General features: G+C 47.9%; 1 pseudogene; it reads right to left on the bottom strand.

Moving 5' to 3' along the window:
- Positions 1 to 606: 606 nt before the first annotated feature.
- LOC141271410 (uncharacterized) lies at positions 607 to 141,272 on the bottom strand (annotated as a pseudogene).
- Positions 141,273 to 243,793: the final 102,521 nt, after the last annotated feature.

Raw genomic sequence — 243,793 nt, 5'->3', positions numbered from 1 at the left:
TTTGTTAGCTACAACATTTCTATTCTGGTTAAAAACATTTTACCTCACAGAAAGAATCAATTGTGATTCTGTACTGTCCTGTCAGTATACTCTTTAGGTTTCTCCCCTGCCCTGGACATGTGGTATGTTCAGACCATGTTCCTGTATGGTCCGACACGACCATTACAGAGTACGGACATATTTCGAAAATTATATCAGCACAGAAGCAATTTTTTTTAAACACATCCAGTTGGGGATCTTTTTATTTCAAGATCTATTGATTAAAATATACTTTGTACATGGGACAACCCCTTTATGGATATTATATATTTTTTAAATTGTTACTGACAAATTGCAGTAGTAAGATTAATATTATCCTGGCTATCTAATGTCAATGACGGAACAGGATAAAGGCAATGGAAGAATGTAGTTGAACCAATGAATAAATAAAAATAGTCTAGAATACTTTGTCAGAGTATAGAATTTTGCAAATGTTCGTTATACATAGGATTTGATACCAAAAATAGTCAAATTTGGAAAACAAAGAAGGAACCCCGAGTGTCCTAAGTGTAGGATTAAGTTGGCAACACTTATCAAATGTTATGATTATGCTGTATTGGGGTATACTCAGCATGGAACATTCTCCCTTTTGTGAATTCTCTGATGTACTACAAGATTTAATTTCCCGCTAAAGCGTTCCTCACATTCTGAGCATGAATATGGCTTCTCCTCTGTGTGAATTCTCTGGTGTATAACAAGATTTGATTTCTGCCTAAAACATTTCCCACATTCTGAACATGAATATGGCTTCTCCTCTGTGTGAATTCTCTGATGTATTACAAGATTTAATTTCACGCCAAAACGTTTCCCACATACTGAGCATGAATATGGCTTCAATCCTGTATGAATTTTCTGGTGTATAACAAGATGCGCTCTCTGCCTAAAACTTTTCCTACATACTGAGCAGGAATATGGCATCTCCCCTGTGTGAATTCTCTTGTGTATAGCAAGTTGGGCTTTATCCTTAAAACATTTCCCACATTCTGAGCAAGAATATGACTTCTCCCCGGTGTGAGTTTTCTGATGTGTAACAAGATTTGATTTCTGGGTAAAATATTTCCCACATTCTGAACATGAATATGGCTTCTCCTGTGTGTGAGTTCTCTCATGTCTAAGAAGATTTGATTTCTTGTTGAAATATTTCCCACATGGTGAGCAGGAATATGGCTTCTCAGCTGTGTGAGTTATCTTGTGTAGAGTAAATTGTGATTCATATGCAAAACATTTCCCACATTCTGAACATGAATATGGCTTTTCCAGTGTGGGAATGCTCTTTTGTTTAACAGGATTTGTTTTGTCTTTAAAAGATTTCTGTGATGAATCAGAAGACAGGACCTGTGTAACAGGATCAGAAGACAGATCTTCACTGTGAAAAGATGGAGTATCCGCAAAATAAGATCCAATCGAAGAGCAAGCGAGTGTGCTGTTAAGGTCATCCAATTTAGAAAATGAAGATGTCAGATGTCCCTCTGATCTCCTGGTACAGTCATCTGCCAAGAATGAAGCAAAAATTATTTTGAATAAAATATTATAATTTTACATAATTAGTACGTGAAATACTGATAGCAAGTCACAATTCAAATTATTCAGTAAGACAACAGTTCACAATAAATCAAACTTTAAATCAAGAGCCAGTAGACCATGATGTTCGGCTATCTTTGCCTCCCAAATATTGGAATAAAAAGCATGTAGCCAAAAATTATACCAATTAAAACTTCTACTCATACAGCAAAAAGCAATCCCCCACTGAGGTCCATAATGGAAAAATAGGTTTCCATATTACTAGTAGCTCATGACTCTTGAAAAGCAACATGGCTTCCATAAACCAATAAGCCACACTTGGCATCCACATGTTTAGGATTGCTGTAGCAGGATGAACTTTGGCAAATTATGGAAATTACTCTGCGACATCTATTAAGTGCCTATGGGGTCAAAATACCCAATACATCTATAGATGAATTCCTCTTTATGGCTTTTCTATTGTTTTACTTTGTTATTCTGGCATGTTAAGAATCTGAAAACTATTCCAGCAAAATCTGCATTCCAATACCTAAATGTCCTTTTCTGAACCCTGCCATTTACCTAAATATTTGTATACAACCATAGTTAAGGCCCCGTCACACATAACGAGATCACTAGCGAGATAGTTATTACGTCACGGTTTCGGGATCGCTGGGGAGCTGCCAAACATGCAGAACTTCCCAACGATTTCGGCTGCCCCAGCGATCTAACTAACGATCTCGGCGGTCGTTGGGACGCTTTCACACAGCAGCTATTTCAACGATCCACACCTTGATAGGGACTGTACTGTGTCACAAAGGCGTGCATAAAATTACTTTTCCGCGCCCCCTCATCTCTGATTGGCGGCTGTGACTCTGTATCCATTCATCTGGGCTTTGTTCCCGACAAGCGTTCTGGTTTATGGATTGTAGTAGTGTTCTTCGGCTGTGACTCCACATATCAACAGCCTGGAGAATTCTGCTAGGATCTGCAATCCAGCACGAGGCCAGAAACAAAGGATGGAATCACTATTCTGTTGCCTTCTTTATGCAGGGCGGAAAATGAGAACGCTGTAGCGACCACCAATCGGGGACGAGGGGCGCGGAAAAGTCCAATTTTTGCACGCCTACGTGTCTCAGTTCTGAATCGCTAACGAGGTCGTTGACAAGGTGTCAAATACAGTGATGCACACTGCCCAGCAGGAGCGCAACGACCCAGGAAGCTTTGTAACGATCAGCGCTCTCACAGCAGGGGCCTGATCGTTGTTACCTGTCAGACATAACGAGATCGCTAGCAAGATCGCTATTGCGTCACAAAAAACGTGACGCATCAACGATCTCGTTATGTGTGACGGGGCCTTAAGTCAGACAATATCCTAAGGTGAACAACCAGAACAATGTCCTGGACCACAGTGTTTTTCAACATTTTTATAACGTATTTAGATAAGGGAACTGAAGGTAAACTAATCAAATTTGCAGACCATGCAAAGCTAGGCGGGAAAGCCAACACTAGAGAAGACAAAGAATTCAGAAGGATCTCCATAAGCTTGAACAATGGACAACAATTAATAGAATGGTATTTAACAGGGAGAAATGCAAGATTCTACATCTGGGCAATAAAGTGTCAGTGAGTCAATAGTGATGTCGCAACAAAAAGGCAAAACACTGTTCTAGGATGTATTGAGAAGCATAGAGTTTAGCTCACGTGAAATAATTATCTCCCTATACTCCTCCTTGATCAGGCCTCATCTGGAATATTGTGTCCAGTTCCGGGCACCACATTTTAAAAAAAAAGACATTGAAAAACTGGAGCAAGTTCAGAGAAGAGCTACCAGGATGGTGAGCGGACTACAAACTTGTCCTACAAGGATCTGTGAATGTTTAGCTTGCAAATAAGAAGAGGAGACTTAATAGCTGTCTACAAATATATTAAGGGATGTCACATTGTAGAGGTGTCATCCTTATAATCATTTGTGCATGGAAACGCGAGAAGCAAGGGAATGAAACTGAAGAGAAGATACAGATTAGAAAAACAGTTTTTGACAGTGAGGGTGATCAATGAGTGGAACAGGCTGCCAGGTGGTAAATTCTCCCTCAATGGAAATCTTCAGAGTCTAGACAAGACATCTGTCTGAGATGTTTATTGAATCCTGCATTGAGCAGGGTGTTGGACACAATGACCCTGGAGGTCCCTTCCAACTAAAGGCCCCGTCACACATAACGAGATCGCTAGCGAGATCGCTGATGAGTCACGTTTTGGTGACGCAATAGCAATCTCGCTGCGATCTCGTTATGTCTGACAGGTAGCAACGATCAGGCCCCTGCTGTGAGATCTCTGATCGTTACAAAGCTTCCTGGACCATTCCTGGGTCGTTGCGCTCCCGCTGGGCAGTGTGCATCGCTGTATTTGACACCTTGTCAACGACCTCGCTAGCGATTCAGAACTGAGACACATTGAGGTGCATAAATTGGACTTTTCTGCGTTCATCGTCCCTGATTGGTGGTCGCTACTGCGTCCTTGTTTTTTCAGATCCCACCAGCGTTCTCCGGCTGTGACACCACTTTGAACAAATCAGACATCTTTAGCGAAGTAGGTATTGTTTGGGGTCTCAAATGAGTTTCCATTTTTAATTCATTTATAGGACATCTACCAATTATCTGCTATCATTGCTCTTCAGGGAGGGAGGGCTTGGCTTCAATAGCGATCTCGTTAGCGATCTCGTTATGTGTGACGGGGCACCAGGACCATTAAAATACTGGCAGCAGTTGTCGCGGCAGGTCTTCGCATCATGGGTGTTTCTGCCATGTCCCACTGGTTGAAGGCCTGCAATTGCAGGATCGTTTGCACGCTATTCACCGAGCTCCACTTCCCCATTGGCTCGGTCCACAGAGTCCACAAAGCCAGGCGGACAGTACGTAATTGCATCACGTCGACGAAGAAAGTTTTGAAGCGTGCAACAGGCCAAAAGAACAGAGTCTATTGATTTAAGCTTCATGTTAATTGGCGTATGAAAAACTCTGAAGCGGTTGGCCACGACAGCGTGTCAGAAAATGTGCTGTGTGGGTGTGTGTGCACGAGACCCCTAAAATATCTGCCCATGCAAAAGCATATATATACAGATAGAAGCCAAGCCCTCCCTCCCTCCCTGAAGAACAATGATAGCAGATAATTGGTAGATGTCCTATAAATGAATTAAAAATGGAAACTCATTTGAGACCCCAAACAATACCTACTTCGCTAAAGATGTCTGATTTGTTCAAAGTGGAGTCACAGCCGGAGAACGCTGGTGGGATCTGAAAAAAACAAGGACGCAGTAGCGACCACCAATCACGGACGATGAACGCAGAAAAGTCCAATTTATGCACCTCAATGTGTCTCAGTTCTGAATCGCTAGCGAGATCGTTGACAAGGTGTCAAATACAGCGATGCACACTGCCCAGCGGGAGCGCAACGACCCAGGAATGGTCCAGGAAGCTTTGTAACGATCAGTGATCTCACAGCAGGGGCCTGATCATTGCTACCTGTCAGACATATCGAGATCGCTAGAGAGATCGCTATTGCGTCACCAAAACGTGACTCATCAGCGATCTTGCTAGCGATCTCGTTATGTGTGACGGTTCCTTAACATTGCATGAGTCTTTGATTCTATGTACAGTCCATTTTTTTTTTTTTTTTTTTTTTTACATGAAAGTGAATGAACATTAATTAAAAATAGTTTTTCGTTTTTGCATTCCACTTGGTTTTAGTTTCTGTGGAGCACCTAATGGGTTAATTAGCTTCCTAAATGTGGTTTTGGATTGTATGAGTAGTGCAGTTATATAAAATCTAGACCCCTCAAAGAAACTTAAAGAGTTATTTTTTTAAGTCCCCCCCCCCCCCCAAAAAAAAAAAGGTTTTGTAAATATCTTTGAACGTATGAAAACTTGCTGCTAAACAATTTAAACCATGTAACTTCCTAAAAATGATGAAAGGATGTTTGAAAAATGATGCTGATGTCATGTAGATCTAGGGGAAATGTTATTTATTATTAATTATTTGCTGTGGGATCTCTTAATGTCAGGAAGGAAATACAGCACTCCAGGTCAGAGGTAGGTGTCCGGATAGGATCCTAATCCGTAATACTAAAAGTATGAAAAATCTGGCAATCTGAGGCGAGTATGGTGAAAAAAAACATGACTTATTACAGTGGTCCTTATAGATCCGGTGTATACACAGTGCTGCCTCCTCTACATCTTCTCCTACACCCTGTGGCCTGATACACATGTATGTTTGATAAAGGTCTCCTCTGACCGAATGGTCACGCATGATACACAATATCTATAAAAGGACCATTGTAATTTTTTTTCCCCCACCATGCTTACCTGCTGGATTTTTCTTACTACTTTAGGATCTCTTTTAAAAGGTCATACAAATTGAGAGTTTGAAAATATTTTGACCTAGATCTACCACTAAAAGTACAATGTCTTGAGGAAAAACACCAAGGTTACTTATCGGTAACCAGTTTTTTCACAACTCATGACAGCACACCTGAGAGAGGGATCCACCCATCAAGAACAGAAAACCTACTGAAATAAGAGGGAAGTAACTCCCCCCACATCAGTTGTGTTACACAGCATGGGAGGACATCCAAAAATGATATACATACCCAGCACCCAACTCTATAGTTAAACACCGTGAGAAAGGGGTGGGTGAATATGCAGGTGCTGTCATGAGTTCTGGAAAAAAAACGGCAAGTAACCTTGCTGTTTTCCCTTCACCCATGACCGCACACCTGAGAGATTGATAGAGAAACAAAAACACCTTAGATAGGGACCACCGCTTGCAGCATCCTTCTACCAAAAGGTTAGATCACAGGAGGAGGATCCAGTCTGTAGTGCTTAAAGAAAGTAGAAGGTGAAGACCATACTGTGGCTTTACTTATCTGGTCAATAGATACCTCCGCTTTTTCTACCCAGGAGGCTGCAACAGCTCTGCAGGAATGAGCTTTGATGCCCTCTGGAACCGGCACATTACTAGAAGAGTAAACTAATAGTCTGATCCACCTTTCTTATGGTACTTTTTGATACCCTACACCCTTTTCTGCTGCCCTGAAAGGCTACAAACAAGGATTGTTTTTTTTTCTCAACTGATAGAATACATGTTTGTAACCAATCAAAGCTCTTCTGACATCAAGATTCTGAATTTTTTTTTTCTCTCCTGAATTCCTAGGATTACAGAAGGAAGGTAGGATCATCTCCTGACTTCTATGGAATCTCATTGCTACCTTGGTAAGGTAGACCGGATCAGGTATACAATTCTATTATCGTACACCTGAGTACAAGGAGGGTTTATTGAAAGGGCTTGAATATCCCCAACCCTATGGGCCAAGGTCAGTGCTACTAATACAATGGTCTTCAAAGTAAGGTGCTTAACCGATAAATCTTGCAAAGGTTCAAATGGAGTTTTGGTTAATGCCTTCAGTACTAAGTTTAGGCCCCATCGGGGAACCCTTGGAATTGTGACTAGTCTAGATCTGGCAAAGGATTTTATAAACCTCGATATCCATCTATTAGCTGCCAGATTGTAATCTTATAATACTCCCATGGCTGAAATTTGAACCTTAAGGGTATTCGTAGCTAACCCTAGCTCTTAACCCTTTGAGAAACTCTATGATGAATTTAATTGGAACCTTCCCTCAAAAAAAAAAAAAAAAAAAAAACCCCAAACTTTCCACATACTGACGTAAATTTTTGTTATTGATTTCCTACTCTTCAATAGGATGGAAGACACTGGAGAGAACCCTTTCAGATTCAACAGGGCCCTCTCAAATTCCATGCTGTTAGATTAAAGCATTTCACTTGAGTGGTACACTGGACCATGAGTGAGAAGGTTTCTGGCAGGACCCATGAATCGGACACAGACATTAACCTCATTACGGAAAACCAAGGCCAAAATGGAGCAATCAAAATAACCCTTGCCGGATCCTCCCTGATATCTCTCAAGACTGTGGGATCATGACTATTGGAGGAAAGGCATATACTATCTTGAAGCATCAAGGGATCTGATTTAATGAACAGAATCTCTTCACTCTCCTGTTCTGCTTGTTAGCAAACAGGTCTATCTTTGACAATCCATACAAGTCGACTATCTGCTGAAACACCTCGAAGTTAAAGGGTCTATTCCCCTTGTTTCAGCCTGTTGCAGTTTAGGAAGTCTGCTTTGGTGTTCTCTGTCCCCTTTATATGCAACGCTGTTAAGGGTAGAAGGTGTTGTTCTGCTAGATGGAAAAGATAGTTTACTGCTTCCATTAGGGACCTTGTTCCCCCTTGGTGATTGATATACACCACTGTAGCGCATTTATCTGACATGATGCAAACGTGGTGAACAAGGAGGCAAGAAAACCTTTGTGATCTTTCTACTGTCCACAACTCCTTCAGGTTCAAAGTCTGACCCCTCTCGTAAAGCAACCAAGAACCCTGTATCGTCTGATCTCTCAGATGTGCCCCCAACCAGACATGCATACGTTGTAATAATGGTTGCTCACCGAGCAGATCCATGTGACCCCTAATGACAGGTTTGTCCTGACTATCCACCATAAGAGGGAATTTCTGATTACCAAAGAAAGTTTCACTTTTCCTTCTAAATGCCTTTTAAAAAAAAAAACAAAAACAAACAGTCTCTGTGCAGATAATACCTCCCACTGAAGCTGTCTCGTATGCTACTAGGCCATCATCACTGCTGGGATACAGGAGTCCCCAACAAGGATATTGCTTTCCTCAATGTAATTTTCAGAAACTCCATTGTTGTTGAGGCTAGGACTACCATTTTGTCCTTTTTCCCCTCGGGCAAAAGGAAAGTTTGTAACTCGAAGTTTGACGCCGATTTCTCTCAGTTGTGCTGCGCAATGTTTTTCTGATTTTCCCACAATCAGAAAGTCTAGGTATCGAACAAAGAGTATTCTGAATTGGAAGATAGGCCGTCATCTTGGCTATCACTTTGATGAAGACCCTTGGTGCCACAGACCAGCCGAATGGTAAGGCATTGCACTGATAAGACTTTATTTCTCCTTGTATAAATAAAGCGACTCTTAGAAACTTTTGATGGTCTGGATGCATCAGGAAAGGATAATACAGTGGAGAAAAAAAAAAAGTATTTAGTCAGCCACCAATTGTGCAAGTTCTCCCACTTAAAAAGATGAGAGTCCGGTAATTGACCTCATAGGTAGACCTCAACTATGAGAGACAAAATGAGAAAACAAAAACATGAAAATTACATTGTCTGATTTGGAAAGATTTCTTTCAAAATTTGGTGGAAATTATTTGGTCACCTACAAACAAGCACGATTTCTGGCTCTCACAGACCTGTAATTTCTTCTTTAAGAGGCTCCTCTGTCCTCCACTCATTACCTGTAGTACTGGCACCTGTTTGAACTTGTTATCAGTATAAAAGACACCTGTCCACAACCTCAAACAGGCACACTCCAAACTCCACTATGGTGAAGACCAAAGAGCGGTCGAAGGACACCAGAAACAAAATTGTAGCCCTGCACCAGGCTAGGAAGACTGAAGCTGCAATAGGCAAGCAGCTTGCTGTGAAGAAATCAACTGTGGGAGCAATCATTAGAAAATGGAAGACATACAAGACCACTGATAATCTCCCTTGATCTGGGGCTCCCCACAAGATCTCATCCCGATTCTCAAGAACAGTGTACAAAAATCCCAGAAACACAGGTGGACCTAGTGAATGACCTGCAGAGAGCTGGGACCAACATTACACAGGCTACCATCAGTAAAACTACGCCGCCAGGGACCTAGATCCTGCAGTGCCAGACGTGTCCCCTTGCTTAAGCCATTACATGTCCGGTCCAGTCTGATGCTTGCTAGAGAGCATTTGGATGATCCAGAAAATTATTGGGAGAATGTCATACGGTCAGATGAAACCAAAGTAGAACTGTTTGGTAGAAACACAACTCGTCGTGTTTGGAGGAGAAAGAATGCCAAGTTTCATCCAAAGAACACCATACCTACTGTGAAGCATGGGCGTGGCAACATCATGCTTTAGGGCAGTTTCTCTGCCAAGGGGCCAAGACAACTGAGCCATGTACATGAAAGAATGAATGGGGCCATGCATCATGAGATTTTGAGTGCAAGCCTCCTTCCATCAGCAAGGGCATTGGAGATTAAACGTGGCTGGGTCTTGCAGCATGACAAGGATCCCAAGCACACCGCCAGGACAATGAAGGAGTGGCCTACCCAGTCTCCAGATCTAAACCCTATAGAAAACTTTTGGATGGAGTTGAATGTCAGTGTTGCCCAGCAACAGCCCCAAAACATCACTGCTCTAGAGGAGATCTGCATGGAGGAATGGGCCAACATACCAGCAACAGTGTGTGCCAACCTTGTGAAGACTTACAGAAAACATTTGACCTCTGTTATATATCCTTTGTTGGCAATGACAAAGTATTGAGATGAACTTTTGTAATTGACCAAATACTTATTTTCCACCAAAATTTGAATTTTTTTTATTCCAAATCAGACAATGTGATTTTCAGGATTTGTTTTCTCATTTTGTCTCTCATAGTTGAGGTCCACCTATGACGTCAATTACAGGCCTCTCATCTTTTTAAGTGGGAGAACTTGCACAATTGGTGGCTGACTAAATACTTTTTTTCTCCACTGTATGCATCCTTTAAAAAGTCTATGACCACCATGTAAAAATTCTGAAACAGGAGCTTCATGGCCATGTTTATTGATTCCATCTTGAAGGTGTGATATTTTATTTAAAATTGATTGTCCTGAAAGTTTTTTTTTTTTTTTTTTTGATTAAAAAAAATGGTAAAGGATGGGGGGGGGGGGGGGATAAAATACTCTTCCTCCAGTACCTCACACAAGACCCGTTTCCCTACTAGACCCAAGACCTTTGTCTCTAAGGCCAACTGCTTCTCTGGTGACCTTCTGGAGGGGGAGTGGTGTCAGTATGAAGGTTTGTAGAGGAATCTGACAAAATTCTATTTTCAACCCTACCTCTTATTTCCAGAATCCAGTTGCTGGAAAAGGGTTTTCCCAGGCCTGGATGGAGAGGAAAAATCTTCCCCTCATTTGTGGATCGGCATGATTGGGAAGATTTTTTTTGCTCCCTGAAGAGGGATCACCAAATGTAAATCCGGGATCTTTTATGTTCCTATGCCCCCATTTCCTTCTTTCTTGTGGAGGATGTCCTCCATTATATTTTCTCCTCAGAAAGGACCCACTATTTGGATCTGCTGCAAAAGAAACTAGTAGAGCCCTTTTTATCTCCAGAATTTTCTAATCTCTTATCCAATTTTTTCCCCAAATAAGAATTGGCCGTTGCATGGGATCGAACAAAGTTTGTTCTTTGACTGAAAATCTCCTGGGCAGCCTTTAAGCCATGAGGCCCACCTAGCCGCATTGGATAAGCCTGCAGACTGTCGCTAGAGAGACAGAACCTGCTGATGCATCTGCTAAAATTGCTGCAGCTCCTTCCATTAATTGCAGATTAGCCAGAATCATATCCCTCAGGGTCTTATCCTTTAGTTGTTCTTCTGATTGCTGAAGCCAGATTATTAAGGAATGAGTGGTACAGGTCCCTGCAGTTGCTGGTTTTAAACGCCCTGCTGCAACTTCGTCAGAGCCCTGATGAAGCTGTGGTGAAACATGTGTCGGTTCCCTTGGTGGGCGAGCTGATTATACTCCTTTTACGACTGAAAAGTTGTTTTTAAAGCACCATTTTTAAGCATTAATAGACTTGTAAACTGACATGCACTTTATGGCAAGCTACACTTGTTAGGTCCATGCACACTTGTACTTCTATTGACTGACTAGCTCACCCAACAATTGTTTCTGTTTGTGGTTTGTCTTTTTCTGTGCCTGGATTTGTTTGAATTGTATTGTGATTTCCCTTTAACCTTATCTAATAAAATTGATGTTTTTATTAAAGACATTGTTGCACTTTTGTTCCTGGCACATTCGCCCTAACTCAATTATTATATTTGGGTTAGAGGAGACCCATCTGATTTATTAACCGGAAAGGTATGCTTCTTCCTTTGCTCCAAACCCCCAAACATGACTGTGGCTGGAAGGTCAATTTCACAGCCATCTCCTAACTGTGAGGAGATGCCCACTTAAAGACCATGATACTTTTCCAGCATGGACCACCATTTTCATCAATATTATTATTGTGTGTTATTAGTGATTTACTTGATGTGTTTTATATAGTTCTGCTTACTTGTCAGTATGGAAGATTCACTTGTAGAATGTCCAGCATTCCACTAATCTCATCTTTATCTCAGGAGTCCATTGTTTCAACAGCCAATAATCTCATTAGGCGAGTGTAGATTGAGACACAGTGGAGCACCCCCCACAGGGGGTTTTACAGGCAGTCTGAGATGAAGGCTTCTAGAATATTCTTCATTGTTTTAGCGATCAGTAAATACTTAAGGGGAAGGGTGTCAGCACTTCTGAACTGGGAGGGGGCTGACCCCAGGAAAGTAAAGGAGAGACATGTTTTAGTCTAGGAGTTGGTGGAAGGATGCCGGAGGGTTAGGATCTGTGGCTGTGGACCTGGAGCTGATGGATGGATGACTTACGGAGTGTTGAAGATCTGTTATCAACTAAAGTGGATAAACGTGCTACAGTTGTGGATATGTCATGTAGATTTAAACTTTGAAGGACTGTTGCTACTGGATATCTGTGCTTTCATAGTTTTATCTGTCATCTGGAGGATCATGGACTGTGGCTACAGACTATACTGGCTGGAGATACGAAATCTGTGGCCCAGCCAAAAGTTAGGAGACTGAGTATGGCCTGATACAAAGCCAGTGGAACTACTGAACCCAGATTTGAAACTTGAGGACTGAGAGAACTGTATTTTGGCCATTTACCTGGAATTGCTTTATTACCATGGATGTGATTAATAAAATATTGTTGCATTGTTAACCTGCCTAAGTGATTACTTACAACCCACAACCTCAAATCTTTCAGTATCCAGGAGATTGGAGATAGTACACTGTCAAAATGGCGCTAAAACAACATGTCCACTCTTTATATGGAGAGGGACATGTGACTTCAGCAGCCAATGACAGAAGCCCTTGTGTATGGTTCCTGTGCCCTGAATGGCATGCTAGAATCTGCACACAAAAAAAAAAATAAAAAAAAAATTTAAGATCATTAACCTGCCGCTACTTTGACCTCTCCTACCCCCTCCCCTCAAACACGTCCCTCCTGCTCATCATACAGCAACATTACCCTAGCCAAAGTCCTAATAAATACACTTTTGCCAAATTGGGCAGATTTTCAGGAAATCCAATCACGAATCCAAATCTGCAATGTTCATTTTTCTCAAATTCAGCCCGAATATGTTCCAAACATGTTCACTCAACTAACCAAGGAGTCCAGAGTCCCTCTGCTCCCCTGCATGGGTCGGCTACTGCTCCTGCCACATGAATGGCTGCCCCCCCCCCCCCCCGCTGTTGAGGCTGCTGCTGATGATCCTCCATGATATACCAGGAAGGAGAGCTGGAGCACAAGTGCTCTGTCTTTGGTCAGACCTCATTTTAAAAAAGGGACCACCACAGCATCTCCTTGTTGGACAGCCTTCTTCTGTAATTCAGACAATCCCTATACCAATGATTGTCTGTCTCTAGCATCATGTCTTCCCTCTATCTGAAACTGAATTTCTCCTCCAGCTACTAACCTACCAATACCTGACTTTTCAATTTCCTTGGGTGGCGCCACCATAACTCCCAAGCAGCAAGCTCACTGTCTTGGAATCATATTTGACACACAACTTTTCTTTATTCCCCATATTCAATCACTCGCTCGGGTCACCTACACCTTAAAAACCATCTCCAGAATCTGACCTTTGCTCACATTTGATACTGCAAAAACCTCTTAATTTCGCTCTTATTCACTCTCGTCTGGACTACTGCAACTCTTCTGATCGGTCTTCCTCTAAACAAACTCTCCTCTGCAATCCATCCTGAATGTGGCAGCCAGGGTCGTATTTCTATCAGGCCGCTTCACCAACACCTCTACCCTGTGCCAGTCATTGCACTGGAAACCCACTCACCACAGAATACAATGCAAACTCCTCTCGCTCACCCACAAAGCTCTCCAGTTCTGCACCGCCCTACATCTCATCCCTCATTTCTGTCTATCGCCCCTCCATTCTACAACTGATCTAAGAAGGATATCCTCCTTAATCCAAACCTCACACCTCCGTCTCCAAGACTTCTCTCATGCTGCACCAGTTTTCTGGAATGCACTGCACAAAACAATCCGACTGATATCTAGCCCCCATGTCTTAAAACCTGCTTTAAAAGCATATTTGTTTTGACACTTTTGAGGTGGTAGTGGAGAAAATAATTCAGAAGAAGTATTTGGCGATAATGAGCAACACCACGCACACATTATATGAGCTGTTCATGAGGCAGAGGAGCACCTTCAGTAACAGTCTAATCCGACTGCTATGGGAATGTACAACAACTGCCTAAGCGTGAAATTCTCCAAGTGACTTGTGTATTATTGGCGTTCTTATATTGTACTGACCGGTCATGAATAGAAGTGTATGAGATTATACCTGAAAAATTCTACTGTTATGTTGTAATTCATGTCTATGTTCTGCTGCGATAGTGTAATTTCCCTCAGGATCAATAAAGTGTATAGTGTTGTATCGTTTAGTAGCAATACAGTGACTACTTGATTGTGATATGGCTGGACTACACCACCAATAAAGCAGCCACAGTCAATGACTGAAAAGAATCTGTAACTTCTCTACATTTAGTGGTTACTACTCACCTAGGCTATTATCTGTAGGAATCCCCTCATTCAACCACTCATTGAACAGCTCGTCACCCCTCACATATGTCTCTGTAGTATTAATATAGGTCAGATCTTCACCCTGAAACCAATATTGTAAAAGTAACAGACAGATGGAGAAGACACATCTATGGTCAGCTCTAATCCAGTCATCTCCACCGTTCTCATTACACAAGTACAAAACATATAATACTGGTGGATAAAACAAGACTGAACACAAGATCTTCACAGCTGTCTACACATCATAGGGGAGATCCCATGACACCTTCTCTCCATCTACCTGAAGATCCTGAGGAACATTGGCATCTTCTTGATTACAGTCCTGTGGAAGAAGAGGATAGGGACAGTTCTCTGGTGATGTCGTCATACTGGATAGATCTGGAGGAAACACATACAGGGACTGAATTCATTCTTTACATACAGATAATTATAGGCTGTGGGTATTTAGTTCGGTCTATTACCTGGTGATGTGTGAGGGTGGGGAACCTCCATCCCCATATCTGTGTGTCCTTCTAAATACTCCCACTCCTCCATGGAGAAATAGATGGTGAAATCCTGGTATCTTAAAGGAAATTGACACATACAATGATAGTGGTTTGTTTGGATAAGGTTGATGACTGAGTAGCAGTAAGGCTATATTCACACATGTTGGTTTTTCAGCGTTTTTTTTTGCTGCAGATTTTTATGCAAATTTCCAGCAGCCTTTTGTAGTACCAGCAAACTATGAGAAACCAGAATTCTCTGTTCACACATTTTGTTTTTTATGTTGCATATTTTGTGCCTTGGTTGGGTTTTTGGAAAATAGAGCATGTCACTTTCAGCGTTTTTCACTCCTTGGAAGTAATGAATAGTGAAAAAACGCTGAAAAAAAAAGTGTCAGGTTTTCTTTTTTAGTGAAAAATAAGCAAGTACAGCAGTATGTGAAACTCATTTATTTTTGTCGTTTTACCATCTTGTCTTGGTCACTGAGATGGTTGTTTGTATTAGGAGAGTTTAATTAAATTAGTGATGTGTAGAGTGTAAACATTAGCTGAGCTACCTGCGAGATTGAACAATACCTGTGGTCCAGCAAGGTGTGAAATTGAACAATGCCATGCAACTGAATGGCAGACCCCATAGAGTGAAAGTAAATAGTGTCATACAAACTCAATGCATTGCCAGTGTCTAAACTATTCCCTCCCCCCACTATGCCAAAACCAGAATGAGAAAAAAAAAAATGCAGCAAAACCTTTGACGCAGCCAATTTCCTGCCAGAGTTGGGTTTTGCTGCAGATTTGTGATGCTAAAAAAACCCAACTTGTGTGAATATAGCCCAAGTGTTACAGGTTCGGTCAGGAAAGACTAGCAGGGCACCAAACCAAATAAAACATTTTAGACCACACACGTTCCTCCTTGAAGTCTGCAGCTGAATACGTTTCTCGTAGACTCACCTCCCATAACCCTAATTCTAGTCTCATTTACCGACACTGGAATCGGCATTAGCAATACTGGAGGAGATATTCATTACACGTGGCATGAGAAATATCTACTTCATGATGAGGACAACAGTCATTTTCTACTATGACTCTATAAACATATTTGGCCAGAGGCAGTCACTGACTACATGACCACCAGCCGCCTGTATGAGTGTTTTCCATCTTCCCCAGGCTATAATCTTTTAATCGTGTCATCCCAGGCAGATGTCATCTTTGTTATATAGCCAACATCTGTCTGTAACTGCAGTAACTGGAACTTGCTGCGATAGCTGTAGTGTAACAATTTTAATGGGGAGAACCCATTTAATGAATGCAGTCTCTCTCAATAGAAGTGTATTGTGCAAGACCACACTCACTAGCTGTATAGAGTAAGGCCGCATCCACTAAACAGGTTCTGGCCGGGAGTATGCATATTGCATGCTAGACTGCCATTCCTCAGCTTTTAGGTTCCCTTTGAGTGGGATTTTCTCACTACAGTAATGCCAAACATGTGTATGGTAACTACAGTTTAGGCACACTGTGGGGCTCAGCAGGGAGTGGAGACATTTGGATGTGGGAACACAGATTTTGCTGGATTCGTTTTTGGAGGCGAGGGGTGTTAATTTTGAAAAACAGATTGTAACCATTTCTTTGTCTCTCTGTGGTCATCATGTCTCCATAAAGCATTCATTTCTCCTAAAATTGAGCAATGGTTGACCTTGACTGGATGGGACTCATTGGCTGTGCAACATCCCCTTTTTCTTAGAATCCATGCCAAAGCATAGAATTTTCTATTCTAGCCAAGGACAAACAGTTTATAGTTATTTTTGAGACATATTCCAGGCGTCATGATGGTACCACAAGTATATGCTATCATATCAAAGATTTTTTTTGTGGTCTCTGAAAAATGATTGGCAGAAATAGTAAAAACAAAACATTGTGTAAGATTGTAAAAATACTATACGTAATCAGAGCCCCCTTATAAAAGATGTGCTCATCTCATAATAAACAGACTTTTTTTTTTTTTTTTTCCAATGAAGACAACCTAGTGTCCAGTCTTCAACAAACTTGGGTATGTAGGCTAGTCAATTCTACATTCTAATAGAGAGAACATCTCACCTCTAATACTTAGCGGAAAAATTGTTAAATATCGTTGAAAGCCTCAGTTTCATCTTGGACTGAACGACTAACTACCCTCCGTTACAAACAAAAAACCAAAACCCCAGGTAAGTGAGTATTTCACTGGCAAATCTTTTCTTTCCAAGAAAGGAGGCTTTCTTGGGACAGTGTTGGGTTAAACACAAAGCAAGTAGACATGTAATATGGGCCATACAGGCAAGTATAGATTCAGATTTCTATCACCTGTATGCCCATATTAGAGGTTCGATATGTCCCAGGGGGAGACAAATTCCCTTTAAAGGAAACGGGAAAAAAAAAACCTCAAATAGAGAAAAAAGTTGCACTCTTCGGTGCTAAAGCATGCAAGCATGAACTATATGAAATAAATGCAGGCTTTAGCCTAGGAGAGTGTTCACACTAGATTGGTTCCCAGCAAATCGGAGATCACCTTGTTGTTGGCTGTTGGGCATGCATGAATTGGCCAAATTATGTGCTTGTAAATAGATGGCTGCTTTTAGTTCGCACTTGTAGACACCAGTTTTCTGATTTGGAAGTGACAGTGTTTTTGCTACTCAAATAGAGAAAGCTATAGCCGATATCTGTTTGCGGCTTATAATGGTTTGTTCTATTTGCTCATTTATATCAAAATTTGTGATAGTCAAGAGTGTAAATGTGTCTAATTTTAAATCAACCTACATATATGACACAAGAACTAGAAGAATATAGCAATATAAAATATATAGTTTTATTATTATCAATTAAAAAAGACTCATGATAAAGTGCAAATGGAGGGATACACAACTAAAATGAGGGGGTACCTGGGCAGATCAGTATATTAGTACATTATACAATTTATGTGTCTGGTCTGAACATAGTGAATTTTAAGTACATGCCATATACTGGTTACATAAAGTGCATACCATATAGTGGTTACCCCATATTAAAGTACAGTGTGCCCAAATTCATTATATAAATCAAACTCAATATACATAAAATTCCATGAATATAGATTAAATAAATAAATAGGTACCCCAATTGGGGTCACCTGGGTCAGTACACATCTTAACTCTGTGTTCATTAATTGCTTGGTTTACTTTATTTATTATTATTTTTTCATCCTTATGGTACCTATTTATTTATTTATTTATTTAATCTATATTCATGGAATTTTATGTATATTGAGTTTGATTTATATAATGAATTTGGGCACACTGCACTTTAATATGGGGTAACCACTATATGGTATGCACTTTATGTAACCATTATTATGTAACCAGTATATGGCATGTACTTAAAATTCACTATGTTCAGACCAGGCACATAAATTGTATAATGTACTAATATACTGATCTGCCCAGGTACCCCCTCATTTTAGTTGTGTATCCCTCAATTTGCACTTTATCATGAGTCTTTTTTAATTGATAATAATAAAACTATATATTTTATATTGCTATATTCTTCTAGTTCTTGTGTCATATATGTAGGTTGATCTATTTGCTCATTGTTGCAAGAGGCTCGGGCAATGCATGAAATTGTATGAGAAGTGTTGAAATGAAATTTGAAGATGTTGCTCTGATCTTGAATTGCATTTAAAACAGACTGTGCCATGTTCTAGAACAAATATCGTATTTTGTACGGTCAATGATCTTTAACAACTAAATGCCTTGTGCTCAATGTATAAATAGCATTGCGGTTCGCTGTGGCCAACAGGATTTAACACTTAGGCAGGAAAGATTTATCCAGCACAAAATCCAGGGAATTCATTAAAAAATTGAAATTTATTTAAACATGATTAAAAAGAGTGTATGTTAAAAAAAATGCTCAAAACAGCACGCTGACGCATTACGAACTGTGTTCTTATTCATAGCATAGCCTGAAGGTTGGGGGGGGTCTGTTGATACAGTGGTTGAGGGTTCTTTATGGGTGACTTCCTTGTGGATAAACAATCAATTCAGTGTAAGGCTGTGTGCCCACCATGCGTTTAAGCGTTTCCGCAGCAGCAATTCCGCTGCAGAAACGCTTAAAAAACGCATGGTAGAAGGTCTGCCATGTTCCCCAATGATAATCCGCATGTGCTGTGCACATGCTGCGGAAATTTCCGCTGTGGATCATCATTGCGGAAAAATCCGCAGCACTACCAATTATTTTGCGTAATCGCGGCATTTTCACAGCCATTGAATCGCTTAATATCCGCATGACTATATGTGCACTTGCGGATATTAAGCGATTCAATATGCGGATGGTGCCCGGGTCGGGAAAAGAGGAGACTCATCCAGACCCGGGTACCATAGTACCTGTAAAAAAAACAAACAAAAAAAAAAAACATACTCACCTTCTGATGGCCGCCGGTCTCCTTAGCGATGCGTCTAGTGTGTTGGGCAGCTCGATGGTCTAAAAGGACCTTCCATGACATCATTTAGTCATGTGACAGGTCATGCGACCGCTGACGTAGGTCGCGTGACCTGCCACATGACTAAATGACGTCATGGAAGGTCCTTTTAGACCACCGCGAGCTGCCCAACACACTGGACGCATCGATAAGGAGACCGGGGGCCTTCAGAATGTGAGCATAATGTTACTTTATCTTTTACTATAACTTGGTCACACTATATAAATCCATGTTGGTTGCATGGATTTATATTGTGTGACCAAGTTGTCAAGCACTTTTCCAAGTAATGCTCATTGTTGTACGCTTGTCCCTGGCAGGAAAAACGCATGTACAATCCGCATGCGTTTTTCCTGCCAGGGGAGATGCTGAAACGCTCAGGAAAAATCATTTCTGCATCGTGGGCACATAGCCTACCTCGTTGGTTGGACAATATAGTAAACAAGGTGAGAGGTTCCACAAATAGAGGAGATACCCTGTTCTGTGCTGAGGCATTGGAATGTTTTGGGAATTTCTGAGGGTGTTAAGATGCAGTACATGTGCGAGTGTGATTGAGGAGGTGTGAAGGTTGATGGTTAAAATGTTCTCCATATGATGTGTATGAATAAAGGCAATTCTATTACTCTGATTAGAAAGAACAGAGCAATAGGGTGTCTGCTGGAAGAGTGCATCTGACACCTGTAGTGTCACATCAATATAAGAAGGGAATCATTAGTATAGAGTGTTTTCTTGTCATAGTTCCACACTCGCCCCACATACATTAGGAAAAAGCTTGAGCATATAGTGCATTCTAGGTGGTATATGCCACAGTGGGAGTATCATATTGTGCATGACTTATTTTACGGACTCTGATGTGGTTTCTGGAATAAACATTGAATCCTCACCAGGATCAGAACAAGCAGATTTAGATGTATTTAGAATATGTAGCGATTGTCTTGGGAACCATTTGGTTTATAGTAGTATATATCTATTTGTTCTGCTGGGTGTGTATCAACATCAGAGCGGAGAGCTGCAGTCCAACTTCTTGCACTAGAATCAGGGATTGCTGGTTTTGGTACTAACCTAGTGGTATCCGGGTGATTAAGTAGCAGGATACAGAAGATAGGGGGAGGGGGGGGGGGGTTCGCTACTCATGACAGCTGCTATGGGAGCCAAGTTCACCAGATCGGGGCAGGATTCGTGGCTTAAAGTGCAGGATTTGGCGAGACTAGAACATGGGAAATGGGCAGTGAAGGATATTGCAAAAACAATTGGAGGGCAGGCATGCCAAAGATGGCATGCCTTGATGCTAAATGGTGGAGACTAACTGCGAGCATGGTGTGTGGATAGAAAAACATGACTATGGTGCACAGGTTGCGGCATAGAATAAGAATATCTGAGAAACATGATCTCCTTAGAATTGTGATGAACTCTGGATCAGAGAGAATACATACTGTAGAAATAAACCTGAATATTGACTTCTCTTGGTTTGGAAACAATAAGGTTTGTTAATATTCTAGTTACCTATTGTACTAAAGTCAGCTAGTTTATTTACAAGAGCAGGGAGATTAGCTCAAACAATGAGACCTGAGCTCTGCACCTTCCTGACCTGTGACTGATGACCTTAACCATATATGCAAATATAGAAAGGGTTTTTCTATCCTGCTGGAGAGGGAATCAAGGAGAATCAGAGAGACACTCTTCGGGACAACAGATTGATTGCATGGCTCGATAGAGACATTTGAATTCTACATGATTCCAGCCCAAGTGTACACGGCCCTGACTGGAAGGATACAGATCAGCTCCATTGACACATTTTTGGAGACCAGGTTGGGACAATGAAGTTACCTGACCCCATGGATATGTTTGGGGTTGCCAGGTGGGACCCGTTGGTCGCCTGGAAGCCAGTCTTCATGACAGCAGATGGATAACATGCCTCGATCCAGAGAGACACTACTGGATGAGAGTAAGGGACCACAGCCCTGGCTGGAAAGATTCAGAACTGCTCCATTGACCATTGCTGAACTCTCAGAGACGATGTGAAGAATCCAGGTTGGAACAATCAGGTCACCTGGCCACATATCTCACGACTCTAATCCCGGCAAGCTAGTATTGCCACACTGTTTACCATCACCTTGTGTTGTCAGCGTAGTGTTCTGCCCATGGAAGACCCCATGTCTTCACAAATACCATATACTCATGACTAATCACTAGTGATGAGCGAGCATGCTCGCCACTGCTCAGTGCTCGTCCGAGCACCTCACTGATCGACGCTTGCTGAGTATTTCCGGGGTTGCTCGGTGGGAGCTTGCGTCCCCTCCAAAAGAAGTTTGGTGCTCTTTAGAGCGCCAACCAACATGCAGGGATTGCCCGAAACTCATTGTAATGCCGCAGCCATGGTGGTTGTGGCATTACAGTGATTAGACCTGATGACGCTGTGCGGCCATCCATATCAGACCTGGCGCCGCTGTGCTAGTCACAGTCACTCTGGAATCACGCAGAGTAGGGAGAGATTTGGTTGTGTATTAGGTAGTGTAGGGAGAAAAACCCGTACATTACACATACATCTTAAACAGTCCTTTTGAGGACTAACTAATCCATCTGCAGAGATATCAGGCAGGCAGGGTATATAGGCAGGCAGGCAGGCTATATAGCACAAGAGTGTCCATTCCAATTCTGCCTTCTGCTGCTGTTAGATATTTCTATACAAAGGCCCAGGTCTCAGGAATACTTTTTTTGGATCTTAATCCTCATTATTTGCTTAAAAAGCAATCCAGAGAACACCATTTTTTCTGTGCCATTTGATTGTTGGCACTGCAGAATACAGCCAGGTCCTTTCCATATTACAGCGCTAAAAATCCAGCTATTTAAAACCGTTTTCTCTGTCACACGGATCACATACGTTGTCAGAAAATGCTGCCATTTCTGGCTTCCATTAAAAATTTCCTTCAGTGTGTCAGTGAAGTAATTCACACCAGTTTGCTGTTCAAACTACTTACCTACAGGCCAGGAATTTAAAACTCTTTTCTCCGTCACACGGATCACTTCCAACGGGCATTGAAGTGCCTCCAAATTTTTGGCAGCCCTTGCATTCATTGCATAGGCCAACACTATAGGAGACTCTCTCCTTTCTAATGGGAATTTGTCGTTACTGTGGCACTGATCTGTGTCTTTAAAGTCTTAGTGAGTTTTTTTTTTCTAAATTTGGTCAGCCGTTGGACTCACTGCCTACCCTATAACTGTATAGCAGACTACCTTTCTAATGGGAACATGTCATACTCGTCACTGTGGCCCTGCTCTGTGTGTCTTTCAGAGTCCCTCCATCATCAATGAAACAGGTTGTGTCTGATGTCTCACACACACCACATTGCCAGATAAGGTTGTAAAATGTTAAAGTGACATTTCCTGGTGAATGCATTTGCCTAAAAAAAAAAAAAGAAAAAAAAAAAAAAAACACACAGTAGGATCTTCCTTTAGTATAAAAACAGTCGCCAGTGTAATCACATTGTTCAGCTCATGCACCTCCTCCTCCATCTCCGAAATGACCACATCAGTCACAAGCTGAAAGCACTGCAGCACTGCCTTTGCCAAGCAGCAACAGGCTGTGCTGAAGATAACATTCTTAAAGCTTAGGTGACAAACCGCCCAGCTCTGCAGAGTTGTTGAAAGCTGTAACACAGCAGCTTGATCTGTGGCTCTCACCGCTGAACATACCGCCAGGCATGGTCGTGTGTGACAATGGGCGGAATCTGGTGACTGAGAAATGACAGCCGGAGTAGATACGTTTTCCCTCTATGCCAGTCCTTTCACCGAGCTAAAGAATATGGCTGTGGTGAAATACAACTCGCACTGAGAAGCCGTTTCAGATTGAAACACATTGGGCTCACCAGAGGATTTGATTCTGAGGGATAACCTTTCTCCCCCGCTCAAGAGCCCCATAGCAGCTGCAAAGTTAGCACCATCATGAACTCTCCTGATGTAGAAGCCAGGGTACACCAGAGTATTCTCTGGTGTGACCATCTAACCCTGCCAAGAAGCAGTCCTGGCTAAGAAAAGTGTGTGGGAAGGTTCCCAGACACTATGGCTGCTTTTATACTGAGGTGGAAACCCACGCAAACATGGGGAGAACATACAGAGTCCTTGCAGATGTTGTTCTTGCTGGTATTTGAACCCAGGATCCCAGCACTGCAAGGCTTCAGAGCTAACCACTGATCCAATGTGCTGCCGTTCACCCTCTAATATCTAACAGGCTTGAGAAACTTGCACCTACTGCCGCTCTATCGTCAGCTCCTTTGTGAGAAAATGTATTTGGGCAGCCACTCACTCAGTCTACCAAATAAAATTCCTGAGAAGGAAATTGGGGATGGCTTTGCTACTGTTTCTGGGGGCAGTGCTAATGCCATGGCGTTGTACCATAGTTTACTGGAAATATTCCATGCTGGTAGGAGGCAAGCAGTTTACCACAGAAAAGTACCAGCAGTAATGTTCAGGGACCCGTGCTTGTAGAAGGCGGAGACAACACCAGGAGAAATCGTGACGGCTGGTGACAGAGTATGGACACCCAGCCGCCGCCGGCATGAGGTTGTGAAAAGCTTCCGCCTCCACAAGCCTAAAAGGCCACATTTCAAGTGAAAGCAGCTTTAGGAGGACTTCCTGGGAGAAGTGACAGCTGGGTAGATATGGTTTTCCAAGTTCTTTCACCAAGCTAAAGAATATGGCTGTGGTGAAATACAACTCAGCAAAAAAAGCTGTGGACTGGCTCCATACTGTCCCTGGCTACATTCATTCACCTGTTCACGTGTTTGTGGTTAGGCAGTTCTTCTCAGTAAGTGCACTGGGGAGGGCACGGGTAATGTTGGGGGACCTGTGCTTGTGGAAGGCGGAGACGATACCGGGAGAAACAGTGGCGGCTGGGGACCGAGTATGGACACCCGGCCGCCGCCGGCATGAGGTTATGAAAAGATTCCGCCTCCACAAGCCTAAAAGGTAACATTTCAAGAGCAAGCAGCTGTCAAAAATTTGGCAGTATAGTATTGCAGCCTGTGGGTTGGTGGGTGGCTGTATACTTGTGTGGTGCCCCTGAGGGTTTAGTCGCCACAGAGGAACTGCATCTCACCCAGAGGTGTGGCATCTCTCTCAGGTAAGGATGGAGTACTGCCCAGGACCAAAGTAGGGGGAACCATGTAGTGGGTGGAGGAAGAAGATCAGGGGAGCATTGAAAGAAGTGGTATAAAATGGGATGAAACATTCTAGAGAGTAGAGTCTGAGGAGAGCGAGCGAGAGGAAGAGTTGGGAGCAGGAGCTCTGCTCAGAGAAAGCGCAGGCCTGAGTGAGGAGGCCCAGGAGAAGGAGAGGAGGAAGGAACGGGAGCAGAGAAAAGGCTCCAGGAGTGAAGAAAGGATCCCAGGGGTACGGGCAGTGCTGGAGGCCACCCGTACGCCCAAGTCTACCAGGCAGTGGAGGGATCGGGTCGCAGAGGGGACCGGCCCCTAACTAGTGAGAATTACAAATATTCAACTAGGAAACCGGAGGCTGCAGTATTTCAGGTGCTGCAGCCACAAGCCACATCTATCTCACCAAGAAGGTGGCCATAGAGGACATAGAAGACTTTGCCCGGCAAGGTCCACGGTCACTGGATTGGGACACTAGGTGTGAGGTGCAGGGAGACGGCCAGAAGGAACACACAGAAGGGGGTCCTGTTAAGCACTCCGGAGGTACCTGAGGGTTGGCTGAGCCCCTGCCTGATAAGGCCAGATAAGGTTGTAAAATGTTAAAATGACATTTCCTGGTGAATGCATTTGTCTTGGTTGAAAGCAATGCAAAAACGCTACGTGTGAACATAGCCCAAGTTGTGGATGAGTATTTTTGTTTTTGCTTATTTAATTTGCCTTCTATACAAGTCATTACCCTGGAAAGGATGTTCCTTAACATTTCCCAGGAAAATCCACTTTGGTTTCGTTTTTGTATGTTTTATTGTGAGTCCGTAGAAGTGGCATAATACCTCTGACCACGTTGTTGACAGCAGTGACCTGGGAGTCAGAGATGCTTCCAGGGGTCTTCCCCATGCTGTTCCCATGTCATTTGAGCACTGTTCCCATCGATTTGGGCAATTTTTAGGCCCTCTGCAGCCTGCCGGGGGGAGCCGCCTGACAAACGCTCGAGTTTCCCATAGACTTACATTGGGCTCGTTGCTCGGGTCGAGCACCCGAGTATTCCAATGTGCTCGACCTGAGGAAAGAGTACCCGAGCATTTTAGTTCTCGCTCATCACTACTAATCACCAACTGCCTTCTTCTGCACAGCATTCTATGCAGACTCCAAGAAGGACACTAGCTCCAACATTCTCACATGCACCCATAAGCCCCTTAGTCCTTGACACTCCTCTGGAATATTCCGTCCCAGAACTCTATCCTAAACTACCCACAACTTCCTATGATAGCTATTCTACACATATAAGTAAAGATAGTCAGAGCTCACAGACACAGAATTTAACTCCTAGTTATCAGTCTGTTCGTGTTTAAGCTGGAAACAACTCCAACCCCTCTCCACGGTATGGCCTCAAGAATTGCCGTGCTAATCCTAGAAAAAGAAAAAAAAAAAAAAAAAGTGTGTGTGTGTGTGGGGGGGGGGGGGGGGGGGTTGGGGGGTTGTGAGACTTTGAGGGTCAAATCTGCATCAATGTCCGGGGAGGCTCCTTCTCAGAAAGGAGGGAGAAACTGAAAAAAAAAAAAAAAAAAAAAAACACACACCGATGTGAAAACTGAGGAAGCGACACGCAGAACAGGCTGTCGCTTTCCCAGTAATGACACAGACCACTAGTAGAGTTAATCAGGATGGGGGAAATGTGGTATAAATCTTGGAGTTGATCCGGGCAATTAACCATGGCGAATACTCTTCCAAACCTGTATAAAAATCCAATAGAATATTATAGAGCAATAAACGTAATCGCAGAAAATTGTGATGAAACGTGGAGTGATCTGTTACCCCTATGCAGCATGTCTGCAGGAGTTCCATCTATTTCAAAAATAAAAAGTTCCAGTAGGGTAAGGGGTTGCGGCTATGCCCCAGAATGCAAGAATTAGAAAGTCAGGAGAGCAATTCAGAACTCGACTTAAATTAGTAACAAAGAAACTGACAGAAATTGTCCTCTGGGCTACCAGAAGTTTTCCAGGAAGCACATGAAACTGTAGATAATTTTCATGCTAGATGCTCCAGTGTATTCACAGACCATGATTATAACTTACAGAATCCAAGAGAAGCCAGATTTTTTTTATTTTTTATTTATTTATTTATTTTTTTACTATGTTTGTTTATGATTGGGCTAAGGGAATACCTTACGACATAAGTCATTGGAGAGCGTACAGAGTATATGTATGATTCATTAGAACAATGTACCTATAATGAGGGGGGGGGGGGGGGGGGAGGAGCAAGCGATGAAGAAAAAAGTAAAAAACTCTAGAAACCAGTCCCTTTTATGATAGACATCCCTCCTCTATCTCTGAGTAATACCAAAGATAGATAGATACATACATGAAAATTGGAACTCTGGGACCTTGTGGAGTGCGTCAATGACTGCCTTCTGGACATCTGTCAAGTCAGCAGTCTTCCCCATGATTGCAAAGCCTACTGAAACAGACTAAGGGACCTTTTTAAACTTAGGAAGCCTTTGCAGATTTTTTTTTTGTCAACCATTTTAATTTACTGAGATAATGACGTGTCTTCATTGGCTGTAAGCCATAATCATCATCATTAACAGAAATAAACACTTGTAATAGATCACTGTTTGCAATGACACTAATATACGAGTTTCACTTTGTATTGGAGCACTGAAATAAAAAAATAAAAAAAATAAGAAAAGTACATCAATACATTTTTTTTGTTATATAAATGTATTTATTGATGTACTGTTTTTTTTTTGGTTTGTTTATTTCACACAATTCCTGCATTTCTGTTTTTTTGTTCATTCTGCCTCCAAAAAATCTGAATAGACAGCAATCAAGAAATGTCATGTGCCTGAAAATGGTACCAATTAAAATGTCAACTCATCCCGCAAAAAATCAAGCCCCAACGTGACTTTTTTGGTCAAAATATGGAATTATAGCTCTTGAAATAGGACGATGCAAAAAACATGTTCTGGTAGAAGAAAAAAAAAAAAAAAAGCATCTTTTAGTGTGTGACAGCTGCCAAACATAAAAACCCAGTATAAATCTGGTATCGCTGTAAATCTCACTGACCTGAAGAATAAATTCATCTAAAATCACTTATACCGCACTAGGAACAGCGTAAAAAATAAGTGAAACCAATTCTTTACCTGCTGTTGATTTGTTCATTCTGCCTCCCAAAGTTTGCAAGTAAGGCTTGGCTCACATTTATCCTGCTCTCTACGCTGAGTGCTTACATCGGGGTATCCATCTAAATCTGAGATACACGATTCAGACAGAACCCCTGGTAGAAGTTCCCTATAATGAGGCACTGTGGACTCCATCTGGCCTATGATCCGGCGGTGTCCATCTTTTTAGGCGTGCATAAAAGTGCGGTCCGCCAGAGTTTTGTGCACTTCTGAACAGAGGCCAGATGGAGTCCACCGTAACTCTGCTGCCTCATTATAGTGAATGGATCTCTTGGCGGTTTCATCTGAATCATCTCACTTGGAGATATGAATGGAAACCACAATTGAAGTGCTCAGTGTGAAGCGCTGGATAAATGATCCAAAATGTTATGTAAATTGTTCCTAACAAAAGCTTCAACTCAATCCAAAAAAAAAAAAAAAAGCCCCCTCAGGTCTGTCATCTGTTATTGAAAATATAGGTGGCTTCCATGTTACTGGTAGTACACAGGCTCTGGAAAAGCACTATGGCTACTCAACCCCCAAAAGAAATCCAGCGAATTATGTGCTCCCAACGAGAGCCCACCTAATTTTCAGATGCATGTCTCCAGAAGCACATATCGTACTGGACACTACAATGGCAGTTTGCAATTTCACTCAGCAACATCCACTGCTGCTTGTTTCTGGGAAACACCCATGAAGTCAAAATAGTCACTACACCTGTAGATAAATTCCCAAAGGGGTATAATTTCCAAAATGGGGTCACTGGAAGGGGGGATTCTGCTCTTCTTGCACTTAAGGTCTCTGTATGCAGATTCTGCATACTAATTTAGTAAAATCTGCGCTCCAATGGGCAAATAGCACTCTGTCCCTCCCAAGTCTTGCTGTGTGACTAAGCAGTACTGTACAGCCACATATGGGGTATTACCATGTTCAGCAGAAATTGTGTGACACATTTTGGCACCATTTTTACCCATTGCCCTGTGTAAAAATGTAAAATCTGGGGCTAAAACTTTTTTTCTGATAAAAATGTAATTATTTTTTCACATGTGGTGTCAATATGATCACTGCACCCCGAGATGAATCCATTGAGAGTTGTAGTTTTCAAAATATGGTCACTTATGGTGGTGGGGTATCTCCTGTTCTGGGACCTCAGGTGTGAAATGGCAACCTCAAACCATTCCAGCAAAGTCTGAACTCCAATATGGCACGCCTTCCATTCTGAGCTTTGCACTATGCCTCAGAAGTAATTTTCGACCACTTATGGGGTATTGATGTACTCAGGAGAAGTTGTACTGTTTTCTCCTATTAACCCCCCATTGAAAATTGCAAACTTGAGGCCAAAGCAACATTTTAGTGGAAAGAAAAAAAAAATAGCAATATTTTATTTACTCAGCCCAATGTTACACAAGTTTGTGAATTGTTTGAAGGTTAAAACTACTCACTACTTCCCTAGATGAATTTGAGACGTGTAGTTTATGACATGGTGTCCGCAACTTATTCCAGCCAAAATAACGTTCATTCGCTTCCTGCCGTCCACCCCCCCCAAGCAGTAGTTTTCCACCACATATGAGGTTTGAGGTACTCCGTAGAAATCGCAAAACAATTTTTTTCCATGGTGCAAAATAATGATTTTTGGACTAAAGTAACATTTTTTCCTTTGGCATTCCATTAACTCCTGTGAAAGACCTGAAGGGTTAATAAACTTCCTGAATGTGGTTTTCAACTTTTAGTTATTTTCTGTAAAAAACCCTCAAACTCACTTAAAATGTTATGTGGTCCATAACAAAAATTGGTTTTGTAAAAATTATTTTTTTTTTTTTTTTTTTTTCCCTTTTCAAAAAAAGAAATCGCCGATCAACTTTTAACTCTTATAACTTCCTAACAAAAAAAAAAAATTATGTTTCAAAAATTGTGCTGATGTAAATTAGGCATGTGGGAAATGTTATTTATTAACTATTGTGTGACATATCTCTGGTTTAAAAGGGCATAAAAATTTAAAGCTTAAAAATTTCGAAGTGGTCGCCAAATTTCTGATATTTTCAGAAATAAAAATAAGTTATATCGAACAAATTTTACCCCCATCATGATGTACAATAGGTCTTGAAAAAAAAAATATATATCAGAATCAGTGGGATCTGTTGAAGTGTTCCAGAGTTATTACCTAATAAAGTGACACTGGTCAGAATTGAAAACATTGGCCTGGACATGAAGGTGAAAACAGGCTCTGGCGTGAAAGGGTTAATAAATTGATGATCATTGACATGCCCAGAGTGCCAAATCCACATACATTGCTTAACCAGATTTCATTAAGCACATGTTTTACTGTAATTGATCTATGCAGCACCTTATTCTCAGTACTAATTCATGATGAAAACCATCTGCTGTTTGCAACTATTTCAATATGTGGATGACTTGTTATTGTGTACGCCAAGCAAAACAATAAGTCTAAAGGAAACATCATCCTTTTGGATTTTCTTACATAAAGAAGGTTGTAGAGTAGCAAGAGAAGCTACAAATAGCAAAAGAAAAAGATTTTCTTGGGTCACTATTAGTGATGACTTGAGCAAACATGCTTGCCACTGCTTGGTACTTACCCGAGCATCACAGTGCTCGACAAGCTTGGCTAGTGTTTCCGGGTTGCTCAGGCGGGAACTCTGGTCCTCACCCTGCATGTTTGACTCTCTAAAGAGCACCAATGAACATGCAGGGATTGCTTGCCACGCACTAATGCCGTAGCCATGTTGGTTGTGAGCATTACAGTGATTGGCTGGCAGTACAGAGTCATTAGGTCTATATGTCTATACAAGACCTGGTGCCCCTATGCTGTCACAGTCTACCCCTTCAGACAGGCAGAGTAGGGAGAGCTGCTGCTGCATCAGGGAGAGATTTTGCTTGTTTATAGTTCATATAGGTATTCCACAACATACCTATATATCCATCTGAACGAACAATCCTTCTGAGGACTAATCCAGCTGCATATATTCAGTGGTGATAGCAGGAGTTAGGCAGGCAGGGTATGTGCAGACTGCAGTGCATATAGTGCAAGAGGGTCCATAGTACGTTCCTGCTGCTGCTGTTCTTACATATATTTGTAGACATAGCCCCATATATCTGGTGCCAGGGTCAATCCCCCCCCCCCCCCATTCAGCCTGATTATTTGCTTAAAAAGCAAATCAAGAGTACACATTTTTTCTGCTCCTTTTGCTAGTTAGCACTGCAGAATATAGCCAGATCTGTTCCATATTACAGCAATAAAAATCCAGAAATTTGAACTGAACGTGGAAAATATTGGCTTACATTTTCATTTTGTTGCAGTGTGTCGGTCAAGATATTCACACTAAGTCTCTGAGAAGAAGAATAGTATTACTAAACTACAGGCATGCTATTTAAAACAGTGGTTCTCAGTCAGACGTATCACATATAACTGCGTTCCAAAATCAGCCTTCCACACGGTCAAGTCTCAGTAGCCTTGAGTCTGGATTGCATATTCCTCACCCTGATCCTCCTTCCTCCCACCATGCCAAGTGCCTGGAGACAACTGATCCCACACTTGGACACTCCGAAGAGCTGTTCACTTTTCCATTTGTAGATTCAGGCCTCTCACGTGGCTAGCTTCAAGCGAGTCAAGAACGCATGTAGTGATGTCCAAATATTGGAGCAACCACGGTTACATGAAGGCAACGGTGGGAAAGTGCAGTTACTGTCGCAAGAGGTGGATGATGAGACAATTGCCAGAAATCCAGGATGAGGACCAGGGAGCGGAAGTGGAAGATGAGGTGGTGGATGTTATAGTAACTGACCCAACCTGGCAGGGGGACCAGCAGAGCAAGGACAGCAGCACACAGGGGGAGGGAGGCGTAGCACCACAACAGGCAGGAAGACGTAGTGTGGTGGCCACAGAAAGCATTCCCAGAACACCAACACAACGGAAGTTGCCAGTACAACTATTAGGTCTTTCCGAGTGTGGTTATTTTTTAAAGACTCTGTAGATAACCCCAAAAAGGCCATTTGCACCACCTGCCAGGTCATCAGCAGGGGTAGCAAAACTAGCAGCCTGACCACTACCAGCATGATCAGGCACATGGCAGTAAAGCACCCTACTAAGTGGGCCGAACCCCAGGGTACAGAAACAGTGTCTGTGGGTGACACCACTGCTTCTACCGCTGTCGTGCGTGCATGCCAAGCCCCCTATCTATGGTGCATGCGAAGATGCCTCCTGCCCTGTACGTGTCGTTGCACACTCAACTAGCACCATCAGCAAGCACGTAGACGTCCTTGTCTCAGCGCAGCATTCAGTTGTCCCTACCCCAGTCCTTGAACGCAAGCGCAAATACGCAGCCAACGCCCCACTACTAAACTCACATTTCGCAACTGCTTGCGCTTGAAATGTTGCCCATTAGGCGTGTGGAGATGGAAGCGTTCCACAACCTGATGGCGGCGGCCGTCCCTTGGTACTCAGCTGCCACCATTTCTCCTGGTGTGCTGTTCCCACATTACACAAGCATGTGTGACATTAGGCATGCCCTCAACAACGCAGTTACTGGGAAAGTCCACCTAACCACAGACACATGGACAAGTGCATCTCGCTGATGGCACACTGGGTTAATATAGTGGAAGCTGGGACCCAGTTGGACCTTGGGACGGAACACGGTTTAAGGCTGTGTGCCCACGTAGCGTTTTTCAAGCGTATATGCTGCGGAATTTCCGCAGCGTAAACGCTTGAAAAACGCATGTATATCCGCACCCCATGGTCCCCAATGGCATTCCGCAATGTCAATGCCCATGCTGCGGATTTTTCCGCAGCGTATATGCTGCGGTCAAAAATCCGCAGCATGTTCATTAATTTTGCGGAAGCGCAGCGGAATCAATGTGCGGATGGTACCCAAGTCTGGATGAGAGGAGACTCTCATCCAGACCTGGGTACCAAAGAACCTGTAAAAAAAAATATAAAACAAAGTTTATACTTATCTTCTGATGTTTTCCCTCCGTCGCGCTGTTGTCTGAAGGACCTGCCACGTCATTGAGTCATGTGACGCACCACATGACTCAATGACGTCACCGCAGGTCCTGCACACAACAGCGTGAGCCGCTCAAGCCTCCGGACGGGGCAGAGAATGCATCAGAAGGTGAGTATAAAGTTTATTTTTTTATTTTTTACCATTCTGAACAAGTTGTCAAGCACTTTTCCAAGTGATGCTTGGAGAAGTGCTTGATAACCCGCATGCGGAAATGCATGCAAAGACACCTCACAAACGCTTCTACCTGGCGGGAAAACCGCATGTAATATCCGCATGCGATTTTCCCACCAGGGAGAAGCGTAAAAAATATGCTTCAGGTCCGCAACGTGGGCACATAGCCTAACATCAATGGTCAGACTGTTTATCCAATACACCTGTAGCCACCATTTTATAAGGTCTTACCTTATGCCTGGTGCTTAAGGAAGTTTACCTTCGGAACTTACCTGTGTTCCACACTGGAACACATACTGCGCCATCCAAACCGGAGGTTCCCTTTGAAACGGGAAATGCGTTCCAGCATGCGCTTCATCAAACGGTATCCGCAACCAGAATTGTGTTGGAACGCATGCCTTACGCGTCACAGAAGTACCGTCAGAGTATGCAGCGTGATGCAGAGGGAAGCGGCGGCGTCAGAAGCCACTTCCCGCTCTACAGACCTGACTGAGTGAACACGACCCAGCGAGGTATCAGTCTGGAGTGTCTTGACAGAGGCAAGAGATGGGTTCCCTCTGATCCCAGAGTAAGTCTTAGTGCCGATATGCTCTCCTCTCCTGCACCTGTCCTGCTAGGGACAGAAAAAACACTGAGGGTGTGGTAGATGGGGGACTTAACCTCATGTGTTTTCTGTCCCTGGAGGATGAGGAAGACTACCTCCTGTCATGAGAGACATCCTAGAAGAACAGCAACTCTTGAATTGCAGTTTATTTTATTTTTATGCCGTTCACCAAGAGGTATTAGTGAGAAGACGGCTTTGTTCTTCAGGTCAGTACGATTACAACTATACCAGAATTACATAGATTTGTTTTATGCTTTGCTACTTTCACATACTAAAAGATTTTTTTTTTGCCATATTCTGAGAGCCATAACTTTTTTTTCTTTTTTTCCCCACCATCAGAGCTGTAAGTGAGCTTGTTTTTTTCTGTGGGACGAAGCAACATTCTCAGCATTACACAAATTTTTTTATCTCTTTTCAGTCCATTTTTCAGGAGGATAACCATACCTCCCAACTTTTACAGAGCAGGAAGAGGGACAAACCATGGGGTGTGCAACATCTGCACATCATGCTTATTGCAGTTGGGACCAATGGATTTTTTTTTTTTTTTTTTTTTTTTTTTTATATTCATAGTCGGAGCAGTCAGAACTCGCATAGTTTTGTAGCTCACTATGCAATAACTGTTTTTTTTTGCATCTGTATTAGTGTTCACTCGTTGCAGAAAACCAAAAACACTGCATTTTGCAGGTGTCCGCACCAAACTACACAATAATAATCTTCTCAGGGGTAAATGCATAAAAATTTAATAGTCTATTTGATGCTTTTTTGGAGCAAATTTGAAACAGTTTTTTTAATGTGCCTTTTAGAGTACAGAAAAGCCTTGATTCTGCAGTTTTCCACTTTTTTTTTTTAATAATCCTCCACATAGAAGTCTTTAGACCAGGGGTGGGCAATTAATTTCTCCTAGGGGCAACACAAGAGAGACCGTGAGTGTTGTGGAGACCGAACCAGTAGGCTAAAATTAATTCTACTCAATAGTAATATTAACATATTAACATATTAATTCTAATTATAATTATTTTAGATATTAGTTGTGTCGCTTAATATTGAGCTGAATTCATATCTCCATATATACCGTATGAAACCACACAGTCCCCTACGTACAGCATGAGCCCCACACACACCCTGACCTGGCCATCTTTCACCTGCATCCCTTCCATCAACTCTGCCCCAGGGGTCCACTCCGCCTGTGGGGAGAAGAAACATCCCAGCTGCCATTTCATCACCCCCGGAGGTCTGCAGGAGCGCGGGTAACTGTTGCCGGAAACCACAGGTGGCGTCACGAAACAAATCATACTCTAAAAATCACTTTTTCAAGAGAGACCCCAGAGTATGGGCCTGGGAGCCGACTGCCGTGACATCCTAAGCAAGGTAAAAGGCCCGGGTACCGAGTCCCCTAAGTTCTCCTGGGTGACACACACACACGAGCCCCCCCATACCCCCCTATACACACACACACACACATACACACACACACACACACACACACACACACACACACACACACACACAGCACGAGCGCCCACATAACCCCCTACACACACACACACAGCACGAGCCCCCACATAACCCCCTACACACACACACACACACAGCACGAGCCCCCACATAACCCCCTACACACACACACACACACACAGCACGAGCCCCCACATAACCCCCTACACACACACACACACAGCACGAGCCCCCACATAACCCCCTACACACACACACAGCACGAGCCCCCACATAACCCCCTACACACACAGCACGAGCCCCCACATAACCCCCTACACACACAGCACGAGCCCCCACATAACCCCCTACACACACACACACACACACAGCACGAGCCCCCACATAACCCCCTACACACACACACACACACACAGCACGAGCCCCCACATAACCCCCTACACACACACACACACACACAGCACGAGCCCCCACATAACCCCCTACACACACACACACACAGCACGAGCCCCCACATAACCCCCTACACACACACACACACAGCACGAGCCCCCACATAACCCCCTACACACACACACACACAGCACGAGCCCCCACATAACCCCCTACACACACACACACACAGCACGAGCCCCCACATAACCCCCTACACACACACACACAGCACGAGCCCCCACATAACCCCCTACACACACACAGCACGAGCCCCCACATAACCCCCTACACACACACAGCACGAGCCCCCACATAACCCCCTACACACACACACACAGCACGAGCCCCCACATAACCCCCCACACACACACACACAGCACGAGCCCCCACATAACCCCCTACACACACACACACACAGCACGAGCCCCCACATAACCCCCTACACACACACACAGCACGAGCCCCCACATAACCCCCTACACACACACAGCACGAGCCCCCACATAACCCCCTACACACACACACACAGCACGAGCCCCCACATAACCCCCTACACACACACACACAACCCCCTACACACACACACACACACACACACAACCCCCTACACACACACACACACACACACAACCCCCTACACACACACACACCACGAGCCCCCACATAACCCCCTACACACACACACACACACACACACAACCCCCTACACACACACACACACACACACACACACACACACACACACACACACACCACGAGCCCCCACATAACCCCCTACACACACACACACACACACACACACACACACACACACAGCATGAGCCCCCACATAACCCCCTACACACACACACACACACACACACACACACACAGCATGAGCCCCCACATAACCCCCTACACACAGCATGAGCCCCCACATAACCCCCTACACACAGCATGAGCCCCCACATAGAATCTCTATGTTCAGCACAAGATCTCAAATAGCATCTCTATATACAGACACATCCCATAAACAAGTGTAAAAAAGCAACAACACATTTTTGCCTCTTTCCCATTCTGTGCTATTAAATACACGGCTTCACATCTACACCAAAATTAAAAGCACAAAAATAGGAATTAAAATTCCCCAAAAGATTCAAGAATTAACAGAGCAAAAAAGGGCGCCAGCATTTACCTGCCCAGATCTCAGCCCTAATGCAGGATCAGGATGGAGCAAACCCTTATAATAAAGATGGCGGCAGCTCAGGTGCAAAACACTGATGAGACCACCACTCACAGCTACAGATTCATGGAGGGGGGTGGCTGAGGATTAAAATTGCACACAAAAAAGGCTTGTATAGGAAGCTGGTCAGTCACACACTTCACCAAAAAAGTATCAAAAATGGGAAGAGAAAAAAAAACATGAAAAAATGCAATAACCAGAGAAGATTGTTATTACATCGTGTTGTGTGGACATCAGTAGAAAAAAATGCAGTGTTTATGCTACGTGTGAACACAGCCTCTGCATTACACTTTTTATGGGTTTAATGGAAAAAATATAAAAATATAAAAATTTAAATAAAAAAAATTGATCACGCCATTTTTTAACGTCATTTACAGATCACCATGAATAATCTGATCGCAGTGTTGTGCGAGTTGTTACACGGACCCCAAATATGTCCTATTCCACTATATCGCCATAACAATCAGGGGACTTACAATAATATACTAGAACATAAAAAATATAAAATGGAAAAAACAAGTGAGAATACAGCTCCACCGAGTAACAATAGACAGATCTACTTGTGGGATAATCTGCCCCCAGAATGTCTCCATTACAATGTACAGCTCCTACCGCAGATAACAGCCCCTCATAAATCTATAGCACATGCTGTGTCCCGGGGTCATCTGTGATGAGGTCGTGTATTGGGGTCATCAGTGATGAGGTCGTGTATTGGGGTCATCTGTGATGAGGTCTCATGATGGATACCAGAAAGCTCAGAGCCCGCGCCCCTGTAATAATAACTATACAGGTACAAATACACTGGGGCCAGTATACAGACATATACACACGATGCGTCAGCACACTGCCAATAATGGACACATGAACTCCACCATTACTATACACGTATAATACATGAGGTACTTTGTAACATTTTTTTAATTAACCCCTTTACCCCTGAGGGTGGTTTGCACGTTAATGACCAGGCTAATTTTTACAATTCTGACCACTGTCACTTTATGAGGTAATTACTCTGGAACGCTTCAATGGATCCCCCTGATTCTGAGATTATTTTTTCGTGACATATTGTACTTCATGATTGTGGTAAAATTTCTTCGATATCACTTGCGTTTATTTGTGAAAAAAACGGAAATTATGCGAAAATTTTTAACATTTTGCAATTTTCAAAATTTGAATTTTTATGCCCTTAAATCAGAGAGATATGTCGCACAAAAGAGTTAATAAATAACATTTCCCACATGTCTACTTTACATCAGCACAATTTTGGAACCAAAATTTTTTTTATTAGTGCGCTATAAGGGTTAAAAGTTGACCAGCGATTTCTCATTTTTACAACAAAATTTACAGAACCATTTTTTTAGGGACCACATCACATTTGAAGTCACTTTGAGAGGCTTTTATGACAGAAAATACCCAAAAGCGACACCATTCTAAAAACTGCACCCCTCACGGTGCTCAAAACCACATTCAAGAAGTTTATTAACCCTTCCGGTGCTTCATAGGAATTTTTGGAATGTGGAAGAAAAAAATGAACATTTAACTTTTTTCACAAAAATGTTACTTTAGACCCAAATATTTTTATTTTTGCAGGGGTAACAGGTAAAAATGGACCATAAAATTTGTTGTGCAATTTCTCCTGAGTAAGCTGATATCCCATATGTGGGGGAAAATGACTATTTGGGCGCACGGCAGGGTTCGGAAGGGAAGGAGCGCCGTTTGACTTTTTGAATGTAAAATTTGCTTGAATAATTAGCGCAAACCATGTTGCGTTTTGGGAGCCCCTGATGTGCCTAAACAGTGGAAACCCCCCACAAGTGACACCATTTTGGAAACTAGACCCCCCCAGGGAACTTATCTAGATGTGTGGTGAGCACCCTGAACCCCCAGGTGCTTCACAGAAGTTTATAACATTGAGCCGTAAAATAAAATTTTTCCAACAAAAATGTTTTTCAGCCCCCAATTTTGCATTTTCATAAGGGTAACAGGAGAAATTGCACCATGCAATTTGTTGTGCAATTTCTCCTGAGTAAGTTGTTACCCCATATGTGGGGGAAAACCACTGTTTTGGCGCACGGCTGAGTTCGGAAGGGAAGGAGCGCCATTTGACTTTGAATGTAAAATTTGCTTGAATAATTAGAGGATGCCATGTTGCGTTTGGGGAGTACCCGATGTGCCTAAATAGTGGAAACCCCCCCCCCAAGTGACTCCATTTTGGAAACTACACCCCTCAAGGATTTTATCAAGGGGTATAGTGAACATTTTGAACCCAGAGGTACGACACAAAATTTTATAATATTAGGTCATCATATTGAATAAGTTGTCATTAGTCTTAAGTACCAGTGCTTGCTACTTGAGTTTGCATCGGGTACTCGGGTATGCACCAAGTATCGCGGGTGCTCAAGTGTGACATGCTTGAGTCCCCGCTCCACATGTTTCATGGTTATTAGACACCTAAAAAAAACATGCGGGGATCGCTCGTGCATGGCAGGCATTCCCCATGAGGTTTTTTCGGCTGTATAACAGCTGCAAAACATTTGGGGCGGAGACTCGAGCATGTCACTTGAGCACCCGCTATACTCGGTGCATACCCGAGCACCCGATGCAAACTCAAGTAGCAAGCACTTACGCTCAACATTAGTCGCCATATCGTCGTCATTTTTTTTTCTTCACTTCTGAAAAAATCCCAACCCGAACCCTAATACAACCCTAACCTTAGCCCAACCCTAACCCTAGCCCAACCCTAACCATAGCCCAACCCTAAACCAACCCTTTACCAACCCTAACCCTTTCCCAACCCTAACCCTAGCCCAACCCTAACCCTAGCACAACCCTACCCTTAGCCCAACCCTCTCTAGCCCAACCCTAACCCTAGCCCAACCCTAACCGTAGCCCAACCCTAACGCTAACCCTAGCCCAACCCTAACCCTAACCCTAGCCCAACCCTAACCCTAGCCCAACCCTAACCCTAGCACAACCTTAACCCTAGCCCTAGCACAACCCTAACCCTAGCACAACCCTAACCCTAACCCTAGCACAACCCTAACCCTAAAGTTTATTTTTTACGCTGTTCCTCATGCGGTATAAGTGATTAGATAACTTTATTCTTCGGGTCGGTGCAATTACAGTGATACTACATTCATATCAGGTTTTTATGATTGACAGCTGTCACACACTAAAAAACCCTTTTTTTTGCAAAGACTAGTTTTTGCATCACCATATTTTGAGAGCTATAATTTTTCCATATTTCGGCAGACAGAGTCATGTGATGGCTTGTTTTTTGTGGGACATTTTTTGATTGCTTTCTATTCCGATTTTTGGAAGGCAGAATAAACAAAAACCAACAATTCAGGAATTTTTTTTTTTTTTTTTTTATGCCGTTCTGTGTGTGGTAAAATTGATAAGGCAGCTTTATTCTTCGGGTCAGTACATTTACAGCGGTACCACATTTATATATTTTTTTTATGTTTTGGCGCTTTTACACAATAAAAACTATTTTATAGAAAAAAGAATTGTTTTTACATTGCTTTATTCTGAGAGCTATAACTTTTTTCGACCGTATGGCAGCTTGTTTTTTGCGGGACAAGATGACGTTTTCAGCTGTACCATTTTTATTTACATTCGTCTTTTTGATCGCATTTTATTCCATTTTTTGTTGGCGGTATGATGATAAAGCATCGTTTCATGTTTCGTTTTTTATTTTATTTTTTTTAATGTGTTTATTAAAGGGGTTAACTAGCAGGACAGTTTTATAGGTCAGGTCGTTCCGGATACGGAGATACCAAATATGTGTACTTTTATTGGTTTATTTTTTTTTTCCATAAGATTATTTATTTATGGGTACAATATTTTTTTTAATTTTTTTTTATTATTTTTTTCATTTGTTTTTTTACATTTTTTTTTTTTTTTTTTACTTTCTGACAATTTTATTACTTTTACACTTTGTCCCACTATGGGACTTTCACTTTTTGCAGCCTGATCGGCTGTATAGCACAGGAATGCAGCACCATCCCTGAGTTATGCAGCCTGTCAGCGCTGCACAGGGAGAAGTTACTTTGGTTACTGCGCATGACCAAAGTAACTTCCTGCCTCCTGGTGACCTGGATGTTGTCATGATGACATCAGGTCACGATGACAACATCTGGGACCGGACTCAGATGCCACGGGACGCCGGCAGAGAAGGTAAGTATCGCGCTTACCTCATCTTGCCATCAGAATGCTACAATCGATTTCGATGGCAGCATTTCGGGGGTTAATTTGCAGGGAGCGGTGCGGGACCGCCCCCTGCACATAGCACTGGGTGTCAGCTGACAACCGGCGGCGATCTCGCCCGCTTGTGTGCGGGCAAAATCGCCAGGGCGTACTAATACATATCTGGCCCATAAGGCCCAAGGCACAGATATGTATTAGTATGCCCTGGGCCAGAAAGGGTTAAAAAGCGATAAAGCTGTGGCACCCCAGGGGTCTGGTTTCCACAGTAATGTAATGTTATGTCTGAGAGCAGGTGGGAGGTCCTTTGGTCAGGGATCCTGTGCATGCCACACCTCCTGCCCAGTCTTGGGAGGGGAAGAACTTCCCCTGTATAAACCCGGGGCTGAGGCAGGGTTAGTCAGTCAAGGAGAGTAGAGACGAGAAACAGTCATAGGAGGAAACAGCAGAAGCTCAGTGGGAGCAATACTACTACGAGTCAGGGGCTGGCAGCTGCAGAGCTCGCCCTGACTGAGAAGCTTTCTTACCGGACCCGGCGTCCGAGGCTGTGGGGACTAACTCTTACCCAGCAGCAGAAGCCGACCGGCAGGGGATTTCAGGTCCTCAGGCCCAGAAACCCGAAGGCACGGTCACACGCGTGGGACCAGCACCGCCATCGTGGAGCGGAAGCCATTAGAAGGCCCCGAGTCACCGGCCATACGGGTGAGCACCACACGGTACACTCAGGGACGTGGGCTACTTATATCCGCTTCTAGCAAGGTAGCCAGAAGAGTACAGTCAGTTTGGGAGGCCTACAACTCCGCCTGGCCAGGGGAGATCCCATCTGCTCAAGGACTGACCAGGCCCCGTTCGCTAGCAAGTACTCCGGGAGGGTCTATCGTTGTTACCAGTAAAGACCGTGAATTGCACCGCACCGTCTCTGAGTGGTTCCTGCTACCCCCCATCTTCCACGTCGGCTGCCCTGAGGCCATACCCCTCCCGTTGGGGGTTATACTATCACGCTGCACCATTCTACACCGGCCTCAGCGGTCTGCCCTGCAGCGGCAGCTCCATAGCTGCAAATCAACGGGTGGCGTAGTCGACACTCAAATAACATCTATCAGACTGCCACACACTGAGTTTGACTCCCTGGGCACGGACCGGGTCCCCGCCACTCGGAGACTACAACCCTCATCTGATCCGGTTCCGGGTAAGCCCCCGTGCGCGGGACGCTGCGCGACGCAGCAGGCCCAGGGGCGCGTCAACTTTGGCGTAGTCGGCAGGATTTCGTGCCCGCAACCACCGGGTACTGCGTGCCTGAAAAAAGAGACTTTTCAAACTTACCTGTGGTGAAGATTCCTGCCATCCGGCGCCATCTTCAGCCTTCTTCCCGCTATCGGTGAAGTTTCCCGCCATCCGGCGCCATCTTCTGCCTTCTTCCCACCATCCGTGGAGTTTTCCCGCCATTGGACGCCATCTTGAGGACGCCGCGCGGGAAGAAGAGGGGCGTGGACTCCGAAAGCGCGCGAGAACTGAAGTCCCGCCTCACGTCCGGACGTTGCGTAAGGTCCTGGAAGGAGCCCAGCAGACGCCGACGTCACAGGAGCGCGACGGAAGGTCCTCAACCATCCACTGCGGAGCCGCGGCCTACGGAAGAGGATCATCGCAAGGTAGGCCACGGTCCACTAGGGGGGAGGAAGATGTCGGATACGGAGGAGAGCTTCACTGCCTCAACCCCCGCCAGCGCTACCGCTGCTGCAGTTATGCCCTTCACCATGCCCTATATCCCGGGAGCAGCTTGGCTACCCCAGTACTCAGGGGAGTCACATACCCTGCATGACTTTAGAGAAAAGCTGGATAGCCTCTTCCAGGTGTACCCCCTCACAGAAGAGCAAAAAGTGAGCATCCTGGTGGCCCAACTAACCGGGGCAGCCAAAAGGGAAGTGAAATCCTGGCCACCTGGGAGGAAGACTGTCGCAGGCATACTAACCCGGCTGAAGGACACCTTTGATACCCGCACCTCAGCCGAGATTAAGCTTAGGTTCTACGGGTGCAAGCAGCGAGCGCATGAGAGTATAAGGGACTATGCACTAAACCTACAAGAGGCCCTGAGGGCCATTAAGCAGACCGACCCTGATGGAGTGGGAAACGAGGACAGGCTGTTGACCGAACAGTTTATAGAGGGACTATATTGTAATACCCACCGAACCCAGTTGCGGGCAATGGCCTTACAGGATCCCCATCTGGGCTTTGCACAGTTCAAGGACAGAGCCATCCGGGTGCTCCGAGAACCGGCACCGGGTGGCGTTGTGACCCACAGGCGCCCTGCTATCACTTACCACCAGGAGGCGGCGCCTTTGTCGGCAGGGCCTGTGGGAGCTGATGCGCAGGCTTTGGACAATGACCCGGCTCCAGACCTACACCATCAGGTCCAAGAGCTAGCTAAGAGCGTTGCTGCGCTAACCCGAACTGTGCAGTCTTTACAGGCTTCCACCCCAGGGAAGATCCAGCTGGCATCCGGACCGGAGGACATCCCGTGGCGTCGACCAAGGAGGACCCCACCGGCCAGAGGAAGACCCAGTGACCGATACAGCGAGGACGGACGACCCATCTGCCGCCGCTGCAATCAACCCGGACATATGGCAAGGTACTGTTCTATAAACGGGCACAACCTGGGGTAGAGGGCCAACCCCCAGGAAAAAGATCACCAGGCCCATCGAACTGGCGCGACAGATATGTGGGAGGACGTCCAGTCTTGCCTGTGGTACTGGATGGCATTCCCATGAGTGCCCTACTGGACACCGGGTCACAGGTCACCACCATCCCGTACGTGCTCTTTAAGCAGTACTGGAATGACTCGGATATTACCCGCTACCCTGACGACGACTTGAGTATCATCGCCAGCAATGGCCAGCCCGTGCCACAGATCGGATTTAAAGAGGTGACCATCAAAATCGGTAGAGTCGAACTGGCAGCACAGGGACTGATCATTGTAGATATTGACAAACATGAGAGTCACCCAAAAATAACTCTAGGAACTAATGTAATTGAAAATTGTCTTGCAGAGGTGATTTTCCTTTTACAGCAGGTTGCCAAGAACGCCAGCTCCGGCGAGCAGCGGGTGCTCCAGAAAGAGATCCGGGCACTGATGCGACGGCAACAGGTGGAACTCTCCGGCGGTGAGATTGGTAGCGTAAGAATGTGTGACCCTTTTCCTATTGCCATGCCCCCAAAAAGTGAAATGATGATTTGGTGCCGGCAGCTATTGGTCTGAGAGGTAGGGATTACCAGGCAATGGTAGAACCAGTTTACTCAGACAGTAGGCCCACCATTTTGACAGCACGGGGGGTGGTTGATGTACGCCATGGGAGGGTGCCCGTTCGCATAATAAATATCAGGGAGAGGGAAGTGTACCTGCCCCGGTATGCCACGCTAGCCAAATTATATACCATTAACCAAAATTCTATACAATCTGTGGAACCCTTGCCTCCATCTCACCCGGAGGAAGGTAACGGCTCTAAGAAAAACATGGAGGACTGGTGTCAGCAACTACATCTGGGTACTGACTCCACTCCCGCACACCAGAAACAAGGAGTCTATCGGGTGGTTCAAGAGTACGAGAGAGTGTTCAGTAAACACCCGTTAGACTTCGGGCGAGTCAAGGGGGTAGAACACCACATCCCCACGGGAGACCATCCTCCTATAAAAGAGAGGTATCGACCCGTACCCCCTGCCCACTACCAACACGCCAAGGGGATGCTTAGAGACATGAAGGAGGCTGGGGTGATCAGGGATAGCTGTAGTCCCTGGGCAGCTCCACTAGTCTTAGTCAGAAAAAAAGACAACACCATGAGGATGTGTGTAGATTACCGGAAAATCAACCGTATCACACACAAGGATGCGTACCCCTTACCAAGGATAGAGGAGTCATTGGCTGCCTTAAGATCTGCTAACTTCTTCTCTACCTTGGATCTCACTAGCGGGTACTGGCAGGTTCCTGTAGCAGAGGCGGACCGGGAGAAGACCGCATTCACCACCCCGATGGGACTTAGCGAGTTCACCTGCATGCCGTTCGGACTCTGCAACGCACCAGGAACCTTCCAACGACTAATGGAGTGTTGTCTGGGCCACAGAAACTTCGAGACGGTCCTGTTGTACCTGGACGATGTCATCGTATATTCCAAGACGTATGAGGACCACCTGAAACACCTGGCGGAAGTGTTCGAGGCTCTGGCGAGTTACGGCCTAAAGGTGAAACCCTCCAAGTGTCACCTCCTGAAACCAAAGGTGCAGTACCTGGGACACGTGGTGAGCGCTGACGGAGTGGCTCCCGACCCTGATAAGATCACCGCAATTAAGGAATGGCCAAGCCCCTCCAGCGTAAAAGAAGTGCGGCAGTTCCTCGGGTTGGTAGGCTACTACCGAAGGTTTATTCCCGGTTTCACCAAAAAGGCAGCACCTATGCAGGACCTCCTGATAGGCCAGTCCCGGAAGGCCAAGAACCAGAAGCCGCCCTTCAAATGGGAGGAGCTGGAAGAAGAGTCCTTCCGCCAGCTGAAGATGGCCCTCACGGGGGACGAAATCCTGGCGTACCCGGATTATAGCCAGCCCTTTATCCTCTACACCGACGCCAGTAACATCGGGCTAGGAGCCGTACTGTCCCAGATTCAGCAAGGGAAAGAACGAGTAATCGCCTACGCCAGCCGAAAACTGCGACCCACCGAAAGGAACCCCGAGAATTACAGCTCATTTAAGCTAGAGTTCCTGGCCGTGGTATGGGCAGTCACCGAGCGCTTTAAGCATTACCTCGCTTCTTCCCGGTTCACCGTGTACACGGATAACAACCCGTTGACACACCTGGACACGGCAAGACTCGGTGCCCTGGAGCAGAGGTGGATGGCCCGTCTGTCCAACTACGAGTTCACAATCAAATACCGGGCAGGACGCTCCAATACCAACGCGGACGCCCTGTCCAGGATGCCCAACCTGCCGGACGGAGGAGAAGATCCGGAGGGACTGGAAGAAGTTGAACTCCCTGCGTTCCACCGTCATGGGACTATCCAGTATTCCCACCGGGTAAGGAGTAAGCAGGCTGCTACGTTGAACCCCTTACCCCACTACAACTGGGCGGAAACGCAAGACAGCGACCCTGCCGTCCGACTGGTGAAGGAGATGCTGACTCGGCCGGAGGCTCGCCTTGAACCAGACGCTCCGGAGGAAGCCAAACAACTATGGGCAGAGAAGAGTCGACTGTTCCTTTACAAAGGGAAGTTGTGCCGCAGAATGGTTAACTCCCGGACGCATGAATTACTCTGGCAAGTAGTGGTGCCACGAAGAGACGCAGCCATGGTGATGGAGGCATACCACGACGGAGCTGGACACTTCGGGTGGAAGAAGCTGGAGTTCCTGCTGCGCGAGCGGTTCCACTGGGTAGGCATGAGGGGAACCATCGAGAAGTGGTGCAGAGACTGTGGCCCGTGCAACCTGAGAAGGAAGGACCGTGCCAGCCAGAAGACTCCCCTGCAGTCCATCGTCACCCGGCAACCGTTGGAACTGGTAGCCTTGGATCATGTAAAACTGACCCCAAGCAGAAGTGGCTACGTCTACGCGTTAACCATCGTGGATCATTACTCCCGGTTCTTGGTTGTCGTCCCCGTCAAGGACTTAACGGCTCAAACAGCAGCTAGAGCCTTCCAGCAGCATTTCTGCCGTCCTCACGGGTACCCGGACCAAGTGCTGACGGACCAGGGACCTGCCTTTGAAGCGGAGGTCTTCCAGGAATTTTGCAATCTGTATGGCTGCCGGAAGATAAGGACGACACCCTACCATCCGCAAACTAATGGACTTTGTGAAAAAATGAACCAGGTGGTAATGGATCTTCTAAAAACGTTGCCCCTGGAAGAACGCAGTCTGTGGCCTGAGAAGTTGCCCGATCTGGTGGACCTATACAACCACATCCCGGTAGGTTCCACCAACTGTACCCCGGCTTACCTAATGAGGACGAGACCTGGTAAGTTACCTGTTGACCTGGAAATGGGAGTCCTGACACCCGAGGACACTTCACCAGAAGCAGACTGGGACACAGAGAGGCAGCAACAGTACCGGAAAGTACAGGAGAGCGTGGAGCGAAGTCTCTGTCAGGCTAGGGAAAGACAAGAGAAAACTTACAACCAGTACGCTCCCGCCGTTCCCCTGGTACCCGGAGAGCAGGTCTTAAAGAGGAAAAGACGGCTCCACAAGTTGGACGACCAGTGGGAGAAGGACCCGTACACCGTACTGCCCTCAAGCCACGAGAACCCGAAGGTCTGCACCATCAGTAAAGACGGAGGGGAAACCACAGCCATTGTATCCCGGGACCACCTGAAGAAGTGTCCCGAACAACTGAGGAACCCTGAAGAGAAACAAGAAGACCATCGACCCGTAGAGGAAAGGGAAGATATGGTTAGTACTGTGCTCGGGGACTTCCCTCGGTCTTGGACTCAAGTCAATGGTGGAGTTGTGGTGCCCATACTCACCTTCCTCCAACCGTCATCCCAAGTACCTACGGAGCAACGGGTAGAGCTGGAAGAACAGCCGGTCCAGGAGGCAGAAGACCCCACACCCGCAGACCAGGAGGATCAATCCTCTGCTTGCAGTGAGCCTGCCATATCCCTAGTGAGCCAGGGAACTCGTAGACAGCTGCCCAGTTTACCCTTGACAGCTCCTACACCCTGTAGTTCGGGGCCAGACAGTCAGCTCCGTAGGTCCACTAGAGCCACTAGAGGCCAGTTACCCGCACGCTGGAGGATTTAAAGTGTATAAATTGTTTTATTTATGTTTACCTGTGTATTGTTGCTTGTGTATAATTTTGTGTTTCTAGTTATTTTTAGGAATCCTTGGTGGATCTACCGGGAATCCTTGTACAATTAGTTGGAGCGTAACCCAGGATGGACTAGAGACTGTTAAGGACTCGGGGTAGGACAGACCCCTACCTGGTTACGTCTCCCTGTTTTGGTGAAATGGACACCTTGCTTCCCCTCAAAGACTGCACCCGGTTGCGGACACGCCGTGACCATTGTTATGTGTCTCTTTATTATAATGTTTTGGTTGTACTCTGGTATGTTTACAAAAATGTGTTTAGTCCCGGAGTACTAAATTTTACTAGGGGGGAATGTGGCACCCCAGGGGTCTGGTTTCCACAGTAATGTAATGTTATGTCTGAGAGCAGGTGGGAGGTCCTTTGGTCAGGGATCCTGTGCATGCCACACCTCCTGCCCAGTCTTGGGAGGGGAAGAACTTCCCCTGTATAAACCCGGGGCTGAGGCAGGGTTAGTCAGTCAAGGAGAGTAGAGACGAGAAACAGTCATAGGAGGAAACAGCAGAAGCTCAGTGGGAGCAATACTACTACGAGTCAGGGGCTGGCAGAGCTCGCCCTGACTGAGAAGCTTTCTTACCGGACCCGGCGTCCGAGGCTGTGGGGACTAACTCTTACCCAGCAGCAGAAGCCGACCGGCAGGGGATTTCAGGTCCTCAGGCCCAGAAACCCGAAGGCACGGTCACACGCGTGGGACCAGCACCGCCATCGTGGAGCGGAAGCCATTAGAAGGCCCCGAGTCACCGGCCATACGGGTGAGCACCACACGGTACACTCAGGGACGTGGGCAACTTATATCCGCTTCTAGCAAGGTAGCCAGAAGAGTACAGTCAGTTTGGGAGGCCTACAACTCCGCCTGGCCAGGGGAGATCCCATCTGCTCAAGGACTGACCAGGCCCCGTTCGCTAGCAAGTACTCCGGGAGGGTCTATCGTTGTTACCAGTAAAGACCCTGAATTGCACCGCACCGTCTCTGAGTGGTTCCTGCTACCCCCCATCTTCCACGTCGGCTGCCCTGAGGCCATACCCCTCCCGTTGGGGGTTATACTATCACGCTGCACCATTCTACACCGGCCTCAGCGGTCTGCCCTGCAGCGGCAGCTCCATAGCTGCAAATCAACGGGTGGCGTAGTCGACACTCAAATAACATCTATCAGACTGCCACACACTGAGTTTGACTCCCTGGGCACGGACCGTGTCCCCGCCACTCGGAGACTACAACCCTCATCTGATCCGGTTCCGGGTAAGCCCCCGTGCGCGGGACGCTGCGCGACACAGCAGGCCCAGGGGCGCGTCAAAGCCATCCAACCACGACAAGCTGAGCCCAATGTGAATGCTCCCGAACTCCAGTGACTCACCTCTCTGTGCTTACCAAGGCCTCATAGTGACAGAAGAAGAGATAGGATCCATGTCTGACTGTGATTACAACCAGTCTGGGGTAATCTGGGGGGATAAAGGTGCACAGCACAACAAGGACCCACAAACCGCTAGTGTTAGGCTGAAATCACATCAGGGTATGGCATCCCATGCAAGAGCGTCGGATGATATATGCTAATGACCCTCAGCTTCTGCTCTGCTGCGAGTGGGAGCCGAGTGTCATACTACTGTGTTGCGATTCTCTCGTATGAGAGATTCACAGCACAGCTGCGGAGGAGACAGAGAAAGTAATTTCTCCATCTCCTCCATTGCAAGACTCGGCGTTAGTGATGAGCGAGCACTAAAATGCCAGTAGATGCTGGGGGTGATATCACAGTGGCGGTGACCCGGTCCGTGACCCAGGGCTGTCAATAAAAGGGTGAATTCTATTATAGGGGATTTATAGAGTTTGTGACGCCACCTGTGGTTTCTGGTAATTTGTACCAGCGCTGCTGCAGACCTCTGAGGCAGTTGTTAGGGCAGCTAGGATGGAACAGCTCCCCACAGGTGGAGCGGGCCTCAGGGCAGTGTAGAGTTTGATGGTGGGTGGTGCTGGGACTTGTGGTGCAGGAGGGGTGGCGCAGCTTGAAATAACTGACGGAGGCAAGGAAGTGCAGTCATCCGAGTTTTACTCACAGTTCTTATTCAAGGTTCTCAGGTACACTGTACGGGTGTCAGCCTCCACGTCGCACTGCGTCTACCAGACCAGGGGTTCAGCTCTTCCTCAGATGTGTCAGGACGGAACCCTGCTTGCTTTATGTTCCTAAGTAGACCGACTTCCCGTCCTGGGTCTTCTCTCTCCTGCCCTGCGCTTCCCACACACAGTCCCGATCGGGTGCTCTGAAGTCCCTCTGGGTAACTTGGAGTTCCCGGACGTACTTGACCCTCACGGTGACTAGGATGAGACTGTGGCGACTGCACCATGGAAGTGCAGAAGCCTCCGGTTTTTCCAGCCGAGACCTGGAGTAACACGGCTGGTCCAAGGGCCGGTCCCCTTCTTGCGGCCTGATCCCTCTGACACCTGGCAGATTTGGGGCGTACGGGTGCCATCCTGCACTCACCGTACCCCCTAGGATCCCCTCTGTAGAATGGAGCCTTTCTCCTCTGCTCCCCTCCTGGGCCTCTATCACTAGGTCCCACTTGTGGAGCAGAGCTCCTGAAGAGACTCTGCTCCTCAGACTGCTCACTGACTGTTCTCCACTGACTGCTCTGCCACCCTAAGATGGCTTCCCATTTTATATACCTCCTGTAAAAGTGCTCCCCTAAACTGCTTCCTCCACCCACACCCACTACTGGTTCCCCCTACCTTTGGTTCCCCCCACTCCAGCTAGGGACAGGGCTCAGCAGGTACATAATGCATCTTGCCCTTCCAGCCGGCCTGGAGTAGTGTAGTGTTGAATATGGGTGTTGGGGTTCCGGGCAGCACTCCCTCCTTACCTGAGAGAAGGAGACACCACACCTCTGGTTGAGGTGCAGTACCTCTGTGGCGACTGAACCCTCAGGGGCGCCACACTCTGATACTTGTTAATCGAATCGAGTAAGTCGTAATGCTCGGATACTCGATCCATTTAACAAGCCCAATGTAAGTCAATGGGAAACCTGAGCATTTTTCCGGCGGGCCCCCAGGAGGTCTGGAGGAGGCCTTAAAAATTGGTCAAATCAATGGAAACAGTGCCGAAATTACATTGGAGCAGCATGGGGAAAACCCCTGGAATCATCTCTGCATCCCAGGTCACTGCTGTGAACAATGTTCTCAGAGTATTATGCCACTTTTACAGACTAACAATAAAACATACAAAATCTAAGCTAAAATGGATTTTAATGGAAGAAATGTTATGAAACATTCTTTCCAGGGTCATGATTTGTTTATAAGGCCAAATAAATAACAAAAGACAAAAATGCTCCTTCACACCTTGGGCTATGTTCACAGGCAGGGCCGGCGTCAGCACCCGGCGCACCCGGGCAAATGCCGGGGCCCTGAGCAGGCAGAGGGGCCCACTGGCGGTCGCGCACCCCGCTGGGCTATGGGCGGAGGAGAGCGGTGTCAGCGCCCGCCCTTCTCCGCCGCTTGCTCAGGGCCCCGGCAGGCGGATACTTACCTCTCCCCGTGCCTCCGCAGATCAGCTGTCTTCCTGCTCTGCGCTCCCTGTGACGTCTCAGGTCAGAGGGCGCGGTGACGTCTTAACACCGCGCCCTCCCCTGAGCCGTCACAGGGAGCGCTGAGCGGGAAGACGCCGACAACGCTGGAGTTCGGACCCGAGCAGCGGGCAGCAGGCAGCAGGCAGCGGGCAGCAGGCAGCAGGTAGCAGGTGAGGAGAAGGGAGGTGAGTATTTGATTTTTTTTTTTTTATGTATGGAGGCATGGGGCAGTATAAAGAGAAGGGCAGGGGGCATCCTGCATGGGGCATTATAAAGAGAGGGGGGGGCATCCTGCATGGGGCATTATAAAGAGAGGGGGGGACATCCTGCATGGGGCATTATAAAGAGGAGGGGTGACAGCCTGCATGGGGCATTATAAGGTGGGGAACAGCCTGCATGGGGCATTATAAAGGGGGGGGGGACATCCTGCATGGGGCATTATAAAGAGGAGGGGTGACATCCTGCATGGGGCATTATAAAGAGGAGGGGTGACAGCCTGCATGGGGCATTATAAGGTGGGGAACAGCCTGCATGGGGCATTATAAAGGGGGGGGGGCAGCCTGTATGGGGCATTATGTGGGGGGTAACAGCCTGTATGGGGCATTATGTGGGGGGTAACAGCCTGCATGGAGCATTATAAGGGGGGGACAGCCTGTATGGGGCATTATATGGGGACCGGTATCCTGTATGGAGCGTTATATGGGGGCCAGTATTCCGTATGGGGGCCAGTATTCCGTATGGAGCCTTATATGGGGGCCAGTATTCCGTATGGAGCCTTATATGGGGGCCAGTATTCCGTATGGAGCCTTATATGGGGGCCAGTATTCCGTATGGAGCCTTATATGGGGGCCAGTATTCCGTATGGGGGCCAGTATTCCGTATGGAGCCTTATATGGGGGCCAGTATTCCGTTTGGAGCCTTATATGGGGGCCAGTATTCCGCATGGAGCCTTATATGGGGGTCAGTATTCCGCATGGAGCCTTATATGGGGGCCAGTATTCCATATGGAGCCTTATATGGGGGCCACTATTCCGTATGGAGCCTTATATGGGGGCCAGTATTCCGTATGGAGCCTTATATGGGTGCCAGTATTCCGTATGGAGCCTTATATGGGGGCCAGTATTCCGTATGGAGCCTTATATGGGGGCCAGTATTCCGCATGGAGCCTTATATGGGGGTCAGTATTCCGCATGGAGCCTTATATGGGGGTCAGTATTCCGCATGGAACCTTATATGGGGGTCAGTATTCCGCATGGAGCCTTATATGGGGGCCAGTATTCCGTATGGGGCCTTATATGGGGGCCAGTATTCCTTATGGGGCCTTATATGGGGGCCAGTATTCCGTATGAAGCGTTATATGGGGGCCAGTATTCCGTATGGAGCCTTATATGGGGGCCACTATTCTGTGTGGAGCGATTCACCGGTTTCTGAGCTATTGTGGAATTTACAGTAGATATCACTCATGTAATGTAAGAAGTGAAATCTTTGCATTGTACTATATATATGTGGCACCCCAGGGGTCTGGTTTCCACAGTAATGTAATGTTATGTCTGAGAGCAGGTGGGAGGTCCTTTGGTCAGGGATCCTGTGCATGCCACACCTCCTGCCCAGTCTTGGGAGGGGAAGAACTTCCCCTATATAAACCCGGGGCTGAAGCAGGGTTAGTCAGTCAAGGAGAGTAGAGACAGAGAAGCAGCATAGGAGGAAACAGCAGAAGCTCAGTGAAGCAATACCACTACGAGTCAGGGGCTGGCAGCTGCAGAGCTCGCCCTGACTGAGAAGATTTCTTACCGGACCCGGAGTCCGAGGCTGTGGGGACTAACTCCTACCCAGCAGCAGAATCCGTCAGGCAGGGGATTTCAGGTCCTCTGGCCAAGAAGCCCAAAGGCACGGTCACACGCGTGGGACCAGCACTGCCATCGTGGAGCGGAAGCCACTAGAAGGCCCCGAGTCACCGGCCATACGGGTGAGCACCACACGGTACACTCAGGGACGTGGGCTACTTATACCCGCTTCTAGCAAGGTAGCCAGAAGAGTACAGTCAGTTTGGGAGGCCTACAACTCCGCCTGGCCAGGGGAGATCCCATCTGCTCAAGGACTGACCAGGCCCCAATCGCTAGCCAGTACACCGGGAGGGTCTATCGTTGTCACCAGTAAAGACCCTGAACTACACCGTACCGTCTCCGAGTGGTTCCTGCTACCCCCATCATCCACATCTGCTGCCCTGAGGCCATACCCCTCCCGTTGGAGGTTATACCATCTACGCTGCACCATCCATCCACCGGCCTCAGCGGACTGTCCTGCAGCGGCAGCTCCATAGCTGCATTCAACGGGTGGCGTAGTCGTACAATATCTACCGCTGACACATCGCCGCTCAGTTTGACTCCCTGGGCACGGACCGGGTCACCGCCACGAGACTACAACCCTCAAGAGATCCGGCTCCGGGTAAGCTCCCGCGTGCGCAACGCAGCGCGACACAGGCCCAGGGGCGCGTCATATATATATATTTCTCTGCGGTATCTCTGCATCATGAATCGTGGTATGTGTTAAAGGGGCCCACTGAGACTCTTTCGCCCGGGGCCCAGAAAAACCTGGAGCCGGCCCTGTTCACAGGTAATGTTTTTGTTGAGTTTTTGCGCTTTTGAATTTATTTCAGCTGTGAAAAATGCATTCACCAGTAAATGTTATTTTAACATTTTACTACCTTATCTGGCCATGTGGTGTGAGACATGATCAGACACATCCAGAATGAACACTCATTTCCAGCTGATAATACCATATAGTATCTGTCCCTATTTTAAAAGCAGCTAACAGCGTTCTCAATAGGGAATAGAATTTTTTTTTTCAGCACGAAGTATAATACAATAATCCCTGACTAAATGCCTGTAAAACACTATTTCTATATCTACAGCTCAACCGTACACGAAGATAAGAGAGGTAATATAGTACAATAAAAAATAGAATTTAACCGGCTCCGAAGAGATTTTTTCGGTACGTTGCATCACCAAACTGTGAAGGAATGCAAGCAACCCTGCCTGCTTTCATCAATTTATAATTACAGATCACCGTTAAAAATTATGAATCGGACAATGAGTGCATGTGTAGCGCCCCGAGGGTTTGGTCGCTACAGAGGTATGGCACCTCAACCAGAGGTGTGATATCCCACTCCCGGGTAAGGATGGTGTGTGGACCGGGACTCAGTTAGCTGCATGCATCACACACCCCATTTCCGGGGGACAGCTCAACGGTGCTCCCATTAGTACAGTAATGCAGGCACGACAGAATATGTCCCTGGCTGGAGTGGGGAGGGGGGGGAAACCCCGTGATGTAGGAGCAGGAGGGGACGGTTTCTGGGCATAGGTAGGAGCCCATTGGTTGCAAGTCACCTGGGCTCATACACTAGGGGAGGGTATATAAGGCGGGCACCATCTTAGTTCTAGGGGAAGTTCAGAGAGAAGAAGAGGAGTTCAGCCAGAGAGGGCTGACAGGGAGCTGTGGCTCAGTCTGGGCCCAGCTCCACGAGGCAGGCGTAGGAGGAAGGCCGGAGCAAAAGAAAGGAACAGAAACAGAAAGGAACAGAAACAGAAAGGAACAGCAAAGAAAGAGAAGTACCCAAAGTGTAGAAGGGCCCAGAGACACGAAAGCAGAAGGAACCCTAAGGACCCAGGAGATTGCGGGTGACGGGTTGGCAGAACAGGGTAACGGATCCCAAGTTGGTGGAGGCGACTAATCCTTAACCAAGGACCGGCGGTCGTGACCATTTACTGGTGCGACCCCTCACTACACCTATTAGAAAGGCACACCACTCTGCTGCCCTTACAACATCAGCCTCAGAGGTCGGTTCGGCAGCGGCGATTCTTATTGACCGCAATCCACGGGTGGCATAGTCGGACATTAAACCACAAAAACCCTATAAAGACTGCCACTGGTGTGACCACCCTGAGCCACGGGACCGGGTCGCCGCCACGGTGACTGCAACCCCCAGAGGCCCGGCTCCGGGTAACCCACACACGTGTGCACACACGGCCCAGGGGGTGCGCCACATGGAAAAAATCAATCAAGTTATGCACTGTGGAAGATATGTATGTGACCAGAATATGAACACTCATTTCCAGATGATGATACCTAGCACCTGTTCCTATTCTAAAAGCCGCTAACAGCGTTATCACTAGGGAATAGAATTTTTTTTTCAGCACGAAGTATAATACAATTATCCCTGTCTGAATGCCTGTAGGATGCTATCCCAACTGCTATAGGTCACCCGTATACTAATCTCAGATAAGAGAGGTAATAAAGTACAATAGAAAATATAATTTAACTGGCTAGAGTTTTTTTTGGTATTTTGCACCATCAAACTGTGAAGGAACGCAAGCAACCCTGTGTGCTTTCAACGATTTCTAATTACAAATCACCACTAAAAATTATGAATTGGTCAATGAATGCATGGAAAAAATATATCAAGTTATGGATTGTTGTAGGGATGTATGCGACCAGAATGAGCACTCATTTCCAGTTGATAATACCATCTAGCATCTGTCCCTAGTTTAAAAGCAGCTAACAGCATTTTCAATAGGAAATAGAATTTTTTTTTTCAGCATAGAGTACAATACAATAATCCCTGACTACATGCCTGCAGGTCACCATTCTTCGGTGCATACAGTTATCACCCACAGTTTGGTACCTTTAGTGGGAGAGGAGCTTCAGTAGTTCCTGAGGAGGAATGGTTTGCTTCGTCACTCTCCTCGGTATGGCAGGGTGTTCTGAATAATTTAAAGATCACGGGAGACAGGTATAAACGTATGGCTGACAGAAAATGCTTGCCAGGTCCGGACCTGAATGTGAATGACTTTGTGTAGTTGTCTACCAGGAATATAAGATTGAAAGTTCCTTCTTGGAAGCTGGGACCTAGGTTTATTGGTCCCTATAAAATAACCGCCGTCATTAACCCAGCAGCGTTTCTTCTTGAACTTCCTCAGGCCCTTAAGGTTCACAACGTGTTCCATAGGTCCTTAATCAAGAAGTATGTGGAACCTCTTGAGTAGTTTTGAGTGAATTTGTTTTGCGAATGTTCGAAAGTTTCAAATTCAGCACGAATATGGCACATTCGGATTCATGATCGCAAAGGCGAGCAAATTTTTTTAAAATCGGTAAAGTTCAATGAACTTGCGTGGGACCCCGAATACAGGGCAACCACAGTGTTTTGAACAGTTTTGTTAAAACAGTGCAGGTGTATGATGAGCGGTGACATGTGCCAGGTGAGTGTGGGGGCTGTGGAGAGCTTAGAACAGGTCAGATCAGCAGCGCACTGTTTTTTTTTTTCCTGTGGGCGGTAACTTTAACTGAGGAAAGCGCGGCCAGCCAATCATAGCGCATTAAGCATCTACACTGTCCAGACATAAGGGCTTCTGCAATTGGCTGTATAAATCACATGTCCTCTCAATATAAAGAACGTTCATGTTCCCTCAGCGCCATTATATCCATGTCACTGCTGGAGACAGACGCAGCTCAGCGGTCTCCTGTGTAATGAGAGATATTAGCTAGATAGATGGGCGCTTGTAGTCAGATAGTGTAGATAATTCCTGGCCTGTGTACCTCTGCAACCGCTGGTGCAGCACATTTTTGGTGTTCTTGTGCAAGTACTAAGATTCTGACAGAAACAGAGGGCCCATGCCATACAATAGTGCTGTGCACCGCTGGTATAGAGCTCCATGTCTCAGTATACTTTGAATCTTTTTTTGCACTTGCTGATGTGATCAAGCACAGTGCACCTTTTCATTTAGTGGGGTTGAAATTGTGCTCTGCACAGTCTGCAGAGCTTCTTATTGCAGAGCACAAAATCTGTTTTTTTCTGTTCCTATTGTGATATTGAAAGCTGTGTGCACTAAAGTTTTTTTAGTGTCAGACACTATTTTAGTGGAGTTGAAGTTCAGGTGGTTTCAGAGTAAAAAAATAAATGTTTTCTCTTGCTACGCCCAGTCCAAAAATAATTTTTTCCTGTGCCAAAAGTCATACAGTGCTATAAACCAGCTACTACGTCAGTGGCGGTCAAATTCAGCTTGTACGCTCAGTCAAACCTACATATATTTTTGGTTGGCAGGCAGAGTCCACCAAAGGTTTTTTACTGTGGCAAAGTTGATCCAGTCTACTAAAAGGCAGATCCTATTCTAGGGTCATTAAACTTGTCCTTGTTTCACAGTAAAAAAAAACAAAACTTCTCTTACTAGGCCCTGTCCAAAAAATATTTTTTTCTGTGCCAAAAGTCATACAGTGCTATAAGCCAACTACTAGGTCAGTGGCGGTCAAAGTCAGCTGGACACAGAGCTTATGCAGAGTAACCCAAAAATATTTTTTGCTCTGAGTAAAGTGATACAGATAGATCTGAGTTTGAAATATTTTGGAGCATATATTCTATGTCATACTGGCCTCATCCACATTAAAAAATATATATTTCTTCTGTTCCTAAAGTCATACAGCAGGGGACATCTCAGTTTGAAATAGTTTGGAGAATATCTCATAGGTTTTATCGGCCTCATGCACACTAACAAATTGGAATAGGCTTCATGTTTAAGGGGTACGTGGGCTACGTGGTAATGTTAGTGAAAGCACTAGTGAACCAACACAAACAGGTCCTATCCAAAGACAAATGACAACTTATGCACTACTGCACTCCCTTCCTTAGGCAGCCGCACAGCGATACACCTTGTTGATAAGGCCCAGAAAGAGCAGGTGCTCCAGTGGATGGCAAACTCTACTTCCAGCGCCCTCTCCTCTTCTTCCTCCACCTCAACATCACACGCAGTACAGTCCACAGAGGTGGCACCCCAATTACCCATGCTTCACCCCGCGTCACAACTCGCCAACTGTACAACTGACTGTAGCGAACCACAGATGGGAGAGTCTGTGAACTCTTCACCCATTCTACACCATGGGCATCAGAAGTGCACTCCAAACAGTCACAGAGTCAAGGGGAGGAAAGCATCTGCTCCGATGCCCATAATGTTTTTAGCTTGGATTCGGGGCAGGACGAAGTAGGTTCCGAGCAGGTTCCTGACCCTCGTCACCAGACGTTAACTGCAGGGGAGGAAGGTGATCCCGATGAGACTCAGATACTTGAGGCTCGTGCGGACTGTGTTGTGCTGTCAGGGCAACAAGAGTAGAGGGGTCACTCTGAGGGTGAGGAATGGGATAACACATTGGATGATGACGAGGTTGAAGATCCTACTTGGTGTGAACCCAGAGTCACGCAGCCGAGTAGCTCATCTGAAGAGGTGGAGGAGGAAGACCAGGAGATTACATTTCGCCCTATGGCGCAGACACGGAGTGATGCAAGCACGAGGAGCACTGCATCCTTAGCCACAACCGTGGCTGTGGCAAGCAGCGGTCACGGGTCTGCAGCTCGCAGGGGCAGCAGAAGTTGCCTACCATGGGCCTTTTTTGTCACTGCAAAGGATAAGCCAACTCACGTTATCTGCAAACTTTGCGATAAAAATCTCAGTAGAGGGAAAAATTGCAATAATTTGACTACTACATGCATGAACCTTCACATGCTCAAACAACATTCTTTACTCTGGGAATCTTACCGTGCTGAAATGCGGACCAGCGCACCTCAACAACCATCAGCTGCCCCATCAAACGCATCCACTGCTTCTTCCTCCTCCTCTGTTACCGTGCCAAGTATTGTCACGCAGGTCTCCCATCGCAGAAACTCCGGTTCTTTACCCGCTCCAGTCAGGCTGAGTGACAGCCCGTCAGCTGTAATGGAAGCCGACATGCCTACTGTGTTTGTATCATCGAGCACACCGCATGTTTCTCAATCCACCGTAACATCTGCACCTCATTCACGCTCCACCAGTTTTTCCGGTTCACCATACTCTGCCCTCTCTCAGCACCTTAGCCAGCCCTCGGTCCCGCAGTTGTGGTCACGTAAAAATTGTTTCATCCTGTACAAGACAAAGCTAAGAGGTTGAACGCCACCATCTCCAATCTGTTGGCCACGGGAATGGTGGTCTTAGGCCCTATTTTTTTAAATGTAAACACTTCTGATTGAGTCTGCATCTCCTGGGTGACTGTAGAGGGACAGTTTGTATGGGTCTTCATTAAATTATTTGTAGTCTGATGACATTGATGCCACTTCAGTGGTGTTAGGCCCTCATTTAGGGCAATGTGAATACTCCTGGTTAGGTCTCCATCTCCTGGGTTGGCTGTACTGGAAGAGGTGTGGGTTTTATTCACACTATTTCTACAGTAGTGAAATTGATGCCACTTTGCTGGCGTCTGCCACTAATTTTTCTTAAATGTGGGGACTCCTGATTGGGTCTCAATCTATTGGGTTGGCTGTAGTGGAACCTTCCTGTTCTGTAGTCTAAGTTGTGTAAGGTTGGGTACCAGTCCTTGCTGCGCTGCACTCCTGATACAGACTTTGTCTGCTGCACTCTTGATACAGACTCTGCCTGCTGCACTCCTGATACAGACTCTGCCTGCTGCACTCCTGATACAGACTCTGCCTGCTGCACTCCTGATACAGACTCTGCCTGCTGGACTCTGATACAGACTCTGCCTGCTGCACTCCAGATGCAGACTCTGCCTGCTCCACTCTGGATACAGACTCTGCCTGCTGCACTCCTGATACAGACTCTGCCTGCTGCACTCCCGATACAGACTCAGCCTGCTGCACTCTTGATACAGACTCTGCCTGCTGCACTCCTGATACAGACTCTGTCTGCTGCACTCTGATACAGACTCTGCCTGCTGCACTCTGATACAGACTTTGCCTGCTGCACTCCTGATACAGACTCTCCTTGCTGCACTCCTGATACAGACTCTGCCTGCTGCGCTCTGATACAGACTCTGCCTGCTGCGCTCTAATACAGACTCTGCCTGCAGCACTCTGACACAGACTCTGCCTGCAGCACTCCTGATACAGACTCTGCCTGCTGCACTTTCATACAGACTCTGCCTGCTGCACTCTGATACAGACTCTACCTGCACCACTCCTGATACAGACTCTGCCTGCACCTCTCCTGATACAGACTCTGCCTGCTGCACTCTGATACAGACTATGCCTGCCGCACTGCTGCTGCAGACTCTGCCTGCTGCACTCCTGATGCAGATTCTGACTGCTGCACTCCTGACGCAGACTCTGCCTGCTGCACTCCTGACGCAGACTCTGCCTGCTGCACTCCTGACGCAGACTCTGCCTGTTGCAATCCTGACACAGACTCTGCCTGTTGCAATACTGACACAGACTCTGCCTGCTGCAGTCCTGATACAGACTCTGCCTGCTGCACTCTGATACAGACTCTGCCTGCTGCACTCTGATACAGACTCTGCCTGCTGCACTCTGATACAGACTTTGCCTGCTGCACTCCTGATACAGACTCTGCCTGCTGCACTCTTATACAGACTCTGCTTGCTGCACTCCTGATACAGACTCTGCCTGCTGCACTCTGATACAGACTCTGCCTGCTGCACTCCTGATACAGACTCTGCTTGCTGCACTCCTGACGCAGACTCTGCCTGCTTCACTCTGTTACAGACTCTGCCTGCTGCACTCTTATACAGACTCTGCCTGCTGCACTCCCGATACAGACTCAGCCTGCTGCACTCTTGATACAGACTCTGCCTGCTGCACTCCTGATACAGACTCTGTCTGCTGCACTCTGATACAGACTCTGCCTGCTGCACTCTGATACAAACTTTGCCTGCTGCACTCCTGATACAGACTCTCCTTGCTGCACTCCTGATACAGACTCTGCCTGCTGCGCTCTGATACAGACTCTGCCTGCTGCGCTCTAATACAGACTCTGCCTGCAGCACTCTGACACAGACTCTGCCTGCAGCACTCCTGATACAGACTCTGCCTGCTGCACTTTCATACAGACTCTGCCTGCTGCACTCTGATACAGACTCTACCTGCACCACTCCTGATACAGACTCTGCCTGCACCACTCCTGATACAGACTCTGCCTGCTGCACTCTGATACAGACTATGCCTGCCACACTGCTGCTGCAGACTCTGCCTGCTGCACTCCTGATGCAGATTCTGACTGCTGCACTCCTGACGCAGACTCTGCCTGCTGCACTCCTGACGCAGACTCTGCCTGCTGCACTCCTGACGCAGACTCTGCCTGTTGCAATCCTGACACAGACTCTGCCTGTTGCAATACTGACACAGACTCTGCCTGCTGCAGTCCTGATACAGACTCTGCCTGCTGCACTCTGATACAGACTCTGCCTGCTGCACTCTGATACAGACTCTGCCTGCTGCACTCTGATACAGACTTTGCCTGCTGCACTCCTGATACAGACTCTGCCTGCTGCACTCTTATACAGACTCTGCTTGCTGCACTCCTGATACAGACTCTGCCTGCTGCACTCTGATACAGACTCTGCCTGCTGCACTCCTGATACAGACTCTGCTTGCTGCACTCCTGACGCAGACTCTGCCTGCTTCACTCTGTTACAGACTCTGCCTGCTGCACTCTTATACAGACTCTGCCTGCTTCATTCTGATACAGACTCTGCCTGCAGCCCCATCTAGTCAGTCCTACTGAGTCCAGCTGCTGCGCGTCCGTTGGTCTGTCATGGAGTGGCACCTGGCGTTCATCGGGAGCCAAGTCTAACCTCACCATCAGAGGCTCTAGTGAACAGTCCGGTACTTGCTTAGTCACACCCCTCCAGGCTCTCCAGAGTCTGTGGCTCAGTGGTTCCACAAACCACATCCGTGAGAGTTTTCCCTCGCAGGCAGGGTCCTCTCTCCTGTTGTACCAGTCGGTGACCCCTTTTGACATGTAAAGCGCAACTTTATAAATGTCGCTGTCATAGTAATAATAATTATAGTACTTGTACTGTGGATCAATTGATGCCAGTTCCCTGGTGTGTACACCTAATTTGATGTGTTTTGGCAGCTTTTGGTCCCTTTTCTAGGTGTTGTATATGCATTTTTTTGGTCCCCCCATTGACTCCTCTGGGATTTGGAAATGTTAGATGAATGTTCGACGAATAAATTCAGCGAATATCAATTTGTTCGGCAAACTTTTCTGAACCGAACATTGAAATGTTCGCTCATGCCTACTCTTGAGCCCTCACCTCTATCACCGCCCCCAGTAATGGTTGATGGTAATCTGGAGTTCCAGATTTTGAGGATTGTAGATTCTCATCTTCAACGTCATTCTCTACAATACTTGGTGCACTGGAAAGGCTATGGTCCAGAAGAGAGGATGTGGGTTTCAGCATCAGAGGTGAACGTTCCCAGGTTGATTAATTCATTCCACACCTCTTATCCTGAGAAACCCAGTCCTGAGTATCTGGAGGCCACTCGTAGATGTGGGGGTACTGTCACGGGTGTGTCAGAAGTGACAGACAGTTGCCCTGCAGTGGGTTGCAGGAGATCTCTACGTTTGGCATTGCAGACACCTTCTTAGAGACTGTCTCTAGGACCCATCGTCTACCTTCCTCTGGCTAATTAACACCCTGGCCTGGGTGTATAAATACCTGCTGTGTTCCAGAGGGAGGTGCCGGCGATATTCATTACTCCTTGTGAAGGCTTTAGCAAAAGCAGTACTTCTTCCTCTCTGGTGCTTGCGGACGTGTGTGCATTTGTCTGGAGTCATCTAAAGCTAAGCAATTTCCCACTGTTTGTCCTCCCTTGTTGTCTTTAGTGTTCAGTGGGGATCAATTAGTGCTCATCTCCTCCCTTTCCTAGCCTTAGCCAAACACCAGGAAAAGACAGGGCAAGGAACGCATGTGGCGTTTGGTGAAGAGCCAATTTAGGGACGTTAGGGGAGACAGTGTGATATTCTATCAGCCAGGAGGTCTCCACTCTCCCCTTTCCCTAGAGTCTGGGCTTCCTTTCTCTCTTCCCTTTGTGTTGCAATAAGTATTTCCCACACCTTGTGTGACAGAGACCCAAACAGGAGTGTTCACATTTCCAAAAATTAGTGTTAACATCTGCAGCAGCAGCAACAGCATGCACAGAAGACACACTAAAGATATCATAGACTGCAATTACTTGAGATCAGTGCAGCACACTAAAAGCTACAGCATCGCCTAGTCTGTAAAGTCTGCGATTGGGGTGCAAAAGTCCTTGGAGATCCATGACTTGTTCATCTTGATGAAAGGTAGGCGGTCTACATTGGGCTTATCCGTCAGGACACCACCAGCAGCACTGAAGACACGTTCTGAGAGAACGCTGGCTGCCAGGAATGATAAAACTTCCAAGGTGTTGTTGGTATATGCAACAGTTGTGGACTTCTTTGTTTGTGTGAAGGAGGACTTTGTGCTGATCTGACAGTAGATGGCGATGTTGTGTTAGGTTTCCTTGTTTACTACAGTTATATGAAAAAGTTTGGGCACCCCTATTAATCTTAAGGCAATGGTGGTCCAGAGGGTTGGTAGTAGAGTATTATGGAGAAGCACTCGGTGTCATATAGTCAGGTGCGGCAGAAGATGCACTGGGTTTCCTAGGGTCACATGTAGCAGGAGGCTCTGGCTGCACTATAGGGGAACAATGGTAGGCAGTCAGGAAGTTGTCACAGAGTGATGTAAGGCATATACAGAGGGGTTGATGTAGTGCAGGAAGTACCTTAGATGAACTGCGAGGCTTATTGGTGGTCCAGAGGAGTGGCAGAGAATAGTGGAGAGGCACTGGGTCTCATATGGTCAGGTGCAGGAGGAGAGGCACCTTGTCTCGTACAGTCAGGTGCAGCAGGAGGCTCTGGCTGCGCTATAGGGAACAGTGGTAGGCAGTCAGACAGTAGTTTCACATTTGGGGTTGGGTAGTATACGTTAGGGGGCCTAAGCCCACTGGTACTCACGGTCCTGACGGTCCTGGAGGTACAGTCTTGGCGTCTGATGCCCGGAGCGGGTGCGGTGTCCCGGCTGGTGACTGCCGCAACCCGCGTAGTTTCGGTGCGAGGAGATGGAGAGGAGGAGATAGGGACGTGCGCTTCCTGCAGGGAAGCGCGCGAAATGCTGGGAGTGTGACGCTGCGTCACGTGGTGCACGGAGTGCACGAGGTACGGAAGCCTGGGTGTGCTTCCTGGTCTGGGTTAGGGACAGTCCGTCCAACGCGTTTCAACAGCTGCGGCTGTCTTCATCAGGGATCTAAATCTACAATACATACATCCATACGGACAGGCATCGGTTCCCTGTCTACAAATTCGCAGCCACCATAGTGAGCAGCCTAATAGCGCCTTCTTTCTCCCAATCTACACAACCTGTCAAATTTTGTTTGAATGCAGATTGCACATTTTCTGTTAGTACAATAAACCTCATTTCAAGGCAGAAACATTACTGTGTCCAACAGTTATTACATATATCAAACTGAAATAGCTGTTGCAAAAACACCAATTTTTATAAAACATTAAGCTTAAGATTAATAGGGGTGCCCAAACTTTTTCATATAACTGTATATTGTAAAAGAAGAAAAGTCTCTTTTGTGCGTTCTGTTTTGTTCTTACTTTCTGTTTCAGTACTGTGTGACTGTGCATTTTTTCATTTACCTCATGTTCTGAGAAGTAAAAGCTTGTTATCCCATGTAATCTGCTCTGTGAAGTTTCTACCGCAACTGTGGGTATCCAGAAGCTGTGCACCAGGTTATGAGCCCAGGCACCGAGGACCCCAGGCACCCAGGACACCAGAACTCTCAGCAAGACCCTGGTGAATGCAGAAGAATTCTTCAGTACAATTCTCTCCAAACAAGTAAGACAAGTTAAAGATGACAAGTAGCACAGAGCTAAAACTCTGAATAATGAGAATTATCAGTTCTGGAAGTTCAAAGTAGAAATATTATTGTCTAAAGATGATTTATGGGAAGTAATCACTACAGATAGACCTGATGAGGATAATCAGACATGGGATAAGAAAAATAGACAAGCAAGAGCTACCATCAGCCTATTAGTGGATGATGCTCAATTAATCCACATAGGGAATGAGGATACAGCAAAGGGAGTGTGGGAAGCACTAAGAAAGCTACATGAAACACCGAGCTTAAATCACGAGTTATTTCTGCTAAGAAATTTTTACAGTATGAGACTAAGTGCAGACAATGACATGCAGAAGCATATATTCTCTATTATGGAAGTGATATCACAGCTGAGATAAATTGGTGAAGATATTAAGGAAAGCCATGTAGCAGCAATATTATTGTGCAGTTTACTGGATTCATATACTGCTTTGATAAATGCTCTAGAGACAAGACCTGAAACAGACATTACATTAGAGTTTGTGAAGACAAGACTCATAGATGAATATCAAAGAAGGAAAGAACAAACAAATGATTCTTCTACTGAAAAAGATAATGGAAATGCTCTGAAAGCTACAGAATCAAAAAGACCCTATAATAAAGAGGCAAGAGAATGTTTCAGATGTAAGAAAAAAGGACATTTAAAGAAAGACTGTACTATATGGAAAGCAGAACAACAGAAATTACATCATAAAGAGAATACACAGAAGGTGAAAAACACAATTTCTGATTCATGTGAAAATAATTGGAATGGCACATTTAAAGTGACTGATAAGAAATCATCGTTGGGTTGGTTTATTGACTCAGGAGCAACAAGTCACATGACAAGTAATAAAAATTTCTTTACTGAACTTAATTTAAATAAGAAGGAAGCCATTTATCTTGCAGATGGAAGCAAAATAACTGCAGAAGGTGTTGGACAAGGAATGCTAAACTGTTCTAACAAGTTTGGGCATGATTCAAAAATACTTGTACAGGATGTGTTATGTGTTGCAGGATTAGAAGGAGGATCGTTATCTGTAAAACGTCTAACAGCTAAAGGATTTAATGTAAAATTCAAAGATGATGAGTGTACAATCCTAGCAGGAAACAAGATAATAACCAATGTCAAGGCAGATGAACAATTATATCATCTAGACACATTAAAGGAACAGATGAAGTTGTGTACACATGATCATAAGAATTGGATTCACATGTGGCATAGACATCTAGGACACAGACATCCTGAAAGTATAATGGAGCTACAAAGGAAAGAATTGACAAAGGATATATTGATATCTGACTGCTCAATTGCCGTAAAATGTGAATGTTGTATAAAATCAAAAGCCACAAGGATATCTATTCCTAAGGAAAGTGAAACGAAAAGCACAAGACCACTTGATTTGGTGCATACTGACGTATGTGGACCCATGAAAGTGACTACATCAGGAGGCAATAGCTATATGGTGACTTTTATAGATGACTACTCAAGATACACAGTCACATACTTGATAGAGAACAAAAGCGAAGTTTTTTAATAAACTGGTAGACTACGTGACAAAGTCGAATAACAAGTTTCAGAGGAAGCCAATTGTCATTAGAAGTGATAATGGAGGTGAATTCACAGGACACCAAATAGAAAACTGCTTAAGAAAAAATGGTATAGAGCATCAAAAGACTGTTCCATACACACCTGAACAAAATGGAGTAGCAGAAAGGATAAACAGAACTCTGACTGAAATGATAAGGTGTATGCTGACAGATTCCAAACTATCAGAGAAATATTGGGGTGAAGCAGCAATGACAGCTACATATCTACAGAACCGACTTTTTTCTAGAAAACTGAAAAAAAAACATATGAACTGTGGCAAGGTATGAAACCAAGTGTAAATCATTTAAGAGTTTTTGGTTGTAAAGCTTTTGTATTCATTCCAACAGAAAAAACATTCCAAACTTCAAAATAGGTCCATGGAAGGAACATTTGTTGGAAATAGTGAAAATTGCAAGGGATATAGAATCCTAGATCCCAAAACGGACAGAGTTATGGTGAGTAACAGTGTGACATTCATTGAGGATCTAAATGAAGACACTATGATTTCACTGGAAACAAAAAATGAGAAAAACAGCAATGATATAGCTGAAGGAATATCTGATGAAAAAGAAGTTGAAATTAATAAAAAAACTGAATACTGAAAGTGAAGAGATACAACTACAAACAGACACAGAACCAAGACGTTCAATAAGAGAAAACGAAGGAAAACCACCAATACGCCTTTCATTCAAGGCAAGTACAAGTAAAATTTATGAGCCTACCTCTTGGGAAGACATATCTCGACTTCCTGAAGAAGAAGCGAATAAATGGATAGAGGCAACAGAAATAGAAATAAAATCCATGCATGACTCAAAAACAGAATTACCAGAAGGAAAACTATACAGTAGGATGTAATTTTGTTTTTAAAGTAAAGTACCGAACAGATGGCACAGCTGAACGATACCGAGCAAGACTCGTAGCTATAGGTTATTCTCAAAAATATGGAGAAGACTATGATGAAACATTTGCTCCAGTTGTCAAACATACTACAATGAGAACTTTGTTTGCAGTTGCAGCAATGAAACAAATGGAACTGAAACATCTGGATGTAAAGACAGCATTTTTGAATGGAAGTTTAACAGAAGATATTTACATGGAACAAACTCCAAGATTCAAAGATGAAAGTAACCCAAACATGGTTTGCAAATTACAGAAAAGTATATATGGTTTAAAACAAGCTGCTAAAGCGTGGAATGATAAAATCATGGAGGTGCTCACAAATTAAAAATTTAAAAGAAGCAAAGCTGATCCTTGCCTGTACACAAAAAGACTAATGGACAGATGGATCTATGTACTCATATATGTTGATGACATTTTAGTTTGTTTTGAAAAAGAAAGGGATAAAGAGGACATACTAAAAATTCTGAATCCACACTTTGAGATCAAAGACTTGGGAAATGTGAAACAGTACTTAGGAATACAGATAGAAAGAGAAGAAGATGGAAGTTTCCTACTTAATTAAAATCACATGATTTAAGACATAACCGAAACATTTGGATTGAAGGATGCAAAACCAGCAAAGTCTCCAATGGAAACTAATTAACTTAAAGAGATGAGTAGTGAGAAAAATGTGTTACCAAATAATGAAGAGTACAGAATGGCGATAGGAAAATAACTGTATCTAGCGACCGTTAGAAGGCCAGACATTGCGACAGCAGTAGGAATTCTGAGTAGAAAAGTGTCTGAGCCAAATAAAGCGTATTGGAATGCTGTGAAGAGAGTAATACGTTATTTGAAAGGAACCAGCAATGTTAAACTGAAACTGCCTACAAGTGATAAATGCATTTTAACTGGATACGTTGATGCAGATTGGGCTGGAGATCCAACTGACAGAAAATCTACCAGTGGCTACCTTTTCTTTCTCTCAGGTGGACCAATTAGTTGGACTAGTAAAAAACAATCAATAGTAATGCTGTCGTCAACAGAAGCAGAATATGTTGCAGCAGCACATGCGAGTCAAGAAGTTCTATGGTTAAGACAATTGCTAACAGACCTAGGACATGCACAGTTGGAACCAACAAAAATAAATGAGGACAATCAGGGATGTCTTGTTCTTGCTCAGATGGAAAGAGTTAACCCAAGAACCAAGCACATTGATGTGAAATATTTCTTGAGGGACCATCAGGAACAACAAATCCTGAAATTTGAATATTGTCCAACTGAAGATATGACAGCAGACATTTTCACAAAGGCATTGAATGCTGAAAAATATCAAAGACTAATGAAGAAATTAGGTTTGACTGAAGTCCTTACTGTTGAGAAAGGGTGTTGGTATATGCAACAATTGTGGACTTCTTTGTTTGTGTTAAGGAGGACTTTATGCTGATCTGACAGTAGATGGCGATGTTGTGTAAAGTTTCCTTGTTTACTATATTGTAAAAGAAAAAAGTCTCTCTTGTACTTTCTGTTTTGTTCTTACTTCTTGATGCAGTACTGTGTGACTGTGCGTTTTTTTTTCCTTTACCGCATGTTCTGAGAAGTAAAAGCTTGTTATCCCATGTAATCTGCTCTGTGAAGTTTCTACCCCAACTGTGGGTATCCAGAAGCTGTGCAACACTTTGGTGGCGGGAATCACGCACAGGCCAAATGCTTTAAAAAGGCAAAGGAATGTACCCAAGATGCTAACCAGAAAGGGGGTGACACCAGTGAGAATCGAAGTGATGCTGCCGCACCTAAGGTCTTATCCGGATAGATTGTCAGCTGAATTGTTGGAAGATAGTTTTAAATTTGGTTTTAGGATACCATTTGTTACAGATGAGCCATTGTTTCGCCCACAGAACTTTAAGCCTCCACCTGTCGGTGGTGGTGGACAAACTGAACAAGGAGATGGCTCTGGGGTGCATGGCGGTGCATTCCTTCTAAGGAACCGCCAAGGCCTCACCTGTTGGTCACTCCATTGGGGGTAGTTCTGAAAAAGTAACCCAAAAAATTTAGATTGATACATCATTTATCGTACCCGGCGGGTTCATCAGTAAATGATGGGATCAGCAATGATGATGTTCCGTGTCATATGTTTCATTTGATAAGGCAGTTGATTGGTTGCTAAAATGCAGGCAGGGGACTCTTATGACCAAGAAGGACATTGAAGCCACCTTTGGCCTATTACCAGTACATCCGGATTGCTTTCATCTTTTGGGCTGTATGTGAAACGATGAATTTTATGTGGACTGCTGTTTGTCAATGGGTTGTTCAATTTTATGTGCACATTTTGAGACCTTAAGTATGTTTGTGGAATGGGTAATTGGACAGGAGTCGGGCCAACAGTCAGTGTTCCATTACCTGGACGATTTCTTTTGTTCACCTGATTCTACAATATGTTCGATACTTCTGCATACAATTGAATAGATGACAAGGAATTTTGGGATTTCTTTAGCTCTGTAGAAAACAGAGGGTCCAGCAACAGTTATGCGTTTCTTGGGTATTGGAGTGGATTCAATGTCTATGGAATGCTGAATACCTATGAATAAGGTGCAGGATTTGAGGACGGAGGTGCGGTTTGCATTAGAGAGTAAATAAGTGAGGTTACGGCAGCTCCAGTCCCTCCTAGGCAAATTAAACTTTGCATGCTGCATCATGCCAATGGGCTGGATTCTTGCAGAAGATTGGCTGGGGTGATGTCAGGTGTCCGTAACCCGGCTCATTTTATATGTTTATCGGCATGTCACAAAGCTGATTTGAGAGTTTGGTATAGCATAATGGTAGATGGGTTTTGATGGAAGAATGGGTTGACAGCTTGGAGTTGGAGTTGTTTACCGATACATCAGGTTGGCAAGGTTTTGGAGCCTATTTTCAGGGTAGATGGTTTGCAAGTTCGTGGCCAGAGGAATGAGAGCAAAGGGCCTGTGTAACATACCTGGTGGCATCCTTGCATAGTGGTCCATCTCCCACTGTGCAAGAGCGCGCACTTGATTTCCAGTCCAGACTGTCACTTTGGCTTCTTTCCATGTTGTCTGCTCTGCTCTGTCTGCTTAGGGCGACGCTCGCTGAACTTCCTGTTTCTTGTAGCTGCTGCAGACACACCCCTAATGCGTCCTCAGCCTATTGCTGTCTGTCACCTTGTATTTAACCCAGCTCCTCCCTGGAATCCTTGCCTGAGCATTGTGTTCTGTCAGTTGGCTTCTAGTCACTGATGTGCCAGGTCCTGTCTATGTTTCCTGCCTTGCGGTATCAGTTCCCGTGTCTGAACTGTGTCCTGTCTGAACTATCTTCTAGCCTGTTGTCTTCTGCCTATCCTGGAGGCTGTATTTCCCGGCCAGTGTGAACACGCTCCTAGCCTGTTCTTTCCGCCTTCTAGGGGCCGCATACCTAGACCCATTCCTGTATCTTGCCTGTTCCTGTCTGAACACGCTCCTAGCCTGTTCGTTCCGCCTTCTAGGGGCCGCATACCTAGACCCGCTCCTGTATCTTGCTGCTGTGTCTGTTCTTGTCTGAATACTCTCCTAGCCTGTTACCTGTTTTTCTCTATGTCCGTACCTTCCCTTTTCCTGCAGAATCTGATCCCGTACCTAACTCCTACTCATTGTCCCTGTACTCCCGTTTGTGAGTTTAGAGTCCACTCGCTACTTCATTGCAAGTATCTTGTGTGTACCTGGTTCTGCCTTTCCCTTCCAGTCTGTTCCGTGTTAACAGAGCCCTGTCCCCTCTGCTCTGCCTTGCTCACCGCTCCGGACGTTCTTGCCTGCTCTGCCTTGCTCACCGCTCCTGCGGTTTCCGCTCTGCTCTGCCTTGCTCACCGCTCCTGCGGTTTCCGCTCTGCTCTGCCTTGCTCACCGCTCCTGCGGTTTCCGCTCTGCCTTGCTCACCGATCCTGTGGTTTCCGCTCTGCTCTGCCTTGCTCACCGCTCCTGTGGTTTCCGCTCTGCTCTGCCTTGCTCACCGCTCCTGAGGTTTCCGCTCTGCTCTGCCTTGCTCACCACTCCTGCGGTTTCCGCTCTGCTCTGACCCTTTGCTCGCTGCTCCGGCAGTCTCGCTCTGCTCTGACCCTTTGCTCGCTGCTCCGGCAGTCTCGCTCTGCTCTGATCCTTTGCTCGCTGCTCCAGCAGTCTCGCTCTGCTCTGTCCCTATGCTCGCTGCTCCAGCAGTCTCGCTCTGCTCTGTCCCTATGCTCGCTGCTCTGGCAGTCTCGCTCTGCTCTGACCCTTTGCTCGCTGCTCCGGCAGTCTCGCTCTGCTCTGACCCTTTGCTCGCTGCTCCGGCAGTCTCGCTCTGCTCTGACCCTTTGCTCGCTGCTCCGGCAGTCTCGCTCTGCTCTGATCCTTTGCTCGCTGCTCCAGCAGTCTCGCTCTGCTCTGTCCCTATGCTCGCTGCTCTGGCAGTCTCGCTCTGCTCTGACCCTTTGCTCGCTGCTCCGGCAGTCTCGCTCTGCTCTGACCCTTTGCTTGCTGCTCCGGCAGTCTCGCTCTGCTCTGACCCTTTGCTCACTGCTCCGGCAATCTCGCTCTGCTTTGACCCTTTGCTTGCTCCTCCGGCAGTCTCGCTCTGCTCTGACCCTTTGCTCGCTGCTCCGGCAGTCTCGCTCTGCTCTGACCCTTTGCTCGCTGCTTCGGCAGTCTTGTCCTGCTCTTCTCTCACTCACCGCTCCAGGTGGTCTCATCTTGTTCTGCTCTTGCTCGCCGCTCTGGGTTGCCTCACTCTGCTGTGTTTGTCCACTGCATCTGCGATTCTGTTCCTGAGTCCCAGTCTGTACTGGGTCCTATCCACTCGGTGCTCCAACCTGTCGTACCTGCCAGTACCTCCCTGCCTGCATACCAGTCGTGCTTACCAGCATCCGCCAGTCTGCATACCAGCCATGTCTGCCTATACCCAGCAGTCTGTGTGCCAGCCTAACCTGCCTGTTCCTGTATTCCCTTGTGTGGGTCAACAGCCGTGTCCGGGGTCTGTCCTGGAGTAGCACCTGGTCCCTCTGCTCGGTTCCTCCTTGGTGCACTGGCGTCGTATGCCGTCGTGCGACCCTGGTCGGATCGGGTGGATACTTAGTTATGCCCCTCCAGGCATTCACTCTCCGGCACGGTCCAGTGGAATCACTACATATACACGCACACGCCTCTCAGCCCGGGCGTGTGCATTACAGCATGCTCAGGTCATGGTTCCCGTTGAGCCCACGGCTTTCGCTCTCTGAGACGTTTTTCAGCGAATACGTGCATCTAGAAGAAATTTTTTATTTTTTTGCTACCAGTTGAGTTCCAGGCGAATTACGCACCCGTCCAGATGGATCTATCTGCACTCGTTCCTGCGGATCTGCCACGGTACTATGGGGATCCAAGACTGAGTCGTGCATTTGTGGAGCAATGCTTGCTACACTTCAAGTTCTACCCTCTTTATTTTCCCACCGATCGGGTTAAGGTGGGATTCATGATGTCTTACCTAGCGGGTGATGCCTTGAAATGGATCGCCCCCCTATGGGACACACAGGATCCTATCGTCCTGGACCTGCAGGCCGTCCTGGTGGCCTTTCTAATGGTCTTCGATGACCCTAACCCAGAGGCCTCAGCTGAAGCTTCACTTCCCAATATCCCGGAGCAGCCCCGATGGGTAATGTGTGTGGGTAGCGCACTAGTCCTCCTGCCCGAAGAGACTACTGCCCACCCAGAATCCACACAGGATGACTACGCTCTCCGGAATACTTCTCCCAACCTCAAGAGGCAGTCCAGACGTGCTAGGCGTAGAGGCAAGCCGTCACGCCAGGGTCTGTCCTCCCAAAGACCTCCTGATCCCAACCTTGAAGTCCCTGCTGAAGATTCATTTCCCTGTATCCCGGAGCAGCCCTGAAGGGTAATTTGCGTGGGTAGCGCACCAGTTCTCCTGCCCGAAGAGACTTCTGCCCACCTAGAATCCACACAGGAGGACTTCCTGCACCCGGCATCTGATGCTTCACCCACTTTAACCGGTGAGCCTGTCCAAGGGTACTCCGAAGCAGTGATTACCTCCGAGTCTGTGCATCTCTACTACCTGGCGGAGGACCCCCTGTTGCCTCCTGAATCCTCCGGGATACCACCTGATGACAAATGGAGAGAGACTTCCCTACACCCGGTACCCGATACTTCGTCCGCTCCGTCCTGTGAGCCTGACAATGGGTACCTCAAAGCGGTAGTTAACCCCGAGTCTCTACACCCCTCCGACCAGGCGGAGGACCTCCAGTTGTCTCCAGAACCCTTCGGGGTGCTACCTGGTAGCGAATGGACAGAGTCTTCCCTATACTCTGTACCTGATACCTCGCCCGCTTCGTCCAGTGAGTCCGACCTAGTGTAATCCGAAGCAGAGGTTATCCCCGAGTCTCTACACCCCTCCGACCAGGCGGAGGACCTCCAGTTGTCTCCTGAACCCTTCGGGGTGCTACCTGATAGCGGATGGACAGAGACTCTCCTATACTCGGTACCTGATACCTCGCCCGCTTCTTCCAGTGAGTCCGACCTAGTGTACTCCGAAGCAGAGGTTATCCCCGAGTCTCTACACCCCTCCGACCAGGTGGAGGACCTCCAGTTGTCTCCTGTATCTTCCGGGGTACCACCAGATAACAAAGAGACAGTGACTTTTCTACACCTTGTACCTGATACCTCGCCCATTTCAACCTGTGAGCTTGACAAGATGTACCCCGAAGCAGAGGTTACCCCCGAGTCTCTGCACCTCTCCAACCCGGCGGAGGACTTCCAGTTGTCTCCTGAAACCTCTGGGGTGCTACCTGATAATAAGTGGAGAGAGACTTCCTTGTGTGCTGTTCCTGGTACTCCACCCGTTTCGTCTGTTGCTGAGGATGGCTGGATAGGAGGTAGCATCCTAGCTACCCAGATGAGACTAGTTTTGTCTCTTCCTGTGGACAGTAGAAGTAATCTCCTTGAAGAGAAGGATTGGCCCTCAAATTCCCTGCGGAAGATTCTGGCAGGCCTGAAGAAGAGGGGGTGTAAGGGGGGGTACTGTAACATACCTGGCGGCGTCCTTGCATAGTGGTCCATCTCCCACTGTGCAAGAGCGCGCACTTGATTTCCAGTCCAGACTGTCACTTTGGCTTCTTTCCATGTTGTCTGCTCTGCTCTGTCTGCTTAGGGCGACGCCCGCTGAACTTCCTGTTTTTTGTAGCTGCTGCAGACACACCCCTAATGCGTCCTCAGCCTATTGCTGTCTGTCACCTGGTATTTAACCCAGCTCCTCCCTGGAATCCTTGCCTGAGCATTGTGTTCTGTCAGTTGGCTTCTAGTCACTGCGGTATCAGTTCCCGTGTCTGAACTGTGTCCTGTCTGAACTATCTTCTAGCCTGTTGTCTTCTGCCTATCCTGGAGGCTGTATTTCCAGGCCAGTGTGAACACGCTCCTAGCCTGTTCTTTCCGCCTTCTAGGAGCCGCATACCTAGACCCGCTCCTGTATCTTGCTGCTGTGTCTGTTCTTGTCTGAATACTCTCCTAGCCTGTTACCTGTTTTTCTCTATGTCCATACCTTCCCTTTTCCTGCAGAATCTGATCCCGTACCTAACTCCTACTCGTTGTCCCTGTACTCCCGTTTGTGAGTTTAGAGTCCACTCGCTACTTCATTGCAAGTATCTTGTGTGTACCTGGTTCTGCCTTTCCCTTCCAGTCTGTTCCGTGTTAACAGAGCCCTGTCCCCTCTGCTCTGCCTTGCTCACCGCTCCGGCCGTTCTTGCCTGCTCTGCCTTGCTCACCGCTCCTGTGGTTTCTGCTCTGCTCTGCCTTGTTCACCGCTCCTGCGGTTTCCGCTCTGCTCTGCCTTGCTCACCGCTCCTGCGGTTTTCGCTCTGCTCTGCCTTGCTCACCGCTCCTGCGGTTTCCGCTCTGCTCTGCCTTGCTCACCGCTCCTGCGGTTTCCGCTCTGCTCTGCCTTGCTCACCGCTCCTGTGGTTTCCGCTCTGCTCTGCCTTGCTCACCGCTCCTGCGGTTTTCGCTCTGCTCTGACCCTTTGCTCGCTGCTCTGGCAGTCTCACTCTGCTCTGACCCTTTGCTCGCTGCTCCGGCAGTCTCACTCTGCTCTGACCCTTTGCTCGCTGCTTCGGCAGTCTCGTCCTGCTCCTCTCTCGCTCACCGCTCCAGGCGGCCTTGTCCTGCTCTTCTCTCGCTCACCGCTCCAGGCGGTCTCGTCTTGTTCTGCTCTTGCTCGCCGCTCTGGGTGGCCTCACTCTGCTGTGTTTGTCCACCGCATCTGCGGTTCTGTTCCTGAGTCCCAGTCTGTACTGAGTCCTATCCACTCGGTGCTCCAACCTGTCGTACCTGCCAGTACCTCCCTGCCTGCATACCAGTCATGCTTACCAGCATCCGCCAGTCTGCATACCAACCGTGTCTGCCTATACCCTGCAGTCTGTGTGCCAGCCTAACCTGCCTGTTCCTGTATTCCCCTGTGTGGGTCAACAGCCGTGTCCGGGGTCTGTCCTGGAGTAGCACCTGGTCCCTCTGCTCGGTTCCTCCTTGGTGCACTGGCGTCGTATGCCGTCGTGCGACCCTGGTCGGATCGGGTGGATACTTAGTTATGCCCCTCCAGGCATTCACTCTCCGGCACGGTCCAGTGGAATCACTACATATACACGCACACACCACTCAGCCCGGGCGTGTGCATTACAGCCTGATGCATAATATGGCATTGTTGGAGCTATTTCTCATAGTGGTAATGACTGAAGTTTGGGGGGGGAATAGTTTCATAATAAGAGGATTAACAGTCTGTCGGCATCTTTCTCCCCGGTGGTCATTCTGACCAGACATTTAGTGTTGTGAAGTCTAGAATTAAATACATGGGTACGGGCTAAGCATATCCCAGGTGTAAAAAATTGTATAGCTGATTCCATTTCTCTCTTCCAGTGGGATTGATTTCGTTCACTGGCTCCGGGTGTGGAGCTGTGTGCCACCCCCTGCCCAGATCATTTATGGAGGCTGGCCTTCTGATAGCTTGGGGGTTAATGTTACAATCGATAGGCGAAGGCACAAGAACGAGTTATGAGGCGGCTTGGACAGAATGGTTGGGTTTCTGTGAGAGGTTGGGTAGTAATGGTAAGAGTGGTGATTTTCTGCCATTGTAGCTGTACTTTATTGGGGATTGTTTCTCACGACCGGTATCTAGTTCTTCGGTATTGAAAAAGATGAATTTCATGAAATAATTTAAAAAAAAAATACGTGGGGCTTCGCCCTATTTTTGTGTCCAGCCAGGTACAACTAAGCAGCTGGGGGCTGGAATCCGCAGCGCAGGGAGGCCCAAGCTTTCTGCCCCCCCCCGCTGCAAATTGCAGTCTGCAGCCACCCCAGAAAATTTCGCGTTCATAGAAGCGCCATCTTCTAGCACTGTACCCAACTCATCCAGGGCCCTGGTGCGGTGGCTCACTGGGTAATAAAGGGGTTAGGGCCAGCTTGGTATTATCAGCTGGCCCTAAGCCCGAAATTCATGGGATCACGCCAATATTAGACATGACCGCCATGAATTTCTAGTAAAGTATTTAAAAAAAAACACAACACCAAGAATAAAGTCCTTTAATTGAAATAAACACACAATTATTTAATGTTCTAAATTACAGGACAGCTTCAGCTCTGCTACATTGACATGACAGGCTGGATCGCAGCAGAAAGCTGCCATCCAGCCTGCCATGCCGCAGACACTGAGAAGTGCCGGCATGCTTGCGCTCATCAGTGCCTCGCTGTGACGGCATCCAGATGAGCCGAGTTCATGTCCAATGAACTCAGCTCACCTCATGCACGTCACTGACAGCGTGGGAGAATTCTCCTGCGCTCACCACATGCGCAGGAGAATTCTCCCACGCTGTCAGTGACGTGCATGAGGTGAGCTGAGTTCATTGGACATGTCAAATGAACTCAGCTCACCTCATGCACATCACTGACAGCGTGGGAGAATTCTCCTGCACTCAGCGCTTGAGCAGGAGTATTCTCCAACGCTGGGATGGCATTGAGATGACAGGCTGGATCGCAGCTGAGCGCTGTCATCCAGCTTGTCATCCTTCAGAGACACTGCAGAGCGCAAGCATGCCTGCGCTTTGCAGTGTCTATGAAGGATGGCATGCTGGATTGCAGCGTTCAGCTGCGATCCAGCCTGTCATCTCAATGCCATTGCAGCGTGGGAGAATTCTCCTGCTCACAGCATGCGCAGGAGAATTCTCCCACGCTGTCAGTGACGTGCATGAGGTGAGCTGAGTTCATTGGACATGAACTCGGCTCATCTGGTTGCCGTCACAGCGAGACACTGAGGAGCGCAAGCATGCCTGCGCTTCCCAGTGTCTGCGGCATGGCAAGCTGGATGGCAGCGTTCTGCTGCGATCCAGCCTGTCATGCCAATGTAGCAGAGCTGAAGCTGTCCTGGGAACCATGGAAAGGTAAGGATGAGGTTGGTTTATTATTTTACTTTTATTGCAGAAGACATTGGCTTCAGCTGGAATGGGCGTGACGGTAAGTGTGGTTTAATTTAGAACATTAAAGAATTATGTGTTTATTTCAATTAAAGGACTTTATTCTGGGTGTTTGTGTTTTTTTTAACTTTGACTATGGGGTTAGTAATGGGGGTGTCTTATAGACGCCTCTCCATTACTAACCTGGGCTTGATGTCAGCTGGCATTATAAGCTGACATCAACCCCAGCCCTATTACCCCACTGCCGGCAGTGGGAAGAGCAAGGCTAAGTGCCAGAATTGGCACATCCTATGGATGCGCCATTTCTGGGGCGGCTGACGGCTGGTGTTTCTAGCCTTGGAGGGGGCCAATATTCATGGCACCCTTCCTGGGCTATTAATATCAGCCCCCAGCTGTCTGCCTAGCCTTTGCTAGCTATTAAAATAGGGGGGACCCCACATCATTTTTTTGGGGGGGTCCCCCATTTTAATAGCTAGTAAAGGCTAGGGGCTGATATTAGTAGCCTGGGAAGCTCCGTGGGTATTACCCCCTTCCCAGGCTTCAAACATCTGCCCCAGCCATCTGCTTAACCTCCGCTAGAGACTAAAATTACGGGGAACCCCACGCCAATTTTTTTTTTTATAAATCCTTTATTTTGACACTAAATGACAAGTACAGTAATCAACACTATCACTGTACTTATTATATATGTGACTGACATGTTTCTATCTATCTAATCTATGTGTGATGCTCTATTCTTTCTGTTCTAAATTGTCGGGTACCGATACTGAATTGCCGGCCGGCTTTTTTAAAGAGACAGGTGCATGAAAACACTATTATTTTTTTTTAATAAATCCTTTAACACTAAATCACAAGTACAGTAACCAACACTGTCACTGTACTTCTTATATATGTGACTGACATGTGTTACGCTCGCGCCCGGACTGACTAGCGTGAGCGTGATTAGTGATCCCACTGTACCATGAACCGAGGAGTGCCTGGAGGGGCGTAACTAAGTATGAACCCGGTCCGACCAAGGTCGCACGGCGGCTCAGTGGACTCCATGAACCAGGGAGGAACCGAGCAGAGGGACCAGGTGCTACTCCAGGTCAGACCCCGGTCACAACTGTTGACCCACACCGGGAAATGCAGGAACAGGCAGGTTAGCTGGTATGCAGACAGGTGGGTACTGGCATGCATGGCTGGTATGACGGCAGGTGGGTACTTAGCAGGCATGGCTGGTATATAGGCAGGTGGGTACTGGCATTCGCGGCTGGTATGCAGATAGGTGGGTGCTGACAGGCATGGCTGGAATGCATACAGGTAGATAGTGGCAGGTATGAACGCAGGCTGTGTGGGGACCAGTACAGACTGGGATACAGGAACAGAGCCGCAGGTGCGGTGGACTAGCAGAGTAAAACCGCAGGAGCGGTGAACAAGCAGAGCGGAGCAAAACCGCAGGTGTGGTGAACAAGCAGAGCGGAGCAAAACCGCAGGAGTGGAGAACAAGCAGAGTGAAGCAAAACCGCAGGTGCGGTGAACAAGCAGAGCGGAGCAAAACCGCATTTGCGGAGAACAAGCAGAGCGGAGCAAAACCGCAGGTGCGGAGAAGAAGCAGAACGGAGTAAAACCGCAGGTGCGGGGAACAAGCAGAGCGGAGCAAAACCGCAGGTGCGGTGAACATGCAAAGCAGAGCGGAACCGCCTGAGCGGTGAACAAGCAGAGCAGAACAGAACCGCAGGTGCGGTAAACAAGTGGAACAGGGTGGAACCGCCGGAGCGGTGAACAAGCAGAGCAGAACAGAGCAGAAGGTGAAGGCAGACAGGACAGGGCTCTGTTCACATGGAACAGACTGGAAAATACAGGAAGATGGTTAGAACACAGGAGGTAGATACGGAGGCAGGGAAAGGGGACAAGCAGAACCAGATACACACAGGGTACTTACAATGAAGTAGCGAGTGGACACAAAACTCACAAACAGAAGTACAGAGACAACGAGTTGGAGTTAGGTGCAGGTTCAGTCACTGCAGGCAAAGGGAAGGTATGGACATAGAGAGAAACAAATAACGGACTAGGACACTGTTCAGACAGGGACTGAAGCGGGAACAAGATCCAGGAACGAGCCTGGGAACTCAGCCCCCAGGGTGGCGGAAACAGACTAGAAGTCAGAGATACAGGTAGCGGCCCTGGGTGCTCGGCCCCCAGGGTGGTGGAAACAGACTAGAAGTCACAGGTACAGGAAACGGCCCTGGGTACTCGGCCCCCAGGGTGGCGGACAGACTAGAGTCAGGACAGGACCTGGCACCTCAGTTGCAAAAAAGAAACTGAGTGAAAGTATTGCTCAGGCACCTCCCACTGGGTGGAGGGGGTTTAAGTATCCAGTGACTCACAGAAATAGGCTGGGGACGCATTAGGACTGTGCACACAGTAGCTATAAGAAACAAGCAGAAAGCCGCGCCGACGCCCTAAGCAATCAGACAAGAGACATGGACACAGCAAGTACTGGAGCAAACAGTGCAGCATGGACTGACAGGTAAGATTGCGGTCTTGCATGGTGGGAGGTGGTGCACCAAGCAAGCACGCCGCCAGGGATGTTACAGTACCCCCCTCTTTATGCCCCCTCTTCCGCCCGCCAGCAAGGATTTTCTGCAGAGAATTTGGAGGCCGATCCTTCTCCTCAAGAAGATTTCCTCTTCTGTCCACTAGAGGGAACAAAGCTGGTCTCATCATCTTGGTAACTAGGATGCTTCCTTTCATCGGGCCATCCTCAGCAACAGATGAAGTGGGCGAGGTACCAGGAACAGGACACAGGAAAGTCTCTCTCCACTTATTAATATTGGGTAGCACCCCAAAGGATTCACGGGACAACTGGAGGTCCTCCACCAGGTTGGAGGGGTGCAGAGACTCAGGGGTTAACCACCGCTTTGACGTACACTTTGCCAAGCTTACTGGATGAAGTTGGCGAAGTACCAGGTACAGGGTGCAGAAAAGTCTCTCTCCTTTTGTTATCAGGTAGCACCCCGGAGGATTCAGGAGACAACTGGAAGTCCTCTGCCTGGTTGGAGGGGTGCAGAGACTCGGGGGTAACCACCGCCTTGACGTACACTTTGCCAAGCTTACTGGATGAAGTGGGCGAAGTACCAGGTACAGGGTGCAGAAAAGTCTCTCTCCATTTGTTATCAGATAGCACCCCGGAGGATTCATAAGGCAACTGGAGGTCCTCCGCCTGGTTGGAGGGGTGCAGAGACTTGGAAATAGCCACCGCCTTGATGGACTTATTGCCAGATTTGTTAAAGATGGAAGATCCTTGCTTAGGGACCAACTTCAGTCTGGTTTCTGAGATGACACGTCTGCGAGACGGGGCGGTAACTAAAGCCAGATCATTGGTATAATCGTCGAGACTGTGTGGGGACAATGCCTCCGCTTCCCTTCCTTCGGAGACTTCAGCGCACAGCGAGTCAGCGACTGGCAGATCTGGTGAAGAAGAAGAAGAAACTGTTGACTGTCCTGAAGATATGGGGACTGGACACCCCTTGCACCTCAGCAGTCCCCCAGGAAACACCATGCAGGATCTCCAGACCTGAGCGGGCACTAGATCTCTTGGCTCTGGACGACCTGTGGGTAAACCAGACAGCACCTGAAATGTGAACTTCTTCATGTTTAATGCTCCAATCTGGAGCTTAATTTGTACAGACATATTTTGACTGTTTCTGAGTAGGGCTTGTCCTTCCACTGACAATGCCCAAACCGGCTTCTGGAGTTGTCGGACGGGAATCAGACACTGACTCTTCAAGGCTTTAAGCCCGAAACTTCCGGTTAATCCGAGGCCTTCACTTGCCACGGAGACAGTCATGGTCATCTGTGGAGAGGAAACACTAATGTAGCACCCTGAGGATTCGGCTGCTACAGGGGTATTGCACCTCAACCCAGAGGTGTGATATTCCACTCCCGGGTAAGGATGGAGTGTGGAACTGAGCTAGTAGGCTGCATGCACTACACACATCCCATTTCCGAGGAACAGACCGATGGTACTCCCACTAGAGAAATGTGCAGGTACGACAGTGTCTGTTCCTGGCTGGAGTGGGAGGGGGGTGGAACATCCCAGTAGTGTAGGGGCAGATAGGGGGAGCAGCCTGGGTAAAGCTAGGAGCTCATTGGGTGCTGGTCACCTGAGCTCACACATAGAGGGAGTATATAAGGTGGGAACCATCTTAGATCAGGGTCAGTCAGTCAGTCAGTCTGTGAGACGTCAGTCTGTCAGAGTGTAACCTGAGAAGCAGAGCAGAGGAGAAGAGAGAGAGACCCAGAGGCGCAGAGGGGACCCCAAGAGCCCATAAGAGAGCTAATAGGGTGAAGGGTCGGCAACAGGGTACCGGATCCCAAGCTGGCAGAGGCTACAGCACACCTTAGCCAGGAACCGGAGGTCGTGGGCAGGATCTGCCACGATCACCCACTAAATCCACCCGGAAGGCAGACCAAGAATAGGGTCAGGGAGCCCAGAGGAGGCTTGACCAACAAGAGGCCCGAGGGAGCCGGACTTAGGTGGATCCCTGGTGGGAACGGCCAGAAGAAGGGAGAGACAGAAAGGAGCTCAGGACCACACTCCGGAGTTGCCTGGGAGTTGACCGAGTCCAGGACCTGGTGGACGCAGCACGGCTTGGGTGGTCACTGCTGTACACAGTGACCCGAGCAACACCAGTAAGTAAAACCCTGGAACTGCATTTTATGCCTCTGAGTCTCCTTGCTGCACCTTCACAACCACCATCCTCCACGGCTGACCCCCTGAGGCTATACCCCTCCCGTTGGGGGTTATACTACCTAAGCTGCACTCACATCATCAGCCTCAGTGGACTCTGCTGCAGCGGCGGCCGCATTGACCGCAAATCAACGGGTGGCGTAGTCGACACAGAAGAACATCTAGTAACATCATAAGGACTGCCACACACTGAGCTTGACACCCTGGGCACGGACCGGGTCACAGCCACTCGGAGACTACAACCCCCATCTGATCCGGCTCCGGGTATCCCTAACAGCACTGGCCCAGGGGGCGCGTCACTAACGCCAAGGGCAGCCTCTCCTACAGGCCTAATGTCTTGGGATTCTCCAACCTTCGCTGGACAAAGACCGTCCGGAGGTCCCAAACAACCGCAGCGGGACCGCAATCCGACTTTGTGACTGAGTTCTGGCCTCTGCTTTGCCTGACGAACATAGTCATCCTTCATGGACTCTGTGCGGATAGCTGCCTCCACAGGCTGGGGAACAGGAGGTCTTTGGGAGGACAGAACCCAGCGTGACGGTTTACCTCTATGCCTTGCACGTCTGGACTGTCTCTTGAGGTTGGGAAGGGAAGTATTCTGTGGAGCATTGTCATCCTGTGTGGATTCTGTGTGGGCAGCAGTCTTTTCGGGCTGGAGAACTGGTAGGCTACCTACACACATCACCCATCGGGGCTGCTCCAGGATATTGGGAAGGGAAGCTTTAGCAGAAGCTTCAGGATTAGGCTCATCGAAGACCATTAGAAAGACCACCAGGAAGGCCTGCAGGTCAGAGATGATAGGATCCCATGCTTCCCATAGGGGGGAAGGTGGGAGAACAAGCAGAGCGGAGCAAAACCGCAGGTGCGGAGAACAAGCAGAGCGGAGCAAAACCATAGGTGCGGTGAACAAGCAGAGCGGAGCAAAACCGCAGGTGCGGTGAACAAGCAGAGCGGAGCAAAACCGCAGGTGCGGTAAACAAGCAAAGCAGAGCAAAACCGCAGATGCGTTGAACAAGCAAAGCAGAGCAAAACCGCAGATGCGGTAAACAAGCAAAACCACAGATGCGGTGAACAAGCAAAGCAGAGCAAAACCCACAGATGCGGTGAACAAGCAAAGCAGAGCAAAACCCGCAGATGCGGTGAACAAGCAAAGCAGAGCAATACTGCAGGTGCGGTGAGCAAGCAGAGCGGAGCAAAACTGCAGGTGCGGAGAACAAGCAGAGCGGAGCAAAACCGCAGGTGCGGTGAACGAGCAGAGCGGAGCAAAACCGCAGGTGCGGTGAGCAAGCAGAGCGGAGCAAAACCGCAGGTGCGGTGAACAAGCAGAGCGGAGCAAAACCGCAGGTGCGGTGAACGAGCAGAGCGGAGCAAAACCGCAGGTGCGGTGAGCAAGCAGAGCGGAGCAAAACCGCTGGTGCGGAGAACAAGCAGAGTGGAGCAGAACCGCAGGTGCGGTAAACAAGCGAAGCAGAGCGGAACCGCCGGAGCGGTGAACAAGCAGACGAGAACAGAACCGCAGGTGTGGTAAACAAGCGGAACAGAGCGGAACCGCCGGAGCGGTGAACAAGTAGAACAGAGCAGAACCGCAGGTGCGGTAAACAAGCGAAGCAGAGCGGAACCACCGGAGCGGTGAACAAGCAGAGCAGAACAGAGCAGAAGGTGAAGGCAGACAGGACAGGGCTCTGCTCACATGGAAGAGATTGGAAAATACAGGAAGATGGTTAGAACACAGGAGGTAGATACGGAGGCAGATAAAGGGGACAAGCAGAACCAGATACACACAAGGTACTTACAATGAAGTAGCGAGTGGACACAAAACTCACAAACAGAAATACAGAGACAATGAGTTGGAGTTAGGTGCAGGTTCAGACACTGCAGACAAAGGGAAGGTACGGACATAGAGAGAAACAAGTAACAGGCTAGGACACTGTTCAGACAGGAACTGAACCGGGAACAAAATACAGGAACGAGCCTGGGAACTCAGTCCCCAGGGTGGAGGAAACAGACTAGAAGTCAGAGATACAGGTAGCAGCCCTGGGTACTCGGTCCCCAGGGTGGTGGAAACAGACTAGAAGTCACAGGTACAGGAAAAGGCCCTGGGTACTCAGCCCCCAGGGTGGCGGACAGACTAGAGTCAGGACAGGACCTGGCACCTCAGTTGCAAAAGACAAACTGAGTGAAAGTGTTGCTCAGGCACCTCCCACTGGGTGAAGGGGGTTTAAGTATAAAGTGACTCACAGCAATAGGCTGGGGACGCATTAGGACTGTGCACACAGTAGCTATAAGAAACAAGCAGAAAGCCACGCCGACACCCTAAGCAATCAGACAAGAGACATGGACACAGCAGGTACTGGAGCAAAGAGTGCAGCATGGACTGACAGGTAAGATTGCGGTCTTGCATGGTGGGAGGTGGTGCACCATGCAAGCACGCCGCCAGGGATGTTACAACATGTTTCTATCTATCTAATTTATGTGTGATGCTCTATTCTTTCTGTTCTAAATTGTCGGGTACCGGTGTATGCCGCTGCTGAATTGCTGGCTTTTCATGTTTCACTGTGAGCACTGTTCCCATCGATTTGGGCAACCACTGTAATGCCACAACCACCATGGCTGTGGCATTACAGTGAGTGTCAGACAATCCCTGCAGTTATCGAACATAACCTCGAACAGCCGAATTTTTAGCAAATCGTTCGAGTTCGTCGAATGACTCCAACACCGCCCAAAACAGCTCAAATTTGAGATTGGCGAACAGGTCTAGTCGAACACCGCTCATCTCTACTAAAGAGAACAAGAGTATAACTGGCGCATGAAAACAATTTTATTAATAATTGGAATAACATTCACAAATCATTAGATGACATCATAAATTCAGACAAAGGAAGTGAAAAGACCAGGGTCTGCAGGGCAACAGGACACATGGGTCTGAAATTTTGTACACCATGATGGCAATCAGTGCATATGGAATGTAAACAGAGGGGTCATGTTAGACACCAAAGTATAAGAATGCACCCAAATGGAATAGGGAGTCAAACCATATGCCCCTGAAATCTTACCCAAGTCAGGCCAAAGAAAGGGAGGGTCCTGGAACACTGCAGATAGAAATGGTAAGAGGGATGGTGATAAAAATTCAAGTTTCAATTTGTTTTCATTTTTTGTAAAACGTTAATAATAATGAGTTTGCATTACATTCATTTAGAATTGGGGCTGCCACGGAGGCAGCAAGGTGGGGGTTTAGAGAAACGGTAATCAAGCAGATTGGCTGTTGGGAGTCCAGACGATATTAATCTTATGTTTGTCTGCATATGTGAAAAGATCATTTGGTACTTGACTTGTTGGTTGTGTTTCATTCTTAATTTTTAATTTTACCCCCCCCCCCCCCCCCTTCCTGCAGACACGGATAAATGCTTGGTATGAATTGGGAGTCATTCATTACTGGGTGTGTAAAGAGCAGACGCACGGCTGGAGGGTAGATTACAGTACTTGGCAGAGGCCAGGTGAGAGTTCACTGGATTGGGATCCAGGGGTTGCTGTGGAGGGGAGTTCTTCCCCAGCTACATCATTATGCCAGACTGGATTGGTCCCCGGATGTTCTGGTTATGAACTTTGCAAGTAATTATCTCGGAATTTGGTCATCCAGGGATCTGATTAGAGATATTAAATTTGATGTACTTTGCATACAGTCATTGTTTCCATAGGCCATCCTGGTTTGGTCAGAAATGGCAGCATGTCTCACGTCGGAATGTCTCACGTTGGAACGCTCGTTCAGTGGACAGGATTAACAAAACCAGGGAGTGTGTCAACAGAACACTGTCTATTTTTGTGATCAGGAATGAGGGCCTGGTCGTGAGACATAGAAAATTGGAAGCTGAGGATCCTGATTTCCTTAGGAAGGATGGGGTACACTTGAATGAGGTGGAATTGGACCTTCGGCCAAACTATACCCCCTCCAGGATACAATATGCCCCTCTATTTTATAAACCCTTGTAAATGAGATTATAGACTTTAGATGCCATTTTTCACCTCTCCAGGCTACAATATACCCCTCGATTTTCTATTTTATGAGCCCTTGTAAATGCGATTTTAGATGTCATTTCTTAATAACTCAAAACTGACATGCACGTAGTGGAAAGGTATTTGTGTTGCTAATTACATGATTAAGATTGATCTTACAATACAATGTGACTGGGAAGTCTAACATCTGAGATGTGTCAAACAACTGGGACCAGTTCATCCCTGGTGTTCTGTTTGCCTATCACACATCTGTGCATGCCTCAACCAAGTGCACTCCATTTGAGGTCATGTATGGACAGAAGGCCAAGCTTCGTATTGGCCTCACTCCCTCAGAAAATGACACTGTGGACCCCACGCCCTTTTCAGATGATGTAAACTCTGATGTGCTAAATACACTGACAACCATTCAAAAAAAACTCCACTCAGAAGCGCGCCTTTGATCACTGACACAACATCAACAAAGAAATCACTGCTGGCACCAGTGTTTATACATGAGAAGTGCCGTAGGAAACTTTATCTCATTAAATGTTTTTGGAAGTCTAATATTTTTATTGATTGAAGTTTTTCTGGTTCAAGTAATAAAAGTCTATGTGCTTAGAACTTTAAGATTTATGTCCTTAATAAGCCAGACGATTAGATTTGTTAAGTCAAGAGAAATACACTATTGTGTTGTGTTGACTGATAAATGTATTTGTATTTCTCTTGCTGATCAAAAAGGTCATAGTATTTGTATAACCCTGAATGCTGAATTCTATTTCTTTGGAAACAATTATGTTTACTATGCTAATGACAAATTGTACTAAGTCAGCTGAAAGTTTATTTACAATAGCCCTGTGATACCAACTATGTAAATAGAATATCTCAAACAATGATAGATGAGCCCTGAACCTTTATCTTTGACATGTGACTAACGACCCTTGAACTGTGGCTGTGTACTTAAGAAGGGACATGTGTTTCTGTAGCAGTCAGACTTGGGCCAGAGAATCAAGGAGAATCAAAAAGACTTTACAAGGAGAATAAGAAACATCCTTCAGGACAGCAGATGGATTGCATGGCATCCAAAGAGACACCGATTTGTAATCTACATGATTCTAGTCTAAGGGTATCGACCCTGACTGGAAAGATTCGGATCTGCTCCATTGACCATCAGAGAGACATGGATACATTTTGGGGAGACCAGAGTTGGGATGAAGAAGTCACCTGGCCCCATGTATATGTTGTTTTTGGGTTGCTAGGAGGGACCCACCAGTCGCCTGGCCCCATGGAAACTCTCGGAGAGGCCAGGGCGGGACCCTTTGGTCTCCTGGCCTTATACCTCGCTGGACTGCTAGCTTCCTAAGCTTGCCGCTACCTCCTCTCTGTGGGGGCCCGCCAGAAGCGGGGGGCCACTGTTTGAGGTAGTTGGCCCTAGAAGTCTCCAAAGTCACAGCTGTTCTATCCCAGGCGGGCGGAGAAGGAAGGGTGAGACTGTATAATGTTGTACTATCTTGGGTATTTGCTGGGACAGTTCTGTGTGTTATCCGCTGTGTGGTTCAATAAAGTATTGCCATGTTGTTTTACCCTCACCCTGTGTTGTCTGAGTAGCGTTACGCCCACGGAAGACCCCAGGTCTTTACAGTTATCTTCTCTTATAATTTACCTGGCAAACCTGAACCCCAAATAAGATGTTGAAAAATTAAGTAATTCTTGTGGATATCACTCAATGCTGCTGATATCAAAGGGGATATAAACTGGCATGAGGGGGTATGAAATGGCTTAGGCAGCTTTAAACTCGGGTTTAGTCTGGACTCTGGGTATACTTTGGTCTGTTACACCGGTACTGCCCTCAGTGTTAGGGGCCATCCAGGAGCTCCTCAGAGAAATTAATGGTATTATTCTTATTCAAATAATTGTTATTTTTAATTGTGATGAGCGAGTATGAATTGTTAACCCTTTCGGCGAGCACGCTCGGGTGCTCGTCGAGTATTTGCGGCGTGCTCTGCCTCAATGAAAGTGTCACCGCGGCTGCATGTGTCACAGGTGTTTAACAGATGTGACACATACAGTCACGGTGACACTTTGATCGATGCCAAGCACGCCGCAAATACTCGGCAAGCATGCGTGCTCACCGAAAGGGTTAACAATTCATACTCACTCATCACTAATGTTTAATAAAGGCTGCTGTGGCCATTTATATTCCATGGTCACTCAGTGTTATGTGGTCATTTATTAATGCAATAGACACTTTGCAATACCCTAGTCATGTAATGTGCTGGGGAGCAAGAGACAAATAACTCGCCCATAGCTAACGCTATGCCATGTTATATAGCTGTGAAGACACGGGGTCTTCCATGGGCATAATACTACTCAGACAACACAGGGTTAGGGTAAAACAGTGTGTCAATACTTTATTGAACCACCAAACAGACAATAAACACAGAACAGTCCCAGCAAATACCCAAGATAGTGCAAAATTATACAGTCTCACCGTTCTGCTGGCCCCCCGGTAATAGAACAGCTGTGACTTTGGGACTTCCAGGGCCAACTACCTCAACCAGTGGCCCCTCCTGCTTTTGGTGTGCCCCCAAAGAGAGGATGCAGTGGCAAGCTTAGGAAGCTGACAGTCCCTCAAGATACAAGGCCAGGAGACCCGAGGGTCCCACCCTGGCATCTCCGTGAGTTTCCATGGGGCCAGATTACTGGCTGGTCCTAATCAGGCTTCTCCGAACGTCTCCATGGGTTCCAGTCGACCGGAGAGTTCCAGTTTCCAACCCCATATGACATATCCATGGGGATCAGGAGGTGACCTCATTGACCCAACCTGATTTCCACAAATGTATCCATGAGTTCTCTGATGGTCAATGCAGCAGAACACAACGCAAGGTAATTACAAAAAATCTTCTCTCCACAGGTTAAGTACATTGGAGGCATTATAAAAAGTAGTGAACAACTTTTTTAAGCTACTGTATGTTGACATGCTTGATTTTTTATGTAGCTTTCTTTTTATTATTAGAATTGTTACTAATACCTAGACACTAGATTAAAGTTACCTGGCTTATTAAATGCAGGTGATTTTGCCTTCGAGTTATGTTCTAACATCAGGTGTCAAAATAATCGTGGAACTATAGATTAATGTCCTGATATGTGTGGCAAAATAATAACCTACAAGAATAAACACTGGATCTTTACAAATTTCCATATCCATACATATTATTGGCTTTCTTTTTCGAACATTGTCAGAGCACTCTTCATCATGGTCCTAAGTTTTCCAGATGTAGGGGTTATGGAACCTAAACTTTGGAAACTGAACCCTTTTGGTTACCTTTTAGAGTGGGGGAGCAGAAGAGAAATAACCTTCTGAATGCTTTCAAATGAAAGAGGGGATGGCCTTGATGCATGGACCATGTGAAACAATGAAAGCAGATTTTAGGGGAGCCCTTAGAAAGGATATAAATAAGAATAAATCTGAGCCTTTAGATAATTGATTACACCAGACACTGAGGGAGACTTAAGACAGATTTGTACAAGACCCTTTAGAGAGAACCTAGAACAGTTTATGCAGAGCAAACACTTGATGGTCGTGGCACATAGGAAGTGATTCTTCTTTAAATAACATTATTTTGAAGGAGAAAAGGTAACTAATCCCCCAACCAGGAGTTGCGCACATTAGCTCAACTAGTACATGGTACACCTTCCATACTGAGAATTCTTGAGACATTTTATACTTCTAAAATATTTTAAACAGTAAATGAGAGAATCTTATTTCTATATCAGGCCAATCTGGCAATAGAATCAAGAGACTTTTTTAATGCGCTTCAAAGCTTAGAAATATTTTCACTATAGGGTCTATGGCCACTGAAAAGCCTCCTTGGGTGGATGGCCTTCCAAGGAAAATATATAAAAGATAAAGATATTTTGTCACCCAGTGAGCGTAAGTGCTTAATAAATCTCTGGTTAGGATCTTTGCCATTCTCAATGCAGGATGCCATAGTTGTCATCTTGCCAAAGCCTGGTAAAAATGCCTTCTTACCAGGTCTGTCTCTCTTTTGACAGTGGATGTGTGACGCCCAGCTGCGCTTGGTATCACAGATCCTGGAAGAGTGCATTGATGGATTCCTCCACAAGAGGCCCCCATAACCATTCACACATCTCCACCTTCCACCTCAGACCAGCAGAGGGAGCCCGTTAGGGAGATAAATAGGGAAGGTGGAGCCAGGCAGCAGTTAGTCTAGACTGGAGTCGACAGAGAGCCAAACCTGTTGAGAGAGTTCCTGCAGTAGAGAAGCCTGAGAGAGGTTAGTCTGCAGTGGAGCACAGTCCAGACTCAGTTGTAGCTCAGGATAGTAAGCTTTAGGTATGCCGGCGCCATAAGATCAGTGAAGCGCGGCAAGCTGCCGTTAGTGTGTATAGCCTAGTGAGGGCACGAGTAGGCCAAAGGCGAGTGGAGAGTTAGTACATAGGGGGCAGAGGAGCTTAACTAGCTCACCCCGAAGCATTTAACGGACACTGGGTCCGAAGCTTACCGGGATCTCTATGACCCAGTAAGGTACAACCAGATTCCCTGGAGAACTACAAGTCCCAGCCAAGAGACACATAGGCCCCGTAAGCTGGGAGCGTGTATTCCAAGAGAAGGCCCTACCACAAAGTCAGCCAGTGCAGGACAGAGACAAAGTTAGGCCTAGCTCCAGGCAGGTCAGAAACTTACCATGCACAGGCAAGAAACAGGAGGCCCTACACCCGCTCATTGGGGAGGATCCTGACATGCACCCTTCACCCTACAGTGCTCCGGGATGTGCCTGAATTTCCATCAGTAAAAAGTACTGAAGTGACTATCGTGTCTGTCCCTGTTCTTGCTCTGACCCGGCTGGGTCTAGCCTGTCCTGCATCCCCCTTCATACACTGCCCTGAGGCCTAGCTCCACCTGTGGGGAGCTATACCATCAAGCTGCCTTATCATCAGCCTCAGTGGACTGCGCAGCGCTGGTGATCCTCACCAGAAGCCACAGGTGGCGTCACGAACTTTCATAAACTTAACAACCAATAACCCCCTTTTAAGAGAGACCCCAGGATACGGACCCGGGAGCCGACCACCGCGACATCCCTAAAGGCCAGGCAAAGGCCCGGGTACCGAGTCATCCCCATCCCCTGGGCTAGTCAGATGTCTAGATAATGGGGAAAGTACTGGCCAATAGAAAGTGGATAATACCATATTCAAACATACATCAGTAGAAAATGATATTTATGCCTGAAAAAAATCAAAAAATCCCCCTCTACAAATATTAGACATCTATTAAGCCTTCGGGTCCTATCAAACAATTACAGTGGACGGGCCATATTCTCATTGGATGCGACGCAAAGCAGTTGACAGTGTGGAGTGGCCCAACCTATAATTGTAAATAAACCATCATCAGCAGGTTTGGTTGAAGACCCCAAGATTTATTTGTTTGGGTATGTAAAAAAAATTACACTGGACACACATGGTAAAACTGCGGTAGGACATTTATTGTTTCTTGCACATAAATTGATTGATTTTTTAAAAAGTTTAAAAAACTAAAAAAAAATGTAAAAGATTTTATGTCATAATTCATTTGTGTTATAATAGATTGCAGTTTTTAAACTTTTTATATGTATATCATAATGCTTCCTTTTTTATACAGTTCTAGTCTTTCATTCATTGTTTTCATTCATTGTTCCTTTAGCTGGTTTGCTGGTTTGGGGTTTTGTCACCAGCATACTAAGGGTGCAATGAGGTCATAAAATTGTTGTAAAATCATCGGTCCGTTGCCCCTAGAAGTATGTCATTTCCTCACTGAATTTTTGTACTACCTGATGAAGGTAGCAGTCCGCTACCGAAACGCGTTGTGGAGCACAAGTAATGAATAAAGGTTTGTCACCATATAATCTTTAATACTGTCCTGAATTCTTCCTTGGCTTCAGCGCTCCTACAGACCGCTTTGTTCTTTCTTCATGTCCTGTGTAATGACCGTTTCTGACTGTGCAGGGAAATGGTCTTAACAAATCACATCTCCTGGGCAGGGGAAGAAGCAAAAGAGAGGATACAGACAGGACAGCATGGGATCACAGCTGATTCTTTCTGAGAGAGAAAACATTTCCATTCCGGTTAAAAACATATTTTACCTCATAGAAAGAATCAACTGCAATCCCATCCTGTCTATATCCTCTCTTTAGGTATCTCCCCTACCCAGGACATGTGGTATGTTCAGACCAATGTTCCTCTATGGTCAGATACGACCTTTACACATACCATGGGCATATTTATAAGATTATCTCGGCACAGGAGCATTTTTTTTGACACATCCAATTATGGAACTTGTTTTTATCCCAACATCTATTGATTAAAATGTACTTTGTTCGTGGGACAACCCGTTTATGGAAAAAGGGATATATTTAAAAAAAAATAGCTTGTTGCAGTCGTAAGATAACATGATCCTGGCTATCTAATGTCATAATGAGGGAACAGGAAAAAAATAAATGGGAGAATGTAGTTGAACCAATGAATGAATCACAATCGTCTAGTATACTTTGTCCAAGTATAGAAACTTGGAAATATTCATTACACATATTTTTGCTGTCAAATCCTAATTGTCAAACTTGGATAACAATAAGGACCCTGAGTGTCCCAAGTGTAGGATTAAGTTGGCAACACCTATCATATGTTATGATTATGGTGTATTGGGGTATACTCAGAATGGAACATTCTCCCCTGCATGAATTATCTGATGTCTTGCAAGACTTCTTTTATAGGCAAAATATTTCCCACATTCTGTGCATGAATATGGCTTCTCCCTGGTGTGAGTTCTCCCGTGTCTAAGAAGAGCTGATATCTGGTTAAAATATTTCCCACATTCTGAACATGAATATGGCTTCTCCCCTGTGTGAATTCTCTGGTGTATAACAAGATATGATTTATACTTAAAATATTTCCCACATTCTGAGCATGAATATGGTTTCTCCTCTGTGTGAGTTTTCTCGTGTCTATCAAGAATTGACTTTTGGTTAAAATATCTCCCACATTCTGAGCAGGAATAGGGCTTTTCCCCTGTGTGAATTCTTTTGTGTACAATAAGAGATAATTTATTCTTAAAATATTTCCCACAATCTGAGCATAAATATGGCTTCTCTTCTGTGTGAGTACTCTTGTGTCTAGCAAGATTTAATTTTTTGTTAAAATATTTCCCACATTCTGAGCAGGAATAGGACTTTTCCCGTGTGTAAATTCTCTTCTGTTTAACAAGATTTGTTTTGTCGTTAAAATATTTCCGTGATGAATCAGACGATAGGGCCTGTGTAATAGGATCAGTTGATAGTTCTTCACTGTGAAAGGATGAAGGAATATCTGGAAAATTATCTCTCTCTTCAATTGTATCTTGCGTGATATTAAGGTCGTCAGATTTTAAAAATGAAGATGTCAGATGTCCCTCTGTTCTCCTGGTACAGTCATCTGCCAAGAATGAAGCCAAAATATTTTTTAATAAAATATTGTTAATTATAATTTTACAACATTTTTACTTGAAATGTTGATAGCAAATCGCAATTCAAATTTTTCAGTAAGAGAATAACAGTTCACGATCAAACAGTAGACCTTAAATCACAAGCCAGTAGATCATGATGTGCAGCTGTCTTTGATCATTCTGCCTCCCAAATATTGGAATAAAAAACTATAAAAAAATATGATGTAGCCAAAAATAATACCAATTAAAACTTCTTCTCATCCAGCAAAAAGCAAGCGCCCCACTTAGGTCCATAATGGAAAAATAGGTTTCCACATTACTAGTAGCTCAATGACTCTTGAAATGCAACATGGCTTCCATAAACCAATACAGCAATTGCACCCATATGGGCCTTGAAGTGTGCCCGAAGCACACTTAGCATCCACATGTTTAGCATTGCTTTAGCAGGGTGAACTTTACTCTGCAACATAAACGGTGTGCCAATTTCCAAAAAGTGCCTATGGGGTCAAGATAGTCACTACACCTATAGATGAATTCCTCTTTATGGGGTTTTCTATTCTATTTTTCTGTCATTCTGCCATGTTAATTCGGGTCTAAAAACTCTTCCCGCAAATCTGCATTCCAATACACAAATGTCCTTCTCTTCTGAGCACTGCCACAGACCCAAATATCAGTGTACTGCCATAGTTAAGGTAATGTTGGATTAAGGAGAACATCCAGAATAATATGTCCTTGGCCCCAGTGCAGTTCAACATTTTTATAAATTATCTAGATATGGGAACTAAAAGGTATACTAATCACATTTGCAGACGATGAAAAGCTAGGAGGGATAGAGAACACTACAGAAGACGAAGAAAGAATTCAGAAGAATCTAGATAAGCTTGAACAGTGGGCAGTGAATAATAGAATGGTTTTTAACAGGGAGAAATGCAAAATTCTACATCTGGACAAGAAAAATTAAAAAAGGATATTCAGAATGAGAGGAATAGAGCTAAGCAACAGCACATGTGAAAAATACTTAGGTATACTAATAGATCACAGACTGAACATGAGTCAACAGTGTGATGCAGCAGCAAAAAAGGCAAATACAATTCTGGGATGTATTAACAGAAGCATAGAGTCTAGATCACGTGAAGTATTTATCCCGCTCTTCTCCTCTCTGGTCAGACCTCATCTGAAATACTGTGTCCAGTTCTGGGCACCACATTTTAAAAAAGACATTGAAAAACTGGACCAAGTTCAGAGAAGAGCTACCAGGATAGTGAGCTGACTGCAAAGCAAGTCCTACGAAGAATGGTTAAAGGATCTGGGAATGTTTGGCTTGCAAAAAAGAAGAGTAGACTTAATAGCTGTTGTTGGTGCAACGGGCCCACCAGAGTTGATGTGCAAGGCCGGATAAGAGGTGTTGTGATGAGCGATTTTGGAGAATCAATACAGTACATGCACACCTGTCTAGTCCAGCATAAGATTCCACTTTAATTAAATGCGGGTGAGGTTTATATACACCACTGGTAGAAAGGGCTTTATGCCCACAAGCAAGAAATTGTTTTTTGGGATTCAGCGATAGTCGAGTCTGGTTCAATCCAGAATCTCAGGGACTTGGAATGTGTAGGGGGGAGATTTCTGTGTAAAAGTGCTGCGTGATAGATTTAAAACATAAAATAGGGACTGAGCAGACAAAATGGATCCTGATTTCCCACACGGTCTACAAATATCTTAACGGCTGTCACATTGGAAAGGGATCATCCTTATTTTCATTAATACATGGGAACAGGAGACGCAATAGAATGAAGCTGAAAGGGATAAGATACAGATTGAATATTAGAAAAAAAACTTTTTGACAGTGAGGGTGATCAACAAGTGGAACAGGCTGCCACGAGAGGTGGTGAGTTCTCCTTCAATGGAAGTCTTCAAACAGAGGCTGGACAGAGATCTGTAGGAGATGTTTAGTGAATTCTGCATTGAGCAGGGGGTTGACAACAACAAGCATGAGGGGTAAGGTGCACGAATTAGTCAATTACAATACATTAAAATAATCTTAATGTAAAACGGGTGCTACATCCTGTATTGAATGGACACGTAACAAGAACAGGAGAGAAAGAACCAATACAAATTGAATGCGCACACCTTATCAATAAATGAATATACGTTTTTACAATTGGACACACAAGAAAATATATAAAATCATTTAATAACATGCAATAAAAGATGCATTGCCGCACCCCTATTGAATCAATGCACAAGGCGTTCACATAAACGTATGATACAATGAACATTGTAGAAAAACCTGTCACAACAACGCGTCGCATGTGTGTCACCAAGTCTCATGGGGCTGATGACCTTCAAGGCAAGCAATCATGATATGTACATAAAGAATGTGCAACCCTGGGCATCCCCAGAAGGAGGCAAGTGGTGTTTTATATAATGAAGAATAAGATACAACCAACAAAATAACCAAGAGGTTATCGTATGCTGAAAAATCACAACAGAGACCGGTAAGATCTATGTACAAAGACCAATGTCTACGAAGATAACAAATGTAGCACCCCGAGGACTCGGCTGCTACAGGGGTAGTGCACCTCGAGCCAGAGGTGTGGTATTCCACTCCCGGGTAAGGATGGAGTGTGGGACTGAGCTCAGCTAGCTGCATGCACTACACTCATCCCATTTCCGGGGGACAGATCAATGGTACTCCCACTAGGTGAATGTGCAGGTACGACAGTGTCTGTCCCTGGCTGGAGTGGGAGGGGGGGTGGAACATCCCAGTAGTGTAGGGGCAGATAGGGGAGGGGCTCTGGGCATAGAGATAGGAGCCCATTGGGTGCAAGTCACCTGGGCTCACACATAGAGGGAGTATATATGGTGGGCACCATCTTAGGACAGGGAGAGTGAGTGAGTCAGTCAGTCAGTCTGAGGAGGGCTGACGGGGAGCTGTGGCTCCGGCTGGGCCCAGCTCCAGGGCCAAGCCTGCAGTGGAGAGAGAGGAGGAAGAAAGGCCCAGAGACGCAGAGCCAGAGGGAACCCTGAGATCCCACAAGTTACCGGGTGAAGGGTTGGCGGAAACGGGTACCGGAACCCAAACTGGTGGAGGCTAATGATCCTCAGCCAGGAACCGGAGGTCGTGGTCAAGTTTTGGCACGACCCTCACCATATCCACCAGGAAGGCACACCACGAGTAGGGTCAGGAAAGCCAGAGAAGGTTTAACCACCAAGAGGCCCGAGGGAGCCGGACAAAGGTGGATCCCTGGTGGGGACGGCCAGCAGAAAGAGAGAGAGAGGGGAGCTCAGGACCACGCTCCGGAACTGCCTGGGGGTTAGCCGAGTCCCGCACCTGGTGAACGCAGTACGGCTCGGGTGGTCACTCCCGGCCGAAGTGACTGAAGTACCATCTGTGAGTAAAAACCCTGAAACTGCACCATACGATTCTGACTCTCCTTGCTGCACCATCACAACCCCCATCATCTACACCTGCTGCCCTGAGGCCATACCCCTCCCGTTGAGGGTTATACCATCCCCGCTGCACCATCCTTCCACCGGCCTCAGCGGTCTGCCCTGCAGTGGCAGCTCCAAAGCTGCATTCAACGGGTGGCGTAGTCATCCAACATCTACTGCTAATAGACTCGCCACTTAGTTTGACTCCCTGGGCACGGACCGGGTCACCGCCACGAGACTACTACCCCCATCTGATCCGGCTCCGGGTAAGCCCCCGTGCGCGCGATGCCGCACGACACAGAAGGCCCAGGGGCGCGTCAACTTTGGCGTAGTCGGCAGGATCACGTGCCCGCCACCACCGGGTACTGCGTGCCTGAAGAAAAGTTTATCTGTACCGTAAGAAGAAGTCTCCCGCCGGTTCCGGAGGGTCCCCGCCATCGGACGCCATCTCGGATCGTTTCCCGCCGTTTGCCCGCCATCTGCAGTCTTTTCCCGCCATCCACAGAGTTTCCCGCCATTGGGAGACGGTTCCCGCCATCTGAGAAGATTTCCCGCCCTGGCAGAGCGGACGCCATTATGGGCGTGCCAGAGGGTGGCAAGAGACTACCTCCCATCATGGGCCTGGTCCCAGAAGAGCGCCAAAAGCAAAGACCGCCCCCACTAGCAGAGACTGCAATGATAGAGATGTCCATCAGCGTGGGGGGACTGCCCCTGGAACTGACAATCACCAAGTTGCCCCGGGACCACCCTCAGTGTGGGCGGATCAAGAACAAAAGAGTGAGGATGGGTGCAGCCTGGAGGAGTCTGGAGAGTTCGCACCCGGAGATGGAGGGAGAGTCAGGCAGCACCGACCCTGTGGTCAGGAGCCTGCTGCAGGCCGCCACCCCAGAAGGCCTGGTGGAGATTCTGGCACAGCTCCCCAAAGATCGGGAGCATGCACGGACCGCGCTGGAGGGCCTGGCTCGGAAGATGGCCCGAGTACAGCGAGAAGTACTAGCTGAGTGGAGCAGAGAGATGGCCCTGCAGGCTGGAACCCGCCAGCAAAGGACACCACCCGCAACAAGGAGCACGCCTGCCCCTGAAGCCGGTGCGGAAGGGATGAAGGCCGGAGACGACGCCGTGGAAGGAGCTGAAGAGACGGAGGCAGGTAAAGGGGACGTTACTACCCCAAGCCCAGCAACCGTAAGCCTGCCCCAGCTCCCCGTCGCAGAGCCCGAAATCCCACCGACCGTGCCCGTTGCTGCACCGCCACTGCTCCAGACTAGGCCTCAAGCAGGAGCCGCGGCCAAGCCCCCTGTGACGTCACGCGCCTCAACCCCGAGCGCGGCCAAGCAGGAGACGCCACCGGCCTGGTCGCAGGGCCGAGTACCCCCGGGCGCCGCAGTTCCAACAGAGCCCTCTATCTCCACCAAGTCACTGGCTTGGTCGCAAGGTCGAGTACCCCCAGGCGCCGCCGTCTCCGCAGTGCCCTTCACCTTTAAGGTGCCACCGGCCTGGTCACAAGGCCTGGTGAATCCGGGCGCCGCTGCCATCACCGCGCCCTCAACCCTCAAAGTCCTGCCCTTGGGTGAAGACCTGTTCGCCCAGCATGCTTGCCCGGATGGGCAGCCCTTTGAGTGGCCACCGGAGTACTACCATCCCCGACTCCGGAAGGAAGGGCCCCTGTGTGAGCCCCTGATCCCGGCTCCGGCACCCGCCAAGATCACCCCACTCCCGTTGGAGGAGGCGCAGTTCGCATGGGACCCCACTGGAGAAAACCTCATCGGCTTCACCCAAGAGACCCGGGCAGCCGCAGCCGAGCGTGCGGAGTGCTGCCGGCAACAACTGGAGGTCTTCGACAGGGAGCGGCGAGAGAGGCGGGTCCACGAGGAGCGGCTGCAAGTTCAGAGTGCGGAGCAGAAAAGCCGGACCCGGCGAGACCGCCGTGCGGCCCACGGTCCCCGCGCCACCGGGACCGTAATTAAGTTCCAACTGGAGCACGGTTGGGGCTTTATCCGGGATCACCGAACCCCCGGCGACGTCTTTGTCACCCGCAGGGATGTCGAGTCTCATCTGCCGGAGGGACATCGCGGACGTGACCTTTACCTGGGTGACGAGGTCACTTTCACCCGGCACCAGTGTGCCAAAGGACCGTACGCCCTTCATGTACACCGGTTGACGGAGGAAGAGCTGCGGTATGAGGAGAATCAAGAGGACCCGGACGGGTTTGAAGATTACCCTCAGGAAGGAGCAGGAGGACGCCGTTACTGAAGTACGGTAAAGTGGAACTGTACATAGTTACCCGTAAGGTACTTGTCATGCTGCTAGAGTAAAGTGAGTTCCCCGTTGGGACAAGTGTGAACTGTTACCTGCGTCCCCTATCCTTAAACAGGCTGAGGACTGTGAGCAGCCATTCCCCTATTCCCACTGACCGAGGACTGAGAGCGGTCGTTCTTTCCCTTTACCTGGCCGAGGACTGAGAGCGGCCATACCCTGTATATAGTTGCGCTTTCTAAAGCGCCCCCTACCGGTTTTAAAGAAAAACTGTTTTTCTACAAGTGACTGTTGCACTTTACCTGGTCACAAGTTGCACGGTGGCCAGGGATCAAGAATGTTTCTTATGAAAAAGTTTTTATTATGCTAAAAGAGTTAATGATATTTTATAAATGTGTGTGTTCGTAATGTTTTATACTTGTAACGTTAAAAGAGAAAAGTACCTCCCATAAAGGGATGAGTGAAAGTTAAAATATCTTATATGTAAGTGCACTTTTAAAATTTTTTGTATGTTTGTATGTTTTGCTCTTTTACAGCCCGAGGACGTGCTGTGGTTTACCAGGGGGGAATGTAGCACCCCGAGGACTCGGCTGCTACAGGGGTAGTGCACCTCGAGCCAGAGGTGTGGTATTCCACTCCCGGGTAAGGATGGAGTGTGGGACTGAGCTCAGCTAGCTGCATGCACTACACTCATCCCATTTCCGGGGGACAGATCAATGGTACTCCCACTAGGTGAATGTGCAGGTACGACACTGTCTGTCCCTGGCTGGAGTGGGAGGGGGGGTGGAACATCCCAGTAGTGTAGGGGCAGATAGGGGAGGGGCTCTGGGCATAGAGATAGGAGCCCATTGGGTGCTAGTCACCTGGGCTCACACATAGAGGGAGTATATATGGTGGGCACCATCTTAGGACAGGGAGAGTGAGTGAGTCAGTCAGTCAGTTTGAGGAGGGCTGACGGGGAGCTGTGGCTCCGGCTGGGCCCAGCTCCAGGGCCAAGCCTGCAGTGGAGAGAGAGGAGGAAGAAAGGCCCAGAGACGCAGAGCCAGAGGGAACCCTGAGATCCCACAAGTTACCGGGTGAAGGGTTGGCGGAAACGGGTACCGGAACCCAAACTGGTGGAGGCTAATGATCCTCAGCCAGGAACCGGAGGTCGTGGTCAAGTTTTGCCACGACCCTCACCATATCCACCAGGAAGGCACACCACGAGTAGGGTCAGGAAAGCCAGAGAAGGTTTAACCACCAAGAGGCCCGAGGGAGCCGGACAAAGGTGGATCCCTGGTGGGGACGGCCAGCAGAAAGAGAGAGAGAGGGGAGCTCAGGACCACGCTCCGGAACTGCCTGGGGGTTAGCCGAGTCCCGCACCTGGTGAACGCAGTACGGCTCGGGTGGTCACTCCCGGCCGAAGTGACTGAAGTACCATCTGTGAGTAAAAACCCTGAAACTGCACCATACGATTCTGACTCTCCTTGCTGCACCATCACAACCCCCATCATCTACACCTGCTGCCCTGAGGCCATACCCCTCCCGTTGGGGGTTATACCATCCCCGCTGCACCATCCTTCCACCGGCCTCAGCGGTCTGCCCTGCAGCGGCAGCTCCAAAGCTGCATTCAACGGGTGGCGTAGTCATCCAACATCTACTGCTCATAGACTCGCCACTTAGTTTGACTCCCTGGGCACGGACCGGGTCACCGCCACGAGACTACTACCCCCATCTGATCCGGCTCCGGGTAAGCCCCCGTGCGCGCGATGCCGCACGACACAGAAGGCCCAGGGGCGCGTCACATACCCATGAGACAAATGGGGTGACAAGGTACGGTAGGAATTCTAGTTGAGGTCAAGTGAGTGTAATCGTAAGAGGTGAGAATGTGGAGGGGAAATAAGGAAAAACAGAGGCACGTGAACAGGCCAGTTCCCTATGTACTAGGTATTGGTGTTTGTACATAGATCTTACCGGTCTCTGTTGTGATTTTTCATCATACAATAACCTCTTGGTTATTTTGTTGATTGTATTTTATTCTTCATTATATAATACACCACTTGCCTCCTTCTGGGGGCTCCCTGGGTTGCACATTCTTTATGTACTGTACTGAATGTGGTTTTGGACAGTATGAGGTGTGCAGTTTTATATAATATAGACCCCTCAAAGAAATTTTTAAGCAATTTTTTTTTTTTTTAGTTCCCCCCAAAATAGGTTTTGTAAATCCCTTTGAACCTGTGTGGATATGAGGTTGCGGGTTGTGATAATCACCTAGGCAGGTTAACGATGCAACAATATTTAAATCTTTACATCAAGGTTTTACAACAACTCCAGGTAAATGGCCAAAATACAATTGTCTAAGTTCACAAGATCCCCTCCCCGGGACGGTAGTTCCACTGCATTTGTACCAGGTGATACTCACTGTCTCCCCACTTTTGTATCTCCAGCCAGTATAGTCTGTATTCACATTCCACAATCCTTCCACAGGTATCCAGTGGCAACAATCCTTTAAGAAAGTTTAAATCTAGACTACTGATTCCACAATTGTAGCACGTTTATCCAGCTCAGTCGGCAACTGATCTACAAAACTCCATAGGCCATCCATCCATGGCTCCAGGACCTCAGCATAGATCCTATCCCTTCAACATCATTCCACCAACTCCCTGACTAAACATGTGGCTTATTGTCCTCCCTCCCTGGGATCAGCTCCCTAGATGGGCTGAAGTGTCCACACCCTCCCCCATAAACATTTGCTTTTTAGCTGCAAGAATGAAAAACCTTTAAGAATCCTATCACTGGTGACTGCATGTGAGGCTCCGGTTGGTCTACTTTCCCCATCCACACAATGTGACAAGAGGCTGTTAGAACAATGGCTTTATGCCCCTGAGATACTAACGAGATGAAAGGAGTGATGGCTTTCCTTGATTACCAATATTGGGTCTAGCCTTATGTATGCAAGATCCAACCTGCACATCTTCCTCTGCTTACTGTCGCTGAATGGAAGCATTGATTCTTGAAGCTGAATTGACGAGCAAACAACTCAGTAATAAAGCACAGCAAGCAAATCACTAATAAAACATAATAATAAGATCGACTGAACTGGTGCTCTGTGCTGGAAACGTCTGCATTCCTTAGAGCTGTGGACTCCGCTCTACGTGCAATGGTTCAATAGCCTTTAATAAGAGGCCAGCTCCTCAGAGAACCTATGAAAACTTGCTGACGTTAAGTAGAAATAGGGGAAATGTTATTTGCTGTTGGATCTCTTTTAACCCCTTCACCCCCAAAGCCTGTTTTCACCATCCTGACCAAGCCAATTTTTTTAATTTTGAACAGTGTCACTTTATGTAGTAATAACTTTGGAACACTTGAACGGATCCTGCTGATTCTGAGACTGTTTTTTTTCATGACATATTGCACTTCATGATAGTGGTAAAATTTCTTTGACATGACTTGCGTTTATTTGTGGGGAAAAAAAAATCTTGCAATTTTCAAATTTTACATTTTTATGCACTTAAATCAAAGAGTTATGTCACAGAAAATCGTTAATAAATAACATTTCCCACATATCTACTTTACATCAGCACAATTTTTTTAAACATAATATTTTTTGTTAGGAAGTTAAAAGGGCTACAAGTAGACAATCGATTTCTCATTTTTCCCAAAAAAATTACAAAACCATTTTTTTTTTTTTTAGGGACCACATCACATTTGAAGTGATTTTGAGGGATCTACAGTGAAGGAAATAATTAGTGATGAGCGAACGTGCTTGCCACTGCTCGGTACTTGCCTGAGCATCTCACTGCTTGGCGCTCTGGAAGTATTTCCGGGTTGCTCGGGTGGGAACTCGGGTCCCCTCCCTGCATATTTGGCACTCTTTAGAGAGCCAATGAACATGCAGGGATTGCCTGTCACACACTGTAATGCTGTAACCATGTTGGTTGTGGCTGCTGAGCTAGGGAGAGATTTACTTCTTTATTAGTTAGTGTAGGTATACCACAACATCTATATATATCCATCTGAACTAACAGTCCTTCTGAGGACTGATCCAGCTACATCTATTCAGTGGTGAAAGCAGTAGTTAGGCAGGCAGTGTATGTGGCAGACTGCAGTGTATACAGCACAAGAGGCTCCATTCCAGTTCTGTCTGCTGCTGTTACAGATATTTCTACAAATAGCCCCAGGTATCAGGGGCCAGGGAATTTTTTTTTATCTTAATCCTGATTATTTGCTTAAAAAGCAATCCAGAGAACACCGTTTTTCTGCTCCATTTGCTTGTTGCCACAGCAGAATACAGCCAGATCCTTTCCATATTACAGCGATAGAAATCCAGAAATTTGTAGTGAACGTGAAAAATATTGGCCTCCATTTAAATTTTGTTGCAGTGTGTTAGTGAAGTTATTGACACCAGGTCGCTGTGAAAATAGTGATGTACAGTCCAGCTATTTAAAACTGTGTTTTTTTGTCACACATGTCACATATAAGTTTGCTCCTAATTCAGCCATGTCTGGCCTTCATTTAAATTTTGTTGCAATGTGTCAGTGAAGTTATTGACACGAGGTCGCTGTGAAAAATAGTAACGTACAGGCCAGCTATTTGAAACTGTGGTTTTCCGTCACACGTATCACATATCACTGAGGTTCAAACCCAGCCATTTGTAGTGAATATGGAAAATATTGTCCTCCATTTAAAATGGGAAAGGCCCATGGCAAGGGACAGGGAAGTGGATGGTGCATGCAGAGGATGAGGCCGAGGCTGTGGGCAAGCTGAAATTGGGCCACAACAAACACCCACCTCTTGTCACTTGACCTTCCTGTCCCAATTAATAGGGGACCACAGAACACCACTATTGTACCCAGAGCAGTGTCAAAAGTTATTAGTTGGATAGCAGATAATGCTTCCAGTCACTTAGCCACCACCACCACCCTGTCTTCCACACAATCACATCTCAGTAGCCGTGAGTCTGGACTGCATATTGCTCACCCTGATCCTCCTTCCTCCCACCATGCCGAGTGCCCGGAGACAACTGATCCCACACATGGACACTCCGAAGAGCTGTTCACTTTTCCATTTATAGATTCGGGCCTCTCGCCCAGTCCACTTGAAATGGGACAAGAGGAGATCGCATATAGCGATGCCCAAATATTTGAGCACCCACGGTCACACGAAGGCGATGGTGGGAAACTGTCACAACAGGTGGATGATGATGAGACACAATTGCCAGAAAGTCAGGAGGAGGACCAGGGTGCAGAAGTGGAAGATGAGCTGGTGGACGATGACGTCACTGACCCAACCTGGCAAGGTGACATGCAGAGCGAGGACAGCAGCACAGAGGGGGAGGGAGGCATAGCACCACACTAGGCAAGAACAAGCAGTGTGGTTGCCACAGACAGAAGTCGGGCAACCATTCCCCGTAACATCAACACGACGAAAGTTGCCAGTACAACAGTTAGGTATTACCGAGTCTGGTTGTTTTTTTAAAGGCTCAGCCGATAACCCCAGAAAGGCCATTTGCACCACCTGCCAAGCCAGCATCAGTAGGGGTAGCAAAACTACCAGCCTGACCACCACCAGCATGATCAGTCTCATGGCAGCAAAGCACCCAACTACGTAGGCCGAACCCAAGGGTCCAGCAGCAGTGTGTGCGGGTGACACCACTGCCTGTTCCGCTGTTGTGCGTGCACGCCAATCCCCTGTCCATGGCGCATGTCAAGATGCCTCCTACCCTGCACCTATCGTTGAACACTCTCAACTAGCACCATCAGCAAGCATGTCCACGTCCTTGTCCCAGCGCAGCGCTCAGTTGTCCTTACCCCAGTCCTTGGAACGCAAGTGCAAATACGCCGCCAATGCCCCACAGGTCACACTACTAAATTCACACATTTCGCGAATGCTTGCGCTCGAAATGTTGCCTTTTAGGCTCATGGAGACGGAAGTTCTCCGCAACTTGATGGCAGCGGCCATCCCTCAGTACTCGGTCCCTAGCCGCCACCATTTCTCCCGGTGTGCTGTCCCTGCATTACACGAGCACGTGTCCCACAACACTAGCCGTACCCTCAACAATGCAGCTACTGGAAAAGTCCACCTAATCACTGACAAATGGACAAGTGCTTGTGGGCAGGGACGGTACATCTCGCTGATGGCACACTGGGTAAACATAGAGGAAGCCGGGACCCAGTCGGACCTTGGGACGGAACACGTCCTCCTGATGCCGAGGATTGAGGGCCTTAAGTCAATCTGGGTTGCACTCACATTCTACAGCTCCTGCACCTCCTCATCCTCCTCCTCTTCAGCATAAATCTCTGAAATGACCACATCAGTCGCAAGCTGGAAGGACTGCAGCACTGCCTCGGCCAAGCGGCAACAGGCTGTGCTGAAGCCAATATGCTTAGGTGACAAACCACACAATGCTGAAAGTTGTGGACAGCTCTGAAAGAGCAGGCAGATCTGTGGTTGACACCGCTGACCCTGCAGCCAGGTATAGTCATATGTGACAATGGCCAGAATCTGGTGGCGGCTCTGAGGTGAGGCGAGCTCACACACGTACCATGCCTGGCCCATGTGCCTAAACCTCGTAGTTCAGCGGTTTCTCAAAACCTACCCATATCTGCTGGATCTGCTTGTCAAAGTACGCCGCCTATGTGCGCATTTTAGAAAGTCAGCTACAGCTTCCGATCCCTTGCCGTGCTTCAGCAGCATTTGAAGCTTCCGGCTCACCGACTTCTGTGTGATGTCCCCACGCGTTGGAACTCTACACTGCAGATGTTGGGAAGGATTTGTGAGCAGAAGAGGGAAGTTGTTGAGTACTAGCATCAACAAGGCCGTTGGTATTCAGGTCAGACTCAACACATAAGATCTCAGGAGTGGATATGGATGTCAGACATTTGTACCATCCTCCAAAACTTTGATAACTCCACCAAGATGGTGAGCAGCGATGATGTCATAATCAGCATCACCATCCCGCTTCTCTGTCTTCTGAAAAGCTCTTTGCTCTCAATTAAAGAGGATGCATTGCAGGTGGAGCACAATGAGCTGGAGCAAGGAACCATACAGGGTGATTACACACAGCCCAGCCTTATTTCATCCCAATGTGGATTGGGTAACAATGAGGAAGAGGAGGAGGAAGAACAGGAGCTAGTTTCCTGCGCTATAGATGGTACTACCTGTACAACTGTTATACCGTCTGTTCAGTGTGGATGACCTGAGGACAGGGAGGACAGGGAGGAGGAGGAGGAGGATGAGGAGGAGAGCATGGTCAGTCGTCCTCTTGGTGAGGACATGGAACTCTTGCCTGTTTGCAGTCAGGCACACATGGCTGAGTTTATGTTAACCTGCCTTTCCTGTGACCTTCGCGTTGTCCAAATTTTGGATGACAGTCATTACTGGCTGGTGACGCTTCTAGACCCACGCTACAGGGAGAACTTTCTGTCTCTTATTCCCTAGCAGGACAGGCCTAATAAAATGGTGCAGTACAAGAAGGCCCTTATTGCGGAAGAATTATTAAAAAAATTCCTATCTGAAAATACTGGTGGCAGGGGTCACAGTTCATTGGACAACCAAGGAGTACAGGCGAGAAAGCCACAAATACAATCCAGCAGAGGCAAGGGAGCACTGTCAAAGATCTGAGACAGTTTTCTCAGACCCTCCCATCGCACAGGCCCTGAGGCGCAGGGTACTCTCACAAGGAGTGCAAAGTTTCAGAAGAAGTTGAGGGAGTACCTTGCCGACCGTACCAACATCCTCCATGATTCCTCTGTGCCTTATAATTATTGGATATCCAAGCTGGACACGTGGCATGAACTGTCTCTCTATGCGTTGGAGGTCATGGCCTGCCCTGCTGCTAGCGTTTTGTCAGAGCGGGGTTTTAGTGCCGCCGGTGGAATTATAACTGATAGGCGCATCTGCCTGTCAACTGAAAATGCTGACAGGCTGACTCTTATAAACATGAACAAGGGTTGGATTGGGCTGGATTAGGTCTAACTCTATTACCATGCACCTCTGTCTCCACACCCAGACATGGGTATACGCTTCTTGAGTTTGTCTATTTGCTCTTGTCCTCCTCCGTCTCCGCATCCTCATCCTCCACCACCATATCACCACCATATGTAGCATATCAACATATCTACGTCTCTTGCAAGGGGCATTGGAGTGCCTCCAAATTTTTGACAGCCATCGGAGTCACTGCATAGGCAAATAGTATGGGAGACCCTCTCCTTTCAAATGGGAATATGTCATTACTGTGGCCCTGATCTATGTGTCTTTAAATTGTTAGTGGGGTTTTTCCCAAATTTTGGCAGCCCTTGCAGTCACAGCATGGGGATTACCACTATAGGAGACCCTCTCCTTTATAATTGGAACATTTTTTTAAATGAGACCCTCCTCTATGTCTCTTCAACGTGGTATTGGATTGCGTCCGAATTTTTGGCAGCCCTTGCAGTCACTGCATACGCAATAACAGTATAGGAGACCCACTCATTAATAATGGGAACAACAAAGCATAGCTGGCTGATGGCTCTCTAACAATAGCGAGGGCCGACTTCTGGCCCTTTAAGAACAGTAAGGGCCGCCTGATGGCCCTATAAAAATAGGCTTTGTGACTTTCAGAGTCCCTCCATAATCAATGAAACAGGATGTGTGTGATGATGTGTCACACACCACATGGCCAGATAAGGTTGTAAAATGTTAAAATGACATTTCCCGATGAATGCATAGGTCTTAAAAAATAATGTAAAAAAAAAACAAAAACATTAGGATCTTTCTTTAGTATAAAAAACAGAGTCACCAATGTAACCTCAATGTAAGCACATTGTTCAGCTCCTGCACCTCCTCCTCCATCTCCGAAATGACCATATCAGTCACAAGCTGAAAGCACTGCAGCACTGCCTTGGCAAGCGGCAACATGCTGTGCTGAAGATAAAATGCTTAATGCTTAGGTGACAAAAAGCCCAGCGCTGCAGAGTTGTTGAAAGCTGTAACACAGCAGCCTGATCTGTGGCTCTCACCGCTGAACATACAGCCAGGCATGGTCATGCATGACAATGGGCGGAACCTGGTGACGGAGAAATGACAACCGGAGTAGATACGGTTTCCCTCTATGCCAGTCCTTTCACCCAGCTAAAGAATATGGCTGTGGTGAAATACAACTCCCACTGAGAAGCTGTTTCAGATTGAAAAACATTGGGCCCACCAGAGGATTTGATTCTGAGGGCTAACCTTTCTCCCCGCTCAAGAGCCCCATAGCAGCTGCAAAGTTTGCGCTATCATGAACTCTCCTGATGTAGAAGCCAGAGCACACCAGAGGATTCTCTGGTGGGTTTGTCCAACCCTACCAAGAAGCAGTCCTGGCTAAGAAAAGTGTGTGGGAAGGTTCCCGGACACTCTATGGCTGTTTTTTTACTGAGGTGGAAACCCACGCAAACACGGGGAGAACATACAAAATCCTTGCCGATGTTGTCCTTGCTGGGATTTGAACCCAGGATCCCAGCGCTGCAAGGCTTCAGTGCTAACTACTGATTAGTGCTGAGCGAGCATGCTCGACACTGCTCATTACTTGCCCGAGAATCACGCTACTCGGGATGTTCGGCGAGCACCGAGCATGTCCGGGTTACTTGGGCGGGAGCTTGGGGCTCCACCCTGCACGTTTGGCGCTCTTTACAGAGCCAATGAACATGCAGGGATTGCCAGCCAGTCACTGTAATGCCGCAGCCATGTTGTTTGTGGGCATTACAGTGATTGGCTGGCCGCACAGCACCACCTCAAGTATTTAAAACCGGGCGCCGCCATCTTGGACACAGTCACTCCGGATCAGACGGTGTAGGGAGAGTGCTGCTGAGTTAGGGAAAGATATATAGTGCGAAATAGGTAGTGTAGGGTCTCTAAAGCCTGCCAAATCAAACAAACAGTCCTTCTCAGGACTAATATCCATCCCAGATATCAGGCAGGCAGGCTGTATAGGAGACGCAGTGGTTATACCAGCAAACGCTGCATTACAGTCCTGTGTGCTCCTGTTGGTCAAATTGCTAGACTTATCACCCCGGTCTCAGGGGCCTGGAAGAATTAATTTTTTTTTATCTAAATCCTGTATTTTTTTTCTTTTCCTCAGTCAGACTGTCCAAATACGCATATTATTAACCTTTTGGTATTCCCCCCCCCCAAAAAATAAAATAAATTGAGTGTGTCTGTTAGTGTTGAGCCACCCACGTAGTGTTCAAGTTCGGTTCGTCGAACACCCGTGTGTTCGCCGAACTGTTCGTCGAACTGTTCGTCGAACACCTTCGAACACCGTTAAAACCAATGGCAGGCAAACAAAAACACATAGAAACACATAGAAAACACCTTCAAAGGTGTCCAAAAGCTGACAAACTGCTCAGAAGACATAACTAACACATGGAAAAGTGACAAGTACATATAGTCATGTGAAAAGAAAAGAGGTGGAGGAGTAAAAGGAGGGGGAGACACAGATATAGGCATGTCATGCCCTTCCAAAATCCAAAAAGTGAGATGCCGACACGGCCAGTTTGTTCCTGCCCGTGCCACCTCCGTGTCGCCGGGTTTGTGCCAGAGCCGCGGTGGACTCCGACGGCCAGCCCCCCTCTCCCAATACTGGTGCCTGTCCGCTGGTGGGTCGAGCCCCCCCGCGGTGGGGGGGTAACATCTGCAGAAGAAAGACCATCTTCCAGCCAAACTAAGATGTCGACTTCTTTTCGTGGACAATGTGATACGATCCCTTTCTTACGGATACGCCCATCGCTACAAATTCCAGATGAGGCACAAAAACAGCAGGTGCTTCAGCGGATATCAAGTGCTCCTTCAAGTGGGCTCTCCTCCACCTCAATTTCAACATCACAAATACTCCAGTCCTCAGAGGTGTCACCCCAATCGCACTTGCTTCCTCACAGCTCCCAAGTCTCCAGCTGCCCGTCTGAGTATGGGGTAGAACAGATGGTTGAGTCTGCAGAGCTGTTTACTCATACTATAGCCTGGGAAACGGAGGTCTGCTCCAGAGCTTCTGTTAATCCAGACGAGGAAATAATCTGCACTGATGCCCAGAATCTTTATAAGTCGGATCCAGGACCAGATGAAGAAGGTTCTGAGCATAATGTAGACCCTCGTTCCCAAACTGTCACTCCTGTTGGTGGAGACAATGATGAAGACGATGATGAGACTCAAATACCTGATTGGAGCGACAACTTGACTTTTCGGTCAGGGCAGGAAGAGGTTGGCTTTGAGGACGACGGGTGTGATAACACACAGGGTGATGATGACGAGGTTGGAGATCCCACTTACTGTCAACCCACAGTCAGCCAGTCGATGAGGTCAACGGAGGAGGTGGAGGAGGATGTGACTAGCCCAGGGGATGGGGATGACTCGGTACCCGGGCCTTTGCCTGGCCTTGGGGATGTCGCGGTGGTCGGCTCCCTGGCCCGTACCCTGGGGTCACTCTTTAAAAGAGTGGATAATTGTTCATTTTATAAGAGTTCGTGACGCCACCTGTGGTATCTGGTGAGAAGCACCAGCGCTGCAGCAGTCCACTGAGACCCGTGATAAGGCAGCTCGATGGTATAGCTCCCCACAGGTGGAGCTAGGTCTCAGGGCAGCGTATGCAGGGGGAATGCAGGACAGGCGAGACCCAGCTGGGTCAGAGCAAGAACGGGAATGGACACGGTAGTCACTTCAGTACCTTCTACTGGAGGAAATTCAGGCCCATCCCGGAGCACTGTAGGGTGAAGGGTGAATATCAGGATCCTCCCCAATGAGCGGGTGTAGGGCCTCCTGTTTCTTGCCTCTGCGTAGTAAGTTTCTGACCTGCCTGGAGCTAGGCCTAACTTTGTCTCTGTCCTGCGCTGGCTGGCCTTGTGGTAGGGCCTTCTCTTGGAGTTCACACTCCCACTATGCGGGGCCTAAGCGTCTCCTGGCTCTGTTACGTATCAGCACCTTAGCGATCCTGGGACTTGTAGTTCTCCAGGGATTCCGGTTATGCCTTACTGAATCTAGCTAGCAGGAGCCTCGTGCTCCACTGCTGAACTATTAACTGAGTTCTCTAGACTAGACTGAGCTCCACTGCAGACTGACCTCTCTTAGGCTTCTCTACTGCAGGAACTCTTCAGAGGAACTGAACTGCCTAGCTCCACCTTCCCTATTTATATCCCTAACGGGCTCCCTCTGCTGGTCTGAGGTGGAAGGTGGAGATGTGTGAATGTTTATGGGGGCCTCTTGTGGAGGATTCCATCAATACACTCTTCTAGGATCTGTGATACCAAGCACAGCGGGGCGTCACAGATGCTATTGACGACGAGGTTAGGTTGCGCCTTCCTGGACAGAGACGGAGTACTGGAAGCACGTCAACAACTGCATCCTCAACCACAATTCTGCCTCTGACCACAAGTCGTAGTGGCTCTTCAGGTCGCATGGGCTCTAAGCCTTGCATAGCCTGGGCATTTATTCAGAATGATAAGGATGACCCAACTCGTGTTATCTGTAATATTTGTCACCAAAAGCTAAGTAGGGGCCAAAAAATCCATAGTTTGAGTACTTCATGCATGTACCGTCACATGGATATGAAGCATAAGTTGCAGTGGGAAGCTCACTGTGCTACAATGCGGCCTAGCAGGCTGGGCCAACCACCGTCTGCCCCATCTTGTGCATCCGCGGCCCCTTCATCCTCTGTGACTGGGGGGACAGCAGTCACACATGTTTTTGGACGCAGACCTGCCACCTCTTTACCTGCAACAGCCAGTGTGATTGGCAGGTCGTCAGTTCATTGGGAAGTGGAAACACCTGCTGGTGTTGAGCGCTCTCTGACATCGATAGCACCACCTTTGGATCAAGGCAACCTAACATGTCCGCCTGCATCTTCCTCACAGACCGGCAGTTTGCCGGGGACACCCTACTCAACCCCGTCTAAGCACAACAGCCAACCGTCGGTCCCTCAGATGTGGAAAAGTAAAAGACCATTTCCTCCTAGCCATGAGAACGCTAAGAGGTTGAATTTCACCATCTGCAAGCTCTTGGCTACAGAAATGCTGCCTTTCCGCCTGGAGGACACAGTGGATTTTCGAGACCTTATGTCCGTCGCAGTGCCCCAGTACCAGATGCCCAGTCGGCACTACTTCTTAAAGAAAGGTGTGCCTGCGCTCCACCAGCATGTCGCACACAACATCACCGCTTCTTTGAGAAACTCTGTGTGTGACAGGGTGCATTTCACCACAGACACTTGGATGAGTAGGCATGGACAGGGGCGTTACATGTCGCTGACTGGACACTGGGTAACTATGGTGACAGCAGGACAAGGGGCTGCTGTCCAAGTCTTACCGTCCCCACGAGTTGTGCGTCAATCCTCTTTATCTCGAAGTTCCTCCACTGCTTCTGCCTCCTCAACCTCCTCTCGGTCCTCCACCTGCACCCAAAGCCTGTCTGGTAATGCCACCTGCTTTCTAACTGCGCAGAAGGAATCCTGCACACCTCCTTACTATGCTGGCAGCAGGGCTCAAGGCATCAGTGTTTACTTTGAAATGTCTGGGAAATGTGAGTCACACAGCTGAGGAGTTGTGGTCAGCTCTGGAGACCCAGTTTCATGAATGGTTGTCTCCACTGGACCTGCAACCAGGGAAGGCCGTGTGCGACAATGCTGCAAATCTGGGTGCGGCCCTTCGCCGGGGCAATGTCACAGACGTGCCTTGTATGGCTCACGTGTTGAACCTGGTTGTCCATAAATTGTTAGCCCACTATCCCGGACTAGATGGCCTTCTGCAGAGGGCACGGTCGCTGTGTGCTCACTTCCGCCGTTCGCATCCCGCAGTTCAACGACTTACATCTCTACAGAAGTCGTTGGGCCTGCCAGTTCACCGGCTGAAATGCGATGTGCCGACACGGTGGAATTCAACTCTGACCATGTTGCAGCGACTGTGGCAGCACCGACAAGCCCTGGAGCCCTGACGTATAGCCTGGGCCAACGAGATCCAGAGGTGGGGCAAATCACGCTGCAGGAGTGGTCTCAGATCAGGGACCTATGAAGTTGACGCGCCCCCTGGGCCGTGGGGTACCCTGAGCCGGGCCGGTAGACGCTGGGGGTTGTAGTCACTGTGGCGGTGACCCGGTCCGTGATCCAGGGCGGTCAATCCAAGGGTAATTTGTATATATGGGTTTTATAATGTCCAACTACGCCACCTCTGGAGTGGGGCAAAAGGGGCCGCCGCTGCGGAACAGTCCTCTGAAGCTGGTGGTTTTGCAGCAATGGTATTATTACTCACCACAGGAAGAGTGTAGCTTCAGGGCAGTGTGGGTGGATGATGGTGGTTGTAGTGCAGGGAGTCAGTAATGAACACAGAGTCCGTGTGATGCAGTCCCAAGATCTTTACTCACAGTTGTTCCAGTCCAGATTACAGGTACCTGAGCAATCTCACCCGTCGTGCTGTGCGTACTCAGTGAGGGGCTCAGTCCACCTCCAGATAGCTCTGGAGTACTTAGCAGAACCCCCTTCTGTGTGTCCTTTCTCTGGCCTTCTCCCTGCACCTCACACCCAGTGACACTTCTATCCGGTATCCTCGGGCCTTGGCGGGCGACTTGTGTTCTGTCCCCTGGGTCCTATGTGGCTACCTTCTTAGTGAGACTGGTGTGGACTTTTACCTGCAGTACATGAAATGCTGCAGCCTCCGGTTTCTAGTTGAGCCTTGCTGTTTCTCCGCTAGTTGAGGGACCGGTTCCCCTTATCTGGCCTGACCCCTCTACCTCCTGGTAACAGCAGGAGTATGGGTGGCCTTCTGCACGGCCCGTAGCCCTAGGGTCCCTTCGGTTCCTGGAGCCTTCCTGCTCCCACTCCTCTCTTCTCTCCTTCAGTCCTGGGCCTCCCAGGCTAGGCCCGCCTCTGGAGCAGAGCTCATGCCGAGCCTCTGCTCCTGTCACTTTTCCTCCTCTGACTGGCTTGCTCTTTCTAAGATGGCTTCCTATTTATACTCTCCCTGTCATGTGCTCCGCTAAGCTGCTCACCTAAGCACCCACTACATAGGACCCTCCCACCAGCTAGGGACCTGGGACTGTGCTCTCCCTTAGGAGCAATCTCGCCCTACCCCCACTGCGGGTATGTGTTGGATGCAGGTGTTAGGGTCCCGAGCCATATGCCTTCCTTACCTGAGGGTGAGATACCACACCTCTGGGTGAGATGCAGTAACTCTGTGGCGACTGAACCCTCAGGGGGGCCACACACCCTTCTGCACAGTTTTGAAATGGCGACGAAGATGTTTAGTGCTGACGACGATGCCATTATCAGCATGACTATTCCGGTGATTTACATGCTGGAGCACACATTAAACAGAATTCAGAGTCAGGTGGTGGGACAAGAGGAGGTGGAGGAAGTAGAGGAGGAGTCGTATGCGGAAGGGATAACATCTCCAAGGTCCAGACGGTTGGCAGCACCAAGGCGGCAGGCATGGGAGGGTGGGGGAGAGGGATTAACCAGGGCACATGGTAGCAGCCAAACTGTTGAGGAAGGTGCAGGAGCCGAGGAAGAAGTGGAGGACGAACTGGCGATGGGCATGGAAGACTCATCAGATGAGGGAGACCTTGATCACGTTTCTGTTGTGCGAGGTTGGGGGTAGAGGGCAGAGGAAGGAAGCATGATTCTTACCTCGCTACCAACACAACAAGGACTTGGTCCTCCTGGATGCGCAAGACACATGAGTGCCTTCTTGCTGCACTACCTGCAACATGACCCTCAGATTGTCAGAATTCGAAGTAATCCCGACTACTGGGTTGCCACACTCTTAGATCCCCGGTACAAAAGTAAATTTGTAGAAATTATTCCTGCCATAAAAAGGGATTGACGCATGCAGGAGTATCTGCAGACGCTGTTGCAGAATCTTACATGTGCTTTTCCACAAAACACCAGTGGTGCACGTAGTGAATCTCACAGTTCTAACTTGCCAACCGTGGGACTGTCGAGTCTTCATCACTCAAGCCGTAACAGTAACACAGTATCTGCTGGTAACAGCAATTTTGTGGAATCGTTTCACCACTTTTTTAGACCATCCTTTGCAAGGCCACAGGAGACAAGAAGTCTGACACATAGTCAATGCTTAGAGAGGATGGTGCAGGAGTATCTCCAAGTGAACATCGAAGCCATGACTGTGTCACTGGACACTTGCTCATTTTGGTATTCCAATCTGGAAAAATGGCCGGAGCTCGCCACTCACTCCTTGGAGATCTTGTCATGCCCTGCAGCCAGTGTTCTCTCTGAACGTGTGTTCAGCGCTGCTGGTGGTGTGCTGACAGATAAGCGCACGCGTCTGTCCACTGAGAATGTAGACAGACTCACGTTCATAAAGATGAACAAATCATGGATTCGCAAGGACTTTTCTACCCCTGTGTTATCCTTGGGAGACTAAAACCTTGAGGATTTGGTAAAATCACCTCATCAACCGTTTTAAGCAACTGTGGGGCAATTGATGCCACTTAACCATAGAACGCATGACCATAAAAATCTACACTTTCATATACCTGGGGCCTTTTAGACCCGTGTGCAAATAACATGGAATAACTCAAACTCAAATGACAAACAACTATATACATGAAGAATACCTAGAGTTTCAAAATTCTAACTAAAGTAATCTTGCAGAAAATAGAAAACAATTAACAGGGCGGGCCTGCGAGGCCCCAGGTATGCGTTATAGGGTTAAGTGGTGTCTGTGCCACAATTTTGGGAAAAAATGGAGACTCTTTTTGGAGTCCCCTTGCTGTGTCTTACGTGACGTTGGCATCGTCAATTCCAGGTGGGTTGGGTCGCTCCCCCCCCCTTTTAACTGTAAGAAACTACATACACAATGGCTTGGGGTAACACAGATGGTTGAGTCTGAAGAGCTGTTTACTCAGAGGTCTGCTCCAAATCTTCAGTGTCTGCTAGTCAGCGTAGAATTTTTAACTGCATCTAGCCTAGGCAATACTTTGGGCGTAGTAGCCCAGCTGCGAAGCAAGCTGCACCGCCTGTGTATCTAGTAAGAATTTTTAAATGCATCTAGCCTAGGCAGACTGTGGGGACCCCCAACCAAACCCAGACGCTCAGCCCCCCTACCGCCCCCCTTTCCTTGACAATACAATAATGTAACTCTTACAACTGGATGGGTGAGGATCGGTCACAGCTTTATTAACTCTTTATACTCATTCCATTAGAAAGGCATTTTATTTCTAAAATAATTCAGCTTGTTGCAGCATGCCCTGGGTCTCCACTCCGGCAAGTTGGCCAACAAGTGTAACTCTCCAACATGTCCTTTCTATTTCCAGGCCACGGAGGATCCTGCGTACTCGTATGCAGGACTCTGACCCCCACCCATCACTCTTAATGCTTGTTCCACTCCGTCCTGGAGTCCTGACAGGAATATGTCCAGTACAATATCCATTAAGTGAACAACGTCGGGCCGTATGAGGCCTGCTTTATCTCCTTCCAGTTGTCGGTGTCGTACCACTACACCGCCTCTGTCTCTTCTAAATTTTGCCATCCGAATATTTATTACCCGCCTTGTCCGTTCGATGGCCGTGATGTCTCGCGCACCTTGCAATACCGCTATCGGCACAATCTATGACCATACTATAGCTAGTTTTGTGAAAAATTCTCTGAAGCGCTCAGTGTCTGGTTTCATTATTGCCACTAGTTATGCGCTGTTGTGATGACCTAGGTTGTTTCCTCCGGCCTGTATAACTAAGATGACCGGACATCTTGCCTCTCTCCCTACCTTGATTACCTCCATTAGTACCTGTGGCCATAGCAGGCCTCTAATACCTCTCTAGTTGAAATATGTGTTATGAAACTCTAATTTCCTCCTGCCTGGGCAGACTTTCGCCCTTTTTTCTGCCCAGTACATATACGAGTGGCCTATCACCCACACTGTTGGCTTAGCGTCACCTGTAAAAGAAACAAACCACGTTAGGATAACAAGTCTGGTTTTATGTATCTTGCCAAACACGTGGATCGCCATCTCCCTATCCTCTGAACTTCCGTTTCTGACAGTCCTGCTCTTGCTGCTTCCGTGGCCGCGCCTATGCGGAATGAGTGTGTCCCGTAATCTTTGGGGTGGTTCCCTGCCGATGTTATGCATTTATTAAATATAGCTTGGAACTGGTATCTTGATAATGGCATTCCATCAATGTGTGATAGGAAGAAATTACTTTGTGATCTGATGGTTAGATATGTTTTTACTATTGTTACCCGACTCAGTGTACCGTTTGTGGGTTGTAGAAATACCCAAGTGCCCCTGCCCGCTGGAACCGTTTTCGATTTGTGTATGCGTAGACGTATTGCATTATTGGCTATGACTACGTCCTGGTGTAATAAGCCTCCACTGGTGGTAATTTTGGATTGAGGGACTAATTCGTTTATGCATAGTGCCCCGAAGAAGGCGATCACAAATGCAGTAGACAGTAGTGTTGCTTCAAATTGTGAGTGTCATGTTAATGGTGTTAGGGATATGATGTGAGAAATCAGTTTTAGTGACACGGGACGGGACGTCTACACTCCTGACTTGGCTGACCCCTTTTCCACCCTTTTATGGATTGTCTGATGATGAACCTTTGTCACATCTCCCCAATTCAGTAGTTGGAAGTGAAATGCTACTCCGGTCAGACACCGCTGCGCTGACGCCCCTGATATGCCCCTCATCATTAGCTGGTGGAGAAATTCTATGGTGACTTGTGATCTGGCTTGTTCACATTGGTCAACCCGTCTGCCTGCTACTAGTCGTGTCCACTCTTCCCATGCCTTACCGTATGCTTGCCACGTCGACGGGGCAACTGACGCTCTGATTAATGGCATCAACTATTCGCCACTAGATCCCATAGGGAAGGTGGGCAACTGTTGCCCGATGGGTGGGCGTTGTGGAAGAGCTCTGTGAAAATCTGCCAAATGAATTGTTATAAAGCGTTAGCAGCAGCTTTAGACTCCTCAGCATAGTGGCTAGCGCGGACCCATACATTGTGTTTTAGGCACAGGACTGCTAGCCTGGGTAGTAGGCCTAGCACAGGGAGAGACGATGATGCCATCTTATTAATGCAATGCGCTAGGCTGGTGTTTTTGGTTATGAAGCGTATATTTTTGTAAGCCAGGCGCGCGCCCCATATTTCTATTGCCACCACTATTGGGAAGAAAAATTATTTTCAGGGCTAGATGCAGCTAAAAATTATTATTAATTTAAAAGCTGGTGGAGCATGGTATAGATGGCCTAATACAATGAGTCCCACACACTGCTAGAAGGCCAAATATTTTTTCAGAGCTAGATGCAGACAAAAAATTATTTTGAATTTGCAACCTGATGGAGGTCAGTATAGATGGACTAATAGAGAAAGTCCCACACACTGCTAGAAGGCCAAATATTTTTTCAGAGCTAGATGCAGATAAAAATTATTTTTCATTTGCAACCTGATGGAGGTCAGTATAGATGGACTAATAGAACAAGTCCCACACACTGCTAGAAGGCCAAATATTTTTTCAGAGCTAGATGCAGAAAAAAATTATATTCAATTTGCAACGTGATGGAGGTCAGTATAGATGGACTAATAGAACAAGTCCCACACACAGCTAGAAGCCCAAATATTTTTTCAGAGCTAGATGCAGAAAAAAATTATATTCAGTTTGCAACCTTATGGAGGTCAGTATAGATGGACTAATAGAATGATGCTATGCCCAAAAGGTTTTACTTCACTAGGTGCAGTAATAAAATTGGTATTCTATACACAGGTGGTGTATCTTGCAACACAGATAGGCTACTCCACTGACTAACACACTCTGCAATAGGCCAAAAAGGATTAGCTTTGCTAGAGTCAGCCAAATGCTGTGAAAAAAACTTGCACAGCACTGGCACAGACCTGCCTGGCAAAAAGTGATAGGAACTGATGTAACTTAGTCCTGAAAAGAACTGCAATTACAATTAGTCTTTACTCCCAACCTATCTATTTAAGAGCACAGACCTGCCTGATAAAAGTCGTATGAAATGATGTAACGTAGTCCTTAAAAGGACTGCAATCACAACTATTCCCTACTCCCAAGCTATCTGTAGATTTGTGCGAAAATTGGCTTGAAATTAACAAGGTATAGCGCACACAGCAACAGCGGTGCCGTCTAACACGCAGCTGCAGCAGTGAGAAAATGGTGGCGACGGGGAAAATGGCTGGGTCTTATAGGGCAAGGACATGTGACATACACTGCCAATGACACATGCCCTTGCTTGTGTGAAAAAAAGCACTTCGCTCCGTGTGTGCGCTGCTGATAGGCTGACAGATTGCACCTCCCCACTGTAAATGCGGGAAAGAGAAAAAAAAATGGAGATCTTCATTATTCCTGCAGAGATCCATCCCCTGCTCCCCCCCCCGCCCCGCTGTACACTCAAACTGCGTATTAACATTCATTTTCATCATTACTGAGAAGAAATCCAGTTATGATTTTGGTGCACGAACAGTTATCGAACATAACCTCGAACAGCCGAATTTTTCTCAAATCGTTCGTGTTCGCCGAACGGCTCGAACTCCGCCCACAACAGCTCTAATTTGAGATTGGCGAACAGTTCGAGTCAAACAACGCTCATCTCTAGTGTCTGTGACTGTTCAGTCACCAATATATCTGTTTAAAAGAGTCTGGTGTAGGCCAGAAAAATATAATTGTGGTTTTGCAGTTCCACGGGTCAAATCTCTGTATAATCCTGTTTTTGGCATTTTTTGCCATAAAAAAACAGTAATAGTGTCTCCCTGATTGTTCAGACACAAATATATCTGTTTGAAAGATTCTGTGGTTTTGCAGTTTCACGGTTCAAATCTCTGTATTAGCCACTTTTGGGCCTTTTTTACATTAAAAAAACAGTTTGAGTGTGCCGCTGACTGTTCAGCCCCAAATATATATAAATTAAAAAAGTCTGGTGTACGCCAGTAAATTAGAACTGTGGTTTTGCAGTTCCACGGTTCAAATCTCTGTATTATCCAGCTTTTGGCCTGTTTTACGTAAAAAAAAACAGTAATAGTGTCCCCCTGTCTGTTCAGTCAGAAATATATCTGTTTAAAAGATTCTGGTGTAGGCCAGAGAAATAGAACTGTGGTTTTCCTCTTCCACGGTTCTAATCTCCTTTATATTACCCTTTTTCCATTGATAGTGCAAGTGTAAGCTATTTTATTTAATTTACAATGGGCAAGGCGCGTGGCAAGGGACGTGGAACTGGATGTTCTGGTGATGGTGCGTGCAGAGGATGGGGCCGTGGCCAAGGTGAAAATGTGCCACAACCAACAGCCACATCTTCTCGCTCCCACTTCTTGACCGAATTACTAGGGAAGCACACTACAACACCAGCATTGCAAGCTGATCAGTGTGAACAGGTTATTAATTAGATAGCAGATAATACTTCCAGTTACCTTGGCACCACCACCTCCGGTCTGTCTTTCACACGGTCAAGTTTTAGTAGCCGTGAATCTCGACCGCATACTCCTCCTCACCCTGATGCTCCTTCCTCCCATCATGCCGAGTGTCGTCAGACAGCAACTGATCCCACACTTGTACACTCTGAAGAGCTGTTCACTGGTCCATTTCCATATTTGTGCCCCTCGCCTTCTCCGCTTGAAGTGGTGGAAGAGGAGATCCCATGTAGCGATGCCCAAATATTTGAACAGCCACGGCCAGAGGAAGTCGACGCTGGAAATTTGTCACAAGAGGTGGACTATGACGAGACACAATTGCCACGAAGTGAGGAGGAGGATCGTGCTGCGCAAGTGGAAGAGGAGGAGGTGGTGGATGATCTAGTAACTGACCCAACATGGCAGGAGGACAAGCAGAGCGAGGCCAGCTGCACACAGGGGGAGTACCCCAACAGGCAGGAAGAAGCAGTGTGGTGGCCGCACACAGAAGGTGGGCAACAGTTCCCGTAACACCAACACAACCGGTAGGTTTTCCAGAGTCTGGAATTTTTTTAAAGACTCTGCTGATAACCCCAAAAAGGCCATTTGTACCACCTGCCATGCCAGCATCAGCAGGGGTGACAAAACTACCAGCCTGACCACCACCAGCATGACCAGGCACATGTCAGCAAAGCACCCGACTTTGTGGGGCGAACCCCAGGGTCCACGACCAGTGTCAGCGGGTGTCACCATGGCTTCTTCCGCTGTTGTGCGTGTAATAGAACCCCCTGTTGTGCGTGCAAGGCAATCCCCTGTCCATACTGCATGCAAAGATACCCCCTACTCTCAGTCTTCACCTGTTATGGCAGTTTCTCAAGAAACAGCGTCAACGTCCACGTCCACGTCCCACCGCAGCGTTCAATTGTCCATATCCCAGAGCTTTGAACGAAAGCGCAAATTCGCAGCCAATGCCCCACAGGCCACAGTCCTAAATTCGCACATTTCACGACTGCTTGCGTTGGAAATGCTGCCTTTTAGGCTGGTGGAGACGGAATCCTTCCGCAATCTTATGGCGGTGGCCGTCCCTCGGTACTCGGTCCCCAGCCGACACTATTTTGCCCGGAGTGCCATCCCCGCAATACACAAGCACGTGTCCCAAAACATCTGCCGTGACCTCAACAATGCAGTTGATGGGAGAGTCCACCTGACAACGGACACGTGGACAAGTGCTTGTGGCCAGGGATGGTACATCTCCCTGACGGCACACTGGGTAAACATAGTGGAAGCAGGGACCCAGTCGGACCTTGGGATGGAACACATCCTCCCCACACAGAGGATTGCGGTCCCTATGTCCGTCAGAGTTGCCCCCACAGTGTACAGCTCCTGCGCATCATCCTCCTCCTCCTCATGTTCAGCCTCCATCTCAGATATCACCACATCAGATACAAGCTGGAAGCACTGCAGTACTGCCTCAGCCAAGCGGCAACAGGCTGTGCTGAAACTCATAAGCTTAGGTGATAAACCTCACACTGCTTGTGAGTTGTGGACAGCTGTGAAAGAGCAGGCAGATCTGTGGCTGAGACCACTGAACCTACATCCAGGCATGGTCGTGTGTGACAATGGCCGTAACCTGGTGGCGGCTTTGAGGCGAGGCGAGATCACACACGTACCATGCCTGGCTCATGTGCTTAACCTCGTGGTTCAGCGGTTTCTTAAATCGTGCCCCGAGTTGCCAGATCTGCTCGTCAAAGTACGCCGCCTGTCAGCTCATTTTCGCAAGTCGGCTACAGCTTCCGCCGCCATTAATGTGTTGCAGCAGCGTTTGCAGCTTCCGGCACACCGACTGGTGTGTGATGTCCCCACACATTGGAACTCTACCCTCCACATGTTGCAAAGGAATTGTGAGCAGAAGAGAGCAGTTGTGAAGTACCAGCTGCAACAAGGCCGTAGATATTCAGGTCAGACTCCACACATAAGACCTCAGGAGTGGACCTGGATGTCTGACATATGTACCATCCTGACAAACTTTGAGGAGTCCACCATCATTAGCGTCAGCATCCCACTTGTCTGTCTCTTGCAACGCTCTCTGCAGAGAATTAAAGAGGATGATGAGATGGATCAAGAACCCATAAAGGGCGATTACACACAGCCAAGCCTCATCTCATCCCAACGTGTATTGTGGGACAATGAGGGAGAGGAGGAAGAACAGGAGCTGGTATCATGCGCTGTAGACGGTAGTACCTATACAACTATCATACAGTCGATTCAGCGTGGGTGGCCTGAGGATAGGGGGGAGGAGGGGTAGGAGGAAGAGAGCATGGTCAGTCGTCATCTTGGTGAGGATACGGAAGTCTTGCCCGTAACCAGTCTGGCACGCATGGCTGACTTTATGTTATGCTGCCTTAACCATGACCCTCGCGTTGTCAAAATGTTGGGTGACAGTCATTACTGGTTGGTGACACTTTTAGACCCCCGCTACAAGGAGAACTTTCACTCTCTTATTCCTGAGGTGGAGAGGTCTACAAAAATGGGGCAGTACCAGAAGGCCCTTGCTGCAGAACTGTTAAAAAAAATTCCCATCTTAACACGCTAGCGGCAGAGGTCACAGTTCGATGACCAACCAAGGCATACATGCGAGAGAGACGCAACTCCAATCCAGCAGAGGCAGGGGAACACTGTCAACATTCTGGGACAGTTTTCTGAGACCCGCCCAACTTACAGGCTCTGAGGCACGGGGTACTCTCACAAGGAGTGGAAAGTTTCAAAAGATGGTGAGGCAGTACCTTGCCGACCGTACCAGCATCCTCCGTGATTCCTCTGTGCCTTTTAATTATTGGGTATCCAAGCTGGACACTTGGAATGAACTCGCTCTGTACGCCGTGGAGGTCCTGGCCTGCGCTGCCGCTAGCGTGTAATCGAAGCGTGTTTTTAGTGCCGCTGGGGGAATTATAACTGATAAGTGCACTCGCCTGTCAACTGACAATGCTGACAAGCTGATCCTTATCAAAATGAACAAGGGCTGGATTGAGCCAGACTTCTCATCACCACCAAATGACAGCAGAGTAACATAAAGTCAAATCCACTGTGTTATTTCGGGAGGTGTATTCCCATGCACCGCTTCACACCCACACATGGGTATACGCTTCCTCAATTCGGCTTTTTTTTGCTCTTCTCCTTATCCTCAGCCTCCACCACCACTATACCACCAGGGTGACCATGGTCCGTGTTGCCAGCATCGCAAGTTCCTCCGTCCTAATTTTTGGCAGCTTTTGCTTGGAAGGCATAGGCAAAGACTATGGGAGACCCACTCCCCAATAATGGGAATAATGTTTTTAATATGCTGTACTGCATGGCACTTGTAAGGGGCATTAAAACCGTCTTGTTAAACTACTCTGACCTCCACGTCTCTTCCAAGGGGCATTTAAACCATCTTGTTAAGCTAATGCGACCTCCACCACTTTTCCCAGGGGCATTGATATTGTATTTTTATTCGACTGCGACCTCCACGTCTCTTCCAAGGGGCATTAAACCGTCTTGTTAAGCTATTGCGACCTCCACGTCTCTTCCAAGGGGCATTTAAACCGTCTTGTTAAGCTACTGCAACCTCCAAGTCTCTCCCAAGCGGCATTAAAACCGTCTTGTTAAGCTACTGCAACCTCCACGTCTCTCTCAAGGGGCATTAAAACTGTCTTGTTAAGCTACTGCGACCTCCACCACTCTTCCAAGGGGCATTTAAACCATCTTGATAAGCTACTGCGACCTCCACCACTTTTTCAAGGTGCATTGATATTGTCTTTTTATTCCACTGCGAACTCCACCATTCTTCCAATGGACATTGCATTTCCTCCTAATTTTAGTCAGCTTTTGCTTTTCAATGCATAGGCGAACAATAAGGGAGACCCACTCCCCAATAATGGGTAGAAGGTTTTTAGTATCCTGTAATCCACGTCTGTTTCAAGGGGCATTGCAGTTCCTCATAATTTTTGGAAAGCCTTCCATTCACTGCTTAGGCCAACAGTGCACAGGAGACCCAGTTGCTATAAATGGAAAAAACGATTTAGTTAAGGCCCTCTGACCTCCATGTCACTTCCAAGGGGCATTGCAGTGCCTTGAAATTTTTGGTAGGCATTGCACTCACTGCATGCCCTATAACTGTGTAGCCGAACCTCTCCTTTTGGTACAGAAACATATCCTACTAGACATGTGTGGTTGACTGGCCTGATATTGATGTGAATGGTCCCTGTTCCTCCTGCTCTTTCTCCTTTGCCACCACCTCATCCATCATTCATCACCTGAAGCTTTGTTTTAATGGGAGTCATAGAACTGGGATAGTAGCAGGAAAACATCCAGCAATCCTCGGAGGAGGTAGGATATGCGCCAAAACGCTGACCACCTCAGGTCTAGCCGCTACTACATACATGCACTTGCATTCCAAGAAAACAAAGCAGATGCTAACTTCATCATCATGCTTCTCACCTTGGCACTCTCCCCTGATGGAGAAGCCAGGGCCCACCGGAGGAGTCTGGTTCTCTGGTGGGCTCATCCAATGCTGCCCTAAAGCAGGCCGGGCTAAGAAAAGTGTGTGTGGGGATGTTCCAAGGTGAAATAGGGGCGGCTGGGGACCGTGTGTGGACACCCGGCCTCGGGGCGGCTGGGGACTGAGTATGGACACCTGGCCGCCCCCTGGCGGCTGGGGACCAAGCGTGGACACCCGGCCGTCGGGCGGCTGGGGACTCAGTATGGATACCTCGCTGCCAAAGCAGCCATGAGGTAGTGGCCAGCTTTGGCCTCCTCCAAACTAAAAGGCCCCATTTCAAGTGCAAGCAAGCTAGCAGTTTGGTATTGCATCCTGGGGGTGGGTGGGTGTCAGGCTGCATACTTGCGCTTGCATTGCAAGGAATGGGGGAGGTACAATTGAACACTACCCTGGGACAAGGACTTGCACAGGGATAGTTATAAGTCTGCATCTTCTGATGCGGCAAGGATCACTTCTGATGGGCACACTTTTAGGCAGTGACCTGGGTGTCAGAGATGCTTCCAGGGGTCTTCCCCATGCTGTTCCCATGTCTTTTCAGCACTGTATGCATGTGTCACACAGCACATGGCCAGATAAGATTGTAAAATGTTAAAATGACATTTCCCGGTGAATGCATTTGTCACGGTTGGAAGCAATACAAAAGTGCAAAAACGCATTAAAAAATGCTACTTGACAACATAGCCCAAGGTGTGGAGGAGTATTTTTGTTTTTGGTTATTTATTTTACCTTATACACAAGTCTTTACCCTGGAAAGGAAGTTCCTTAACATATTTCACAGGAAAACCATTTCAGTTTCGTTTTTGAACGTTTTATTGTGAACCCGTAAAAGTGGCTTAATACCTCTGACCACGTTGTTGACAGCAGTGACCTGGGGGTCAGAAATGCTTCCTGGGGCGATGCCCATGTTGTCCCCATGTCTTTTGAGCACTGTCACTATCGTTTTGGGCACTTTTTAGGCTTTCTACAGACTGCCGGGGGTGCCGCCGCAAAAATGCTTGGGTCTCCCATAGACTAACTATGGGCTAGTTGCTCGGGTCGAGCACCCGAGTATCACGGCGAGCTCGGCCCGAGCTTCGAGCACCCGAGCATTTTAGTGCTCGCTCAACACTACTACTGATCCATTGTGCTGCCGTTCACCCTCTAATATCTAACAGGCTGGAGAAACTTGCACCTACTGCCACTCTGTATCTTCAGCTCCTTTGTGAGAAACTAATGTATTTGGGCAGCCACTCAGTCTACCAAATAACATTCCTGAGAAGGAAATTGGGGATGGCTTCGCTACTGGTACTGGGGGCAGTTCTAATACCATGGCGTAGTACCATAGTTTACTGGAAATATTCCAGGCTGGTAGGAGGCAAGTAGATTCCTACAGAAAAGTACCAGCAATAATGTTCAGGGACCCGCACTTGTAGAAGGCAGAGACAATACCGGGAGAAATAGTGGTGGCTGGGGACCGAGTATGGACACCCGGCCGCCACAGCCATGAGGTTGTGGACAGCTTCCACCTCCACGAGCCTAAAAGGCCACATTTCGAGTGCAAGCAGCTGCTCAGAAATCTGGCAGTTTAGTATTGCGGCCTGTTGGTGGGTGGGTGGCTGGGTGGCTGGCTGCATACTTGCGCTTGCATTCCAAGTAACAAAAAACTAAGCAGATGATGGCCTCAGTCATCATCATGGCCTCACCTCGGCACTATGAACTCTCTTGAAGGAGAAGCCAGGAGGAGTCTCCGGTTCTCTGGTGGACCCGTCCAACCCTGCCAACAAGCAGCCATGGCTAAGAAAAGTGTGTGGGAAGGTTCCCGGACACTTTATGGCTGCTTTTTTAATGTGGATTGGACGTGCTTATGCATGCTCTTTCTCAAACCGCATTGCAGATCAGGTCATTGCCCAACTCTGTAGTCATGAAATTAAAGGCGCAAAGAAAGATGTTTGTGTGTCGAAGCACAACCGACAAGTGCAAGCTGATGTTGGACGGGCTGCCATTGCTTCTGCAACAAGCTGCATTAGAGGACTTCCTGTAAGAAATGACACCCAGAGTAAACACGGTTTCCCTCGATGCCAGTCTTTTCACCGAGCTAAAGAATATAGCTGTGGTGGCATACAACTCTCACTGAGAAGCAGTGTCAGACTGAAAAATATTGGGCCCACCAGAGGATTTGATTCTGAGGGCCCACATTTCTCCCCCGCTCAAGAGCCCCATAGCAGCTGCAAAGTTTGCGCCTATCATGAACTCTCCTGATGGAGAAGCCAGGGCCCACCCGAGGATTATCTGGTGGGCCCATCCAACCCTGCTGAGAAGCAGCCCTGGCTATGAAAAGTGTGTGGGAAGGTTCCCGGACACTCTATGGCTGCATTTTTTAATGTGGACTGGCTCTGTACCATCCCTGGCCACATTAACCTGACCACATGTTTGTGGTTAAGCGGTTCTCCCCAGTAAGTGCATGTTAGAACTCTCCTGTTGGGTTTTTTCTATTATGCTGGTCACATGACCGTTTTGGCCTATTTAATCCTGCTCCGCCCTTCTGGCCTTGCTGAACTTCATTGTAATTTCTACTCTTAAGCTAGCCAGGTGCTTTGTTACCTTTCTCAGTCAGTTTAGCTAGGTCTTTTGACCTCTATGTTCTATGTTGTTTGTTTGTCTTTTTACTGCTACTATTTCTGCTAGGAGGTGTCCATCTTTCTCCCAGTCCCTAGTTCTTGTAGGGATCCCTCCCTCACATCTATAGGTCTTCGTTCAGACTAGCTGAGGACTTTAGCGGGTTTGATCGCAGGATCAGGTTCCCCGTTACATCGTAGGGATCTAGCTTAGTTCTATTGTATGGACAGATCTCCTGTCTTTCCTTAGTGCTTGTAGCAGATCATAGCAGTAAGTCCAGCCCAAAAAATTTCTCTAAGGAAAGACCTCCAGTTTCCATCATGGTGTCGGTTCAGGATTTGGCTCAACGCCTGCAGGGACTCTCTCTGGAGGTGGCCGAGCTCCAACAAAACGTGAGTAGCTGTTCTGGAGCGCATTTTGTGGAGCAAAAGGTACGATTGCCTGATTTATTTTTTGGTGAACAACAAGATTTTTTTTCCTTTAAAAATGCTTGTTTGTTGTATTTTCGTTTGAGACCCAGATCCTCTGGTGATGAATCACAGCGCATAGGGTTCATAATGTCACTTTTGTGCTAAGAACCTCAGGGATGGGCCTTTTCTCTCCAACCTAGTGATCCGTGCTTTAGATCAGTGGATAGTTTTTTTTCTGCTTTGGGGTTGTTGTATGATGATCCTGATCGTGTCTCATCAGCTGAGACGGAATTGAGACATTTGAGGCAGGGATCAGGTAATGTGGAAAATTATTGTACTCACTTCCGTCGGTGGTCTGTTCAGGTGGGGTGGAACGATTCAGCTCTGAAAAGTTTGTTTCTTGCTGGACTATGTGAAAGGGTTAAGGATCAGCTGATTGCTTATCCTACACCTGGAAATTTGAAGGAGGCAATGCAATTAGCTATACGGGTGGACAGGAGACTGCATGCAAGGGTTAATGAGAGTAAATCCTCTGCCATGTCAGCTCCGAGTCTTGAGAGGGTCTGTACTGACACGGGAGAGCCGATGGAGATTGGGGCGATGTCACCCCGCTCTCAGGAAAAAGACCACAGGTTTTCTGAAGGTTTGTGCTTTTATTGCAGCAAATTTGACCATTTCATTAAGAACTGTGTGCTTCGTATGAACAAAGAAAAAAAAAAGGTCAGTTACGCCCGTATAGCCTGTTTAAACACTAAGGGTGTATTTCTTTCTGCTACTACCGCAGCTCAGGAAGAATTAATTGAATTTCGGGTATTTGTGGATTGTGGTTCAACTCTGAATGTGATTGATGGGGGATTCTTGGAAAAACTTAATTTAAAACCCAAACCTTTGTCATCCCCTATTGCCGTGGTTTCTGTCGATGGCTCTCCCTTGAAATGTGTTACTCACAAGGTTTATGAATTTCCACTCACTATTAATGGTATTCACCAAGAAAATTTGGATTTGGTGGTATTAAATAATTTGCCTTCTCCAGTAGTTTTGGGGTTGCCCTGGTTAAAATTGCACAATCCTGTACTGGATTGGTCTACCAATGAAATTAAGTCCTGGAGCCCTAAGTGTTATGACAAGTGTTGTAACAGGTGCACTGCTGCTGTGGATAAAGGGGAATTACCTGTACCTATTCAGGATTTTTGTAAAGTTTTTTCTGAGGAGGAGTCGCAAATTTTGCCTCCCCATAGAGACTACGATTGTACCATTGAATTTGTCCCTGCAGCGACTCTTCCTAAAAGTCATTTATTTAATCTGACTATTCCTGAGAGAAAGGCTTTGGAGGAATACATACAGACGAGCTTGGCCGCCGTTCATATCAGACCCTCTAAGTCACCTGTGGCGGTTGGATTTTTTGGGGTTAAAAAAAAGGACGGCGGTTTACGTCCTTGTTTAGACTTTCGCGAGATTAATAAAATTACTGTACGCAATCCCTACCCACTGCCATTGATTCCTGATTTGTTTAACCAGTTAGTGGGGGCCAAGTGGTTCTCTAAAATTGATCTCTGGGGGGCATACAATTTGTTGCGCATGAAGGAGGATGATGAATGGAAGACTGCTTTTAACACTCCTGTGGGTCATTTTGAGAATTTGGTTATGCCTTTTGGTCTCACCAATGCACCAGCATTTTTTCAGAATCTTATTAATGACATCCTTAGACCTTTGATCGGCAAAAATGTGGTTGTGTATTTGGATGACATTTTGATTTATTCGCCTGACCTGGAGTCTCATTGGCGGAGCGTACGTGAGGTATTGCAGTTATTGATTGACAATTTGCTTTTTGCCAAGCTGGAGAAATGTGAGCTCGCTGTACAGAGAATTAGTTTTTTGGGCTACATTATCTCCAGCGAGGGCTTTGAGATGGACCCGGTGAAAGTTCAAGCTGTGCAGGAACGGCCTAGGCCTATTGGTTTGAAATCGATACAGAGGTTTTTGGGTTTCGCCAATTATTACAGAAAATTCATTAAAAATGTTTCTATTATTGTTAAACCACTGACCGATCTCACCAGGAAAGGTTCTAATACGGTTCAGTGAACTACTGAGGCCATTGAAGCTTTTGTGTTTCTAAAGGAGAGGTTCAGCTCTGCCACCATCCTTATGCAGCCTGATGTGACTAAGCCGTTTTTGGTTGAGGTTGATGCTTCTTCTGTGGGGGTCGGTGCGGTGTTGTCTCTGGAAAACAAGGATAGAGTACATCCCTGTGCCTTTTTTAAAAAAAAATTTCTGAGACTGAACTTAATTACGATATTGGTAATCGGGAATTGCTGGCTATTAAACTCGCATTTGAACACTGGCGTCATCTCTAGGAAGGTGCTGATTTTCCCATTCAGGTTTTCACTGATCATAAAAATCTGATCTATCTTGATGCTGCCAAGCGCTTGAATGCCCATCAGGCTAGGTGGGCACTTTTTTTTTCGCAGTTTAATTTTTCCGTTACTTACATCCCGGTAACCAAGAATGTTAAAGCTGATGCTTTGTCTCGCAGCTTTTCTCCCATGGTCGGTGCTGAGGAGGAGGAGAGCATTTTACAAGAAGGTGTTGTGATTGCTGCATTGGACTCCGTTTTGGAAGATGAGATTCTTAAAGCACAGGAGAATGCCCCATTAACACTCCCCATGGGAGGTTGTTTGTGCCTAGGACCTTTAGGAGAGATTTGTTTGTTGAGTGTCATGAGTCTCGGTTGGCAGGTCATCCTGGAATTTCTGAGACCAAGAGACTTGTGGGTCGCAGTTTTTGGTGGCCTGGATGGCAGAAGGAGGTCATTAAGTGGGTGAGTCAATGTACTGTGTGTGCTAGATCTAAGTCTTCACATACTCCTGCAGCGGGGTTGCTTTGCTCTCTGAAGGTTCCTAGTACACCTTGGACACATCTGGCTATGGACTTTATTACTGACCTTCCCCCCTCTGAGGGTTTCACGGTCATCTGGGTGGTCGTGGACCGTTTTAGCAAGATGTGTCACTTGGTTCCCTTCATCAAACTGCCCTGCGCTAAGACACTCGCTAAGGCCTTTGTCAAGGAGATTGTCAGACTCCATGGTGTTCCTACTGACATTGTTTCTGATAGGGGACCTCAGTTCGTGGCTCGTTTTTGGTGTGCCTTTTGTGACAGGTTGGGAGTTCATTTGTCATTTTCATCTGGATATCATCCCGAGTCTAATGGCCAGACAGAAAGGAAGAACCAGGATGTTGAGCAGTTCTTGCGTTGTTTTGTGGCAGACAATCAAGAGGGGTGGTCTGAGTTTCTGCCGCTTGCTGAATTTGCTCTTAACAACCATACATCCTCTTCTGCTGGGTGTTCACCTTTTTTTGTTGTTCTGGGAGACATCCGTCTTTTGGGTCATTCTCCAAATTGGTATCGGCTGTGCCTGAGGGGGAGAGTTTTTCCGGTGATTTGGAAAGAGTTTTGACGGATGTGCGTGGTAATCTTCAGGAGGCTAACAAAAAATCTAAGAGGTACTTTGACAGGAAACGTCAAGAGGTTTTGTTTACGGTTGGTGACATGGTTTGGTTGTCCTCTAAGAATCTGCGGTTGAGGATTCCTTCAAAAAAATTGGGTCCCAAGTTTGTAGGGCCCTTTAAGGTGCTTCAGGTAGTTAACCAATCTGCTGTTAGGTTGGAGGTTCCCACCTTCTGGAAGATTAATCCGGTGTTTCATGTTTCTCTATTGAAAAAAGCTGATGTATCAGATAGAGACGCCACTGCTACTGTTCCTCCGGTGGTGGAGGACGGGGAATATGAAATTTCCCGCATCCTTAATTCTAGACGGTATAGAGGGAGTTTGCAGTATCTCATCGCTTGGCAGGGTTTCGGTCCCGAGGATAACTCATGGGTGAGGGCAGATGATGTTTCTGCTTCCAGACTTGTCAGAGCGTTTCACAAGAGGTTTCCTGATAAGCCTGGGCCTAGGGGATCCTGAGGATCCTCATAGAAGAGGGGGTACTGTTAGAACTCTCCTGTTAGGTTTTTTCTATTATGCTGGTCACATGACCGTTTTGGCCTATTTAATCCTGCTCCGCCCTTCTGGCCTTGCTGGACTTCATTGTAATTTCTACTCTTAAGCTAGCCAGGTGCTTTGTTACCTTTCTCAGTCAGTTTAGCTAGGTCTTTTGGCCTCTATGTTCTATGTTGTTTGCTTGTCTTTTTACTGCTACTATTTCTGCTAGGAGGTGTCCATCTTTCTCCCAGTCCCTAGTTCTTGTAGGGATCCCTCTCTCACATCTATAGGTCTTCTTTCAGACTAGCTGAGGACTTTAGCGGGTCTGATCGCAGGATCAGGTTCACCGTTACGTCGTAGGGATCTAGCTTAGAACTATTGTAGGGACAGATCTCCTGTCTTTCCTTAGTGCTTGTAGCAGATCATAACAGTGCACTGGAGAGGGCACGGGTAATGTGGGACCCGCGCTTGTGGAAGGCGGAGACAATACCTGGAGAAATAGTGGCGGCTGGGGACCAAGTATGGACACCCGGCCGCCGCCAGCATGAGCTTATGAAAAGCTTACATCTCCACAAGCCTAAAAGGCCACATTTCAAGTGCATGCAGCTTTAGAAGACTTCCTGGGAGAAATGACAGCTGGAGTAGATACGGTTTCCCAAGTCCTTTCACCAAGCTAAAGAATATAGCTGTGGTAAAATACAACTCATCGACAAGCTGTCGACTGGCTCTGTACCGTCCCTGGCCACATTCACTTGTCCACGTATTTGTGGGTAGGCGGTCCTGCCCAGTAAGTTCACTGGGGAGGGCACGGGTAATGTTGTGGGACTCGTGCTTGTGGAAGGCGGAGACGATACTGGGAGAAATAGTGGCGGCTGGGGACCGAGTATGGATACCCAGTTGCTGCCGCCATGAGGTTGTGGACAGCTTCGCCTCCACTAGTCTAAAAGGCCACATTTCAAGTGCAAGCAGCTGTCAAAATTTTGGCAGTATATTATTGCAGCCTGAGGGTGGGTGGGTGGCTGGCTGCATACTTGCGCTTGCATTCCAAGGAATGGGGTAGGGACAACTGAACGCTGCACTGGGACAAGGACGTGGACGGTGATTGTTGCAAGTCTGCAACAACAGGTGCATGGTGGGAGGCATCTTTGCATGCGCCAAGGATCACTTATGATGGGCACACTTTTAGGCAGTGATCAGGGAGTCAGAGATGCTTCCAGGGGTCTTCCCCATTCTGTTCCCATGTCTTTTCAGTACTGTATGAATGTGTCTGATAATGTGTCACACACCACATGGCCAGATAAGGTTGTAAAATGTTAAAATGACATTTCCCAGTGAATGCATTTGTCTTGGTTGAAAGCAATGCAAAAGTGCAAAAATGCATCAAAAAACGCTACGTGTGAACATAGCCCAAGGTGTGGAGGAGCATTTTTGTTTTTGTATATTTATTTTGCCTTATATACAAGTCATTACCCTGGAAAGGATGTTCCTTAACATATTTCCCAGGAAAATCCATTTTGGTTTCGTTTTTGTATGTTTTATTGTGAGTCTGTAAAAGTGGCATAATACCTCTGACAACGTTGTTGACAGCAGTGACCTGGGAGTCACAAATGCTTCCAGGGGTCTTCCCCATGCTGTTCCCATGTCATTTGAGCACTGTTCCCATCGATTTGGGCAATTTTTAGGCCCTCTGCAGACCGCCGGGGGGAACCGCCTGAAAAATGCTCTAGTTTCCCAAAGACTTACATTGGGCTCGTTGCTCGGGTCGAGCACCCGAGTATTCCAATGTGCTCGACCCGAGCAACGAGCACCCAAGCATTTTAGTGCTCTCCCATCACTAATGATCTGCAAAGAGGAGTGGACCAAAATTCTTTCTGACATGTGCGCAAACCTCATCATCAACTTCAAAAAACGTCTGACTGGTGTACTTGCCAACAACGGTTAAGCCACGTATTAAGTGTTGTTTGCCAGAGGAATCAAGTACTTATTTCTCGCTGCAAAATGCCAATTTATCTAATTTATACAATGTGATTTTCTTGATTTTTTTTGGGGATATTCCATCTCTCAATGTTAAAAATAACCTACCCTTAAGATTATAGACTGTTCATGTCTTTGTCAGTGGGCAAACTTACAAAAACAGCAAAGGATCAAATAATTATTTCCATCACTGTACAGAAAATAGCCAAAAGTGACACCATTCTAAAAACTGCACCTTTCAAGGTGCTCAAAACCACATTCAAGAACTTTATAAACTCTTCAGGTGCTTCACAGGAATTAATGGAATGTGGAAGGAAAAAATAAGCATTTAATTATTTTTTTCGCAAAAATTTTCTTTAGACCCAAATTTTTTTTTTCACAAGGGTAACATGAGAAAATGGACCCCAAAATGTATTGTGCAAATTCTCCTGAGCACATTTATACCCCATATGTGTGAGAAAACGACTGTTTAAGCACACGGCAGGACTCGGAAGGGAAGGACCGCCATTTGACTTTTTGAATGTAAAATTTGCTGGAATAATTAGTGGACACCATGTCACGTTTGGAGAGCCCCTGATGTGCCTAAACAGTGGAAACCCCCCCACAAGTGACCCTATTTTGGAAACTAGACCCTTCAGGGAACTTATCTAGATGTGTGGTGAGACCTCAGGTGCTTCGCATAAGTTTATAGCATTGAGCTGTGAAAAGAAAAAAAAAAATCCCTTTTCCCACAAAAATGTTTTTTAGCCCCCAATTTTGCATTTTCACAAGTTTAACACGAGAAAATGGACCCCAAAATGTATTGTGCAATTTCTCCTGAGTACACTGATATTCCATATGTGTTTGGAAACACACTATTAGAAAATTAATGAGAAAAGAGGCATACAACAAAGGCAATAACGACCTAAGGCAGGGAAATCAAAGTTGTGTAAGGATACAAACTTAGCTGGATGTGGGAGACAAACCGCAACCAGCCCCGCATGCCTGACGCGCGTTTCGCCTAGCTTTTACAAAACGCACTAGGCAAAACGCGCGTCGGGCTGGCTGCAGTTGTATCCCACATCCTCATACTTTGATTTCCCTACCTTAGCTCGTTATTTCCTTTGTTGTATGCCTCTTTTCTCATTAATTTTCTAATAGCGTACTTTGCTGAATGTTTACAGGTCCTGGTGATCCCATGAATTAATATACAGTAACTATCTTACCTATCATATGCATCAGTCACTTTATCTCTCATGTGCAATAGTCTAGATTTAATCTGTATGGTGTATTGTCACCTTTATATTGATTTTAACCTTGTGAAACATGATAACATGAACTGATATGATGAAATTGATCAGAGGCACTAGGCACTTTTGATTGACATTAAGAGTATTTTATAGGTATTATCCTTGCCATAGTGTCTATTAATACATAATACTTGATGAGAATATTTATTCTATGCACTAGTCACTTTTGATTTATTATCATATTTGATACAGTAGAGTTCTAAATATTAAACTATATAATATTTAGGGCAATAATGAACCTTTGAATATTGGGATAATATACAGTATAACCTCTTCAAATTGGATGCAATTCTGTAGTCATCTCCTACCTGTTTGAGGATATTTTGTTTTGTGTGATATACAGTGGTGGCCAAAAGTATTGGCACCCCTGCAATTCTGTCAGATAATACTCAGTGTCTTCCTGAAAATGATTGCAATCACAAATTCTTTGGTATTATTATCTTCATTTAATTTGTCTTCAATGAAAAAACACAAAAAGAATTGTCCTAAAGCCAAATTGGATACAATTCCACACCAAACCTAAAAAAGGGGGTGGACAAAAGTATTGGCACTGTTTGAAAAATCATGTGATGCTTCTCTAATTCGTGTAATTAACAGCACCTCTAACTTACCTGTGGCACCTAACAGGTGTTGGCAATAACTAAATCACACGTGCAGCCAGTTAACATGGATTAAAGTTGACTCAACCTCTGTCCTGTGTCCTTGTGTGTACCACATTGAGCATGGAGAAAAGAAAGAAGACCAAAGAACTGTCTGAGGACTTGAGAAACCAAATTGTGAGGAAGCATGAGCAATCTCAAGGCTACAAGTCCACCTCCAAAGACCTGAATGTTCCTGTGTCTTCCGTGCGCAGTGTCATCAAGAAGTTTAAAGCCCATGGCACTGTGGCTAACCTCCCTAGATGTGGACGGAAAAGAAAAATTGACGAGAGATTTCAACGCAAGATTGTGCGGATGGTGGATAAAGAACCTCGACTAACATCCAAACAAGTTCAAGCTGCCCTGCAGTCCGAGGGTACAACAGTGTCAACCCGTACTATCTGTCGGCGTCTGAATGAAAAGGGACTGTATGGTAGGATACCCAGGAAGACCCCACTTCTTACCCCGAGACATAAAAAGCCAGGCTGGAGTTTGCCAAAACTTACCTGAGAAAGCCTAAAACGTTTTGGAAGAATGTTCTCTGGTCAGATGAGACAAAAGTAGAGCTTTTTTTGCAAAAAGAATCAACATAGAGTGTACAGGAAAAAAAAAAAGAGGCATTCAAAGAAAAGAACATGGTCCCTACAGTCAAACATGGCGGAGGTTCCCTGATGTTTTGGGGTTGCTTTGCTGCCTCTGGCACTGGACTGCTTGACCGTGTGCATGGCATTATGAAGTCTGAAGACTACCAGCAAATCTTGCAGCATAATGTAGGGCCCAGTGTGAGAAAGCTGGGTCTCCCTCAGAGGTCATGGGTCTTCCAGCAGGACAATGACCCAAAACACACTTCCAAAAGCACTATAAAATGGTTTGAGAGAAAGCACTGGAGACTTCTAAGGTGGCCAGCAATGAGTGCAGACCTGAATCTCATAGAACACCTGTGGAGAGATCTCAAAATGGCAGTTTGGAGAAGGCACCCTTCAAATATCAGGGACCTGGAGCAGTTTGCCAAGGAAGAATGGTCTACAATTCCAGCAGAGCATTGTAAGAATCTCATTGATGGTTACCGGAAGCGGTTGTTCGCAGTTATTTTGGCTAAAGGTTGTGCAACCAAGTATTAGGCTGAGGGTGCCAATACTTTTGTCTGGCCCATTTTTGGAGTTTTGTGTGAAATGATCAATGATTTGATTTTGCTTCATTCTCTTTTGTGTTTTTTCCTTGCAAGCAAATTAAATGAAGATAATAATACCAAAGAATTTGTGATTGCAATCATTTTCAGGAAGAAACTGAGTATTGTCTGACAGAATTGCAGGGGTGCCAATACTTTTGGCCACCACTGTATGTATTGTTTTAAATTGAATAATAAGATGTGTTATTTTAATTTATATATATGCGTGTGTGCTAATTATAAGTTATATATTATAGATTATTATTTTGTGATTTTTTAAAAATAGTTTTACAACTTTTATTTTTTCACTTTTTTTACTTAGTCCCGTCAGAAAGGGGTTAAATCTCCGGACGAACATGGCAGCTTTTGGCAATACAAACTATCTTATCACCTTTGCGACAGGGCAATTTTTCACTTTTGCACTTTTTTCCTTCCCTTCTTCTTCTTCATAATTTTTTGTATTTCCTTCAACATAGCCATGTAAGGGTTTGATTTTTGTGGGATAAATTGTGTTTTTTGTTGACGCCATTCATTTTACCATACAGAAAGAAAAAAGGAAAACATTTTTATTTTTTTACGCTATTTTCTGAGACCCACAATGTATATTTCTCATGACACCATATTGGGGTACAACAATTTTAATATCTTTGTCTTGTTTATTCTTCTTCGCAGCATTTACCTTACAGGCTAGTTAATGTTTTTTCTTAAGTTTCTTTATTTTTAAATAGGGGGGAAGGGGTGTAATTCATTTAGATTTGAATACTTTTTTATAGTTTTAGCTTTTTTCCTACTTTTTCAAGATGGTACCAGTGCATGAACGCACCAGAGAACATTTTATTTATATAGAACTAATAAAAATTGACAGCGGCATCAAATGGTTAACGGCACTGATTGGAGGTCAGCTCTGGCTATTGTTGTAAGGGGCTTTATCCGAAATGAGTTTCTTGAAGACATATTAGATATTTAAAGAGAACTTATTAACATAGTCCAATCCTAATGGGTCTAAAAAAAAGTCTCCATTGCCTCTGCCGAATGTCTGATATCTAAATTTTAGACCACCAGAGAATTACAGACCCCTAGAAAAGGCAGTAAAACACCCCACAATCAAACATATCATACATAGCAAATCTGTACTAATAGAAGACACAGTAATAGAAACAAATGGTCATAAAAACAATCTTTGTTCATTAAAGACTGCACTTGGTCTTGTAGGAACCCTATGAGCAGATTCAGAAGCACAGAAGGGAGAGAAGGTAGATTTATTCAGTTAGATGCCAGGAATCTAGGAAGGCAACATCATCATTACCCTCCGCTCTCTCTTGGTGGTTCACTATGTGGATTTTACTTTTGTTCACAAGATTTTCTAAAATCGTCAGCACGGTCTACTTCCGCTGTCATTTGGCTTTGTAGTTTAGAGATCTGAGCAGCTAAGGGACTACATCTTCTAATTTTCGAGGTTAAGGTGGATTCTACGGCCTACAAACGCTGACTGAAATGGCTTTCACTCCAAAAAAGGGCCATCAACGTCCAAAGCAATAAGGACAGTTTTGGGTGGAGCTGCATGTAATGGATTAGTGGCAGTATGGTGAATATTTGATTGTGATATGGCTGGACTACAGCACCAATAAAGCAGTCACAGTCAGTGACTGCGAAGAATCTGTGACTTCTCTGTATTTAGTGGTTACTACTCACCTGAGCGGTTATCTGTAGAAGTTACCTCATTCAACCACTCATTGAACCACTCTTCACCACTCATATAAGTCTCTGTAGTATTGTTATGGGTCAGATCTTCACCCTGAAATAATGTAAAAGTCACAGACAGATGGAGAAGTCACATCTATGATCAGCTCTAATCCTGTCATCTCCACCGTCCTCATTACACAAGTATAAAACATATAATACTGGTGGATAAAACAAGACTGGACACAAGACCTTCATAGCCGTGTGCATATCCATAGGGGAGATCTCATGACATCTTTTCTCCATCTTTTTCAAGGTCATCACTAGATACAAACAAACAATTAATTACTGAAATTATACATAAATAAATGTAGTATTGTAACATGATATGTCATCAGGTAATAGGAAACAAAAAGAGGTTAAGAAGTAACGTGTGGTGGTGTCTCCATATGATGGTGCACCAAAACTTTAATATATTTATACAAGTAAAGGAGTTGTATTGAAGAGGATAACCGAATAGATAGAGGAGACTGTAAATTTAAAGCTTGTTCACCATCAGAAGCCAAAAAAATCTCCCAATATAAAATTAACAGGATTCATATTACCATTTTGGAAATGCTGCTTAAAGCAGAATTGGAGTTAAGGGGAACTCGTTGTTTCCTATATGATAAAGAATAGGGATTATACTTCAAAACAACATATATAGTCAGTGCAATTACATACAAGCATGTGGTCCCATTAGCTCACTGCAGATCTCATACCTGTGCCTGGGGTGGAAATGAACCGGGCTACACTTGGTGTGGGAAGGCATGTGCAGCTGTCCCCTTATATACCATGCCGCGCCGTATTATTGGTGATTCCAGTGGAGGCACGCTCTATGTTGGTGGAGTACACCATGCTATTGCCTGAAGGGCCTGCAGGTCCTGCAGATCACATGTGCCGCAACTTCCTGTCACGTGACCAGTGACTTCCGGAGGCGGTGGAACGCATATGCTGTCCACGGCATCCGATGCTGCCTTGCGCTGTGACAAGGATAAGTGAGGAGATCTCCTGGGTAATTAAAAAGATGTGCAAGTGTGCATAGTATGGTCTGAAAAGTCAGGAACCGGCTACTAAGATTAGGATAATACACTAGTGATCAATAATACTGTGGTCCTCCTTTGATGGATAAGTGAGAGTCCGCTAGTGTTCAAGCATCCTGAGGTGCAGTGAAACGGAATGATGCTAGTGCTAGTTGGTGACCTAAAACGGGAGAACAGAGGTAAGAGGAAACAGATGAGAGATGCATCAAATAGACATATTAAATATAGTAAATATAATAAATCCACAGATAGAGCTCAAATATAGATAATGTACTAATGCAACATATTAAAGTTTTGGTGCACCATCATATGGAGACACCACCACACATTACTACTTAACCTCTTTCTTGTTTCCTATTACCTGATGACATATCATGTTACAATAGATTTATTTATGTATAATTTCAGTAATTAATTATTTTTTTGTTTGTATCTAGTGATGACCTTGAAAAAGACCGATCCAAAGGTCGAAATGTTGGTCTATATTACGGGCTTATGCCCTATTTTGTGAAACAAGGGGCACATGTGATTAATAAAAAATCTTTTTTGCATATTACACATACCGGAGTGCCGAAGTTTAATTTCTTATAGTATATTCCGATTTCTTCTGAGCACCCACTATAACAGTGAGCGACCCCTCATTCTTTTGCTTACCTTTTCTCCATCTACCTGATGATTCACCGGAATATTGGGATTTTCTTCTGCGAAGTCCTGTGGAAGAAAAGGACGTGGATATCTCTCTGGTGTTGTCCTCTTACTGAATAGATCTGGAGGAAACACATACAGGGACTGAATTCATTCTTTACGTACACATAATTATAGGCCGTGTGTATTTAGTCCTGTCTATTACCTGGTGATGTGAGGGGCTGGGGAACCTCCATCATGATGTTGTTGTACAGATCTTGGTTTCTTTCTAAATACTCCCACTCCATGGTGTAATATATGTTGAAATCCTGACACATTAGAGGAATTTGACACATACAATAATACTGTCATCACCCCGATCCCTTTATAGGGCCACTGATTAGCTGTAGGGTTTATAGGTTCGTTGGGACTCACCAGGAAATATAGAGACTGGTAGGGAACCTAACAAATAAAACATATATTTTAGACCATACGCACAAGAAACAGTTTTTATCGGAGTCTGCAGCTGAATATGTTTCTCATAGACTCATCTTCCATAATGCTAATTCTCGTCTCATTTGCCAACACTGGAATCGGCATTAGCAATACTGCAGGAGATATTCATTACACGTGACTGAAAAATAACTACAGAGTGGGCCATTTATATGGATACACCCAAATTAAATGGGAATGGTTGGTAATATCAACTTTCTGTTTGTGACACATTAGTATATGGGAGGGGGAAAACTTTTCCAGATGTGTGGTGACCATGGTGTTGATATCACCAACCATTCCCATTTAATTTAGGTGTATCCATATAAATGGCCCACCCTCTATATCCATCTGAACTAATGTGACAAGCAGAAGTAGTGCTATTGCTTTAACACCTTAAGGACTTTGGGATTTTCCGCTTTTGTATTTTCATTTTTTACTCCCCTTATTCCCAGAGCCATAGCGTTTTTTATTTTTTGGTCAATATGGCCATGTGAGGACGAGTTGTACTTTTGAACGACATTACTGGTTTTACCATATCGTGTACAGGAAAACAGGAAAAAAATTCCAAGTGCGGTGAAATTGCCAAAAAAAGTGCAATACCATAGATTTTTTTTTTTTTAACACGTTCACTGAATGCTAAGAACTGCCATTATTATTCTCCAGGTCATTACGAGTTTGTAGATGCCAAACATGTATAGGTTCTTTTTTATTTAAATGGTGAAAAAAAAATCCAAAGTTTGCTAAAAAAAAAATGGCGCCATAATCCGAGACCCGTAGCGTCTCCATTTTTTGGAATATGGGGCCGGGTCAAGGCTTATTTTTTGCGCGCCGGGCTGACATTTTTATTGATAACATTTTGGGGTAGATCCGATGTTTTGATCGCCCGTTATTGCATTTTATTGCAATGTTGCGGCCACCAAAAAAAGTAATTCTGGTGTTTAGAATTTTTTTCTCATTACGCCGTTTACCGATCAGATTAATTGTTTTTTTAAATTGATAGATCAGGCGATTCTGAACTCGGCGATACCAAATATGTGTATGTGGTTTTTTTTATTATTATTTTATTTTGAATGGGGCGTAAGGGGGGTGATTTAAACTTTTACATTTTTTTTTAAAAAATTTATATTTTTAAAAACATTTTTTTTATATATACTTTTTGCTTGCTTCTATAGTCTCCATAGGAGACTAGAAACAGCAACTGTCCGATCGCCTCTGCTACATAGAGGTGATGAGTAGTGTTGAGCGAGGATGCGAAATAGGTAGTGTAGGGTCTCTAAAGCCTGCCAAATCAAACAAACAGTCCTTCTCAGGACTAATATCCATCCCAGATATCAGGCAGGCAGGCAGGCTGTATAGGAGACGCAGTGGTTATACAAACAAACACTGCATTACAGTCCTGTGTGCTCCTGCTGGTCAAATTTCTAGACTTAGCCCCAGGTCTCAGGGGCCAGGAAAAATCCTCATTTTTTCATCTAAATCCTGTTTGTTTGTTTTTTTCCTCAGTCAGACTGTACAAATACCCATCTTATTAACGTTTTGGTACCCCCCCCCCAAAAAAAAAAAAATTGAGTGTGTCTGTGAGTGTTCAGACACAAATATATTTGTTTAAAAGAGTCTGGTGTAGGCCAGAGAACTAGAACTGTGGTTTTCCTCTTCCACGGTTCAAATCTCCTTTTTATTACCCTTTTGCCATTGATAGTGCGAGTATAAGCTATTTTACTTCATTTACAATGGGCAAGGCGCGTGGCAAGGGACGTGGAACTGGACGTTCTGGTGATGGTGCGTGCAGAGGATGGGGCCGTGGCCAAGGTGAAAATGTGCAACAACCAACAGCCACATCTTCTCGCTCCCAGTTCTTGACCGAAGTACTAGGGAAGCACACAACAGCACCACTATTGTGAACTGATCATTGTGAACAGGTTAATAATTGGATAGCAGATAATACTTCCAGTCACCTGGGCACCACCTCCGGTCTGACTTCCACACGGTCAAGTGTTAGTAGCCGTGAGTCTCGACTGCATACTCCTCCTCACCCTGATGCTCCCTCCTCCCACCATGCCGAGTGTCGTCAGACAGCAACTGATCCCACAGTTGGACACTCTGAAGAGCTGTTCACTGGTCCATTTCCATATTTGTGCCCATCGCCTGCTCCGCTTGAAGTGGTGGAAGAGGAGATCCCATGTAGCGATGGTCAAATATTTGAACAGCCACCGCCACAGGAAGGCGACGCTGGCAATTTGTCACAAGAGATGGACGATGATGAGACAATTGCCGCAAAGTAAGGAGGAGGACCGTGGTGCGGAAGTGGAAGAGGAGGACCGTGGTGCGGAAGTGGAAGAGGAGAAGGTGGTGGATAATCTCGTAACTGACCCAACGTGGCAGGAGGACACGCAGAGCGAGGCCAGCAGCACACAGGGGGAGGGAGGCAGAGTACACCAACAGGCAGGAAGAAGCAGTGTGGTGGCTGCAGACAGAAGGCGGGCAACCGTTCCCCGTAACACCAACACGAGGGACGTTGCCAGTACAACCAGTAGGTCTTCCAGAGTCTGGAATTTTTTTAAAGACTCTGCTGATAACCCCAAAAAGGCCATTTGTACCACCTGCCAGGCCAGCATCAGCAGGGGTGACAAAACTACCAGCCTGACCACCACCAGCATGATCAGGCACATGGCAGCAAAGCACCCGACTTTGTGGGGCGAACCCCAGGGTCCACGACCAGTGTCAGCGGGTGTCACCACTGCTTCTTCCGCTGTTGTGCGTGTAAGAGAACCCCCTGTTGTGCGTGCAAGGCTATCCCCTGTCCATACTGCATGCAAAGATGCCCCCTCCTCTCAGTCTTCACTTGTTATGGCAGTTTCTCAAGAAACAGCATCAACATCCACGTTCAATTGTCCATATCCCAGAGTATTCAAATGTCTCTGAGAGCGAAGGGCCGTGGGGCTCAATGGGAACCATGGCCTGAGCAAACTGTTATGCACACGCGCGGGCAGACTGGCGTGAGCGTGATTAGTGATCCCACTGTACCATGAACCGAGGAGTGCCTGGAGGGGCGTAACTAAGTATCAACCCAATCCGACCAAGGTCACACGGTGGCTCAGTTGACTCCATGAACCAGGGAGGAACCGAGCAGAGGGACCAGGTGCTACTCCAGGTCAGACCCCAGTCACAGCTGTTGACCCACACCGGGGAATGCAGGAACAGGCAGGTTAAACTGGTATATTGACTGGTGGGTACTGGCAGGCACGGCTGGTATGCAGACAGGTGGATATTGACAGGCACAGCTGGTATGCAGACAGGCGGGTACTGGCAAGTAGAAACGTAGGCAGGATAGGGACCAGTACAGACTGGGATACAGGAACAGAGCCGCAGGTGCGGTAGACAAGAATAGCAGAGCAAAACCCGCAGATGCGGTGAACAAGCAAAGCAGAGCAAAACCGCAGATGCGGTGAACAAGCAAAGCAGAGCAAAACCCGCAGATGCGTTGAACAAGCAAAGCAGAGCAAAAACGCAGATGCGTTGAACAAGCAAAGCAGAGCAAAACCCGCAGATGCGGTAAACAAGCAAAGCAGAGCAAAACCGCAGATGCGTTGAACAAGCAAAGCAGAGCAAAACAGCAGATGCGGTAAACAAGCAAAACCACAGATGCGGTGAACAAGCATAGCAGAGCCAAACAGCAGATGCGGTAAACAAGCAAAGCAGAGCAAAACCCGAAGATGCGGTGAACAAGCAAAGCAGAGCCAAACAGCAGATGCGGTAAACAAGCAAAGCAGAGCAAAACCGCAGCTGCGGTGAACAAGCAAAGCAGAGCAAAACCGCAGGTGCGGTGAGCAAGCAGAGCAAAGCAAAACCTGCAGATGCGGTAGACAGGACAGGGCACTGTTCACATGGAACAGACTGGAAAACACAAGAAGATAGCTGTTATGATCTGCAACATGTACTAAGGAAAGATAGGGGAAAGCTGTCCCTACAGTAAGACTAAGCTGAATCCCTACGATGTTCCTAGTGAACAGACCCACCTTAGTCTTCGGCTAGTCTGAACGAAGACCTATAGAATTAAGAAAGGGGTCCCTAAAAGAACTAAGGACTGGGACTGGGACAAAAAGGGACACCTCCTAAACAGAAGTTGTTGCAGAACACAAAAAGACAAACTGACAAAATGTACTAGAGGTCCCAGAGGACCAAGTGAACTTGACAGACAAAGACACAGAAGCACCAGGCTAGAGAGACAGTAGAACACTGAAGTCCAGCACAGCCAGAAGGGCGGAGCTGGAATATAAAGGCAGATGGTCACATGACCGCAAACCACAAGATAGAAAAACAAACAGGAGGGTTCTAACAATAGCTGGAACACAGGAGATAGATACAGAGGGAGGGAAACAGAATGAGCAGAACCAGATACACACAAGGTACTTACAATGAAGTAGCGAGTGGACACAAGACTCACAAACAGAAGTACAGAGACAACGAGTTGGAGTTAGGTGCAGGTTCAGATACTGCAGGAAAGAAGGAAGATACAGACATAGAGACAAACAAGTAACGGACTAGGACACTGTTCAGACAGGATCTGAACCAGAAACAAGATACAGGACAGAGCCTGGGAACTTTGGCGGGCCAGGGCAATTTTTTTTTTTTTTATCTTAAGCCTGGTTGTTTGCTTAAAAAACAATCCAGAGAACACCACTTTTCTGCTCCATTTGCTTGTTCTCACTGCAGAATAAAGCCAGATCTGTTCCATATTTCAGCTATAAAAATCCAGAAATTTAAACTGAACGTGGAAAATATTGGCCTCCTTTTCCATTCTGTTGCAGTGTGTCGGTCAAGCCATTCACACTAGGTGTCTGTGAATGATAGTATTAACAAATTACAGGCCTGCTATATAAAACCGTGGTTCTCTGTCAGACATAACACCTATAACAGTGTTCCAAAATCTGACATTTATTTCATTTTCATTCTGTTTCAGTGTGTCGGTCAAGTTATTCACACTAGGTCTGTGTGTGCAATTATATTAGTAAATTACAGGCCTGCTATTTAAAACCATGGTTCTCTGTCAAACGTATCACATATAACTGAGTTCCAAAATCAGCCATTTCTCATGAAGGTGGAAAATATTGTCCTCTATTAAAAATGGGAAGGTGCATGGCAAGGGATGGGGAAGTGGACGTGATGGTGATGGTGCATGCAGAGGCTGAGGACGTGGCCGTGGGCGAGCTGAAATTGTGCGACAACAAACACCCACATCTTATCGCTCGACCTTCCTGTCCCAATTAATAGGAGACCGCAGAACATCACTATTGAACAAAGAGCAGTGGAAAAAGGTTATTGGTTGGATAGCAGATAATGCTTCCAGTCACTTAGCCACCACCACCTCCACCACCACCCTTGTCTTCCACACGGTCAAGTCTCAGTAGCCATGAGTCTGGACCGCATATTCCTCACTCTGATCCTCCTTCCTCCCACCATGCTGAGTGCTCGGAGACACCTGATCCCACACTTGGACACTATGAAGAGCTGTTCCCTTTTCCATTTGTAGATTCGGGCCTCTCGCCCGGCCAGCTTCAAGCGAGTCAAGAGGAGAATGCGTATAGCGATGCCCAAATATTGAAGCAGCCACGGTCACACGAAGGCATCAGTGGGAAAGTGCAATTACTGTTGCAAGAAGTGGATGATGATGATGAGACACAATTCAGGAGGAGGACCAGGGTGCGGAAGTGGAAGACGAGGTGGTGGATGATATAGTAACTAACCCAACCTGGCAGGAGGACATACAGAGTGAGAACAGCAGCACACAGGGGGAGGGAGGCGTAGCACCACAACAGGCAGGAAGAAGCAGTGTGGTGGCCGCAGACACAAGGTGGGGAAGCGTTGCTCGTAACGCCAACACAACGGAAGTTGCCAGTATAACTGTTAGGTCTTCCCAAGTCTGGTTATTTTTTAAAGACTCTGCAGATAACCCCAAAAATGCCATTTACACCACCTGCCAGACCAGCATCAGCAGGGGTAGCAAAACTAGCAGGCTGACCACCACCAGCATGATGAGGCACATGGCATCAAAGCATCCAACTGAGTGGGCCGAACCCCAGGGTCCAGCAACACTGTCTGCAGGTGACACCACTGCTTGTTCCTCTGTTGTGCGTGCACGCCAATCTCCTGTCCATGGCACATGCCAAGATGCCTCCTGCCCTGCACCTGTCATTGCACACTCTCAACTAGCACCATCTGCAAGCACATCCACGTCTTTGTCCCAGTGCAGCGTTCAGTTGTCCCTACCCCAGTCCTTGGAACGCAAGCGCCAATACCCAGCCAACGGCTCACAGGACACACTATTAAATTCACACATTTCGCAAATGCTTGTGCTCAAAATTTTCTCCCGGTGTTCCGTCCCCGCATTACACGAGCATGTCTCCCACAATATTAGACGTGCCCTCAGCAACGCAGTTACTGGGAAGTCCACCTAACCAAGGACACGAGGACAAGTGCTTCTGGGCAGGGACGGTACATCTCGCTGACGGCACACTGGGTTAATATAGTGGACCCAGTCGGACCTTGGGACGGAACACGTCCTCCCGATGCCGAGGATTGCAGGCCCTGCGTCAATCAGGCTTGCCCCCACATTCTACAGCTCCTTCACCTCTTCCTCTTCAGCCTCCATCCCCAAAATGACCACATCAGTCGCAAGCTGGAAGGACTGCAACACTGCATCGGCCAATCAGTAACAGGCTGTGCTGAAGCTAATATGCTTAGGTGACAAACCGCACAATGCTGAAGAGTTGTGGACAGCTCTGAAAGAGCAGGTAGATCTGTGGCTGACACCGCTGAACCTACAGCCAGGCATGGTCATGTGTGACAATGGCTGGAACCCGGTGGTGGCTCTGAGGCAAGCTCACACACGTACCATGCCTGGCCCATGTGCTCAACATCGTGGTTCAGTGGTTTCTCAAAACCTACCCGGATCTGTTGGATCTGCTTGTCAAAGTACGCCGCCTGTGTGCCCATTTTAGAAAGTCAGCTACAGCTTCTGCCGCCCTTGCCGTGCTTCAGCAGCTTCCTGCTCACTGACTGATCTGCGATGTCCCCACGCTTTGGAACTCTACATTGCAGATGTTGGGAAGGATTTGTGAGCAGAAGAGGGCAGTTGTTGACTACCAGCATCAACAAGGCCGTCGGTATTCAGTTCAGACTCCACACATAAGACCTCAGGAGTGGACATGGATGTCAGACATATGTACCATCCTCCAATACTTTGAGGACTCCACCAAGATGGTGAGCGGCGATGATGCCATAATTAGCGTCACCATCCCGCTTCTCTGTCTTCTGAAACGCTTTCTGCTCTCAATTAAAAAGAGGATGCATTGCAGGCAGAGCACGATGAGATGGAGCAAGGAACCATACAGGGTGATTTCACACAGCCCAGCCTCATCTCATCCCAATGTGGATTGGGTGACAATGAGGAAGAGGAGGAGGAGGAGGAAGAACAGCAGCTAGTTTCCTGTGCTATAGACGGTACTACCTGCACAACTGTCATACCATCTGTTTAGCGCGGATAGCCTGAGGACAGGGATGAGGAGGAAGAGGATGAGGAGGAGAGCATGGTCAGTCGTCCTCTTGGTGAGGACATGGAAGTCTTGCCTCTTTGCAGTCTGGCACACATGGCTGAGTTTATGTTACGCTGCCTTTCCCGTGACCCTCACATTGTCCAAATTTTGGGTGACAGTCATTATTGGTTGGTGACACTTCTAGACCCACGCTACAAGGAGAACTTTCTGTCTCTTATTCCCACGCAGGACAGGCCTAATAAAATGATGCAGTACAAGAAGGTCCTTGTTGCAGAATTATTAAAAAAAATCTCATCTTAAAACGCTGGCGGCAGAGGTCACAGTTCGTTGGACAACCAAGGAGTACAGGCAAGAGACATAAAAGCAATCGAGCAGAGTCAGGGGAACACGGTCAAAGTTCTGGGACTGTTTTCTCAGACCCTCCCATCGCACAAGCCCTGATGCATGTGGTACTCTCTCAAGGAGGGAAAAGTTGCAGAAGATGCTGAGGGAGTACCTTGCCGACTGTACCAACATCTTCCGTGATTCCTCTGTGCCTTATAATGATTGAGTATCCAAGCTGGACACATGGCATGGACTGGCTCACTACGCCTTGGAGGTCCTGGCCTGCGCTGTCGCTAGCATTTTATCAGAGCAGGTTTTTAGTGCTGCTGGTGGAATTATCACAGGCAGCCGTATCCACCTGTCAACTGAAAATGCTGACAGGCTGACTTTTATAAAAATGAACAAGGGCTGGATTGTGCTAGACCTCTCAACACCACCGAATGATAACAGAGTAACAAACTCAAATACAATGTCTTTTTTTGGGAGGTCTAACTCTATTCCCATGCACCTCTGTCTTCACACCCAGACATGGGTATACGCTTCCTGATTTTGTCTATTTGCTCTTGTGCTCCTCCTTCTCCGCATGCTCATCCTCCACCACCATATGTACCATATCAACAGGTCTACATCTCTTGCAAGGGGCATTGGAGTTCCTCCAAATTTTTGGCAGCTGTTTCAGTCACTGCGTACGGAATAACAATATAGGAGACTCACTCGTTAATAATGGGAACAACATATAGCCGACTGCTGGCCCTTTAAGAATAGTTAGGGCAATCTGATGGCCCTATAAAAATAGTCTTTGTGACTTTCAGAGTCCCTCCATTATAAATGAAACAGGATGTGTCTAATGATGTGACATACACCACATGTCCAGATAAGGTTGTAAAATGTTAAAATGACATTTCCCAGTGAATGCATTTGTCTTGGTTGAAAGCAATGCAAAAGTGCAAAAAATCATCAAAACCCTACGTGTGAACATAGCTCAAGGTGTGGAAAAGCATTTTTGTTTTTCGTTATTTATTTTGCCTTAAATACAAATCATTACCCTGGAAAGGATGTTCTTTAACATATTTCCCAGGAAAATCCATTTTGGTTTAGTTTTTGTATGTTTTATTTTGAGTCCGTAAAAGTGGCATAATACCTCTGACAATGTTGTTGACAGCAGTGACCTGGGAGTCAGAAATGCTTCCAGGGGTCTTCTCCATGCTGTTCCCATGTCATTTGGGCACTGTTCCCATCGATTTGGACAATTTTTAGGCCCTCTACAGACCGCCGGGGGAGCCGCCATAAAAATGCTTGAGTTTCTCATAGACTTACATTTGGCTCGTTACTCTGTCAGAGCACTCGAGCATTCGAATTCGCTTGACTCGAACGAGTATCCGAGCATTTTACTGCTCGCTCATCTTTAATTTATCAGACTTGATATTAAAACATTATAAGGTCATGTTACAACCACGCCACCTGGTTAAGATAGGGCGAGACGGGTCTCATGAATTCTTTGGACTCCTGGGGGAACCGCTACTCAGAGCGACCATAGGCTGCAGCTTCTCTCAGGCACACGATAGATTCAATTGCTGACCAGACACATCTGACAAGAGTCTTTTTCAATAGTTTAACGGTGGAGTTTATTCAAGTACGACCAGTACCATTTAACTCTTTGAAGAAACAGGCTCCACCACAGTACAGTCTATTAAAGCAGGTACAGTAATGGCAGTCTCTTCAGTAGCACAGTTCAGCACAGATTAGATCTCTTAGCAGCACACTTCTATGCATACATAACCACAGGCTTTTCCTTCACAAGCACACAATAGTGCACTGCATTCTTTATCCAGCATGGACATGGAGGGGGTGGGGGGGTTTGATCAGGGAGATGATCCCTGTGACACAATTCCTTCCAGTCCTTATCTTCCTTCCCAATAATACTCTGCACTGTTAGTTCAGGAAGTTTATCTGACCTGTGTTTAGTTGCTCTCCTGTTCTGAATCCTGTTCAGTTGCCTTCTGTCAGATACAGGTAACACACCACTAGTGATGAGCGAGCATGCTTGCTACTGCTCAGTGCTCGCCCGAGCATCTCACTGCTCGAGATGCTCGGCGCTCGCCGAGTATTTCCGGGTTGCTCGGGTGGGAACTCGGGTCCCCTCCCTGCATGTTTGACGCTCTTTAGAAAGCCAATGAACATGCAGGGATTGCCTGCCATGCACTGTAATGCCGTAGCCATGTTGATTGTGTGCATTACAGTGCCTGGCTGGCCGCACAGCGTCATCAGGTCTATATCAGACCTGGCGCCGCCATGCTCGTCACAGTCACTCCGGATCAGACAGTGTAGGGAGAGCTGCTGCTGTGTCAGGGACAGATTTGATTGTGTATTAGGTAGTATAGGGAGAAAAACCGTACATTACACTTATCTATCTTAACAAACAGTCCTTCTGAGGACTAATCCATCTGCAGAGATATCAGGCAGGCAGGGTGTACAGGCAGGCGGTGTATATAGCAGACTGCAGTGCATATAGCACAAGAGGCTCCATTCCAATTCTGCCTTTTGTTGCTGTTAGATATTTCTATACAAAGGCCCAGGTCTCAGGGGCCAGGAATACTTTTTTTGGATCTTAATCCTCATTATTTGCTTAAAAAGCAATCCAGAGAACACCATTTTTTCTGCGCCATTTGCTTGTTGGCATTGCAGAATACAGCCAGGTCCTTTCCATATTAGAGCGCTAGAAATCCAGCTATTCAAAACTGTGTTTTCTCCCTCAAACGGATCACATATACGTTGTCAGAAAACACTGCCATTTCTGGCCTCCATTAAAAATTTCTTTCAGTGTGTCAGTGAAGCAATTCACACCAGATTGCTGTTCAAACTACTTACCTACAGGCCAGGTATTTAAAACTCTGTTTTCTCTATCACACGGATCACATATAAGTTCGCTCCAAACTCAGTCATTTGTAGTGAGCGAGGAAGACACTGTCCTCCATTTAGATTGGGCAAGGCACGTGGCAAGGGACGGGGAACTGGACGTGATGGTAATGGTGCATGCAGAGGCCGAGGACAAGGCCGTGGGCAAGCCGAAATTGTGCCACAACAAACAAACACATCTTCTCGCCTGACCTTCCTGTCCCAATTTCTAGGGGACCGCAGCACACCACTATTGAACCCAGAGCAGTGTCAAAAGGTTGTTGGTTGGATAGCGCATTATGCTTCCAGTCACTTAGCCACCACCACCACCCTGTCTTCCACATGGTCAAGTCTCAGTAGCTGTGAGTCTGGACCGCATATTCCTCACCCTGATCCTCCTTCCTCCCACCATGCCGAGTACCCAGAGACAACTGATCCCACACTTGGACACTCTGAAGAGCTCTACACTTTTCCATTTATAGATTCGGGCCTCTCACCCGGTCCACTTGAAGCGGGGCAAGAGGAGATCGCGTGTAGCGATGCCCAAATATTTGAGCAGCCACGGTAACACGAAGGTGATGGTGGGAAAGTGTCACAAGAGGTGGACGATGATGAGACACAATTGCCAGAAAGTCAGGAGGAGGACAAGGGTGCGGAAGAGGAAGACGAGGTGGTGGATGATATAGTATCTGACCCAACCTGGCAGGAGGACATGCAGAGCGAGGACAGCAGCACACAGGGGGAGGGAGGCAGAGCACCCCAACAGGCAGGAAGAAGCAGTGTGGTGGCCGCAGACAGAAGGTAGGCAACTGTTTCCCGTAACACCAACACGAAGGAAGTTGCCAGTACAACTGTTAGGTCTTCCCGAGTCTGGTTGTTTTTTAAAGACTGCCGATAACCCCAAAAAGGCCATTTGCAACACCTGCCAGTCCAGCATCAGCAGGGGTGGCAAAACGACCAGCCTGACCACCACCAGCATGATCAGGAACATGGAAGCAAAGCACCCGACTTTGTGGGCCGAACCCCAGGGTCCAGGAACAGTGTCTGCGGGTGGCACCATTGCTACTTCCGTTGTTGTGCATGCAAGCCAATCCCCTGTCCATGGTGCATGCGAAGATGCCTCCCGCCCTGCACCTGTCGTTGCACACTCTCAAGTAGCAGCATCAGGAAGCATGTCCATGTCCTTGTCCCAGCGCAGCGTTCAGTTGTCCCTACCCCAGTCCTTGGAAGGCAAACGTAAATATGCAGCCAACGCCCCACAGGCCACACTACTAAATTCTCACATTTCACGACTGCTTGCGCTCGAAATGTTGCCTTTTAGGCTTGTGGAGACGGAAGCATTCCGCAACCTGAGAGCGGCTGCCGTCCCTCGGTGCTCAGTCTCCAGCCGCCAATATTTCTCCCGGTGTGCCGTCCCTGCATTACACAAGCACGTGTCCCAAAACATTAGCCGTGCTCTCAACAATGCAGTTACCGGTAAAGTCCACCTAACCACGGACACGTGGACAAGGGCTGGTGGGCAAGGACGGTACATCTCGCTGATGGCCCACTGGGTTAACATAGTGGAAGCTGGGACCCAGTCGGACCTTGGGACGGAACACGTCCTCCTGACTCCAAGGATTGTGGGCCCTAGGTCAATCAGGGTTGCCCCCACGGTCTACAGCTCCTGCACCTCATCCTCCTCTGCCTCCATCTCCGAAATGACCACATCAGTCACAAGCTGGAAGCACTGCAGCACTGCCTCGGCCAAGCGGCAACAGGCTGTGCTGAAGCTAATTTGCTTAGGTGAAAAAACACACAATGCTGAAGAGTTGTGGACAGCTCTGAAAGAGCAGGCAGATCTGTGTCTCACACCGCTGAACCTACAGACAGGCATGATCGTGTGTGGCAATGGCCGGAACCTGGTTGTGGCTCTGAGGCGAGGCGAGCTCACACACGTACCATGCCTGGCCCATGTGCTTAACCTCGTGGTTCAGCGGTTTTTCAAATCCTACCCGGAGCTGCTGGATCTGCTTGTTAAAGTACGCCGCCTGTGTGCCCATTTTAGAAAGTCAGCTACAGCTTCCACCGCCCTTGCAGTGTTTCAGCAGCGTTTGCAGCTTCCGGCTCACAGACTGGTGTGTGATGTCCCCATGCGTTGGAACTCTACACTGCAGATGTTGGGAAAGATTTGTAAGCAGAAGAGGGCAGTTGTTGAGTACCAGCATCAACAAGGCCGTCGGTATTCAGTTCAGACTCCACACATAAGACCTCAGGAATGCACATGGATGTCAGACATATGTACCATCCTCCAATACTTTGAGGACTCCACCAAGATGGTGAGCGGCATAATTAGTGTCACCATCCCGCTTCTCTGTCTTCTGAAACGCTCTCTGCTCACAATCAAAGTGAATGCATTGCAGGCGGAGCACGATGAGATGGAGCAAGGAACCATACAGGGTGATTACACACAGACAAGCCTCCTCTCATCCCAACGTGGATTGGGTGACAATGAGGAAGAGGATGAGGAGGAAGGACAGGAGCTAGTTTCATGCACTATAGACGGTAATACCTGCACAGCTGTCATACAGTCTGTTCAGTGTGGATGGCCAGAGGACAGAGAGGAGGAGGAGGAGGAGGAGGAGAGCATGGTCAGTCATCCTCTTGGTGAGGACACGGAAGTCTTGCCTGTTAGTAGTCTGGCATGCATGGCCGAGTTTATGTTACGCTGCCTTTCCCATGACCCTCGCGTTCTCAAAATTTTGGGTGACAGTCATTACTGGTTGGTGACACTTCAAGACCCACGCTACAAGGAGAACTTTATATCTCTTATTCCTGAGGCGGACTGGTCTACAAAAATGGGGCTGTACCAGAAGGCCCTTGTTGCGGAACTATTAAAAAAATTCCCATCTGAAAATGCTGGCAGCAGAGGGCACACTTCATTGGACAACCAAGGAGTACAGGCGAGTACTGTCAAAGTTCTGGGAGAGTTTTCTCAGACCCTCCCATCGCACAGGCCCTGAGGCAGGGGGTACTCTCACAAGGAGTGCAAAGTTTGGGAAGATGCTGAGGGAGTACCTTGCCGACCGTACCAACGTCCTCCGTGATTCTGCTGTGCCTTATAATTATTGGGTATCCGGCTGTTGACCCACACCGGGGAATACAGGAGCAGGCAGGTTAGGCTGGCACACAGACAGGTGGGTATTGGCAGGCACGGCTGGCATGCAGACAGGTGGGCTCTGGCAGGCACGGCTGGAGTGCAGACAGGAGGATTCTGGCAGGCACGGCTGGTATGCAGACAGGAGGGTACTGACAAGTACGGCTGGCGTGCAGATGGAGAGGTACTAGCAGGTTGGAGCACAGGCTGGATAGGGTCCAGTACAGACTGGGATTCAGGAACAGAACCACAGATGCGGTAGACAAGCAGAGCAGAGAGGAACCGCCGGAGCGGTGGGCAAGGCGGAGCAAAGAGGAACCGCCGGAGTGGTGAGCAAGACATAGCAGGCAGGAACCGCCGGAGCGGTGAGCAAGGCAGAGCAGGCAAGAACCACCGGAGCGGTGAGCAAGGCAGAGCAGGCAAGAACCGCCGGAGCGGTGAGCAAGGCAGAGCAGGCAAGAACCGCCGGAGCGGTGAGCAAGGCAGAGCAGGCAAGAACCGCCGGAGCGGTGAGCAAGACAGAGCAGGCAAGAACCACCGGAGCGGTGAGCAAGGCAGAGCAGGCAGGAACCACCAGAGCGGTGAGCAAGGTAGAGCAGGCAGGAACCGCCGAAGCAGTGAGCAAGGCAGAGCAGGCAGGAACCGCCGAAGCGGTGAGCAAGGCAGATCAGGCAGGAACCGCCGGAGCGGTGAGCAAGGCAGAGCAGAGAGAAACCGCCGGAGCGGTAAGCAAGGCAGAGCAGGCAAGAACCGCCAGAGCGGTGAGCAAGGCAGAGCAGGCAGGAACCGCCAGAGCGGTGAGCAAGGCAGAGCAGGCAGGAACCACCAGCGCGGTGAGCAAGGCAGAGCAGGCAGGAACTGCCGGAGCTGTGAGCAAGGCAGAGCAGAGATAAACCGCCGGAGCGGTGAGCATAGGTAGAGCAGAGGGGACAGGGCTCTGTTCACACGGAACAGACTGGAAGGGAAAGGCAGAACCAGATACACACAAGATACTTGCAATGAAGTAGCGAGTGGACTCTAAACTCACAAACGGAAGTACAGCGCCGACGAGTAGGAGTTAGGTGCAGGTTCAGACTCTGCAGAAAAAGGGAAGTTACGGACATAGAGAAAAACAGGTAACAGACTAGGAGAGTGTTCAGACAGGAACTGAGTGTTCAGACAGGAACTGACACTGCAGGGAGATACAGGAGCGGGCCTGGGTATGCGGCCCACAGAAGGCGGGACGAACAGGCTAGGAGCGTGTTCAGACAGGCCTGGGAATACAGCCCCCAGGTTGGCGGACAGGCAAGAACAGAACAGGACCTGGCACATTCAGAGTCAAGGAGCACACTGAATGATAGAGTTGCTCAGGCACCAGCTTCCATGTGGAGCTGGTTTAAATATCCAGTGACAGACAGCAATAGGCTGAGGATGCATTAGGGGTGTGCCCACAGCAGCTACAAGAAACAGGAAGTAACCGGGCCGCCGCCCTAAGCAGTCAGAACAGAGACAAACAGACAGCATGAATAGAAGCCAGGCTAGCAGACTGGACTGAACATCAAGTTTGCGATCTTGCATAGTGAGAGATGGTGCACCATGCAAGCCCGCCACCGTGTATGTTACAGTACCCCCCCCCTTACGCCCCCTCTTCTTCAAGCCTGCAAGAGTGTTCCACAGAGAATTGGGAGGCCAACCTCTTCTGTCCACTAGAGGAAACGAAACTGGTCTCATCATCTTGGTAACTAGGATGCTTCCTCCCATCAAGCCATCCTCAGCAACAGATGAAGTGGGTGAAGTACCAGGTACAGGGTGTAAGAAAATCTCTGTCCATTTGTAATCAGGTAGCACCCCGGAGGGTTCAGGAGACAACTGGAGGTCCTCCGCCTGGTTGGAGGGGTGCAGAGACTCGGGGGTAACCACTGCTTCAGGGTCCACTTGGTCAAGCTCACTGGATGAAGAGGGCGAGGTATCAGGTACAGGGTGTAGGAAAGTCTCTCTCCATTTGTTATCAGGTAACACCCCGGAGGATTCAGGAGGCAACTGGAGGTCCTCCGCCTGGTTGGAGGGGTGCAGAGACTTGGGGGTATCCACCGCCTCGATGGACGCAAGGCCAGATTTATTAAAGATGGAGGGTCCATGCTTTGGGACCATCCTCAAACTGGTTTCAGAGATGACATGTCTGTGAGGCGGGACGGTACCTGAAGCCAGATCATTGGTACAATCGTCGAGACTGTGTGGGGACATTTCCTCCGCTTCTCTTCCTTCGGAGACTTCAGCGCACAGCGAGTCAGCGACTAGCAGATCTGGTGAAGAAGAAGAAGACATTGCTGACTGTCCTGAAGATATGGGGACTGGACACCCTTGTACCTTAACAGTCCCCCAAGATACACCATGCAAGGTCTCCAGACCTGAGTGGGCACTAGATCTCTCGGCTCTGGACGACTTGTGGGTAAACCAGTCAGCACCTGAAAGGAAAGCTTCTTCAAGTGTAATGCTCCAATCTGGAGCTTAATTTGTACAGACATATTTTGACTGTTTCTGAGTAGGGCTCGTCCTTCTGCAGACAATGCCCAAACCGGCTTCTGGAGTTTTCGGACGGGAATCAGACACTGACTCTTCAAGGCTTTAAGCCCGAAACTTCCGATTAATCCGAGGCTTTTACTTGCCACGGAGACAGTCATGGTCATCTGTGGAGAGGAAACACTAACGCCAAGGGCAGCCTCTCCTACAGGCCTAATGTCTTGGGATTCTCCAACCTTTACTGGACAAAGACAGTCAGGGGGTCCCAAACAACCGCAGAGGGACTGCTATCCGATTTCGTGACCGAGTTCCGGCCTCTGCTTTGCCTGCCGAACATGGTCAACTTTCATGGATTCCGTGCGGGTAGCTGCTTCTACAGGCTGGGGAACAGGAGGTCTTCGGGAGCACAGAACCTGGCGTGATGGCTTGCCTCTATGCCTAGCACGTCTGGACTGCCTCTTGAGGTTGGGAAGAGAAGTATTATGTGGAGCGTAGTCATCCTGTGTGGATTCTGGGTGGGCAACAGTCTCTTCAGGCTGGAGAACTGGTGAGTTACCCACACACATTACCCATCGGGGCTGCTCCGGGATATTGGGAAGGGAAGCTTTAGCAGAGGCTTCAGGATTGGGGTCATCGAAGACCATTAGAAAGGCCACCAGGAAGGCCTGCAGGTCAAGGACGATAGGATCCCATGCTTCCCATAGGGGGGTGATCCATTTTAAGGCATCACCCGCTAGGTAGGATAACATAAATGCCACTTTAGTCCAATCGGTAGGAAAATAGAGAGGGTAGAACTTGAAATGCAGCATGCATTGCTCCACAAACGCACTGCTTTGTTTAGGATCCCCATAGTACCGTGGCGGATCTGCAGGAACGGGTGCAGAAAGCTCCATTTGGTCTGGTGCGTACATCTCCTGGGTCATAGCTAGAGAAAAATTTATTTTATTTTTTTTTTATTTATTTATTTTTTTAATGCATGTATTCGCTGGACACGGATTCAAAATGTCTCTGAGAGCGAAGGGCCGTGGGGCTCAACGGGAACCATGGCCTGAGCAAACTGTTATGCACACGCCCGGGCTGACTGGCGTGTGCGTGATTTAGTGATTCCACTGTGCCATGAACCGGAGAGTGCCTGGAGGGGCGTAACCAAGTATCAACCCTATCCGACCAAGGTCGCACGATGGCTACGACGCCATGCACCAAGGAGGAAACGAGCAGAGGGACCAGGTGCTACTCCAGGCCAGACCCCGGACAATGCTGTTGACCCACAGCGGGGAATACAGGAGCAGGCAGGTTAGGCTGGCACACAGACAGGTGGGTATTGGCAGGCACGGCTGGCATGCAGACAGGTGGGCTCTGGCAGGCACAACTGGAGTGCAGACAGGAGGATACTGGCAGGCACGGCTGGTATGCAGACAGGAGGGTACTGACAAGTACGGCTGGTATGCAGACGGAGAGGTACTAGCAGGTTGGAGCACAGGCTGGATAGGGTCCAGTACAGACTGGGATTCAGGAACAGAACCGCAGATGCGGTAGACAAGCAGAGCAAAGAGGAACCGCCGGAGCGGAGAGCAAGACAGAGCAGGCAGGAACCGCCGGAGCGGTGAGCAAGGCAGAGCGGGCAGGAACCGCCGGAGAGGTGAGCAAGGCAGAGCAGGCAAAACCCCCCGGAGCGGTGAGCAAGGCAGAGCAGGCAAGAACCGCAAGAGCGGTGAGCAAGGCAGAGCAGGCAGGAACCGCCGGAGCGGTGAGCAAGGAAGAGCAGGCAGGAACCGCCGGAGCGGTGAGCAAGGCAGAGCAGGCAGGAACCACCGGAGCGGTGAGCAAGGCAGAGCAGGCAGGAACCGCCGGAGCGGTGAGCATAGGCAGAGCAGAGGGGACAGGGCTCTGTTCACACGGAACAGACTGGAAGGGAAAGGCAGAACCAGATACACACAAGATACTTGCAATGAAGTAGCGAGTGGACTCTAAACTCACAAACGGAAGTACAGCGCCGACGAGTAGGAGTTGGTGCAGGTTCAGACTCTGCAGAAAAAGGGAAGGTACGGACATAGAGAAAAACTGGTAACAGACTAGGAGTGTGTTCAGACAGGAACTGAGTGTTCAGACAGGAACTGACACTGCAGCGAGATACAGGAGCGGGTCTGGGTATGTGGCCCCCAGAAGGCGGGACGAACAGGCTAGGAGCGTGTTCAGACAGGCCTGGGAATACAGCTCCCAGGTTGGCGGACAGGCAAGAACAGAACAGAACCTGGCACATTCAGAGTCAAGGAGCACACTGAATGATAGAGTTGCTCAGGCACCAGCTTCCATGTGGAGCTGGTTTAAATATTCAGCGACAGACAGCAATAGGCTGAGGACGCATTAGGGGTGTGCCCACAGCAGCTACAAGAAACAGGAAGTAACCGGGCCGCCGCCCTAAGCAGTCAGAACAGAGACAAACAGACAGCATGAATAGAAGCTAGGCTAGCAGACTGGACTGAAGATCAAGTTTGCGATCTTGCATAGTGAGAGATGATGCACCATGCAAGCCCGCCACCAGGTATGTTACACCTTTTCACACCCACACATGGGTATACGCTTCCTGATTTTGGCTATTTGCTCTTGTCCTCCTCCTTCTCCTCATCCTCCACCACCATATCACCAGGGTGACCGTGGTCCGTAATGCAACACCCACCTAATTTTTTTAAAGGATGTTTATGATGCCCGTAAAAAAAAAATTTTACACTGTATGTTCATGTTTAATTCTTAGTGAGGTTTTTTCCTAAAATTGCTCAGCGGTTGGACTCACTGCATACCCTATAACTGTATAGCAGACTCTCTCCTTTCTAATGGGAACATGTCGTACTTGTTACTGTGTCCCTGCTCTGTGTGTCTTTAAATTCTTAGTGGGGTTTTTCCTAAAATTGGTCAGCCGTTGGACTCACTGCATACCCTATAACTGTATAGCAGACTCTCTCCTTTCTAGTGGGAACATGTAGTACCTTGTTACTGTGGCCCTGCTCCATGTGTCTTTAAATTCTCAGTATGGTTTTTCCTAAATTTTGGCAGCCCTTGCAGTCACCACTATTAGAGACCCTCTCCTTTATAATGGGAACATTTTTTTTTACTGAGACCCTCCTCTATGTCTCTTCAAAGGGGTATTGGGTTGTGTCCAAATTTTTGGCAGCCCTTGCAATCACTGGATGTGCAATAACAGTATAGGAGACCCACTTGTTAATAATGGGAACAACAAAGCATAGCCGGCTGATGGCTCTCTAACAATAGCTAGGGATGACTGCTGGCCTTTTAAGAATAGTAAGGGCCGTCCGATGTCCCTGTAAAAATAGGCTTTATGACTTTCAGAGTCCCTCCATCATAAATAAAAAAGGATGTGTCTGATGATGTGTCACACACCACATTGCCAGATAAGGTTGTAAAATGTTAAAATGACATTTCCCGGTGAATGCATTTATCTTAAAAAATAACGTAAAGAAAACAAAACAATAGGATCTTTCTTTAGTATAAAAAACAGCTTCACCAATTTAACCTCAATGTAATCACATTGTTCAGCTCATGCACTTCCTCCTCCATCTCCGAAATGATCACATCAGTCACAAGCTGACAGCACTGCCTTGGCCAAGCGGCAACAGGCTGTGCTGAAGATAACATGCTTAATGCTTAATTGAAAAACTGCCCAGCGCTGCAGAGTTGTTGAAAGCTGTAACACAGCAGCCTGATCTGTGGCTCTCACCGCTGAACATACAGCCAGGCATGGTCATGTGTGACAATAGATAGATACGGTTTCCCTCTATGCCAGTCCTTTCACCGAGCTAAAGAATATGGGTGTGGTGAAATACAACTCCCACTGAGAAGCTGTTTCAGATTGAAAAACATTGTACCCACCAGAGGATTTGATTCTGAGGGCTAACCTTTCTCACCCGCTCAAGAGCCCCATAGCAGCTTCAAAGTTAGCGCTATCATGAACTCTCCTGAGATAGAAGCCAAGGCACACCAGTGGATTCTCTGGTGGGACCGTCCAACCCTGCCGAGAAGCAGTCCTGGCTAAGAAAAGTGTGTGGGAAGGTTCCCAGACACTCTTTGGCTGCTTTTTTTACTGAGGAGGAAACACACGCAAACACGGGGAGAACATACAAAGTCCTTGCAGATGTTGTCCTTGCTGGGATTTGAACCCAGGATCCCAGCGCTGCAAGGCTTCAGTGCTAACCACTGATCCAATGTGCTGCCGTTCACCCTCTAATATCTAACAGGCTGTAGAAACTTGCACCTACTGCCTCTCTATCTTCAGCTCCTTTGTGAGAAAATGTATTTGGACAGCCACTCAGTCTACCAAATAAAATTCCTGAGAAGGAAATTGGGGATGGCTTCGCTACTGCTACTGGGGGCAGTGCTAATACCATGGCGTCGTACCATAGTTTGCTGGAAATATTCCAGGCTGGTAGGAGGCAAGCAAATTCCCACAGAAAAGTACCAGCAGTAATGTTCAGGCCACATTTCAAGTGCAAGCAGCTTTAGAGGACTTCCTGGGAGAAATGACACGCAGGGTACATACGGTTTCCCTCTATGCCACTCCTTTCACCGAGCTAAATACAACTCTTAGCAAAAAAAAATTGTGGACTGGCTCCATACCTGGCCACATTCACCTGTCCACATGTTTGTGGTTAGGCGGTCCTTCCCAGTAAGTGCACTGGGGAAGGCACGGGTAATGTTGTGGGACCCGTGCTTCTGTGAGGCGGAGGCGATACCGGGAAATATAGTGGCGGCTGGGGACCGAGTATAGACACCCGGCCGCCGCCGGCATGAGGTTGTGAAAATCTTCCGCCTCCACAAGCTTAAAAGACCATATTTCAAGTGCAAAGAGCTGCCCAGAAATCTGGCAGTTTAGTGTTGCGGCCTGTGGGTGGGTGGGTGGCTGGCAGCATACTTGCACTTGCATTCCAAGTAACAGAAAACTAAGCAGATGGTGGCCTCTATCATCATCATGGCCTCACCTTGGCACTATGAACTCTCCTGAAGGAGAAGCCAGGGCCCACCGGAGGAGTCTCCGGTTCTCTGGTTGGCTCGTCCAACCCTGCCGAAAAGCAGCCCTGGCTAAGAAAAGTGTGGGGGAAGGTTCCCGGACACTCTATGGCTGCTTTTTTAATGTGGATTGGCCATTCTTATGCATGTTATTTCTCAAAACGCATTACAGATCAGGCCATTGTCCAACTCTGTATTCAAGAAATTAAATGCGCAAAGAAAGATGTGTGTGTGTCAAAGCACCACCGACAAGTGCGATTTGATGTTGGACGGGCTGCCATTGCTTCTGCAACAAGCTCAATTACAGGACTTCCTGGGAGAATGACACGCAGGGTACATACGGTTTCCCTCTATGCCAGTCCTTTCACCAAGCTAAATACAACTCTTAGCAAAAAAAAGTTGTGGACTGGCTCCGTACCGTCCCTGGCCACATTCACCTGTCCACGTGTTTGTGGTTAGGCGGTCTTTCCCAGTAAGTGCACTGGGGAGGGCATGGGTAATGTTGTGGGACCCGTGCTTGTGGAAGACGGAGGCGATACCGGGAAATATAGTGGCGGCTGGGGACCGAGTATGGACACCCGGCCGCCGCCGGCATGAGGTTGTGAAAAGCTTCTGCCTCCACGAGCCTAAAAGGCCACATTTCAAGTGCAAGCAGCTGTCAAAAATTTGGCAGTATAGTATTGCAGTTTGTGGGTGGGTGGGTGCATTCCAAGGAATGGGGTAGGGACAACTGAATGCTGCAGTGGGACAAGGACATGGACGGTGATTGTTGCAAGTCTGCAATGACAGGTGCATGGCGGGAGGCATCTTCGCATGCGCCAAGGATCACTTATGATGGGCACACTTTTAGGCAGTGACCTGGGAGTCAGAGATGCTTCCAGAGGTCTTCCCCATGCTGCTCCCATGTCTTTTAAGCACTGTATGCATGTGTCTGATGATGTGTCACACACCACATGGCCAGATAAGGTTGTAAAATGTTAAAATGACATTTCCTGGTGAATGCATTTGTCTTGGTTGAAAGCAATGCAAAAGTGCAAAAACGCATCAAAAACGCTACGTGTGAACATAGCCCAAGTTGTGGAGGAGTATTTTTGTTTTTGGTTATTTATTTTGCTTTATATACAAGTCATTACCCTGGAAAGGATGTTCCTTAACATATTTCCCAGGAAAATCCATTTTGGTTTCGTTTTTGTATGTTTTATTGTGAGTCCGTAAAGGTGGCGTAATACTCTGACCATGTTGCTGACAGCAGTGATCTGGTTGTCAGAGATGCTTCCAGGGGTCTTCCCCATGCTGTTCCCATGTCATTTGAGCAGTGTTCCCAACGATTTGGTCAATTTTTTGGCCCTCTGCAGACCGCCGGGGGGAGCCACCTGAAAAATGCTCGAGTTTCCCATAGACTTGCATTGGGCTCGTTGCTCGGGTCGACCACCCGAGTATTCCAATTTGCTCAACCCAAGCAACGAGTACCCAAGCATTTTAGTGCTCGCTCATCACTACACACCACCTTTCTCTTTGGCTTCAGCCAGACTACAACAACAAGCTCCCCACAATCTCCCCGTCTCCTGTGACTGTTAACCCTCTAGCTGCTGGATGCTTCTGGAGCAAAACACTTCCTGTCTCCTGTGCTTCTGTTAGTTCTAATAGTTGCTGGATGCTTTTGAAGCAACAGCACTACTTCTGCATGTCACACTCTTCCCTCCATTTTGAATGTCGTCCTCGACATTCACCTTAATAGGTCAATCTGACCAATTCGGAGATAGTGGTGAAAGCTTATCGACTATATATAAATCTGTCATTGTTAAATTGGTATAACATTTATAAACATTGATAAACTATTCTTACAACCCTTTTCTTGTAGGACTCCTGTAAGAAATAAACAATTAACCCAATTAAAACAAACAGCATCTCTTCCGCTGGAGCTTTTTGTACATCTTCCCCAGCTCTCTCTCTCACTAGGCCAAAACAAGTCTTTCCACCAGGTAACGTTGTCCATACTGTCTCTCGGTGGTTTATACCACTCAAGTGGGCTTACCTGGTCCGTAGGCAGAGATACCCGTTTCCAATCGACAGTCTTTGGCACTTGGCTTGGTTCACCAAGTGTCTCATACGTCAGCATCACAGGCCTCCTCACTTCTCAAGTAGACATCCTCCTGGTGGGTTGTTCCTCAGACACCACGGGTTCCTCGGTTGAAGGAATTTCTTCTGCCACACTAACTTCTCATACTTCCTCAGATGATCTTGGAACTGCCTCTGTAAGTTCCTGTGCATCTTTTGAATTGTCTGTTTCCACCTGGTCTGGTAATTCTGCTACTCCTAAATGTCGATCGGTCTCTTCAATGACCGTTGTTCGATCGTCAGATCTGGATTGGACTTCATCTGTTTTCCTTGGTACAAACTCTGGTGCTTCAGGACTTAGTTCACTCTCCTGAGGATGGTACATCCCTCTCTTTGCCAGTCCGAGAAATAGAACAGTGTGCTCTTCTTCATCCGAACTCTGAAGGTCACTATTCACCTCCAGAGCTTCAGCCGGTGGTAGTCCCTAAGTCGATCTAGGTCAATGGCGATATGCTCCTGGGAAGTCTTGTGGGATGGGAGATAATCACAGGGTAGTAGTAAATTCCGATGGACTACTCTGGTTTTCTTGTTCCCCGTTTCCAATCGGATTTCATACACTGGACTATCATCGGATATCCTCCTTACGACCACATACACCTCGTCTTCCCAGTATGAACAAAGTTTTCCTGGACCACCTTTTTCACGTACGTTCTTAACTAGAACCCGACTTCCTGGTGCCAATTCTGCTCCATAACATTTTCGATCATAGTACTCTTTACTCTTGCTCTGTGTTTGCGTAACCACTTTGGACACTATGTTGTATGCCTCTGTCATCCGTTTCTTCCATTTCCAAACATACTCCGGATACGTTCTGTAAGTCTCTGACACCGGAGTATCGAACATGGTTTCGATTGGCAGTCTTGGTGATCGTCCATACAATAGGAAGAAAAGTGAGCAACCCGTTGCATCGCTCTATGTACAGTTATAGGCATGTACCACTTTTGACAGAACTCTTCCAAGTCTTTCCTTTCATCAGCTGTTAAAGTGTGCAACATCGACAATAATGTCTGGTTAAAACCTTCCACTTGTCCATTACCCTCTGGTTGATAGGGCGTTGTTAGGGATATCTGAATTCTACAGTACTTTCCTAGCTTGGCAAAGAGCTGGTTCTCAAATTCTCTTCCTTGGTCGTGATGTAACCTTGTAGGGAACCAAAACCTCAAAGCAAATCATTGAAGATCTTCTCTGCTGCAGCTTTATTGATGTTGGCATATGCTTGGGCAAATCGAGTAAAATGGTCCATCACCACCAATATGTACTCATAACCACCCTTGCACCTCTCGTGATGTAGAAAGTCTATTGAGACCATCTCAAACGGATACGTAGTTTTGATGTTGTCCATAGGTGCCTGGGTTGATGTGTTGGGACGTTTATCTTTCAGACACCCACACTCACTGGTCACGTACCTCTCAATATCTCTCTGCATGTACAGCCAGAAGAAATGTTCACGGATCAAGTTGGTTGTCCTTTCCACTCCCAGGTGTCCCATGTTTTCATGGAGCTCTTTGAAGACCAACCTACGGAATACTCTGGGTAGTACCAACTGCCGGTTTTATCCTCCTTTACAATACAAGATACCGTCTTCACTGAGGTAGAGCTTTGTCCATTCTTTAGCTAAAACAGATACTGCTGGTGACTCATTATCTTTCTCCCGTTTACTTAGAATACTACTTTATCAGGACCAAAATCAGTTTCCATCAATTATCTGATCTTCCCGTTGGTAGTTGTTGAATGGACAGGGGATGATCTTGTTCTCTCACTTTTATGGTGGTTTCCACCGTCAATGGACACCACAATGATGTGTCTTCCTCTTGATAAGCTTGCACTGCTTGGGTAGTGCTCTCAATTGCTACCAGACTGACTTCCTCCGAGGATTCTTGCATGAACTCCTCAGGCTCTAGTGGCATTCTCAACAATCCGTTAGCATCCACATTGCATTTTCCTGGCCTGTACTTGATGCTGAAATTGAAGTCAGCTAGTTCAGCGACCCATCTCTGACCCGTTGCATTCAGTTTGACTGTAGTGAGGACATAGATCAAAGGGTTGTTGTCAGTATATGCCTCAAACTCTTTGCTGTAGTAGAGATAATCTAAATCATTCACAGATAGCCCATTTCAATGCCAGGAACTCCAATTTTCCAGAATGTAGATGGTAATTCTTCTCGGTGTCTGTTAACGTTCTAGAACCGTAACCGATTATTCTCAATTTTCCATCTTGATGCTGATACAGGGCAGCTCCAAGTCCAACTTGAGAACAAATGGTAAATTGAAATCAGGATATCCCAAGATGGGTGGTTTTATCAGGTAGTCTACTAGTTATTCCAATGACTCCTGGTGGTCTGCTGTCCAGAGAATGGGCTGTTGGGACGTAAACGGCGTTGTTTCTTTTAAGCCCGGTCCTACCAGAGTTATTCTTTTTCTCCATGGGTGTTGTTGACTCTGTCGTCCCCCGCAAAAGGAGGTATAGCGGGGCAGCAACCCTGGAGGAGTTCCAAACGTAAGTACAATAGTAGGACAGGAATCCTAAGATCTGCCTCAACTCCCCGACAATAGAGGGCTGCTTGTCTTTTAAGGACAGTACCAGAGCGATTTCTGCTGGGTCCATGGTATAGCCTTCTCCAGACAATTTTCCCTAGAAATCGGACTTGCTTTTTGAACAGTTCACGCTTCTTTGGGATCAACTTATCTCCGTGTTGTTGATACTGCTGTAATATGGTACTCACATGTTCAACATGCTCCCGGAAGGTTTTGCAGTGTACCACATTGTCATCCAAGTACGGCTGGCAGATATCATCCCTAAATCCTTCCAAACAGGTCTCCATGCTCCTCTGAAATTCTGCTGGAGCTGAAATGAGCCCAAATGGTATGTGAATCCACTCATAATACCCACAGTGTGATGAATGCTGGCAACAGTCTACTGGACTCTTCAACAAACCCTTGATGGTATGCATTACCCTGATCGTGGACAGAGAACAAGGTACTTCCTGATAGGCTATCCAGCATATCTTGAATCTTTGGTATCGAGTGCCGATCAGGTACTGACTTTCGGTTTAGTTCACAGTAATCACAGCAGAGTCGCAAATAACCGTCCTTCTTCCTAACACAAACAGTATAAGAGGAATAAGACGACTTCGACTTTTGGACCCAACCTCTGTTGATTAGATCTTGTAAATACTCTTTCACTTCACGATGTAATGGTTTCAGCACAGACATGTAAGTTTTGGTTACTGGGGTCGTGTCTTCCAAATTGATTTTCAATTGCAACGACGGGATACAGCCTACAGCCTATATCAGAGTCATCTTTAGAGAATGCATGACACTCTTCTCTCAGGATTTGTTTTTTTATAGCTATTAGTGTTGAGCGAGCATGTTCGACACTGCTCGGTACTCGCCCGAGCAACTCGCTATTTGGGATGTTCAGCGAGCACCGAGCATTTCCGGGTTACTCGGGCGGGAGCTCGGGTCTCCGACCTGCATGTTTGGCGCTCTTTACAGAGCCAATGAACATGCAGGCATTGCCAGCCAGTCACGGTAATGCCGCAGCCATGTTGTTTGTGGGCATTACAGTGATTGGCTGGCCGCACAGCGTCACCTCGAGTATTTAAAACCGGGTGCCGCCATCTTGGACACAGTCGCCCGGGATCAGACAGTGTAGGGTCAGTGCTGCTGAGTTAGGGAGAGATATATAGTGCGAAATAGGTAGTGTAGGGTCTCTAAAGACTGCCAAATCAAACAAACAGTGCTTCTCAGGACTAATATCCATCCCAGATATCAGGCAGACAGGCTTTATAGCAGACGCAGTGGTTATACCAATAAACAGTGCATTCCAGTCCTGTGTGCTCCTGCTGGTCAAATTGCTAGACTTATCCCCAGGTCTCAGGGGCCAGGAAAAATCCTTTTTTTTTTTAATCTAAATCCTGTATTTTTTTTTCCCCTCAGTCAGACTGTACAAATACGCGTCTTATTAGCCTTTTGGCATTCCCCCCCCCCCCCACAAAAAAAAAAATTGAGTGTGTCTGTGACTATTCAGACACCAATATATCTTTTTAAAAGATTCTGGTGTAGGCCACATAACTATAACTGTGGTTTTGCAGTTCCACGGTTCAAATCTCTGTATTATCCAGCTTTTGGCCTTTTTCCAGTAAAAAAAGAACAGTAATAGTGTCTCCCTTACTGTTCAGACACAAATATATCTGTTTAAAAGATTCTGGTGTAGGCCACATAACTATAACTGTGGTTTTGCAGTTTACGGTTCAAATTTCTGTATTATCCAGCTTTTGGGCTATTTTACATTAAAAAAAAACAGTTTGAGTGTCTCGCTCAGTGTTCAGTCACAAATATATCTGTTTAAAAGATTCTGGTGTAGGCCAGAGAAATAGAACTGTGGTTTTCCTCTTCCACGGTTCTAATCTCCTTTATACAGTTATATTAAAAAGTTTGGGCACCCCTATTAATCTTAAGCTTAATGTTTTATAAAAATTGGTGTTTTTGCAACAGCTATTTCAGTTTGATATATGTAATAACTGTTGGACACAGTAATGTTTCTGCCTTGAAATGAGGTTTATTGTACTAACAGAAAATGTGCAATCTGCATTCAAACAAAATTTGACAGGTGCATAAGTATGGGCACCTCACCAGAAAAGTGACATTAATATTTAGTAGATCCTCCTTTTGCAAAAATAACAGCCTTTAGTCGCTTCCTGTAGCTTTTAATGAGTTCCTGGATCCTGGATGAAGGTATTTTTGACCATTCCTCTTTACAAAACAATTCCAGTTCAGTTAAGTTTGATGGTTGCCGAGCATGGACAGCCCTCTTCAAATGATCCCACAGATGTTCAATGATATTCAGGTCTGGGGACTGGGATAGCCATTCCAGAACATTTTAATTGTTCCTCTGCATGAATGCCTGAGTAGATTTGGAGCGGTGTTTTGGATCATTGTCTTGCTGAAAGATCCATCCCCTGCGTAACATCAACTTTATCACTGATTCTTGAATATTATTGTCAAGAATCTGCTGATACTGAGTGGAATCCATGCGTCCCTCAACTTTAACAAGATTCCCAGTGCCGGCATTGGCCACACAGCCCCAAAGCATGATGGAACCTCCACCAAATTTTACTGTGGGTAGCAAGTGTTTTTCTTGGAATGCTGTGTTTTTTTGCCGCCATGCATAACGTCTTTTTGTATGACCAAACAACTCAATCTTGGTTTCATCAGTCCACAGGACCTTCTTCCACAAAGAAATTGGCTTCTCCAAATGTGCTTTTGCATACCTCAGCCGACTGTTTGTGGCGTGCTTGCAGAAACGGCTTCTTTCGCATCACTCTCCCATACAGCTTCTCCTTGTGCAAAGTGCGTTGTATATTCGACCGATGCACAGTGAAATCTCTGAGACAGCTTTTTGTATCCTTCCCCTGAACAACTATGTTGAATAATCTTTGTTTTCAGATCATTTGACAGTTGTTTTGAGGAGCCCATGATGCCACTCTTCAGAGGAGATTCAAACAGGAGAACAACTTGCAAGTGGTCACTTTAAGTAGCTTTTCTCATGATTGCATACACCGGGCTATGAAGTTCAAAGCTCAATGAGGTTACAAAACAAAAAAAGTGCTTTAGTAAGTCAGTAAAAAGTAGGTATGAGTATTTAAAACAAGAAAATGATAAGGGTGCCCATACTTATGCACCTGTCAAATTTTGTTTGAATGCAGATTGCACATTTTCTGTTAGTACAATAAACCTCATTTCAAGGCAGAAACATTACTGTGTCCAACAGTTATTACATATATCAAACTGAAATAGCTGTTGCAAAAACACCAATTTTTATAAAACATTAAGCTTAAGATTAATAGGGGTGCCCAAACTTTTTCATATAACTGTATTACCCTTTTCCATTGATAGTGCGAGTGTAAGCTATTTTGCTTCATTTACAATGGGCAAGGCACATGGCAAGGGACGTGGAACTGGACATTCTGGTGATGGTGCGTGTAGAGGACGGGGCCGTGGCCAAGGTGAAAATGTGCCACAACCAACAGCCACATCTTCTCGCTCCCACTTCTTGACCGAATTACTAGGGAAGCACACTACAACACCAGTATTGCGAACTGATCAGTGTGAACAGGTTATTAATTGGATAGCAGATAATACTTCCAGTTACCTTGGCACCACCACCTCCGGTCTGTCTTCCACACGGTCAAATCTTAGTAGCCAAGAGTCTCGACCGCATACTCCTCCTCACCCTGATGCTCCTTCCTCCCACCATGCTGAGTGTCGTCAGACAGCAACTGATCCCACAGTTGGACACTCTGAAGAGCTGTTCACTGGTCCATTTCCATATTTGTGCCCCTCGCCTGCTCCGCTTGAAGTGGTGGAAGAGGAGATCCCATGTAGCGATGCCCAAATATTTGAACAGCCACGGCCACAGGAAGGCGACGCTGGCAATTTGTCACAAAAGGTGGACGATGACGAGACACAATTGCCACGAAGTGAGGAGGAGGATCGTGGTGCGCAAGTAGAAGAGGAGGAGGTGGTGGATGATCTAGTAACTGACCCAACGTGGCAGGAGGACACGCAGAATGAGGCCAGCAGCACACAGGGTGAGGGAAGCAGAGAACCCCAACAGGCAGGAAGAAGCAGTGTGGTGGCCGCACACAGAAGGCGGGCAACTGTTCCCCCAAACACCAACACGAGGGACGTTGCCAGTACAACCGGTAGCAGGGGTGACAAAACTACCAACCTGACCACCACCAGCATGATCAGGCACATGGCAGCAAAGCATCCGACTTTGTGGGGCGAACCCCAGGGTCCACGACCAGTGTCAGCAGGTGTCACCACTGCTTCTTCCGCTGTTGTGCGTGTAAGAGAACTCCCTGTTGTGTGTGCAAGGCAATTCCCTGTCCATACTGTATGCAAAGATGCCCCCTCTTCTCAGTCTTCACTTGTTATGGCAGTTTCTCAAGAAACAGCATCAACGTCCACGTCCCACCGCAGCGTTCAATTGTCCATATCCCAGAGCTTTGAATGAAAGCGCAAATTCGCAGCCAACGCCCCACAGTCCTAAATTCGCACATTTCACAACTGCTTGCGTTGGAAATGCTGCCTTTTAGGCTGGTGGAGACGGAATCCTTCCGCAACCTTATGGCGGTGGCCATCCCTCGGTACTCAGTCCCCAGCCGACACTATTTTGCCTGGTGTGCCATTCCCGCACTACACAAGCACGTGTCCCAAAACATCTGCCGTGCCCTCAACAACGCAGTTACTGGGAGAGTCCACCTGACAACGGACACGTGGACAAGTGCTTGTGGCCAGGTATGGTACATCTCCCTGACAGCACACTGGGTAAACAAAGTGGAAGCCGGGACCCAGTCGGACCTTGGGACGGAACATATCCTCCCCACACCGAGGATTGCGGGCCCTATGTCAGTCAGAGTTGCCACCACAGTGTACAGCTCCTGCGCATCATCCTCCTCCTCCTCCTCATGTTCAGCCTCCATCTCAGATATCACCACATCAGTTACAAGCTGGAAGCACTGCAGTACTGCCTCAGCCAAGCGGCAACAGGCTGTGCTGAAAATCATAAGCTTAGGTGATAAACCTCACACCGCTTGTGAGTTGTGGACAGCTGTGAAAGAGCAGGCAGATCTGTGGCTGAGACCGCTGAACCTACATCCAGGCATGGTCGTGTGTGACAATGGCCGTAACCTGGTGGCGGCTCTGAGGCGAGGCGAGATTACACATGTACCATTCCTGGCTCATGTGCTTAACCTCATGGTTCAGCGGTTTCTTAAATCATACTCCGAGTTGCCAGATCTGCTCGTCAAAGTATGCCGCCTGTCAGCTCATTTTCGCAAGTCGGCTACAGCTTCCGCCGCCCTTGCTGTGTTGCAGCAGTGTTTGCAGCTTCTGGCACACCGACTGGTGTGTGATGTCCCCACACATTGGAACTCTACCCTCCACATGTTGCAAAGGATTTGTGAGCAGAAGAGAGCAGTTATGGAGTACCAGCTGCAACAAGGCCGTCGGTATTCAGGTCAGACTCCCCACATAAGACCTCAGAAGTGGACCTGGATGTCTGACATATGTACCATCTTGACAAACTTTGAGGAGTCCACCAAGATGGTGAGTGGCGATGACGCCATCATTAGCGTCAGCATCCCACTTGTCTGTATTTTGCAGCGCTCTCTGCAGAGAATTAAAGAGGAGGCATTGCAGCCAGAGTATGATGAGATGGATCAAGAAGCCGTAACGGGCGATTACACACAGCCCAGCCTCATCTCATCCCAACGTGCATTGGGGGACAATGAGGGAGAGGAGGAGGAGGAGGAGGAAGAACAGGAGCTGGTATCATGCGCTGTAGACGGTAGTACCTGTACAACTGTCATACCGTCGGTTCAGCGTGGGTGGTCTGAGGACAGGGGGGAGGAGGAGTAGAGCATGGTCAGTCGTCATCTTGGTGAGGAAACGGAAGTCTTGCCCGTTACCAGTCTGGCACGCGTGGCTGACTTTATGTTACGCTGCCTTAACCAGGACCCTCGCGTTGTCAAAATGTTGGGTGACAGTCATTACTGGTTGGTGACACTTTTAGACCCCCGCTACAAGGAGAACTTTCACTCTCTTATTTCTGGAGGTGGAGAGGTCTACAAAAATGGGGCAGTACCAGAACGCCCTTGCTGCAGAACTGTTAAAAAAAATTCCCATCTGAACACGCTAGCTCCAGAGGACACAGTTTGCTGCCCAACCAAGGCGTACAGCCGAGAGAGACGCAACTCCAATCCAGCAGAGGAATGGGAACACTGTTAACGTTCTGGCACAGTTTTCTGAGACCCGCCCAGCTTACAGGCCCTGAGGCGCGGGGTACTCTCACAAGGAGTGGAAAGTTTCAAAAGATGGTGAGGGAGTACTTTGCCGACCTCTGTGCTTTTTAATTATTGGGTATCCAAGCTGGACACTTGGAATGAACTCGCTCTGTACGCCTTGGAGGTCCTGGCCTGCCCTGCCGCTAGCGTGTTATCGGAGCGTGTTTTTAGTGTCGCTGGGGGAATTATAACTGATAAGCACACTCGCCTGTCAACTGACAATGCTGACAAGCTGACCCTTATCAAAATGAACAAGGGCTGGATTGGGCCAGACTTCTCATCACCACCAAATGACAGCAGAGTAACATAAAGTCAAATCCACTGTGTTATTTCGGGAGGTGTATTCCCATGCACCGCTTCACACCCACACATGGGTATACGCTTCCTCATTTCGGCTGTATTTTGCTCTTCTCCTTATCCTCAGCCTCCACCACCACTATACCACCAGGGTGACCGTGGTCCATGTTGCCAGCATTGCAAGTTCCTCCGTCCTAATTTTTGGCAGCTTTGGCTTGGAAGGCATAGGCAAAGATTATGGGAGACCCACTCCCCAATAATGGGAATAATGATTTTAATATGCTGTACTACATGGCTCTTGTAAGGGGCATGAAAACCGTCTTGTTAAGCTACTGTGACCTCCACCACTCTTCCAAGGGGCATTGATATTGTCTTTTTATTCCACTGCGACCTCCACCACTCTTCCAAGGGGCATTGATATTGTCTTTTTTTTTCCACTGCGACCTCCACCACTCTTCCAAGGGGCATTAAAACCATATTGTTAAGCTACTGTGACCTCCACGTTTCTTCCAAGGTGCATTAAAACCGTTTTGTTAAACCACTCTGAACTCCACAGCTCTTCCAAGGGGCATGAAAACCGTCTTGTTAAGCTACTGTGACCTCCATGTCTCTTCCAAGGGGCATTAAAACAGTTTTGTTAAACCACTCTGAACTCCACAGCTCTTCTAAGGGTCATTAAAACCGTCTTGTTAAGCTACTGTGACTTCCACCACTCTTCCAAGGGGCATTGATATTTTCTTTCTAGTCCACTGTGACTTCCACCACTCCTCCAAGGGGCATTGATATTGTCTTTTTATTCCACTGTGACCTCCACGTCTCTTCCAAGTGGCATTAAAACCGTTTTGTTAAACCACTCTGAACTCCGCAGCTCTTCCAAGGGGCATTAAAACCGTCTTGTTAAGCTACTGTGACCTCCACCACTCTTTCAAGGGGCATTGATATTGTCTTTTTATTCCACTGCAACCTCCACCAATCTTCCAAGGGGCATTAAAAATGTCTTGTTAAGCTACTTTGACCTCTATGTCTCTTCCAAGGGGCATTAAAACTGTCTTGTTAAACCACTCTGAACTCCACAGCTCTTCGAAAGGGGCATTAAAATCATCTTGTTAAGCTACTCTGACCTCCACCACTCTTCCAAGGGGCATTAAAACTGTCTTGTTAAGCTACTGTGACCTCCACCACTCTTCCAAGGGGAATTAAAACCGTCTTGTTAAAGCTACTGTGACCTCCACGTCTCTTCCAAGGGGCATTAAAACCGTCTTGTTAAACTACTCTGAACTCCACAGCTCTTCCAAGGGGCATGAAAACCGTCTTGTTAAGCTACTGTGACCTCCACCACTCTTCCAAGGGGCATTGATATTGTCTTTTTATTCTACTGCGACCTCCATCACTCTTCCAAGGGGCATTAAAACCGTCTTGTTAAGCTACTGTGACCTCCACCACTCTTCCAAGTGGCATTGATATTGTCTTTTTATTCCACTGCGACCTCCACCACTCTTCCAAGGGGCATTAAAACTGTCTTGATAAGCTACTGTGACATCCACGTCTCTTCCAAGGGGCATTAACCCCTTTACAACCCAAGGTGGTTTGCACGTTAATGACCAGGCCAATTTTTACATTTCTGACCATTGTCACTTTATGAGGTATTTACTCTGGAACGCTTCAACTGATCCCCCTGATTCTGAGATTGTTTTTTCGTGACATATTGTACTTCATGATTTTGGTAAAATTTCTTCGATATCTCTTGCGTTTATTTGTGAAAAAAAAAAATGGGGTCACTTGTGGGGGAGCTCCAATGTTTAGGCACACAGGGGCTCTCCAAACGCGACATGGTCCCAATTTGTTAGCGGACACCATGTCACGTTTGGAGAGCCCCTGTGTGCCTAAACATTGGAGCTCCCCCACAAGGGACCCCAGTTTGGAAACTAGACCCCCCAAGGCACCTGTCTAGATGCATAGTGAGCACTTGGAACCCCCAGGTGCTTCACAAATTAATCCGTAAAAATAAAAAAGTGTTTTTTTTCCCACTTTTTCATTTTTACGGATCAATTTGTGAAGCACCTGAGGGTTCCAAGTGCTCACTATGCATCTAAATAGGTGCCTTGGGGGGTCTAGTTTCCAAAATGGGGACACTTGTGGGGGAGCTTCAATATTTAGACACACAGGGGCTCTCCAAACGTGACATGGTGTCCGCTAACAAATTGGAACCATGTAGCGTTTGGAGAGCCCCTGTGTGTCTAAACATTGGAGCTCCCCCATAAGTGACCCCATTTGGGAAACTATACCCCCCAAGGCACCTATCTAGATGCATAGTGAGCACTTGGAACCCCCAGGTGCTTCACAAATTAATCCGTAAAAATAAAAAAGTATTTTTTTTCCACTTTTTCATTTTTATGAATCAATTTGTGAAGCGCCTGGGGGTTCCAAGTGCACACTATGCATTTAGATAGGTGCCTTGGGGGGTTTAGTTTCCAAAATGGGGTCACTTGTGGGGAAGCTCCAATGTTTAGGCACACAGGGGCTCTCCAAATGAAACATGGTGTCTGCTAACAATTTGAGCCGATTTTCCATTCAATTTGTTAGCGGACACCATGTCGCGTTTGGAGAGCCTCTGTGTGCCTAAACAGTGGAAAGCCCCCACAAGTGACCATATTTTGGAAACTAGACCCCTCAAGGATTTTATCAAGGGGTATAGTGAACATTTTGAACCCAGAGGTACGACACAGAATTTGATAACATTAGGTCATCATATTGAATAAGTTGTCATTAGTCTTGAGCGAAAGTTGTCGCTACTTGAGTTTGCACTGGGTACTCAGGTATGCACCATGTACTGCGTGTGCTCGAGTGACATGCTCGAGTCCCTGCTCCGCATGTTTCACGGTTATTAGACACCCAAAAAAAAACATGCGGGGATCGCTCGTGCATGGCAGGCAATACCCGCAAAGATTTTTTGGCCGCGAAGCATATGGGGGCGGAGACTCGAGCATGTCACTCAAATACCCACGATACTCAATGCATACCAGAGCACCTGATGCAAACTCAAGTAGCGAGCACTTGCGCTCAACACTAGTCGCCATATCGTCATCTTTTTTTCTTACTTTTGAAAAAAATCCCAACCCCAACCCTAACACCCAACCCCAGCCCTAACCCTAGCACAACCCTAACCCTAGCCCAACCCTAACCCGAGAGTTTATCTTTTACGCCGTTCCTTGTGTGGTATAAGTGATTAGACGACTTTATTCTTCGGGTCGGTGCGATTACAGTGATACCAGAATCATATGGGGTTTTTATGATTGACAGCTGTCACACACTAAAAGACGCATTTTTTGTAAAATCTAGTTTTTGCATCGCCATATTTTGAGAGCTATAATTTTTCCATATTTTGGCAGACAGAGTCATGTGATGGCTTGTTTTTTGTGGGATGACTTGACATTTTTATTGGTGCCATTTTCAGGCACGTGACATTTTTTTATCGCTTTCTATTCCGATTTTTGGGAGGCAGAATAAACAAAAACCAACAATTCAGGAATTGTTTTTTTGTTTTTTTATTATTCTGTTCCGCGTGTGGTAAAATTGATAAGGCAGCTTTATTCTTTGGGTCAGTACGTTTACAACGGCACCACATTTATATCGTTTTTCTATGTTTTGGCGCTTTTACACAATAAAAGCTATTTTATAGAAAAAAATAATTTTTTGCATTGTTTTATTCTGAGAGCTATAACTTTTTGATTTTTCGGATGATGGAGCTGTATAGTGGCTTGTTTTTTGCGGGACAAGATGACGTTTTCAGCGGTACCATTTTTATTTATAATCGTCTTTTTGATCGCGTGTTATTCTATTTTTTGTTTGGCGGTATGATGATAAAGCATTGTTTTTTGCTTTGTTTTTTATTTTATTTTTTTACCGTGTTCACTGAAGGAATTAACTAGTGGGACAGTTTTATAGGTCAGGTCGTTCTGGACACGGCAATACCAAATATGTGTACTTTTATTGTTCGTTTGCTTTTTTTCATAATAATATTTATTGATACTGCTCAGGAACCAGTACCAGGCTCTCACGCAGGAGAACCATGAAGAAATACAGCAAAATAAGACTTTGCCAGCAATGAATAACCTTGTAAGCCCTCAGAATCCTCCTGGATGGAGAAAGAAGAATGTTGTGAAGAAAAAACGGAGAGTGGTGGTCATGGGGGATTCCCTGTTAAGAGGAACAGAGGCCGCTATCTGCAGACCAGACATAACCTCAAGAGAAATGTGCTGTCTTCCAGGAGCAAAAATTAAAGATGTGTCTGACAGGATATCAAGACTCTTCAGACCTACAGATCACTACCCATTCCTGCTAATACATGTGGGGACAAATGACACCGCAAGAAAGGACCTGGAAACCATCTGCAGTGACTTTGAAGACTAAGGCAAGAAAGTGAAAGAATTGGGAGCGCAGGTGGTCTTCTCATCCATCCTCCCAGTGGATGGCCATGGAACAATGAGGTGGAATAAGATTCTACAGGTGAACAACTGGCTACGTCGATGGTGCAGTCAACAAGGATTTGGATTTCTGGATCACGGAATGAATTACCTATACGATGGACTACTTGCTAGAGATGGGGTGCACCTAACGAAGACTGGAAAACATGTATTTGGAAGTCGCCTTGCTACACTCATCAGAAGAGCTTTAAACTAGAACAATGTGGGAAGGGAAGCAAAAGGCCAGAAAAAGCCATACAGCTGACAAATACTATTGAGATCTCTGTTACTGGAAGTGGAAAGGAAGAACAAAGACAAAACAATTTAAATAATAAAAATATGGGAGGAAGAGAAACCAATCACAAACTAAAATGTTTTTATACAAATGCACAAAGCATGGGCAACAAACAAGGAGAATTGGAACTACTAATGCAGGAAAAGGAATATGATGTCATTGGAATCACTGAAACTTGGTGGGACGATACACATGATTGGAATAAAAGGCTAAAAGGATACAACTTATTTGCAAGAAACAGACTTGATAAACGAGGAGGAGGTGTTGCATTGTATGTTAGAAAAGCGTATATCTGCACAGAGATTGAAGCTTCAGAGACTGGGAGTTCTGTGGAAACTGTTTGGGTAAGAATACAAGGAGAGAACAACGGAAAGGACACCATTGTAGGCGTTTACTACAGGCCACCTGGGCAAGCTGAAGATATGGATGAACTCTTTATGTATCAAATGACCAAGTTCTCCAAAAAATATGACGTAGTGGTCATGGGAGATTTCAACTATCCAGACATTTGTTGGGAATCTCTCTCAAGTAAAACTAACAGGTCAAGCAAATTCTTATCCTCTCTTGCTGACAACTTTATCTTCCAAAAGGTAGGGGAGAAAACAAGGGGATCTGCTACTTTGGATCTAATCCTTATAAACAGGGAGGAAATGGTTGAGGAGGTAAAGGTGGCTGGGACCCTAGGAGGCAGCGATCATGTTATTATAGAATTTTGGATAACTAGAGGAGGAAGACATGTGAAGACTCAAACTTCAAGGTTAGATTTTAGAAAGGCAGATTTTAAGAGACTCAGAAAGAGAATAGGAGGGATCCAATGGCTGGATGTCCTTAAGGACAAAAATGTCCAGGAAGGATGGGAAATTTTTAAAAATGAGATTCTCAAAGCACAATCGTTAACAATCCCGAAAAGTAGGAAGAATGGGAAGCATTTAAGGAAACCAGGATGGATGAACACAGAACTTAAACACATGCTAAAAAGAAAGAAAGAAATGTTTATTAAATGGAAAGAGGGAGGCATATCTAAAGAAGATTATAATGCAGTCTGCAGATCATGCAGGGCACGTATCAGGTTAGCTAAAGCTGACAATGAATTAAGGCTTGCAAGAGATGTCAAAAGCAATAAAAAAGGATTTTGGGGGTATGTCAAAAGTAAAAGAAAAGTCAAAGATGCTATAGGATTTTTACAGGATGAAAATGGAGAAATGGTAAGAGAGGATGTTGAGAAGGTCGAACTTTTTAATTCCTATTTTGCATCTGTTTTCTCTCAGAAAGAAAATGTAACATCAACTGATCTTCACTGTCCTTTTAAAGGAATAGAGGAATCCAAGTTATCTGTAAACAGAAAGATTGTGAGGGAATATTTAGCTAACATAAATGAGTTCAAGTCTCCAGGTCCAGATGAGTTACACCCCAGAGTACTGAAGGAGATCGTAGAAGAAATTTTAGAACCACTCTCCATAATCTTTGAAAATTCTTGGAGAACAGGAGAAGTCCCAGAAGACTGGAGAAGAGCAAATGTTGTTCCTATCTTCAAAAAGGGGAAGAAGGTGGACCCAGGGAACTATAGGCCGGTGAGTCTGACTTCTATACCAGGAAAGATCTTTGAACAAATTATTAAACAACATGTATGTAAGTACATGGATAAGAATGAAGTGATTAACCAGAGTCAGCATGGGTTTGTAACTAACAAGTCATGTCAGACTAACTTAATTTCCTTCTATGACAGAATCACTGACTGGGTGGATCAGGGAAATGCTGTAGATATAGTATATGTTGACTTCAGCAAAGCATTTGACAAAGTATCTCACACCATCCTTATTGAAAAAATGACCAAGTATGCAATGGACCAGGCAACTGTTAGGTGGATTCATAACTGGCTTAGTGATCGGACTCAAAGGGTGGTTGTAAATGGCTTCACATCCAGCTGGATGAATGTCTCAAGTGGGGTACCACAGGGCTCCGTCCTGGGACCTGTATTGTTCAACATCTTTATCAATGATTTAGATGAAGGAATTGAGGGTAAACTGATTAAATTTGCTGATGACACAAAGCTAGGAGGGATAGCTAATACTAGAGAAGAGAGAGAGAGGATTCAAAAAGACCTAAATAAACTGGAGCAGTGGGCAGCAACCAACAGAATGGTTTTTAACAGGGAAAAATGCAAAGTACTACATCTGGGCAATAAAAATGAAAAAAGCATATACAGAATGGGAGGAATAGAGCTAAGCAACAGTACATGTGAAAAAGACTTAGGTATACTAATAGATCATAGACTGAACATGAGTCAACAGTGTGATGCAGCAGCAAAAAAGGCAAATACAATTCTGGGATGTATTAACAGAAGCATACAGTCTAGATCACGTGAAGTCATTATCGGTCTTTACTCCTCTTTGGTCAGACCTCATCTGATATACTGTGTACAGTTTTGGGCACCACATTTTAAAAAAGACATAGACAAACTGGAGCAAGTTCAGAGAAGAGCGACCAGAATGGTGACTGGTCTGCAAACCATGTCCTATGAGGAACGGTTGCAGGATTTGGGAATGTTTAGCTTGCAAAAAAGAAGACTGAGAGGAGACTTAATAGCGGTCTACAAATATGTCAAGGGCTGTCACATTGTAGAAGGATCATCTTTATTCTCATTTGCACAAGGAAAGACTAGAAGCAATGGGATGAAACTAAATGGGAGGAGACACAGATTAGATATTAGAAAAAACTTTTTGACAGTTAGGGTGATTAATGAGTGGAACAGGCTGCCACGAGAGGTGGTGAGTTCCCCTTCAATGGACGTCTTCAAACAGAGGCTGGACAGACTTCTGTCTGAGATAATCTAGTGAATCCTGCTTTGAGCAGGGGGTTGGACCAGATGACCCAGGAGGTCCCTTCCAACTCTACCATTCTATGATTCTATGATTCTATGATGGGTACATTATATTTTTATTTTTGGTGGATTATTTTTTTATTTTTTTTTAAATATTTTTACAATTTTTTTTTTTACTTTTTTTTCCACTTTCTGAGAGTTTTTACACTTTTTTAATTTGTCACACTCTGGGACTTTAACTTTTTTTATTCTGATTTCCTGCACAGAATAGGGATGGAGCACCATTCCTGTGCCATGCAGGCAGTCAGCGCTGCACAGTGAGAACATTGCTTGGTCGTGCACTGCACATGACCAAACAATGTTCCTGCTGCCTGGTGACCCGGATGTTGTCATGACGACATCGGATCGTCATGGCAACACCCGGGAAGCCGCGACAGACACCGCTGGAGGCCGGAAGAGGAGGTGAGTATACCGATCACCACCCCTTGCCACTGCAATGCTGCGATCGACTTCAATCACAGCATTGCGGGGGTTGTGACAATCAGCTGACACCCGGCGGCGATCGCGCCCGCACAGCCTGTGTGCGCGCGCGATGACGTACTAATACGGGTCAGGCTCTTAAAACTTTGGTAAGGAAAAACCTTCTACCCATTATTGGGGAGTGGTTCTCACTTAGTGTTCGCCTATGCATTGAAAAGCAAAAGCTGACTAAAATTAGGAGGAAATGCAATGTCCATTGGAAGAGACGTGGAGGTTAGGGTTAATTAAAAACAACATTTCAATGCCCCTTGAAAGAGCTGTGGAGTTCAGAGTGGTTTAACAAGACGCTTTTAAATGCCCTTTGGAAGAGACGTGGAGGTCAGAGTGGTTTAACAAGATGGTTTTATTGCCTCTTGGAAGAGACGTGGAGGTCACAGTAGCTTAACAAGATGGTTTTACTGTCCCTTGGAAGAGTGGTGGAGGTCACAGTAGCTTAACAAGATGGTTTTAATGCCCCTTGGAAGAGTCGTGGAGGTCACAGTAGCTTAACAAGACAGTTTTAATGCCCCTTGGAAGAGACATGGAGGTCACAGTAGGTTAACAAGACAGTTTTAATGCCCCTTTGAAGAGACGTGGAGATTACAGGAGCTTAACAAGATGGTTTTAATGCCCCTTGGAAGAGGGGTGGAGGTCATAGTAGCTTAACAAGACGGTTTTAATGCCCCTTGGAAGAGACGTGGAGGTCATAGTAGCTTAACAAGACAGTTTTAATGCCCCTTGGAAGAGACATAGAGGTCACAGTAGCTTAACAAGACGGTTTTAATGCCCCTTGGAAGAGACGTGGAGGTTACAGGAGCTTAACAAGATGGTTTTAATGCCCCTTGGAAGAGTGGTGGAGGTCACAGTAGCTTAACAAGACGGTTTTAATGCCCCTTGGAAGAGTGGTGGAGATCACAGTAGCTTAACAAGATAGTTTTAATGTCCCTTACAAGAGCCATGCAGTACAGCATATTAAAAACATTATTCCCATTATTGGGGAGTGGGTCTCCCATAGTCTTTGCCTATGCCTTCCAAGCAAAAGTTTCCAAAAATTAGGACGGAGGAACTTGCAATGCTGGCAACACGGACCACGGTCACCCTGGTGGTATAGTGGTAGTGGAGGCTGAGGATAAGGAGAAGAGCAAAAAACAGCCGAAATGAGGAAGAGTATGGGAATACACCTCCCGAAATAACACAGTGGATTTGACTTTATGTTACTCTGCTATCATTTGGTGGTGATGAGATGTCTGGCCCAATCCAGCCCTTGTTCATTTTGATAAGGGTCAGCTTGTCAGCATTGTCAGTTGACAGGCGAGTGCACTTATCAGTTATAATTCCCCCAGCGGCACTAAAAACACGCTCCGATAACACGCTAGTGGCAGGGCAGGCCAGGACCTCCTAGGCATACAGAGCGAGTTCAGTCCAAGTGTCCAGCCTGGATACCCAATAATTAAAAGGCACAGAGGAATCACGGAGGATGCTGGTACAGTCGGCAAGGTGCCGACTGGTAACGGGCACGACTTCCGTGTCCTCACCAAGAGGACCATGGCTCTCCTCCTCCTCCTCCTCCTCCCCCCTGTCCTCAGGCCACCCACGCTGAACCGACGGTATGACAGTTGTACAGGTACTACCGTCTACAGCGCATGATACCAGCTCCTGTTCTTCTTCCTCCTCCTCCTCTTCCTCCTCTCCCTTATTGTCCCCCAATGCACATTGGGATGAAATGAGGCTTGGCTGTGTGTAATCACCCATTACGGCTTCTTGATCTATCTCATCATACTCTGGCTGCAATGCCTCCTCTTTAATTCTCTGCAGAGAGCATTGCAAAAGACAGACAAGTGGGATGCGGACGCTAATGATGGCGTCATCGCCACTCACCATCTTGGTGGACTCCTCAAAGTTTGTCAAGATGGTACATATGTCAGACATCCAGGTCCACTCCTGAGGTCTTATGTGGGGAGTCTGACCTGAATATTGACAGCCTTGTTGCAGCTGGTACTCCACAACTGCTCTCTTCTGCTCACAAATCCTTTGCAACATGTGGAGGGTAGAGTTCCAATGTGTGGGGACATCACACACCAGTTGGTGTGCCGGAAGCTGCAAACACTGCTGCAACACAGCAAGGGCGGCGGAAGCTGTAGCCGACTTCCGAAAATGAGCTGACAGGCGGCGTACTTTGACGAGCCAATTTTGCAACTCAGGGTACGATATAAGAACCCACTGAACCACAAGGTTAAGCACATGAGCCAGGCATGGTACGTGTGTGATCTTGCCTCGCTTCAGAGCCGCCACCAGGTAACGGCCATTGTCACACACGACCATGCCTGGATGTAGGTTCAGCGGTCTCAGCCACAGATCTGCCTGCTCTTTCACAGCTGTCCACAACTCACAAGCGGTGTGAGGTTTATCACCTAAGCTTATGAGTTTCAGCACAGCCTGTTGCCACTTGGCTGAGGCAGTACTACAGTGCTTCCAGCTTGTAACTGATGTGGTGATATCTGAGATGGAGGCTGAACATGAGGAGGAGGAGGAGGATGATGCGCAGGAGCTGTATACTGTGGGGGCAACTCTGACTGACATAGGGCCCGCAATCCTCGGTGTGGGGAGGATGTGTTCCGTCTCAAGGTCCGACTGGTCCCGGCTTCCACTATGTTTACCCAGTGTGCCGTCAGGGAGATGTACCGTCCCTGGCCACAAGCACTTGTCCACGTGTCCGTTGTCAGGTGGACTCTCCCAGTAACTGCGTTGTTGAGGGCACGGCAGATGTTTTGGGACACGTGCTTGTGTAGTGCGGGGATGGCACACCGTGCAAAATAGTGTCGGCTGGGGACCGAGTACCGAGGGACGGCCACCGCCATAAGGTTGCAGAAGGATTCCGTCTCCACCAGCCTAAAAGGCAGCATTTCCAACGCAAGCAGTCGTGAAATGTGCGAATTTAGGACTGTGGCCTGTGGGGCGTTGGCTGCGAATTTGCGCTTTCGTTCAAAGCTCTGGGATATGGACAATTGAACGCTGCGGTGGGACGTGGACAATGATGCTGTTTCTTGAGAAACTGCCATAACAAGTGAAGACTGAGAGGAGGGGGCATCTTTGCATGCAGTATGGACAGGGGATAGCCTTGCACGCACAATAGGGGGTTCTCTTACACGCACAACAGCAGAAGAAGCAGTGGTGACACCCGCTGACACTGGTCGTGGACCCTGGGGTTCGCCCCACAAAGTCGGGTGCTTTACTGACATGTGCCTGATCATGCTGGTGGTGGTCAGGCTGGTAGTTTTGTCACCCCTGCTGACGCTGGCCTGGTAGGTGGTACAAATGGACTTTGGGGTTATCAGCAGAGTCTTTAAAAAAATTCCAGACTCTGGAAGACCTACCGGTTGTACTGGCAAAGTCCCTCGTGTTGGTGTTACGCGGAACTGTTGCCCGCCTTCTGTGTGCGGCCACCACACTACTCCTTCCTGCCTGTTGGGTACTCTGCCTCCCTCCCCCTGTGTGCTGCTGGCCTCGCTCTGCGTGTCCTCCTGCCACGTTGGGTCAGTTACTAGATCATCCACCACCTCCTCCTCTTCCACTTGCACACCACGATCCTCCTCCTCACTTCGTGGCAATTGTGTCTCGTCATCGTCCACCTTTTGTGACAAATTGCCAGCGTCGACTTCCTCTGGCTGTGTCTGTTCAAATATTTGGGCATCGCTACATGGGATCTCCTCTTCCACCACTTCAAGTGGAGCAGGCGAGGGGCACAAATATGGAAATGGACCAGTGAACAGCTCTTCAGAGTGTCCAACTGTGGGATCAGTTGCTGTCTGACGACACTCGGCATGGTGGGAGAAAGGAGAATCAGGGTGAGGAGGAGTATGCAGTCGAGACTCACGGCTACTAACACTTGACCGTGTGGAAGTCAGACCGGAGGTGGTGCCCAGGTGACTGGAAGTATTATCTGCTATCCAATTAATAACCTGTTCACACTGATCAGTTCACAATAGTGGTGCTGTAGTGTGCTTCCCTAGTAATTCGGTCAAGAAGTGGGAGCGAGAAGATGTGGTTGTTGGTTGTGGCACATTTTCACCTTGGCCACGGCCCCGTCCTCTACACGCACCATCACCAGAACGTACAGTTCTACGTCCCTTGCCACGCGCCTTGCCCATTGTAAATGAAGTAAAATAGCTCACACTCGCACTATCAATGGAAAAAGGGTAATATAAAGGAGATTAGAACCGTGGAAGAGGAAAACCACAGTTCTATTTCTCTGGCCTACACCAGAATCTTTTAAACAGATATATTTGTGTCTGAACACTGAGCGAGACACTCAATTTTTTTATTTTTTATGTAAAAAAGGCAAAAAGGTGAATAATACAGAGATTTGAACCGTGGAACTGCAAAACCACAGTTCTAGTTATCTGGTCTACACCAGACTCTTTTAAACAGATATATTGGTGTCTGAACAGTCACAGACACACTCAATTTATTTTTTTTTGGGAGGGGGGGGAGGGGATACCAAAAGGTTAATAAGACGCATATTTGTGCAGTCTGACTGAGGAAAAAAAAAATACAGGATTTAGATGAAAAAAAAAAGGATTTTTCCTGGCCCCTGAGACCGGGGGATAAGTCTAGCAATTTGACCAGCAGGAGCACACAGGACTGGAATGCACTGTTTGTTGGTATAACCACTGCGTCTCCTATACAGCCTGCCTGCCTGCCTGATATCTGGGATGGATATTAGTGCTGAGAAGGACTGTTTGTTTGATTTGGCAGGCTTTAGAGACCCTACACTAACTATTTCAGAGTATAAATCTCTCCCTAGCTCAGCAGCACTGACTCTACACTGGCTGATCCGAAGCGACTGTGTCCAAGATGGCGGCGCCCGGTTTTAAATACTCGAGGTGATGCTGTGCAGCCAGCCAATCACTGTAATGCCCACAAACAACATGGCTGCAGAATTACAGTGACTGGCTGGCAATCCCTGCATGTTCATTGGCTCTGTAAAGAGCGCCAAACGTGCAGGGCGGAGACCCGAGCTCCCGCCCGAGTAACCCGGAAATGCTCGGTGCTCGACGAACATCCCGAGTAGCGAGATGCTCGGGTGAGTACCGAGCAGTGTCGAGCATGCTCGCTCAACACTAGTCCTAAGAGTTCTTTTAGCGACCGAAGGCAGGTATGTGGCAGGTAGCGCCTTCTCCATTCTTCATTTAAAAGGGGTCCTGTGTCCCACAGTGCTTTTACCAGGAGTCCATCTAGCTGGCACTGTATAAAGCACCTTTCACTGATTAGGATGATGAGGCTATCTTTACTGACAGAGGAATCCTCCTTCCAGGAGTACATCAAGTACATCATTTAACCTCTGCACTGGGCATTAAGTAACTGATGCCCTGTCTCTCTTGCAGCTGTTGTATACGGGAACACACTTGGGGATAGTAGTGACAAAGCAGTTTTACCTCTTGCACCGTTCTAGGGTTTGGTGAGATTTGGATTTGCTTCTGGGGCCTCCTCTGTGTCGCGGTTACCAGTCGCCCCGCACTGGAAACCTCCTGTCTTTTAACCCAAACGACCGTGACCATTGGCATTCCTTGGCATAATGTCCTTCCTCACCACATCTTAGACAGTGAACACACAACGTACTCTGATTTGATGAACGGCACGCTTCACAAGCCGGGTATCTTCTGTTTTGGAACCCACTCCTGGGTCTGAGGGATACAAGTTCTGACCTGGAACGAATCAACTTTTTCACCTCAATCAACTCTGCTCGAAGTTCTATTACTTCCTCCCAGTCAGCACCTTATAATGAACTGGGGTGGGGGGATGGGTGGGAGCACTGCGCAGTACCTTATAATGAATTGGGGTGGGAAGATGGGTGAGATCACTGCACAGTATGTTATAATGAATAGAGATGAGCGAACTTGTTCGGAAAACGTTCGCCAATTTCAAATTCGACAAGAACATTGCACATTCGGAATCGTGATCAGACACCTGAGCGTTTTTACTTAAAATCGGCAAAATTCGGTAAAAGTGAGGGAAATGATTGTGTTTCCACTACAGTATTGTTATCACTTTGGTGAAATCGACCTTCCAGCAGATCAACAATAGTTTTTGCCATTAGTGAGGTCCAGGCAGAGACAGCAGGGCATATTTCAAAATACAACTGTTGTACACCGCTTATATTGTGCTCCATGTAGGAGTACACCTATGAAACTCTATTTTTTTCTGTTATTTCTGTTACTACCGTGATACATACAGCAGGTCACATCTCAACTTGAATTTTGTTGGCGCATATATTCTACTGTATGCAGAGCTCGTCCACAGTAAAAAAAAAAAAATCGAATTTCTTCTGTTACTAAGGTGAACTAGCAGGCCACATCTCAGCTTGAAATGTTTTGGTGCTGAATTGATATTGTTCTCTTATCCAGGGGGGTTCACATGATAAAATCTAACTTTGTTGTCTTACTAGTGTGCTTCATAAAGCAGGCTACATTTCATCTTTTAATTCTTTTGTGCTGATATTGTTCTCCATTCAGGGGTACACGTGATAAAATCAAAATTGGTTTTCTTACTCCCGTGCTACATAAAGCAGGCTACATTTCATCTTTTAATTTTATCGTGCGGATATTCTGCTCCATACTGTGGTTGACATGATAAAATCTAAATTTTTTATGTTACTACCGTGTAATGATGAGCGAATATGTTTGAAAAACGATTGCCAAATTTCAAATTCGGCACATTTGGATTTGTGATCGGAAATCCGAGCATTTTTTCTTAAAATAGGCAAAAATCTGTAAAATTCAGAGAAAAAGTGCGGGAAATTATTGCGTTGCAACTAAAGTATTTTTAACACTTTGGCTAGCATAGTGGTGGTGTATGATGAGCAGTGAGACGTGATTGATGAGGGGAGAGGCTGGGGAGAACTGACAGGAGCTCTTTTTTTTAACCTAACTTTATTTTTTTGCAAATCGCATCTAGCCAATCAGGCAACACACAACTGGTAGACTTTAAATGGAGTGTAATATTTTGCACGCTCCACAAAATGTCACCATTATTACAGCAGTAATATCAGATCACGTCTGATGATGGACAAGTTTCTCTGCTTCCACAATACAGCAATGCAAATAAAATCAACCAAATCTGGCTGTATGCTTCTAACAAGCAAATGGAGCAGTTAAAATGCGGTATTATATTGCTTTTTAAACAAATAATCAGGATTAAGAGCAAAAAGAATATTAGTAGTGATGAGCGAGCGCTAAAATGCTCGGCTAATCATTGCTCGAGTCAAACAAATTGGAATGCTCGGGTGCTCGACCCGAGCAACGAGCCCAATGTAAGTCCCCCTGGAGGTCTGCAGAGGGGCTAAAAATTGCACAAATCGATGGGAACAGTACTCAAATGACATGGGAACAGCATGGGGAAGACCCCTGGAAGCATTTCTGACTCCCAGGTCACTGCTGTCAACAACTGCAATACTTTAAATGGAGTGTAATATTTGTCACATAAATTTCTGTATTATTACGGCAGTCATATGAGATCACGTCTGATGGCCACAGTTTCAGACAGTCATCTAATAGTATGGTAATTTTCAGCGATCAAGTGTCAATTGGTTCAACAAAACACAGCTGTCTGACTTTAAAGTCAGTGGAATATTTGGCACGCTCCACAAAATTTCTGTATTATTACGGCAGTCATATGGGATCACGTCTGATCATTGAAAAAAGTTTCTCTGCTTCCACAATACAGTCATGCGAATAAAATAAAAAAATATGGCTGTATTCTGCCAACAAGCAAATGGAGCAGTAAAATGGTGTACTCAGGATTGCTTTTTAAGCAAATAATCAGGATTACGATAAAAAAAATTAGCCCTGGCCCCTGACATTTGGGGCTATGTCTACAGATATCTGTAACAGCAGCAGCAGACAGAACGTGCAGTGGACCCTCTTGTGCTATATACACTGCCACAAACCCTGCCTGCCTAACTCCTGCTATCACCTTCATTAATAAATATACACAGCTGCATTAGTCCTCAGGACTGTTAGTTCCGATGGATATATATCTTGCTGTAGAATACCTATATCTAACTATTACACCACCAATTCTGTCCCTCACATAGCAGCACCTCTCCCTACTCTGCCTGTTTCAGTGTTAGACTGTGACGAGCATAGCGGCACCAGGTCATATATAGACCCGATGTCACTGTGCGGCCAGCTAATCACTGTAATGCCACAACCAACATGACTACGGCATTACAGTCCGTGACAGACAATCCCTGTATGTTCATTGGCTCTCTAAAAAGTGCCAAACATGCAGGTTAGGGACCAGAGCTCCCGGCAAGCAACCCCGGATATACTCGCCGAGGGCCGAGCACCGAGTAGTGGCGAGCAGGCTCACTCATTACTAAATATTAGCCCTGATATCGGGGGGTATGGATATCAGTAACAGCAGCAGACAGAACGTGCAATGGATCCTATTCTGCTCTATACACTCTCCGCAAAGTCTACCTGCCTGCTATCACCAGGATTAATATCTGCAGCTGGATTAGTCCTTAGAAAGGACTGTTATTTCAGATATATATATCTGTGGAAAACCTATACCTAACTAATATACTGCCAATTCTCTCCTTAGCTCAGCAGCACCTCTCCCTACTCTGCCTGTCTGAAGGTAGACTGTGACAAGCATAGGGTCACCGGGTCTGATATGCGGCCAGCCAATCACTGTAATGCCACAACCAACATGCCTGCGGCATTTCAGTGACTGGCAGGCGCTCCCCGCATGTTTATTCGCTGTCGAAACAGCAGCAAACATGCAGGGCGGGAACTTTAGCTCCCGCTTGAGCCTCCCGGAAGTACTTGCCGAGCATTTCGAACAGTGAGATGCTCTGGCAAGTACCGAGCAAGCTTGCTCATCACTAGTAAGTACGATTGAAGCAACACCAGATTTACATATAATATATCCTTACCTTGTAATGTCTTAACATCCTGTTCCGTCCAGATCCCAGAATTCCAAGCGGCGGAAGTTCGCCAACCTCCATATTGGGACACCCTAGTGATGGGTGTCTCAATATGGAAACCACTGGTGGTACCAGCCTCTTGCATGGTACCACCAGTGGAACACAGTTGCACCAAACACACACAGTATACACCGTACGCATCACACACACACTGTATAAGCCGTACGCACCACACACACACTGTATACGCTGTACGCACCACACAAACACTGTATACGCTGTACGCACCACACAAACACACACACTGTATACGCCGTACGCACCACACACACTGTATACGCCGTACGCACCACACACACACACTGTATACGCCGTACGCACCACACACACACTGTATAAGCCGTACTCACCACACACACACACTGTATACGCTGTACGCACCACATACACACACACACACACACACACTGTAAACGCCGTACGCACCACACAAACACACACACTGTATACGCCGTACGTGTGGCACCCTGCTGTTCACAAGTACCACAGGACCTAAAAGGGTGCATGGATGGACTTCTCCACAAGAGGCCCTCATTACAAACACCTCCACCCTTCCACCTCATACCACCAGAGGGAGCCCGTTAGGGATATATATAGGGTGGAGCCAGGCAGTTCAGTTCAGCAGTGAGTCTCAGTCAGAGAGAGAATGTGCTGCCACTGAGAGCAGTGAAGATGCAGCACGTCTGCTGCTGAATTGAGGGCCCCGAGTGTGGCTGGAGGCAGTAAGGAGAGGAGAGAGGAGTTGAGGGGGCAGAGGAGCATCATAGGCTCACCCCAAGACACAAACCGGACACCGGGTCCGCGCCTACAGGGTCCTTTATACCCAGTAGGGATCACCGGCATACCAGGAGGACTACAAATCCCTGGTCAACCTGAAGCTAAACCCTTGACAGGACTAGGTACCACGAAGGCCCCGGCGTCCAAGGATAGCGGCTGCCAGAAAAAGGTCCTACTACCAAGCGACAGGTGAAGGAACAGCACGACACTGAAGCTAGGCCCAGTTGCAGGCTGGCCAGGAGCTTAGAGAGAGGGAGACACGGACCAGGAGGCCTTATACCCGTTCACTGGGGAGAAGTCCTGAAGTGCACCCTTCCTACCGAGTACCCTGGACCGTACCTGACATCCGCACCAGTAAAGGTAACGAAGTGAATCCCCTGTCTCTGTCAGTTACTCCTGCTGCGCCATCTCTCCTGCACTACAAGCCCTAGCATCACCACCATCTGCACCTACACTGCCCCGGGGGCCTGCTCCGCCTGTGGGGAGCAGGAACATCCTAGCTGCCATCCCATCACCCCCGGAGGTCTGCAGCAGCGCCGGTAACCATTACCGGAAACCACAGGTGGCGTCACGAGACAAACTGTACACTAAAACCCCTTTTTAAAGAGAGACCCAGAGTACGGGCCCGGGAGCCGACTGCCGTGACCTCCTAAACAAGGTAAAAGGCCCGGGTACCGAGTCCCCTATATTCCCCCTGGGTGACACATCTCTCTTTCCTGGCGTCACGAACAGGATTTCGTGCCCGTTGCCACCGGGTACTCTGTGCCGTAATTGAACTGTGTTTGTACTGTGGTGAACATCGCCGCCATTACCGCGTCGCTGCACGGGAGAAGAGGGGCGTAACCGCGGGAACCAGAGAGGTGTGACTGTTGGTAGCGCGCGAAACCCAGGCCCCGCCTCGCGCCTTGACGCCAAACCAGGAAGCGTCAGGTCCTGCAAGGAGACTGTCGTCAAGCGCACGCTCTGACGTCAGCCGCGAGGGAAACACAAGGTCCTGGAAAGAGACCGTCGCCTGCGGAGCTGCGGCCTACCCGATCAAAAGTAAAGGAGGTAGGATACGGTTCACTAGGGGGGCGCAACCATGGCCGATGACCAGCAAAACGCCGGAGCACCGGTTAACGCTCCTGATGCTCAACTCGCGCCCGGCGCTGCTCAGGCAGGAGCAGCTGCCCCACCAGCAGGGGTCGCGATTCCAGTCATGCCCATGGCCCTGCAGTATATCCCCGGAGCAAAATGGCTTCCCCAGTATGATGGCAAACCAGACACCCTGTCTGGATTCAAGAGAAAGATATGCGCTGTATTGGACATGTATTCAATGACTGGTAAACAGAGAGCCGCTGTTGTGCTGGGACAATTGACTGGTGCCGCCGAGCGGGAAGTTGAAACCTGGCCAGCCGCAGACCAGGAATCAGTATCTATCATATTTAAGAGACTGCAAACTGTCTTTGAAAACCGCACTGAGACAGATCTTCGGATGAGGTTCTACCACTGTACCCAGAAACCTTAGGACAGTATCCGGGACTATGCCTGGCGTTAACAGGAAGCCCTACGGGCCCTGAAACAGGTTAGTCCAGCCAACATACATGGTGAGGACAAAATGCTGACAGAACAGTTCATCCGGGGGTTGAGGTCCCAGGAGGAGAACAGAACCGTACGATGGTGGGCCTTAGATCATCCAAATGCCACCTTTGACGCCCTGAAGGACATGGCTATTAAAGGTCTGTGTGTCACCCTGGCCTGGATGCCACAAATATAATAAAGCTGTGTCTGAGAGCAAGGGGGAGGTTCTCTGGTCAGGGGAACATTAGCATGCAATACCTCCCGTCTCAGGCCAGTAGGGGGAGCAGGCTGCCCCTATAAAAGCTGGAACTGGGGGCAGGGTTAGGGAGAACTGGACGACCTGTCTCAGCACTGAGAAGTGTCCAGAGCAGAGAGGGACAGTCATATTGCACCCTAAGAGGAAGTGTGGCAGAAGGAGAGCCACAAGCCAGAGACAAGAGGCAAAGTGAGCCTGTCTTAGCAGACAAAGAACACAATTTACCAGACTTTGGTGTCTGAGGCTTGGAGGATTCCACATCCCACAGCAGATAACCAGTCCGCAGGGGACTGTATGCTCCTTGGCCTAAGAAACCTGGAGGCTCTGCCACAACAGAAGGGACCAGTAAAGCCGTACCAGGCCGGGAGCAGAAAGGAACCCACGTCACAGGCCATACAGGCGAGAGTACACGGAAAGCTCGGAAACGTGGGCTGTTACGCTATAAGGAGGAGATAGCCAGAAGGAGCACAGAAAGCACGGTAGGCCTACACCCTCACCCTGACCAGGGCCAATTTCCCAATTGCTCTCAGACATCCAGGTCCCCTCCTAGCCGGGACTGTTTGTGGGTCAGTTTATCTGTTTTAGTAAAGACCCTGGACTGAAACCTGTTGTCTGTGTGCTCCTTGCTCCTCCAGCACTATCAGCACTGGGACTCTCACCACCATCGCTCCCACCATCCACTACACTGCCCTGGGGCTGCACTCTTCCCGTGGGGAGTCACACCACCTCAGCTGCATACACCATCAGCCCCAGTGGTCTGCCCTGCAGCGGCGGTTCCTAATGACCGCAAATCCACGGGTGGCGTAGTCGGACGTTATCAACAGCACTTAGCAGACTACCACTGGCCTGACCACCCTGAGCCACGGAACCGGGTTGCCACTACTACCCCCATCGTTCCCCTATTGCCCGGATACGAGTGCCCCACGGCCCAGGGGGCGAGTCAGCTTTGGCGTAGTCGGCAGGATTGTAACCAACCCGCCACAAACGGGTATTGCGTGCCTGAAAAAGACTGTACATGTACCTGAAGAAGAGGTTTCCCGCCATCCGGAGCAGTCTCCCGCCATCTTCTGTCGGTTCCCGCCATCTGATGCCATCTTCAGGACGCCGCGCGGGAAGAAGAGGGGCGTGGACGTCCAAACCGCACGAGACCCGAAGCTCCGCCCCACTCACCGATGATGCGCAAGGTCCTGGAAGGGAGAGAGAGCGACGCTGACGTCACCAGGACGCGACGCAAGGTCCTCGTCCAGAGCAGCATCAGCGGAGCCGCGGCCTACAGAAGAGGATCGTCGGAAGGTAGGCCCCGCTTAACTAGGGGGGGAGGAAGATGTCGGACACAGAGGCGCCCACTACCACCAATGCAGCTGCAGCAGCGGTGATGCCATTTTCCCTGCCCTACATCCCTGGAGCGGCCTGGCTGCCTAAGTACTCAGGGGAGCCCCATGCCCTGGCTGATTTTAAGGAAAGGCTGTACAGTTTGTTCCAAGTTTACCCCCTGACAGAGGAACAGAAGGTCAGCATACTATCGGGGCAGTTAACTGGCGCAGCCCAAAGGGAGGTAAAGTCATGGCCCACTGAGGAGAAAAGGACCGTGAAGGGTATTCTGGCCCGGCTGCGGGGTACCTTTGACACACGTACCTCCGCTGAAATTAAAATGAGGCTCTATGGATGTAAGCAGCGGGCACAGGACAGCATCAGAGACTATGCCCTAAATTTGCAGGAAGCCTTGAGGGCCATCAAACAAACTGACCCTGGCAGCGTGCAGGAAACGGACAAGCTGCTAACAGAACAATTCATAGAAGGTCTGCTGTCTAGCGCCCACAGGGCCCAACTGCGCCTCATGTTCTTTCAGAACTCTGATCTGACCTTTGCCCAATTTAAGGACAGGGCCATAAGGGTGCTCCGTGAACCCGCAACCAGTGGCGCTATAAACACCCGACGTCCTGCTCTCACCTACCACCAGGAGGCAGCGCCCTCCCCTATGGACTCTGTGGTTGCTGATGCACAGGCCCTGAACCAAGCCCCGTCGAAAGATCTGCACCACCAAGTCCAGGAGCTGACCAGGAGCGTCACGGCATTGACCAGGACCGTCCAGGCATTACAAGTGGACCCGTCAAGACCCATCGAGTTGGCTTCAAGTCCGGAGGATGTCCCGTGGCGTCGACAGAGGAGGATCCCGTCATTCCGAGGGAGGCCCACAGACCGCTACGCAGAGGATGGACAGCCCATTTGCCATCGATGCAACCAGCCCGGACACATTTCCAGGTACTGTAATTTAAACTGGTCCAACCTGGGGCAGAGGGCCAACCCCCAGGCATAAGATCACCAGGCCCTTATAATTGGCGTGATAAGTACGTTGGGGGGCGCCCGGTTTTACCCGTGGTGCTGGACGGTATCCCCATGAGCGCCTTGCTGGATACTGGGTCGCAAGTAACCACTATCCTTTATGTACTTTTTAAGCAGTATTGGACTGATGCTGATATCACACGGTATCCAGACAGTAACTTGAGCATCATCGCCAGTAATGGCTTACCCGTGCCGCAGATGGGATTCAAGGAGATGACCATTAAAATTGGTAAAGTTGAACTACCGGCACAGGGAGTAATTATTGTGGACATTGACCGTCGTGAGAGTCACCCTAAAATAACTGTGGGTACTAACGTGATTGAAAATTGTCTTTCAGAGGTAATTGTAATTCTACAACAGGTGGCGGTGAATGCTAGTTCCAGCCAACAGAGAGTCCTCAACAAGGAGATAAAAGCCCTGATGAGACGGCAGCAGGTAGAACTGTCTGGTGGTGAGATCGGTAGCGTAAGACTGAGTGACCCATTCCCCATTTCCATGCCTCCCAAAAGTGAAATGATGATCTGGTGTCGGACTGCAATCGGGTTGAGAGGTAGAGACTACCAAGCCATGGTAGAACCCGTGTACTCGGACAGCAGGCCCACCATTTTGACAGCCCGGGGGGTGGTTGATGTCCGTCATGGAAGGGTGCCTGTTCGCATCCTCAACATTGGGGAGAGAGAGGTACACTTACCCAGGTACGCTACACTTGCCAAACTGTTTGTTGTTGAACACAAAGCTATCAGGGCCGTGGAGCCTTTGCCTCCATCTCCTCAGGCGGAGGGTAATGGCTCCCAGAAAGAAAAGGAGGACTGGTGCCAGAAACTCCATGTGGGTGCTGACTCCACTCCCCTGCACCAAAAACAAGGAGTCTACCGGGTGGTACAGGAGTACGAGAGAGTCTTTAGTAAGCACCCGCTAGACTTCGGCAGAGTAAAAGGGATAGAACACCACATCCCCACAGGGAGCCACCCACCAATAAAAGAGACACAGACCTGTACCCCCTGCACATTATCAGAACGCCAAGGGTATGCTGAGGGAAATGAAAGAAGCTGGGGTCATTAGAGATAGCTGTAGCCCCTGGGCAGCCCCCTTGGTTCTGGTAAAAAAGAAAGATGGCACCATGAGAATGTGCGTGGACTATAGACAAATCAACCATATCACCCACAAAGACGCATATCCGCGGCCTAGAATAGAGGAGTCTTTAGCCGCACTAAAATCAGCTAACTTCTTTTCTACTTTGGACCTTACTAGCGGGTACTGGCAGGTTCCTGTGGCAGAGGCTGACAAGGAGAAGACCGCCTTCACCACCCCAATGGGACTGAGTGAGTTCAACTGTATGCCCTTCGGGCTCTGCAACGCACCAGGGACCTTCCAGAGGCTGATGGAATGCTGTCTAGGGCACCGAAACTTCGAGACGGTCCTCCTTTACCTGGACGACTTGATCGTCTATTCGAAGACCTACGAGGACCACCTAAAGCACCTGGCCGAGGTGTTCGAAGCCCTGGCAGGCTATGGCCTGAAGGTTGAAACCATCGAAGTGTCACCTGTTGAAACCAAAGGTCCAGTACCTAGGGCATGTGGTAAGTGCGGAAGGAGTGGCCCCCGACCCTGACAAGGTCACGGCAATCAAGAGCTGGCCAAGCCCCTCGAACATCAAAGAGGTGAGACAGTTTCTCAGGTTGGTAGGCTACTACCGAAGGTTCATCCCCAGGTTCACTAAGATGGCAGCTCCTATGCAGGACCTCCTGATCAGACAGTCTAAGTCCAGAAGTCAAAAGCCACCCTTTAAGTGGGATAAACCGGAAGAGGAGTCCTTCCGCCAGTTGAAGATGGCCCTCACGGGGATGAGATCCTGGCCTACCCTGACTATGGCCAGCCTTTTATTCTTCACACAGACGCCAGTAATGTGGGACTGGGAGCCGTACTGTCCCAAAACCAACAGGGCAGAGAAAGGGTGATCGCGTACGCAAGCCGGAAGCTGAGACCCACCGAGAGGAACCCGGAGAATTACAGCTCCTTCAAGCTAGAATTCTTTGCGGTGGTGTGGGCCGTGACGGAACGCTTCAAGCATTACCTGGCCTCCGCAAGTTCACGGTGTACAACAACCCGTTAACACACCTAGACAATGCAAGACTTGGTGCCCTGGAACAGCGGTGGATGGCCCGTCTCTCCAATTATGACTTCGTGATCAAGTACCGGGCAGGCAAAACCAATGCCAACGCTGACGCCCTATCGAGAATGCCTCACTTACCTGAAGGTGACGAAGACCCAGAAGAGCTGGAGGAGGTAGAACTCCCTGCGTTTCACCGGTATGGAGCCGCTCAATACTCCCACCACGTGAAGGAGGAAGATTTAACAACCATTATGATCAATCCCCTACCTCACCACAGCTGGGCCGAGACCCAAGATAGTGACCCTGCAGTCCACCTGGTGAAAGATCTGCTGACCCAGGAAGATGCCCGCATAGATCCGGATGCTCCAGAGGAAGCCAAGCAGCTATGGAAAGAGAAGAGCAAGCTGTTCCTCTATGAAGGCAAGCTGTGTAGACGACTTGTCAACCACCGGACACATGAGCTGGTCCCAAGGCGGGATGCAGCTATGGTCCTGGGGGCTTACCATGACAGAGTGGGGAACTTCGGTTGTAAGAAACTGGAGTTCCTGCTAAGAGGATGGTTCTTTTGGGTCGGCATGAGAGGTGCTGTAGAGAAGTGGTGCCGGGACTGTGGCCCTTGTAACTTAAAGAGAAAAGACCGCACCAGCCAGAAGACACCCTTGAAGCCCATCGTCACCCAGCAACCTCTTGAGCTGGTAGCCCTAGACCACGTCAAATTGGCTCCAAGCCGGTCAGGATACCTCTACGCCCTGACAATCGTGGACCACTATTCCTGTTTTCTAGTGGTGGTCCCGGTAAAAGACTTGACAGCCCAAACGGCGGCCAGAGCCTTCCAGCAATACTTCTGCCGTCCACACGGGTATCCGGAACAGGTCCTGACGGACCAGGGTCCAGCGTTCGAAGCTGAAATCTTCAAAGAATTCTGCAACCTCTATGGCTGTAAGAAGATTCGGACAACGCCTTACCACCCACAAACCAACAGGATGTGTGAGAAAATGAACAACATAGTCATTGATCTCCTGAAGACGTTGCCCCTGGAGGAACGCAGCCTGTGGCCAGAAAAACTGCCGGATCTGATAGACTTATACAATCATATCCCGGTGAATGCTACAAACTGCACCCCGGCTTACCTGATGCGAGCTAGACCAGGTAAGCTGCCGGTAGACCTGGAGATGGGAGTCCTAACACCTGAGGACACCTCCCCGAGTGCGGACTGGGATACGGAAAGGCAACTGCAGTACAAGAAGGTACAGGAGAGTGTGGAGAAGAGCCTGGCCCAGGTGAGAGAAAGGCAAGAAAGACTCTTCAACCAACACGCCCCTGCTGGTCCCCTAGAACCTGGTGAGCAGGTCCTGAAGTGAAAAAGAAGGTTACATAAGTTGGACGACCAGTGGGAATGGGAACCCTACACCGTACTGCAGTCTGGTCACGACAACCCGAAGGTGTGCGTGATCACCAAGGACGGAGGAGAAACCACTAGTACCGTCTCCAGAGACCACCTCAAAAGATGCCCCGAGCAACTCCGTAGTGCAGAAGAGGATCAAAGTGACCTTGAACCCGCAGAGGACAAGGAAGAAATGATCAGCACCGTTCTCGGAGAGTTCCCTCAGTCCTGGACTCGCATAAATGATGCCATAGTGGTACCCGTCCTGCATTTCCTGCAACCGGCTCAACAACAACCTACACCAGAGCTGGAGGGTGAAGAGGAGCAAGCAGTTCCAGAGGCAGAAGAGCCTGTACCAGCAGCCCAGGAGAGTCAACCCTCTGCTGACAGTGAGCCTGCCATGCCTGCGGTAAGCCAAAGGACCCGCAGACAGCTGCCTGCCCTACCTGTACACCCAGCTGGTAGCTGTACCCCTAACGCTAGTGGGGAAAGCCAGGTCGGTCCACCACCAGACAGTGGATTAAGGAGGTCAACCAGGAGCACAAAGGGGCAGATACCCGCTCGCTGGAGAATATAGGGTGCACTAAAATTGTAAATAACCCTGTTGCCAAATGTTGAAATGTTTGCAAAGTTACATGCATGTTTGGTAATTCTGTGTTTCAGTTTCTTGCAGTTACCGTAAGGACTCAAAGGTTATGGAATTTTAATAACCGGGACTTTGCATGGACTGCGTTCGGAGCCTAACCAAGGAATGAACTAAGACTGTGAAGGACTTGGGGTAGGACAGACCCCTACCTGGTTAAGGCTCCCCGTTGTATTGGTGATATGGACACCCGGTCACAGACCACACTGTGACCTTATGAACTCAATTTGTGTGTCGTTTGTCTACTAATGTTTTATAGTCATGTATATTATCTTTGTTTACTGTTTAGTCCCGGAGTACTAAATTCTACTAGGGGGGTATGTGTCACCCTGGCCTGGATGCCACAAATATAATAAAGCTGTGTCTGAGAGCAAGGGGGAGGTTCTCTGGTCAGGGGAACATTAGCATGCAATACCTCCTGTCTCAGGCCAGTAGGGGGAGCAGGCTGCCCCTATAAAAGCTGAAACTGGGGGCAGGCTTAGGGAGAACTGGACGACCTGTCTCAGCACTGAGAAGTGTCCAGAGCAGAGAGGGACAGTCATATTGCACCCTAAGAGGAAGTGTGGCAGAAGGAGAGCCACAAGCCAGAGACAAGAGGCAAAGTGAGCCTGTCTTGGCAGACAAAGAACACAATTTACCAGACTTTGGTGTCTGAGGCTTGGAGGATTCCACATCCCACAGCAGATAACCAGTCCGCAGGGGACTGTATGTTCCTTGGCCTAAGAAACCTGGAGGCTCTGCCACAACAGAAGGGACCAGTAAAGCCGTACCAGGCCGGGAGCAGAAAGGAACCCACGTCGCAGGCCATACAGGCGAGAGTACACGGAAAGCTCGGAAACGTGGGCTGTTAGCCAGAAGGAGCACAGAAAGCACGGTAGGCCTACACCCTCACCCTGACCAGGGCCAATTTCCCAATTGCTCTCAGACATCCAGGTCCCCTCCTAGCCGGGACTGTTTGTGGGTCAGTTTATCTGTTTTAGTAAAGACCCTGGACTGCAACCTGTTGTCTGTGTGCTCCTTGCTCCTCCAGCACTATCAGCACTGGGACTCTCACCACCATGACTCCCACCATCCACTACACTGCCCTGGGGCTGCACTCTTCCCGTGGGGAGTCACACCACTTCAGCTGCATACACCATCAGCCCCAGCGGTCTGCCCTGCAACGGCGGTTCCTAATGACCGCAAATCCACGGGTGGCGTAGTCGGACGTTATCAACAGCACTTAGCACTGGCCTGACCACCCTGAGCCACGGAACCGGGTTGCCACTACTACCCCCATCGTTCCCCTATTGCCCGGATACGAGTGCCCCACGGCCCAGGGGGCGAGTCATCTGCAGCCCCTGGAACCATCAGATACTGCTATCCAGCGTTACCAGGGTGGGGCCACCCCAGTGCCCGCAGCACCCACTGCCCCTTCATTAACGGCTGAAACAAAAATGCAAACAGTGCCCCCTAGCGAGCTGGACAGCCTGCCCTCTGAAGTGCGTCAGCTAAGTAAAACCCTGACCACTGTCCTGAGCACCCTGCAGCTACAGACGGAGCCTGAGCCGGAAGGAAGGATCCTACTCGCCGACAGTCCTGAGGATGTCCCCTGGATGAGGAGAAGAAGGAGGACAATGCCACCCCATAGCAGGACAACGCCACCCCGTGGGAGGACCAACGACCAACGTCACCCTCCAGGAGAATTCATCTGCTACCGTTGCCACCAGGCAGGCCACACCGCGCGGAACTGTCCTTTAAACGGGCAAACCCTGGGGCCAAGGGCCGACACCCAGGAGTAGATCAACCAGGCCCATCAAGCTGGTACGACCAGTTTGTAGGAGGAAGGCCTTTCCTGTCTATCGTGCTGGACGGCATAGCAACACCTGCATTACTGGACACCGGCTCACAGGTAACCATCATACCTGATGTCCTCTACAAAAGGTACTGGTCCATAGATGAACTCCACCCGCCAGCCCCGAACCTCTCTGTGTATGCCTCTAACGGCCTTCCTCTTAACCTAGTAGGGGTTAAGGACATGACAGTGAAGGTGGGGAGAGTGGAACTAAAGGACCAAGGACTAATTGTCATAGAATCTAACCCTGGTGATACCAATCCGTATATGATACTTGGTACAAATATTGTTGGTAAATGTTTGGGAGAAGTGTTGTTTTTACTCCAACAGATTGCTGATACTGCCAAACCAGGGCAGAGGAAGGTGCTCCAGAAAGAAATTCGAGCCCTCCTGTACCAGCAACAGGTAAAGCTAACAGGTGGTGAGATTGGTAATGTACAGGTGACAGACCCGATACCCATTGTGATTCCCCCAATGAGTGAGATGCTGATTTGGTGTAGGGCAGCAATAGGTCTCAAGGGACAGAACTACCAGGCGGTAGTGGAGCCCACTAGCTCAGAGCACAGACCTACACTCATAACTGCAAGAGGGGTAGTTGGTGTACGCAATGGAAGGGTACCTGTACGTCTCCTAAATTGTGGGGAGGAGGAAGTTAAACTGCCAAGATAAGCCACTGTTGCCAGATTGTATACTGTGAATAATGATGCCATACACACAGTGGAATCCTTGACCCCACCAGATACAGTGGAGGACAATGACTCCGAAGCTCAGCTGGACGATAGGTGTCAACAGCTCCATGTTGGGACTGACGCCACTCCTGTCCATCAGAAACACGGTGTTTACAGAGTGATTCAGGAATATGAACAAGTGTTTAGTAAGCACCCACTTGATTTTGGAAGGGTTAAAAGGGGTACAACACCACATACCCACCGGTAACCATCCACCCATTAAGGAGCGTTACAGACCCATACCGCCAGCACATTACCAAAAAGCCAAGGAAATGTTGCATGACATGAAAAAGGCAGGGGTAGTAAGGGATAGCTGTAGCCCCTGGGCAGCTCCCCTGGTCCTGGTCAGAAAGAAGGACGGTAGCATGAGGATGTGTGTAGATTATAGACTGTAAGGCAGCACTAGTCATCATAATGGGGGATACTCGCTGCACCGGGTAAATTAGGCACACGTGCAATGTCCTTCTCGGAGTCTCTCAAGTAGCAGACAGGCCCAATTGGCCCAAGTTACAGCCTTCAGCAAGGTAACACTATAGCAATGTCTATATAAGTGTCCATATAACAAAGTGTATTACCTTTGCCGGGTTTAGTTGCTGCAGTCCATTTAATCTGCCACCACTGTGGCTTTAAGGTTTTCCCAGGTGGGGGTCTCTAGCCGTCGTCCCGTCTAAGGCTACTGGAATGTTTCACTCACACCCATCCAGTCTGCGCCTTTCCGGATTCTTCACCAAGCCGCTGCCTTCCAAGGCCACTGGCATCTACACAAGATCCAGGCTCGACCTTTCAGGCTGCCAGGCTTCACGGTATCACGGTGTCCCACACACACAGGGAACAGGCCTCACGCCCAACACACCGAACACACCTGTCTCCCATCAAGCAGGGTTTATATATGCATCCCGTGCACACACACACACATACTGACAGGACCTTGCTGATGTCACAGTCATGTGATCAGACAGACATTCTGTGCATGCAGGACCTGTGCTTCATCACAGTCATGTGACCAGTCACCTGAGGGGGAAGGTACATGGTCAGGTAAAACACATCCTGGACCATTACCGTAATGCCAGCTAGTCGCTGCATTACATATCCCCCCCTCTGTTCAAACTTGTGGGGTTGAACACATAATATACACAATCACTATAACCCCCAGCTCACATAGAGACCATGTACTTTACAATTGTGCTACTCAGCCCCTGGAACATTAGTCAAAGACATTAGCCCATTCCTTAGGGACCTACCATTTGTCACTATCACTGACTGCGTCAGGTCACCTTTCCGGGTCGTAACCTTGTCAGAGCTCCCCCGCTCCCAGCGGTCAGTCATACAGCGGTGTGACTCACATGCCCTGGTATCTAAGGTCCGGTTCGACTCCGTAATGTCCCGTCCTCTATTGGGTCGTTTGTATGGGCTGCTCAAACCTGAGTTACTGGAGGTTTCACTACCTCTAAACCCACGCCCACTACTCTCAGGACATCTTGAAAGGTCCCTAACTCCAGCTATAGATGTTCTGTTATTTAGGGGGCCCTTTCTCTGTCTGGTCTCATAATTTCTAGAAGGCTGCCATCTTCTGTTACTCATATGGTGCTGTCTATCCACTCACAGTCTAGCGAGATTCAACTGTTCTACCTCTCGCAGGTAGGTCACTCGGTACTCCAACAGCATGCGCATATATTCCAGGCTTTCTTCTGTTCCTACAGCGGAGAATGATACCATGCTGTCTTCGTCTGGTATCCAGTCCTGACGATCACGTGGACTGCTTACTTTCCCCACACCAGACTTTTTGACCATCATCTGCATGACTCGACCCTTTCTCCCAACGAGCTTCCTCACCAGAACATGAGGCACCCGGATGACCTCTTAACGCATACTGTGAGCTTTCCTCAACAACTCCAGTTGTCTAACGGCTTGTTCTGTCTTTAACCGGAGAAACCGCTTCGTGCGAATACATCGCCAGTGCATGTCACTTAGGATAGCCACCCTCTTCACTGTGACTTCGGTCGTGGACAGGACCACCAGCTGTTTAGCTTCTGAGGTCAAGTACACCTTACAGGCACCCACGGCCTTCTTAAACTCCTCATGCACGGACTCACTGGTGCATTCTTCCCTCAAATCCTCGCGTACATCTACAAGGCACTTGTACCGAGATGTTTCGGTCTCATCAGTGGTTTCCAGACGATCAACCAGCTCAGGTTTCAGGGGCAACTGACCTCCAGCTTCTTCACCCTGTATGCTTCCCCTGAGCTGACTCACAGCTATAAATTCACAAATTTTCGTCTTGACCACTTCCATCTCATATTTATCTGTGGTTAACACTCTCTTAGCTCTCCTCAGGTCCACCTTCTCATGGTATAAGGGAGTGAGTGCAACGTGTTCGCCCTTTTCCTTCTCCAAGAAGGCCTCGTTCACTGAGTGATACTTTGTCAGGCGACTTTTGAGCCCGGAAACTTCTTCCTCTAGCTCCGCCACTCGCCTCTCAGCGGCCCGTCTCTGAAGCTCTTCCTGCTTCAACTGCTCTTCCAGCAGCAGAGCTCTCTCAGACCTCTCCGTCTCCAATGCGCCCACTCGGCTCTCAATAGCCAGTCTCTCATGCTTCTTTTGCGTCCACTGGGTTTGTAGCAACTCCTTGAGCTGCTTGATCTCAGCTCTGACATCCACCGAACCCTCCGAGCCCACATCACTCGAGGAGGTATCTGCTTCATACCTCCCATCACCAGCGGTCAACTCCTGGCCCTGGTCTGTGGCTTTTCCGATGGACTCCTCCATCTTCTCTCGCTCAGCTTCCATCTTGCTGACTGTTTCCTTAACGTACGTCTCCGCCTTCTGGAGAGTATCACAGGACATCTGTAGCTCCTTCACCTGAGCTTCCAGATCTAGGGTCTTTCCCCGGAGATCATCGTTCTCCTCACGGGTGTCTTGCAGAGTGGTCTCAACCACTTGGCGCACTTGCTCTGCACCCGCCTTATCCTCCTCTAGTTTTTCCTTCACCTTGAGGAGATCCTCATAATCTCTCTTACTCTGTTGCAGTTCCCTACTGCGTTCACCACACTCCTTCTTGGAGTCACACAGCTCCTGGTTGAGCTGTTTGCGCAGTCGTTCTAGGATTTGTTCACGTCCAGAAACACCATCCTGCCGCGCCTCCTTCTCAAGCTTCAACTGCAAAACCTCTTCCTTGATTTTGCGGCGGTCCTCCTTAATTGCGTAGAACATTTCCTTCCGCATGGCTTTGCTCTACGTCTCGCTGCCAGTTCCTCATAAGCTGGTGTATTTTCTGCTGTTCAGACTCCAGGATCAACTGGTCTGAGGACACGTTCTCCAGGTTTTCACATAATTGCTGCACATCACTCTGACCCTGCTGGCCGATAGGCTCCAGCTCTTGGTCACGACTGGCCGCCTCCTCTTTCAGGGCTGTCAGATCATTCTGACTGGGTACCGTAGCGGAGGTTGCTACTGGCAACATCACCTCCTCTTCTACCTCTAATGGAGGATCCACACTTGAAGCAAAGGCACACAGTACTACATTCTCTTTATTTTCATTTTCAGCCAAGTCTACAGGAGCAACCTTTTTGTGGCCCTTGCGCCGTCTACGAGATGGGAACTTTCTCACCTCGTCTAGCCCCTCCTGACTGACCTCTCCTTCTACTTTCGTAGTGTCACCGTCAGCTACGGGGTCTGTGTCACTCCCCATGGTGTTGTGGACTAACAGGTCACCTCCCACTTTGACGTCACCCCCTTCTACTGGAGCTACCCCGTTATCAACGGTCACATTGTCATTTTTAGGAGGTACCAACCCACCACCAGTAATTTTTTTTTATTTTCTATCCTTCACGCTGTTTTGAACAACCGCCCCTTTTTAGACTCTGCCCCCTTTTTAACAACCACACCGGCAGGGGAATTTTTACAAGAAAAATCAGCAATAGTCTTAGTACTTAGTTCACAACAGCTCTTATCACCTCCCCGGGCACTCTGGGACAACACTGGCGCCCCCGGAGAGTTCACAGAATGGTCCACTGCCACCATTCTATACGGTGCCCACGGCTCCTGTGGTTCCTGCACCATGTCCAGTTTCATGTCCAGTAGACGTTTCTCAAATACCTTCTCTATTCGCTCAATAGCTTCAGACTCAGTTGCTGCTTCTTTCACAGCCATTTTTATCTGCTCCTGCATTTCCTCAGGACACTATTCACACACCGCTCTCCCCGGAAAATTTCGTGGCCCCGCCGAGCCACAGCAAAACCGGATTTGAGTGCGACGACAACCTTCGCAACCCCGCCGAGTTGCAGCCAGATGCTTTAAACTTCGTGAGCCCCGCCGAGCCACAGCAGACCAGGTTTGAGTGCGACGCCAATCTTCACAACCCCACCGAGTTGCAGCCAGATGCTTTAATCCACACTCGTCGTCCTGTGCCGTTGCCCCTAGCAACCGGGCTGCAGATGCCCCTAGCAACCGGGTTGTCATTGCCGCTAGCAACCGGGCTGCAGTTGCCCGCATTCTCGAACCATATGTAAGGCAGCACTAGTCATCATAATGCGGGATACTCGCTGCACCGGGTAAATTAGGCACACGTGCAATGCCCTTCCGGTATTTTCTAAATACAGCAGTTTATTATCTTATCATAAACCGCATATCACGCAGTCCTTCTTAGTAGATCACCGGCATGTTTACACACTTCACATCCGGGAGTCTCTCAAGTAGCAGACAGGCCCAATTGGCCCAAGTTACAGCCTTCAGCAAGTCTGCGCCTTTCCGGATTCTTCACCAAGCCGCTGCCTTCCAAGGCCACTGGCATCTACACCAGATCCAGGCTCAACCTTTCAGGCTGCCAGGCTTCACGGTATCACGGTGTCCCACACACACAGGGAACAGGCCTCACGTCCAGCACACCGAACACACCTGTCTCCCATCAAGCCGGGTTTATATATGCATCCCGTGCACACACACACACACACACACACACATGCTGACAGGACCTTGCTGATGTCACAGTCATGTGATCAGACAGACATTCTGTGCATGCAGGACCTGTGCTATGTCACAGTCATGTGACCAGTCACCTGAGGGGGAAGGTACATGGTCAGGTAAAACACATCCTGGACCATTACCGTAATGCCAGCAAGTCGCTGCATTACAAGACAGATTAATCGAATAACACATAAAGATGCATAACCTTTGCCCCGTATAGAGGAATCCCTGGCTGCACTAAAATCTGCCAATTTCTTCTCTACATTGATTCTCACTAGCGGGTACTGGCAAGTCTCTGTTGCTGAGGAGGACCGGGAGAAGACAGCCTTCACCACCCCGATGGGACTGTGCGAATTCAACAGTATGCCGTTTGGGCTCTGCAACGCCCCCGGAACGTTCCAGAGGTTGATGGAGTGTTGCTTGGGACACCGGAACTTTGAGATAGTGCTGCTCTACCTGGATGACGTTATTGTGTACTCGAGGACGTATGAAGACCATCTGAAGCACCAGGCGGAGGTATTTGAAGCATTGTCCCGGTATGGGATGAAACTAAAACCTTCCAAGTGCCACCTGCTCAAACAGAAGGTTCAGTACCTAGGACACGTAGTCAGCTCAGAGGGAGTAGCACCAGACCCGGAGAAGGTCACTGCCATTCAGAAGTGGCCTGAACCGAGAAACATCAAAGTAGTACGGCAATTCCTGGGACTGGTCGGGTACTACAGGAGGTTCATAAAGGACTATACCAAAAAGGTAGCACCTCTACAAGATCTCCTGGTAGGAGAGTCCAAGAGAGGTAAAAGTCCCCCATTCCAGTGGGGTAAGGAACAGGCTGAATCCTTTGCAGTAATGAAGGAAGCCCTAACTGGTGAAGAAATCCTGGCTTACCCTGACTACCGCCAACCTTTCCTGTTGTACACCGACGCCAGCAACGAGGGACTGGGAGCTGTGTTGTCCCAGAAGCAAAACGGCAGAGAAAAGGTAATTGCGTATGCCAGTAGTAAGCTTCGCCCTACTGAGAGGAACCCGGAGAATTACAGTTCCTTCAAGCTGGAGTTCCTGGCCTTGGTCTGGGCTATCATTGAAAGATTCAAGCATTACCTAGCCTCAACTAAATTCAAAGCCTTTACCGACAATAATCCCTTGACACACCTGGAGACAGCCAGGTTGGGAGCCATGGAACAGCGTTGGGTGGCCAGACTGTCGAATTATCAGTTCACAATCAAGTACCGGGCAGGTCACAAGAACACCAATGCGGATGCCCTGTCAAGGATGTGCCACCAGTCAGACACCGAGGATGAAGTGGATGACCTAGAAGAAGTTGAATTACCTGCCTTCAACAGAAGCGGAGTGGTCCACGAGCAGCACGCCTCCAGAAGATGTCATGGTAGGACGCTGAATCCTTTACCTTATCACAGTTGGAAGGAGACCCAGGACAGTGACCCGGTTGTCAGCCTCATCAAAGGACTGATAACCCAAGAAGGTTCTCACCTGGAGAAGGATGCTCCCCCACAAGCCAAACACCTGTGGAATGAGAGAAGCCGGCTGTTCATCTACAGAGAGAAGCTGTGCAGAAGGTATGTCAACCCCAAGACCCATGAAATGGTGTGGCAGATTGTTGTACCCAGGACAGATATCCAGATGGTGTTAGAGACCTACCACGATCAAGCAGGTCACTTTGGCTGGAAGAAGCTGGAAACCCTGCTGAAGGACCGGTTCTATTGGGTTGGAATGCGGAGCTCCATAGAAAGGTGGTGCCGGAATTGTGGGCCCTGTAGCCTTAGAAGAAAAGACTACGGCAGCCAGAAAGCACCCTTGCAGTCCATCAAAACAACCCAACCCCTGGAGATTGTCACTCTGGATCATGTCAAACTGTCACCCAGCAGATCAGGCTACTTCTATGCCCTGACCATGGTGGATCACTATTCCCAGTTCCTGGTGGTAGCCCCTGTCAAGTATCTGACAGCAGAAACTGCAGCAAGGACGTTCCAAGCCTACTTCTGCAGACCCTATAGATATCCAGAAAAGGTGCTCACAGATCAAAGCCCTGCTTTCAAAGCTGAGCTATTCAAGGAATTCTGCCACCTGTGTGGATGCAAGAAGATCCGAACTACGCCATATCATCCGCAAACCAACGGTATGTGCGAGAAAATGAACAACATCGTTATAGACCTGTTGAAAACCCTACCTTCGGAAGAAAGGAACCAGTGGCCAGAAAAGCTACCTGACTTAGTGGACCTGTATAACCACATACCCGTGAGTTCTACAAACTGTACCCCAGCGTACTTCATGAGAGCAAGACCTGGAAAATTGCCCATGGACCTGGAGCTCGGAGTGGTAGAATCTGCTGCAGATACGTCCACTGAAGATTGGGACATAAGTCGGCAAGAGCAGTACAGGAAGGTACAGGCCTGTGTCGAAGACAGTCTAAACAAGGTGAGGGAAAGAGAGGAAGAGCAGTATAACAAACATGCACCAGCAGAACCCTTGGCACCTGTAGAGAATGTGCTAAAGCGGAAAAGAAGAGGTCACAAGCTCGATGACCAGTGGGAAAGAGAGCCCTACACTGTGCTAAACTCCAGATTTGACAACAGTAAAACCTGCCTGATCAGTAAGGATGGAGGTAAGGCAACCGCAACAGTCTCAAGAGACCACTTGAAAGTGTGCCCAGGTCTACTGAAGACAACGGAGGAAGAAGTACCTCCTATAGCACCGTAAGAACCCAAGGAAGATGTGCTTCACACAGTTCTAGAAGATTTCCCTGCGGACTGGCCTCAGCTTGATGGAGCAGTTATTATACCAGTAATACACTTCTATCAACCACAAGAAGAACCTGTGAGCACCCTAGAGGAACCTGCTCAGGAACAGGAAGAGTCCCCAGTCAGAGGAGGATCACCCGTTGAAGCAGAGTCTGAAGGCCCAGTTATCAGTGCACTTGCCAGTCCCATAGAGAGATTGAGGCAGCTTTATAATCTACCAGCACGTACACCTGATAGGTTAACAGAGAGTGCATGCACAGACACCAGTATCACCCCAGTGCTACGAAGGTCCACAAGCAGCACACAAGGCCAAATCCCTGCCAGGTTTAGGGATTAAACAAAAACCCGTGTGGCGTGGCCGAAGATGTGGTCCAACACCTGGATCACTTATGCCCCGTAGCCACGCCCAGGGCCTACGTTGAGTGTTTTCAGGCGGGTCCCTCATGTTACTAATTTTTGCACTTTCTTCAGCGAAATGGACACCTGGTTACGGGACTTACTGTAACTTAATTATTGTTATTGTTATAATTATTATTGTTATTAATTGTTGTAACCTGTTACAAAATGCTTCAGTCCAGGAGTACTGAATTGTACTAGGGGGGAATGTGGCACCCTGCTGTTCACTGGTACCACAGGACCCAAAAGGGTGCATGGATGGACTTCTCCACAAGAGGCCCTCATTACAAACAAACAGGGGCGGAACTACCGCCCGTGCAGCCCGTTCATTGAACGGGGCCCCGAGGGAGAGGGGGCCCCTCCAGCCTCCAGCAGGGCCGCCATCAGGGCATGACTGCCCTGACTCCAGTATGGGGCCCAGCCGGTAGGGGCCCCCTTGGAGCTCCGTTGGGGGCCCCCCTCTTGTGCGTCTCTCTCCTCATGGAGCCCCCGGCCCCATGCTAAGCGCCGGGTCCGGGACATCTCAGCGCTGCGCTGCGCTGCTGCGGCAGCACCTTCATGATTCCCCTGACTTCCGGTCATGTGACGGCGCCGTCACATGGCCGGAAGTCAGGAGAACCTGGTGTCAGCGATTTGGACGAGCGCCAGGATTCTGCAGGGATCGCATGGGGGTAAGTATAACAAGTTTTATTTTTTTTTTAAATACAATTAACTAGGAGTGGGGGGAGATGAGAGATGTGCACATGGGGGGGATGAGAGATGTGCACATGGGGGGGATGAGAGATGTGCACATGGGGGGGGGATGAGAGATGTGCACATGGGGGGGATGAGAGATGTGCACATGGGGGGGTGAGAGATGTGCACATGGGGGGGATGAGAGATGTGCACATGTGGGGGAGGGGGATGAGAGATGTGCACATGTGGGGGAGGGGGATGAGAGATGTGCACATGTGGGGGAGGGGGATGAGAGATGTGCACATGTGGGGGAGGGGGATGAGAGATGTGCACATGTGGGGGAGGGGGATGAGAGATGTGCACATGTGGGGGAGGGGGATGAGAGATGTGCACATGTGGGGGAGGGGGATGAGAGATGTGTACATGTGGGGGGGGTGAGAGATGTGTACATGTGGGGGGGGGTGAGAGATGTGTACATGTGGGGGGGGGTGAGAGATGTGTACATGTGGGGGGGTGAGAGATGTGTACATGTGGGGGGGGGTGAGAGATGTGCACATGGGGGGGATGAGAGATGTGCACATGGGGGGGATGAGAGATGTGCACATGGGGGGGTGAGTGATGTGCACATGGGGGGGTGAGAGATGTGCACATGGGGGGGATGAGAGGTGTGCACATGGGGGGGGTGAGAGGTGTGCACATGGGGGGGGTGAGAGATGTGCACATGGGGGGGTGAGAGATGTGCACATGGGGGGAGGTGAGAGCTGCACATGGAGGGGTGAGAGCTGCACATGGAGGGGTGAGAGCTGCACATGGAGGGGTGAGAGCTGCACATGGAGGGGTGAGAGCTGCACATGGAGGGGTGAGAGCTGCACATGGAGGGGTGAGAGCTGCACATTGGGGGGGGTGAGAGCTGCACATTGGGGGGGGTGAGAGCTGCACATTGGGGGGGGTGAGAGCTGCACATTGGGGGGGGTGAGAGCTGCACATTGGGGGGGGTGAGAGCTGCACATGGGGGGGGTGAGAGCTGCACATGGGGGGGTGAGAGCTGCACATGGGGGGGGATGAGAGCTGCACATGGGGGGGGATGAGAGCTGCACATGGGGGGGGATGAGAGCTGCACATGGGGGGGGATGAGAGCTGCACATGGGGGGGGATGAGAGCTGCACATGGGGGGGGATGAGAGCTGCACATGGGGGGGGATGAGAGCTGCACATGGGGGGGGATGAGAGCTGCACATGGGGGGGGATGAGAGCTGCACATGGGGGGGATGAGAGCTGCACATGGGGGGGGATGAGAGCTGCACATGGGGGGGGATGAGAGCTGCACATGGGGGGGGATGAGAGCTGCACATGGGGGGGGATGAGAGCTGCACATGGGGGGGGATGAGAGCTGCACATGGGGGGGATGAGAGCTGCACATGGGGGGGATGAGAGCTGCACATGGGGGAATTGGGAGAAAATGAGCTGCACATGGGGGAATTGGGAGTAGGGGGATAATGAGCTGCACATAATGAATGTGGGGTGGGGGAGAGTAAATGATGATGGGGTGGGGAGAGCACGGACATGATATAATGAATTGGGGCAGGGGGTGCATGTAAATAATGAATTCGGGGAGCAGGGAGTATAGAGTAGGGGGCGTTGCGGATGCAGGAGTGTAACTGGTAACAAATTGGCGGAAAGAGTAGAGGTTCTAATTAAATTATATATTAAGTGCCTATTTACAGTTAATGGGGGCACCGTGGTGGATTACAATTTATATTTGGAATGGTAGGTTGTTTAATAACTAACCATATATTGATGGTGGATGCACGTCTGTATTCAGCTGCGTAATGTAGAAGTTGGGGAATGTGCTCTAGATAACTGTGTTATTTTATGCAGAGACGAGTCCTGGCTGGAAGACGTGATGGCGGTCTGTGCTGGATGAAGGAGAAAAGCGTAGCTGAAGGACTTCACCTAGAGACGTCACCAGTGAGTCAGTGTATTACATGTACACTTACACTATATACTATGTACCGGGCTCCTGTGTATAAGGTCACTGGTGATCACTGTATTACCTGTACACTATATACAGAGCTCCTGTGTATAATGTCACTGGTGATCACTGTATTACCTGTACACTGACACTATATACAGAGCTCCTGTGTATAATGTTACTGGTGATCACTAGATTACCTGGACACTTACATTATACATACCATGTATAGAGCTCCCGTGTATAATGACACTTATGGTAATATTAGTAATGTGGTGGTAATATTAGTAATGTGGTGGTAATATGTGGTCTGGTCATGGTGTGGCAGTTTTTCTCCCTTCTGTGTGGCATTATTCGGTCACTATGTTGTGGTAATATGTGGTCTGGTCATGGTGTGGCGGTATTCCCTGTATGTGGTATTATTGGTCATTTTAAAAAAAAATGTATATGACACATTCCCTTAAAGAAAACTAAATAAAAATATATCAAAAAAGAGTATTGGATATTTTAAGAAAATTTTAATAGGTTAGAGTAGGGCCCGGCCAGAAGAGTCTACCTTATCGTGGTGGCGGCTTTAAAAATCTTTTGGCCAAAACAAAAGCTGCTGGCTATGCATGTGGCGCCGTCACATGGCCGAACGTCAGGAGAACCTGGTGGCAGCGACGTGGACGAGCGCCAGGATTCTGCAGGGATCGCATGGGGGTAAGTATAACAAGTTTTATTTTTTTTAAATACAATTAATTAACTAGGAGTGGGGGGAATCAGAGATGCACGGGGGGGATGAGAGATGCCCATGGGGGGGGGGATGAGAGATGCCCATGGGGGGGGGGGTGAGAGATGCCCATGGGGGGGGGGTGAGAGATGCCCATGGGGGGGGGTGAGAGATGCACATGGGGGGGGGGTGAGAGATGCACATGGGGGGGGTGAGAGATGCACATGGGGGGGGTGAGAGATGCACATGGGGGGGGTGAGAGATGCACATGGGGGGGGTGAGAGATGCACATGGGGGGGTGAGAGATGCACATGGGGGGGGATGAGAGATGCACATGGGGGGGGATGAGAGATGCACATGGGGGGGGATGAGAGATGCACATGGAGGGGGATGAGAGATGCACATGGGGGGGATGAGAGATGCACATGGGGGGGATGAGAGATGCACATGGGGGGGATGAGAGATGCACATGGGGGGGATGAGAGATGCACATGGGGGGGATGAGAGATGCACATGGGGGGGATGAGAGATGCACATGGGGGGGATGAGAGATGCACATGGGGGGGATGAGAGATGCACATGGGGGGGATGAGAGATGCACATGGGGGGGATGAGAAATGCACATGGGGGGGATGAGAAATGCACATGGGGGGGATGAGAAATGCACATGGGGGGATGAGAAATGCACATGGGGGGGATGAGAAATGCACATGGGGGGGATGAGAAATGCACATGGGGGGGATGAGAAATGCACATGGGGGGGATGAGAAATGCACATGGGGGGAATGAGAAATGCACATGGGGGGAATGAGAGATGCACGGGGGGGAATGAGAGATGCACGGGGGGGAATGAGAGATGCACGGGGGGGGAATGAGAGATGCACGGGGGGGAATGAGAGATGCACGGGGGGGAATGAGAGATGCACGGGGGGGAATGAGAGATGCACGGGGGGGAATGAGAGATGCACGGGGGGGAATGAGAGATGCACAGGGGGGGAATGAGAGATGCACGGGGGGAATGAGAGATGCACGGGGGGGGAATGAGAGATGCACGGGGGGGGAATGAGAGATGCACGGGGGGGGAATGAGAGATGCACGGGGGGGGAATGAGAGATGCACGGGGGGGGAATGAGAGATGCACGGGGGGGGAATGAGAGATGCACGGGGGGGGGAATGAGAGATGCACGGGGGGAATGAGAGATGCACGGGGGGGAATGAGAGATGCACGGGGGGGAATGAGAGATGCACGGGGGGGATGAGAGATGCACGGGGGGGATGAGAGATGCACGGGGGGGTGAGAGATGCACGGGGGGGTGAGAGATGCACGGGGGGGTGAGAGATACACATGGGGGGGATGAGAGATGCACGGGGGGGATGAGAGATGCACGGGGGGATGAGAGATGCACGGGGGGGATGAGAGATGCACGGGGGGGATGAGAGATGCACGGGGGGGGTGAGCTGCACATGGGGGGATGAGAGATGCACGGGGGGGTGAGCTGCACATGGGGGGGTTATGTTTACATAACTTTGTTGCCTTATGAAGGGCAGGGGGGGGCCCCAAAAAATTTCTTGCACAGGGGCCCACTACAGTCTGTGTCCGTCCCTGCAAACAAACACCTCCACCCTTCCACCTCATACCACCAGAGGGAGCCCGTTAGGGATATATATATAGGGTGGAGCCAGGCAGTTCAGTTCAGCAGTGAGCCTCAGTCAGAGAGAGAGTGTGCTGCCACTGAGAGCAGTGAAGACGCAGCACGTCTGCTGCTGAATTGAGGGCCCCGAGTGTGGCCGGAGGCAGTAAGGAGAGGAGAGAAGAGTTGAGGGGGCAGAGGAGCATCATAGGTTCAACCCAAAGCACAAACCGGACACCGGGTCCATGCCTACAGGGTCATTTATACCCAGTAGGGATCACCGGCATACCAGGAGGACTACAAGTCCCTGGTAGACCTGAAGCTAAACCCTTGACAGGACTAGGAACCACGAAGGCCCCGGCGTCCAGGGATAGTGGTTGCCAGAAAAAGGTCCTACTACTATAGTTACATAGTTACATAGTTTATAAGGCCAAAAAAAGACAGTTCAGCCTATTTCTTGTGCACTGCAGCTATTCCGCAGCGTTGATCCAGGGGAAGGCAAAAAAAAACCATGCGGTATAGGCCAATTTACATCATTGAGGAAAAATTCACTTCCCGAGACCAATCTGGCAGTCAGATTAAATCCCTGGATTAATTAACTATCACTAAGCATAAGATGTAATTTTATTGTTCTCAAGAAAGGCGTCCAGGCCTCTCTTGAACTCATTCAGTGAGTTGGACATCACCACTTCCTCTCCCAGAGAGTTCCAGAGTCTCATGGCTCTGACCGTAAAGAATCCCCTTCTATGCTGGTGCAGGAACCTCCTTTCCTCCAGACGCATAGTGTGCCCCCTCGTCTTTGTCACCATCCTTGGTATAAACAGGTCATGGGAGAGATCTCTGTACTGCCCCCTAATGTATTTATACATGTTTAGGAGGTCTCCCCTAAGCCTTCTCTTATCCAACGTAAATAGGCCTAATTTTGACAACCTCTCTGGGTATTCTAGTCCCTCCATTCCCTTTATTACCTTAGTCGCCCTCCTTTGTACCCTCTCTAGCTCCAATATGTCTTTCCTGAGCACCGGAGCCCAGAACTGTGCACAATATTCTAAGTGCGGCCTTACCAGCGCTTTATACAGAGGAAGAACAATGTTCTCATCATATGCCCCTATTCCTCTTCTGATGCATGCCATGACTCTATTTGCCTTCGCAGCTGCTGCCTGACACTGGGCACTCCAATTTAATTTGCTATTAACCAAGACGCTCAGGTCCTTCTCCATGTCAGATTTCCCCAACGGTTTCCTATTTAATATGTATGGGTGACTGCTGTTTTTCTTTCCCATGTGCATGACCTTACATTTATCGGCATTGAACCCCATTTTCCATTTTTTGGCCCAACTCCCCAATTTATCTAAATCCTCCTGTAGCTGTGCCCTATCCTCATCTGTATTAACTACTTTACAAAGTTTAGTATCATCTGCAAATATTGCTATTTTACTATGCAACCCTTCCACTAGATCATTAATAAATATATTAAATAATATAGGGCCCAAGACAGACCCTTGAGGCACCCCGCTAGTAACCCTGACACACCCTGAGCTTACTCCATTGATAACCACTACCAAGCGACAGGTGAAGGAACAGCACGACACTGAAGCTAGGCCCAGTTGCAGGCTGGCCAGGAGCTTAGAGAGAGGGAGACACGGACCAGGAGGCCTTATACCCGCTCACTGGGGAGAAGTCCTGAAGTGCACCCTTCCTACCGAGTACCCTGGACCGTACCTGACATCCGCACCAGTAAAGGTACCGAAGTGAATCACCTGTCTGTCAGTTACTCCTGCTGCGCCATCTCTCCTGCACTACAAGCCCCAGCATCACCACCATCTGCACTTACACTGCCCCGGGGGCCCGCTCCGCCTGTGGGGAGCAGGAACATCCCAGCTGCCATCCCATCACCCCCGGAGGTCTGCAGCAGTGCCGGTAACCATTACCGGAAACCAGAGGTGGCGTCACGAGACAAACTGTACACTAAAACCCCTTTTTAAAGAGAGACCCAGAGTACGGGTCCAGGAGCCGACTGCCGTGACCTCCTAAACAAGGTAAAAGGCCAGGGAACCGAGTCCCCTATATTCCCCTTGGGTGACACATACACACGCACACTGTATACGCCGTACGCACCACACACACACACACTGCATATGCCGTACGCACCACACAAACACACACACTGTATACGCCGTTCGCACCACACAAACTGTATACGCCGTACGCACCACACAAACACACAGACTGTATACTCCGTACGCACCACACACACACACACTGCATATGCCGTACGCACCACACAAACACACACACTGTATACGCCGTTCGCACCACACAAACACACAGACTGTATACTCCGTACGCACCACACACACACACACTGCATATGCCGTACGCACCACACAAACACACACACTGTATACGCCGTTCGCACCACACAAACTGTATACGCCGTACGCACCACACAAACACACAGACTGTATACTCCGTACGCACCACACACACACACTGCATACGCCGTACGCACCACACACACACACTGTATACGCCGTACGCACCACACACACACACTGTGTACGCCGTACGCACCACACACACACACACTATATACGCCGTACGCACCACACACACACACTGTATACGCCGTACGCACCACACACACACACTGTATACGCCGTACGCACCACACACACACACTGTATACGCCGTACGCACCACACACACACACACACACACACACTGTATACGCCGTACGCACCACACACACACTGTATACGCCGTACGCACCACACACACACTGTATACGCCGTACGCACCACCACACACACACTGCATATGCCGTACGCACCACCACAAACACACACTGCATACGCCGTACGCACCACACACACACACTGTCTACTCCGTACGCACCAAACACACACACAATATACGCCGTACGCACCACACACACAATATACGCCGTACGCACCACACACACTGTTTAAACCATACACACCACACACACACACACTCTGTATACGCCATACGCACCACACACACAATATACGCCGTACGCACCACACACACTGTTTAAACCATACGCACCACACACACACACACTCTGTATACGCCGTACGCACCACACACACACACACTCTGTATACGTCGTACGCACCACACACACACACACACACACTCTGTATACGCCGTACGCACCACACACACACTCTGTATGCGCTGTACACACCACACACACACACTGTTTAAACCATACGCACCACACACACACTGTATACGCCATACGCACCACACACACACACTGTATACGCCATACGCACCACACACACACACTGTATACGCCATACGCACCACACACACACACTGTATACGCCATACGCACCACACACACACACTGTATACGCCATACGCACCACACACACGCACTGTATACGCCATACGCACCACACACACACTGTATACGCCGTACGCACCACACACACACACACACTTTGTATACGCCGTACGCACCACACACTCACACACTCTGTATACGCCGTACGCACCACACACACACACTCTGTATACGCCGTACGCACCACACACACACTCTATATATACGCCGTATGCACCACACACACACTCTATATATACGCCGTATGCACCACACACACTGTTTACACCATATGCACCACATACACACCACACACACACACTGTATACGCCGTACGCACCACACACACACACACACACTGTATACACACACACAGTGTATACGCCATACGCACCACATACACACACTGTATACGCCATACGCACCACACACACACACACACTGTATACGCCATACTCACCACCACACACAGTGTATACGCCATACGCACCACCACACACACTATACGCCGTACACACCACACACACACACACACTGTATACACACTGTATACGCCATACGCACCACATACTCACACTGTATAAGCCATACGCACCACACACACACTGTATACGCCATACGCACCACACACACACACTCTATACGCCATATGCACCACACACACACACTGTATACGCCATACGCACCACACACACACACTGTATACGCCATACGCACCACACACACACACTGTATACGCCATACGCACCACACACACACACTGTATACGCCATACGCACCACACACACGCACTGTATACGCCATACGCACCACACACACGCACACACACTGTATACGCCATACGCACCACACACACGCACACACACTGTATACACACACACTGTATACGCCATACGCACCACATACACACACTGTATACGCCATACGCACCACACACACACTGTATACGCCATACGCACCACACACACACACACTGTATACGCCATACGCACCACACACACACACTGTATACACCATACACACCACACACACACACTGTATACGCCATACGCACCACACAAACGCACACACACTGTATACGCCATACGCACCACACACACTGTATACGCCATACACACCACCACACACACACACTATACACACTATACGCCGTACGCACCACACACACTATACGCCATGCGCAGCACACACCCACAGTGTATATGCCGTACGCACCACCACACACACACACACACACACTGTATACGCCGTACGCACCACACACACCCTGTATATGCCGTATGTAGTCTCTTGCGTGGTACCACCAGCGGAACACTGTCGCGAACACGCCGCTGCCGGGATCAGCCGAATGAGTCACTGACTTCTTTGTACAGGAGGAGTGCATGCACAGTTTTAATGTGACCACCACTATCTGCCTGCACAAAGATGGCGGCGGTCTAATTTACTGCGCGGAGAGACAGCTCAAGCGAGAGAACACATGAGGGAAGAAGACAGCACAGGGGTGGAGAGAGAGAGCAGACAAGGGGCAGAGCACATGGGGTACACAGGTCAAAGAAGAGATCACATGAGAGGAGAAGACAGCAGATGGGGGAGAGAGACAGAGCACAGGGGGGGGGAAGAGGGACAGAGCACAGGGGGGGGGGGAAGAGGGACAGAGCACAGGGGGGGGGGAAGAGGGACAGAGCACAGGGGGGGGGAAGAGGGACAGAGCACAGGGGGGGGAGAGGGACAGAGCACAGGGGGGGAGAGGGACAGAGCACAGGGGGGGGAGAGGGACAGAGCGCAGGGGGGGAGAGGGACAGAGCGCAGGGGGGGAGAGGGACAGAGCGCAGGGGGGGAGAGGGACAGAGCGCAGGGGGGGAGAGGGACAGAGCGCAGGGGGGGAGAGGGACAGAGCGCAGGGGGGGAGAGGGACAGAGCGCAGGGGGGGAGAGGGACAGAGCGCAGGGGGGGAGAGGGACAGAGCGCAGGGGGGGAGAGGGACAGAGCGCAGGGGGGGAGAGGGACAGAGCGCAGGGGGGGAGAGGGACAGAGCGCAGGGGGGGAGAGGGACAGAGCGCAGGGGGGGAGAGGGACAGAGCGCAGGGGGGGAGAGGGACAGAGCGCAGGGGGGGAGAGGGACAGAGCGCAGGGGGGGAGAGGGACAGAGCGCAGGGGGGGAGAGGGACAGAGCGCAGGGGGGGAGAGGGACAGAGCGCAGGGGGGGAGAGGGACAGAGCGCAGGGGGGGAGAGAGACAGAGCGCAGGGGGGGAGAGAGACAGAGCGCAGGGGGGAGAGAGACAGAGCGCAGGGGGGAGAGAGACAGAGCGCAGGGGGGAGAGAGACAGAGCGCAGGGGGGAGAGAGACAGAGCGCAGGGGGGAGAGAGACAGAGCGCAGGGGGGAGAGAGACAGAGCGCAGGGGGGAGAGAGACAGAGCGCAGGGGGGAGAGAGACAGAGCGCAGGGGGGAGAGAGACAGAGCGCAGGGGGGAGAGAGACAGAGCGCAGGGGGGAGAGAGACAGAGCGCAGGGGGGAGAGAGACAGAGCGCAGGGGGGAGAGAGACAGAGCGCAGGGGGGAGAGAGACAGAGCGCAGGGGGGAGAGAGACAGAGCGCAGGGGGGAGAGAGACAGAGCGCAGGGGGGAGAGAGACAGAGCGCAGGGGGGAGAGAGACAGAGCGCAGGGGGGAGAGAGACAGAGCGCAGGGGGGAGAGAGACAGAGCGCAGGGGGGAGAGAGACAGAGCGCAGGGGGGAGAGAGACAGAGCGCAGGGGGGAGAGAGACAGAGCGCAGGGGGGAGAGAGACAGAGCGCAGGGGGGAGAGAGACAGAGCGCAGGGGGGAGAGAGACAGAGCGCAGGGGGGAGAGGGACAGAGCGCAGGGGGGAGAGAGACAGAGCGCAGGGGGGAGAGAGACAGAGCGCAGGGGGGAGAGAGACAGAGCGCAGGGGGGAGAGACAGAGCGCAGGGGGGAGAGAGACAGAGCGCAGGGGGGAGAGAGACAGAGCGCAGGGGGGAGAGAGACAGAGCGCAGGGGGGAGAGAGACAGAGCACAGGGGGGAGAGAGACAGAGCACAGGGGGGAGAGAGACAGAGCACAGGGGGGAGAGAGACAGAGCACAGGGGGGAGAGAGAGAGCGCAGGGGGGAGAGAGACAGAGCACAGGGGGGAGAGAGACAGAGCACAGGGGGGAGAGAGCTCAAACGGGACAGCACATGAGGGGAGAACACAGCACAGGAAGGAGAGAGACAGCAGACAAAGGGAATAGCACATTGGGTAGACAGGTCAAAGAAGAGAGCACAGACGGGAGAAGACAGCACATGGGGGAAAGAGAGAGTGGATAGGTGGGTGAGCACATGAGGGGGGAGGGGGGATTCTCAAAGCTGCAAAGCCTGCCCCCATTGTGATATTACCACCCTCCCGTCCTGTGATATTAAGGGAACACTTAGACAACACAATGTAACTCCAAGTCAATAGCACTTCTGAGAAATCTACCTGTCCAGTTATGAAGCAACACTGATTGTGAATTAATTTCTCCTGCTGTTGTGCAAATGGAACAGACAACTGGTTAGAAACCAACTCCATTAGGGTGGTATGAGGGCCCGACGTCCACAGATTGGGGTTGTGCTCACAGCCCAACACTGTGCAGGACGTTTGGCATTTGCCACAGAAAACCAGGATTGGCAAAGTCGCCACTGGCGCCCTGTGCTCTTCAGAGATGAAAGCAGGTTCACACTGAGCGCATGTGACAGACGTGACAGAGTCTGGAGACGCCGTGGAGAGCAATCTGCAGCCTGCAACATCCTTCAGCATGACCGGTTTGGCAGTGGGTCAGTAATGGTGTGGGGTGGCATTTCTTTGGAGGGTCGCACAGCCCTCCATGTGCTTGACAGAGTTAGCCTGACTGCCATTAGGTACCGAGATGAGATCCTCAGACCCCTTGTGAGAACATATGCTGGTGCGGCTGGCCCTGGGTTCCTCCTAATGCAGGACAATGCCAGACCTCATGTGGCTGGAGTGTGTCAGCAGTTCCTGCAAGATGAAGGCATTGAAGCTATGGACTGGCCCGCCCGTTCCCCAGACCTGAATCCGATTGAGCACATCTGGGACATCATGTCTCGCTCCATCCACTAACGTCACGTTGCACCACAGACTGTCCAGGAGTTGGCGGATGCTTTAGTCCAGGTTTAGGAGGAGATCCCACAGGAGACCATCCGCAACCTCATCAGGAGCATGCACAGGCGTTGTAGGGAGGTCATACAGGCACGTGGAGGCCACACACAATACTGAGCCTCTTTTTGACTTGTTTTAAGGACATTACATCAAAGTTGGATCAGCCTGTAGTGTGTTTTTCCACTTTAATTTTGGGGGTAACTCCAAATCTAGTCCTCCATTGGTTAATAAATTTGATTTCCATTGATGATTTTTGTGTGATTTTGTTGTCAGCACATTCAACTTTGTACAGAACAAAGTATTCAATGAGAATATTTCATTCATTCAGATCTAGGATGTGTTATTTGAGTGTTCCCTTTATTTTTTTGAGCAGTGTATATATAATTTTTTTGTGCTTTGTGACTTTCACATACTAAGAACTGTTTGTTATTTTTGCCTTATTCTGAGAGCTATAACGTTTATTTTTATTTTTCTGCCATCAGAGCTGTATGCAGAATGAGAAGACATTTTCCACGTTTTTTTGTGGAACGACACAAGATTTTCACTATTACATTTCTTTTTGCACACTAATTTTTCATCTCTTATTCAGTGTTTTGCATGTCAGTATGACGTAAAAGGTACATATTATACATTTTAAAAAATTTTACGGTGCTCGCTATACAAGATAAATGATGTGACAGTGTAATAGTTTGCGTCATTTTGGATCCGGCGATAGCAATTAGGTGTACTGTTTATTTTTATATAAAACCTGTATTATTAGTTGCGTAACATTTAAAAAAAAATTATTGCTAGTGCTCGATGCTCGGGTCGAGCACATTGGAATACTTGGGTGCTCGACCCGAGCAACGAGCCCAATGTACAGTACAGACCAAAAGTTTGGACACACCTTCTCATTTAAAGATTTTTCTGTATTTTCATGACTATGAAAATTGTACATTCACACTGAAGGCATCAAAACTATGAATTAACAAATGTGGAATTATATACTTAACAAAAAAGTGTGAAACAACTGAAAATATGTCTTATATTCTAGGTTCTTCAAAGTAGCCACCTTTTGCTTTGATGACTGCTTTGCACACTCTTGGCATTCTCTTGATGAGCTTCAAGAGGTAGTCACCGGAAATGGTTTTCACTTCACATGTGTGCCCTGTCAGGTTTAATAAGTGGGATTTCTTGCCTTATAAATGGGGTTGGGACCATCAGTTGTGTTGTGCAGAAGTCAGGCGGATACACAGCTGATAGTCCTACTGAATAGACTGTTAGAATTTGTATTATGGCAAGAAAAAAGCAGCTAAGTAAAGAAAAACAAGTGGCCATCATTACTTTAAGAAATGAAGGTCAGTCAGTGCAAAAAATTGGGCAAACTTTGAAAGTGTCCCCAAGTGCAGTTGCAAAAACCATCAAGCGCTACAAAGAAACTGGCTCACATGAGGACCGCCCCAGGATAGGAAGACCAAGAGTCACCTCTGCTTCTGAGGATAAGTTTATCTGAGTCACCAGCCTCAGAAATCGCAGGTTAACAGCAGCTCAGATTAGAGACCAGATCAATGCCACACAGAGTTCTAGCAGCAGATACATCTCTACAACAACTGTTAAGAGGAGACTTTGTGCAGCAGGCCTTCATGGTAAAATAGCTGCTAAGGACAGGCAACAAGCAGAAGAGACTTGTTTGGGCTAAAGAACACAAGGAATGGACATTAGACCAGTGGAAATCTGTGCTTTGGTCTGATGAGTCCAAATTTGAGATCTTTGGTTCCAACCACCGTGTCTTTGTGCGACACAGAAAAGGTGAACGGATGGACTCTACATGCCTGGTTTCCACCGTGAAGCATGGAGGAGGAGGTGTGATGGTGTGGGGGTGCTTTGCTTGTGACACTGTTGGGGATTTATTCAAAATTGAAGGCATACTGAACCAGCATGGCTACCACAGCATCTTGCAGCAGCATGCTATTCCATCCGGTTTGTGTTTAGTTGGACCATCATTTATTTTTCAACAGGACAATGACCTCAAACACACCTCCAGGCTGTGTAAGGGCTATTTGACCAAGAAGGAGAGTGATGGAGTGCTACGCCAGATGACCTGGACTCCACAGTCACCAGACCTGAACCCAATCGAGATGGTTTGGGGTGAGCTGGACCACAGAGTGAAGGCAAAAGGGCCAACAAGTGCTAAGCAGCTCTGGGAACTCCTTCAAGATTGTTGGAAGACCATTTCCGGTGACTACCTCTTGAAGCTCATCAAGAGAATGCCAAGAGTGTGCAAAGCAGTCATCAAAGGAAAAGGTGGCTACTTTGAAGAACCTAGAATATAAGATATATTTTCAGTTGTTTCACACTTTTTTGTTAAGTATATAATTCCACATGTGTTAATTCATAGTTTTGATGCCTTCAGTGTGAATGTACAATTTTCATAGTCATGAAAATACAGAAAAATCTTTAAATGAGAAAGTGTGTCCAAACTTTTGGTCTCTACTGTAAGTCTATGGGAAACTCGAGCATTTTTCAGGCGGCTCCCCCCGGCGGTCTGCAGAGGGCCTAAAAATTGCCCAAATCGATGGGAACAGTGCTCAAATGACATGGGAACAGCATGGGGAAGACCCCTGGAAGCATTTCTGACTCCCAGGTCACTGCTGTGAACAATGTTGTCAGAGGCCACTTTTACAGACTCAAAACAAAACCAAAATAGATTTTCCTGGGAAATATGTTAAGGAACATCCTTTCCAGGGTAATGACTTGTATATAATGCAAAATAAATATACAAAAACAAAAATGCTCCTCCACACCTTGAGCTATGTTCACACGTAGCATTTTTGATGCGTTTTTGCACTTTTGCATTGCTTTCAACCGTGACAAATGCATTCACCAGGAAATGTCATTTAAACATTTTACAACCTTATCTGGCCATGTGGTGTGTGACACATCATCAGACACATTCATACAGTACTGAAAAGACATGGGAACAGAATGGGGAAGACCTCTGGAAGCATCTCTGACTCCCAGGTCACTGCCTAAAAGTGTGCCCATCATAAGTGATCCTTGGCGCATGCGAAGATGCCTCCCACCATGCACCTGTCATTGCAGACTTGCAACAATCACTGTCCATGTCCTTGTCCCAGTGCAGCGTTCAGTTGTCCCTACCCCATTCCTTGGAATGCAAGCGCAAGTATGCAGTCAGCCAGCCACCCACCAACAGGCTGCAATACTATACTGCCAAATTTTTGACAGCTGCTTGCACTTGAAATGTGGCCTTTAAGGCTCTTGGAGGTGGAAGCTTTTCACAACCTCATGCCGGCGGCGGCCGGATGTCCATACTCTGTCTCCAACCACCACTATTTCTACCAGTGTGCTCTCCGACTTCCACAAGCACGGGTCCCACAACATTACCCGTGCCCTCCCCAGTGCACTTACTGGGAAGGACCGCCTAACCACAAACACGTGGTCAAGTGAATATGGCCAGGGATGGTACGGAGCCAGTCCACAGCTTATTGGTGACTTGTATTTCACCACAGCCATATTTTTTAGCTTGGTGAAAGGACTTTGGAAACCGTATCTACTCCAGCCGTCATTTCTCCCAGGAAGTCCTCTAAAGCTGCTTGCACTTGAAATGTGGCCTTTTGGGCTCGTGGAGGTGGAAGCTGCCCACAACCTCATGCCGACAGCGGCCGGGTGTCCATACTTGGTCCCCAGCCGCCACTATTTCTCCCGGTTTCGTCTCTGCCTTACACAAGCAAGGGTCCCTGAACATTACTGTTGGTACTTTTCTGTGGGAATCTGCTTGCATCCTACCAGCCTGTAATATTTTGAGTGAACTATGGTACAACGCCATGGTATTAGCACTGTCCCAAGTACCAGTAGCGAAGCCATCCCCAATTTCTTTCTCAGGAATTCTATTTGGTAGACTGAGCGGCTGCCCAAATACATTAGTTTCTCACAAAGGAGCTGAAGATAAAGTGGCAGTAGGTGCAAGTTTCTCCAGCCTGTTAGATATCAGAGGGTGAACAGCGGCACATTGGCTCAGTGGTTATCACTGAAGCCTTGCAGCGCTGGGATCCTGGGTTCAAATCCCAGCAAGGACAACATCTGCAAGGATTTTGTATGTTCTCCCCCGTGTTTGTGAGGGTTTCCACCTCAGTAACAAAGTAGCCCTAGAGTGTCCAGTAACCTTCCCATATGCTTTTCTTAGCCAGGACTGCTTCTCAGCAGGGTTGGACAGTCCCACCAGAGAGTCCTCGGGTGGGTCCTGGCTTCTCCATCAGGAGAGTTCATGATAGCGCAAACTTTGAAGCAGCTACGAGGCTCTTGAGCAGGGGAGAAAGGTGAGCCCTCAGAATCAAATCCCCTGGTGGGCCCAATGTTTTTCAGTTTGAAACAGCTTCTCAGTGGGAGTTATATTTCACCACAGCCATATTCTTTAGCTCGGTGAAAGGACTGGCATAGAGGGAAACCGTATCTACTCCAGCTGGTTCTGCCCTACTCCGTCACCAGGTTCTGCCCATTGTCACACACCACCCTGCCTGGCTGTATGTTCAGCGGTGAAAGCCAAAGATCTGGCTGCTGTGTTACAGCTTTCAACAACTCTGCAGCGCTGGGCTATTTGTCACCTAAGCATTAAGCATATTATCTTCAGCATAGCCTCTTGCCGCTTGGCCAAGGCAGTGCTGCAGTGCTTTCAGCTTGTGACTGATGTGGTCATTTCGGAGATGGAGGAGGAGGTACAGCAGCTGAACAATGTGATTACATTGAGGGTACATTAGCGACTCTGTTTTTTATACTAAAGAAAGATCCTACTGGTTTTTTTACGTTATTTGAAAAATGCATTCACCAGGAAATGTCATTTTAACATTTTACAACCTCATCTGGCCATGTGGTGTGTGACACATCATTAGACACATCCTGTTTCATTTATGATGGACGGACTCTGAAAGTCATAAAGCCTATTTTTATAGGGCCATCAGGCAGCCCATCTTATTCTGAAAAGGCCAGCAGTCGGCCCTCGCTATTGTTAAAGAGCCATCAGCCGGCTATGCTTTGTTGTTCCCATTATTAACGAGTTGGTCTCCTATACTGTTATTGCTTATGCAGTGACTGCAAGGGCTGCCAAAAATTCGGACACAACCCAATACCCCTTTGAAGAGACATAGAGAAGGGTCTCAGTAAAAAAAATGTTCCCATTATATAGGAGCGGGTCTCATATAGTGGTAATGCCCATGCTGCGACTGCAAGGGCTGCCAAAATTTGGGAAAAACCCCACTAACAATTAAAGACATATAGAGCAGGGCCACAGTAACAAAAAATTCCCATTATTAGGAAATGGGTCTCCGATAGTGTTTAATACTAAACAGAAGAGCAGCTAACTGGCACCAGCTCTGCCTTCAGCCTTTTCCAGCACACAGTCCGGTAATACAGGCAATCCTGAGTCCTTGGCTAATCCATTGCGGGTGGTGCTGCATCAACTGAAGCAGATAATCATGAGGCACACATCAGAGAATAGAAAAGATCGCACTCACCACGGGATGCCTTGTGAATGATCCTTTATTTCAGATCTGGCGTGTAATCATAGGCGCAGGTACATAGGTGAGAAGGGAGGACACAAGCCGTCCCTGCCCGCAAGCACTTGTCCACGTGTCCATGGTTAGGTGGACTTTCCCGGAAACTGCGTTGTTGAGGGCATGGCTAATGTTTTGTGACATGTGCTTGTGTAATGCGGGGACAGCACACCAGGAGAAATAATGGCGGCTGGGGACCGAGTACGGAGGGACGGCTGCCACCATCAGGTTGTGGAATGCTTTCGTCTCCACGAGCCTAAAAGGCAACATTTCGAGCGCAAGCAGTCACGAAATGTGGGAATTTAGTAGTGTGGCCTGTGGGGCGATGGCTGCATATTTGCGCTTCCGCTCCAAGGACTGGGTATGGAAAACTGAACGCTGTGCTGGGACAAGGACGTGGATATGCTTACTGATGCTGCTACTTGAGAGAGTGTGCAACGACAGGTGCAGGGCAGGAGTTTGCATGCACTGTGGACAGGGGATTGGTTTGCATGTGTCGCGCCCCCGGGGGCCTTACTGTTTGGGGACAGTATATATATATATCACGGTGGCTGGCCCAGGGCGGACAGTGCACAAAGGGGTGTCAATTATTAATAAAAGTTCAGAGAAATCGTGACGCCACCTGTGGTGTCTGGTGAAGGTCACCAGCGCTGCAGCAGTCCACTGAGGCAGGTGTCAAGGCAGCTAAAGATGGTACAGCTCCCCACAGGTGGAGCGGGCCTCAGGGCAGTGTAGATAGATAGATGATGGGAGCGCTGGGCGTTGTGGTGCAGGTAGATGGCGCAGCCAGAGTGACGGACAGAGACAGGGGGTTTTGCTTCGTTACCTTTACTGGTACAGCTGTTAGATACGATCCAGGGTACTCCAGATTAAGGGCGCACTTTTGGACTTCTCCCCAGGGAGCGGGTATAAGGCCTCCTGATCCGTGTCTGCCTCTGTGTAAGCTCCTGGCCAGCCTGCAACTGTGCCTAGCTTATGTGTCCTGCTTTTACTCCACCTGTTGCACTGAGGTGGGACCTCCAGTTGGTAACAACTTTCCCTGGACGTCGGGGCCTTCATGGTTCCTGGTCCTGTGAGTCTAGCTTCAGGTCTGCCAGGGACTTGTAGTCCTCCTGGGATTCCGGTTAACCCTACTTGGTGTGAAGGGTCCCTGTAGGCTCGGACCCGGCATCCGGTAAATATACTGGGGTGAGCCTGGTATGCTCCTCTGCCCCCTTTATCACTCCTTCCTTCCTCTTGCCTTCAGCCACGCTTGGGGCCCTCACTAGGCTTCAGTACTGCTGGAGGCCTAGCTTGCTTCACACAGAAGCCTGCGTGCTGCTACATCCTGAGCACGCTGCAACACTAATCTTAACTGAGCTGCCTGGCTCCACCTTCCCTTTACATATCCCTATCAGGGCTCCCTCTGCTGGTATGAGGTGGAAGGTGGAGGTGTTTGCATGTAGTGAGGGCCTCTTGTGGAGAATTCCATCCGTGCACCCTTCTTGGTTCTGTGGCACCATGCGCAGCAGGGCGCCACATTTCCACAACAGCAGAGGAAGCAGTGGTGCCTCCCACAGACACTGTTCCTGGACCCTTGGGTTTGGCCCACAAAGTCGGGTGCTTTGCTGCCATGTGCCTGATCATGCTGGTGGTGGTCAGGCTGGTAGTTTTGCTACCCTTGCTGATGCTGGCCTGGCAGGTGGTGCAAATGGCCTTTTTGGGGTTATCGGCAGAGACTTTTAAAAACAACCAGACTCGGGAAGACCCAATAGTTGTACTGGAAACTTTTGTCGTGTTGGTGTTACTGTGAACTGTTGCCCGCCTTCTGTCTGCGGCCACCACACTGCTTCTTCCTGCCTGTTGGGGTGCTGTGCCTCCCTCCCCGTGTGCTGCTGTCCTCGCTCTGCATGTCCTCCTGCCAGGTTGGGTCAGTTACTATATCATCCACCACCTCGTCTTCCACTTCCGCACCCTGGTCCTCCTCATGACTTTCTGGCAATTGTGTCTCATCATCATCCACCTCTTGTGACACTTTCCCACCTTCGCCTTCATGTGACTGTGGCAGCTACAATATTTGGGCATCGCTACATGCGATCTCCTCTTGCCCCGCTTCAAGTGGACTGGGCAAGAGGCCTGAATCTATAAAAGGAAAAGTGAATAGCTCTTCGGAGTGTCCAAGTGTGGGATCAGTTGTCTCTGGGCACTCGGCATGGTGGGAGGAAGGAGGATCAGGGTGAGGAATATGCGGTCGAGACTCACGGCTACTGAGACTTGACCATGTGGAAGACAGGGTGGTGATGGTGGTGGCTAAGTGACTGGAAGTATTATCTGCTATCCAACCAATAACCTTTTCACACTGCTCTGTGTTCAATAGTGGTATTCTGCGGTCCCCTATTAATTGGGACAGGAAGGTCGAGCGAGAAGATGTTGATGTTTATTGTGGCACAATTTCAGCTTGCCCACGGCCTCGGTCTCTGCATGCACCATCACCATCACATCCAGTTCCCTGTCCCTTGCAACGTACGTGCCTTGCCCATTTTAAATGGAGGACAATATCTTCCACGCTCACTACAAATGGCTGAATTTGGAGCAAACTTATATGTTATCCATGTGACAGAGAAAGCACAGTTTTAAATAGCTGGATATTTAGCGCTGTAATATGGAAAGGACCTGGCTGTATTCTGCAGTGCCAACAAGGAAATGGCGCAGAAAAACGGTGTTCTCTGGATTGCTTTTTAAGCAAATATTGAGGATTAAAATCCAAAAAAAATTATTCCTGGGCCTATGTCTGGAAATATCTAACAGTAGCAGCAGCAGACAGAACTGGAATGGAGCCTCTTGTGCTATATGCATGGCAGTCTGCTATATACACTGCCTGCCTGATATCTCTGCAGATGGATTAGTCCTCAGAAGGACTGTTTGTTGAGATGGATATGTGTAATGTACTTCTATTCTACACTACCTAATAAACAAATCTCTCCCTAGATCAGCAGCACCTCTCCCTGCACTGTCTGATTCCGGAGTGACTATGACGAGCATGGCGGCGCCAGGTCTAATATACACCTGATGACGCTGTGCGGCCAGCCAATCACTGTAATGCCACAACCAACATGGCTGCGGCATTACAGTGAGTGGCAGGCAATCCCTGCATGTTCATTGGCTCTGTAAAGAGCGCCAAACATGCAGGGGGGGGACCCGAGCTCCCGCCAAGCAACCCCGGAAATACTTGGCGAACGCCGAGCATCTCGAGCAGTGAGATGCTCGGGCGAGTACAGAGAAGTAGTGAGCATGCTCGCTCATCACTAAACATTGCATTTTTAAAAAATTTTTTCTTTTTTTTTTCTTTTTACATTTTCACAACCCCAATAGAGGCCTTGAATATTTTACATGTTCCTTCCTGATCTTGTACGCTGCAATACATGAGAGCTGTAAGTTTTACACTGACACTTGGCCTGTTATGTGCTTTGTGTCGGGGGTAGTGATAGTGTGGGAACATTATACTGTGTGTGGGGCCGAGAGAGCGGCACTGTACTATGAGATTAATACTTGCTTACTTTCTTCCCGTCTTATATAGTTGGGTCGTATGTATCTATTAGAGGAAAGGGAACAAAAAAGAAAAGTTTTGATTTTTGGATGGTAGCAATACAAAACACCTATACAGTCTCAGCGCTGAAGGGGTTAATGCCCCCATTAATGGGGGATCTCCACATACCTCCACCTGCAGAGCCGCCACCATATATATGGCTGTTCTGTGCGCACAGGACCTGTGATGAGGTCTCATGATCGATACAAGAAAGCTCGGAGCCCGCGCCCCTGTACTATCAGGCCTTGTTCACACATTCAGTATTTGGTGAGTTTTTTACCTCAGTATTTATAAGCCACAAGCAGGAGTTGGCAAAAAAAATGCAGAAGTGGAAATGTGTTTCTATTATACTTCTCCTCTGATTGTTCCACTCCTGGTTTTGGCTTACAAATACTGAGGTAAAATACTGACCAAATACTCATTGTGTGCACGTGGCCTTAAATGTACAGGGAGAAATACGCTGGGGTCAATATACAGACATATACACACGGTGCGTCAGTACACTGCCAATAATGGACACATGAACTCCACCATTACTATACACGTATAATACATGAGGTACTTGGTAACATTATAATCAAAAGGCGATAAAGCCATCGGACCAGGACAAGCTGCGCCCAATGTGAATGCTCCCTAACTCCAGTGACTCACCTCTCTGTGCTTACCAAGGCCTCATAGTGACCGGAGAAGAGGTAGGAGCCATGTCTGACTGTGATTACAGCCAGTCTGCGGTAAGCTGGGGGGATAAAGGTGCACAGCCCCGGGGGGCCACACCCGCAATGTATTACTACAAGAGATCCAAACAAGGACCCGCAAACCTCTAGTGTATAAGTAATATGCAGGTGCTCATACACACTGTGCTCACTAACAAATATACACACAGAAAAAAACACTAAAAAAAAGTAATGGATGGAGCGGAGTCATTTGTGTATGAGGTGTACATGACAGAGCTGTGTGTATAAGTAGGACGCGGAGGAGTCATTCATGGACTGGGTGGATTGACTAGGTATATACGAGATTGATGGGACGGAGCTGTGTTTGAACAAGGTAGATAGGGGGAGCTGTGTGTGGACAGGGTGGGGCATTGTTAGTGGGAGGTGGATAGAGCACAACCGTCTGTATGAGATGATAGGGTGGCGCTATGTATGGGTTGGATGGGGCAAAGCAGTTTTTGTATGAGTTAGAGGGGTGGTGTGTGTGGGGGGCCTTACCATGTGAGTACTGGGTAGGAACAGGTTTTTAGGGTTTTTTTTATGATGTTTTTTCCACTCTTCTGACAAGAGAATTATTTTGACTGGCACAACTTCCCTTCATTGATTTGACACAGAGATTTGTTTTATAAAAAACAAATTCCACTTCTCTGCTACTGTGGGACGTTAAAAGGGTTGTCCACTACTATTCAAAATAGCCCAATGTGTTTTTATGATGAAAAGAAGCTTTTTTCTAATTACCTCCCGCTGCTGTTTCTGCCTGTGAGAGGCGCTATTGGTGGCCGCTCATAGACAGCACGTGACCCCCCACTGACGTCATGTCAAGTGAGGCGTGACTTAGCGTTGGGATCCCCACGGTGGCTGCTGAATTGTTGGCGGGGTTACCCCGCAAGTCACACCCAGCATCCACCGCACGCTTTCCCGAAGGAATGGGGAGAGGGAGAGCGCGCGGTGGATGCTGGGTGTGACGAGTGGGGTAACGCCGCCCACAACCCAGCAGCCACCGTGGAATGCAGAAGAGAGACCCCCGGCTGCATCCGGAATCATGACGTGACATCAGCGGATATCAGAGCCAGCTGCAACCGGGGGTCACGTGATGCCTGTGAGCGGCCAGTGACAGCGCCACTCACAGGCAGAAACAGCAGAGGGAGGTAATTAGAAAGAAGCTTCTATTCAGCATAAAAACATATTGGGCTATTTTGAATAGTAGTGGACAACCCCCTTAAACTCAAGCAGGAGGCACCAAGAGCTTATCTGGTAAATAAACTTTGTCTCCCCAGCTGCCTGCCTTCTGGGCTAAGATTTTATATTGTGGCAGCCTTCCATCAAGTGAAGATGAGAGCCTCTCTGCTTGTTTTTATTCCACCGCTTTCCATATGGATGGACAAGGCCTTTCTACTGCATCATATTATATAGCTAAACATAGCCATGTGCCAACTACTGCTGTTGGAGGGCTTCGTCAAATAGAGGTTCTCTTAAACTATGTTGAATTGCTTGTTTTTCCGTGTAGTGAACTTTTTTTTGTAGAATTGCTACTGGGTCTTAGAAGAGTAAAGACTAATGATGAGCTAGCATTAAAATGCTCGGGTGCTCGTTGCTCTGGTCGAGCAAATTGGAATACTCGAGTGCTCGGTCCCAGTAACGAGCCCAGTGTAAGTCTATGGGAAACTCGAGCATTTTTCGGGCACCCCCCCAGCCCAGCGGTCTGCAGGGGGCCTAAAAATTTCCCAAATCGATGGGAACAGTGCTCAAATGACATGGGGATAGCACAGGGAAGACCTCTGGAAGCATCTCTGACTCCCAGGTCACTGCTGTCAACAATGTTGTCAGGTATTGCGCCACTTTTACGGACTCACAATAAAACATACAACAACAAAATGGATTTTCCTGGGAAAAATGTTAACGAACATCCTTTCCAGGGTAATGACTTGTATATAAGGCAAATTAAATAACCAAAAACAAAAATGCTCCTCCTCACCTTGAGCTATGTTCACACGTAGCGTTTTTGATGCATTTTTGCACTTTTACATTGCTTTCAATGGTGAAAAATACATTCACCGGTAAATGTCATTTTAACATTTTACTACCTTATCTTGCCATGTGGTGTGTGAGACGTGATTAGACACATTTAATTTGACCTGTTTCATTTAAGAAGGAGGGACTCTGAAAGTCACAAACAATATTTTTATAGGGCCATCAGGCGACCCTTACTATTCTTAAAGGGCCAGCAGTCGGCAATGCTTTGTTGTTCCCATTATTAAAGAGTGGGTCTCCTATACTGTTATTGGGTATGCAGCAACTGCAAGGGCTGCCAAAAATTTGGACGCACTCCAATGCCCCTTTGAAGAGACATAGAGGAGAGCCTTAGTAAAAAAAAATTTCCCATTATAAAGAAGTGAGTTCCCTATAGTGGTAATGCCCATGCAGTGACTGCAAGGGCTGTCAAAATTTTGGAAAAACCCCAATAACCAATTTAAAGACACATAGAGGTGAGCCTCAGTAACGACATGTTCCCATTAGAAAGGAGTAGGTCTGCTATCCAGTTATAGGGTATGCAGTGAGTCCAGCGCCTGCCAAAATAAAGGAAAAACCCCAATACCAATTTAAAGACACATAGTGCTGGGCCACAGTAACGACATGTTCCCATTAGAAAGAAGCGGGTCTGCAATATAGCTATAGGGTATGCAGTGAGTCCAACGGTTGCCAAAATTTAGGAAATACCCCAATAACAATTTAAAGACACATAGAGCTGGGCCACAGTAACGAAAGCTCCCATTACAAAGGAGTGGGTCTCCCATACTGTTATTGCATATGCAGTGACTGCAACGGCTGGCAAAAATTACCTCCAATGCCCCTTGCAAGAGACGTAGAGGTCGGAGGACCTCCTTAAAACAATGTTCCCATTATTAGGAAGTGGGTCTCCCATACTGTTTGCCTATGCAGTCAATGAAACAGCTGCCAAAAATTTGGAGGAACTCCAATGTCCCTTGCAAGAGACGTAGAGGTTGGAGGGCCTCCTTAAAACAATGTTCCCATTATTAGGAAGTGGGTCTTCCATACTGTTTGCCTATGCAGTGACTGCAATGGCTGCCAAAAATTTGGAGGAACTCCAATGCCCCTTACAAGAGACGTAGATATGGTGATATGGTAGATATTGTGGTGATATGTTGTTGGAAGATGAGGATGAGGAGAAGGAGGAGGACAAGAGCAAATAGACAAAATCAGGAAGCATGTACCCATGTTTGAGTGTGAAGAGGTGCATGCGAATAGAGTTAGACCTCTCTAAAAAAAAGACACTGTATTTGGGTTTATGCTACGCTGCTATCATTCGGTGGTGTTGAGAAGTCAGCCCAATCCAGCCCTTATTCATTTTTATGAGAGTCAGCCTGTCAGCATTTTCAGTTGACAGGCAGATGTGCCTATCGGTTATAATTCCACCAGCCACACTAAAAACCCACTCTGACAAAACGCTAGTGGCCGGGCAGGCCAGGACCTCCAAGGCCTCCCTCGCTATCTTCCGAAACTTTTTCCTCCTAGAGTAGCCCGCGCCTCAGGGCCTGTGCGATGGGAGGGTCTGAGAAAACTGTCCCAGAACTTTGACAGTGTTCCCCTGCCTCTGCTGTGATTGTATTTGTTTCTCTCTCACCTGTACTCCTTGGTTTTCCAATGAACTGTGACCTCTGCAGCCAGTGTTTACAGATGGGAATTTTTTAAATAATTCCGCAACAAGGGCCTTCTCGTACTGCCCCATTTTATTAGGCCTGTCCTGCACAGGAATAGGAGACAGAAAGTTCTCCTTGTAGCGTGGGTCTACAAGTGTCACCAACCAGTAATGACTATCACCCAAAAATTGGACAATGCGAGGGTCACGGGAAAGGCAGTGTAACATAAACTCAGCCATGTGTGCCAGACTGCTAACAGGCAATACTTCTGTGTCCTCACTAAGAGGATGACTGACCATGCTCTCCTCCTCATCTTCCTCCTCTTCTTTCTCCTCCCTGTCCTCAGGCCATCCACGCTGAACAGACGGTATGGCAGTTGTGCAGGTAGTACCGTCTATAGTGCAGGAAACTAGCTCCTGTTCTTCCTCCTCTTCCTCATTGTCACCCAATCCACGTTGGGATGAGATAAGGCTGGGCTGTGTGTAATCACCCTGTATGGTTCCTTGCTCCATCTCATCGTGCTCCGCCTACAATGCATCCTCTTTGATTGTGAGCTGAGAGCTTTTCAGAAGACAGAGAAGTGGGATGGTGATGATAATTATGGCGTCATCGCCGTTCACCATCTTGGTGGAGTCCTCAAAGTTTTAGAGTATGGTGCAGATGTCTGACATCCATGTCCACTCCTGAGGTATTATGTGTGGAGTCTGACCTAAATACCGACGGCTGTGTTGATGCTGGTAATTATCAACTGCCCTCTTCTGCTCACAAATCCTTCCCAACATCTGCAATGTAGAGTTCCAATGCATGGGGACATTGCAAACCAGTCGGTGAGCTGGAAGCTGCAAACTCTGCTGAAACACGGCAAGGGCAGCAGAAGCTGTAGCTGACTTTCTAAAATGTGCACACAGGCGGCATACTTTGACAAGCAGATGGGACAGATTTGGGTAGGTTTTGAGAAATTGCTGAACCACGAGGTTAAGCACATGGTCCAGGGATGGTACATGTGTGAGCCGCCAGCAGGTTCAGGCCATTGTCACACACGACCATGCCTGGCTGTAGGTACAGCAGTGTCAGCCACAGATCTGCCTGCTCTTTCAGAGCTGTTCACAACTCTTCAGCATTGTGCGGTTTATCACCTAAGCATGTTAGCTTCAGCACAGCCTGTGGCCGCTTGGCCAAGGCAGTGCTGCAGTGCTTCCAGCTCCTGACAGATGTGATCATTTCAGAGATGGAGGCTGAAGAGGAGGAGAAGGAGGTGCAGGAGCTGTAGAATGTGGGGGCAACCCTGATTGACCCAGGGTCCGCAATCCTTGGCGTCTGGAGGATATTTTCCGTCCCAAGGTCCGACGTGCTCGTGTAATGCAGGGACGGCACACCGGGAAAAATAGTGGCGGCTGGGGACTGAGTACTGAGGGACAGCCGCTGCCATCAGGTTGCGAAAAGCATCTGTCTCGACGAGCCTAAAAGGCAACATTTGGAGTGCAAGCATTCGCGAAATGTGTGAATTTAGTATTGTGGCCTGTGGGGTGTTGGCTACGTATTTGCACTTGCATTCCAAGGACTGGGGTAGGGACAACTGAACGTTGGGACAAAGACGTGAACGTGCTTGCTGATGGTGCTAGTTGAGAGTGTGCAACGACACGTGCAGGGCGGGAGGCATCTTCGCATGTGCCATGGACAGAGGGTTGGCGTGCACGCACAACAGCGGAAGAAGCAGTGGTGTCACCCGCAGACACTGTTTCTCGACCCTGGGGTTCGGCCAACTTACTAGGGTGCTTTGCTGCCGTGTGCCTGAACATGCTGGTGGTGGTCAGACTGCTAGTTTTGCTACCCCTGCTGATGCTGGCCTGGCAGGTGGTGCAAATGTCCTTTTTTGGGGTTATCTGCAGAGTCTTTAAAAAGTAACTCGGGAAAACCCAACAGTTGTACTGGCAACTTCCGTCGTGTTGGTGTTACGGGGAACGCTTTCCCGCATTGTGTCTGCAGCCACCACACTGCTTCTTCCTGCCTGTTGTGGTGCTACGCCTCCCTCCCACTGTCTGCTGCTGTCCTCGCTCTGCATGTCCCCCTGCCAGGTTGGATCAGTTACTATATTATCCACCACCTCGTTTTCCACTTCCGCTCCCTGGTCCTCCTCCTGACTTTCTGGCAATTGTGTCTCAACATCATCATCATCCACCTCTTGCGACAGTAATTGCACTTTCCCACCATTGCCTTTGTGTGACCGTGGCTGCTCAAATATTTAGGCATCGCTACACGCGTTCTCCTCTTGACTCGCTTGAAGCTGGCCTGGCGAGAGGCCCGAATCTACAAATGGAAAAGTGAACAGCTCTTCTGAGTGTCCAAGTGTGGGATCAGTTGTCTCCAGGCACTCGGCATGGTGGGAGGAGGGAGGATCAGGGATGCAGTCCAGACTCACGGTTACTGAAACTTGCCGTGTGGAAGACAGGGTGGTAGTGGTGGTGACAAAGTGACTGGAAGCATTATCTGCTATCCAAGCAACAACCTTTTGACACTGCTCTGGATTCATTAGTGGTGTGCTGCGGTCCCCTAGCAATCTGGGCAGGAAGGTGACAAGATGTGGGTGTTTGTTGTGGCACAATTTGAGCTTGCCCACGGCCTTGGCCTCTGCATGCACCATCACGTCCACTTCTCCGTCCCTTGCCATGCACCTTGCCCATTTTAAATGGAAGACAGTATTTTCCATGTTCACTAGAAATGGCTGATTTTGGAACGCAATTATATGTGATATGTCTGACAGAGAACCACGGTTTTAAATAGCAGGCCTGTAATTTAGTAATACTATTTTTCAAAGAGACCTAGTGTGAATAGCTTGACCGACACACTGCAACAAAATGGAAGGCAGAAATGGCTGATTTTGGAACATAGTTATATGTGAGATACGTCTGACAGAAAACCTTGGTTTTAAATAGTAGGTCTGTAGTTTAGTAATACTATTCTTCTCAGAGACTTAGTGTGAATAGCTTGACCGACACACTGCAACAAAATGAAAATTTAAGTCAATATTTTCCACGTTCAGTTCAAATCTCTGGATTTTTATCACTGTACTATGGGAAAGATCTGGCTGTATTCTGCAGTGCTAACAAGCAAATGGAGCAGAAAAAAATGTGTACCCTGGATTGATTTTTAAGCAAATAATCAGGATTAAGATAAAAAAAAATGGCACTGGCCCCTGATATATGGGGCTATGTCTACAAATATCTGTAAGAACAGCAGCAGCAGGAACGTGCTATGGACCCTTTTGCACTTTATGCACTGCAGTCTGCCAAATACACTGCCTGCCTGCCTAACTCCTGCTATCACATTCACCACTGAACATGTGTGTCTGGATTAGTCCTTAGAAGAAGGCATGAGCGAACATTTCAATGTTCGTTTCGGAAAAGTTCGCCGAACAAATTGACATTCACCGAATGTTCGTCGAACATTTCCGAATCCCATAGGAGTCAATGGGGGGACCAAAAAAATGCATATACAACACCTAGAAACGGGACCAAAAGCTGCCAAAACACATCAAATTAGGTGTAGACATCAGGGAACTGCTATCAATTGATCCACAGTACAAGTACTATAATTATTATTACTGTGACAGCGACATTTATTCAGTTGCGCTTTACATGTCAAAAGGGGTCACCGACTGCTACAACAGGAGACAGGACCCTGCCTATGAGGGCGCACTGTCATGGATGTGATTTGTGGAACCACTGTGCCACTGATCCTGGAGAGCCTGGAGTGGTGTGACTAAGCGAGTATCGGACTGTTCACTAGAGCCTCTGATGGTGAGGTTAGACTTGGCTCCCGATGAACGCCAGGTGCCACTCCAGGACCGACCAATGGACGCGCAGCAGCTGGACCCAGTAGGACAGACTAGATGGTGCAGCAGGCAGTGTCTGTATTAGAGTGCAGCAGGCAGAGTCTATATCAGAGTGCAGCAGGCAGAGTCTGTATCAGAGTGCAGCATGCAAAGTCTGTATCAGAGTGCAGCATGCAGAGTCTGTATAGGGACTGCAGCAGGCAGAGTCTGTATAGGTCGTGCAGCAGGCAGAGTCTGTATAGGGTGTGCAGCAGGCATAGTCTGTATCAGAGTGCAGCAGGCAGAGTCTGTATCAGAAGTGCAGCAGGCAGAGTATGTATCAGGAGTGGAGCAGGCAGAGTCTGTATCAGGAGTGCAACAGGCAGAGTCTGTATAGGGAGTGCAGGAGGAAGAGTCTGTATAGGGAGTGCAGCAGGCAGAGTCTGTATCAGGAGTGCAGCAGGCAGAGTCTGTATCAGGAGTGCAGCAGGCAGAGTCTGTATCAGGAGTGCAGCAGGCAGAGTCTGTATCAGGAGTGCAGCAGGCAGAGTCTGTATGAGAGTGCAGCAGGCAGAGTCTGTATCAGAGTGCAGCAGCCAGAGTCTGTATGAGAGTGCAGCAGGCAGAGTCTGTATCAGGAGTGCAGCAGGCAGAGTCTGTATCAGGAGTGCAGCAGGCAGAGTCTGTATCAGGAGTGCAGCAGGCAGAGTCTGTATCAGGAGTGCAGCAGGCAGAGTCTGTATCAGGAGTGCAGCAGGCAGAGTCTGTATCAGGAGTGCAGGAGGAAGAGTCTGTATAGGGAGTGCAGCAGGCAGAGTCTGTATCAGGAGTGCAGCAGCCAGAGTCTGTATGAGAGTGCAGCAGCCAGAGTCTGTATCAGGAGTGCAGCAGCCAGAGTCTGTATCAGGAGTGCAGCAGGCAGAGTCTGTATCAGGAGTGCAGCAGGCAGAGTCTGTATCAGGAGTGCAGCAGGCAAAGTCTGTATCAGGAGTGCAGCAGGCAGAGTCCATATCAGGAGTGCAGCAGGCAGAGTCCGTATCAGGAGTACAGCAGGCAGAGTCCGTTTCAGGAGTGCAGCAGGCAGAGTCCGTTTCAGGAGTGCAGCAGGCAGAGTCCGTTTCAGGAGTGCAGCAGGCAGAGTCCGTTTCAGGAGTGCAGCAGGCAGAGTCCGTTTCAGGAGTGCAGCAGGCAGAGTCCGTTTCAGGAGTGCAGCAGGCAGAGTCCGTTTCAGGAGTGCAGCAGGCAGAGTCCGTTTCAGGAGTGCAGCAGGCAGAGTCCGTTTCAGGAGTGCAGCAGGCAGAGTCCGTTTCAGGAGTGCAGCAGGCAGAGTCCGTTTCAGGAGTGCAGCAGGCAGAGTCCGTTTCAGGAGTGCAGCAGGCAGAGTCCGTTTCAGGAGTGCAGCAGGCAGAGTCCGTTTCAGGAGTGCAGCAGGCAGAGTCCGTTTCAGGAGTGCAGCAGGCAGAGTCCGTTTCAGGAGTGCAGCAGGCAGAGTCCGTTTCAGGAGTGCAGCAGGCAGAGTCCGTTTCAGGAGTGCAGCAGGCAGAGTCCGTTTCAGGAGTGCAGCAGGCAGAGTCCGTTTCAGGAGTGCAGCAGGCAGAGTCCGTTTCAGGAGTGCAGCAGGCAGAGTCCGTTTCAGGAGTGCAGCAGGCAGAGTCCGTTTCAGGAGTGCAGCAGGCAGAGTCCGTTTCAGGAGTGCAGCAGGCAGAGTCCGTTTCAGGAGTGCAGCAGGCAGAGTCCGTTTCAGGAGTGCAGCAGGCAGAGTCCGTTTCAGGAGTGCAGCAGGCAGAGTCCGTTTCAGGAGTGCAGCAGGCAGAGTCCGTTTCAGGAGTGCAGCAGGCAGAGTCCGTTTCAGGAGTGCAGCAGGCAGAGTCCGTTTCAGGAGTGCAGCAGGCAGAGTCCGTTTCAGGAGTGCAGCAGGCAGAGTCCGTTTCAGGAGTGCAGCAGGCAGAGTCCGTTTCAGGAGTGCAGCAGGCAGAGTCCGTTTCAGGAGTGCAGCAGGCAGAGTCCGTTTCAGGAGTGCAGCAGGCAGAGTCCGTTTCAGGAGTGCAGCAGGCAGAGTCCGTTTCAGGAGTGCAGCAGGCAGAGTCCGTTTCAGGAGTGCAGCAGGCAGAGTCCGTTTCAGGAGTGCAGCAGGCAGAGTCCGTTTCAGGAGTGCAGCAGGCAGAGTCCGTTTCAGGAGTGCAGCAGGCAGAGTCCGTTTCAGGAGTGCAGCAGGCAGAGTCCGTTTCAGGAGTGCAGCAGGCAGAGTCCGTTTCAGGAGTGCAGCAGGCAGAGTCCGTTTCAGGAGTGCAGCAGGCAGAGTCCGTTTCAGGAGTGCAGCAGGCAGAGTCCGTTTCAGGAGTGCAGCAGGCAGAGTCCGTTTCAGGAGTGCAGCAGGCAGAGTCCGTTTCAGGAGTGCAGCAGGCAGAGTCCGTTTCAGGAGTGCAGCAGGCAGAGTCCGTTTCAGGAGTGCAGCAGGCAGAGTCCGTTTCAGGAGTGCAGCAGGCAGAGTCCGTTTCAGGAGTGCAGCAGGCAGAGTCCGTTTCAGGAGTGCAGCAGGCAGAGTCCGTTTCAGGAGTGCAGCAGGCAGAGTCCGTTTCAGGAGTGCAGCAGGCAGAGTCCGTTTCAGGAGTGCAGCAGGCAGAGTCCGTTTCAGGAGTGCAGCAGGCAGAGTCCGTTTCAGGAGTGCAGCAGGCAGAGTCCGTTTCAGGAGTGCAGCAGGCAGAGTCCGTATCAGGAGTGCAGCAGGCAGAGTCCGTATCAGGAGTGCAGCAGGCAGAGTCCGTATCAGGAGTGCAGCAGGCAGAGTCCGTATCAGGAGTGCAGCAGGCAGAGTCCGTATCAGGAGTGCAGCAGGCAGAGTCCGTATCAGGAGTGCAGCAGGCAGAGTCCGTATCAGGAGTGCAGCAGGCAGAGTCCGTATCAGGAGTGCAGCAGGCAGAGTCTGTATCAGGAGTGCAGCAGGCAGAGTCTGTATCAGGAGTGCAGCAGGCAGAGTCTGTATCAGGAGTGCAGCAGGCAGAGTCCGTC

The sequence above is a fragment of the Phyllobates terribilis genome, unplaced genomic scaffold (assembly GCF_046119375.1).
Source record: "Phyllobates terribilis strain yellow unplaced genomic scaffold, ASM4611937v1 Scaffold_5__5_contigs__length_657084704, whole genome shotgun sequence".
NCBI lineage: Eukaryota > Metazoa > Chordata > Amphibia > Anura > Dendrobatidae > Phyllobates > Phyllobates terribilis.
Note: the sequence above shows the minus strand (reverse complement) of the source record. Positions and strands in the feature narration are given on the sequence as shown.